Source organism: Bombus pyrosoma, linkage group LG13 (assembly GCF_014825855.1).
Source record: "Bombus pyrosoma isolate SC7728 linkage group LG13, ASM1482585v1, whole genome shotgun sequence".
Taxonomy (NCBI): Eukaryota; Metazoa; Arthropoda; class Insecta; order Hymenoptera; family Apidae; genus Bombus; species Bombus pyrosoma.
In genome coordinates, this window is record NC_057782.1 from 8,446,899 (window position 1) to 8,733,228 (window position 286,330).

Genomic DNA, 286,330 nt, shown 5'->3' on the forward strand with positions numbered 1-286,330 from the left:
CAGGATTCATCGATGCAAATTAACAGAAAAGAAACAGAAGAAAAAGAGAAACGTTGCGGTAATACATGCGATAATGCAACAATGTTAGCCCGTGCTTTAATGGGTCAATGGGTTTGATTTAATGGGTTAAAACGGGACCGGATAAGCAGGAATCGACTGTACGTGCCGGTCGTGTACGAAGAAGCTGATATTTATGTAATAGAGGCTAGTTCGACACGAAACACGAGGTTAATAGAACTTGGAAAATACTTGGCAAGTACGTGGCCTGCCAAATAGTTGACTAAAATAACTATCTACTAGGTACTCGTGCCGAATGTTCTACGATTCGCTGGCGTTTAAGACGTATCCACGGCGACTGTTTCTCTTCTTGCCACGATAATCCAACAGCTATTGTTTTTTCGTGGGAATACTACGATTCGTACGGTTGAGAGAAGTTGCCGGAAGTAACGTTACCAATACGTTGATAGTCACAACAATCGTAAAATTACCGTGACGACGAGCAAAGCATCGAGTAAGATTCTTACTTTCCTCGTTCCTACACGAGACTTCCTCATGAAAGTTAAGAGGTATCGCGCATCCCGTCATTAGAATTTAATCAGATGTTATAGCCGTGTTCTTATTGCGTTTTTCCGTTCGGTAACACGCGATACGTCCCGCAAGAATGCGAACGTTAATCCATGTACGTACAACGAAATGTTTTTATCTGGCCCGTTTAAAAGTCATGTTACAAAGAAAAAAAAAAGAAAAAAAGATTGGTCGAGCCAACCTGCGGATATCGGTTTCGACGGAATGCAAAAATATCGGTGGCTGCAGAGCGAAGAAATATCCCAATCGTCTCTCTCTCTCTCTCTCTCTTTCTCTCTCGCTGACCAATAACTTTGTTATTTAAATTCGCATTCTGAAACCCACGATTTTCTATTTTCACTCGCATTCGGTGAAAGCGTCGCTGGAAATAAGATATGCAAAGTGGCTGACGTATCCGAAGATCCTCGGGGTACGTAACGGGATAAGGACATCGAGAGATCAGCTGTTTTGCACGCGGAGGAGTAAGAGTTAAATTTAAGAGCACGAAGAATAGCCCGCACGCGATTAACGACGCGATACCAACTTTCTTTGTATTTCAATAATTTTTTAACGAAATTAAGTAGATTATACCTCTCGTCGATAATTTACCGAATCGTTTGTGAAACACGATATTTCGATAATACTCTTCGTGTTCCTCAGATATTTTCTCGTTTCAAACCATCGCAATTTCCTCACTTTCCATTATTGTTCTTCGACTGTTCGATTACGGTCGACTCGGTCCCTAAGGGAAAGAATCTCGTGCCATTGAATCGAACGATGACGCGATGGTTGGCGATCGGTGTCGCTGTTTCTCGACGGGTTAAAACGTTCAGTTTTATGGATCGATGGTAACGTTGAAGGAGAAGCGAGCGAAGGGAGATTCAAAGGGTGTGGAACAACACTCCGGTGAAAGAATACGGGCCTGGGCCGCGAGTCTCCTTCTATTAACGGTCACAAACAGACCGAATGGACATCACAGTTCGCCCGAAATAGAAATAGAACGGTTCTCTAACGGACAGCGCGGTTAGGTCGTGTTTCTCGCGTTCCACGGCATGAATCACTACGCGAGAGCGCGTGAGTGCACGCTTGTCCTCAACAACTGTGTACGTGTTTTCTCGAGGGTTCCATCTTATTTGTACACCATGGTGCATCCCGTGTAACGCACTCGTGGTCTGCCCACGTATAGGTAGGTAGAGCTATAGGTAGGCAGTGTAAAGCTCCCCAGCGAGAGAGCTCGCCTTTGGCTCTGGCCCTACTTCTGGTTGAATCACCTCGCTAAATACGGTTGCGTAATTTTAGGTGGGACGATGAGTATGTCCGCTCAAAATCTGCCAGCTGCTGAAATCGGCGCGACCGCGGCCGTGGATCCGACCACCGATGATACACCGTCAACGCTTAGCGTCCAGACGCACTTCCTATTTAGGTTGCGTCGCCGATTCCCCTCTCTGTCTTTTTTCGCCTCCTTTGTTAACAATGACACGTGCTTTCCTCTCTTCGGCATCGACTCATCAAACACGAATACCACGGAAGAAAGGATGACAAGTTTATTTCTGTCGGTTTTCTGACTTTTACATCAGCCGCGTCCTTCTCGTAGCCTCTCTACACTCGTACACGTTCACATTGGTTCTAAATATCGCCGATACGTTCACGATGATCGCGTCTCATCGCAGAGGTTAGTCCATTAGCGAAATGTGGAAAGGTTTCGTGTAATACACGTCCACTATAAGCCTTTTTAACCGATCGAATACTTTCTCTTAAGCCACGCTGTACGTAACGAATGATACTTATTCGATTATCTCGACGCACTTGATAGAAAGCTATTTCTTAAAAAAAAAAAGGAGGAAGAAAAAAAGAAAAAACACCATTTGCCTAAATAATAGCCTAAAGCGTTTAGAGGATTTCGGGGAATCTTCCGTATACTCGGACCAAGTGTTGGCACTTTTATAATCGTAAAACGAAAGGATTTTCGACCGTGTCGAAGGTCCAATGTGATATAAGATTTAAAACACGATGACTTGGCGTTGTGAATCGACGTAAGAGGCCTCCTTATCGTAAACCAAAAATTACAACATCGTGTCCATTCGTGTACACGCCAAATGACGTTGTCACACGGGACAAACGAAATCAATCGTTAGAATGGACATAAGATAAGCGCGCATCGAAGAAAATGACGGTCTTAAAGCACGAGCCGGGTGATTCAGACGCGAGATATTCCCGACGATGCATGGCGCCATATATCCGACTCCAGCGAGCTTCCTTTGCGAGCCGCGCGGAATTAATAGGAAAACGAGCCGAGTGACAGGGAGCCGAGTTGCATCGTACACCGGCGCACATGCTGTATGCTGTATGTCCTCGGTCTAAGTCAGTAACCGATCACTAGCAGCCATAGACGAACGTGGAATGCCTAATGTCTGGCGCCTGTGGCTCGTGCGGCCGGAAATAGATTGCGCCGCTTATCGAGAACACGTTGCAGACCCTCTTAAAGATCCTGACACGCTACTTGGGAACACCGATTCGTGATAATGATTCAAGAACCAGGAACGATACGCTTACGATCGTGATTTACGAACGTGAATAAATGTCGCGACATTCTAATACAGCTTCGATAGATCTACATAGACGAGGAGCGGATTTCCACTTCTTTTAGATTACGATCTTCAGAATCGCAGAATCACTTTCCCGATACTCGAATAATCTACCAACCATCTTTCAGCCAAACATCATATTTTCTTCCTTTCGTTTGTGACAAATCGGTGCTACGTTACCAATAGAGTATGGCAATGTAGCTATATTAAGAGAGGTATTAAAAATCTTCAACTAAAAATATCCGCGCCGACCCTTTAGAAAACGTTCTATGGCCCTCTTCCATTAATATAGAATCTGACAGAACTTTTATCCACACCCAATTGAAATTTAGTGCTTTCACGACGTCACCTATTGTGTAAAGAGCGTGTCGTCTTGTGTAATCGCGAGTTGGACTGCCGCGATTACATATAGGCGAAGAGATCCTGTTACGGACACGTGGAGCGGATTACGCCGCGCCAGACAGAGCACAGGCTCCTCTTATTGTCCAGGCAACGGACGACCTCGAGCTATGCATTCGCACGTGCAACATCTGTCGTCTTGTCTAATATCATCACGTGCCGCTTAGGTTATTTTAAGGGTGCGACTCCACTTAAAAATACACTTTCACTAAACCTGGAAACTATATAACGATTCGGTAATGGCAGTGCGTCATTCGTCGGCCAATTATGATCTCCGATGTAGCAGAAATCTTTCGGTTTCACTTCCGCTGTATCTAATAGAGGCCTGTAAGCAAGTTACGCATGCACGCGTATTGTTTCAACCGATTTCCTTCGTTGCGTCATGTGGCAACTGCGACGAAGCAGAAGCGTCACGTCCTTCGCGGAGGACTAATAAATCACTTTGTTGTTACACAGCGACGGCTGGTCGTTTCATTTAAATAAGAATAAGAAACGGTGATTTCCTATGAGTCTTCGTATCATGTCAGAAATTTCAAAGTTATGGAATATTATGCTAAACGGAACTTTTTGACGTTTTTGTCATATTAAATACCGCTGTGTCGTGGAACTATTTCAAGATATTTAGAAGAAATCGGATGAACCTGGATGGTCGTTCAAATGTTACCAAAACCCATCAAAATTTCGATCTGTCGTACAACTTATTTACGTGTGTGTATGTGTGTGTGTGTGAGAACAGTCCTTCTTTAATTCTTTTCCATTCTGATGACTTTGTAACGATACGCGGTGACCAAACGATACCAATCGTAAATCAAGAGAATATAGAAAATATTCTATAATTTTCCAATTCCAGTCTTTCGTTTGGTTTCGTAGTTATAAAAGCCAATATATGTACGAGCGTTGTTCCGATGAAACAAGATTTCTTTTTTATTCACGAAACATGTATTTATGATTCTTATTTTACCATGTGTAATCGCTCTACGGAGTAGAATATCGTACGAGGTTACGAAAAACAAAACAATAATGATTAACGAGACGTATACTTAACCGTTTAACCGTCGTGTATCAGTGCATAGATTGCTTTTAATTTAGCATTGATTATTTTAGCCATTGATCTTTATGGATTCAAACTACGTCTTACGATACCATCTATACATTTTATAAAAATGTATCGCTGGTTGTTTTTTATTACAAAAGAAAAAAAAATAGAAAAAACTATAATCTTAATACTTAATCATTCCTATTAATAAATCGAGGTAAAGTTTGTGCCTCAAGGGATTACTATTAGTAAAGAGATACGTATATACCGCAGAGAATACAATAATTTTACGTTCAATTCACTGCTACGAACATCGCAAAGACCAGCTGCGGTAAAGATAACACGTGTCGCCGAACTTAACGGAAAACCTTTAACCGAGATAAGCAGTTTGATAATCCGTGTGTCTGGTATCGACCAAAATGTCTATGCACTGGCCGGTAAAGGCTACCGACAAAGAGGCAGGCGGGTCTTTGATACGAAAATATCGGGATAGACACATTTCCCTTGCTTTGACGAGAGATACCGTGCACCGTCTCGACGCATCGCGGGGGTTCGACAAAGGGGACGAGAGCATCCGCGGCAGACATTTTTTCAATGACAGCACGTTGACTTTCTGTCTGTTGCCAACTACGAAACGGCGCTAGTGGAACTAAATCGACAAAGCAATGCTTTGTCCGCACAATTCTCGATGGTGTAGCAAATTCTTTGAACGAAAACCTTTGTCCGTGCATGAGAATTACAATTAACACCGAACCAAGTATCCCCCTAATGAAAAGTTGCTCGTAAATAACGAAATTTCCCCTAGCTGTGCGGACAGAAAGTTCTTCCAGTTAATTGTTAACGAGGACGAATGTTTCCAATATGAATTCCCGAGGGACTACGAAACGCGTGTGCGTTTCCACGCGTACTCTACGATAGGAATAACCATTTCCAGGCCATCGACCGTGTAAACCACGCGAGTCACCGAGCAATACAATTAAGTCCTTTGTGTCGTTGCACTGCCACCCTCTTCCTGGCTTCTGACACGCATCCACACGCGTATATTTATAAATATAAGGCCATCCGAGTAAAAGGTATCTGTGATACAGTTGCACGAGCACGAGTTCGCTTCCATTACACTCGTCTTCCCTTTTCGCACCCTCGTGGGGTTTGTTTCGCCGTGGGCGTGCACCCACGTCTGCAAGCGTTAGCACGCGATAGAATTTTAAACCGACCTATTACATTTACTTTCTGTTGAATTAAAAACGTATCGATCCATGCTAGCATACTTTTACGAACACCGTGAGATTAGATTGACGCATATGAAACTTGGTATTCCAAATAAAAGTTTACCAGTACAAACGTAATTGAAGATCGATATCGATGAAATATCAAGCTACAAATAGTAAATATATATAGCTGATAATGCTGTATCGTATCTTTCGGGATCGTTTGAGTTTCTCCAACTGTGATATTTGCAGCAGTGATTATTGCAGAAATTTTGAGTGAAAGTGTTTATACTGACAAAAGACAATGTGTCATATTCGAGCAAATGTCGGACTTCCATTGATAACTCGACCGTATTATTTGCCAAGTTCCCATAGTATCTTCACTTCCTTCGGATATAGATCGTAATCGCGAGTTTCCGGCTAGATTTACCTTTGACCAAAGGATGTTTTGAATACAGATAACGAGCTCCTAACATCGTGCAAGGGAAAAAAGAAATTCTTACCCCGAACGAGACTCGAAAGTAGCTGTGTAAATTTTCCTATGTTGTTCAAATAGTAGCCCGTTTGGAGCGGATCTTCGCGTGAAAATTTTGCACGGATATAGGCGGAAAAAATAGTCTAAAATAATTTCGATATTGTTCCTGATTGGCAAGCCGACGGCGTGTGTTACATATGCGTTTATCGAGTGTTTACGGACGCGTGGTGAACGCACAAAGCCTCATGGGAACAATAACTTCTGCGACGAATGACAGCATAAATCTCTTGCGACTGTGGGGACTACCAGGGTCATACTACTGGTGTACGAACGTAACGCAGGACACGCATTAATTCAAATTTCATTTATGACTCCGGGTATCCGGGCGTAACACGATTGGCATACGTATGATCTTCGTCGGTCTAACTCGACTAGCTTCGAAGTTTAACTCGGCAACAACAATCCGAGCTTCACGAAGGTTTTCAGGAGTAAATCTTCTTTCAGCCTGCGAAAGCAATTATTGTTCATTGATCGTTAATAACGGATTGACAAATTAGAAAATATTGAGAATGTTAACGAACAAATTTATGATAACACTTTGTCGGAGGCTTTTGTAAAAGCGGCACAAATGTGCTAAAATTTCAGACGAATTTTATCGCGAACAAATATGTTTACCATTTAGTTAATTAGTAAGTATGATTAGAGTCGAAAGCATTGCGTTTACTATATAATATCGATTATATCAGTTATATAGTTTATTTTTATTAAAACTAACCCTTTTCTGAATGATTATGCATAACTGCAGATAGGATCGATTAAAATGTAAAAAAAAAAGGATAGAATTGGAAATATGAACTCGGTGAATGTCATCGTTTTCTTATCTGTTCAGGCACAGACAAATGGTGGACGATTTTCTCCGAAAATGTGGCACTTTGATTTACGTTGAAGATGGTTCGCTGGGTAAACACGGTCTCTTAAAAGGCCTATCCGGGGGACAATGTTCCGGCATCTGGATTCTTATCGCTGGCTGCAAATCCAAAAAAAAGCTACTTCCAGGGAATGCCGAACAAAGGATCCGGAACAGCTTCTTCAAGGCCGGCATAAAGTTCCCAGTCACTCGCATAAAGAAACCACCTTTTCAAACGGCTGTGAAAGCCCGAGTACCGAGCCTCTATCATACACATACACGTACCTACTTACCTGCAGACGTAAATTATGATTCTGCCGTATTAGCATGGAATTCTCGCGTGTATCGAGGCGAATCAGGCGAGCAGGTTGTACGGCTTAACGCAAACAAAGATTCGTTCTACTGAATGCCAGGACACGTTAGAGAGGTGCGATGTATCTGTAATTTTTATTCTAGATATTTGCAAACCGTTGGAATAAAAGGAGCCTTGCGAGCCTCGTCCATCCTGTGCAAAGTTTATTCGGAAACGAGGCTCGATAAAATACAAAGGCTCTGGTAGCACGTGGCTTGCATTTGTTGCTAATGTCCGTGATAAGCTACGATAAGCTATGATAATACGCTATGAATGTGGGTCGTGAGGCAACGCGATGCTAAGGAGCGAACCTATTCTTTCCACCGAATTATAATATTCTCGTTTACCTACAATGTTCTATCGTGTTCTTGAACTCCTTCCGTGAAACAGGCACGTGAGAAAGGATACCAGCCGTTTCTGACGCATTTCCCGTCTAGTTTTAGATTTTTCATCTCTGTCATCGATGAATCTCCTCGTCGTCGCTTTCGAAACTTAGGCAGAGTTGGTCTAGGCGATAGAGAAACAAACAAAATTTTACAAATCGCCTATTATCGTATTTAACGAAACATTAAGAAATCGTAAAAGAAACGCCTATACTCTACAGTTTATATCTCACCGGGTTCGCTAATATGGTTAATTTTTAGATTAGATCGTATTATCGTGCACGGGGGCTCTGGGCCCTGATGCTAATACGAGGTTCCACAGAACACATACGTAGGGACATATACACCGAATAAAGTAGCCAGGTATCCGTCATGTGTTAGTTAGGTGTTAGTTGATCGTCGATCAGCTTCCTCCCTTTCTTTCTCCGAGTTGACTTCCTGCCATGTTGTTGGGCATGATCGGCCTCGGCCGTCCTTGCCCCTTCTGCTAGGCAGCACTCCGTTACCATCTACTAGCTGGCACGAAAACATCAACTCGCTGGATGGATTAGAAAGGCTCTCTCGCATGCCAGCGCCTTCTCTTCTCTCCTTTCCTCGGCTTGCGGTCGATGCGTAGGAGGGAAAGTTACCAGGATCCCCTCTGCCTCGGAACCTCCTCCGTCCGCGTTTCGAAGGGAAGCTGCGTTCACGAACGATCGACGATCTGTTTGTGAAAATCGAATAGAAAATAGCCAAAATCGATACGTGTACTCCCATAACGATCGACGTTCGTGTATCCAACTGCTGTTCGAGGATCGAAGATGCGGGCATGAAAACGTATCTACGTTATCTTTCATAACTGTTTGGACGTTTCAATCGATTTGTAACAATGGTATTAGTTTGTTCAGAATGAGATGTCGTAATCTTCTGTTGTAGATATATGTAGAAGTCTTTGTTTAACAACGTATCGATTATCGTAGATTACCATTTTTTGCTATCTTTATGGTAGCTACATGATTTCATCCTTATTATGCTTATTATATTCTACCTGACGTTTGTCATCGATACAACGAAAGTCGTTATCGCGAATACCTTTGAACTATTTGTAGTACCGTCGCTATGAAACAATTCTTTCGATGTTTGTCGAAGATCGTCATTAAGCTACATCCCATCGACGATAAAAAAAAGCCTCCCGATACTTTTCGTACACGGTATACTGCTATGTAATTGTGTACGGCCATGGGTTGGTATGTACTTTCCAGCGACTTGGAGCGCGTTCGTTGTCTTCTGCCGACGCGCGTGGGATCGCGTGCCAAATAATCCCTGAGAAAACGCGGAGCAAATCGTGCAACGATGAATTAGGGGGAGGCGGGGTGGGGGAGAGTGATAGTTCTCTCTCTTGATTGCGCCTTTGTGTCCGGATCGCGTGGCAGACTTTCATCGTGTAACGTATTACACGTACTTTTATCATATACCGGGAGAAAAATACATCTCGTTCCACGGATAGAAACGGGTATCGATGTATATTACGCGGCGAACGAAAGAATACGTTCGTTTAGTATTAAGATGGATGATCATTAAAACCAGCACAGTTAATATTAATTATCGGTATTCCGCGAGGAAAATACGATTTCGCGCGGTTAGAAATATTATTTCCGACGAATCGGTCGATAGATCATGTTCGAAATAACCCCTTTTGCCTCGATCACCGAGCCGATTTCAACCAACTGATCGTCGTTGCGTACAGACGTCGCTAACTGTTGCTCGTGGTATTAATGGAGCCGAATGTCCGTGAAATCGGGAAGGAAATAGCACTTTGCTCGCTCGACTCGATGGCAACAGCCTGCGCCGCGACCTTTCGCAGGACCATCGATTACGACTGCTATCCTAGGAAACTGGTTGTGCACGTAGATTACTGGTCGCGCGATGAATCAGCCGAGTATCATCGCTAAGATGTATATGCAGATGCGTAGAACGCATATCCTTATGATTGACTCGTCGATTCAAGAAATCTTTGTCGATATCTTTTCAGAATGGTTTCATATGTCAGCCATCCTTAGATCGCTACTCTCGGAGATTCAGTGTGCGTGTAATCTTCGGGTACTATAGCTTGATATTCTAATTTTTTCATTTCGTTAACGAACCATCAAGGACCAGGCAGTAAGATATGCATAAAACGGACATAAACGTAATATTATTGGAAAGCGTAAATTATTTCACGCGTTACTTTGTTAAGGCACATAAAATCATTGCCGTTGAAAAAATATGCGATTCTAGTGGTGATATTTCAGCGAAGATATTAAGCGAAGCTGCAGATCCCGGAGGCAAACGTACGATCTCGCTCGAAATGGGTGGTCAGCGTTCGGATGGATTTACAATTAGATAAGTCGAAGGAAACCAGCTCCTTCGATCAGTTCCACCGAAAGTCTATTAAGAAGCGCGAACTCGCTCCTCCGCTATCTGTAACCTACTTGAATCTGGTATTACCAGATGCATTGTCGATGAGGCCGTATTTTGCAAATCAATTTCATTCGAACGGAAATATTATCTCGATGGTATGCGTTAATTGCGTCAGGTAGACTCATCGAAAGCGCCAGATAACTCGATTGAGAAACTCGTCCGCGTGTTTCGCAAGATCCTGTTAAGAAATGCGTTCGGCTAACTCTTCGTTCGTCTGGTCAAATTTCCTAATAGGATATTACGTAGACTTTGATGGAAGTTATTCGAACGTGCTCGACTGACACGTCTGTTCTTCCATCTGACAATTAGAGGAACAGCCGTCGGGAGAATAAACGATTCGTTGATTCGATTTCCGAATTCCGCGACGTTTGAGCGACGAGGCTGCATTCGAGACTCGTGCGGATAGAACCGCGTCATAGAGCGCGGAGACAACGGTTATCCTTATCGAGATTTAGCTGATTTATATCGGCATTGGAAGCTGCACCGACATATTAGGAGATCTATAATGCAGAGGCGCGCATAGCCACGACTCCGCGGCCCCTCTCTTTCTCCGGATCGTTGCTGCCGCTCTTTCGCCGCGAAATCGATAAATTATACATTCAATTATTCATGCTCGGTCGCCATAATCATGTACGGTAGTTGACAAGATCCTGGCACGCTTTACAAGCCCCCTGGCTCTGCGCGTTTCTTCGCTAGTCCAAGGTGAGTTCCGTTTACTCGATCGGTCGTAAGCTATTCGATTTACTCGTTGTCGATGCTTTACTAGCTCGTTAAACTAGCTTTAAAACGGTTTTATTAACGCGAGATATCGCACGACAAATAACGTAGAAAGAGTCGCGCGTTGTTTGCGTCTCGGCTGCGAAGTGAACGCTGCTGAATCGTTTTCTGTTCGGAAAGCACGGCATTGAAATCTCCGGGTGGAGAGTGGCAAAAATGGAGCAGCTCGCCGTCTCGGAGATCTCGTTATCGAATCGTATATAGGCTCGTGATATTGCTTATTAATCGCAAGATCGGTTTGCGAAGCTTGAAAGACGCGTGGGGAGACGGAGAAGGAGGATGATAAAGAAACATAGGCGAAATACGCGCGAGAGGAGGAATGGAGAGCGAGAGAGAGAAAAGGAAGTGGTCGGTCGGTCGGTCGGTCGGTCGGTGCATGCCTGTCAAGTTCTTTCTCTCTCTCTCGTTCGAAGTTGGTGCAAAGAGTTTACTCGTTCGGTTTCGGATCCGTTCGGATCGCTTCGGTTCGGTTCGGTACTGTCACCGAGTTTTGTCATAGGTGGGGGGTACGTTTCCCCTACCACGTTAGAGATAGCGAAGGCGCTTCGAGAATCGAGAGTGGGGAATCGTACGAAGCTTCGGCGGAAGGTTCAATTGTTGGCCAACCATCGCGACGAGTGGTTGCGCGTGATAAACACTCGCACGATAGAAGCGCGTGCTTCGTTTCGCGATCGGTGCGTGCACTGGGGCTAGACTTGTGCGTTCGACGTCGCCTCTAATCGACGACGATCATCGTACGAAACGTGCAGCAAGATGAAACGCGTGCCTGTAATCGCGACAGTGACGTGGTGATTGGTTTCGTCGTTGTTCGCGTTATATCGGCGTGAGTAAACCCGTAGTCCGTGTAAACGCAGTGACCGAAGCAGAGAGAAAACACCACCTTCCCTTTTTTCTTACTACTTCCTTTCTAACGTTTGCCTGTGAATACGGAGGATATTTACGCGAGTATTGCTGGCTGTGATCGCAACAAGTGAAATCTCCATAGTCTTCTTCCGTCTCCTTCTCCTTCTTTGCTTCTTTTTTTTTTCTTTTATTCTTTTGTGTGACTCGACTACAACGAGACTACCCGTGTGCCTGCTGGTTATCTACTTTGGCGGTCGTGACGCTTCGTCGTACGACCGAGCAACAGAAAAATTTGGGATTATCCGTGCATCTTGCGTTTGGTTCAGTTGACGTACCGTCGACCGGGTAGCGGCCATGACGGCGGACAGCTTGTTCGAGACTACCAGCATCCCAGGGCATCTCGCTCCCACGCCCCAGAGGCTGGAGAGGCTTCTCTCGAAACAGACCCTCGAGGAACTGTACGAGGTCGAGGAACAACCTTTCGCACGGTGAGTCCAGTCTCGCTTCTCTTCCTCTTTTCGCTTCGTCTCGTCTCCATGCTATTCTATCTCTTCTCATCGTCTCTTTGTGTAACGAGGTTACCGCGTCTACGTATATGTTTCTCACTCGGAACATAGAACGTCGATCGTTTTTCTCTATGTGTGTCCTCGCTAGGTCACCGATCTATCGCGCGCATCGAGCCCCCGTTAATTAAAATTGTTTATATCTTCTTCCTTCTTGTCTTTCTCTTTCTATTCGCGTACCTCTTCTAACTTTGTTTTGTTTGGCTACCGTGTCGAAATGCTTTCCTTTAGAGACATTGCTGTTTCGCGACTGGAAGCAGACGGCGCGTAAAAACCTTTGAAATAGGGTTCGAGCAAGAAAACAAAAAAGTTCTAGCGATAGAATGTTCGAGCAGGGCCTGGGGGCACCCTTAACTCGGTCCCGGACCCTACCGAAGAAAGAAAGTGCCCCTACCGCGAAAGATCGAGGTCGAGACTTCGCGCGCCGATACTCTTTTACGATCTCCGTCTGCGCTAGTCTACGCCAGTATCCTTTTTCTCTCGTTTCTCGAAAATTCCATTGCTTCTTAGGAAACAGCGAAAGAAAAGAGAAGAGATAGCATACTACCGTGAATAGCTTGAAACATTCCTCCGAAACTGTACAAGGTCGATGAGCATCCGCGAACACGGTTCTCCGTGTGTTCCGAACGAATCCTGCTCCTCCGTTGTGCACACTGGATCGTCGTAGAGAAATTGTCGAATCGAATGGCGCGATATAAACGACACAGTTTTATTCTTTTCTAACATCGATACTGTAAACTTCTCGTCGTCGTTGTGTATGGAAAAACGAAAATGTTATTTTTTATATTACGTTGGCCGTAAAGCGGCGATAAAGCGGCTCGAAAGAATCAACAAACCGTACATTAGCTATTATCGCGATGTTTCGACAGTCGCGAAGGTCGAGAGATTTTGCAAAATCGCGTAACGACGAGACGCGTGCGTATCGACGTTTAAAGTTACAGTTTTGGAGCAAATAATTACGAAGGTCACGTGCTTGGAATTCCGTTGCGAAAGGAAAAGTTTTCATCGCGAGGTGTACGCTGCGTATGCAAAGTCTCGTCAAGTTACGGCGTAATATTTTCCGCTAAATATTTTTTTCAACGATATAATACTCGCAGGATGCGTTTACCGTGACAAAATTTGCCTGAAATAGTCGACAGATCCTATTATGGTCAATCGCGCATTCATCCTCGATTTGCTCCAGTGCCATTTCCATTCGCGGTCCTTTTGTTTGCTGCTTATTGGAAGTGAGTAGGTAGTAGACTGCTGTAAACGATATTGTCGTTGCACTCGGCGATAATGTAGGCCACCAGCTACGTTGTTTGTTGTTATTACACGTATCAACATCGTTCTCGTTACGTACATGTAATCCGTTTCGACGATGTCGATTGCACACATCGTCGATACAAACGTACTTAAGCTATATGATTTTCAAGAGAGAAAGAGAGATAGAGAGAGAGAGAGAAAGAGAGAGAGAGCGAGCGGGGACGCGCGGTATTAATATTTATCATCCGAATCAAGCTCTAACGACGTAACTCGACAGTTCTTTCGCGACGACCCGCTATTAGTATTCTTTCAGTGACCGGATACGTTCGAGATATTCCACAAAGGTGTTAACCGTTGCAAAGATTTATGCAGCCGTCAATCAGGATCGCCGGTCGTTAGGCGTTAGCTACGAATGCAAAATAACAGCTGCTTACTAAACACCTGCTGCATTCGAGATTTATACACGCCAGTCGTACAGTGCTTTCGTATCGAAGAACGGAGAATTATATAGTAGCTCACGAAAGTATACAGGCCGGTGCAACTTATTTCGAACTGTACTTTAACGTTATGAACGCGCGTAGGTCGAAATTACTTGGAAATATGTTGTTTACCGATCTGCTGTTGCCTAGCAGTCGTTGCTCGCAGTCGTGTGTGCGTCTAACAGTTTAAGAATTGATATTAATTGCGTGTACGTGCGATTCGAGGAAACGATCCTTTAAATTGTTTGACCAACTGTATGATGCATGCGAAACCTCGATATAAACTCGTGTACGTTATTAAGGAAAGGAATGCAAACAACCGCGGCGATTCTTCGTAAAAGTCTGGCTTACGTAAGATTCCAGGGAGAATCGTGCATCCAAAAGGAGAATGGCACGGCGATTGTTAAATGGCACTTTTTATTCACCGCATTTTATTGTTCCTTTTTCTCGCGGAATTGTTACATCGAATTAGTCGTTCGCTAAAGGTAAAACGAGTGGAGTACGCGATTCAGATATTTAATTCTGGCTCGAGTTACGAACCACCAGCGCGACGCCGCGTCGCGTCATAAACTTTAGAGAGAGAGGGATCCCGATATAAATATTATGATTATGGCTATATCGGCTTATAGGGTGCCATTCGCGAATGTAAACTGAAAAGCAAATGTGCGCCGTTTCGTTCTCTCCGATTAAAAGATTTTGAGCGCGTAATCGATACTTACCCTCGCTATATGCTAGCCGTTTTATCGCCTACGACAGACATTTGCCTTGACGATTTTTCATCGTTATTCGTATTCGTTCGTCACGGTCTTGGAATTTTATATCGACTCACACTCTTCCCTTCCATCTCTCGCCGCAAAACGAACCTCTTGGAAGCCGAACTGGTCGACTGCGGTTTTTCGTTTTATCCGCATGCCTGATTAGTAGACTGTGGACTTTTAGGTATAAAAATGCCCAAAGCGTATATATAAAATATATGCAAAGTGAAATAATTCGTACGATAACAGATGGAACATATTTCTGCCTGAGTTTCATTTATTTTTTCTTTTTTTTTTTAATTCGCATTAACATCCGCATTCCAACGATTAATGTTGATTTTTCTGAAAAAACAACAGGCTTACGTTTACCAGTTGTGTATAGCAAGAAGATGAGATAAAACATCAAGTTTCGAGGTAAATTAAAAAAAAAAAATATTTGTCGTCGCTCTTGTCTACTTTCGAAATTACGAAGTTGATCGATGTGACGATTAAGTTCACCTTGTAGAAATTAAATAGCATTCAACTGGTGAGTTTAAAAAGATTTAAAGCAAAAGATACTCGTACATTCCATCCATAGTTTGACGTAACGTACATCGATTTGACGTAGATTAATTATTTTTTCGCTTCGCTTTTTCGTCAATGAAATATCTCGACTAGAAGGTGCTTCTGTTTTTCCTTGTTCAGGTGTGAGATGGCAAACTAATTGCAGAGAGTATTATGAATCACACGCACGGTATTTCCCTACGTAAACATTTCGCCTCGTTGATTAGAGAAGCACGGTCGCCAGAGAAGCTGGAGCTTATGTACGTGCTATACTTTAGGATACAGACAAATTCATTTCTCGTGACTCAGAGAGTAAGTGGATTTCTTGTGAGCACGGGGAAAATGGTAATCGATGCGGCGCGACAGTATCTATATCATTGAAAATAACGAGCATGCTATAATAACTGCACCGTGAAACTAAAAAAACAAATGATCCTATTATTATTATTTTATGTATAACTATTACTATAGAAATATCGTACGATCACAGGTCGACAATATAGATCGATAAATGGTCTGACAAAATTCGTTCTCTATCGTTAATTATTGTTACCTTATTACATTTTTATCTTCATTAACATACAATCCGTTCCAATCTGTCGTGTTCGCTGTTGTATCGAAAGGCTTTTTTCCCCGTAATTTGTCTTATACATATTAATTTAAGCGTAGAATATAATATATGGGAAAAAGTAGCGAGATACAGAGGCAAATGCGAAAACAAATGCAAAAGCAAAGGCTGTTGGATGGAATAGCTGTGCGCCGATTTGTTCCGTATGTCGGTTGGCGCTTTAACGAGCCATCGGCCGAGAGGAGCAAATTCAATCGGCAGAAAGATATTTTGTAGCTGTGTAAGAGTGGGACGCGGGCAGATGCTTTTTATGGTATCGGGTCGCGTCTTAGAATATACGAAGACAAGTGGGGATCGTGCAAAGCAGAAGAGAGCGAGAGAGCGAGAGAGTTTAGCGTGGGTTGAAAATAGCTTGTGGCCGGACTGAGAATGCAGAGACCGTCCGCTATGCACTTGCCACTCGATATTTATACCCTTATAATAGGTAGATAGGTTGCAATGTGTCTTCGTCTTACGTCGGTCGAACGCACGAGCCTAACGACTTACCTGGAACGGTGGACAAACCACTCGGTAAACGCGGAAACATCGATATTCCGTTCTATAATCGCGTTGGATCGCGAAAAGTCTAAAAAGAAACGCTTCTACTTTTTCTGTGTCGTTCGAGAGTCGAGAGGCGCGTTCTCGTTGCCGTTCAAGTGGGATTTCCTGTAAGCGACATACGGTAAACCACGTATGCTCTATCGTAAGTATTAAAATACGTGTTGGTTTCATACGACACGTAATAATCGTTTAGATAATTAAAGATTAGTGGCCGAGAATTATGGGTTAGCGAAAGACTACGTAGCAAAAATTTAGAAAACTCATTTGTAAGAATTCTAAAAACAAATTAAGGATTCCATGTTAGACGCTTGCAAGAAAACGCTTACGAATTCGTATCCATGGTTTCCGTAATTTATGGAGTACGTAGCCGCGTGGATGCAATTAACTAAAACAGCGCGATTAGGCTTCACTTTTATTATTTATAACAGGCTTGTTATGATTTGATACATGTATGGTTTTGTCCATTGACGGGTTGAAGAAAGAAGAGAGTGGCGAAGAAATAGCCAAGCGGCGAACTCCTCTCTGGTTACGTTCGCCAAGAGCGCTCTGGTTGGAGCGTACGAGGTAACGCGACGGAAACGAGCATGCCATCTGGAAAGTAACGGTAACGGCACCTGCAATTAGTGCGACAGCCAGGCTGCCTACTTGTTGGAGGCTTGCTCGCGAGCTGGTCGTCGATGACCTTCCACCGAGGGGGAAAAACGAGATCTCTCGGAGCGCGTCGCTTGGTCGCTTCATCTCCTAGCAAAGGGATACCGCGTATCCGGTTTGTCGTATTCCGTGCTCTTTGTTCGGAACGGTTAAGGACGACGACGTGTTTCGAACCGTGCATCGGAGCTTCGACACGCGAGTCGTTCACGGTACACGATCCATTTCACTTTTTATAATGCAATAAGAATCTCGAAAATCATACCGTTCAGCGATCAGAAGGAGAAACCTGGAGGCAACGTGGATCTGATTGGTCGTTCCTCGTAAACCCAATATTATCGTTACTTCGAGGATGTTTATGCGAGTTCGTGTTTCGCGAGCATAATTAACGAAATAGAGAGTATAGGTAAATAAAAAGTTATTCGACGAACCATCGTATCCGACAGCGAGAACTTTGGTTTAGACGATCCATTATTTTTGTATATTGTACACACTTTGTGAATTCTCGCGCTTTTAAATTTCCTCTACAAACATCCGCAGACTAGTTAATTCTTTTCTGCGGAAACGTAACTTCAACCATTCGCCATACTTTGTTCCTCGTCGTACAAATCACAGAATGTAAGAGTTGGAAATATTTGGCTGATTTCAGTTACGAGATTTGTAAACCTCTTACTGTCGTATGAAATAGCATGGATTCCAGACTCGTTTCGAGAGCTTGTCGTTAGTGAAAAAATTTCTTTCGTCTGGACTTGGATCTAAATTTGTAGCCAGCCCACCCCGTCGATCCTCTTGACAGATTTCCGTTCGGGCGGAGTTATGGTCTGATTCTTTCAGGATTTTTCTTCACCCTCGACAGGGTTTCTACTCGCGGCACGTCCCGTAGGAGGCTCCGGCAGCTGTCTCCGAGACGAGCAACAGCTGTGCTCCCTGCCGATTCCATTGGCTCGAGGCATTCGTGGACGGTTCTGCGTGTCCTTTGCTTTCGAGGATACTTCTCCTACCGTGGTGCTTCCTTTCACTTAACATAACAATGCTCTTTTTTCGTTCGAAAGAATGCGAGTTCGACAAGGGGTAGTTAACGTTTCCGGTTTTTCTTCTTTTCCTTCCGTTTCTCGTTGTCGCATTTTCTTCCTTCAATGCAACAGTGGACAACGGTTTGGAAAGCGACATTTCCTGATCAAAATTCAATTTTCAACTTCAACGTTTAACCTTGTAGCTCTTCTCGCTTCTTCTTCGCGTTCCTATCTCTTTAGACATCCTAGAACAGTTTCAAGAGAAAATTTGTCGAGAAAGTTTATAAAGATTAATTAAAAGTGATAGACGTGCGATTTCTTTTATACGAAAGCTTACACACTTGTTAACATGAGCGTGTAAATTTTAAATGCGACTTATGATAAATAGTCGAATCACACCGTATAAACTGACTTTGCTAATAAGTTGACGCAGCTTTAGCCGATAGAAAGTGGATATAAAGGCGTTTTTCAATTTTCGCCGAAGAACATTTTCCTCGGACCATTGTACTCCACTCGACCAACAGACAGACGCGTTCGTTTCAGGGAGATCTGTTGTTTTGACAATCGGTCGGGCGGTCGTTAGTCGTCGAAGGAAAGGGGAAGTCGTGACTCAGCGAGGTTCTGCGACATCTTATTAACATCCCCTTCTGCACGATAACGGCGATTATCGGCGATACAGATACAGCGAACGATAAAGCGGTCGTGGCGTTCCGTATCGAGAGGGCTCTTCAGCTTCCCGTCTCCTTAATTATATTTATCGGGTCAGTCGATCGGAACGGTCGCCGCGGACCGAGATCTCGCGTTGGTTCGTCGCGAACTCTCTCCTTTGGTAAAAAGTACGATGGCTCGATCGCTTCACGGGTGAGAAAATACGACGGTACGAGCCGCGAACGAGCTACATCAACGAACAAACGTTGCCTTCTTCTCAAGGTCGCCGTGATCATTGTCCGTTCACTAGCGCGTTGCTCGCTCATCCGATCGATAACTCTCTTCTCGTGGATCGTGTTCTACGAGTTCGAGGGAAGAAGCCACCCAGAGTCGTAGACGAGCCGTGGCTCTTGAGAAATAACGAGAAATTCCAGCCATCGTTATTCACCGGTACCGTATTTAGACAGGCTGTTATTCGTGCCCGTTACAAAGCAACGAATACTCCCCTTCGGTCGTCGCAGGTGTTGCAGTCCTTTTTCTTTCCGCCGACCTTCGAATAAAGATATCGTTTCCAGGGGAAGAAAAGTTTCCGTTCGAGTTCGAGTTCGATTTCTAGCTCGCCACGGTGAAACACAGCGAGATCCAGATCTCGTTCTGGATTCGTGCGTTCGAACGAGACACGGTAGATTCGCGGTGGTATCTCGCCGGAGTACGGGAAATCAGCGAATCTCAATCGGGCGAGAAACGTCCTGCCGGAATGATCTATGGATCGAGATCGATCGCAGAGCTCTCACGAGAACTGCTACGAAAGGCAGAGAGAGGTGTTGTATAGTTGTTGCGATATTACGACATAGAGTCTTGGAGGCTTGGAAGTCGGGCACGATGGAGAAGGGCGACGCTGGATCGTTGGCGATCCCCATGATCTATGGATCACGATTTCTTCCTGCCAGGACACTTCGTTCGAACCGTTGCGCCGTGTGTCCTATGCTCACGACTCGAACGCGTATCTTGGTTTTTTAGATTGCTTCGTTAAGGATGAATCAGTATTGCAAGAAAGGCGTTACGCGATGTTGGATAAGTCGTTTAAAAAAAATGCTTTCTCCGAACGTGCAGCCTTTCTTTGCCGAGCTTCTTAGTTTAACGACTTCTCTTGAAATTCGTCAGGCAGAAATTCACGAGAAATTTCGTTCGATTCGCATCCTCTCGAAACGATCGAATCTTTTTCAGACTCTTGAATCGCGTCTTGGCTTCGAGCTGGGAAACACTCTCGCATGCTTGAAAACGAGATTGCTCGTTGTTCCGTGGCATACTCGACGCCTACGCTCGTTTTCTTCCTCTTTTCTCTCTGCACGCGCTGCGTGTTCTTTCAACGAAATGAAAGACAAGTTTGGCCAGCGCTTCCATTCATAGTTATTAGGGTTAAACGACGCGCAAAATGCGCCTTCTCCTCTCGTATCCTGCGTCTCCTTCCTTCTTATTGCTAGCGTCTTTATCCGCTGCGAAAGGAATCGTGTGCATCCCTCGCAGCTTTTCGTTTCGTTTTAACCGACTCGCGCTGCCAAGTCGTAAACAATAATAACGATGCGATCGTCGAAGGAACCTCGCAAGCAATTGCAACGTGATTATCTGTAATGTCTCTGAGCATACAGGGTGTTTCGGTTATTTTGAATTCTTGAATATCTCAGTAAGCTCTGAAAGACGAAGGAATAGCGTGAGAACGAAATTAACTGACTCGGAACGACGAGCATCCAATCGACGATCGTCAACGTTCTTGTACATGAAACTGAATATCTTTCGATACGTCGATCGACGCGTTCCATAACTCGGCGTGGGTGCTCGTCGTATAATTCTCTCGTAATCTCCGTACGAAAAACAAGACGCAGAAGACGAGAACCTATCGCTTAGCGTTTTCCGCGATCGAACAAAGAGATAGCTAAACCGTTTTTAGGAATACGAGGTAAACGAAACACCCTGTATGAACGTACGTATATTAAGGCACGACCTGCCAGTTGGATGTGGTATTCTTGTTTTCTCGTTACCGGTGCCGAAGTTATACTCGCATGTGCCGTAGAAGCCGCGGAAAGTAGCAACGAACGAATTTGTACGGGCGATATCGTGAAAGAGTCAGGGCAAGAGAAAGAAAAAGAAACAGAAAAAGAGAAAGAGAGAGTCGTAGCTTGTTCGTTAAGACCACATACGCGACGACCTCGTTACTACAACGCGGTCGCTCCCCTTCGGTTTCCGTTCGGTTAACCGTAAATTACAACCACGACCGGTGTGTAACGAGCATAATGGCGACGGTAGCCGGGTGAAGGTCGGCCAACTCGAGCGAGCGATGCGACGCAAACGACGATACGAATCGACCGGCATTTCGTTTCTTTCACGATAAAAAGCTATCCGGAGTATTTACCCGTCTTGATGTCGAACAGTCGAATCGAAAAACCCAATAGCAGCACAAGAGCGTTCTTGTATATCGCGCGTCCGATCAAAGATAGGTAACAACCTTGTCCTTATGTAGCGTGGTCGAAAGATGAAACCTCGATCGAGGCTAACGATATGCAGATTCCATTATCCTTCCAACGTTCGCTATCCGCGCTTCTGTTCTCTCTTCAAATTTTCCTTTCTTTCGCGTCGAAAAGTTCTCGTTACGTTGCACGATCGCCTTGGATTTAAACGAGTCGCTTCAGTTCCAATCGTTCGTGTTCGAATAACCTGATTTCAAGAGGACACCTAATGGCAAATAAAAAGGAAGTAGTTACAGCGGATTATGGAAATACTCGGACGCTCGTAGAAGCTTTATACGAACACGTATTATATGAACGTTGGAATATCTGCAAATTTAAATATGCTATACGCGCCAAGCGAAACGTCTTGCAGTTTCATTAGCAGTATAACAAGTCCTGATCGTATTATCATTCTATTGGTAATATTTGAGACCAATATGAACGGATTTACATTGGTAAAATGTATGAAATTATTGGAAATGAAACCAGTTGACTAATAAGAACACTGGAGAAGATATTTCGAGTTTGGTAAACGACCAGTTTTCCTCGTAGGGAGATTTTAAGTTTGTTGGAATTTAAATTACTCGGACGAAGGTAGTTTGACTAATCCGAACAGGGTCTTAAAATTAATCTCGGTCGTGTAGCATCCAGAAATCATTGGAAAGTATGTTTCAGCGTGTCTAACCATCCCGCTCGAAGGTGTCCTACTTCGCCAGCAACATATATCGTCGATCGTTGCGGTTCCGCGTATCCATTGTGGCGTACATTGGAAAGGGAATAACCTTGCCCGCATTTTCTATCGTATCGCAAGATATCTACCCCTGTTTCCTTTCGCGTACCGCCCAGATCAACCGATTATTATCCTTAAACCTAAACAGATACGATATCTATTTTTCATTTTCCAAAGCCTAGCAATTAATCTTAACCAAAGCGGTCTCGTTATTTAGTTGTGGAAAAAATATCCGGATAATAAGTCGATGATCCGTGATTCACGGGTAATTTCAAGCTTTCGAATCGTTTGATCGATTCTCATCTCGAGATCGTTCGACTACCCCCGATAACACAGGGTTGTAATTAGGCGAATGATCAGCACGCGCGGTTCGTACGTAATTCGCAAGAACCAGATACGTAGGCTTTGTAATTGTAGATTATTACTTGGGTACCGCGTGATCTGATAAGCTAAGCCCAAAGTAAAGAAATTACGCGAATCAATCGTACCTTGACGCTCGTTCTAGATGTGTAAGCAATAGTTTGCGGAGAGAACAACGTAGGAATTGGTTGCTTCCTTCATTCGTTGCAATATCGCCGTTTTCTCGAGATATTTATTGCCAGATATTTATCGCCAATTAACATTCTCGTACTGGGAACCTATTATTCTTCCATTTTCACTTTCCATTCGTAAAATGTGTCGGTCACTCTGAATAGTCGAACGTCTGTAATCTTACAACAACGGATGGATCATCGTTGTCACGAGCGTTCAATGTTTCATTTCGTAACGATGCAGCGAAGAAGAGAAAGGATTCTTATCGCTGTATGATGGCGAACTTTGTTTAAAATACAAAACGATCTAAATGCATAAAGAGCAATTCTACAATGCTGCTTAAGTCTTGCAAATCGGTGCTAGCATCTTACGAAACGACAACGATAAAAGGTAACATATTTGCACGTGTGAAAATTGACTCAGCCTCCATCCTGTGAAGGTTAAAGATCTTGATATCTTTCTTTTCAAAGAAGATAGAAATAAGGTTATAGGAAAAATAAATAACGCTAGACGAATAAAAGGAAATGTTAAAAGTCGATTCGCCGAGGGAAGAAAGAGCGGAGTCGGATAAACCGTTGGATCGTTCTCCGATCGACGCTCGACAAAGCCGATCACCCACGCCTCGCAGGAATCCCAAGGGCGAATTCGTGTCTCTCGAGCCACTTACACCTCCGGCGGCTGCTCCGGCCAACCGTAGTCGATATAGTTCGACGATATCGCTTTACCGGTGTCCTCTCTCTTTCTCTGTCCCAGATTCGATGCTATACGATGCACAGTACATGCCTGTAAACATCATGGCCAGCTCTGTATACGGCCCTTGTAACGCAATGCGGGTCAATCGATCGGGCAGATTCGATCGGAGTATCTCGACGTGCGGTCCTTTACTTTGCTTCGGAAGGCCACTTGTCCTTTTGTCGTCGCAGTTAACAGCGTCGATAAATTGACATCAAGTTGCAAGATTTAGGTTTTTTCAACTTTCACGTTGATCGAAACCATCTTTCTTTTGTTTTCTTTTTGTTTTTTTTTTTTTGTTTTTGAAAGGACAGTGTGATAAATTTTAGTTGAATGTATAATTTTGCGATACGTCGGAAGATAAGAACAAAGTATCACGGCGACTGATTCTATAATGTAGGTGAAACGGTCGCGCAACGAAATCCGCTTGTTCGCATCGAGCCATAGAGCTCGACACCATTCATCGATAGCATCGCGAAATCGGGGAAAACTTTTAAGCGATATTCATGAACGGTTTGCTGCGAGTTTCTTCCGCCTTTCCTCCGGAAAGACACTCAGGCTTCGGTTACGCACGACCTGTTGCTCCTACGATATATTTCACCGGTCTGTGGCATACGCGCAGACTTGGACGCGATTTAATCGCGATACGAGTTACGCGCGAAACTTTCACGCGGCTGACGTCATTGGTGTAACGCCGAAACGAAGAGCCTTGAACGAGCAGATTCCGGAGCCGGCGTTTCGTTATCGTACACAAGGTGCATTCGTCATCGATCTAGTCATAGTAAACTTCTGCAAACCTGACCTACATCGCTTTATGAATCACGAATTCGTGCTGTCGCTGTGAACCGGTAATCTCGCGCACGATTTCATGGATCGTCGTTAATTCGTACGAATGACAGGGGCACGATGATCGCTTCCCTTTGTAAATAACATTTTAAATAATATTTAAGTAGACATTTTTCACGAAACACAGACTCTTACGTTCATTAGCTGCCAAGCTGCCCATTTACTACACGTATATACCTACACGATTGTCACATAAACGGACAAAAAGCGTTATTTTGTCTGTTAGCAAACAGCACGTGTTCGCTACGATAAATCAGGATAGAAAAAAATGTCTGGTTTACATCAGTCCTAACGCGATTCGTGGCAAATGTCGGGTTTGGATCGATTCAGTTAGGCGAAGTCACCGAGTGTTACAGAACACGTGCAACGGTATACATATTTGGAAGTGGTTGCGTCGGATTTTCGCAATTCCCTGCCAGTACGTGGTTGGTGCACCGCGACCGCGGTCGTGAAAGGTGCGCCGTGAAAAGTTTACGCGTTGTTCGTGGTCCGGTCTTTTCAAGCCTAGCAACAGAAAACACCGGTCATCAGCAGAAACGCGAGAATTCGTTCCCCTCGACACGCACATTCCTCGTTCCAGGGACTGACAGCTGACGAGCCAGTCTGCGGCGCGGTTTCTCGCACGCAATCACTGGTCTCTCCATGGTTTTCTCCGTTCCTGCGACTAAATAATCCCGAAAGCCTGTCTCCGTGATTTTAGAGTATCGCGCCTTTGATTCAAAAGAGAGAGAGAGAGAGAGAGAGAGAGAGAGAATGAGAAAAGAAGGAGGAAAAAGTCGGCATCGTATCGAAACACGAGCAAAAAGCAACGTTCGACGCAACGTTCAGATTCTTTTCTCCGGAAGAATGTAAGGTGAAACGTAAAAATTGCAGTCACACCTGTGGTGTCTGTAGCCGTGACACGGGATATGACATTCCATCGTAAGTACACCGCATTCCAAGAGAAAGGACAGCAAACCAGAAGGAAATAAACGTCGTTGATATACGTAGGAATACGTAGGCGGGAATTGTCGCAAGAGATTTCATCCATATTTTCTTCGTTTATTCTTTCCTATTTCTTTCTTTTTTCTTTCTTTCCGGATCATGAACAGGCTTGCACGAATTGCACGCGAATGGTCTCGTTCATGATCGTCCCGACGTAAAATACAGTTTTGCAGAAGTCGAACGTGCGTGACCGTGCCAGAGACAATTTTACATGCCCACCTACTATATAGCGTCTATACCATGCACAGGTGTGGCCAGTTATTTCGCTCGATTTATTGCTCTCTTCGTTTATCGCTGCATAGCGACAGATATTGGCAATGTCGTAACAGCTTTTCGTCCCACGTTGGCGAATTTTTCGATCCGCCTTGCAAAGAAATTATTACGATATTTTGGTACAGCGCGGTCACTCGAGAGAAATCGACTCGATCGCGGTCGCAATCGCCAGTATCTGCGCCGCTGTCCGATTTCGAAATCGATTCCTTCGTAATTCTGATCGATCAACGAACAAAGTTCGTTCGACTATCGACTCCGCCGCTTTGCGCAGAATCGTTTCATCGTAAGTTGTTCTATCCTAAGGATTTGCATTTATGAAAGAGGAAAATGACGAGCTATATATATATATATATATTCGCGAAAGTAGATCGGAAATGGACACTCGACCCGTTAAGACGAAAGGTCTCTACGTAGTACGGAACACGATGACACGAACTGTCTAACTGTCGCTTCCTCTTTCGTAAACCGTACGTACGCTTTAACGTTCTCGTTTACCAGGTTGGGACGTGTCCTCGTTTCTCCGCGACTCCTTCCTTGAAATCGAACGATCTTGCCGTTTCCTCTTCCGATAGCTCGACGAATACCTCTGCATATATTAACGAGCGAAGGCACAACCTCCTTTTCACGCGAAATCGTATTAAACCGTTTGCGAATCGTTTTAGTCGCATTTTTCTTTTTGCATCGATAGAGAACTTCGTCCGTAGGATGTCTGCCCTATATTCTATTTCAACTTTCGTTTAATAGCGTTTTCCAAACAGAATAAAACGACGAACAACTATTAGCCGGTTACCGGTACACTCGTCCATAGACGTTCTGATACTTTGCTCGATTTATGGTAACAGTTTCTGAATTTGATCGAAGCGTCTAAGTGGATGAAAAAAATGAATTATTATTACGAACTCGGAGGATTAGAAACGTAATTTTTCTCGATATAAATTGCATCAACGTTTCATGTTTTTCTACCAGTTTAGAAAAATCCTAGGCCCTAGTGCTCTTACCTATGCCGATTACAAAGGATAAAATAATTACGCTTGTTGAATTTATCCGTAATTTTTTAATGAAAATATATCTGGCAAAAGGAAATATTTGATGTTTCGTCAAACGCGTTTAATTTCCAGAAGTATCCGTCTATGGAATATTTTTACATTTTTACGTGGGATGGTTAGTCGATGATGACCCGAATGTCGAGAAATCGTCGTGGGATGGGCGTAGCTCGGGGATCTTTCTTTCGATTCCACGCACTGCGATAATTATACGACTCTTTGTAATTATTGCCTTCCCCTCCCGATGTCACCCTATGGCGCTAACCGTGTGGCGTCATGCCAGTCGCTTGCTTTCCACTCGAAACTTGCTATCATTTTACCTTTTATGCGCTTGTAATTTTCACTTTTTCTCGATTGCTTCATTACACGCTGCTATACTTATTATATGCGCGTGTCCTGTTTTTGTTGCAGGTAAGCCTCGAGATATTTTTAGCATGTCGAAGTCGAAACACTTCCGATAATTTACTATCCTTTTTGGTAAGTCTAATTATCTCTCGTTGTTTCGGCAAACACGTTGAATTTTCGAGGATATTTCAAAATCAGATTCGATAATCGATGCGATAATCAACAGGGTAGTTAGGTTTTGTATTCTTCGATGAAAGAGACTTTATATCGTATTTAAATGTGTAATATCATCGAGGATAAAATTAACCATCGCACATCTCAGAATCAAATAACAACTTGGATAATCGTAATACATCATTTGTCATTTATAACATAATATCGTAGTCACGAAAGTATAATTTTTCTATATGATGCTAATTGGATAATAGCTAATAATAATAGCTAGAGGCTGTAATTATCTTGGTGCTATACACAATACTTGTAACAACAGTTAGATAATAACAGTTTGATGACTGGCTTCATGTGGACGTTATTAATAGCCTGTTGGTCGATCTCATTGAGAATATATCTGGATAACCCTTAATCCCTATTTAACGCTCTGTCGAGCGAAATAATGGCCGATCCTTCCATGTTTACGAGCATTAGAATTTACGGAAAAGAGCAACCATTTACACTCTAACTACTTCGAACCCCGTTGAACTTACACATTTCTGCAACTTGGAATAACTCATTTACCAAACAACGTCCAAAGTTCGTTCGAAGATGCGAACGAGTTACACGCAGCGAGACGTAAACGTGTACACGAGAATATGTACGCGAGAACGATCGCCGGTTGCCTCTGGATCGCGTTTAGTTAGCACAGTTTTCTCTCCGGGACGGTGAACGTCGCCGAGGCCGTAGACGTGGCGCCGATTTAAACGTTCCTCCGTTCCGCTCCAGCTGAAAGCCGTGCACTGTTGCTCGCCAACGTTTCCAGCTGCGATCTACGGATACGCTCGATCTCTCGTGGTCCATTGGAAAATAGCCGCGTTGGGGTCTAAGGGTTTATTCCATCGAGAGAAACCATCCACTGGATGGAAGCGTACGTATCGTGGAAAATTGGAAAGAATTTGTATAAATCCCTAATCGGTCCGATAAAATGGAAAATTATATTAATTTCGGTACGAGGATGTGAAATAGCTCGTTATTATTCAGCGCGGTGTTCGCGACTTCGAAACTTCTTGAAGAAATTAAATACTCTAGAAGCCTGCAACATTTGTTTGAAAGAATTCGCGATCAGCGAATTCTCTAACGCTCCATAGCGGATTTGCGAGAGAAGACTGGCGAAGTTACGGAGGTCGAAACGCGCTGCGATTCTAATCGAAACTCTCTTAACTTTCGCTGCGAATTTTCCGAACAAGCCGATATCTCTGTACAGCAAGTACTTGGACGAGCGGCGACGAATCGCGACCTGACTAATATCCGCTTAATCGAGTCGCCTCTTACCTTCCACGCGTCCTTGCGTAAGCGGCTCGACGACGGCCTTTGTCGTTGTTATTGTGTCATCGCGAGTAATGGGTACGACAGGCCGCTTCTGTCGGACAAGAGGGAAGAGCGGGTACCGGAGAGGAAACTCCGTTAAAAGGCAGCCTCGAAAGCGCCACGTGGGCGCTCACCTTCGATCGCGATGCGTCCACCGCGACGCATTCACGCACACGACTCTTTCGTACGCAGATACACGCGTAGATTCGCGTGAGAAAATTTCACGGTATTTCGGTGTACGCGTCGAGACGCGTTAGTAATCGCGCGTAGGTTTTAATTGGGCTGTGTATATGCGCGGCTTGCTCCACACGTGTCACGTAGGTGAAACGGCACCTATCCGTGCCAATCCGTTCCCTTTGTTCTCCGCTCTAACGTCGAGACCTATTACTCGCGCGTTTATCTTTGCCCTTTCGGCGTAAATTCCCGCTCACGAGTCCTTTTCCAGCTCCGTGTCGACGTAACGCGGTCGATCGCGATAAATATTTCAGGTGGAAATAGTCGGACCGTAAAGTAAGGCGACCAACTTCTTCTATTCCGTTCTTATTTTTCTTTCCTTAAGAACTCGATGACAAAGGACCACGGAGTACGAGTAAACGACAGATTCGAAGCTTGATAAAGCGAACACAGGCCGAGTGTCGTTGTTTTCCTCGGTTTTAGCCCTCGAAACCTGTAAACTTTTACCTACTGATCGATTTTACGGCTTGGGTTTATCGCTACCATCTTCTGCATGGACTAGCGCAGCTTTCTCGTTCACTATGTTAAATCGATTAGGAACGAAAGTGGATAGGGCTGTTCGTTCCGTCAACCCTGTCGCGGCCGTGTTCGTCGCAGCTCTACAAACCTAGATTCCCGCGCGAGCCGGTGTCCAGAAGATCGAGTGGATTAAAAAGCGAAGCCAAACCAGTCCTCCCTGTTGTTGACGTGAAACTTTTCTCGGTTCGGTCTGTGAACGCCGCGAAATCGGCATATAAACGCCTTGGACGAGGGAGAGGAAGAGGGAATCCTCAAACGAATCGAGGAGTGAAATTTTACCGCCTTTCACCGTTTGCATGCCATTTCGATCGAACCTGCCACCGATGTCTCCCGCGTTGTCTCCGTATCTTCCACGATTTAAATCCAGCTTTACGCAGTGCGTGGAATTGTGCGTCGTCGCGGCGAAGAATCAGCCTCGAGCCACGAGCGTCGGCAGAAGAAAAACGACCTTCGACTTTTACTCGTTCGTCTTAGTAACGGATGCGTCAGAGCATCTCGCGTTCTGCCACGCGTTCTAACGTCATGTATCGCAAAAACTGCCCCGGATACATGGGGTTCTCGCGAGAACAGAACACACCATCGTACAGAAACGTAGCAACACCACGTAGATAGCAGAATGGAATAAACCGATGCAGACTATTTTTGGAATCGTTTGCTTATTCCCGTCTCTGGCATTTTAATCGAATATCCTGTTTGATGAGCAAACATTACTCCGCTGGTATTCCTCCTGCTCTCTCTCTATCTATCTATCTATCTATCTTTTTCTCTCTTTGTTCGTTCATTTTCCAAGAAACATCCGTCGCTTGTACAGTCACCGGAAATTCGGATTCCTCGGAGATTTACTTCCCTCGAAAGATGGTTTCAGAAGAAGTTATGCTGCAATGTCGAGAGAGTTTTAATCACCGGACAAGGTGAATTTCCGCGCGCCGGTGGAATACCAAAGAGGTGAGCAAGCGAGGAAAGGTGGTCGCGATTCGAAGGCTAAATTTAAAGATCGAAAGGTTTGGACGGTGGCTGTTGGTCGACGGTCTGCCTCGGCTCGCTTCCAGATTCGTCGATCGCCGGGCGAATGCACGAGTATACAAATATATCGCAGGCGCGTGCACTGCACACACGCATTCCCTCGGCTACGCGACAGCCGTGCATTCCAGAGGAGTGAGCGCTGCATTATCATTGGCGCCAGCGCGCTTTCGATTCGAGGAAATCCGGAGAGCAACCCTAAAAAAGGCGGTTTTCACGGTTTTATGACGGCTTTCTACGAGTTTACTTCCGCTCATCTTCAACCGACTCTTCCCTCCCCTTCCCTACTCTGTTTCCTCCGTTGCTCGATATCCCTTCGCTGAACGAGCAACGTTTGATATATCTCTTCCTATCTGGCAACAGCCCGTCCGAATACGCGCGCACCGAGACGTCTTATGGACCGTTTTATGTCCATAACTGCTTTGTTTAATTTTCTAGTGGACTTTACGGGGGCAAGCCGAAAATAAAAGCGCGACAGTTGCGTCAATGTTATCGCTTACGTAATTGCATCGACGCAACGTGTTCGCCGATGGTGACAAACATATTAAGAAGTAACGTTATAATTATCGTGCGTATAGATCGTTTCTATTATCGGTTACGAATAAACGTCGTTTCATCGAGCTTGAGAAACCGAAGCGCCTTTCGGTAGACCTTGAACTACAATCGGCAAGCTTATCGAGTTAGCGACAACCGGATAATTGCTTCTTGGCTAGTTAACCAGCGATAACGCGGCAGTTGGCCAAAGCGATCGACGAAAAATTCTTCTCCCGTTACTCAGCTCGAGCGATTGCGCTCTTGATACGTCATCGACGACCAAAAGACCGTTAGACAGAGAAACGTTATACCAAAGGGCAAAACACGTCGGAAAGTGTGTCGCAAACGTGTAACTCGTGTCTCGAACGACGAACAGCGAAATTGACAATGGAACAACGAGAGATCTACGCTTGGACGCGTGGATAGCTGGAGGCACGTCGAAGAAGGATGTATCGTGAAAGACTTGGGTGGTGAACGCGCCGCAGGAAGTAGGCGATGGATGCGGGGCAACCACGACTCGCGTCTGTAATAAAACGGAACTCGTTTTGTGACCTCTGGCCATTTCGACGGCACAGTAAATTTTGCCTTTGGCGGAGGACCTGTTTACCAGTTAGCCGGGCTCGTAGCAAGGCTGGGTTATTCGAGTCACCTAAGCTTCGATATCGATATCAAAATTCCATCTCGAATTCTGCACAGAATCGTCAAGCTTGTACTTGTTGAATATGTACACACGCTATCCAAGTACGATAATTACGACTAAGAATAGTAATATTAGTTGAACGAACTTTCCTTTCGACGAGTAGAAGTTACACGCTCGTAGAGAATTAATTGTCAATGTACGCGATATGTTTATTTCGCTGTTTATCACGCTACTTATAAACGAGGCGAACGTAGATGGTTTAACGATAGTTCGTAAGAGAATTTAGCGAATTCAGAAGCAAATTATTTGCCTGGAATAACCCTGCTTCGAATGTGAACGCTGGTAGAACCGTCTTCGACAGTCGAATCTCCGAGCGACGAATTATCAGACATTAATTTTACGAGGATACAGCGAGCCTCCTTGTCGACTCGCTTTCGCATTTTAGGAGGCTCGGAACGAGTTTCCCCGGTGAAGTACGCGTATCCGTGCATCGTTCATGTTGCAAACTGCGAGGAAGAAGTGGCACGAAGAGGCAAGTGGCACGAGGGCAAAACGAAAGGGAATGAGTTTTTAACGGACGCAGTAAAAGCGCTGGGCGCACCCTTTCTCTCTTCGAGGAAGGCATTCCGTCGAACACAAATCCCGCGGTGTTTCCGAGGGTTTCACCTCTCGTCGGTGAGATTCTCGTCGATGGAACGACGTTATTTTCGACGCTCTCTATACCTGGGAGAGCCGCAGCCTGGGCCTTTTACTCGCGTAGTCCGGCTGTGTCGTGCCAGAACGAATGAGTAATCCCTTCGGAATTTCGCTCGAAAAGTGCCTTTCCTGTGAAACCAAGCAGCATCCTTCCGAGCACTCTCCTCTCTCCTCTCTTCTCCACGCATCGCTAAAGCCTCTCTCTTTCTCTCTCTTTCTCTGTTTTCTTTCTTTCACAAGCCCTACACGAAGCAGCGTTTATTGGAACATCGCCAGAAAAGAAAACCCTTTCATCCGCTTTCAAAGACTCGTAATATTCGTCCGAGTGAAACTTTACGGCGCGCCAAAATATTTTTTGGCTACGGATCCGGCTTACTCAGCTATCTCCGCTGGAAGATCAAAGTGCAGACGGCTTGGCGTACCCGTCGTGCTCTTTAAATTTCCGTATTTTGCCAAGTTTCATCCGAACGAGTCCATCTAGGTGACGATGGGTGCTCCCTAGATCCATTGATCGAGCTCGATCTTGGCCAGAGAGAGAGAGAGAGAGAGAGAGATATCGGCCCGTGGATAATGCGAGTAACCTTCATCCGTGGACCGTTACTCTGCCCTGCCGGGCCCGCCGGCTACGGTTATTCAGGTCTCTGGGTCCCCGATCGTCGCGACACCGAGGTGAGGACACGTCTCGCGTGAGACAGCCTCCTTCTTCGCGCCACTCTTTCAGTCTCCAAGTCTATGCTTGACATCGCGGTGACCGTCACCACGGCAAACCGACGCGTTTCTCTTCGTCTTGCCCGTTAAATCGCGGTTCATCGCGGTAGATGCACGGCTACAGGAATTATCCACGACGGTTTGTTACGCGCGAAAAGATTCTAGCGGAGAACGTTACTTCCGATTCGGTTCGAGGTCAAAACCGATTCGTCGACTGGAGACGCGTGTCGGCTCAATGCCTTCTCGCGTGACCGCCGGTCTTCCGCAAGTAGGCCACGTGCAAAGTAGGCCTCCTCACGAACCAGCCCGATAAACGAAGACGCGTTGCGGCTGCGGCTCGCGAGAAGTCATCTCGTCTCTTTCATCCTTCGTGTCTTGTCTCGACGAAATACGGGGTCACGTTGTAAAAGGCGTTCCTTCCCAGGAAGAACGAAATACCTGAGTCTCGGGATTCTCGCTAATGGGATCAAGAGGCGGGCAGAGTTCGCGAGGCGTGTGCTCGACACACTCGAATCATTTGCTCCAACGAGACAACTCGTCCGTTGCTGACATCGAGAGATATCGTTTCCCGATAAATCTCTCGGTGTTATCCTTTGAACGTTTCCATCGAAGAACCTCGACGCTTTCCGGAGAGGTGATCCGTTGTCGCAGTGCAAAGTGTACGCCGGTGTTCGTTAAAAGCTTACGAATTACGTATGCTCGCTAACTATGTATGTGAACTCGACTAACGTCGACTAACAACGAATACCGTTCACTGGGGAACGCGCGATGTTTGCTACGCGCGAAGATTCCGTTCGTTCAAACACTCGATTGGAAATTGTCAAGTGCACGATGCGTACAGTTATCGCGCTAAATAAAATAATTCAAATTCCAACCTGTCTCCATTGGATCACGAAAAACGTTCCTTTCGTATGAAGAATATAGTTACGTGCCATTTAAACGATTATGAGAAGGAATGGCAATTACGAAATATTTGTCTAAACTATGGATACCAAACGATAGAAACAAGCAACGATGTTAACGATCGTCGAAACACGGTGGATCGCGGTTAAGAAGTTGCTGGCGATCGTATCGTGTTACGGCCACGATTCTCGAAGGAGAACGATTCACGATCACCTCGACCGAACACCTTTGCTAGTTTTGTCACGAGCACTGTGTCGAAGGCACGATATCGTTACGGAGCTATGGCGACAGAGCAACGATCTCGTGTCACGGTGTAGGATACGCGAATTCGTGCGTGGGTTTGCCGATTATATAGGCTGAAAGTTGTCGATCGTACCGCTAAAAGACCGTCCAATTACCGTGGCCGATGTGTGGTATTAATGAGAGCATGTCCATGCCATGTAGCTAGTTTTGAAAGCTGTCTGATTTATAGTCTCGGTTTCCTTCGAAACGCGATTAAGTATCACCGATATCTAACCTGCAAATAAGAACCCTTCTAGCACAGATCTCGGTGTAGCGCGTGTTGTATACGACGCTCGTGGACGACCTTATTTCACCGCTAAAACTTGCGACACTTTCCGCCGTGACGTTTTTACGAAATACCTGGCTGCTCGTAAATCGCTATTTACTTCTGCAATTCGCGATTATCCACGTACTTCCACCTTCGTAATCCTTTATTATTCTATCCTATTATTTTCCGGGAAATTAGCGGCGAAGAAAGACGTAGCGTTTCGTCAGAAAATGGGCAATAACTTCTTTCTCTATCTATCGGCAGTTTAAAAATTTCGTCCTAGAAATTGTCTCTTTTGTTCTGAAGCTGAACGTGTTCTTCCATACTCCTGAAAATTTCCAAAATATTGCTCGTTTTATCGAAAATCATTCCTGAAAAAGCTTGTGTGAACTTAACCGGTTGTTTCCACACTTTCAACTGTGTCATTAAAATCCTCTTGTTACGGTCTACGTTTAGCATAAGTTAATTAGAATATATATATTTCCCTCAAATTGAAGAAATTCTTCTTAACGATAAAGCTAACCAACCCTTGTAAATAAGGAAATAAGAAATAGGGTAAATCGTTAAGCAAATAGATCAATATAAGGCTTAGATCTGTGTTAAGCAAACGATACCTGCTAATTTGTGACCGAGGATATGCCAGGGACAAATTGTCTCCGCCTTAAGCTGGAGTCGATAGTTCCGTGAAAGGGTCGCGGTTTACAGATTAGCCGGTTCTCGGTTCTCACGACTAGTAGCCTTTTGTATGCAGAAGCGAGCGAGAAGGCACGCAGGCAGAACTGCGCCGAGGAATTTCGACCGGACCCTGGTCGACGTTGAATCACACGTGAACGTTAACTCGCTTGGACGTACATACCGCATATACCAATCGTGTTGTGACTCAGTCTTCGCGTTCAGACCCCTGTCAAAACACTCGACACATCGGAGAAAGGAACGCGACTTTTGTTTCGTAATCACGAATCGTTAGATGAACGAGACACGAAACGATCCACGTGTTACATCATGGTATCTGTATTTCTTACAGTGACGAAGATACTTCCTAGAAAGGTAGAAACAACGGAACGAAGTTGCCGAAGACGAGTCATCGGTTGCACCCGCTTTGTAAAAATCTCCTCTCTATCCTTCTGCACGCTGTAACATTCGAGACGTCCGATATTTTCTCTTTCCTTCGATCTCAAATATTAGACGTTATTTTTCGATAGCCTGCGTAATTGTTACACGTAAGTGTACAGGCAAATAATTCGTTACTAGCTTCGGATAGGACCTTTTAACTTCGTAATGAGAAAAGGCAGATGGAAATTAAGGGATCGTTGAGAAGCGCGGTTGGTCAAAGTTTGGCTCTCCAGATACTTGTACGACAAATATCCGAAAAGCGCACAACGAACACAGTTAGGCCTCTTTGGTCAGCGTTCGCGAGGGGGAAAAAGCGAAAATTCGAGGGACAAGGGAGAGGTGAAAAAAGCAAAGGGTTAGAGGCTCGGTTGAGTCACGAGCGCGCACGGTCGGTCGAAACGAAACGTCGACGTTCGCCACGCATCGTGCGTGCAGGTTGTACGCGGAGGGCTCACCAACGATACGTATCTATGTTCGACCGGCTGAGTCACGTGGGAAGCATGCGTGAAGTTATTCCTTGGCAGGTTCGGCGCTTTATACCCTTACTCGCCCGCCTTCTTCCTCCGTTTCTTTCCCTTTCTTCGTTTCCTCTCTTGCTGTTTCCAAGCGAACGAGTCAACGTGTCACGACTCGCCTCTTTGCCACCACGTCCATCGAATCGCTGCAAATTGATTCGCTCGTACGCGTAATCCGCGCTACGAACACCGGAATCGATCGATCCTAGCGGTTAGGCTCGCGTTCATTAGCTGACAATGAAAGGTCGCGCACCTGACTCACCTTTGTGTTCGAAGGAAGCTGTACGAAACGACTGTGTTATCCGCATCCGCGATTTTAACGGGCTACTGTGCCTACGGTTGCCGATCGTCGATATCTTCGTCGCTCGTCGCCGGCAAAAATTCGATCGATTCTCATTACGTTTCCATTATTTCGTGGGAAGCAAAGAGAGTTGAAATCGAGTCGAGAATACCAGACGATACGAATGCTAAGAACAATTGGTTCGTGGCACGTAGCAACGCGTCTTCGTTCGCCTATGTGGGCGTATCGCTTCGGGCTCGAAGCGATTTGTCATAGCGACCATGTTAAATTATAAGGTCTCGATCGAACAGTCAATTACCGGCATTATGTAAATATTTTAGTAGAAAGATGGCAAGATGGAGCCAAGCCGGACTTCGGCCGGCAATAATGGAACAGGAATATTCCAATTAAGCCTCGTAGGAAGAATGCAGCCTCGCATAAACATAAAATAGCAAACGTCCGATAATGTTCGCCTCGTTGCTCGATCGCGTACATCGTCCGTCATTACGGTTAATCGTGTAATAGAAAGGAAATCTGTCTCGTTATACGCCGTAGATAAAATGGATAGAAAATGGAAGGCGGATTTGAGGAGAATGGCATCGAACCTGTTAACTTGGCTCTTTCTTAACGACTTCCATCGTATAATTATGAAATAAAAGGTTACCGGTAGAGGCAAATAAATCAATTTCATATCACCACGATAGATAAATCAATTTCTATTTCAGATAAAGGTATTTCTTACGAGGCAAACGTTCAATTAGTCTCTGGTCGTGGAATTTCACGGAGGGTGGCGTCTATCCGTCTGGTTCCTCGAAATCCTCCCTCGTCGGTGGCAAAGGTAGGGGAGCGTCTTTGCCATTACCACGGTCTCCAGCTCTCGAGCACAATGCTGTGAAACGATTTGCACTTGAATGCCAGGTCTCATCCGTTTTCAGACCGGATGCAGGTCCCGCCTTGCCCCGGATGCTATCCCTTTACCGCATCGACGCACTCGCGTCTCTCCTCCAACTATCTCGTTCCGTCAAACAGCCGTCCAATTTCCACTATTTTTTTCCTTTTTTCGTTCGCTCGGTTCGAGGACATCCATTCTCCAGCTCGCAATTAAACGAAGCATTATAAATTCATGGAGAACGAGACGCACGATCGGGTTTGTCGTTGGTCCTGTTTTTTCGGTCGGCAGGCAGGCAGTTCCCTTCCTCTTAACCGAAATACAGACGCCCACGCGTCTCGCCGACAAAACCAGATACGTTTCTCTCGATTTTTCACCACGGCTATAAATCATGGCCACCTCGGTGTCTCGAGTTAATAGCTGAGTGGAGAAACTCATTAAGCATCCCGCGAATGGTTTACTTCTACTTACGCTAATAACCTTGCCACTTTATTGTTTGTTTCCTCGAAGATTCTGTCTTTATTTATTATGTCTGTTTGCGTATCATTTAGTTGGAACATTTAACTTTCGCCAACGCGATACGAAGATGTATTTTTATTCGCGCGCTGGGAAAACTTGTACAATTCTGTCGTTACGACGATGGCTAACAACTTCTCATCGGACCAACGGTCAAGGAGGAGATCACCAGATACGCGGAAAGGTACAGAGAAAGAATAACAACACACCCAAACAGGCTGGCTACGGAAACGATCAACACAAGAATAGAAAGAAGACTAAAAAGGAAACACCCAGCTGATCTCATAAAGGATATAAACTAAAAAACGCGAAGATGGCACCCCGCTGGGGGTAACCATACACATGCTATTCAATCATATGTTATAACATTTTACCTAATGTCCCACTGGACAAATTGTAAAATTAAAAATAAACAATATAATAAAAAAAAAAACTTCTCATCGTAATTTTTTTCATCGCGAAACTTCTTTTTCGTCGCAAAGTCACACGCAGCCGCGATTCAGTCGCCGGAGAGAAACGCGTCGTTTACATTCACAAGTACGACGAATTATAATATTAGATGACGCGTAAAAGAAAAGTCGAGGAGTATCGAAAGGCAATAAAAGTCAAGCAATGGCAATAAATTGAAATAGCAATGCGAAGAACGCGGTAAAATATCGCGGATTCATCAGGAAAGAAGCCATAACGACTAACGGTTAATAGATGCAGCTTCCAAGAATAGAACATCCTTGAAGGGGATAAGCTAACTGCAGCTCCGATATACTGCGATTTACTTTTCATCCTCGTTTCCCATCGATCGTTGCCGCCCAACGAGACCGTGTGAAAAAGCCACTTCTCACGTCGCGATTCCAACCATCGAAAAACGAAAAACACGAAAGGTAAAAAAGAGCGGTGGAGCGCAACGAGCATAACGAGTGTTATCGCGATGATATTTCCGCGCAGGTATGTATTTCGCCTGCGGTTAATTTTATTTCACGCTGCGTGATATCGCGAAGAAAAACAAAGAAACGATACGATTCCTAGAAAAAAGGAACCGTTCAAGAGTGTTGAAACAGACACGGAATTAGTGTAATCGCGACACTTGTTGTCATGCGCGGATTATTGTTATGGTATCGTGCCACGACAGTCGAGGGTCGTTGTTACAGCTCTGTTATTCGTTCTTCTCGGTTCGAGCGGTTCAGACGTGTACACGTAAGTGAAATATGGAAATCGATTTAAACGATACGTGGTATCCCTGTTATTTTCCAAAGAATAGAGAAACAGCTTTGGTGTTTAAAAACGAATTTATTGAAAGGGGACAAAGATACAGGTTTTATATTCGAAGGACCCTGACGTAATAGACTTTTCTTTATTTACAAATAGTATGATGTAATACTGTCACAATAGTACAATCAATCACCGTTGACGCGAATGCCACGTATCGTTTGCACGATATAAAATTACCTGTACATAATTTAATTCGTTCTGAATTTTTGAAAAGACGAGTAATTAAAGTAAGCAAAATATTTATTTGCACTTGCAGCGATTGTATTTGCGTTTGTGCGTTACATGTTTAAGACGTTAAAGTTGTGGAAGATTTTTGGTGAAGCGAACGGTTCGTAAATATAAAAAATAGGTACAGATCTCGTTGCTTACATCGTTCGAGATGTAGATGTATTCCATTTAAGATGCTAATTGCGCGCAACGAATGACAGTAAATATCCGCGAATCGTCGTAGAGTTTCGCCGCGATTAAGTCGCGTTTCGACGCGTGACCACCGAGGTCTGAATTTTTGCTGATTGTTTTGCGAACGGCCTCGAATCGGTGGTAATTGATAACCGGTTCTCCGGCGTATTCGCTTAAGACGTATATACTTCTCTCATATCGAGCAGCGTGCTGACTCTTAATGAATTCAGCTGATCGAACGCGTACCTTTCGTCACGGAGACGCTCGAAATCCACGCGAATTCCTCGAAAAAGATCTGCGTCGAAAAACGTTCCTCGAGAAGTTAACTAACCTTCCGACGAACACGTTCAAACGCCACCATCGAACACGGTAGACTTTGGTTATCTGTTCCCGCTTTAAAACCAACCAGATTTTTCATCGAATGCTACAAGACAGCGATAGGTTTGCAAACGCCGTATCTTTAGTTCGCTTTAGAATCTACCGTGGTTTGACGTTATGCTCTTGCGATAAATCATTTGCGTCTTGAGAATTAAACGTTAATCGTGTACCTATGTAACGAGAAAATTTGAAAATTAACGAAAAGATGCAAGAAAAACTTAGCGTACGTATGTAAATTGCGAGTTAGTTACGTCGTTCTTTAGACGTCCCATCGTCGAGGACGACAATTCGTCAGACCACAGGCAACCGCTTTAATCATAGCCTTAGAAACTTAGAACGGATCCTCGAGACAGTTTGAACAAGAGTACGTTACATATTTGTCATGCTCCGGTCCGGTAACGTACGTGCCTCGAATACGGCCGCATTGGCGTTTAGAAGAAGGAAGAAAATCGTAAAGTACGCGCGATACAAAAGCGAGTAGCGGATCCTCGTTGAAGTATCGTCTCTAAGGTAATTGCGACACGCTTTAGTACTTGTCACAGTTTCACGTGGTCGCCGGCTTTCGCTGGCAACGACGAAGACCGGCAACTCAAGGGGGAAGGTAATAATCGTTAGTCTCTCTGCAAAGCGACGTTACGTCACACGGCCGAGTTTCTAGCATCCGTTTAACGCGGCCGATTGCACCGACCATTCCGCGATCGATGCCCCTTCTTCCAGCGATTCCAAGTTTCACGTCGGCTGGATATGAAAACCAGTTAATTTCACCCGATGTGCTTTTGGAGTTATTCCTAGTAGAATAAATAGGTAATATGGTATCGTATTACCTGTATTTACACATTACCTAGATTAAGCAAAAAGTGACGAACATTTGTAATGATTTCTAATCTTACAACCGAGATAATTGCTTCATTACTCGTATAGTCGATATCGAAAACGCGCTATCGAGAAACTATTGCCTAGATCGATCCTTATCTTTTAATATCACCATTCTTTCCGTCAACATCCTCTAAATTCAAAATTGTTCCAGCTCGTACGAAAGTAAATCTCTAGCTACGTTTGAAAAATATATGCCTTGAAGAATGCGTGTTGTAACCTACTTATATTGGAGTACGAAAAAGATAACGAGTTCCAAAATAATTCGATATAAAAGAAACTCAGTCCGATGGGAAAATATCGGTTTCCAATACTGGAATATCCTCGAACGAATAGATTCGAGACGGCGAAGGCTGGTCTCGTAAAATCGAAGCGATTAACAAGCGTAACAAGTGAGACACGAATCAAAGTGCACTCGTAGTTGGTTCACGAATCGACCAGAGGTCTGGAAACGATCGGATTTCGCTCGATAGACGCGATTCGCGCGTCCATTGGCACTCTTTCGTTTTTCTTCCGTGAGCGAAGGAACACGCGTGCACTTTATTAGCCGCGAAATCGCGAATTAAGAACCTTTCGCGCGATACACGCAGCGAAAGAAAAAGTTATCAACGTGGAAGAGGAATCGGCGTGGTGGCTCGGCCGTGGAAGCGTCGTAAGGAAGCGTTTCGATGCGAAGAGACATCCGAAGCACACGGTTCTCGGCGTTGTTTCGCGATTCGCGTTTCTCTTACGTACGGCTACCTGCGGTGGCTGCTATCGCGAATATATATCCGTCGCACGTAAAGAAGAAATAAATTCCCAGCAGGCCGTAAAGAAATCCGTACCGAAGGCGTGTGCACCATCGCCTTGGTAGCTCGCCAACGAGGTTAGTGGGATTTGAGATTTTCGATAGCTCCTTCCTACACGTATACGGCGTAACGTGTCGAGGATAACCGGCGTTCTCTTCTCGCGTGAACGCGTTCCTCCTGTGCACGAGAATGCTCGATCGTGTCTCCTGCTCGGCCCAGGTTCCAGCTCTTCGAATCCGAACCGAAGAACCAGAGAGCAACAACGCTCGATTCTCTCTTCTCGTCCCGGCTAATTTGCATACGAGCGAGTTCGATGCACCAAACCTTAACCCTAGAATCGTTAACGGAGGAATTTACCGAACGAGACAAACAGGAGAATGTATAATTACCATTATTTTCTATGTTCGAACGATATGGACTGTTAAGTTGGACGTTTAAAAAATTGCTGGTCCGATGTTACGTACACGCCGCTGTCTATATTTTCGAAGCTGTGATCGTAGAACGTTTCTCTATCGTTAATTCTGTACTATAATCTGCTAGGCTTGTTAGAAACAGATATTTCAATTGATTTAGGATTTCAACTTTAAACAGACGGAATTTGTATCAAGTGTCCAAATATGTACTTATGAACGGTAGCATATATCATATTTTTCAGCAGAATTACCCACGGCTGAACTAACGACAAGTTTTTCGTGTTTGTTGCAGGTACGTATCGCTCGGACGTATTTACCGGAGATACCGGTAACAGGGATCCCCATTGTGACAAAGTATACCTATGATTAGTCGACACTGATAATTCGTTATCGTTACGCGTAAGGCGTCGCTCGGGAGATTGCCTCACGATTATCTTTCTACATACATAGCAACGAGCGAAAGGTTACAGGCGAGCTTTTCACTTTTCCCTCCTTTCATCTTGTCGTTCTTCGTTGCGATGAAATTTTCGTGGGTGTTAATTTATGTTAATAGTCACCGATTTCTGGCATCGGTACCTTTCAAGGTCGCTGTGAATCGACAGAACGTCTCTCACCGTGTGTCTTTGCGTTTCGAAAACAATCCGTAGAAATTATTTAATCTTTCTTGGCGCAACGCTAAAGAAAATGTTTCCTGTCGTGTTCGTAAAAAGCGAGAACGTAAATTCCTAGAAATATCCGCGGTCTATCGTTTGGAACGGAAGAAAAGTCTTTCCGAACGCCGTGAAAACAGAAAATTCAGGGTCAACGAACCTCACATCGTGCTAGACGAAATTCGAACGGTACAATGCGAGGGCGAAGATCTTTTGGCAAGACGATACCTTTGGTCGCCCACGTTTCGCGTCGGTCATCGCACATTGTAAACTGTTGTCCAGGACGCGTGGTACAAAAGTATTGTACTTGCTCGTGCCTGACTCACGCGACTTGATTTGGTTTTCATACAGCAGAGACACACGGCACACCTTGATTTAACGCAACATCTTCCTCGGCTAATTATGATTCATCGACAGTAGCCATCGATAGCGACGACGTTTATGGAAATTCTCCCTTTAACTGTGACTAACATGGCCGATAACTGTTAGTCGATGGCATCGTGCGAGTCGACAAAGAGCGCTATATAATAGTACGTTTTGTTTTTGAAGCAGCAGCGATACGAAAGAAACATTCCTTCAAGACAAGCTGGTAATAAGTCCAAAGTATCGTTCTAGTTCTAATTAGTGCGTCTAAAAGCCAACTCGGAGAATCCCACTTTCTCTAAATATCCGAGCGTCGGAGATGACGAACATCCGCATACAGATAGAAGCGAACAAATACCATGGACCTTTCGGCTAGAAAAGTAGGTATCACGAAAGGGAAAAGAGAAAGAAGGAAAAGAAGGAGAGATGGACCGGTCGATCCGAGGATCGTTCATCTCGACCGCACGGCGACTTCCTGCTGTCGATCGTTGAAGTATGGCTGGTGCGAACCGACCAGTTTGGTACCCTTCAAAACTTCCCATCGACGATCGCAAATAAACCCAGTCTACTTTGATGCCTTGCGAAAATAAAGCTGACGTTCCCTCCCCTGTATCTCGATCGAGCATCGTTGCAACGAAGCGCAACTACTGTACCTTTCGCCAGACTTGCATCTCGCTCGATAGATTTCGCCGTTCTATTGGGTTCTATTGTCATCAGGTGGTATTGACAAAATCCGCAATCACCTGGTTACCAACCTAATAGATTTCGTGAAAATATAAAGAAAGAGAAAGATAATAAGAAAGGAGAGGAGATGCGTGGAACTGAGGAGGAAGAAAGGGAAGGTTGTACGGTGGAACGTCGAAAGAAATCACGAGAGATAGAGGATCGAGAGATCCGTTGGTATGGAGTATCGGTTTCTTCGGGGGTCCCGATTTAGCCACGGAACGCCGCAAAACGCCAATAAGAGGATACTTTGGTCGTTGTCGGGATTAATGCTCGTCACGAACGAACGAAGGGACGGGCGTCGACTTCTAAATTTCACGAGGAAAAAAACTAACCGGAGGGAGACGCACGAGGCGTTTGGCGAACGTACGTGGACGAAAAGGAGGAAGCCTCGGGCAAAGAGGGGAGACGGACTCCCTTGACGTCCTTCGTCGGTCGCCACAGTTTGCTGACCCGGTTTGAAAAGAGCAAAAATCGATGTCGATGGGAGAAGGAAGGGACCCAGGGGCCGATCGAACCAAAATCGACCAACCGGTCGACGGCTGGGTACCGCGCATTAAAATCTCCCCGCTCTAATCTGATTCGATTATTAATCCTGTCGAGATCAGGCTTCTAAAAATAACACCGTAGGTCACGACGTGTGCCACAGCGTCGATCTCTGCGTAAAAATTGTTAAGATGTCGTAAAACGATCGATTAAAGTAATATCGTTTCCGAGGATCCGTGGATCGATGATGTAATTTAAAGGATTGGAAAATTGAAGAAAAGAGTAGGCTTTCCTTATGACCCATTTAATCGCGATATTAGAATTCGTCTAGTCTGTTTCGAAGCAGCGTATAATTATCCTTCTCGTTGGAGATGAAACGAACTGGTCAAGAGACAGGAATCGCGCGAAAACTCGCCGAGCCGTTGGTTAATGGCTACGAGAGCAACGAACGAGGAGAAAAAGAGGAAAACGGAGCCGGAGGAAACTGGAACGGGTCGTTTTGTAACCGTTCTCGGAGGAGGTTAAATATCATTCCGTTCGTTCTTCGGCGGGCAACGGATAAACACCGGTGAACGATTCGCGTGAAAGTTTCATCGTGCTCGTTGCCCGATAAAAATGTTACTCGTCTGAACGAACTCTCCGAGAGAAGGTAGACGATCGTGGTATTTGGTCAACAGGCTTTTGACTGCTGTCGACCATATAATTGCGAGATCCTCGATGACCTTTCGACGCACTCTCGACATTGTCGAAAGGTTAAAAATTAAATTGTTGGAATATGCATGTACGTATATTGCGAGAGTCAAAGCGTATGGTCCACAGAGATGTTTTGTATGATATTCAACGATAGCAACGAAGGAAACACGTTGAATTACGATCGAATTATATTGTTTTCGTGGCATGACAAATTATTACAACTTCGTTCGAGATACATATGTATACTTGATCCTTCGTAGGACCGAGAATCATCTTGTGTCGCAGTAATAATCATCCTGCAGGCAGAGAAAGAAAAATTTCTGCGGCGGTCGACCGCAGAAGGTTTCGAATGAAACGATTCGAAGCGGTTTGCGGGAATGCAGCCGATCCCGTAAAAATGATAAAAGTGTTCTAGCATGGAAGCAACAAGCAGAAAAATACATTTTTGCCAGCAAGATTCCAAAACCTGCTCCCGTGACATTACCGCAGTTGAATTCCTTTTCGTACCACTGTGAACGAGGCACGGAATTCAAACGACTGTTTAAGAGCTCGTCCTGCTGCTACTTTCTTCTCTCGCGACATTTGCGAAGAATCAGGAACTGCAACAGACCCGAGACCAACGATTATGATTCGCAAAAAGAAAAAGAAGCGTTTGTCATTTCTGTGTCAACTATGAACATTGAGTCGCTCAGAAACCATACTGATCGCATAAACTAAAACGCTTAGAAGCGCGACAAGAACGAACGATATTTGCTAAAATTTGTCCTACTTTTACAATTTACAAGTATTCCTTTATGATACATAATCTGATCTGAAATTTATGTCTACGAGAGCCGAAGTCCATCACCAGATGGATTTTCAGAAGCTCCATTATTACTCCAAATTTTGGCTGCAGGTAAAGTTTCTCCGTCACGGCGATTGGCATCAAGGGATTAAAAAGATTAATGAAAGATTTAACCAGATCTTGGTCCATTCACGACGCAGACACGATTACTCGATTATAAACCCGGACGATTGCGTTGGAAGTTTCGCTTCTTAGCGAAGTTTAGTCGATTAGCTGGCGACGCTTAAATGGCAGCGGCAGACTCGCGACACGATATTCCCCGTATTTTTCTCGGTCCATCCTGGACAGCCGCAAGCCGTATCAAGTGCGTGTATTGCGTAACGCGTGTACCCGCTGTGCGTCCAAGTCCACCAGCACAATGGCGTTAACGAGCGACAATCGACGGGAAGACTGCGAACGTGTCCGCTTGACTCGCGCAATAATGCGTTTCTGTTACCCCGCGTTTGTACTCTCGCCGAACTAAATTCTCGCTTCTTCGATGATCGTTTCCTTCTAGCTCCATAAAGGTCAGAAAATCCATAAAAGTGTATTTATCACGTTTCCTCTTATGATTTTCATATCGAATTGTTGCTAGATCCTGTGGATTTTCCCTTTTTAATCTAACAATGGCAGTATCGGGTTGGCAACTAAGTGATTGCGGATTTTGTCATTAGGTGGCATTTCTCATTTATTTTTATATTATAGTCCATAGTATACGTTATATAGTCTACACTATAATATAGCATATAGTCGGTTCTTAATCTGTGGTCTGTGAGCCCTCGGGAGACGGAAGTCATCACACGCGCAAGTCATTATTTTTTTATCCGAATAAAAGATATTTAATACGCGTATTCATCTATAAATATAGTGTAAATAGTATAAATATAGTGACTCGCTTCTATCGAAATTCGGAGGTTGTTGAGGAGAGTTTCAAACGCATATATTTAACACGTTACGGATGGAAGTTGCGAGTCTGAAGTCTTGCGGCTCTGAGACAATAAAGAGTTATTTATAGGAAATCGGTGGTAAACAAAAGGTTAAGAACCTCTCCGTTATAGCGTATAGAGCTGGTAAGCCAGTTGGTTTCACGCGAACCGCTTAATTCTGGACGGAACGATCTCGATGCCATCCGATGGTTAAGTTTATCTCATTACAGGGCCCCGTGGTACGGAAACCAGAGCGACTCGTTGCCCCCGGTCGTTGTTAATTACACTCGACTCTGCTGGCAATTAAGGAAATTAGCAGATAGGTAGGCAGACCGACCGCGTCGTCTACGATAGCCGGCTCTGCATCGGTTCTCTCTCGAATGCAAATCCATTGTGCAACTACTGCAACGGGCCAGCGTTGCATCGTTACCAATGCGGTGAAATTCGTTCCAGTTGCGTTCGCAGCTCGTTAGGCCGATTACACAACGTTGCGCAACCTTCTCCTCTCAGGGGCACTGGAACGTTTTTTTTCTATCTGTCCTCTCTGTGCTTTCTCATCACGAGCTTCTCGATCATCGAACAAAAAATTACGAGGTACTGCAACGTATTTTACTTTGCGATATTTCTGTTTACTTCTAGCGATTACTCTGCGCGCGCCAAACACCAAACCTTGTTACCACATCAGTCGTACGTCTACTTTGAGCCATTGTTTGTTGCGTTCAGCTTCCTGTATCCTTCTGTATCCTTTTAGTAGAACATTACAAGCCACTTATCGTCTGCAACGTCACACCGCTAGCGTTAGATGGAAATTAATTTCGACCAGCACAGCCAGCGACCATATCTGAGCTGAACGCTTCTCGCACCAAATAAATCTATCCTTTCTGTAGCTTTCCAACCTCTGAACCATCGAAAGGGCTACTTACATAGATGAAAGAGACGCGAGGTACAAAGGATGTCGACCGTTAGCGCAAGGTGCGTGGCCAAGCTCGTAACCGCGATAGCCGAGCAACGACGTTGCGTACAATGTCTCCAGTCGCGGATGTCGATGACCCTCGAACGTCGGTATCGGGACAAGGAGAGGATGGTAGAAGGAGAGGCAGAGGAGAGGGAGACGGAGGGGAAGGAGAAAACGGTAGAAGCGGTGGACGAAGATGGAAGAGTAAGGAAAATAAAAAGGCACAAGCTCCTCAAGGGAAGAGGTGGAAGAAGGTACTTCGTAGACCGGATGGTGGGTAGGAGCACGAGGTCGTCGGACTGACCGGTGTGTTTAGTAGTTAGGAAGCTAATGGATGCCTTAAAGGACGATGGATACACACAAGGTTGTGTTGCACGACGTAGACTCTGATCCCGGTGTTAGCACCGATTTCCTGGTCCGCCGCTCTACACCAGAGGGCAACGAGCACTTAACGCTTTGCTCGACTCCCCTACCTCTCCTCTTGACCCTGGGTCATTGATCTTACACCAGGCTACGTATATAGTTTTAATGTGTCTATGCTCGGTAGCTTTAAGTAACACGCCGTTTCGAACTTTGCGGTTGATCCCTGGTCGTGGGAAGAAACAACAGACATCCAATTTAGGAGAGCACGACCACCAAAACGTTGTAATATCTGACTTACGATGTGGTCACTCGTCAGACACTCGACGCCAAGTCGTCGTATTTTAGGTCATGTCGGTCCTTCGACTCGGTGACTCCAGTCCGAAGGGAAAGCTTGTTTCTTTTCGCGTTTTTAATTGCGAGAACCACGGCTGAAAAGTATGAAAAATAACGTTTCTTTTATCGTTCAGAAGTTACACCGATTTGTTCTGTGATGTGAAACGCGTAGAAAAAGCGACATCCACATCGCGCGAATTTATGGGAGCAAGTCGTTCGTTGCTTAAGAGCGTATGGTACATCCAAGCGAAAACGTATACCGCAAAGAGGTCGCAGCCTCAAGCTCTCGATGCTTTTCTCTGTCTCGATCATCGTGCAAAAGCTTCGAAGAGCTCCTCGTCGCGTCTCGTACAAATCCAGCACTGGATGGAGATACCACTACGGTGAAAGTGTATACTTTCTATGGAGTTCGCGGCACTACCGCGTTCAGCCTCGGTTAGAACTTTATTCCACGTTGTGAACAAATTTGCGAGACTCGATGCCGGATAACTGGTTCATCCCTGAAGCCGAAGATTCAAAGGAACGAGATGTAAAAGCGAATCGCGGCTATTGGTTCGCGCTTCTTCAACATGGGACACGGTCGGATGATCGAGCGAGGTCGTAAGTACGCTTTAAGTCCCGCACGGATACCAGAGATTCGCTGGAAAAATAATAACGTAGCTGGCGCTATTTAAGAGAAACAAACATAGTGAAAGTATTGTTGCGTTCTTAAATATTAAGGTCGATCACGAAACCGTGAGCAAACTATTCCTTGATATTCCCACGGATCCTGCAGCGATCAAATGAGACGCGATCGTCTCTTGGACCGAGAAATGTGCAATAAATTTTAGTTTGCGTTTTCATCACCGTGCAGATCATAATACTTTTGTACTTGTAAATAATAATAGACTCCGTGAACGCTGTAGAAACGAATGATCATTCTCTTTCGTATTAACACGTTTGCTTGCTACTGAAATGTCTCGGCATATGTATACTGCGACGTCTTAATTATTTGAAAGTTAGCTGCTAGACTGTCGACGATAACTGCTTATGCAATTTTGAGTTTCTGCATCTTTGCGTTCCAGGAAAGAGATTCGAGAAGTTAGAAATTTTGCAAATAACTTTCGTAAGCTTCTACTAATTTCATATTTACGTTAAATTCGACACTCGAAACGTATAAACTTTAACTAACCACTGATTTTAGGATCGCGCTACTCGTATATCGTTTCCATCTACAGTACCGGCCGCGGAGATCGAAGAGCAGGAAATGTCCAGGAGTTTCTTTAACCAGAGAAGCACGACAGTGGAACGGTCCAGTTTCCTGCTTGGTATACTTTCGTGACGCCTCGAGTTACAACTTTGACGTTATCCGTGGTTCAAGGAGCTCGTAAATTCGAACCGTTGCTTGCCAATATCGCAGCTACATAAATATAGGCGGTAAACGTTTGCAATTACCGCTTCCAGGTGCAATTTTATTTGTTACAAATTGCTAATTAATTTTGTTCCTTGAGAGTCTTGAGAGCCTTGCATTGCCGGATAACGCGATCACGAACCTTCAGCTTCGCCAAATTATCCCGCTACGTCTCGCCTTCTAGCTTCATCCTCGTCTTCGCGGCAATTGCATGCTTCGAGATGTTCCGTTCTTTCGTTTTCTTCTCGGAACGTAGTCATAGGATTGCGAGCGCGTCGATTTAACGCGCTCCTCGCGACTAGACCTCCGCGTAGAGGGCTTCTTGCTATCTGGCTGTTGCAGCAAATCTCCCGTTTATCCTCTAACGACCTTAACGCCACAAAAACCGTCGCACCCCGGGAACATTTGCCTTCCTTTCTCACAGAGGCTACCAATTTGCAATAAAAATCACGGGAAATTGCGATAAATTTAACAACGCGACGTACATAATTGCACATCGATTTCTTGCACTGTTAATGTTATACAGAGAAGTCGTTTACAAAGTTTTTGACAGTGTTTCCTGGGAAACGCATGCGGTGCGTCAGAAACGGGTTAAGGGATTAACGATCGTTGCGCAATGAAACTCGAATACGTAGAAACGTTTAGGAAACACGAGAACGCGAAGTCGATATTTTATCGCGCCGCAGCCTCGAGGATTATCTCGGAAACGCGACTTTCACGCGGCGTTTCGTAGCGGCATTTGAAAATTTGTTAACGAACGTTTATGGGAAATCTGAAATGCGCAAAGGCATACTGGATGCCCATAATATGGAAAATGCATGTATTGCACACAGTAAAATAGTTGGTAGCAAAATATATTTATAGTAAAATACTTGTTACAATATGCGAGCGGCGAAGCTTATTGAGATATCGTGTGTTTAATTATGTTCGGAATATGAATTTTCATAAACACATCCGCAGTTTAATCATTGCGGTTCAATTTATCAGTAATTTTATAATTGAAATACGTTTCGTCGAAAACGCGTAATTATCCAGATACTTTTCAAAGATAGCGAATACATGTTACAAGATAAACATATAATTTTTTAATTTCCGGTGTAACAGTTCCGAACGTTGGCTCGTGAGACGCCCGTGCACGCATCAACTACCTCGAACCCAGCTATTTTACATTTCCGCGGAGAAATCCGAAGCGCCAGGCCAGCAACGTCTAGATCCCGTGATTTCTCGTTGGAACCCGTTGATCAGGCTTGTTTTCTTCCACCGCTACCATAGAAGGTCTTCTCCTTTCATCGAACGCAGAAATTCCACTCCTCGAAACGTGAATTTAGTCTTTTGCGTGCTTGTGGCAGTTCCTCGTCTTTCGCGAAAAAGGTTGTATGAAATCGATAAAACCGCGGAAGCTGAGCTAAATTATGCTACGCTGAGTTTAAAAATATTTTCATTACTATTGTAGTACAAGACCTTACAGTACAGTTTAGCTTAGCTTTCGATGGAAACGCTTTTGCATATGTATGTATGCAAACTTTAAAACTTAACATAAACGACGTATGTTTAGTACCTCTGACTTGATGAATCGGTAAATTCGAGCTACGCCAATGGTGAATATATACGTGGTCCAGCAAGTGTGTCGACTTCGGTCTTGTCGACGACAATCACGCTCGCGCGATTCCGCGTTCGCTTAGACGAAAGTCGAGTTTCTGTCACGATACCTTTCAAGGTCAGGACTTAATGCGCCCACGTAATTAACCTCCAACGAGTTGCCAAGCGGCACTTTGTATTTTCACGGAGAAATCCGACCGCGGCTCCTCGTTAGAGACTTCGAACCAACCTCGTTTTCTTCGGCTGGCATGCGCTCCGATCGAACTCGGATTCAAGCTACTTAAAATTCATCACATTTCACGACTACAACGTTTACTTGGTCAGAGACGGTTTTATCGAAACTAGAAAACGTTAATCGATATACGCGTGTTTCTTAGTCAAGTTTTCTAGTCGATAGATGGTTTGAAATATCCGACCGAGGTAACAAATAACCGAACGCTTTTTCTTGAAATTATCTCTCTCAAGATTTAGCCAGAGTATATCGGAATTAAGTTTTGCAATCTGCCGATGAGCTCACAGATTCGAAATATCGTTGCTCGTATTACTTGCAATAATCTCTTATCAATTTAGGCGAAACCTTCTTATCTTGTAATTTCTCTTTCAATATATATATATATATACACAATATATTTCCCAATTGGTTTCAAATCTGAAATATTTCACGTGGCACGTACGATGCGTAGACATGAAGAAATATTATTGGTAAATGTTCGAATCGTGAATCAATGCATAAGAACACCTCGTATCATGTACGACACGACCACCCCAATTAGATTCATGAAGATTCACGATCCAGACACATTAATCACAACTGCAGTTCTTCTTCCTGGAGAACGAGTCCACGTTCGTTCGTTAAGTTAGAAACGAGCTTCTCTGTAACGGTCGTGAATAAAATTTCGGCCTCGATTTATCGCACCACCTGTTGGCTACAGCTCGCAGCTGCCTCCTCGCTATTACGGGGAATTTGTTCACCGGCGTAACGAACGCGGCGCGGCGGTTCTCGCAGGTGCTACCTCGACGGGACGAAAAATACAATTTCGATTTCTTGCTCTCCGCTTGACGCCGTTCCCCGAGACTTTTGCCCGTCATCCTAACACGAGCAAATATCTTGGTTCGTGTAATTTGCCAGGTTTATTCGAGCGACTCCGGCGAGAAGAACGTGGCACGGCGTTGCGCAAAACTTGAAGACACGTTGCTCGATTCCACCGAGTTGAGATTAAGACGCGAGATTGTACAGGGTGTCCCACGTGTTCTCGTTCAGCGATGAACACGCTGACGAAGTTTGAACAGAGAAACACAGGGACATTTTGTACGGTTGGCTGTTTCGTGGAAGAAATATCGCGCGAGTGTTGAGCAACAGTCTCGATGCATCGCATTTCCAAGACAAATTAGACTCGAAGGTAGATGCGATTTGTTGGAAGAAGGCGCGATCTTTACGAGAATCGTGCATACGCGAGCGGTAACAACGGAGCGTGGGAGTTCGACCTGGGCTCGACCAGGGAAATCGAGATCACGTGCATAGCAATGCAGCTACGGCGCGCACACTCGATCTGCGTTCACTTCCTCGACTTCTGAACTTGTTTCCTAGCGTTTACGTGCATTACGTAAATCCACGTTGGGCTCTTTACCTTCGTTCGCCATCGCGTTTCACCCGGTGACCCGAACGAAAGCTTCGCCACGTTATGTTCCGACTGTGGCCCCTGTTTATCTCTTTCAGTCGTTTGATCCTGCATACATATATTCTGCGAACTTTACGAAAGTATTTGAACACCTACAAGGAGATGGCGAGAAGCGCGAAATCTCGAATAAGTTGATTGTATCTGCCTTCGATGTCTTAGGTCGATGGTAAAACGAACTCGAAAGGACTCGAGTACCAAGTCCTTTGTTCTCGAAAATTAACGAGTTTTCTTTATATTTTACATTAGAAATACTTTTGGTACTAAGTTTTCACGATCTACCTTAGTACATTTTTGATTATTTTTGCTTACGGTATTTAGTATCGCATATTTTTACATACTGTTGTATACTACATGTCGTGTAACAATATGTATTGATATTGCATGTATATATTACACACGCATATATATATATGTTTTATTAATCTTGAAAACTTTTACGGATTTTACATTTTGGAACATTTTATGAATGCGTTACGCGATTGCAGATTTATACGCTTCATAGTTTAGACCGTACGATCGAAAGAACGACGTCGGAGGTTTATTTTGCTCGCTATATCGGCCGTATCACTGTTGTAGAAGGGTTAGTTGCTTTATTAGGAACGGGGAAATCTGCGAAGCGATTTCATTGTATCGAACTCGAGATATCCTGGAAACAATGCTCGCAATCTCTTGCCACCTAATGGCGCAACTGTAAATCCGATATTACGGCGACAGCGATTGCGACGCTGTAATTATAGCGATGTCCGATGCTGTTGCCAGGTCTAGCTGGAAAATTAGAACCCTCGGGTAAATGAAAGTTCAAATAACCTCCAATTATCGCAATCTTCTATTCTCTGGAAACGATTGCCTTTCCTTTCTAAAGCGCACAATCTTGTTACGCCTTCGTCGAAGCGATCGGTTCAAGCGTTCTCTTTTCGTTAGTCTTTCTAATCTTTCGTTTCCTTCGAAGCAATGAAAATCTACACGCTCGTGACTTTAGCGTAAAGGGGACGATATAAAGTTCCAAAAGATCGAAGACGAACTGCCTTAGATGCGTTCCTCTCTTTTCCCTTTGTTCAGACGTTAACGTCAGATAGATCTGGCAGTGTAACAGCCTGTAATTAGAACGTAGATAAGAGGCCCGTTCGGTGGAGTCTGACCACGATCGTCGACAACTATTGGCATTTGCCAACCTACATACCTAGACAAGCCGTGGTTCTCACTCGTCGGAGAGCGAGCTGGCCGCTTGATCAACGAGAGAGAGGTAGCAAGACACGAGTTAAACCGTCCGGCGACGTCGATCTCGCAACCAGTTTATCAAGTGAAAAGCATCCACGCCGATACTCGGAACAGCCGCGAAGATAACCCGGTCGAGCTACAAAAATCTTCAAACCGAGCGCACGCGAACTGTGTACGACTTTTGTGTACGAACTTTATCACCGAAGGTATCGTGAGATTTTTTATCGGCGATGCGATTCCTCCGCGAGCTACAGCCGATCCGGAGCAATGCCACCGATAATTGCATCAATGATCTCACGCTGCCTCGGCACCGTAAAATTTTCCCGACTGCAAAATCAACGCGCTCGTTAACAGTTTTATGGTCGTCGATGATAATTAAAGCGACGTGCAGCGTGCTTCTCGCTCGGAAGTATTCACGCGAGCTATCCGCAATGTGTACAGTAGGTGAACGCGACGTAGCGAGGGACGTTCGTAAAATTAGAATACTAAAGGCGATTAATTGATCTAGCTACAGCTGAAGTATAATCGTCGAAAAAGTGCGTCGAACAATGTGTAGAAAAGTTACGGCGATCGAGTATTTTGTAAAAACTTCTGTGTATATTTTCAGACTCGTTTCAAATGTCGCTAGTGTAATAGCGTTTCATACAACAAAACATATTCAGAGAATATTTCTCTAAGCGTTGGAATACTTTTGTTTGGATACCGTAACAAATATATTTCAGACATTACTGCAAGGGAAGAAACGATTCTGTGCTGTTGACATCGTTCCGTGAGCCAGGCTCCATAGATCCTGCGGGTCCTTATGACGTCCAATAGCTTTGAAATTAATTGTTACGAGCATTGAAAGTTGTAAAGTTTAACCACTGACCGATTTTACGACCTCGCTATATGGCTTCCATCTACTATACCTGAACCTGATCGTTGACGACCCAAGCAGGGCATCGTCTCGTTCCCTGATTTACTCTGTGGGATACCGACCTCGTAACAATGCTCTCTAAGGACATTTACACCGGTGTCCGTCCCTCGATTCATTCGCTTCATGGGTCCTTCGTAACGAGCAACTCTATGCAGAAAAATCATGACAAGCGTCCAGGATATTTTCTGTTCTATCGATGGCTAACTGAGATGTAATTCGATCGATATCATGGAAAGAGATCGGGCGTTCGGAACCTGTAAACTCAAATACTGCAATTGAAACATTCAAGGGATACAAATTGCCATAATAAAGCTCTGTTGCTATCGGGTCTCCTAATTTGGCAATTAGTCGAATACAGGTACAAATGAGGTAACGGAATAGTAAGTAGCTTTAAGTTATCGCTCATAAATATCCCCGGGCACTTGGGTTAATCCGTAGTAATAGTACGCAATGTCTACCAAAGCCAATAGGAAAGAATTACCAGGAAGGATAATAACTGTAACCAGGTTTTATTACATTTTCTATGAGGGTACCAGTCTGCAATTCTATAATACCTGTTAGAAACCTACGGATAATATAGTTTACCGTTTATGCCAATATTTGTACATTTTCTATATAGTATAATAATTTATCCCTTCTTAATCTTTCTTTTGATTTAGACGTGAAAAATCGTTTAAAGGCACAGAGTTTGTCAGGTAACGAAGTAATTCTACGAGATTTAACAGTTACGAAATTTTACTATAACTCACTAACGATACGAGTTTTGTTAATGCATATTAGATCTCTTACAAACAGAAGGAGAACATTTTATTCCAAATTTATTTATAATTTCCCGTCAGCAATTGATCGCAAATACTTTAAGCGAACAAAAACGAAATTTCATATCATTCAGCCATATCGATATGGTGGCGAAACGTACACGGCGTTCCGTCTAATTCCGTTGTTGTATCGGCCTCGTTCGATCTCGAGGCCGTTCCCAAACGAGTCGTTCGTGGACCGGGAAAAACGTCTCGGCGTTGCAAAAAGAAACGAGACTCGTGCGATTAACGGTGATGCTTTCACCGTTGTTCTTAGGACTAGAGGCCGAGAATCGAAAGAGACGGTCGACAAGAGCGTTGCCCGCGCAACTTCGCTTTCTACAGGTTGTTTAGATCATCGGATTACAAGCGTACGTACCGTTTCGACGCGTTCGTGATGCACAGGGTATCGTCGATCGTCTTGGTATCGTTCGAAAATTTAGCCGCGCAATTTATAGATTATTTGTTGTTTACCGAGTGGAAAATTAGAACGCGAAGCCAGACGCAGAATTTCCATACATTATGTGCAATTAGAAAAGCGCGAGCATAACGGGTTTGTATCTGCTCGTTGATGAAAGAGCGAAAGTAAAGCGTTCACGCGTACAACTTCCTCGCGCAACGTTACTTCACTCGTGACGTCTTTGTTCGTCACGCTCAACAGAGATAGACACGCGTTTCTAATTAATTTTTTATGGATTGTGGGGTTTAGCTTTGAATAACGCGCCTGTATTTGAATATATAATGCATTGTACAAGATGTAACGCACGATAATTAGACCGTGGATATCTGTGCAAACGCATATTTTTATAGAATATTGGTAGTTAAGTGAAACTTGGAGAGGAAATTTATTTTGCGTCCAGCAGATTTCAGTCGCGTACTATTTATCCTACGTTTCATATTTTTTTGCGTTTTCATATTTCATTGCGTATGTTTCATTCATCGCGTGTGTCTTTTAGGAACATTTGTAAAGACGTAACCTCATACAGGTACAGGTATATTACAACATTTTTTTAACGCTTTTCATTGCTTTCGCAGAGGCAAATACGCGGCAGTGAGAAGATGTCGAGAGAGATCGAGCGGAAGGCAATGGGCCGCGAAATTTCTAAGGAAGAGGAGACGGGCACAGGAATTGAGGGCGGAAGCCCTGCACGAAGTCGCGGTGCTGGATGCCGCGGCGAACTGTTCTCGTCTGGTGTCCTTGCACGAGGTGTTCGAAACGAACACGGAGATGGTCCTGGTTTTAGAATTGTAAGTTGCGTTCTCTCTGATTCTCCATTCTCGAGGCCGAATTCCAGAATGTGTATATGTGTACCGTTTTCAATTCAAAGGGCTCCCGGTGGTGAATTACAAATGATTCTGGACAGAGACGAAGTTCCGGAAGAACGACAAGTTGCCAGATTACTCAAGCAAATTTTAGGCGGAATAGCCTTCCTGCATTCCCTGAACGTCGCCCATCTTGACATTAAGGTGAGTGTCGAAAGTTGTCCGATGCCTGCGAGAAAATTGTTACGCTACATAGGGTGTCCCAGATTTTTCCAGTCAAACTTTGAGAATTTCGTGAGAATGTCGTTTGAAACAGTACGAGCGATATATAAAGCTAGTAGAACATCAATATAGTCGACTGAGTCATTCAGTTGAAATTAAATTCGAGCAAACTTCACGGAATAATATGTACCGTACGTAGATTCAATTCTTTATCGCCGTCAGTGTTCTATCGACAGGAACGGCAAACACTTTGAAAGTATTAACACTTTTCGATTACATTGATTGCGAATCTACTCTCTTATCTTATAGCATAGCAACGGCAAGTAGACTACCGTTCCTTCGTATCTTCTATTTTTGTTCTAACTTTTTTAACAAAGTTTTAAATGAAACGACCTACACTGCCTACACTGTTTAGTATTAAATCGAACGTTTTTCATTGTTTTTATTCTCCATTATTATTATTATTATTATTTCATTAGAAATCTGTTATTTCGTTCGCATCATGCGGCCAGGTATAAAATAAAATCGTGTTTGTTAAAGTTTCCCCGTAAATGCGACGTGTAGCTTATAACATATCTTATTTATATCCGTAGAATATGAATATAATTAATGCAAACTTGGAATACCATGTATAGCAAGCTTGACAGAAGGAAATATTCCGGTCGAGAGTGTTTCTTATCTACCGAACATTAAAAACAACGAAGAATCCGATAAGAGTTGGTAGATTGTGGTTTCTGCAAATAAGTCTTATCTAGATTTTTCCTGTCGGGTTGAAAAACCTTCTCGGAGAATTGGCACGCGTACCTTTACGACCATGAAAGGACACGGATAAAAACTAGAACAGCGAGCGTACGATCTCCGAGTCGCGCCTAATCTCGAGGACCGAACTCGGTGATGAAAAGAAACTCGTTGGCAACGAAACGACGATGTTTCAGGACGGTGCTGGCAGTTTCTCAGCAACGCAACGTGCCCGGCCTCTTGGTCGGTGCGAACGACCTAAATCGTTATGTAAAAGTATCCGTATAACAGGGCGAGCTTTGCCAAATCTCGATTCGAGCGCGAAAACTGTTGCATCGTCGCGACGTCGAGACGATGTTACGCGTCGTTAAAGAGGGCATCGATCCGTGGCTAGATCGTCGATCGATTTTACCGCGACTAACATCTTCTTGCACAATTGAACTAATGTTGCTAGTAGACAGCGGATTTTTATCCATTTATGGGAACTTTGAAGATGCAAAAGTGCATACAATTTATATATATATAGTATGCAAAAATATATAAAATAGTATAGCAGCGTATTTATTACTTATATTTAGAGGATAAGATACGCTTTTCGTTTAAGTTTCGTTTCTTCAATTATGTTCGCAGAAATGGAAAAATAGAAATCCGTGGTTTAATTATTAGCGTCTTTTTCGTGCCGCGTATGATCTTTTCTGCCGGATGAGCACTCCAGCTAATTCTTATAGCGATAGAATCGATCTGTTTATGGGAAACGTAAGAATACTATCGGGAATTTAAATCTACGATGCGTACTACGAGGGTTGCATTAATTTGTCGTTTCCCCACATTCGCATTGTTGTCTCGGAAAGTAACTTTCTCGCGAATTCAAATATTTGCTAGAAAGCGGGGACGCTTTCGTTGGAATGCAGAAAGGAGAAGACGCGCGTTTCCTCGCTACGTTGTTATCGCAAAACGTGTATTTGTTTAAAAAAAAAAAAGATCATAAAGCAGAACGGCGAGACACGTGCACGAACGGGAAGGAATCACCGCGATGGAATTCCGACGAAACTGGCTCCGATACGACGTTTCTGCCTACTCGAAATTATTTTTGTACCAGCCACGAGGGAGTCGCGTCTCGCCGCGAAACTTTGACTCGAAAATAACTCGACGCGCCTCTCCTCTTAGCCTTTTCACCCCGAGAATAATATCCAGAGGAAAGAACGGGATCTCTGTCCTCTTTAATTAAAATGTCTTTCCATTTTTTTCACGTTTCAAGATACGTTGAAATATTTAAAGTACTCGGTGTCTTGCTTCCATTTATGCAACGTTATATCGCTCGTTCTCTCTAACAACGGCATAATTCAATATTCGCAGCATTATCTTTTTACCAGCCAACTCGTAAAATTTATCACATTTAGAGACTCGCGGCATCTGTTCGAACGCTTTATCATTTCAAAGAAGCTAATAGTGAAAACGTGACGAACTTTACAAATACGTAGACTTTGTATTTTAACTATTTAAACTTGTAAAGAGGACGAATCTCGTTTCTCGTACGAGCGCCAGAGTCCTCTCGGTAACACAGAGTTTCTATAATGTGGATAAAAATGAAGCCTCATATTTGCATAATTACCCTGGCTTTATCCGTCGATGAATCTTTCGATTTTGCCAATAAATCGCTTTAAATTACGCTAAGCGTCAGAGCAGAGACGATGCATCCCGGAGATGATAGATAAGCGTGGTTTACGTGCGCGTCACGGAGCGCGGTACACGCGCGCGAGATCAGCGACATTTTTCTTATTTGGCGGTGGCGACGATTTGCAATTTGCGACGTGCACACGGTGACACCGCGATACGGGACCAGCTTCGCGAGAGGACGTCGAAGAGACGCGTCGCGACGAAACACAGGCGTAGATATACGAGTGCCTGTTTATCGATTATCGACGTGATCGATATGGGCGAGCCAAGGCAAACGAGTCGTATTAATAATATTCCTTCGGCGACACACGTGGCGGCTCGCATATTTCAACCTTCCTCCCCCTTTTTTTTTTCTTTATTCTTCCCAACGCAGCTCGGATTATAATCGCGGTTACGCAACCCAATTACCCACCTTTCGCAAATTGATAGCAATTTGCGGAGATACAGGTTACCGGGTACGCAACTAAATTATGGACGAGCGAGAGGCTGGCCGCGACGCTGTTAAATTCTCTTCTGAGAGTTATCGATATCGCCTCACAAATTAAATTACCGAGTGAAAAACTGCGATCGAGATGGAAATAAAATAAGGCCGAGTTTCGTGCGTTAAATCGTTGGCACGACACGTGACTCGACTCGAAACGTTCCTTTATCGGCTTTTCTGCTGCGAGACCGAGGATTACGCATCCGCCAGAATTATCGCGATGTTTTCCGAACGATAAGATAATTTCGCGAGTTCTAGCTACGTAAAATGGCTCGCTTTAACGGCGGAAAGAATCGATTCTGTTCTTGTTTGCACGTATTTTCCGATAACCGGGAATTACGGGCGATTCTATATCATCTGGCACTTAACTAGAATAACCAACTAACAACTAGAATAGGTTTGTACCTATAAATATATTACACATGTATATAAATAGTTATAATTAAAATGATACGTTGGAACTGAATACTGGTATATACTGATATATAATTATATTTCAATTCAAAGAAAACAGTAATATTATGGTAATATTGCATAAAATTCGTATCTTACAGAGTGTCCAGTCTTAAGATCGCTATTTATGTCGTAAATTAATTTTTTTGCTAATGTATGGTCGCAGTGAACGTCTAGTAACGTTACCAACGTAATCATAATAATCGAGTCTCACGACAACGCCGATAAAATTTCAACAAGTTCGATGTAACGCACAGGAAAGCGTTAAAGTACCTTCGCGTAGATAAATCATGGAGCTCGCGAGAGCAAACCGTTTAGCGTCGCCGTAAAACGTTGCTATCAAAATGTTTTGCCGGTCGTGCCGGCAACGCGTTTTTCAATCGTTGACCCGCGTTTCATTTTCAGTCGCGTCGTTCGAGATCGCGAGAGCGTGGCCGAATAGAAACGACCGCGCCCATTTCGAAAGGAAAAACGGCGCACTCCAGTTTTGAAACTTTCCGTTTCGACGCGTTCGCTTTTCGAAAAGTCATCGCTCTCGCTTCGATCGCGCTTCGAACTCGGCGAACTCACGCGCGGAGGCCGTGCACCATCCACTCCGGTTCATCTTAAAATATCCCCGTGCCACGAATTCGCGCGATATGCCTGACCCAAATATAGATCTCGCGTTTATGAATGGAAAAATGCAGGCGAATTCTTTGGCTCGGTTCCAAGAGGCCTCGTTGGCCGGCGTCCACGAGGTTTCAGGCGCCGGGACGTCGAAGCCAGTTTCACGCTGCTGGAAAATCACGCTCACGCTCGATAGGTTTCTCGCGGTTGATAATTGGAACCAAGGGGGACGAAACGCCTCCGTCATCGTGTTAAGCCTTTCAGTGTTTCATTCGCAAGTCGGTACGGGCTATCTGAATTTCTTGAAAATTGTTCTCTTCGTATTTAAGAGGCTAGAACGATAATGCTATTGACGCTCGTCTTAATGATAACGCACGGATAGTCAATTAATAGAACGTTGTAATTGATGCAAAGTTTTGAAGCAGTATTACAATTAACGCGGAATAGATTAATGAACGTCTACTCGAGACGTATTAACAGAGACGTCACTTTGTATTCTCTATTTCAAAGTCTGTCATACGAGATGTACATATTGATCAATGGACACGAAATCCATATAAAGCCAAGTCCTTTTTAAGCTTTACGCTACGGTTATTGTAACACGTCCTCGTTTTCATCCAAGTATTTTTTTTTCTTTTTTTTTTTTTTTTTTGTTAAAAAATCCCTTACGTTTAAAGAAAAGAAGAAAGTAGCGTTATTAATACGTGTCGTTTGTCGCTGGAATTTCACGTTAAAGATGCTGCAGAATATAAAAACTGCTTTTCTCGGTTGAAGCTAGAGGCGAGTTCGTAATTTAAAAAATCGCAGCTGGGTTAATCAAAAGTGAAAGGATCAATTTCGACTATCAACACGTACAACTTTTCTACCCACGTCAATCCTATCGTTCGATCGTTCGCGTTCCCGTTCGCGGAATGTCATAGCTCTTTCGAACTCGTGGAAACGAACGGTTGAACGATCTCGACAGGCATGCAATAATAAACGCGATATCTAAACTGGCGCCATAGACCGTCTACTTCTCTATTTGCCTTCGATCTCCGATAATCGCGTTGTTTGAAATTGGTACGTTCTCGCGACAGCCCGAACGTTGTATATTCTCTATCGAACGTTCGTTATTCTAGGCTTTCTGGCGAATTGATTTTTCGACTGATTTTCTACGGAAGAGAGGCGATCGACCTCCGAAGAGAAAGGGAGAGATTCATCAATGAATTCTCGGGGCCTAGCCTTGATAGTCGGAGGAGCGAGCTTGTACCGAGAATTCCATTTCTGCCATGGTCAGTGGCTCGCGTTCCCTCGATCGATGCGCGCCAAGCGTCGAAGCGGTTCGTTCATTAGGCAGAACGCCGCGTTCGATGAAATCGATTCATCGGCCTCTTAATGGGATAACCGAGCTCCGCCCCGTAGACGGCGCGTTCCGAGCGAACGCGATACGAGTTAAGGAAAAAAGACCAGCGATATTTCATACGTCGAAGGAAAAGCGACTGACCGATCTCTCTTTTCTCCCTTTTCTACACGCTTCTATCATGAAACCAAGATTCCATACCTAACCATATAGAGCAACGATAAAATTTGTGCTTCGACCGGCGTGTTCGTAGCGTACAGTATATAATTACGTTCACGTGGAATCGATTTTGCAAAATGACTCAGATTCTACACGAGTATTGTTGGGATCATTGGTAACCCGATTCAGGATACGCTCAACGTGTATTGAGAGATCGTCCCACTGCATAGTATAGTCTGGCAAGCGATATTTCGTTGCCAAAATTGAAGATACTTTTATATAGACTTCTTCTAAACGTAAATGTTAATTCAATATTAGTTTCCACGATGCAATTCAACTATTTCTTGGAGATTATTCAAAGACACAAGAAATTTCATCAACGCTGTCCAGCCCTGTAACAGTGATGTTACAGTATATTTGCTGCAAAGGTATATTCGAAGATTAGTATGCAACAGAAATATTCATCTTCATAAACGTTACAATAAGCGAAATACGAGTGCATGGAATATCGAGGTTTATTGAACCTAAGCGTTTAAAAACTATCTATACTCTAATAATATCTATCAAAATATAACACGCATTTCACTTGGTACAGGCTCGAGGAGAACAGCAGGGTTAATGTATTCTTTCTCGTAACTCGTTCCCTCGTACAGCGCGTGTTGCATTCACGTCTACCAACACGTACATGGAACACGCACACGCGTGTTCTCGCGTCTGGCCGCAGAGCGTAGGGTCGCTTCCCCCTTTTCTCAACCGCCGGAAGTTTCAATGAACGCGAGAGACAGATCCTCATAAATTCGTTGTCCGTTGGCTAAAAAGCCTTGCAACTTCGCGCAGACGCTTTCGCGTGCTTCGCATTCCGATCCTCCGCCGAGTTTTAATCGAGAAAATTCGATCGTCGACCTCGGCGATGCAACACCAAGAGAGAACGATCGCAGATGCGCCGAGGCATCGTGAGAATTACCCGCAGCGACGTTTTTCTCTCGAAAAGGTAGATAACCCTGACTTAATGGTTCGCGTCCTTCCTGCAGTTTTTACGATCGCTCTCTGTGTTACGTTAAACGACGACATCCGACAGACCGAGCTCCGAGAACCGGCTCACCTGTTACACTTTCCTAGACACGCTCGATCGATACATCGCACGTAACGTGGCGTTTTGAACCGAGCGAGCGACCGACCGACCGACCGCACCTCCCTCGTTCTCGTAAAATTTAGAAACGAACGCCGTAAACGAGCATTCGTCGGTCGAATCAGAAATGGAATATCCGTATGATTTAAACTGGCTCGATCCAGACCGTTCTTCGGTTCGACGAGGAAACGATCAAGAAGCGATTATCCTATTTGCCAAGGAGAATACGCGCTTGTTAATAATATTCGTGGTAATCGATCGCGACGCCTACATCGGTTACGGCGAGGAACGTTCGCGAAACTCGAATGACGCAGGAACTTCGTAATGGCTAATTATGGAAATGTCTTTGTTCCTTATTGAACGACTTCCGGGACTCGGACGAGTCCGTTGCCAAACACGCTTGCCAGATTCTCACTCCGAATGATCCGCTCTGGCCAGAGCGTTCGTCTCGTTCTAAAGCTGCGTTCCCATCGGTGTTCGCGAACATGTTCGCGAAGAACCATTTCCCGCGGAAACTGTTGCGAACATTAGCAGATACGATGCAATACAGCTACGAGATACTTGAAAACTGTTCGAATAACGCGTATACCAAAGATAAATATCTTTTAGATTTATCTGGACGTGGTTGATGCATACGTAGAATCGAAATGCATAGTAATTGCGATTAATACGAGGGTTCTAAGTCTCAGCGACGTTTTTGTGACGATGGTATTATAAAGTTTCGCGATACAAAGCGTTGAAGAGCAAACTGGAGCGCTCGCGATATGAAGAAGCAAGAAACGAGAAGCAGCAGAGTAAAACGCATTGATAGGACTCGGTGGACGAAGTGCACGAGTGTCGAAAGCAAAAGGGGCCACACGAACAAAACATCCCACGACCTCGACTTTACAGGAGCACTTTTCAAGCATCGTGCGACGCAGTCCGGTCACGTTCAACTCGTAACTCGGTATAACGAAACGTAACGCGCAAACTGAATCCTCGAGCGGAACGAGCGTGCACGCCATCGTTCCTTCTTGGTCTTCTCGTCTCCCCTCGCGTGTTTTACCAATTTTCTTCGTCTATCTTACTTCTCGATCGAAGCTTCGAAGGTGAATCGCTGCAGGAGCGAGGAGGAATATTTCTAACCGACGTGGTATTCCACGAAGCGAGACGATCGAGGACTTTTGCAATCGTTTCTATACGCTGTTGGTCGCGACAGTCACTGTTTCGTAGAACGTTGACGAAGACTCGCGACGATAATGTTTAGAACATGGCAGCGGAAAGAAAAAGCTTTTCCTTAAACGTTTCTGTCAGGCTACGCGTTACGAGAATTTCGCCGCAGGTTGACAATTCGCTGTCCTTGCTCTGACGACTCGTCTCCGAGATATTTCTCAGTGTTAAAGTTCATGCAGATTAGAAAAGTTGGTTCAACGAAAATTCCCCGTTTTCGTTCGGCTATCTCCTATCTTTGTTCTATCGATGTCTCTTTGCGAGAAGTTTAAATAATTTCGAGACTGTAGAGAACGCAACGAATCTCCTTTCTTCGTCATAAATTCAAAGATTCCGTAGAACGGATGTTGCGAATCGAATTTCTTGAGGATTTATCGTGACGGACAAACCACCGTATCGCGAGTCTCGCTTTTATCTACCAGAATACATTGTCACTTAAAAAGATCATCGACACAAATTTCGTCGTTTTTCTTACGAGCCTATCAGCTTCTCTAAAATAATTCTCTCGCGGGCTGAAAACCGTAGGCGATGGAATCGCGAGCGAATAGAGGCGCGAAAGAGGATGCGTGGGCGTCTCGTTCGAACGGGCACCGAAAGGCTCGATACGCGAATGCAAACGATCGTCGATAAGAAAGGTCGTGGCGCGGCCTAGCCGAGCGATTCATGCCCCTTTCTCGATCGTTTTTTCCCGCCTCTTTCCGAGAGAATTCTTTCCTCTCGAAACAATCGAACAATGCGCTTGACTGCCGTACGCGAAGAAAGAGACAACAGAGAAGGAAACAGGATCCGAGGTTCTAGGTAAAAGAGAGAGCGATAGAGAGAGGGAGAGAGACGAAAAGAACGAAAGGGGACGAACGAAAGCTCCCTTTGTTGATATATCGTCAACGACAATACGCTTTTCAAGCTCCTAGCTAGCTAGAGCGACGATTATGCGCTTTCAGTAGTCACCGGTTTCAACTTTCAAACGCTGTCGAAAGGAGCGTCATTATCGAGTTTATTAAATGGTCACGTGAAATACTCGAGTGTGGCGATTAATTGCATCGATTAGTCAACGGACTAGGTACAGGGAATTAGCTTTTGTTCGATACTTTTAATTAAGTACCACTGTGCGTACCCATCGGAACGTTCAACTGTAGATCGGTAACTACGTTTTTGTACCCATTGGGAAAAACACACCTGCAGTGGCTGTAACCCAACGTGCTCCCTTTGCGAGCAGATGTTTCAACTCCATTATTCCTACTTTTTACACACCACCAAAGATATCCGGACACCTTGATGTTACACGAATTTGATCAGAATGTAGATATCACTGGTAAATTAATTAAAAACAAGGTTTAGTAGCGATTCGCAAAGAGCAAGATGACTACAACGATCCTCTTATCTGTAATTTTGTCAAAAAAAAAAAAAAAAAAAAAAAAAAAAAAAAAAAAAAAAAAAAAAAAAAAAAAAAAAAAAAAAAGAAAAGAAAAAAGAAAATGAAAAAGAAACAAGTATGCGGACCTTCGAGCGATAGTGTACAAAGATAAATTGCCCTACATCGTACAACAATTATTCGTAATTGTCGCATTACAAAGCAAATTACACTTACCTTGACTCAAATATCCTTCCGACTGAAATAACCCCGTCGTATATTCACTCGCACTCACCTGATCAAATAAAAGGAAAAGCAAGCACGAGAGCTCGTTGGTGGTTACGATTAATTATCACGATTACGTGACAAATGCGTCGTCGAATTGTCGTTTATCAAATAGCTTCAATTAAGTTAAGACATCGCGTACGAACAAGGCACGTAACGATCGTTGAAATCACGATAAGACAGATGGAAAAAACTACTCCGATGCATGTTGCTCGGTTCGCCAGCACCCGCTGTGCCGTGAGTTGGACCATTTTTGCTGCGAACGCGTTTCCCTCGCGCGCCCTTCCTTCACTGGCATCAAACGCTGTTAGCTAGTTGATAATCGTAGCGACAAGATCGCTCTAAATAATTCATTCTCGCTGTAAATGTCGCCCGGGTAAAGTATGAAACGGTGTTCTCGTTGGTGAAGCACGAAGTCTCGGGCGTAGATCGCATCGTACGGTTAATCGGGGACGCTTCGGCTGCTCCGGGATAAAATATGATCGTTCCATCTTCTTCCCGAGCGTCCGCGAGCTGCAAGCAATTATACGGAACGACGAAAGAAAATAACGAGCTCTTTTGTCTCCGTTGGCGGTCTGTGGAGATTCTTGAAAGCCTTGGTCGTCGCGAGACCACCATCCGTCTCGAGAAAAATTCTCTTTTTCATCGCGTAATTTTACTTCTTCGTGAAGCTACAGCTTCCTTCTATAATGGCGAATTATAGTTCTAACCTTGTTCGTTCGTTTCTTTCAGCCTCAAAATCTGGTCCTGACCGGCGAGTTCCCAGACTGTGACGTGAAGCTTTGCGACTTTGGTATCTCGCGGTACATCAGCCATGGCGCGGACATACGGGAGATTCTGGGCACGCCCGATTACGTTGGTGAGTAATCCTGACTCAAGCAACGGAAAAAGAATTCGCGTTAAACCGGGGCTCGCTGGATCGTCGATAGTGTTGGAAATTTTCCGCTGTCTGTTGGACTCGTAAGTAGGGGAACCTAAAGTACGATAACGTCTTTCATTTTCTTGCAGACCTTGAATTTGTCTGTCTTCGATTCGATAAGAGAATTACGCAGCCTCGAACTTAGAAATTACAAGCAATTCGTCATGTTAACTCCGGGTTCCTCTATTTCTCGTTGCCACTAGCCCAGTATTCGCACGGTGAATCGAGTCCGCGACTCGTTTCATACCGCGTAATTCCATTAGAGAAACAGACCTATTGCATAATTGGACGGAATAGGCCACTTTTTGAGCGGACAGGAAAACAACACGCGTGGCTTTACGTCGATCATCGACAAAGAGCATCCATTTACGATTACTCTCTGCTATCGCTTTTGACTTGGGTCTAACGGTGGCACAGCCAACTCGAACGAAACCGTCGTTGGACAATGCAACGTCACAAACCGTTGCATTCCCACGACCTGTTCTTCGTTGCGTGCCTTTCGATGCTTCCTTTCCTGGTTTCACACTCAAGTCGCGTCTCTCGCCATCGTTTCAGCCCCAGAAGTGTTGAACTATGAGCCGATCAGCCTGGCAACAGACATGTGGTCCATCGGAGTTCTGTTGTACGTGTTGCTAACGGGATGTTCTCCGTTCGGAGGTGACACGAAGCAGGAAACGTTCTGCAACATCAGCCGATGTCGCCTAGATTTCCCCGACGATCTGTTCGAAGACGTGTCCGAGGAAGCGCGCGATCTCATGCGCAAGCTAATGGTCAAGGATCCAAAGTAAGTATTCTAACGAGATACGTCTACGTATCCGTTCCTCGTTGTTCGAATTCTTTAAGAATGTTCCCGCGAATCTGTATCTCTGTTCCTTGCTGTACAAATTTATTGGAAATATTCTTGCGAATGACTGCTATGATTGATCGAGATGACGTTCGCTGACTCGTCAAATATATGATCATCCCCCATTTATTTCACTGTAATTTTATCCCGTGATAATTAACGTTATCTTTTAAAAAAGTAGCAACGGACCAGTCCATTGAAAATCATAGCCATCTGTAGAAAAGTAATTACAGCAAATTGCTCGAGACAATCCAAATCTCCTTTGCGTCATTTTTCATACAGCAGGTAATTTACGAGTAATTTGCAATTGTAAATAAAAATCGGACACATTCTTTATATAGGGAGCCGAATGAGATTTTATATTTCAAACGAACCATCTCGTCCCTTTGATACATGGCAAATTTCATCTTGGTCAACCAGCTGTATCTTCCCAAGGTATTCAAAGCCTTTTTTGGACTGTCCCCCGATGGAAAGCGTGTTACCGGTCGACTCGGACAGCGCATCGTCGTCGGAATGTCGCGATCTAACGTAACGCGATTGCTTTCGTTCCTAGAAGCCAAATAATGCCAACGTACTCGACCTAACTAACAGTGTTCTCGAGATGCACGCGCTGCCTCCACGCGGCCTATCTTCTTTCGCTTCGAGGTAAACGGTAAGCGGTAAACGTTCTCGGTAGGTCGCACGGCACGCTTCCTCGAAGGCATTATTTTCACCAGTGCCGGAATTCTTAGTAGCACGTTCTCCGATAATACTTATCCGCCGACCTCTTTAGTCTTCCATCGGAGTCGCGGCGCTGGCACCGGCGCCTTTTCGCCAGCGATAAACGCGAGGTCAGACGCGAACTCCTTCGTCTCTTTCATAACACGATCTCGAGTTTAGCGATGATTTACCTCGAGGCAAGCCTGCAGATTCGCGTCAGATGAAATAATTATCGTGATACATATCCACACTGATACATATCCAGTCGATACAACTATTGCCATCCATTTCGTCTGACCTAACTTTCAATATGAACCAGATGTATACGTAACTGTTTCTTTTACAAAAATCCGTTCTTAGTGGAAATATTTGAAGAAACGTGTCAGAACGTGGTCATACTTGTTACATCGAGTTTCCACGAACTTAACGTAAACTTATGCATAAAGTTTTCTCGGCTACATACGGTAACTATGTTTCAAAATATGCCAATATAGCCACGATAGTCGAATCTCGTTATAACCAGACTGCGAGTTCGTACGCGTTAGGAAATTTGAAATTGCAAAAGTCCACGTAATGTACGATAATGTAGTATTTAATACGACGTTCAATGGATGACATCAATTTCTACTTAGATTCTATTTGCTTAATCAGATTAGTCAGATAGAGTGAATTTGCATAAAAATATGCGGTCTATTTATAACGCTCATAATATATTCGTAAGGGGTTTCTACAGGTGTTCGTATAGGTACTTTCGCGAGGAACTGTGTAGAATGTTAAAAGGAAACTTCACTGCCTCGAAACTCGTAATTGTCGATAGGTATCGCGATACCCAGTTCGTCTCGTGCGAGATCTCGTGCAAAGTTATGCCTCGAGGTAAATATCATCGTGTCGGAGACGTTGTAGGTTTAGAAGCTACGACGAAAGTCTTTAAACTCGATCATTCGGCTTCCTGAATCCGCTCGTACGTGGAAGCAAAACGATCGACATTCCATCGAGACGACTTTCTTCGAAACGGGAAGAAGGACGTTGGCACATCGAACGAGTTCCGCTGAAAAACTCGTAGATTTCCTTATCGTCGACCAGTCGGACAGCTGAAAGGAAGTCTCCATCCGGAATATCCGCGCCCTTCCAACGCGAAAGTTGGCTTATCTCGTTGCCAGCGTGTGTGTTTTATCGTCGAACGTGCATGCGTCGTTTTCGTTCCCTTTCCATCCCTACGAAACGCGCGTTACGCAACTACGTAGAGGCCTGTTACCAGAGTCAAGACGTTCCGTGACTTGTGCCGGAAATGGCGACCATTCGTGAAATCGCGATGGTTTGTACAGAATGGGACACATTGTGAGATCGAATAAAAGAAAAAGGAAATACAACTATATATGTGGTTTGATACAAAAGCAAGGAGATTGCTCTCGTTGTAACTCAGATTAGTTGCCCCGATAAAAAGCTAGTAAATTTATACATTTTAAATTCAACAAATTTTGATCGAAACGTTAATCGAATTTCTTATTTGTTCGCTTCGTATTGATAATTTTATTCCATTGCTTTTCCAGCGAACGCTTGACCGTCACGGAATGCCTGCAACACCCATGGTTCGGCTCGTTCGACGACCCTCAACCACCATTATCTTTATCCAGCCGCCCAGCGTTGGACCAGTCTCCCGTCCAAGATAAATCATCGCAGGAAACAAAATCGTTCTCCAAATCTACAACGAGCGCGGAACACCAAACGACGACAGGATCATCCACGACCAAGAACGACTCAGAGAAACAAAAAGCGGTGAACGCTTGTCAGGGCATGGAAACGAAACCTTCGGCAAACAGAGCGATTTCCTCGCACACGGAGAACATATATTCGAAATCAAAACTGTCGCCCAAACCCACTAGATTCGGGCTGAGCTCGGATCGCAGGGACACTTTTAAGAGGAACATGGATTCTCTGGCGCAGAAATTTTCCGGCACAGAGGTCATGATAATCGAGCCAGTGCCGTCATCCGGTACCACAGTCTCCTCGAACGTAACAAGCAGTACGCAAAGGAGAGCGACAGCCACGCACACGATGCCAGCCGGAGAGGTGTTCAAATGCACACCGGTATTCATCCTGGGCGAAGAGCAACAATGCAGCGACAGTGGCAGTGATTCCGTTTCAGAAATATCGACAGACAGCTCTAGCGACCGAAGCAGTATTTATTCAGACGATTCGTTGGATTTTATCTTATATGGAAAGAGTCAAGGTAGAGCCAGTTTCCCATTCTCCGCTACGGAAGCGCCTTCCGACAGATGGGAACAGAGGCACCATACGAGGGTTTGGCCGAGAGAGTGCAACGGAGTGGTGAGCAAAGCTCTCAGCCGTTTTTCCTCAGAAACGTTGAACACGAAGTTCAGCAAAGCTTCCACGCCGCCAACAGTCCATGGTAAAACTGGATTAGAAGCTCTTCGCGAAAGGGGTGGAAATTTAGTTGTAATTCGTGAACCTGTAAGAGCTGGCAGATACACCAGATACAGCGAAGTACAATGCGAATCGGTGCAAGCACGGATCCGACGATTTCAGGTTCATGGAGCTTCGTAGATGAGTAAGCGCGTGATCTGTCCGTGAAGGACTTTCTCGAGCAGCTTCGGAATCCTGGGTCCTCGATGGACAGCAGCAGGATCCTTTGTACATATTACGTTACGGTGTACAGTAAATGTAGTTTCAAGAACGCGTTGCGAGACATCGGTAGTCGAAGAAGTACGCTGAAAAAAACAGAAAGTTATGGGATAACTGTAAATATTACAACGAGAAAACTTGCGGGTACCGATCGCTCGTGACGCATGTTGTATATAAATTCGGACGACCGAGATTCTACGAGAGAGCGGCGGTCGACCGGACCACGTTACTCGAGTTTCGAAGGTTTTATCGTACATAACGCAAGATTAAAAGGAAGAGCTTATTAGTTGATTGTGGTACGGTGGTTTATGGAAATATTTGAGCACTTCTAGGAACTTTTTACGAATTTATTACGTGCGGTTTATATGATACATTTTGAAATTTTCTTAGAACTGCGACGAGACACGATTTTCGTGATCGAATTGCTAATATAATTGGAATACTCTTGTTCCATTTTATAGTGCTATCGAAATTTTGAAAAATCTCGTATAATACACGTAGTAAATTCACAGAAATTTTCTACACCGAGTGCTCAAATAATTGTATAAATTATTACATGTAGATTGGATTCAAGGTGGCAGCAAGAGTTTCAAGCGAAACGTATCGACAGCTCGTTGTCTGCCATTACCGATAGACTGACCGGCCGTCCCTTCGAACTGTGAGATAGAAAAAAGAAAAGAAAAAAGAAAAAAAAAGAAAAACGCGAGTTACGCGTTCGATGCATCGAGTTGCTCGCGATACGAAAGTGGAAGATTGGTTCATCTCGTTTCGTTTTCTCTTGTCTCGCCTCTTCTCTCAACAACGTTTCACGCGAGGTCGACACTTGCGATAGTTACGCAACTGGGTAAATGTCAGGAATATGTCAGACTTCATTCGGAATTTTAGAGTAACAGCGAACGTGTATAAAGTAAAATGGCGCGCGAGCAGCTCGATGCTGAGCGGCGAGTTTGCCCAACCTAGCCATAATATTATTAGTCGCTGTATAGATCGTCGTGATAACAGTAACTCGAATTACCTGGAGCTCCGTTCCACGGATCTCGCTGAAATTTCAATCCGATAACTTGGGTGCCTTTACCGTATACGTTTAAGAGAAGTCGTGTCCCAGTCGCTTAAGCCATTAATGACCAAGCACAATAAATAGAACAGTAAAGGTAACACATATAAAAGTCTATCAAATCCATGGTATTCGCTATCGTATTCACCAGACTGTGGATCTTTATGCTTTTATGGGAAATTTAACTCTTAGAGGCTATCGTAGGCGAAGGTTTACCATAGCACATCTTTTGTAAAAAAGATACTGACAAAGCTAACGAAGTGGGATTAAATGTGTTTTTACTTTTGAATTTTTAAGTTTTTGAATTTAAAAAGTAGAATTAAGAATAAAACGGTTATTAGTTGTTATTGTTACAAGTAATAACATTGCTTTGTTATTTATCATACAGAACAATAAGATTAAAAGAAAATTTCACTCGCGATAGCCTCCAGAGTAAAAGATACAAAGATACGTAGAATCGACGCAATGGGCAAAAGTATATAAAACGTGCAAGATACCGTAGTCGTTAAAACATTTAAAAAGTAAAACAATTCTCCAACTATGCCATCATTTTTCTCATTCTGTCGAGAAAAATATGACTCTGGATAAACATTCGCAGTCTGGGATACAATTCTATAATGTAAATTGAAGAGAAAGAAGAAATTGTAACGCTGGCTCTTGATGGGTTGAATCCTCTAGCGTAAGCGAAGCACACGCGTGCATGTAGATATAGAAATGTACGAGATACACGGGGTAGAATCTCGCGTATGAATATTTCTGCGTGTACAGGCAGTGAGCTGTACGCGACTGATCGCAAGCATTAACCGCACACTCGTAGTGCCTGCTTTTGTTTGTCCCGTTCGTAGTAGCGTATCTCTCTCCGCGGAAATACGGCTCGTTACGCCGGAAGAAAAATGAACGCGTGCACGGCGGAAGAGCGTGGTGAGAGAACGAATCGATGCTTCCAAGAAGAGTCGGGTGAACGAGTCAAAGAAATCTCTCTCCAGTCTGAATAGAGTGCCTTAGTCGTACGGACGATTTAATCAATCGTACCGACGATCGATCGAAATTGAGAGCCTAGACTAGCTTTAGGCGTCTCCAATTCTTCTCGTTGGATCGATATCGTCTCTCGAGGGAGATCGGTGCCTCGTATCACAACGACATGCCCTGCTAAATATCGCGCTGCAACACTCAAAAATGAACCTGTTAGCTGAGTCACGTTTAACCAAATGCTCCTAGAATCCTGAAACGAAAATTTAAATATACGCGTGGGCTTACGATTTCTTAAAAGCCAATCGCCGCTTGTATTGATAATTCTCCTGTTTAGTCCGTAAAGTGACATTTAAATCAGAAAATCGACGAACATGATCCAGTTTTTTGAACCATGGCATGTTAAAACGCTACGTCATAAAATGACGCGAGAGTGATAAAATTAACGAAGATAAGCTCATCGTGCTTCTTCTGTGATCTTTCGAATGATAAACGACGCGAATGATATATTTATTCTTAAGTAAAATGAAACAACACGTAAAGGGATAGGAGATTTCTAGATGGAGAAATTACGTTTTCCAGTTCCTTCTTCGGTTAACAGGTTGACGTTTGAAGAAGCTTTTCCTTCTGCCTCTTTTCTTCTCCTATTACACATCTAGGATCTGTCGCATCTCAATGACTCAAGATACATCGCGAAACTACTGCCGTTCGTACTAAACGAGTCTTTTAGCCATTGAAATATGTATCCAGGGCAAGTTTCGTTGCGAGAAATGAAACGATCAATAGCTCTCGTCGAGCGAAATACCGATTTTTTCAATTCTGCGCAAGTTGGCGAGTATGAAACGCATAAATGTATAATGTATACATATCTACGTAGACGAAGTACGAGGACGAACGCTGAAAAAAATCTCGTGGAGCTTCCACTTCCGTGGTAGAAGGGAACGTTCCGTAAATACTAGTCATATAGTTGCTCGTGCTTTTGTTCGAACTCGTTCGTTTCCCTCTGACTAGCCGCTTTAAATCACGGTAAAATTCTCAACGTACAGTGCCTTTAGAAACATTTACACAGGGATGGAGGAACGAGAACATTCGAGCAGCGGGGACGAGCACACGATCGAAATGACGAGAATCGCGCGTCGACGTCGAAACAACCATCCGACGAAGCAGCAGCGATGATGCCTATAGAAAATGGAAAATGCGTTTGGAATCGCGATCGATCGAATCGCTTTGCGTCGTTGTTTCGTGTAACCGAGTTCCTCGTAGATCGAGGAATCGAATCTTTTCCGACTTCGCGAATATTGTTAATAGACTGCGGATTTTTATACATTTATGGCAAGTTTAACATTTAATCCAGTTGTCTTTCTCGCTTCCCCTTCGTGTACATACTTTCACATATCTTCCTCTTAGATCGTAAAATATTTTATTCGCGAAAGATGTGAAATATACGAAATATTACAAATAAATATTTAAACGCTATCTATATATTTTATGTACTGGATTATAATTTTTATTAGAAAAAGATAAAAGACCAGCAATATATCGTACTTGTTATATAATATTTAATGGACGAGACAAATCTCTGCTACGATCCCAACATTCTCGATCGCTTCGCAAAGTTATGAATTTGTATAAATATCCGCAGTCTAATTATTATCGCGGTCTGAGGCGTTCGTCCTTTGAAGTTCCGAGACGCACACTATCGAGATACGCGAACGCACGACACGAGACACAGGGAATATCTGACGTCTGACACGAATATAATATCTTGTCGTAGAGTATGAACACAATGAGCAAATGAAAGAGCGTGAGAGTGCGTGTTGCGTGATTTCACGATTGCCTCTGAGAATCAAAGAAAATCATAGAGACCTGTAATATAGTTTTGCTACGATGATAGAGAAAAAGGGCGTGCATCCGAAGCGACCCGGTTCGCCATTTCTCGGGGCCAATGCGTTGTTATTTATTTCCGTCTACTTTTCTGTCCGATATCGTATTTAATTATCCCGCGTGTCGCGTTTTATTCTCGTGGCTTTTTAGTCCGATCGTTGGCCCTCGCAGAAGGGCGTGCCGTTTCTCTACCCTTTCACTCGGGCGCGCCCTGTTCTCCGATCTAACTGATTTATCAATATTATTATTATTATTATTATTATCATTACAATTATTATTATTAATATTATTATTACTACTATTGCTATTATTATTACTATTATTATTATTATTATTATTACACTATTATTGTAATGTTATTAATTTCGAGGTCAATTACGATGAGAAGTATCGCGCATGTAGATGCTATTAAGATCTTCTGTAAATATTTCTCTGTCATTGTATTAATTTTAATAACATGCGAAATAAATCATTCGTTCAAATCATTGATACTTATATTTCTACGTACGAGCATTGGCACGCCTACCGATATTTCATGTAAATGTACAGCACAAGCCAAGGGCAGGATAATGCAAAAGGATGATACGTACAGGAGTTGAAACAAATGGCTAAACAGAAATTCTTAAAATTTACCAGAGTTTTCCAGTAAATGAAACGAGTAGATATCATAACACCTACTACCAGCTACTGCTAGTCACAGATAACAGATACGATTCACATACGGAAAATGGTGGATAAAGTGTCACACTCGGTGAGTCCGAGTTTTTTCCATACAGAGAACCAACGTTCTCCAAGAACGTCGGTTTTCTTTTCATCCTATAAATAGGCAGACATTTATAGCAGCCAGGTGACACGATGATTCACTGGCTGGATTTCCTGCCGAGACAAAAGTCACTGTTAAGCCCATTCTAATCTGACGCCTAGCGCGGCAAGTTCAACCTTTGCGCGTTTTATGGTTGCTCGCGTAAACGGAAAGGGATTTACTATTCGATACGAGATGTATAATTGCCAGCTTGTCCTGCTCGCATTGCACAATCTGCGACCAGTATGACCACGCACCGTGCAGATTTCTCTTACTCGTACTCCCGATGGAAAGGACATTTGTTTTATCATAACTCAGATAGGAGAGACTCGCGTTTACACAGTACAGACTAAACAAATTGCGAATCAAAACAGGAGGTTTAAAGCCAACTGCCGTTAGAATTAAAAGCAATAAAGAAAGCAACCGAACGAGACATTTAGCTTCGTCCACTGATCTCTTCTCATGGGAAATTTCATCGCGAAACGAGCCGCAAAATCCAACGTCGTTTAATGTTGTCGATGAAAGAGACGGAGGAGGGCGGGTTGCGAGACACGCAAACGTAGAAACGAGGAATTTTGGTCGGTGAAGGGTAACCCAGGCGAACAATAAAAGCGTATAAATTCGCAAAAGCAGCGCGGACAAAAATGGAATCGCAATGGCCTGTAATTACGGTGCTAACACGCCGCTTTGTCGGCGACCATTTAATGTTGGCGCGCGACGCTGCAGTCAGAGTTTTTTTTTCCCCTATAACTGAAACTCTCGATGTGGACTCGCGGGCTAACCTACACGCTAATTAACGAATCATAGTCGGCAGGCACGACTGCGTCGCCTTATTCGACCTCGGCAGGTGCTGCGCGAACGTTTCCCGGGCGTTGATTTAGCAATTCCTAGGCGCCAGGAGACGCCGAGCGATCGTGTGCCCTGAGGCAGCTTCCATTAACGGAAACGACTCGAAACCACGCGTTAATGTCCATCAGAAATATCGAGCGTATAGCAAGCCAGAGGAAAAGGGAAACGAATTCAGTTTCGAGAAATGATTTTCTCGAATAATTCGCTTGGATCTATAGGATTCGGAATATACGATACAATGGATATGGGATATGGGCAGGGGATAAAGAATATGAAATGTTAAATGTGGGACGAATGTAGTGTGCTGCGAAAGTGTACAGATATTTCTTAGACATACTAAATATGGAATGTGGAATACGAAAAAGGTAATATGAAATATGACGTACGGAATGGAGAGATAAAATGTGGTGAATAAGAAAGAAGTGCAGGTTTGGAATTACATGTGGGATAAATATAATGCGCTGCAAAAGTGTAAAGATATTTCTTAGAGATACTAAATATGGAATGTGGAATACGAGAAAGGGAATATGAAATATGGCGAATGGAACGGAGAGATAAAATGTGGGGAATAAAAAAGAAGTATGGGTTTGGAATTAAATGTGGGATAAATATAATGCGCCGCGAAAGTGTGAAGATATTTCTTAAAGATACTGGATATGGAATATGGAATACGAGAAAGGGAATATGAAATATGGCGAATGGAACGGAGAGATGAAATGTGGGGAATAAAAAAGAAGTATGGGTTTGGTATTAAATGTGGGATAAATATAATGCGCCGCGAAAGTGTGAAGATATTTCTTAAAGATACTGAATATGGAATATGGAGTACGAGAAAGGGAATATGAAATATGACGTACGGTACGAAGAGATAAAATGTGGGGAATGAGAAAAAAGATACGAGCTAAGAATACTAGTTGCAAGATAAGATACACATAGGAAATATGAAATGTGGGACGAGGAAATGGATATAGGACAGTGGATGTTAGATATTGAATTTTCGATATAGAGTATGTGAATAGCGTGGGATAGAGATCGTGAGATCTAATATGGAAATTTACAAGTATTATGGTAATTTACCCAATTGTAATGGTAATTTTTACCCAATGGTAATTTACTAAATTGGATATTGGTCGTGGGACGTGAGACGTTTGACGTTTGACGTAGAAGATGGGATAGGATTCGTGCAAGAATCGAAAGCAAGAGATTTAACGAGAAGTTGTGCAGGCTTTCGGGAAGGTAAAATATTTAACGACAGGACGAGATAAATGTCGCGAATCCTTTTGAACGGAGAAGTTGCAAATTCTGGCAATGTATCGAGGCAGTGGACATTAATCGGACGCCAAGTATGGCTGTAACTCGGTTATTAGACACGAGCCGGTCGTTCCTATTGTGTCTAATTCTTGGATCGTAAATCGTAGAGAAGTTGCACGTGCATGCTGTGCACGTCGTGCATTACGGAGCAACCAGCGCAAGCATCATACAGTCCTTTATGGTAGTCGGTAATTTGCATTCTCCGTGAATACTGGCGCATGTCTCCTTCGTTGTGTAAATAATGCCTGGTTGTCTCGTTTGCGAATCTAACGAGTTTGAATCTGTCTTCGCGATCCGTCATCTCAACCGATTGTTCCAGCGCGTTAATTAGAGAAAGAAAATTTCTGATATTCTCGGAGAAAGGTTCGCGCAGAGTTCAAACGTGACAGCGATCGAATCACGACGTAACTTTTAATAAAATCGGTGAAATATAGCGAAATTTAGCTTGAACGAAATAACGAGATCTTCCAAGTATGACATAATACACGCAGTTAATAAATATCAACTCCGTTTATTATGTTAATCTTAATTGCAACATTCGGTTATACTTATCCTAAGTGCACTAAGTGTTTCGTGACTTATGGACGATAGCGTTGTATATGCTTACTTTTAATTTTATCGGGTTCCGTGCAAAATGTATAAATTTGTAAATTAATAAATTTCCATCGTCGCGTGCGATCCTGAATTTACAGAGGTATTTGACTCGTTAAACACTAGGAAACGTCGGTTTAATTGCCGCAGCAATACGCTTAACTACGTTGCGTTGGCGAGTTGCAGATAACGCAGCGTCGTAATAAATAACATCGGACTAATTGGCTACCAGAAGATCCCGTCCATTTTTTATACGAGTTTGATGTCCGTTTTATCCTCTCGACGATTTATCGTAACGAAAAATTTGGATAACGAATAAGCTATTATCGTAATCGAATCTTGGATCGACTGTGTCGAATGGCTGGGCAATAAGTTATCCTTTTAACAGCAGAGATAAAACACGACGATGTACTAGTGCCGTTAACGCCAAACCCATGAAAACAAGCAACACGACTATGCAAATACACTTGACAGGAAAATTAAAGGATCGTTAACTTTTGGTCGAAAAATCGTGCATCTTCCAACTGCTGCAACTTCGTCATTTCTTCGTAACGTATCGTACGACGAATTGTGACAGTGCCCGAGTGTATGCAAATATATATGATATCTAAAAAATGTATTTTTCTTGGTGACACTGAAATTTTTTAATTTTCATTTCGTACTTATGAAAAAGCTGAGAGCGTCCGAAGCGGAGCTTTTTCTCTTTCAAGGGAACTCAGGCGGATTGTTCTACGTTTTATCCACGATAGTTCAAAATTCGATAATATGTCGGCGAATAATTAACGAGCCTTTAATCTCGCTGCGAGGTGTACTTCAAAACGACGCGCGGCGAATTATACGTTCGCTAACATCCCAAAAACGACGTTATTTATTACAGAAGCGTGGAGCGATCCTATCGATGTTACGCTTATTGGTCGACGCGCTTTTTCCAGAAATTAAACGGTCCTTTTCTTCATTAAACATTCCTCGAGCGAGCGGCGTAAATTAAGCGAGACGTTGTCTCGAAGGCGAACTGGAAGAGTCTGGTTTTCGTTTTTCCGCGATAAAAGTGAGACGTTCCGATCTGATTGCCGCGAAACGCGTCAACGCAACGTATCGAATCGAGGACGCTGCCGCGAATAACGAGCCATCGGAGTACCAATAATGACGCGCCGCTAGAATTTATTGCACCTGCCGGGTAAACCTATAAACAGAGATCATTAAGCACTACGGCGACGTTCGCCTGACGGTTCAGACGAGGTTCAATCGTCGTCGGGTAATTGATTTCGTTCGTCCAGAGAGAAGAGATGCACGGCCTCGGCTTCACGCTCCCGCTTACCACTTTAATGGCGGTTTTCCGTAAATGGCGGTTTTCCGAGAGATCACTGATCGAGAACTGGCCATCGCCAAGGAAATACGTACGATGCCGGCCATAAGTGATAGAACACCCGATGATATCTAGCAAAATTTCACTGCTTTTCGTTGCCTTTATCGTCCAATTATTTTATTGTAAATCCGTTGGTTAATTCGCGTTATACGCCCTATGCAGCGTAGAATGACGGCGATTAAAATAAAATTTATCGGAGTTTGCCAGGTAGGTGTCTACGCGGCACGTCGAGTATCTGAATATCGTGTTCTAACTTTCTATGTCTAATTTCCAGTTTATCGCGTACCTGTTTCTCCGCTTAATCTGATCGACAACGGCTACGATTTCGTCGAATTGTCAGAAACACAGACACGTCGTGTGAACTTTGCAATGTGTTTCTCGTTTGACGATCTGGCCTCCGTTCGTATGGAAGCTCTACGCTACTTGACGACGATCAAGCCATCTCTGACTCTGACAAAAGGTCTTGTCTGCCATTTTACGCGTTCTCTGGAACATTCGCTTGGACACATTACGTATTCATAGTTTTCTATTTTCCTTTTTTTCTTTTTTTTTTTTTTTGTCGCAGAATCTCCGACGAACATCCGGCGAATTAACGTACAGTGAAAGGGGAGACGCGTAAGAGAACATTTTGTTTCACGCCTCGAAGGTGAACGTCATAGGAAGCTGCAAAAAAGTGCTTGCGAATTCGTCATTGAAAGTAGACGAGTGGTGGATAAGCGAGCAATTATCCTTGGCGCGATCGCGATCGAACACGTCGCTGCTAATTGTCGGTACTAATTGCTTGTCACCACTCTCGCGATCATGTGATATTCGTACGCATGTAGGTTTTCTCAGCTAGATAACAAATACTGCCGGGTATACGACGTTCCACGTATTCGTGATTCGCGCGTGTCGCACCGCGTAATCGGTCGGGGCGAAACACGATGAAAAATCGACCGACTACGGACAGAACTCGTTGAATCAGAGAACAAAGCGAGAAGAGAGAGGTTCGTCGCAGCTCGGCCAAGACGAAACCTTAAAACGGCGAAGGACGGACGAATATTTCAGTAGACGAGCTTAGAACGGCGTACACGAGTTTCTGACCGGATTGATCTTTTGCTTCGTGTTCCAAAAATGGTGAATAAGAGAATTTTTCTAACTAATATCGGATATGAGAGAACGACACGTAAAAGAACGATACGACAAAGAAACACCGTCGTGTATGGTTCTACGTATTAAGATTTTCCAAACTATCGCGTTTCTGGAATATAAAGTGAAAATTCTATCCAACCGTCTCCTCGAAAGCAGAAACGTTCCAAAGATGCCAAGTATTTTTGCAAATCCTTATACCTTCTTTGTACGTACACCACATCGATACAGGACGCTACGTTTGTCCAATAAAAGCTTCGTCCACCTTTCGTCGTTTCAATGTTACAGCTCGATCCAGTTACGAGAAACACCTCGTAAACGTTTAATTGTCTCGTAACAAACGAGTAAAATCTCTATATAGATTCCTCAGACCTTTTTGAACGGCTCGTTAATCGATTTCTCCTTAGAGAAGACTCGATCAGGAATGACCTTTGCGTATCCTTTCGGTGTGGGATCGAGCATCCTTGTCGTTATTGCAGTCGATCCATAACAGCGAACGCGGAATCTTTATCCGCCATATAGGTTAAAGAAGTTCCGACGAGGAAGTCCCGTTTCGAACGATTAAAAAGATCTTAGTGAAATTTACGGTTCAAAAAGTGGAGACAATGCTGAACGCCGTAGGAGATATGACGAAGCACGCGCAACTTGGCGTACTCCGCTGGAATCGAGATCGACACCTCGACTCGTTTCCAAGAAGCGATGTAATCGGGCATGGAAATCTCGAAGGTAAGACCCCCACGCGTTCATTAACATATTAACGCTTTTACAATCGTGCTCGTATCTCGTTTCACTATCGTGACTCCGAGCTCTCCATCTAAACAGACGAATGTTTCTCTGACAGTCGTCATTCGCCAAACGATTCACTCGATCTATCAACATTATGTTCTTCGTAGTCGTCCGCTGCGTACAGGTGTTTGGTTAAGAAGGAAACAAGTCGAGGAATCGTCTAGAAAAAGTATACACGGAAACGTATCGAATCAAGATGAACAAGTTCACTACGGTACAGTAGAAATGTGAAAAGACTTCAATTCAAATTTCGTTATGATCAATTTCGACAGAATTCGTTTTACATAGCAAGAATTACGCTATAAGTTAGAAAATTTAGAATCTATGTTCTTCAAGGCGGCAAAATTCCAAATAAACATCGAATTGTTTTCATTTGGTGGTCTTACATCCTTTCCGGCTTTACTTCACAGAAACTCGGCGTTAGTCGCAACTAGATGGGTAGATCGTTGGGAAAGAGAGAGCAAAAAGCACGAAAAGACAAGCAGAGGATCCAGAGAGCAAGTAGAATCGCAGCGTAGCTACACGACAGTAGCCTGGATACGCGGGAACAGGACCTAGGAAGGAAGCGACTCGGATCGCCGCGAGTTTTTCTCCTTCCCTGAGAGCGCAACTTATGCACATGCATAATGCACCGGCTGGTGGACATCTACGATCGCGTGCCTCTGCTGGATACCACCTACGTCAGAGACGCTGGTATACACCAGCGGCGTTGCGGCGTAAACAGCACTAAAAGGAGCAGCAACAGCAACGACGACGCTCGTGTCCACTCCAGCAAGCAAGAAGGAGTGGGACACGAGAGTGGAGAGTTCGAAGACTTGCAGAGGAAAAAGAGAGAGAGAAAAAGAGGGGAAGAGAGAGAGAGAGAGAGAGAGAGAAGCTGAAGAGGTCGAAGAGGCGGGAGGCTGGAGACGATCGACCAAGGAGGACGGTTCGAAAGAAAGAGGGAACGAGAGAAACGGTAGTCTATGGTCCAGCGACTTCGTAGCAAGAAAGAAAAGAGAAGCGAGCTGAAACGAAGTCGAAGCTTGTGGTCTCTCGCCAACTCGTGGCCAGTTTCAGACGCGGCGCTCGACCGTCAAGCTCGCGATCTCTCGAACGGACGACGATCCCTGTCGCTCGCCTCGAGATGCGAACATCGTCGCAGACATCTTTCGTCGAGCCCATCGAATCGAACTTCGATGCTCCTGCCAGCTCGGTGAACTTTTGACTCGTTGCTCGTGGCTCGTCCCTCCACTTGGAGAGTTGCGACCGCGTTTCGCGAGTTCCCAATCGTTGCTCGTTCAAAGTGAAATCGAAAGTAACTTCGCTAAACTTGGATCGTTTACTTGGAACGCGGATCGTGTATTGGTGTACGGGAAATCGAGCACAGGTACTCGTCGAATTGCGTTGGGCTACTACGGTTACAGTGGACGCGTGTTCCGACGAACATGTCACAGCGATCGAATATGCACTGGGTTGTTGGAAAAGTTTGATTCTATTACGAATTTCGATCGAATAACGAGTAAAGATACTAAAGAAAATTAATTAAGGAGAAACAGCCGAAATTCGTTGATAGAACGAGTCTCCATTCTCAATGACACAGCGCCTAGTATAACGGATAATCGGTTGTTTAAATATTTTTCTCGTCTCTGCACTAGATACTTCCTTGTTTCCATGTCCATTCTCAAAATCGTTTCAAACTTTACCAACGTAATCGCGACGGTGATGTCTCATCACGGTGTTAATGAAATTTCAAAATACTTCATATAACACACATAATATATTCAACGGTATTCTTAACGTGTTTCTACGAGCATTACTTTCGCGAGCAACAGTAGATCTTTATGAATACGCGTTTCGATCTTCAGACTCTTCGGGACGACATGCGACGGTTTATCAGAACGCTTATCCATTGAAACCATAGCCTTAACACACGCAACGAATACGTCGGTAGTTAAATGTTCAAAAAACAAGAAACGATTTTTCGGTGAATTTCGTTCAACGTGGAACGTCGTTTCTAACGAATCCGATTTGTGTTCCAGCGCTCGATGCCCTGGGACTTGGTCGCGCGTCGTGATCGACCAAACCGCATCGTTGAAACGAACTGCCCTCCTCGAGCGGGCTCTATCGTTATGCTCGATCGCGTTCGTTGAACAAGTTCTCGAGGCAACGAAGGGAGAAGAATCTTGCGTGGATAACATGATTTATCAGCCGAATCATCATCAGTCACCGACAATGTCGTCCGCGAGGAAGACATCGCCACGACCGCAGCGTCGAAGCTTGCAAGCATCGTCGGCAAAGTGTGCGAACGCGAAAGCGAAACGCGGAGGCGATAGGACTGGCAACGAGGAGAGATGCAGAGGAAGGTGCAGGGTGCAGTGGAGCGAGAAACACGTGAAGGAGGGGTTGGTTCTCGTGCAAGAGGCGCAGCTTGCCAGAGTCGTCAAGACGGGGCCTATCACGGAGCATTACGAGATCGACCCGAAGCCGTTCGCGAAGTAAGACGTTCCACATTCGCGCGATTTTAATTATATTCACGTGTGTATAGTACCAGTCATGGATATTAGGACAATTTACGTTGCATTTATCGCAGAGTTTTAACAAATTTTATTCTATTTAATACTTTACGTTCGAAAGCATATGCTGTGAGAATGGAATAATAGATTTGTAAAAGAACGATTAGAAAGTAAAATTTAATAATTGTTATCCATATCGTTATCGTTTGGGCAAATTGATATTTTTACCAATAGAACTGGATAAATGTTTCCATCTCAAATTATTATATGCAGGGCATTTTATTGGTGTATTTTGTGGACTTTTTATACCTTTAAATATCGGAGGCTTTTAAATAAATGCAGAAACAATAGTCGTAAATCCGCTGTTCGATCGTCGTCGTTCAATCTCTGTGCTATATGTACATCGGCGAATCCTAATACGTATGACTGGTGTATCTAACGCATGACTTGGAAATCAGTGCGCAAACACGTTCATCAGAAACTAATATCAAATTGACAGTAGAAGTGACAGAACGCTATTCCGTAACATACAACGTTTAATAGTTCAATTGAAAGCGTCACGTTATAAATCCATTGACGGTCGATCGAGGAATTTTCTATACGTTCACCAATGAATCGTCGTTGTTCGTGTTGCACATGCACTCGTTCGATAGTGGTACTCGAGGCTCTCAGCGATAATAGCTTCACTTCAATGAAACTCAATCCAGATGCGGTCGTTGTAAAAATGAAATCGCGTTGGTCGTTGGAACCGCTCGGCTCGTAACTTTCCACCGCGATCGACGCACACCGATCGTTAATTCCGCTGAACTTTACTTCGTCTCATATTTATCGAGTATGTTAATACAAACTTAAACAAGCGGTGTAACCTACTGTCAGTGTGCGTCGATAATCCATTGGTAACGGTTGCAATTGCCGACCGTGACTTTGCATCTTTAACGAAGCGGACTCGACCGATGGCTGCTGCAAAATCGTTTCGCGATACCGACTCCGTTAATACTTTGTATCTGCAAAACTTACTCGCCTCGAATTAGCAAGTTTCAAAGGGTGGCTCTTTTTTTGAGTCTCGACCGGCTCGTTAGCGAGCGCTGTCGCTAACCAAAAACGGGGCCGAGACGCGAAAGGCAAACGAATGTTTCGCGCAAAAAGAAGGAACGCGCTGAACGCCACGCGAAACGACGACTATATTACGTTAGGTCATCTCGAAAGTTTCCGGCAGTTTCGAACCGTTCGATTTAAAATGATTTTACTTCTGCAGAAGTGGATTTTTTTTTGAAAAATATTTTCCATATCGTAATTTGATTACACGTTTTTCCACAGCATTAATTTCGCCAACATAATCTTTTCGCAACTGAATGTATCTTGGGCTGTAAGGAAAAGAAAAGGTATTTATTTAGAATAGAATTTTCGATGATAGAAATACAATTTTTTCTAATATTATATGTATACTTAATCTATTTAGTATTCACCGAGCGATTTTAATATATTGCAGTGTAATTAGGCTATCGATTGAACGGAAAGATTAAACATCAATTGGAATTATTTTAAGACACGCTTGTTACTCTTTCGCGTGACTAAATATGGTCTTTAAAGTATACTGAATAGAAAAAATCAGCTAGTCACTATTTTAAACAAAGGATGTGTGAGATACAATCTGTCCAACCATATTTGTATAGTACATACTTGAAATATTTATACGTTAAAATCAGATACAGCAAAAACGGCGGAAACTTTCAGGATGACTTAATAATTCAGCGAACTCGAGGACTCGGCATCTCGACTGTCGACTTAGCGATAATTATAATACACCTTAAAACTTGCAGGACACGATTCTACTACGACCATTCTACGATGACGTCTCGTCGTATCGAGTTCCCTAACATCACCAATGCTTTGATACTGGATCATCAGAGATGCTCCGATCCATCGTCGAATTTTTCTCGGATCATCAAATCGTTCATTTTCAATCTCTGCTTATCTTTGGTCGTCGAATTTTCCTAAGATTACCGACGATTCCGATCCTTGATTCTTCGATCGTCAAATTCTCCCGCTATTTTTCGCAAAGTTTCCATCTTCGATCGTAAGATTTTCCTAAGACTATCAACTCTTCGATCTTTCGATCGTCAAATCGCCTTAAGACTATTGGAACATTTAATAGTCGAATATTTTCCTATGATCAGCGAAGGCCCGATTTTTAATCATCGCCGACGCTTTTGATCGTCCCGGTTGTCGGAACAAACGCACAGAATCGGCCGTATATAGCGTCGATCTCCCCGTATCCGTCCGATCTCGGTGATTCAGTGCGCGTGATTTCGATTCGGTATCGCGAGCAAACGACGGCCCGAGAGCAGCCGAGCACACCTGGTAATTACTTTTAGAAACGGGCCTTGAATCCACGGCAAACGGGGCGCAAAAATTGCCACGGTACCGAGGGTGAGGGGCCTGGAAAATCGAGGCTCGTCAGTCCGGTGTAGGCCAGTGCGTTCAAATTGGAAACGATTAAAGTTAATTGCACCCACTATCAGATGCTCGTTACGACTGTCGCGCTTATCTGTTCCGGCTAAAGGACGTCGGTGAAATTGCGGTGCAAAAGGGGAAGGGGTATTCGCCGATTGCCGCACAAGGGCGTCTACTTTCTCCCAGGAAATTTACGGGCTGCCAACACTTCCGGGATGCATACTCTCGGAGAAAACATTAGCCGGGGATCTACCGGAAAGCTAAGTCAAGATACGCTAAGTTTAAGAGCATCTGCTCCAATATAATACGAGGTGATATCGAAAAGAAATCGGACTGGTTTCGCAAAAGTTTTATTAACGAACCGATACAGTTTTGACTCTGGTTCTATTCGAAGTAATTCACCGCTGTATTGATACGTCGATCCCAACAGTTTTGTCACGCCTCGAATGATCTTTGGAAATCATTTTTCACAGTCGCGTCAAGTACCTGTTGCGACTTCTTTCGTATTTTATCGCACACTGTGGAAACGTTTTCGCTGGAGCTGCGATTTTATTTTAAGGGAAAGAAGGAAGTCCCGACGGGCTAAATCTGGAGAATACGGAGGATATGAAATGACCGTCGTGTCGTTATCCGTTAAACATTTTCGTGTTTCGTAAGACCGCAATTGCGGAAAAACAAAAACTGGCTCCTGCGTGACGGCAACGCTCCTGCGCACACGGCTTACGCAACACGAAAATTTTTAACGGGCAGCAACACGATGGTCATTCCGCATTCCGGTATTAGCGCAGAAACAGACTGCTTCGAAAGGAACCGAAGCCGAAATTGGGCCGTTAGTTCGTTAATAAAACTTTTATGAAACCAGTCCGGTATCTTTTTGATAGCATCTCGTACACCACCGACCATAAATATTTGAATACTCCGTGATGTTAACTTAAATCGAATGCTTTTCACTCTTTTTATTTTTTTATCATTTTATTCTAAATTTGTTAAATCACTCGCACCATATGTACTTCATAATGCGAGATATTGAATAAAGTAAGCTTTTGTTAAAGTTCTGCAATAGTGGTAGAGAATATATGTGTCTACCAATAAAACCCAATATTTACGCATGGCAGTGTAGAATATTTGTTGGTTGTTGCTCGCGATAGAGGCGAACGAAGAGCTACGAATAAACAGGAAGATTAACCCTTTGCTCTCGATTGTCCTCTGAGGGGACCATCGTTAAACTAGCAAACAACTCGGATGTTCCCTATAATAAGACACAAAGAGATTACTGGTGATTTTTTAGCACTAAATTAACAGAAATCAGGAATTTTTAAAAAATATATGTTTCCTCGAAATCTCGCCATCGCATTGTACGGAAAAATAAATAAGGAAATGAAAAATATTCCGAGGACAGAGGGTTAAAAAATACAAAATGATACAAACGGGGATGCGTTGCGAGCGTTCCGCGCGCAGCTCGCGTCTCGAACTTTCGAGAACGCGGTCACAGCGCGTGAGTTTCGAACCACGAAGACGGTCGCCTGTAACGCGCCGTGGGACGTTTGCGCAATAAAGTTCGCCGTGTTAAGATACCAGAGGCAGAGACGCGTAAAAGCGGTCGGTTCGCAGCGTCGATTTACACGCGTCGCGGGCGCAGCCTTGCAAGGCGCCGCGGCGTCGACCTTGTCGAACAGAGACGCTCGGAATTGTTCGAGACGATCGTAAAAATCTCACTGACGGCCAACGAAATTTCGAAGTTGCTTTCGTCTTTTCTCTTACGAGTCTCGTGTGCTTTAGCGATAAGATTCGTCTCTTGTTCTCTCTCACTGGTTGCAGTGGAACCATATTTAGCAGAACGGATCCGGAGAGAAAGCAGTTAATCGAGTAATCCTGATAATAGAGATTCGCCGAGCTATTCCTTCTTCTTATGATTAATTTAATTCATTTGGTTCGTTTATTTACGAGTAATAATCCTTTGATATCGAATGCAAACACAAGAAAATAAATAGAATAAAATTACATACAGCAGTTACTTGAAATTAATCGCGTAATTACTCGTGGAATGAGCATAACTCCTATCACCTTGCCAATAACATTGTAACATTAGTTTAATTTTGCAATAAAATGGTCGATAACCGACTCGATGTTGTTTCACAGCGGACAATGGGCGAAAGTTTATCGATGCAGATCTCGGGCGACCGGTATCCTGTACGCTGCAAAGTATTCATCGAGAAACCGATTCAACGCGGACTGCAGCGCCGAGCTGAGACACGAGATCGCTTTGCTGTCGCTCTGCTCGCAATCGCATCGCGTCATTCGACTTCACGATGTCTACGAGACGCCCAAAGAAATTATCCTCGTAATGGAATAGTGAGTATCTTTCTAGGGAACGTATAATGGTTACAGTAGAAGAACGCGATGAATGGAACCTCCTGTATCGTTTTAAGATTCGGTAGATTCCCAACAACTATAGAGACATAAATAGTTAGCTATTTATAACAGGCGAAATTCATCGAACTTTGAACTTTCCAGCGCCCCTGGTGGCGATCTACAGACGCTCATCGACGGCGATTTGGTGCCCCTCGAAGGTGACGTGGTACACTTTGTGAGGCAGCTAGTAGAAGGACTCGCCTACCTCCACCAGAGAAATATCGCCCATTTGGACATCAAGGTAAGTTCGACCCATAAAAGGTCGAAGCGAACTTGTCACGCTTCTCGTATATCCGGATCCCGGAACCGACTTCGCTCGGCGTCGCGTCACCCAATAGTTCCGACGATTTCCTCTTCTCAAAGCCGAAACCGTACTCGAGTTTTCTCAAAGTCCGGCGTGAGCGTAGCATCGCGGGAGAATTCACAGAATTCGATCGCCGCTCGGCGATCTTGCAAAGTGGAAACACTGCCCGGAATAAAAGCATTCCGAGAACTAGAGACAAGTTTAGAATGTCGGTACAGTGGATGAATCACGATTTATTTATATAATAGTAACGAACGCGGTATTAAAAATTAATTCTATACAAGGTTGCTCGACGTCTAACAAACAAACTTTGTCAGTACGGTAGAAGCTGGATTATTAAGTTATGATAAAGTTTGAAGCTGATACGGAACTTCGATTAAAGAGAACTGTTTTGTATTACCTGGCAAATTCCTTTCATATCGGAGAACAATTAAAAGAATCTCAACATCGTTTGATACTTACAGCAGATTTACATTAACAAAACGTTTCAAATTCTACACGAAATCAGATGACACGACTTCATTGAAATTTTGTACTGGTTGACAGATTTCAAGATATTCGAACTTACGTTGCTTTGATTCAGCGATTAACTCAGCTGATCTGAAGCTTACGAAGGATAGTTTGAAAGAATATTTCTACAGACAAGTAACTAAGAGTCGAATAAATAAATCAGTCCCGACCTACACTAGTTAACTTGAACGAGCCTTTAAGATCAGCAACAGAACGCTTTTAATTAACGGAAAACCCATTTAACCATCGACGACGCGTTTCTATTCGCGAAGCTAGTAGAAAGGCAGCTTCTTAATTGCGGCCGGCCGCGTTCCGATAGAAGCAAGCCGATTCCGCGATAAACGGCCGGTAAACAAATTGGAATTGCCTTTTACGTGGTATCCGGACAAAGGGGAGATACACGGAGCGCGCGACTCGGCCGGACTCGGGCCCTCATCGAGCGTCGAGACGCGACGAAAAAAGTCACTGGAACTCGGACACGGCTTGGAAACGAAAGCCCAATGCGGTCCTGTGTTCCAGCTCGTTGCCGGCCAATTTATCGCGTCCTTTCGATACTCGGGCGCCTTTTATTTCAGCAATCGCGGAAACGTAAACGCCTTTTAGGCGGCGAGCTCCTCAGAGGAAAAAAGATTTTGCGCGAGAACGCGCCGCGTGTCGTCGAATAAAGTCTGTGTCGTGTATTTTCAGCTTGTCGCTCGAACCGCACCGAGGCGATCGTCTCTCTTAACGGGCAATAACGGCCAGTTTGGCGAACTCCGCTTCCACGATTTTTACGCGAACCTACAATCCTCGTAAAATATCGCGCCGACGTAATTAAGAGTTGCATGTGGCATTCGCGAAAACTCGTCGGTTCGCCTTTCGGTACAAACTGCTCTCGAGTTTTTACGGCTTCCTTACGGCCCGTAACTAGCGATGAGATACCGATCACTGTTAATGACGTCCGATCGGTTCGATACCGAAGCACTCGATAGGAAGTATCGGTGCGAAGTAACGAAATTTTTGGTACTTGGTACCGATTATTACTGATATCGGTCTTTCTTCGATTGACGCTAAATCGATACTGTACTTGATGCATCACGGAGATATCGACACTCGCTTGATAATACTTTAGCAGCGTACAAAATCATATTCGACGTCGACAAGGGATGGGACGTTTAACATTAAACAGTCTCTCTGTTAAGGCGGAATTTCGTATAAGTGGCAGACTCGAGTGTTTGGATACATTAATGTGCACAAGTGTCTGGACACTTTCAAATTGCAGTGGGATCTCGTATAATGTGGTGGTCGTTTAACACGATTGCAGAATATCTTTAAAAGATTCTATATACGGGTATGTGACGCGCCAGAGCATATTATTGCTTTAAACGTACAAGAGCAATATTTGTAATTCATTTGCTGCGCTTGCCTTTTGTGCTTTGTGTATAGACCTGATGTATGCGTTTCTTGAATTGACTCGAAAATCACAGTCATGCATTAACTTTTCCACGACGAGCACGACTTTACGTATTGTGCCAGCTATTTTTGGGCGAAATTGGTTCTCTTCATTTTTACAAAATAATCTATCGCTAGTTTCTATGTTGCGGGTAATTACGATATATGGGGTTGCTACTGTAACGTTTGATGGATTGGACAAATTTCTATCGAAGTTCCGTTTCTGTAGTCGCATCAGCGACCGCGGTCTATTTATAAGAATAAAAGCGACTGCAACGAGTGTTTGGGCGGAAGAAGAGGAATTTCAGAGTTACGGTAAAGCACGACTCGATTTCACGGGGTCATCCGAGTCTCTTCTTCTTCGCCACGGACAAAAAAGGACTCTTTCTTGTTATCCTCGCGAGAAATTCGCGAAAGGTCGACGAGCCTTTACCACGGAACAACATCCTCGACCAAGGCGCCTGCCCGCGCGTTTTACGTGCTCCGCGAGTGGATGCGAGCGCGTGCCGACTTTTATCGACGGCGTAAATCTCGTCGAGAATCCTTTATCAAGGATCTCCAAACTTATTTACATTTATTCAGCTATCCGAGCCGAATTCACGACCTGTATTGATATGCGCTTTGTGTTACGCTGCAGGTACATAAAGTCGCTCACGAAAGTATTTGAGCATTCATAGAAACTCTCTATGAATATACTATACATACAAAATACCTTGCATTGGCTCTCTAATGAAACAAAACTGTAATCGTTATGTTGCTAGAGTTTGAACCACTAAATCCCAAAGTGTACGTGGAAATTACAAGATGTTCAAGATCTTGAACAGTCGATTATTCGCTGTATTAGTAGGCCACGATATTTAACGAGACCATCTTCGGCGTTCGTTGCATGTTTAAGACCAATATTCATTCTGCATATTAATTTTTTACTAAGTATACATTTGCAGTAAATGTCCTACAACTCGTGTATATTATTGAAATGCATGGTATCTCGCTTCGACTTTATGCCAACGTTTTCCTTAAAAGATGAAATCGTTCCAGTTCGTTAAAACTAATGATGAGATTAGGCGAAAAAATTCGCACGCACATGAAAGTAAGATTAAATTGTTAACACACTGTCCATTCATCGTTCGTGGCACACAAAAACCGAGACTATGTACGACTATATTAACAGCTCTGTGGAATTAATTGAAAAGGACGTCGGTTACAGCGAACGCGTTAAGTCCAAGCAACAGCGAGTCTTTTTCGCGAGTCTATTTCTTGCCAGTCTATTTTGGCAACTGGTTACAATCTTCACACTCCTGAGTTTAATCCGCCGTGAAAGAAACGTGGCAATGAACAACCTTGGCCAGTGCAAATTCTCGGGCGCGTTGGAGATCGCGCGCTATCCCCGATCGCTGATCCACGGTTCACGATTCGCGGGCTGCTACGAACCGAGAGGATCGTTGCGTGCGTCGTGTACGATACTCGCATTATTCCAACGCTCCATAAATGTTCGACCGCCGTATTTGGATATATGTAGTGGGGCGCGTATCAAAGGGAGAGGACAGGCGAGGGACGTGCGATGCATTGCCGTGTTGGCGATCGTACGTGCAAGCCAGCTGCGCCTCTTTGTATCCACTGCCGAATCGATGCAATTACATTGTCTCCCGGTGCAAACTGCACCCCAGGCGATACGCTGTCTCGCCTCGCCTCGCTATGGTCTTTGAAACCGGCTGTCTGACTGGGGAAAGTCATAATTTCCATTATTTTCTGTTACACAATTCTCAATTTTCATTATAAGCTTTCTACATACAAGTTTAAATCCTTAATTAAATAAAAGACAGTGTTACGTAAACGCAACGTTCTGCTTGCAATTCTTTTCGGCAAAATTTACTTTACCGAATTCTATTCTTTAACGTTGTAGTTGTGGAAAGGATTGTTCCAGGGATTCGCTCAATATTTCTTCCGACGCCGTTTCTTCCATGCTAAAAAATTGATTAGTACCAGAAAGATCGAGACAGATAGATACCACGAGTAGATGGAAAAATAAACAGAGGAATACAGCGGATATACGCTGCGGCGTCGCGTCTTGTAGAAAGCGTTCGAACTTCTTCGTTCGATCTCATCCTCCTTACTTTCACCGATAGAAAACATTGCCACGGGGAAGGCTTCAGAGTCGATCGACGGATCTATCGAAAATTCAATTTTCAAGCAAGGTTCTCGCGAGTTAAAAACGCAGCTATCGCATCGATACAATTCCCAGGAGGAAAAACAGAGCGCGGCGAGACCCCACGCTCTTCGCGGTAGAGCGACCACGCCCAGACTTCGTCGGTGAATCACACCCGGTTCCTATCTCGCTGGACGCTCGATACCTATGTCTGACCGCCATAACTGGAGCAACTGTTGATAACTGGCGAAATTCCCGTGAAAGAGAAAGGAAGGAATCGCGCGTTACGTTAGCGGACAGCTGTAAAGCGACGCGCAGCTCCTCCACCTCTTGTTTGTTTAGAGAGACAGAGCTGTCGCCTGTAGATTAATTTCTAAATGTTTCTCTTTACAATTTCAATATCGCGAATGTGCGCGTTTATGTATTACTAAAGTCACACCGGATAACAGATAACACGCATAAAGATCCATGATCTACTCATTCGTGAACCACGTACCATAATTCTGAATTTTCTGGAACATTTATTTTATTATGCGTTTGTAGAAGATGAATTTTCCTTCGTGAAAGATTAGAACATATTTCAAGGCGATTAATACAGCGTTTCGTGGCTTGCTCTCCTGTTCAAGTCAAAGCGACTCGATTAACTGAAAACCGGAGTAAAAATTCGAAAGAATAATTCAAGTTACTTGAATTGATCGAAAGACTCTGAGACTTCGCTGTTACGTCTCGATTAGAAAAGGCAAATGGGATGATCGATCCTCGAGAGATACCGCGACGAGTAACGAAGCTCCCACGTTGCCAGCGTGAAGGAACAATCGCATTCTGGTTAACAAGATAGTCGGAGCTCGATGAATCACTATCTCTGTTCGTAGATACGAGGCAGCTAACCTGTTCACCGTAACTGGAGCACCTCTGGGTGTCTCGCGACATTTGCCAGAACAGAGGAGGAGAGGAAACTTAATCAAACGCCTCGGCGACTCGTTTCGACCACGCATAAAAGGGAAACCCTGGATGTTTAATAAGGCCGCTCCGTTTCTATACTAACTCGATTAAAATCCTGCAACGTGGAACAAAATTAACAGTTCACCGTCGTGTAAATACCTTCTTATCGAGGCAAACACATCGAGGAGAGGAGAGATTTTCGATATGTTACACGAGGGTCCGGCCCACGCCAAAAGTTGTTTGGTCAGCGTAGCGAGAGTCGATCTTGTGAGAGATTCGATCGCGTAGGATTCAGCTACGTCCGTTCGAAACGCGTTCGATTCGATTCCTTCGAGACTGCTTGTCCGAAATAAGAGAGAAAGAGAGAGAGAGAGAGAGAGGTGAACCAGAAACATGTGTATTCGAGAATACGATTAAATTTGTCATGATTGATCTCATTTCTTATAAGTCATGAAGCTTAAACAATATCATCGATCATTAAGGAGAGCCTGTAGAAGTCGACTTTTTTTTTTATTGGCGTATTTCAATATAGAGGATAAGATAAGCACATTTATGTAAATTTAAGCAAACTGGAATAATCGTTAAGAGTTACAATGCCGTCTGAAATCTTGTGGCGCTGTTAGACAATCAATAACATTGTCGATATTTCAAGGCTCTCAACGAAAATGCAGCTCGTCAATAAATATCGATGATATTTCATTGACAATGTATATCGATCCTTTTAGTTGAAAACCTTGAAATATCGACAACATATGCTGATATTCTAAGCACACCCTGAAACGCGTAATTATTCGTTCATTATTTTTCAATAACTCTTACAAGCAATTTCTGTCAATTTTCACCTGTGTTTGCATAAATTTAAAATTCTGATCGATCAGTCGTTTTCCTGCTAATCTCGATCCAACAATCTAGAATAGAGATGTATGTAATACGCAGCGTATAGAGAAAAATATATTAGCGATAATGAAATTTTAAATACTTTCGCGCGACGCACGTAACATATCCGTAAAAATTTCCCTGTGTTAAGTAACAGTTTCGCGAGCCACCGTATGTCCCTCTTTAACGTCATTCGCTGAATTGCGCATCTAGCGGACCGAGGAATTATTTTTACGTCTTTTGTCATTATTTATTAGCCGCGTGCCGGGACTATCGAGAGATACTTTGAATATTCAGATTCGCCCACGCCGTCACATCTTCCAAGGACCTGGACGTTAAAGCCAGGAAGATTCTACGAGAGGAATAAGCGGTGTCCCCGCGCGAGAGAGCCGCTTACGTAACCGGCGTGTATTTCGTAGATCGGAGATCGTTAAGCGGCGATTCGAGAGCGCGGGATCGGGCAACAGGCGTGGGTCTAGCGTAACGATCGCGATTCTAACGTGTGTACTTGTTAGGCTGGGAAATCGCAACGGGTGACGTGTATAAGGAAACGCGAAGAACCGGCCGTTGGGAAATCTAGGCTTCGCGAGACGGCGCTCGATCGAATATAGGTTGCATTCTTATGCGACTCTCGTCGTGCAAATAAAGCGCGTAAGCGTCCTCTCGTTTGAGAAAAATCGCGTTCGCGTTACAGTCGACAGTTACGCAGCAGAGATCGCAGCCTCGATCGCAGCGAGCTTGTTCAACGAGAAACTTAATATTCCATTCTGTTCGCTGTGCGCGCACGAATTTATCGTAACAGCATCTACCGTGTTTATGTAAATGATCGCGATGTACTCCTCGATGAAGCGCGAATCACGAACCACGCTGTTCGTACTCGCGCGCGGCCCTTTTCTCCCATTCTCTCGTCTCAGTTTCCATCCCGGTTTTTCTAACTTTACGTCGACGGCAGGCGTGAACTCTGCTGCGCTCGAGAGGAATGCATTCACGATGAAGCGCCTAACTGAAACAATAACCATCCGTGTCGTATACATGTACGTTATTTTTTATTGTCATTGACAATAAGATATGAGGGAAGATAAGCATAAAAGATTTCCTGCAATTGACGCTAATCTGAGTAATTTTTCACGTTGTAGATGTTTCCTTACTATCCTGTAACGAGAAATTTTCGTTGATTAATTTCCACTTCGTGTTGTACAAATGAGATTCTATCGATGTTGAAGCATCGTATCTGGTGAACGATACAGTAAATCTAAAACACTCGTAATTTACGTGGAATGATCGCGCTTGTTACGAACGATCTAAAAAAGGTTGTACAAAATTCTTTTGACGCGATAGCAATACCGAAAGCGTCGTTTAACGACGTGCTCGACGATCCTCGAACAGCTTCGACATTGTGACGGTAGAGAAATACAAGATATCCCGCTGAGCAAGCGACGCGACGCGTAAAAGGAACGACGACATCCGACGCGACGCGATTAACTCGCGTTAGTTGGTGATGTTGTTTAAGGTAGCCTCGTTTGCATGGACCGAAGTCTCCCAAGATCTTTTATCGATCGCGTAGATCATCGAGGATTCGCGAAGCGCACGACGTTGAAGAACGTGAACGGGCATAACTGATTTTTTTTCCATCGCATCGAGTACGAGATTCACGGAATAAGATAATTGTGAATCACCGTAAAGTGGAATCGATCTACTGGCGCGGTATGGGCAGAATGTTTATCGGAAGATTTTTATACAGGCTGTTTTTCCAGGCAAACTTCGTTAATATATTCGTCGACTATGAATGAGAATGAAAATTTATTCAGGGCGAACTGCCAAGCATAATCTACGAGCGAAGATACAAAATATTACAAGAAGTTTCATCGTGAATTGTTTATCGTCTATTGTAATTACTATGCCATAGGATAAGATAGATTTACAATCGATGTAATCGCTAGATTGATGTTGATGCAAATGCATGTTTTTATACAAGATCGATAGCTAAACTTTGAATATATATAAATTGTAATCGAGGAATGAATTTTCTATTTAGATTTTTATCTACATTCCATTTCAGAGATGGAATTTATTATCCCACCAGGTCAGAATTTTGATTTTATATCGGAGAAGCAAGCATCGTTCTCTTCCTATTTAATTAACTTTCTATTTAACCACTTAACAAATCCGTTTCTTTCCCATTTTTACCTATGGAATATCCTGACTAGGTTTAGTTATAAAAAAAAACCCTGCAGAACAGAATAGACTCGAGAAACTTCTAGAAGCGAATATTTAATTATTAATTTCAATTAATATGGAAATTAACCCATCGAAATGACGTAAGACATGTGAATTTTCCCGACGAAGATTACTCGAACAATGCTCGAACCCGTTTTTATAATCGAATTCATCTGAATATTAACGAACTCATTTTTCGTTCATTGCCAGAGTTAAAAATATATCGCTCGGTCACATATGCGTTGTTTACGCATTACTTACGCACGAAATTCAATTAAAGCGAGGAAAAAGCGACGACTCGCTCGGGCTGAATTAACGAGTCAATTAACGGCGGCTAATTGATACCGAAAAAACGAACGGACTAATAAGAAACGACTCACCGGTCGATGCTTTATGTTTCAGCCGCAAAATTTGGTAATGATGGGCAGCTTCCCGGAATGCGAGGTGAAGCTCTGCGACTTCGAGATCTCGAGAGTGATATTAGAGGGGACGGAGGTCCGAGAAATCCTCGGCACACCGGATTACGTGGGTAAGCAACCGTTTTTCACCAGACGACTTCATTTTGTAGTTTTATCGCGCGCGATCTCATGGCATGCCAATAAGAACAGCTCGAACGAAACCCAACCGACAAACGAGATGTGATTTCCATCCGAAGGAACGAGCCAGCTGGTTTCGTCAGTTGCTCCGAATTTTCGTTCCCTTGGAAAATATATAGGGTGTTTCAAAAAATTCAAGTACTTCTAAAAGCATGTAATAGAGGGAGAAAAAAATATAAAACAGGCTTATTATTTCTACAGATCCATCAGATCTCTTATATTGGTCACGAGCATGAGTACTCGTTTGACATTTTTCCGCCTCCTCGATAATCGTTTATAGTCGCGACAACAACAGATGTATCTTTCAGTAAAAATCGATAACAATTTAATCATCTTTATTTGTTGCTTGTTTTAAAGAGTTTTACATCAAACCCCGCGTCAAATCTTTGAAACATCCTGTAAATATCTGCGTTATCGCTACACGGATGATGTATCGCGCGCATTATTTTGTAACGCGAGTTTACTGCGATCAAACAGGTAAACAGGTGTGTCGGCACTTTGCTCGAGTTGCCAGTTAATTGCTAGCAATTAATAATCTTGCCTCGTTAATCGACGATCTTTGGTCCGAGCGAGATCGCGGACATAATCGATATTAACTGACACGTTAAGTTTCCTTGCGCGATCGCGTTGTCCAACTTGTCATCGTTGATGATTCTTGCCTCTCGAATCAATGTTAAAATCTCGCGATCAGGAAATACCAGGCACGTTCTTCTGCTCACTTTTATTCTCAATGTCTAAAAACTCGTCACCGCGTTGCCCATCGACATTGGGATTTCCAGGCGAAAGCAAAGGGGAACGGTCATCGAAATTCTGTTAAATCGAGTTTCGTCGCATGGATCGTTGCCAACTATTAAAATGCTCACGCATTCTTCGTGCGGCCGTTAATTTCGATTCGGACGAACGATGACTCGTTCTCTTTGTTCGCGACGCGTTTCGCTCGAACAGAATGATATGCCGCGTAACAGCAAAACGGCATATAAAGCTTATTCAATGAAAAGAGCTCGGTCGTAGGCCGCATAGTTAACGATATAATTGACGCGCGCCATTATCCTCGTTGATCGTATCGATTCGTCGAATAACAGAGCTAGCGCGTATCGTTGAATATCTTAATCGCGCTTAACACTCGAAATGAACGAGCACAGTCATCGTGATCGTGTCCCGGTGCTCTTTATTCGATTTATTCGCAAGAAAACTCGTCGTACTCGATCTCCTCGCGAATTTTATTAACTTTTCATGCCTCGGAAACTTACCCGCTAATAATTAAACTGCAGACGTTCACGCGTGTTAAATATGTAAAAAGCATTTGACATTTGTGCACAGGGAGTAGAGCGCTAACATGCGTATCGGACTAGCGTCCAACTATACACGATGGAAGAGAGAGATTATTTTATTTTTATCTTTGTCGGTCTACTTAACGTGAAGGTAAAAATTGTAATGGGATCTCTAGCGAGGATCGATGAATGGAGAAGTTATAATAGGAATACCGTCCAACTATAAAGAAAGACAGCAATTACGAGGAAGAGAAGAATCTAGACTTTCTACTCGTGTAACGAATTTCGATCTCGTAATTCGATATTTTTAACGGCGAAGTACGACAAAATTTGTACACCGTGTAGTCACTGTCGTTTAAAGCGTAAATTAAAATTCAATTATTCCTTCGACCAATTATTCCAGCCGACACCCACGAGGTTCGATTAGTTTTCGTTTGCGAATAAAAAATATGACGTTCCTAGATGATATCACGAGTCCGAACGAGGCCATTCAACCAAATAACATTCGCTTAACGTTCCACGATTTCTCTCAATTTCAGCTCCTGAAATTCTGCACTACGAGCCGATCACGTTAGCCGCCGATATGTGGTACGTAAACGATAGAGAACACGGTGGAGAAATTTTCTGAGAAAAATGGCCTAAAGATGAATCCATGAAAAATAGTAATCTTGGTCTTTTTTCCCAGAAAGTTTCCCAATTACGTAATTCTTCGATCATATTCGAATAACATTATTCGATTGAAGGTCCGTGGGTGTAACGACTTACGTTCTTTTAACCGGATTTTCTCCATTCGGCGGTGAAACCGATCAAGAAACGTTTCAAAACATCTCTCTGGGCGAAGTAGATTTTCCCGAAGAATTGTTCGGCGACATCTCGGCGCAGGCGAAAGATTTCGTCGCGAAGCTTTTGGTGCTGGACCCGAGGTGAGTTACGAAACATAAAAGCAATCGAAAAGATGGCTAACGGGACAATACAAGGGCGAGAAACGTCGCTCTGATCGATCTACAGACGTACGCGATTTTTTGCTTCAAACCTTGATCAAATATTTAAAGTCTCCCTGTTTATTGAAATATTAACAATCATTCAATTATCAACAGTACCTATTGTTAATTGCGTCCCTACTCGAGAAAGAGATACGTAGATATTGAGATAAAACCACCGTCTTATATTTTAGCGCACGAATGACCGCGAAACAATGCCTGCGTCACGATTGGCTACGCGGCGCGCCTACGCAAGCGTCGCCACATCTCCGAAGATACCTGTCGAAGTCGAGAGAAGTGCTTCTGGAGCGGGTTGTCAGTCGCGAGAACCTGCGAAGAGCGGCGCTTTTGAGCCAGGCGAGCAGTCAGGCGAATCTATCGAGCGACGTTCAGGACTCGAATCATTCCGATCAGAGCTTGCAAGACTGTTTGCTAAGTCAAAGCGAGATGTGCCTGAGTCATCGTCTCACAGGAAGCCGATCTAGTCTCGAGGGTAGCGAAGACTTCCCAAGTCCAGCCGATTCTCGAACGAGTCTCAACTCTTCCAGAACGAATCTTAGCTGCACCAGTCAGAGTTGCTTGCTGAACAAAGAACAGACCCAGGGTTTGCTCAGTCGAGCGCAAAGTCGGTCACAGGCGAACTTAAATCACGGTCTTAGTCGAGGACTTTTGTCTAGAATACGAAGCCTAAATCGAATCCAGTCACAGGCGTGTTTGCTCAATGAAAACTCTTCCGTAACCTCAGCTTCTTTACAACCGCGAATGACGATAAATCCTGTGATGAACAAGTCGCGGGAGAAACTGTACGGGCTGAGATCGTTGTCCAAGTCTCAAGGGGTTTTGGACATCTACAGAAGCCTCGAGTGTCTTAGACGAAGGAGGAAGAGCTACCAACGAGCCAAAACGGAGGATGTGGTGCCCATTTTCAAACGATTAGGTGCTGAAATCGATACGTCCAACGTATCGGACACGTCGATTGAAACCACGTGCGACTCTGGAGAACGCCGATCCTACGATGATGTTTCCAGTTTAACGGAGACGAAAAAACATTTGGATGGAGAGAGCAAAGAATCTTCGCAGAAGATCGCGACAGAATTGGAGATCATGGGGCAAGTTAACGATCGATCGAGAAAAACCGAGCTGCAAGAAGAAGTCGTCAAAGATCTGCAAGCATCGAGGGAACAAGCTTTCGAGTCTGAAGAGAATTTCGATTCGTTGAAGTCGATCGAATCGGATACGTTAACCGAAGATTCGGACGAAACACCGGTGAATCGCGATAACGAATCGAACCTGGTGGCCGGAAAACGACCCTGTCAACGACAACATTCCGACGTTTCGAGTCACTCCAACAATTCCGGCACGTCGGACGACAAAGAGGACCGATCGACCGAGTCCGAAAATGAGGAGCCAAAGTACACCGTGGCGCAGCTCGTATCCGCGTTTAACAAGCACCAGGAAGTCGCCTCGAGGTCGAGTTTGGAAGCGATAATGACCGAGAAAAGAGTGAACGAAGTCACTTTTCCTACTGGCACAAAAGCTCTGAGGTTATTCATTCCGGATATCAACATCAGCGAAAGCAAGATCGTTAGACGGAAAACGAGTTACAAGCCGCGGAAGAATTGGGAGGAGTTGAGGAAGAAGAGCGAGAAAGACGAGGGAATATTGAAGAACTTCGTCGATTCGGGTAACGAGGACGAAAACGAGGATAACGACGTTGCCTCTGATCCTAAAAACGATAGGAAACCGGATAGCAAAACTGTGGACGATCGAAAGGATAAAGAGCAGGTTGAATCGTCTTCCGAACAGTGGTCGAGTCCATCGTCGATTGGTCTCAACGAAGACTATATCTTCGAAGAAGCTACGGTTCAAGACAATGTCGATACAACAATAGACGAAAAATACAAGCAATGCGTGAAGGGAGCCAGGTCGATCACGATGGAACCATTGAGCGACAAAGCTCAGAGGACGATTGTTAATCCTCGTCAGAAAGAAAGGCTACCAAATTATATTTACCCGGAAGTCGCGTGCCATATCAAAGACGATTCTCAGGACTCGACTAGAAAAACAACTTCTGTATCCGTGAACGGTAAAACGAATTCGAAGGTGCAAAAATCGGATCGAACGAAACCGCTGTATAATACAGAGTGCGCGAACGTGAATTTGAAAGACATCTTGCAACGGGTAGACAGCTTTCAGAATAATCCGAGGGAGAACTTGGAAAATTTAAGAAAAAGGACGTCCATCGCGAAGGTAATCTTGAACGACAATCAGGATAAAAACGAGGGAGAAAATAGATCGAGTACTCGAGCTCGAAGCGAGCCACCTTTGAATTTGAGTCCCAAGGAGGAGGATCATAAGATGAAATTGGTTGTACCACCGTCTTTCGCGAGATCTTCGTCTTTGTCCAGCGAGAGCAGTTGCCCTACTCCTTCTAGCGTGCACTCGGATGCGAACACTTCTTGGGAAGACGTTCAACGTGGTACAGCGGGATCTAACGTGTCCTTGGAGAAAGAAGATCCCAGCAAAATCCAGAGAAGGCACGAGATTCAGAGAACTTCGAGCGAGGGAAGGAACAAGCAATGCGCAGATGACAAAAGGCTTTGGGGTAGAGTTTGTACGGGTTCTTACAGCAGAGCAATGGAGAAGTTTAGCAAAAACAATGACGCGAACAAGAAACCTATTAACCAGCTAAATGGATCGCAACAAAATGGAAAGATTAGGAGGAAAAGCAGCCCTGCCATGCCCCAATACATCAACCCGTAGAAATACACTTCCCTTCCACGAAGACTGATTATAGAACTTGGCCTTGCTCGATATTACGGTGACTCAAGCCGGAAGATCGAACAGCTGAACATTTCTTTTCGCGAACTCTTTGACCGAGTTCGTTTGACAGAAACGAGACAATCGATTTAACGATCTTCAAGCCTTGGCAAACCTTGGTGAAACAATATCGTAAGACTTAACCAAGTAACGTAGCTACGTTGGTCATGTTCGAGTGGACCAAACCGGCGGATAAATAATCTACAAGCGTGTGTCATCAAATAGTCGAACGACAAACCTGTCATTAACATCCCATCTGGGCGTCGTGTGGTCAAAGAAGGCGATCGAACGTGATTGATCGTCATAGCCTTATCCTTGACTTAATCTCCATATCGAGCGACCTTCGAGAACTACTTTTTTCGAAGTGCGTAGTATCGATGGACACGTGGGTACCAAGAAAACGAAGCAACTAATTTCGTCTGGAAATATGGTGCCGATAAAAACGAGAGGAAAAGAAACATCGATAGTGTCTTGTAGCTTAACTCACGTTGCGAGGAACGTTGCGACAATGTACGGCGTGCGAGAAACGCGAATCTTCGTTCGCGTTCAAGGAAATTGCTCACTCACGAGAGATTATCTTTTTACGATACATCTTTGCCTCTACTAATTCTCTCTGTTACCCATCGAAGCTTTAGATAGTAACAATCAGGATTCAATTGGTGCGCTGAAAATGGTAACTCAATTATATCGTAGTAGCTAGCGTCTTCTTAAAGCCGGTCTAATAGTGTATTTCATTTAGATTCTAAACGACTCGTTCAATTTTGTATCGAAGATATCGCAATAAAGACTCCTTGCCGTTAAATGTCACGCGTTATTTGCCTTGGAAAAAAAAAACGGAGCCAATCGTAGTCTCAAAAAGCTTTCACGAGAAAATCCAATTAATACCTCTCAATTCCTACGAATACCAGTTTGATCTTCAGGAGAGGACCTCCAGCATCTTACGTCAATGTTTCACAAACAAAAAATGTTGGGAAACACTGTCATACAGCCTTGTATAGGCGACTTGTATAGGTAGGAAAAGAAATTTGAGGTAAGCAAAAATTTGGTAAAATTAAATCTTATTATAATATAAAAACAATTGGCATCGCCATTGCGGGTCACATATTATCAGCAATAATATAATATCTTAATATACACAAAATAATCGCAATTTTCAGTCATCAATATTTATTCCCACCGACTCTTTCTCACTCTCTTCCTTTCTCCTCCGATATTCGTACTTTGTATATCCTGAGTTTTCGACTGTTCCGTATTTGGTTTCGGAGGTACAGGTGGCGGTGGGGGCATTATCACCGAAGGCCGCGTAATAGTTTGTTCCCACGTATGATCCGACGATGCCCGGAACTAAAAATCAATTAAATTCCCACATATCACATATATCATTCCAAATCCTACACATTATAGCGGTGTTCGTTTAAATTCTAAGAAAGTCGTTTCGTCTAAATTTAAATGATTCAACCTCATCGCTTCTAACTACTCACAAAGAACACTACACGATCGATGATGTGTTGTTATTTATATGACCGTAACGAAACAGAACTTACCTGAGAATTGTACTGACTACGGAAAGCAGCTTTCATGGCCGATAACCGATCGCTACCTGGTCCATGTCTTTCTAATTTTTTAACAACTTCGCTTATGTCCTTAGATCCTTGCGACGAGGAACCACAACTCTAAACAATAATTTGAACAAATTTGGAACGTTATATCAAGATCTGAAAAATGGAACTGGAGGAATTTTAACGAATAAATACCGAAGTTGAAGATGTTTCCGGTCTTCCCCTAAACCCAAGTCCGGCCCCTCCGACGTTCAAACTCTTCCCTTTCCCACCTTTGAACCTTGACTTGCGGAACCAAGCGCTTTGCATCGCTAAATCCATGAGACTCTTTGGTACTTCCTGATTTGCACCCTCCAAATTTCGAACTAGATGACCTGCGAATTCTTTGTCTTTTTCTGTTACAAGGGTATACGCTGTTCCTTTTTCACCCGCTCGACCAGTTCTACCTATCCTATGTGTATGAGTATCTATGTCTCGTGCGACGTCGTAATTAACAACGGTTCTGATATGTGGAATGTCCAAACCTCGAGCTACGGGAAAATTCAAAAGGAGTTTCAGGAAATCGTTACAAGTAAGATTAATCGTTCCAGCCGATTTAAGGCAAGAAGATAATTACCAGCAACGTCAGTAGCGACCAGTGTAGTAACTTCCTTCTTTTTAAAAGCCGTTATTACTTTGTTCCTTTCGATTTGGTCCATATCACCATGCAACAGCATAACGTCAAATTCTTTCAACTTCAGATTGTTCGCAAGTTCCTCCGCATTGAGCTACGGTAATATAATGCCATACAGTTGGAAAAATTCACTATATATAATTTGTATCTGTTGAGTAACTTGCGAATATTTATGCAATATAGATAATTTCATAGTTTCATGGACATAGTTAGATATACCCATTGTAGCTTTTTCTCGCTGTACATTTTATACATTTTCACAGTTCTAAATTAAATTTGAATTGAAGTTTCTCACAAATGCATAAACATCGGCAATGTACTAGCGAACCGAACACGATCATAATCGCCAACCTTTTTAGTTACGAAAATCAACAGACTGCCAGAGCTCAAGAATTCAACTAGATTCTGCAACAACCAAGTCCATTTGCCGGTAGGATTATTATTGAACACTATCACGTGTTGCGTGACGTCAGCATTCGCCTCACCGACGTCCCCTTGTACTATCCTAACCGGATCCGTCAGAACGTCCCTCGCAAGCTTTTCTACCCTCTTTTTGAAAGTTGCGCTAAACAACAAGGTTTGCCTGTCTGGCCTTACGTGGTTACATATTGAACGCACTTGTGGCTCTGGAATCAAACAGAGCGGTAACAAGCAAAATAAAAATATTATTAATAGGTCTTAAAGTTTCTCAACAACCGCGTCGACGACGCAACCGATCGACGAAGAAAACTTGTTTTTCTCCCCTGTTCCAAGATTATAAAATTGTATTGCAAACGGTGCGCTTACCGAAACCCATATCGAACATTCTATCAGCTTCGTCCAATACTAGAAATGTTACTCTGGTTAAATTCGTTGCTTTCATTTTAACTAAATCTATCATTCTACCCGGCGTTGCGACTACTATTTCCGCACCCCCTTCCAATGCTTTACTTTGCTCCCATTTGCTGCCACCGCCGTAACAGCAGCACACTTGAATATTATACACTTTCCCGAACTTCCTTGCTTCTTGGTAAATCTAGGAATACAACAACGAACCGAATAAACTTGCGCCTAAAACTATCCCTATATACATATTAGCTTGATTGGAGAGCGCTGTCGTTTTTGTTTTTTGGAAAGAAACGAATGAATTAAAATATTCTTTCAGTGCTCCTATAGCATTGAATTGATGAAAAATTATAAGATCACGAAACTTTCTACTTGCAACTTGCCAATTTTGCTAATGCTATTAGTTGATGAGTTATTGCATAAGTGGGTCAATATAATTTTTCCAAAAATATTAACCATTTTTTAATGGTCTATGTTTTGATAGTTATAATATACATAACGCTTTAACTATCTGAAAACCTCGAAATAAAATACTAACTACGAGCAAAATCTGACGACAGAACTTCCGATCAATTTAGTATAATAATAGCTTAGGCTACGTTAACGTAACAAGTACCTGTTGTGACAATTCTCTCGTAGGAGCAAGAATTAAACCGATGGGTCCGTCGCCTGCCTTCAATTCTCTTTGATCCATTATATGAACTAACATTGGCCAAATGAAAGCTGCTGTTTTACCGCTACCGGTTTTCGCTATACCTATTATATCTCTGCCGCTCAATGCGGCCGGAACTGCTTGAGCTTGGATAGGGGTAGGTTGAGTGTATTCGTTTTTTCTAATAGCTTTTATTAACGCATCATCGAAACCAAAATGACCGAAACTGGTAACCGGATTCGGCGGAGACGGACCAGATACCTTTATTCCCAAAGTTTTCTTCAAATCGTCGATTTGTTGTTTACTTAAATTAGCGATCTCATCGTGAACGTTATAAAAATTTTTCTCGAAAGATTCGTATTTTATCTCGCTGTGATCAACAGGAGGTAAAGGATCGATATCTTTCTTTTTTGGAGGCGCGATCGGATTCCCGTCTTCATCGTAGTCGATTTCTTGGTCAGATTCCTCTTGTTGCAAACCCGCAGTTGGATTTTCTTCCATATACCTTGTCAATGGAATAACCCGATATTTCTTCATCTTTTTTTTTTTTTTTTAACAAATACAGCAATGGCTAATTAACTGCAGTTGCCAGTATTTGACTATAAAAGCTCAATCTGAACTACGACTGCTAATAGGTTAGGTCACAAGTTCTCAAAATATGGGTCGTGAACCACTGGTAGCTCATGAGCAGATTTTGGTTGAATCGCAAGTGGATCGCGAGAAGTTAAATTTTCAAAAATGGATCTCGACTCAATATTATAATATCTGCTCGCAATCAATAGCTTCGACTCAATGAATTCAAACTACAGTTAAATAGACAATACTGCATCTTCTCTTTGCTCACTGAAAAAATCAACAAAACCCTTACCTGTAGTAACTTTCCTCGTCGTCCTCGCCATCGATATCCGCCCTAAATCCCTTGGATTTTTCTTCTTTGCGCTCGTCCTCCGCCAGTTGTGCTTCATAATTGTTTCTCTTAACCTCTGCGTCTATACCAGCCATAAATGCATCTAGTGGATCTTCCTCGCTATCGCTATCTTCTTTCGAAGTCGATTTTTTCATCCAATCATAAGTGGGAGATCCAGGTGCCGGAATATATTCCAAGGAAAATGGCGGAGGATCATCATCATCCTCAAAGTATCTAATTGTAGCATTTAACATTTAAAATTGTTGTTACTTTTGGTCTCTTATAACTTCTTAAAGCGTATACTTACTCCTCCTCAGTTTTGCTACGCTTTTTTGGCATTCCCCAACATGCAGATAAGGCATTTTCGGTGATAGAATTCATAGTGTGATAGCCTTGCTTGCTTAGAGTAGAATTTGGTGGAGGTGGTGGTATGTTAGAGCCACTTCTTTTTGTGCCAGTCATTTGAAAGCCAGCAAATCCAAAGCCTTTTGGCTTATTACCACCACCACGGTGATAACTCATATTTATCTTGTTATTTTCTACAATGTGAATATATTAACAGTCATTTACGTATCCCAAAATAGCTGGGAACTCAAGCAAATCATGTATTTTTAATTTGTTTCTGCTTGCCCTACTTTTAGATACGATCACTTTACAATATCAAGAGAATACATTGTTAATAGACTTTGGATCAAGACACAAACATACATGACAGAAAGCCAAATTCATGACCTATTATTTTTCATTTATATTTATTCTAGTAGCAAGTATGGTAGACGAAACGAAAAAATCTATGGATTAATATCGATACAGTATTATTTTAAAGCTATTCAAATTTGCTTTCTAACGGTATATATTTATTGTTTTCATTTCAACGGGAGGAAAGAGGTTAGAACACCTTTATAACCCACTAATATAACGGGAAACGTTGAAATACATATTTTTTATTTGCGAACACTAAATATTTGCACGATATTTTAAGAAAATGATGAGAAATGGATCTAACTTACATGAATACTCTTCAAGAACTTACTTCACATCTAAGAAAATGCGACTCTAAATACTCCAATATCGAACGATAAAGCAAGTACATACAGAGAGTGCTCACGCCTGCAGTTCCAGTTATTTCACACTACAGATGCTGTACCATGCGGCCAAATGCTGAAGATGATCCACGTTAGCATATACAAGAACCTATAAAATTAAGGATCTGTTTGCTTGCATACACACTAGCATAGACAGGAATCTTGCAAACGAGGGAACACCACTCTCGATCAACCGTATATTGTAAAACCAGTAACGTGCCTTAAAAAATAAATTAATTTATTAAAAATATTTTACAATAATCAAAAATATTCATGCCGGTAAAATCGACATGTCGAGTGCCAAGAGTTGATGTTAAATCTAAATAATGTCTGGAAAATATATTACAATTATTATTACATCGTTTCTTTTCTTCTCTAAAGTCATATAATAAATATTAATTATTCTTACTCTTTTCTATTTCAGACAACTACAAAAACATTTCTGTAGAACCGTACAATTAAATAGGTTCTTGTCTATGCTAGCCAAACAGGACAGACCCCTAACTTCATAGGTTCTTGTATATGCTAGTGTGGATCACCTTTCAGTATCGGTCGCATGGTGCAGCACTAGTCCGGGAACAACCAGGACCATAAGCGTGAGCACTTTCATTTCTCCTTCGTGCATACATATTATAACAACTCAGACGGTGCTGCTCCCATGTGGTGCATCGATATCCTGCGTTGAGTCCTTGAGCGAATGGCATTGTTTCCAGAAGAATGACTCAAAAAGGATATGATCTCTGTTATGAATAATTTAATCTGTAACTGATACATTTTCTCAAAACAACAACTTCGATAATATTATCTTAAAAATTTTATGCAAAGTATAATATTATGGTTAGAGAAAAGATGATGTATATTAGATACAATTTGTTCACCCCTATTCGCATATTTTATTGAGCAATATTACACAACTTTGAACATTATAACGTAATTGCAATTAGATTTCGTTAGAAATGCTTGTTAGAAATTGATCGTGAGCTTATCGCGATCTATCGATAATTATATCATTTTATAAAGCTAAATTCAGGAAGTTTTGTAAATAAATAAATTAGCGGCTGAGAAATATAATCAAAAGAAAATCAATTTTCCGAATGCTGATTAAAAATGCGACTGCAGGAACACGATAGAATGGGTTTTTTAAAAGCATGCTTATTGTCATGAAAATGTTGATTAAAAGATTCTCTTCATTCATACTCTGACGGCTGAGTGACATAAATAGTTCTATTACAGCTGAATCGATCGAATATCCGAGCCTGCGTGTTAACGGAGGCGCCATGCGACTTCTCCGTAGATTTCAGCGTCCGTCGTGAGATCGTGTTCGTCGCAGTTGAGATTCTGTCACAACGAGTCAAGCATCGAAAAATTCCGCATACGAACATAGTCAATTCCACGTAAGTACAGAAACCATTTATGAAGCCTATGATTTAGCGTAATGGCAATGCGTTTGCTAAACAAACATTTGCTTTCAAGTACTTCTTATCAGTATGATACATATACAGATACTGTATGATGTTGTAATAGGAATCTGTTTAAAAGAAATCAGAATGCCATCGGTTCGCCGAATGATCCTCGGGCACGTTATGTCCGGCCTGTGTTCCAAAATGAATCGCACGAAAAAGCTGCAAGGTGATTTACTTGAAACTCCAATGAAAAGATGTCTTTCCACGTTCGATATTACGTTGCTTGGTAAGTATGCTTTTTCTGCTATTTTAGTCGTAAGAACATGCACGACCACCTCGCGCGATATCACGTACTCGTGGGCGATAAAGTAGTTTCAAAACCGGAAAAATGTTAATTGCATACGCGCGATATAGCGTTGCAACCCGACGAGACGTTTATGCCTGATATTGCCAGAATGAACAATTCTCGCGCAACTTTATGGTCTCTTTGTGTTCATGTTTACGTACGTAAATATGTGAATTTATTTTTCAGGTGTTGGTCATATGGTTGGCGCTGGTATCTATGTTTTGACAGGAACGGTGGCTCATGACACAGCCGGTCCAGGTGTAATCTTGAGCTTCCTGCTCGCTGGCATAGCTTCTTTGTTAGCTGCGTTATGTTACGCTGAATTCGGTGCAAGAATTCCAAAAGCTGGCAGCGCGTACGTTTACACCTACATCTCCGTCGGCGAATTCTGGGCTTTCGTAATTGGATGGAACATCATATTAGAGCATATGATCGGTAAAGTTATTTGTTCTCGATTACGGTCTATTCTGTCTCATAAATTTCACGGAACTTTTATGCTCGGGAATAGGTGCGGCGTCCGTGGCCAGGGCATGGAGCGGATACGTTGATTCTCTAGCAGGAGGAGCAATCAGCAATTACACCCGCCGAATAATGCACGGGTACACAATGGGAGAGCCACTTGGAACTATACCAGATTTTTTAGCCGCTGGACTATGCCTAGCTTACGCGATGTTGTTAGCATTGGGCGTTAAATGTTCGGCAACGGTTAATTCTTTGCTCACTATCATAAATTTAGGCGTGATGGGGTTGGTAATCGGTCTGGGGATATATTATGCGAAATTTTCTAATTGGAGCTGTGAGAATGGAGGATTCTTGCCGTACGGATTCAGCGGTGTATTAGCAGGTATTTTTGAACCTATACATGGAGGGAAAATCGTATAGTACTAGCCATTCTATATCTTCTTTACTACGATGTGGATTGGTAAAATTTAAATATTTAAACAATTATTTGTAGTATAAATGAAACTTCATAAAAGAAGGAAGCAACTAATATCATTCAATATTAATATTTATCTTTGCTCTGTACTGGGTAACTTTCCTTCATACATGTTCATTTCCAATAAATTCTATTCTTCTATTCTAATACGTTTCCTGTACACGAACAGGTGCCGCAACATGTTTCTACGCTTTCGTTGGCTTCGATTCTATAGCTACCTCTGGCGAAGAAGCACGCGATCCTGGGTACAGTATACCACGAGCAACGCTATTTTCCATGGCAATCGTAACCATCGGGTACGTGATGGTCGGCGCCGCTTTAACTTTAGTCGTGCCGTATTGGAACATCAATCCAACAGCAGCGCTTCCCGAGGCTTTCTCATCGAGAGGAATACCATGGGCGAAATACGCGATAAGGTGAGAAAATCGTCGAACGATTCTTACCTAAAATTCGAAACAAGGAACACCTTTGTTGGAAAAATTTCTCCGTGTACAATTTTCACGCGCAACAGTGTTGGGGCTTTATGCGGAATGACGACGACTCTCTTCGGATCCCTGTTTTCATTGCCACGGACAATGTATGCCATGGCGAACGATGGTCTACTCTTTGGCTTTCTGGGTCACGTTAGCGAGCGCACTCAAGTTCCGGTTCTCAACTTGGCTATCAGCGGCTCTGTCAGTGCCTTAATCGCCTTGCTCTTCGACCTTCAACATCTAGTTGAATTTATGTCTATCGGTACTTTCTTGGCCTATACCATCGTTTCAGCGAGCGTAATTATCTTGAGATATCGTCCTGAGAAAGTTACGCCGCCGCCATCGAACGCTGGTACACCGAGCAGTTTGACATCGCCTCCTACCGAGGGTGCGGATTCCAACAGCGATTGTAACAGCGTCACGTCCGCCGAATCCGAGGTAAAGAAAGAAGGGAGAAGGAACCGAGCATTTATAACTGTTCTAACTAGACTGTGCAAATTCATGTTTTTACGGACTAAAAGAGTACAAAGAAAATCTAGCCTTCCTATCTATCCTCTTCTTTATAATTTTTACGTTCGTTATAGCTCTTAGATCTGAGCGAGGGCACTGGCAAACTTACGTCACGTTACGTTTGGCTGGTGAATTTCTTGGGCAACTGCAAGCCTGGAGATGCGGTCACTGGTTCCGTAATGATTTATACGGCAGGTTGCATTTCTTTATGTTATCTGTTAATACTGATATCTCAAACGTATTTTGCACCAGACTGGTGGGACTACTTCGTTCTGACAAACGTTGTTACATTATTGATTGGCAGTAAGTTTGAAAAATTTCATTCCATGTCACGCATTTATTCTCTAACTAATCGAGCATAATCGTAGGTCTTATCGTTATCTCTGCGCACCAACAAAGTCCACCTACTGGTAAATTCCGCGTACCTATGGTACCTATAGTACCAGCTCTGAGTATCTTATTCAACGTTGGGCTAATGTTTCATTTGTCGCTTTTAACGTGGCTACGATTTCTTGTGTGGATGATAGTCGGTAGGTTGATATGTCAAAGTTGCATACAAGTCAATAGTATCGTCAATACTGTTTCGCAATGATATCGCACGCTCGTTGTACCTTTGTTGCAGGAATGTTAATATACTTCCTGTATGGGATTCACTACAGTAAAGAAGCGGCGGGTCCAAATTCGTATTCGATCTTAATGGCGACTTCGGAAGCTGGTCGGGGTGCGAAATGGGGAGCAACGTTACGGGTTAATCAGAAAAGCGATAAAGTTCCGATCTTAAACGAGGAAGATTTCGTACATTAGAAGCATAGATTTCGCCAGAACTGTGTAAAAATTATGCCAATCAACGCTGAATGTAAGTAAATTATAATACGTAGGGAATTGGAAAAATGTTACAGAATCTGACCATTGTTTTCTTACATATACCTCAATTTGAATTAGAGATTAGAGTGTCTGAGGGATCTTTGTACATACCGATGTTATGTAAAATGCTAAGCCGAATTGTATCCCTTTCAAGTCACTTTGTCTTTAAGAATTAAGCAACTGGATGCTGGAAGGATTTCAATGTAGGCAAGACTGTGCTTTTTTAGTAATTTATCTCGATTAACTTCGTCGATCGATTATGTCGTACCTTATTTGTATACCGCAATTTAGTTGAAAGTATTTCAATCCTTATATTTTATTATATTTAATTATACTTTATCGCGCACAAGTTTATGGTATATACAGTACTTTTATATTTTACAGATATATATTAATTCTCGTTGCGCATACAAAATTTCATCGTATGCTCATTGTACATTAAAACGTTTAGTTGCGTATTTGTACGGATGCACAAAGAACAAAGTGTATCTAACGATATAGTACAATAGTAAAATTCAGTCGACTCTAAAGGAAGAGAAGGTATCGTATTCTTAGTACAAATTTGATTTCTAGAAACCCATCGTCTGGTCCAGAAGAATAATAAAATATTCGGAACATTTATAAATTTGATGTTGCAATAAAAAAAAAACACAAAAAAAAGTTAAGATGTGCAGAGAGAGGGAGAATGTATTTTTGGAGACCAGATTTTGGAAAGGCATGCAGAACAATTGTCTATTTGAGCAAATTTGAATGTTCTGCTGCAAGGATCGAAACATGGTGCCTTGGGAACGGATAGACTAATTATACAGTAAGATATACGAATCTAAAAAAGCATGACAATAGATTCAGCTATTATATGGCGGGCATTAATTTTAAGATTATCTGTACACGGATTTGCTAAGCTCGTGGATTGCTCTATTGAATTTTGAAACTGCTCCTCTGAGAAAATAGGAAATATGACTACTTATCATTCCCTTTTCTCTTTGTAGTCTTCATTTATAATTTCGCCCGTTTTATGAGATTAAATCGATGTGTTCTACTTGTTCCACCTGTTCCATAACATAAAACGTCTCTAGGGTTGACCGTTCCTAGTCCACCAATTTATTCACGACCTCTTACGTTCGAAAGTATTTAATGCATGTTTGACGTAAAACAAACGTCGATTAATACGGTATCTTGAATTATTTCCTTCCGTATAATTTAAATAACTAATGGCGTATGTTATTTTGACAGTCCTCCGCTCAGCAGATCCAGCAAGGATCGACTACCATAGCAGATAATATAATCGATGTTACATAAGAAAGTATATACTATTGATATCTTAAAAATTACTACCGTCAAAGTGACGTAGATGTTATATAGATGAAAAATATCCTAGCAAATACTATAATATCACGTCTTAAATAAGATTTAAGGTGAACGTTTATTTACGAAGAATACATCGCTTCAGGATTACGCGAGTAACTTGCAAGGAATGCAAGTATTTGCAGACGCTTAGAAATGTTTCAAATAAGCCAAGTTATTTAAGCCAAGTTATTATACAAGAAAGTAAATATGTAGTAGGATTCATCCTTAGAATATTACGATGCAGCAAACTTTTACATGATATTTGAAACATTTCTTTCTGCCTTGAATATCTATGAAGATTTTCGAAAACGATTCACCTTTAAAGTAGAGAGCATACATATAAAGAAAAGAATATTCAATTGAAATGTTACATAGAAATTTTCTGCGAGATGAAATCCCAATATTGTACCGCAAATTGCAAGGGCGATTACAATGTACGCGCAATTATCGACGCATACTGTACAGCAAACTAATTATCGGTGATTGCGTGAACACACACAAAAACAACAGCCACTAGGAAGAGATTGTGAAAATATATGTGGAATTAAAATCTAGTTAACCGTACAACCATACTGCACACTATACGTGGTTATCAAGTTCGTGTAACGGTGCATAAGAATGGTACCAAAAATTATTGTCAGTGTTCTGTACTATATTTGTCTTCTAATATAAAATATTTGTCATCGAAAAGTCAGAATTTCTCCAATGGCAATTAATTCTTTAAACTTCATTTTACACCACCAGCGTATCATTTCAAAGTACACGAACACAAAATGAACCATATGTTTATTCTTCGAGCGATATCTTTGACAACATTTCCTAGAAATAGGCGATTTTAAAGTACTCCAAATTTGATGTATCGACGTTTGATTAAACCTCCATGAGCCATTAATAATGCAGCCTGGCAGAGATTTACGAGCAAACATGGAAGTATTAACCTATATAAAAAGGTGAACCTTACACTTGAAAGCTTTAGAAGGAATTTTGAAGTCAAAGTAGAAACGTGCAACATGTTTATCAAGTTGATTCTGATCGCCACGTTCGTTAACTTCGTTTGTGTGCGGAGTATCGAAAATGAAGTTCAACATTTATCGTTGTTCGTTGAGTCTCATCCCGGCACCATTATGGATACTGAATCGACTAAAACCGTAAATATCTTGCTATGTTTCTTGTATAATTTTCCCAGAGAAAATTACATTCGGAAAGATCTATTTCTACATACCGTTAACGAACCTCTTCTTAACGGTACAAATTAAAATTAACGCAACGATATAAATCGCAGGGAGATGAACACGTTCTTGAATTGCCTACAACATACACATCCTCGTTAACTGTGCCAATGGTTGCGAATCACGAGTCGATACACTCGGAATCAGCGCATCTCAAGAAAAGAGCAACAAATTTCAAGGAAGACCATCGAACCGATTTACGACCTGGATGTTGTGGATAAGCGAAGTGAACCACCTTTCACCGACCACCGATCCTGTCCCGTAAATATCTGCGTTTAAAAAATATTTACGTGCAAATGTTAGATAGTACTTAAATGCATACTACGAATACCGTTTTATCTCTTCAGTTCCTTTCACGATGTGATAGCAGATAAAATAAAAAAATGGCTATCAAGCCGCAGAAAGATAACTCTTTTTCTATCATCCCTATTTGCACTATCACATTAAATTCTACGCGATGAATTCAAAAAATACGAATATGGTAAAAGCAGAGTAAAGGTAGAATACTTTGTATGGAAAACTTTTATTAACATTATGTACTCGCACATAATAAATTACAAGACCCGTTCGCGAACGGTCGCGATTTTTATCGTTAAGTTATCCAAACCCAATCGAAAATACAGATATGTAGTAAATCAATGCAATATATTGCAACATTACATCGTAATTAAAATCACCAATCTTCATGGAAGGATGAGGACATAAATAGAAAAAGACACAGTTTTATTTTTTTGGCATATCACTAGGTATAAACGACATGCTACAACCAAAATCATCAGTGCTCTATTTAAATAATTGTACAATGAATGCAGTACTTGTTCGATGTTGTTATTGTGCCAATATATCAAATAATGTTATAAAAATTATTCATATAAAGTTAGGTATCAAACCTCCGACAAATACCGCTTATTATTTGTTACATTAAAAAAAATTAAACAAATAAGAACAAGAAACAAAAAATATTGTGAAACTAGAAAACAATTCAGTTCATGTTGCGTTGATCAAATCGAAACACTTGATGGACGTGTAGAAAATCACCCGGACACGCAACCGATACGCGTTCAACATACGCGTATTTACTTTGTACAATTTCTAGAGATGTGCGAGAACCCAAAAATATCGGATCGGGTTGGGTTCTCAAAAGTATCTCGTAATTCGGTACTGTCAGAATTCCTGAGAATTTCGAAATTCTTGAAAATTTAAAAATTATATCGACTGGAATACGAAGTAGAAATAACAACGAAATATATCATAAATATAAAATTTTATTATAGAATATTATAATTTACTATATAATTTTATAATTCTCGAAAATCCTGACTTTCTCAAGAATCCCGAAATTTTCAGGAATCCCGACAACCTCAAATTACGGATACTTTTGAAACGCGACTCTTCTCGACTCGTCCCGAGCATCGATACGTTCGATATGTTCGAGTTTTCGTACACTTCTAACAATTTCGTAATAATTGCAGGTACCGTATTTGCAAACTGCAACACAAATTCAATACTGTTATCTGTTCTGCTTCGAAAGAATAATTTTCCAAGCAGACATAGGTCTTCTTTGTAACAGATCTATTTTCCGTCGACCCCATCTGAGCCAAGCAAGTCCTATGATTAAACACAAGATACTCTCTATGTAATATCCATCAAATTGCATATTACAAGCACCATTGTGCGTGTCCATGCAGAGCTGAAAACAAAAAAATTGTATCTTTCCAAAAGCACCTTTTAAACGATCACCTATAAGCCGAAACAACAGACACCAACCTCCCTTTTCGAAATTGTGCTACAGTCATTTGAGGGATCAGTGCTGCATTGTCGATACGTTAATGGATCGACAAACCAAAGAGCTGCCGTTGCTGGCCAATTAGCTCCGAGATTACTTAATGTATTTAGTAATGTCATGTAAGTACCACCAACAGCTGGATCGCTAATCTTTGCAAAAAATGCCATCGATGCCACGAACATACTACTTGTGAAAACCTGTGACAAGCGAAGATGATATATATGTTTTTATAATCGCTTACCATTATTAATCGAATTATGGTTCGTCTCGTGTCGATATCTCACCTGGTGTATCAAGTATAGAGCAATTAAAACTACAAAGTAATAGGCTGGAACGTGTCCCCCTGTTACGATATATGGCGTCACATATACCAAAACTGCTGCTACTAATCCAAAAGCCAGTCTAGAGGATCAATTACAAATATTTATTATATGCCTATTTGGAATATTCTACTTTATACATTTGTCTTCTAATCACCTATAAGGCATTGCCATTATGTATACATCCATGGGTCTTGGACCTACTGTATACTTTGATATTGCTAATGGTAACAATATTTGTAATGGAATCATAGGCACAGCCATAAGGGCAAACTTTTCTTTCGGTATACCAGCTTCTACTAGCTTCAAACCTGTTACAGCATCACAAGCAGAAAACCCTATCTGCAATTGATGCGGAATTAAATTATTATTAATGATATAAATGTGAATTTTATTATATTTACTGACCTTAGCAGTTAACAAAAATATAATGATTGTTTTTATAGATGGTAATTTGACAATGTTCCAAAGTAATCTGTACGCATGTTTGATATCTGTATTCAATTCTTCGTCTTTGTGCATTTTCTCTGAATCTTCATGTTTAAACAAGGCAAGTAAAGTGGTGATAATTATAAATACCCATCCCCAGAAATAGAGAAAATCTATAAAAATGAATAGTAAATTACAATTGTGCCTATGTCAACTTTTTAAATATTAATGCTAATACTAATTACTTTACCAGGCAGAGTCAAAATGCCTTCATTGGAAGGTATAGATCTTAAATAACTGTTACAAAATTCTGGAGATTCTAATGCCATAAAAAGTACATAACCAATAAAATATCCAGCAGTTTGTCCTACACTGTTGCAAGTTGATGCATATCCGACATTACATCTAAATATACAAAACAGAAATATAGACTTATTGAAGCTACTATTAACTCATATAGTCTCACAATTACAAATTATATCTATACCTTTTTAACATGGTCAGTGCCCATCCATCTACTACAATATCTTGAGTTGCAGCCAAAACATTTAGTACAAAAAATATTACAGTCAACATTTCTATGTTTGGTTTTATTGTTTTACTACCCAACCATTGATTTACATGGCTGGATAATAACAGCATGAAAAATCCCATTAAATATTGAGTTGGAATTAGCCATGTTTTTCTTCTTCCAAATCTTTGTGAAAACACGGAGTCTACTATGGGTGCCCAAAACAGTTTCAAAGAAAAGGGCCATTGCACAAAGCTAAATTCAGCCTGGAGGTACAACAACATTTGTATATTATTTGAAGTAATTACAATATAAATCTAGGAAGTTACCTGCTGACGATATGACACATCTCTGTTCTGAAGTAACATGGGTATAGAACCGCATAACCCCAATGGTATTCCTTGTAACAGATATAAAAATAAAAGAATAGCTATATTCTTTTCATCACCTCGTACATCCGAACGTTCGTGGACATGCTTCGACTCGTGGATCCCATCTTCCACGTTGTCATCCTTATTCATTTTCCTTCTAGTACCCATGAAGAACGATATGAGAGATCAACAACAATCTCATGCACCTTACTTTTTTAATCTCCGCCGTAATCGATGATCTTTTTATGCGAGCGTCGACTCTTTAATTTTTAACGCTTACTTTTAACAACGTTATCAAGCATCCCATGGATTATATGATAATTATCGATATATTGTTCCAAAATGCTCCAACGTAGATCCTCCGATAAAATGACATACAAACATTTCTGAACGGAAGAGCCACTCACACAATAACAAAATGAATTATTTATCTTGTGACAGTTGTATCACTATTGACGTAGTCATTGCCGATATAACCTTAATTTTACATATATAAAACGATATTGCACTTGTACGAGGAATTGACAGACGAGCTTCTAGTAAAAAATAAGTATTCCCAAGTATTTTACATTTATATTACGAACAACAGCAGCTGAATGGTAATGAACTCAAACTGTTTCGCTTTCATCAAAATTGTTCAGCTGAGAGTCATATACAAAAGTTCGTAGCAGCTCGTAAATGCCACGTTGTTTCTCATTAAGGACACGTCAGTTATATTCTGTCTTCTTCAATCTTAAAGCCACGTGTGAAACCTTTATTGCTAAAACTAACGATTTGATAGAAGAGCAAATGTATATACACTGGATAAATGCATTTGTACGAATCGTCAATATATTGCAACGTTTCTTATATAGAAACCCGCCTTTTACTGAGACCGATATTCCTAGGTATAACAGTAAATTACTAACGGGATTAGAATACTGTTATTTAAGAAAATAACGTTATTTAAGAGGTTTAAAAAATGATGTAATATTATGTGTGCCCTTAAACAATAACTCATTAGCTATAGGAATTATGTAACAGAGTATTGTCAATCGTATTTGGCGGGGATAACTACGCGCATGAATGGCACCCCACTTTTATACACAACACGTGTTACGTGATTCCATTCGCAGAATTTAGTCACAGTTGCCTGCGGGCCGTCAAGAAGTTGAGGTATTGTTTCGTTTTTATTTTCTAAGTTATCAAACATGCATACGTATGTATATTTTGTGTTATATTAGTTTTATTCCTGTATTTTTATACGATTTCTCCGTTTCCGTGAGAAATGAGTATAATAATGACAGTGTTTCGTATCAGCGCAAAATTTTACGCCTTTATTTTTTTGTCAGTTTTTATATTTAGAAGAATATCCAGTTACAATTCCTTGACAAATTCTATAGTTTAAGAACAGATAGATTCTTGCTTGTTTTAATTTGTACAAGAGTACAAGTAAATGTGTTGCAATTGTCTCCATTCACGGCAACAATGGTTGCCGCTCTTACTAATCTTCTAATGCGCATATTCACAAGTTCATCGTCGAGTACATTATTTAGAAGCCTGTAATAATATTAAAACTTACGGAATTTTTTCTATAGTTTACTGTAACAACAAAAAACAAAGATATATATACAAATTGTTAAGACGATGTTCCAATGCTGATATCTCTTTGAAAAAGTTAGCGTCCTTCTTACGATTGATCCAGTAATTCTTTTGAATCTCGCACGTGACTCTAGCTACACACGTTGGCGAGAGAGATACTTTGTTTCCATCTTCATCATTCTACTTAACGATAACACAGTATGATATATTAAAATGAAATGCTTAGTTAGAATCAATGAATGAGAAATTACAATAGAAATACTGTCCAACTATGGAGAATGGTAGTAAAAGTAAAAAAGCATAATTTAACAAACTTCTATCAAGGTTTCATTTTTCTACTCACAGTCTATGAAAATATACATGTGTACTAATCGATTATATCGATTTGCTACGAATTGGCTCTTCAGAACTAATGGGTACACTCTTTCTCAATAGTTGGACAGGATATCGTTCAAATACGACTAAACAACCTTGGTAACGTTACTTTTCAAGTTTGTTAAAATGTAATTCATATAATCATTTCTGTCTTTGATGGACAAACTCGATCGTTTCTTTCTGCCTGATACAACTCCGAGCGGAAGAAGAACAGGATTCGTTGCTAAAGCGGCGGCTGCACCAATTAACGCAACACCTGCCAATGCTTTTAAAGCGACGGCCTAATGCAAATAATAGCAATCAATAATGTGCTAGAAAGTATGGTGAAAAATGCGGTCTTAAAAGAATTGAAGCGGATTGACGACACTATTGTCAAACAGTATTAACAATTTTATCGTCAGTACTGTTGATCGTGTGCAGGCCTCTTTAAAATCAGATCTCGATTCGTCTATAAAATTCAACCATTACCTTCTGCGCGTTAATATTCGGATGGGGAGGAGGATGTCCATCTGGACGATTTGGCTCCACAGATCCGAATTCATCGCCATTAGCGAAGGTCCCTGAAATTCCATAATCATCTCCGTAACCAGTTGGTCGATTAAAGCTATATCCTCCGAAACCACTGCTAGCATAACCATATCCTCCGCCGGAATCATAACTACCAGGTCTGCGTGAACCTTCGCTCCCATAACTCGGTCGTGGACCAAATCTAATAATAATCGTATGAGATTAAATTAATTGTTAAAAAAGAGATAATCTACAATTATTTTTCAAATATTTTATTTAAACAATATCTAAACCTGAATGTTACAATTACATTTGGAAAAAATGACGTTTCATAGACATCAACCTAATGTCTGCTTACCTATCTCCTGTATGACCTCCTTCGAAAAATGCAGTTCCAGCGTAACTTCCGCTTCCGGGTCTTCCGCTTAAACTTGGTGGTGGTCCTTGAGTTTGCCAGCCGTATCTGCGCATGTATTATGTTTTCGATAGAAAATCTGCAGCTCCGTAAATTAATCACACGATACTTTACCAAGACTGGATACCTTTTGTTTAAAGCAGAAATAATAAGCAAAAGACTACATAACTGCTCCAAAATAAAATAGATATGAAAATAACTCATTTTCCAAAGTACATTATTATTATTCGAAGTAAAGTAACAAAGCAAAAGTTTCATTCGAATAATCATTCGAACTTGAATTTTATTCGATTACTTAATTGTGCCCAATCCTGCATTGTAATACTAATTTAAAGAATTACCTATCAGTGGGTAAACGTTCAGCAAATTTAGTTCGATATCGACCGCTGTCCACATGGATCCTACTGTGATACGAATCAGGTCGCGTTGACGAATTGGAACCGTATCTGGATCCGCAGCAACTGAAACTTGCACGTTTCAATTCATCGTGATGTGAACGTTTCAAAAATGTAAAGATTTTTACTTCATTATTTCACTTATCTCTCGAATCAGATTCCAATCGCTGATTAATAATCGTTCGCGAATGTTTATCAAAATTCTTCTGCCCGTGTTGCGCGTTATCAGACACTACGCTATACAGATATGGCGTCTTGGAAGAATTTTTAGCGCGTACGACATCCGTTAACAGTTTATCTTTCGTGAGCTGTTTCTTAACGAATTCAGAAGCCGCGGCGAATTCATTATTCTCCGCGAGTGCACAGCAAACAACGCTAGTCGTTAGCAGAGCGCAAATGAATCGTTGCGACATCTTAATAAAAAATATACTTAGGTAACAATTCGCTGCGAGATAGTAAAATTTCTAGATACGTTTTAGCGTAAAGACTGGGGAAACAAAAGTGCTTCTTTTCCACGAGTTTCACCTTTTTATATAGTGGCCACGCATGGAATATCGTCGCGCGTTTGTCCTTCAGGACTGGCGGTTCTCTTTCCAAGCTTTCTTTGCATCGTCGTTTCAATTGAAAAAATTTGTCGATAAAAATACATTGGTTATATAAAAATTCTTATTTTAATAACAATTTTTTTCTTTAACTTTCATATTTGTATTCTATTTTCATTTATATTCTGTATTCGTATTAACTTCGATGGAACAAATTTGTGTGTTTAGTTGCGTCTCTGTAAATCACGAAGCATGACCGGGAGATGTGTACGGGCATGCCGGTGAAAATATAAGTGTCACGAGTGAGCCAACAATATTCTTACCGTCACGCTAAGGGTTTAATTAACGTCCGTTTGTTACCATAGTTTTAAGTGAAATTTCACATTCTGATAGAACAAGGAACAACAGGTCAAATCCTGAAAGCGATAGACACTCGGATTTATCGCTTTCACATTAGTGCTGGATCGTACTTGCGTTCTTGCTAATGCGCTCTTTAATTGCACGTACATAGTTTGGTTGATATTATCATTATTTTCTTGAAAGTTCAGGAAGCATACACATTAGTCTTCAATCTTTTTACTTTCCCATGCATAAAAGGAATTGCATCGTGACAGTTTATTTTCATCGTAGAGACCAAATTGCCAATTTTCTTCGTTCTCTTTATTTGAAACTTTTCAGTGATTTTTCCCACAACTTTTGACAACGTCATGCATCGATACATTCGCTGGTACTGAAATACAAAGACAGATTGACTTGATCCTCATTGAGGAAATTTTAGATAAATTAGATAAGAAAGTGGGATGAGTTGGTTAAGAATCCGATGTGTGGGAAGGAACTTTTTATGAAATATTCTATCGAGTACGATCGTCGATGAATCGAAATTTCGTCCTTTTAATATAATCGACATTACAAAGCACAATGGAGCAATCTGTTCCGCCTAGATATTTTTTGTGTCGGTGATTGTCGATCTCAGTAAATGTATCCCCTTACAACATAGTGCAAAATTTGTCTGTCCATTGTGCGTGAACCACTTGCAAGGTTGAAAGAGAAGAAAACGCGGGTTTTAAAAATATGACGAAAGAAAGCAGTTAGAATCACCTGATTTACAAGGGAAAAGATCTGAGAGGTCAAAGAGCGTAATATGGTTTGATTGTAACTGACGAGCTTTCTGGGAAAAGGTAGAATGGCGAATCGAGGAAATTGCGTTGAAAGTTCCAGCAATAACGAAAAGAATTGTACAAGGAAAACGAAGGAAATAAGGAAAAATTTCATAATAATTCAGTCATTTAACTAAAAAATACTCGCAAGTACTTGAACACTTAAATTCGATAATTGTCTGGCTGAGATAATCAGAATAGTATACGTCAGTTCGCTGCTAGTTCTTATAAAACTGTATTCTACGTTTATACATTTGCGTTTATAATCATGTTACAACTGTTTTTCGTACTTCTATAAATTATTCCTTCTAATAGCTCAAATTCTCCAAACTTCGACTTAACGTCACTGTGATTTTCAGCCAGTTGCAAGGCTACCAATGCTACTGTGACTCTGCGTACAGGTTCGTCATGGATCTGCGTGTACCACCTCTTCCCAGAATACAGCTCGATTTACTTGAAATCGAAAGACAAACGATGGCTTTTAGAGAAAGAGATATGTTACTCGTGGCGAGATAGAAAAGCTAGCAGAGAAAAGATTTCTGGTCTATGCAAAGGGAGTGAAGAGCGGGCAGAGACATTACGGAGCTAATTTGGAGAAGAAAAAAAGGGGGAAAGGTCGTGGATGGAGCGGGATGATTCGTTGCGCGAACGAGGAGGAAGAGAGAAAAGAAAGTGGAGAAAGAGGAGGTAGAGCAGGGTCGGCGGGGTGACAGGAGAAGACACGACGAGTAACAAGAGATCGTGGAATGGAGCAAGAGTGGAGTAATCAATACGCATTCACACGCGGTGGCTAGCATCCCGTTTCCATGGAGACCGACGCTGGCGCATGTGCAACCTAACCAACCAACCTCGTATCGTCATAGAAATTTACTCAGACACAATTCTACCCCTGCACAGCGCGGAGCTACTAACCAACAATCTTCGAATCTCTTTAAATCATCCCTACGATACATATTGTAATCCACGTGCATCTATGTATGTTTGCACTAGAAACAAAATGTACAGCGATCCAAATGTTCGCCAATTTGAATCTTCTTCGACTATACTTTCCAGCGAAACGTATCGGCGTTCGTTAGGGCGACGTGCACAACCTTGAAAAGTCTGAGTTGAACACCGTGCGAATAAAATTTTCTTATTTATTCCCGTATTACAACACCCACAAGCAGGAAACAAATTTCGCTTCTCTTTTTGGTAGAGACTTTAAGAAGGCAGGTGATACTGTACGATTGTCCTCTCGATGACGCTCATGCCTGTGTATCGTTGCCACCGTGGAATACAGTAAAAGCGTTCGACACTCGGATGTTCACCCCCTGGCCGAGTCAGAGGGGATAGAAACGTTGGAGTTTGCGGGTAACAGGGGGTGGTTTCCCTATAGGCGCCTGCGTCGAGTCCTCGATGACGACTCGACGAGGTAGGTGCTCGACCCGGACGCAGTAAGGAAGAAACGTCGAGCACGCAGAGTGCCGTCCTCGTGACACATCTTAGCTTTTCTTTTCTTTTGATCCATGGCAACAAGGAAACGTGGCGAAGTTTGCCCGGTGAATCACTCCGTCGAAGATTGATCGCGGTGATCCAACGGTTTGACGAGATCATTACGCGGTACCATGCATCTCCCGTCTTTGCAGTGATCGTAAATGAAGAAGACGTTTATCGGAGCCGAGGCAAAGATTATCAATGACTCGATGCCGCGGCGAGATAAAAGATGCATGGAATTCCTGAATGGTACTGAATGATCCGAGTGACACTTTGTACGTCGTGCGCCAATAGAACGATTCTTGTCAACATTGGCGATATCTTGGCGATATATCCAGTGGTGGATACAGTCAATATGTCGCGGTGAAGCAGTTTAAGGATGAACCTGTCTTTTGTCCGCCGTGTGTTCTGTGTAAACTCGAATACCGCGGTCGGCTGGATTCTTGCTCACCGTGTTACACCTGCCGTTGGGAACAACAGGTTGAAAGTGGAGTTTGTGACGATTTGAAGAGATCACTGGGAACGAACCGGAGATTTCGTTGTTGCTTCTGTTAACCGTTCTGGGCCACGTCATTCGACAGATTCTAAGGTCTACCAATTAGACGATGCGTTTCCGCCGAATCAAAGGTTAATCGCCGAGGAGCATTCAGCGATGTTCTTACCACCGTAAAAGCAGGCTTAGTCGCATTTAATCGTCGCTTGCATGTGGGTCACAAGTTGCATTCGCCAAAGCTAACGAGATAGAGGGTTTACCGAGTAGAGAGGTAAGCTTGTTAAAATTGCGTTACCCTCGGGCATCCAGCGTTACCGGCTACCTTTATAATTAATTCGTTCTTCTTAATATTTTTCAAATGTTCCCTCTATTCGTCACGTTTTCCGCTCCTTCGAGATTTACCGTGGGTCGAAGTAGCTGAAAACATTGCGGTCTTTTGTCTCTGATACTTGGAACTTTATCGCGTGCAATATTTTTCTTGTACAAATCCTTAACGCGAAATGTAAAAAATAAATAACGTTCGAAATGGGATACGAGTTTAAACGCGTAGCTCGAATGGATTAAAATAGATGATATTTAGAAATTATGAAGTCAGTGAAGTCGAAGTCACGTGGTGAAGATGCGGTTTACGGTGTCCTTAACCTCGCGGAAAATCAATGTTCTTCACGTAATGTTAGCCAAGTATGCTGTTCTATCTTCTTTATAAACCATGATACAAAGTTGGACATTGTTCGAATAACATTTTATTCCGGCAGAACTACGAACAAAATGAAGTTATTCGAGAATAACGAGTAACTTTTTATTGAAATAAATATATGATACGTAACATACGTGGCACGACACCGCGTTATACCCGCGTTATAACGACAAGATGAAGATTCAGTTTAACTTTAACGTTATCTGCAGTAAGCAACAGGAGATTTAAATTTGTGCAATGCATAGATTAAAATTTGAGTCTAAAGCTCGTGGTACAATCAAAGTTAGGGAAATTCTGTGGCTCAAAATAAAAATTGAGATTAACAATGTTGCACTGGTGATATTGTTTCCGAAATAGTTCAGTTTGGAAAAATAGTCAAGTATGAATTTGCCTTAATTTAAACGAAACTTTTGGCAAGAAGATAGTGTTTTACATTTCCAAAAATTTTCGCGTGTCGAGCGAAAATCTCTTGCCGATCCTGCACTTCTGTTTGGTCGTCTTTTAAGGATATGCATTTCAGCGTGAAAACAATTTCTCTGATCTGATCGAGGTCATTCACCGCGTTTGTTTGACACAAATATCTTCGCACTGACGAATATTAGGTAGCACTTGAAATAACTCACGCTCAACGCAATTGTTATCGTGCAGAAGAAGCGACACAGACGGCACACTGTCGGAATCTTTGTTGTCGCCGCATTAATTTCATTTATTGAAACCTAACTGGGTCTAATACTCTATTCAGGGGCACCGATACCGCGACCATCCAGAAACAAGTATTATCAATTCGCATCACGTTGCTCTGTGATTTTATTTTAAGCTTTCGTTCTATTCTAAAAATTCCTTGCAAACGAATTTATCTATTTCTCATTCAGATTGATCAACACGCTTCGACCCGAGCGACTCGTTTAATGAGTACGCGGCTTAAAAGAATATTTTAAGTGAAGCAAATAACAAATTGGCGGTAGTTCGAGTAAGCACCGAATTGAATCTCGAATATCTATACAGTCACATACCAAAGCTTCAAGATCTAATCATAGATACGAACCAACGAAACGAGAAATTCAATGTCCTGGAAAAATGATCGGACACGTTCGTGTTGCACGGTGATTGGGATTACGTTTTATAAGCTTCGTTTAGATGATTTACATCGGACGTAGTTATACACGGGAATGCGTGGGGTTACATGGATCCTACCGCAAGTGACACTGGTGACACGCTGGAGGGTTTCTAGAGGATGTCATTCAAAACACGCGTCAAACGGCAGGGACGTTTTACATCGTAACGCGATGACAGGGAACGACTTCCCCTACTTCCTTCTTATTCCCCGCCACGCGACGCTTTGTAAACGTTTTGAAGAAAGAAGAAAAGTTCGATCGACTCGTAACTCGATATTAAGAATTCACGATATAGATTGGCGTTAATTTAAAAGGAATTGCCACTTAAGTAACGCTTGGATTTTTAATGCTTTCATTCGCTTCGATGAATCGACAGGGGTCCAAAGATCGACGCGATACGCGAGAAGTTTTCTGCATCCTATGGGGTGTGCAATGTTGCATGCGCCGGATGACTTTTAGTTGGCGTCCGCTGAACAGAAACAGGAAAAGATGCGGAAGAAAGGCAAGGGAGAAAAAGATTACACAGGCAGGTGTACAGCGAAAAGTGGTTCTTTGCACGTGCATCCGCTGTAATGAGAACTCAGTCTTCATTCTCCGACGTAAGAATGCGTTAACGAACCTTAGGTGAAAGTTCGCTTAAAAGATTTTGTTAGCGCGCGGCTAAGAGCTTCTGATATTTCAAATATGCCGCTCCTACTAGATTATGAAGTAGCGCGTGTATAGAAGGAATTGGGAAACCGTAGCCTTTAACGTTCATAAATCTCACTTATCGCGATTTGTTATCGCCTTAACCAGAGTTTGGTATAGAAACATGGACTCGGGGCAAAAAAGAGGAAAAATAGTGGAACGTATACGAGCGTGTAGGAACGTATAGGAGGATAAGCTGCTGGAAATACCTACATATTTTTCCGCGGTAGACAACGAAAGAATCGATACTGTGAAATCGCTGAAAAATACCAGCCACATTTCTCTAATCCTGCCTTCTTCTCTAGTATTCGAACGAGGGGTGCGAGCCCGCTGTTTAAAATCTCTAGGCGGAGATATTATATCGGTTGTCGTATTTTCCTCGCTCCCGGTATTCGTTGACGCTGTTCAGACACCCGCGTATGTTTCATAAGATCTTTACGCTCGATTCTCCCCCGTGCATTACGTCCATTTCAAAGATCACGTAGAAAAAAGTCGTGCAGTTAACAACGCTTGGCTAGGTAACGTGATGAAGTCCGACAGATTAATTTCGCGCGAAAAAATCGTAACTTTTTCTCTGCCACGTTGACGACTTGCTAACGATCAGACAGTATAGCAAAAACAAGCGACGAGCAACGACCTTACATGTAATTCAGCAAGGCTTTTTAGTGTTTTTAATGACAGCATGTATGGTGTTCAGTAAATAATCCTCGTCACAAAAAGTTGATCGATTCGTTCAAAATACATAATTGTGAAAGAACCCTAAACATTTTAACTTTTATAGCTACGACACGACACGTGTTTCTAAGTTATCGTTGTAATTCCATTTTAGTGCTATGTTGGTTCTACACTTACGAAACAAGAATAAACTGCCTCTCTACCGTTTCTCTTCCTTCAAGTGAATATACTCTGTCTTTTTGAGGGAAGAACAGAAAGATTGTTAGTGGCAAACGGATGCAAGTGAGATAAAATGATTTTCTTCGTATTCGATAATTCATAAAGTGAAAGATTTAGCACTTCTGAATGTTAAATTGCGATTTACGCAATGCCATAGAAGTATCACTTGCATTCCTTTGGTCCTCTAGGTGTTTCATTCATGAATCGAAAGTTTGTTGACGATTTTACGATTGTAAGATGCAATGCGTCATAAACAGAGGTCCTTGGACGAAGAACGCGAAACAGCCGGGAAAGGAACATCGGGCCACGTAATACAGGAATCAAGAGAAGTGCGAGTGTCGACGCGATAGAGGAAATTGTCTGACTACGCTCCCTTTTCGGAAGCCGGTAGCGGTAACGCATCCCCTCGCGAATCGAGTTAAGCAGAGCGAGCGAGAGAGGATGCTTTTCGCTCACCCTCCGTACAGAATTCCTCCCTCTGCCTTTCAAACGAAAAGGGAGTCGGGGGATCAAAATCTAGTCGAATCTTGGCGGTCGCGCTCGTAGCATATCGAACCTGGGAAAAATGAAATTCCCGCCACCGGTCGATAACACGCCGGTTTCCAACGTTGTTAGGGGTTGCAGGAAGAAAACGCTTCCCCGTAGAGTGCTCAAGAGCCAGCAGTCGAAGGGATATTGCTGTGATAAAACAATACTCGAGCAAACGAGAGAGGTTGAGAAAATATGCCCGGACAAAATCCATCGAGTCCAACTATACACGCTCGTTCTTAAGTTTTAGAGCACTTGAACTAGAAGAAGATAAGATAAAACTAAAAAATCATTAGGAACTTATATAATATCTTTGGGATTGTTGTTCCGGTAGTAGATTATTGCGCAAGCGAGCTCAGCTGTTCTATTATTTATGAACCGGAGCGTGTTCTAAAATTTGTCTGCACTCGAAGAATTTGTTTCTCGTCAGTGATTTCACAATTTCAACACTGTCGTCATTTTTGCCCAAGCAGACGCAAACGTAGCGTCGATGCATCATAAAAGATTAAAATGACTGTGTCTTTGAGCATCCTTCCAGTAGAATGGACGTCGAAAGCAACGAGAACAAACGACATGTTTTCGTACGTTTCTTGTTTCCGGGTCAGACACCATTTGCCATCGATTTGACAAAGTGTGAAAATGCAAGTTATGCAACGATGCGACAAATACGAGGAAGTTGCGAATAGCGACTGATATTTGAGAAACTTTTCCACCTATATTTAAACACGGTTTCACGGGGGAATCGTTGAATTTCCATTCATTTGAATTAGACCGCCCACTACAGAGGTTACACCTCAAAGCCTAATTCATTCAACCAGATTGATATGTCAACACCGAATTGCTTCGTTTAACGCACTATTCGATCTTCCCTCTTTTTTCATTAATATTTCCATTAGCAAAGATATTTCCATTTCTTCTTGGTTCACGTTTCAACTCTAAGACGATAAATAATACTTGCGTGATTTAGAATTTTCCTGAGCAACATTGCAGGTCATAAAGTGACCCATGAAAGTATAGAAAACTTGTATGAATACATTACGTGCCTTGCACGAAACTTTTCTAAATTTCATACTGTATTTTTTATTGATTTTATACAGATTTTTTTACTAAGAATATTTAAGAATACTAGAAGAATACTAATACTAGTAAAAATACTAAGAATACAGATTTTGTCAATATAATCATGGTGGTCGTGCCTCGTTATGGTACTAATGAAATTTCGAAAAATTTTGTATAACACACATAGTATATTCGTAAGAAATTTCAATCTAAACGTTCAAATACTTTCGTGAGCCACTGTACGTTCGTTATTTTCCCCGTATTTTCACAGATTTCCCTTCGCCACGTTTTCTTGGTGGTACTGTACAAAACGAGTATAGGATACCATGGGGAATCCCATTTGTACCGGCGCGGCGCGTCTACCGGCGAGCGTATTGCTTGGCAGACGTATTTGCGTACGCGTGTTTGGGGTGCGTGAGGGTGCATTCGTTTACCCGAAACTCGATTTCGAAGCTTCGGTAATTGAATTTCAAATACGTCTGCGTAGCCGTTGATACGTTTAAAGCCAACATACGAGGCATTTAAGAATATCGTACTTCTTACTGTTCAACTCGCGTTTATTAAAACAAGAAGCAAAACAATATACTTTATGTAATAATTTCGTTTCTCCATATTTCATTTTTCCAGTATCAGCACCGTCAAGACATAAATTTATCTTTCTTGTTGCCTTATGGATCGATAAGCCAAGTTACAGTGGCTACGTAGTAATTTTGAAAGTGCATTTCGTCGACATTCTGTTCTGTTAAATTCTCATTGAACTATTTTTGGTTCATCTGCTACTGCAGCAAAATGCAGCAACATCCGCAGTCTGCTTTTTACTACAAATCGAACTAGTTTTCTCAGTTTCACTCAATTTCGGTGAATATCACGAATAAAATACTCGTTAAATCGTTTCTTTCACTGGAACTAATTCCGAGATCTCTCTGTTACAGGAAGAAAATGTGGAGCTCGGTTACTGCGGCTGGCAGTGAAAATGGGCCCGCACCACCTTCCAGAAGCAAGCACAGCGCTACTTTGCTCGCAGGGCACGTATATCTCCTTGGCGGACGAAACGGCAATCTTCCTCTCAAAGACCTCTGGCGATACAGCCTCGGTAAGTGATAATTACTATCGTTTTCAATTCTTGCTCGACGATATATACGAATAGTTAGCAGCGAGCTTTGCAACTAACGACGGAATTATGGAAAGCGAAAAGGGAAAGTGGAATTAGTGGGTGGAAAAAATCCTTGTAATTACAAGGGGTATTAATACACGACGTCTGAGTAACTTGAATACGGAACACGAACAACATCTCTGACCAACGCACCCTACCATCTCGCTCGGTGAACGAGGGTGCGCGACGGAATTTAAACGGGGTTCAGTCTGATCAATAATACGCCATTATTAAAGCCCACGTATATCAACTAAATCCGCCGGCGATACTCCACAATTACGACTGTTTCCACGGAGATCAGACGTACGCGAATTAATTGCACCCTCATGTGATAATCCATGGCTTATACGCGTCATAACCAGCACCGTGCGTTTGGCTATTGCGTCTCATAACCGTAAAACCAGCCGAAACACATCGGTTCTTATACGAGACGTCTAGAAGCAAAGCGCAAGTGATATTTCTCTGACATATGGAGTGAATCGCATTTCAAGTTCAGAAGAGTTAAAAATATCGTAAGTAGAGTATCTAGAGGTAAAAATTATATACATAAATTTTTTATGAACTTCGTCTTTCAATTCATTAGTTATCGAATGCGGAGAAAACAATTTCATTGAACTTTACATGCTTCTGATATCAGTAATCTTCTAGTAAACAATGTTTCGTTAGAAAAAGAGACATAAAACGCGAAACAACACGTTTTAGGAGCGTCTTAGCGGTAGGAAATTTATGTTCCCAAAGTTTATCCTTCTAAATCATCTAAAAACGAATAAACGATAAGATAGTATACTTGAACTTGAACTTGAGGTAGTGTATTGGAAATTGAATCGAAAATGTTGAAGCGATTTTATAGTTATGAGACGTATCGTATTAATCATTTCGTAGCATCGCGTTCAAATCGATCAGTTTTTTCAATCGCGAATTATTTGCTGGAAACCACGCTTAGTCTTACCAGAAAAAGTTTACTAAGAACCAGATAGAATATTATCTTATTCGACTTAAATAGCCGACCACGTAGAGCCTAGCCAAGTTTCGATCAGCTTGACTGGCAACACACTAAACGTATTCCCTGTGGTCTCTACATCGACCGATATCGGAATCAGCCAGCGAATTCACGCGAGCGGATTTTAAATTGGTCAAAGTCATCGTTACGTTCTTTTAGGAAAGAAACGTTTAAATCGCGCGATGATCCGAACCAGAACACGTTACTGTAGATAATTCGACGTTGTACGCAAAATACGAGGCGAAATCCTAAAATGAATTTGCAATGGTTGATGGTACGTCCACGAGGTGCCCTATTCATCAGAAGGGATTGTTCGGCTACGACTTCGGGTGAATATTAAAGCGGCATCGGAAGGGTTGGATGTTGGCGGTTTGTCTCCTGGGGGCAAATACTATCAGAGTAACCCCCTGGCATGTTTTAAAAGCATTGTCGATACTTGATCTTGCAAAAATATTGTGATACCTCGAAGAACCGTAAGAGTACTTCGTCCTTGTATGTTTCGTTTCACCCTCTTTTGCGATCGGTGGGGATTTCAAAGGGTTCTTGTCCTTTATTTTTCTATTTATTAAATCGATATCTATCCTAAAACTTTAATGACGATAGTAAATAGCGTGCAGATATTTCTTTTATATCGTTGTATGTCGATACATTGATTTCTTTAATACATTTTTCAACAAGCTGTTATCTTAAACACGAACGAGTGTATTATAAACATTTGTCGAATGAAAGCGAGCGAAATAACATTTTTTAATATTTGTCTTTGGAGTTGTAATAAGTGCGATAACGCGTTGATACAACGTAGTGAAATGAATTAGTGCTATAACCACTCACATGGCCTAATTTGACATAATTTTACATCGAATGCCTAATTTGTAATGAGTTTGATAAAGATTAGAGATCTATATCGATCGTTTCTACTCGCTTCGAGTCGATTATTTTCTTTTTTTGCCATCAAAGCCATCGGAATTTTATCCTGTGAACAGCATTTTTCGAACAAAAGGGTGCATAGCTTCGTAGCCAGCTAGATACGACACGTGTTCGTAATCAATGTCGGGCATCTCTAGTGTCAGTCTAGAAGAGCCGCAACTACTTCAGCCAACACATTATGCCTCTTACGTAAATTTCGTACGCTTTGTTCTCGAGCACGTTCCAGTGCGAAGCTGCGATTCGAACATTTTTACCGTAGAGGAACACTCTTTTGATTTTCGTTGGAAAATACAGAAGAACAGCGAGAGGTGGAAGGTGGAAGAAAGAATCTTTTGTTCGGCATCGGGCAAGAAAAATCTCGTCCTTCCTTTATTCATACGATATAACGTAACTTCATGCCCCGCTGATTTCCTTTGCCTTTATTTTTCTGAGCGGATTAGGGGAGCGTCCCTTTTCTCTTTTCGTAAAACTTCCGAAGGGTAAAAAAGAACGTCTATCTCTTGTTAAACCCATGCAATAAAGGAACAAGTTTTAACGCACCCTTCAAAGCGTCATCAACTTAACGTTGAATGAATTTAGATTTATTCGATCTCCTTTTACATAGATTACGCAAAAATCATGCTCTGATTCTTGCAAAAAGAAGAACGATGTTTTGTCAACGTACAAGGTGTCTCCGCAATCGACTCACAAGGAGCAATTCTTTATGAAAAAATAAATTATAATGTAGAATAAAATTTTTCGTCCTGCAGTAAAACGCGATTTTGAAAATTTTCTCGACGCAAAACCTTCATTCTACATTTTTCACTTACTTTTTTTTCACGAGGAATCGTTTTGTACTCGGTTGCACCATGATAGCACAGACACCCTGTGGTTTTTGTTTTAGTACGCGAGTCGCGGTATAATTATTTCTCGTACATTTCGTTCTTTTTTCTTCGCGTCCTTGGCACTGCTTGCATTTAATCCCTCGAACACACTGCAACATTCGCCGTCGTCCCTCTGTTTCTAAGAAGCCCCGACCGCTTGGAGGATTTATTTCAGAGCAGCAGATTGCCGAGGCGGGTGAAAGTGTGATTTAGCGCGTCGAAAAAGATTTCTAGATACCCCTGAGATTACGATTCCCTTTGCGTGTCTTCCTTTTAATTTTGCACGATGTTGCATCGATGTAGTAATTTCACACGAACAGCCGTGCGCTCTCGTTCGCGAGTGTCGCGACATTGGCTGGTCTCATACAAAGCGTCGACGACTGACTCGAATCGATTCCGAATATTCGAACGGACTTCAGATTTGTTGCAGCTTATCGATAAATATGTAACGAGCAGGTGTCCTGATATTTATGGCTGGCAGTGTAAGCACGTTTCTGAAGATATGCCGACAAAATAAGGGCACCGCTTGTGCCGTTAAGTGGCACGGCATTCTTTATCCTAGCAAAAACTAGGACAACTGTATGCATACACGTTGCATGTTACAGCGGAAACAGGTAATTAAAGCGTGCAACAACGGCATACATTAAAAAGACTGCAGCCGCTAAATTAAGCATACCGTCTGGATGCGAAACACGCGACACCGATAAGACGAGCCTCTTTGTTCCTTCACTCTGTTGCAATTCTTTTAATCGCGACTTCGTCATCCCCCTAGCGGAAAAATGCACAAAGCCAGAGTCGCGTAAATCTTGTTTATCCAGCTTGATGCAAAGAGAGAAAGAGAAAGAGAGAGAGAGTCTGGAATATGAAAACGTTTGGAATAACGAGCTGACGGGTTAACCCTTTCTTTATTTTCTTTACAGCCGACAGTAAATGGGAGGAATTGCATCCTGGGGGAGAAAGACCGCCAGCACTTCAGGAACACAGCGCGGTAGCTTACAAGGATTGCCTTTACATTTTCGGGGGTGAGCTCGGCTTTTCCGCAGGCACGGAAACGCCACTTTGGGTTTACAATGTCAAGGTAACGTATCACCCAAGGCAAACCGGATTGCACCCTCTCTCGAAGAACGTTACACGCGTCGCGGTAAACTTCGTTCGATCGAATCGGAAGCATCGAGATGCGTCTTGATTGCGAACTTGCGTTGCTTATACCAGGGGAAATGTTATGGCTCAAAGTAACACGGAAATTAAAAATAATAAAATGTCTTTGGAGACTTGCTTCTTGAGAAAATCGCGGTATACGTATCTATACATACAAGTATATCCAATAAAAGATATTTCAAAATGAAACAAATGAAACAAAATGAAAAAACAAATGAATAACAATGTTATTTACTGCCACGCTATAAATAACTAAGATAATAAGATAACTATACGTAAAGTAAGATAAGATATATATAGGACGAGATATATATATATATATAAATAATTACGAAAATGAATTTCAATAAGAAATTAATTTCTATTTATACGAGATCGCCGTAAACGAACCATCAGCTATGCGTACCGGTTAAATTCGTTAAGAAGATTTAGTTTCATTCGAATTTAGGCGATTCGATTTGACGGAGCCGTGGCAGCCTCCAGGTATTTGGCTCTATGATGCTCCTGGCGTCGAGGGTTTCGACACCCTCGGTTGAACAAACCAGACGAAGGACCATGTTGGCCTTGATTGACAATATCTTGCTCCGATGCTTTTCATTTAGTTCCGTTACTGAAATTCGTTCGAAGATACAAAACGACGATTTTAGAACTACGCATAAAGCGAATAGAGGGGAAATCTTCTTGGTTGCTCGTTTGCAACGAGAGCTATTAGACAATAGCTCTTCCTCAAAGTTCTTGCCACTTCATGCAGTATAACGATAGGTTTCGTACGATTGTTCGCTATGCTTGTCTCATGGTTGTCCTTAGTTGTAGTTTACTGGTTCCTGAACCCAACCCTCTCTTTTTCCACTCCCCTAGAAGACAAGTTGTCATGTACATCCGATACGTCGGGCCGTAGTTTGTCTTTTACGTCGTTTCTATCGATGTTGTGGTTTCCTCTGGGTATTATTCTTTCATCTGTCTTCAGCGTCATCAGCAGCCCCTATGCACCGCTTCTTGTGTCCTTCCTTGCAGATCGAGTAACGCGATTAAGGCTTTTGCAAGCCGTGCTATCATGCTATATACAGAATGATCTAGAAATCGTGGTATATTCGAAAAGGAAGTGATTTCTTACGTAAAAGTAAGTTGAAAACGTAGAACTATATTCTCTTCCGTATTTCGACTTAAGTTTTTTCGATGTATATCGCGATCAATCACGAGTCCCTGGCCGCCATCTTGTTATTCTCGTGATGATTGACCGTCGTGTATGCATCATTCGTCACTGTCATCTCCAATTTATCGCCATTACCTTTCAAAGGTATCGAGTTCCATCGATCGATGGACACATCGTGCCATATATTTGTTTGTTCCGAAGAGCGACTATCTTGTGTCACGTGAAAAATCGATATAACTGAAGATTACAGAGGTGAGACATAATAAGTTACGTTTTTTTTTTTTTTTTTTATCTTTAGCGTTTACCGATAAAGTTTATCATGTTTTTCCCATGTGATTATTTACTATATTCGATATTCGACAACATGTGACGATTCTTTGATGCTTGCAGTTTAACTAGAGTAATTTTTTTGACAACAGCTGGTGTCAACAGCCCTTCCTTCCATTTCGTACCCTCGAAATTGAATGGCGCTTATCCTCCCAAGGGTTCCTCTTCCCTCAACCTGTATACCATTAAAAATTGATAAACCCGGGGCACATATGAAACGTGGTATCAGTTTCACCTTAATAATTCCTCTCCTTTCAGCAATATGCACTTGTGAAGAATGAGGATATTAGAAAGTATGAACACAGATGATGTCTTTGTTTAATTCTTTACAATTATCGAGGAAAGAAAATGAAGGTCGCAGATGAAAAAAGAAAACTATGAATCTATCAGATCGTTCCTTCCTTCAACTATTTCTTCTCTCCTGTCGTGTTTTTCCCCACGTGATCTTAAGATTACACGACCCGCCTACTTTTCTCTTTTTAATTTTCCCTAAAATCCGAACTTTCTTTACCGCGTTGCTATGGTTACTCTTGGCCCGTTTGTTTTTATTCATTGGACCATGTCGAAGGCCTGGGATATTCCCCGTTGCTTGTCTCTTCGCAATGTATTATTGAAATCCGCGTTACGAATCCGTCAGGCGAACCCGATTGGTTAAGCCGGAGGGGTTGCTTCGTGGTATGCTCTCTTTCCACTCTCTTTCTCGTCTTCCCTCCGAGCTTCGTTAAAATTCTCTCTTGCGTACGGTAAATCGAAGTCGGAAGAGAAATTTCATCCCGTCGAATATTTTTTTTCTTTTCTTTTTTTTTAAATTAATGGCAGCCGCTCGATTTAGCCCGAAGACGCGAAGATTCATCGATATATCGCGCGTCTTTAAAGTTTAAAGTTTTACATCGTTTCGCGTAATTGATGATACCCAACTGTTCTCTCGCTAATTTTACAGCGTTTTAACGTGGATTGCGAATTTAGCTAGTATTCCACCCTTTCGCAACCCCCTCGTACCGTAATACAGGGTAGACGCAAGTGGCTATACAGACCTATCAACTTTAGGCACGTACTTGGAGTTACGTAATTACTTTCAGCACCCCTGCTATATAGCTTATATACCGTCCTTCCATCTTCCTCCTTCCTTTGCATGTACGATCGCAGACCCTTGGCTAAGCCAACGCATTTGCTTCTTTCTCTTTGACGCTACACATTGTCGGACTGGAGCGAAAGGCTCGCTGTGATCGCCACTATGCTTCGCAAGATACGAATGTCGGTGCTGTCTCACATATGACAACGCACAGAAAAGATATTGGTAATTGGTTTCATGAGAAAACGAAAGAATGACAAAATACATGCATTTAATGCTGAAGTTTAAATGTAAAGGTAGTTTTGATATACATAGATTTAGTTAACAATATAATAGAATAAAAAATTATTCTTCTGTACGAAGTAGAAAATGTGACTTGTTATGTTCTTCGTACTTAAATATGGTCAAAAATTCTCATTATTCTCATGTCATAATACATACAGACATCGGTTTTGTTTCCATTAAATATAGAACAGGTAAGTAGAGGAGAGCGCTGCTATCCTTCGAAAACAAATGGTGCGTTGCTTATGTCCTACATATTTTCATCAGTATTTTTTCAAGGTAAACGATTAAAAATAGATCGATGCATTTAGCCAACTAACGATATTTTATGCTTCTCTTTATTCTATACGTCATTCCTCCCCCCTTTTTTTTTTTTGAATAATTCAAAATACGATAATGCCGAAGAAGCTGTCATTAGACCTGAGGTATCAAGCTGGAATCTACTCGAACGACAAAATAGGGGAGTGACGAATTAGAACTCTTGTGTGCCTTTTGTTACGTGCAACCCCAGTTATATCCGCCATTCAGAAACCTTCAGTCTGGTCGAAATTGGAGAATTCTCACGTCTATTGTCACCTGACTCGAATGATCAAGCCTTTGATACTCGCTAAGATTACCAAAAGACTAAAAGCCTAATATCGTCAAACTTTACCAATATAATTATGGCACTTGGGGTTTATTACGATGCCAATGAAATTTCAAAATGTTTCCTTCTTAAAGACGCCTACAAGCGCTTCAATATTTTGTTTGAATATCAACTCGAACGTTTGACGAGTACAAAAAGTATCAGGATTTTTCTTTGCATTCGAGAATTTGTTATTTGTAGACCAACATGTGGAGGAAAGTAAGAGCGCAGAGAGGTTGTGCGGTTCCCAGAGGTCGAAGAGGCCATACCGCTTTAGTTCATCGTGGTCAGATGCTCATTTACGGTGGTTATCAAGATCTACGTGGCAGCTCACCAGAATTGTGGGCATTCCATTTCGGTAAAATTTCAAAATTTTTACGATTAAACTGTTCGCATTTATGCAAATTCATAACTTTGTAGACGCAATTAAATTAGCACTTGGACAAAAAGTTTCACTTTCAGTTTCAAAATGCACTTCGCTTCTTATACTTTATTTTATATATATTTGAATATTATGTGTACTCTATGTATATTCTTGCACCTTGAAATTTCCCATAAGCGCATAAGAATCGGAAATCTATTAACGATGCACATATTTCGAAAGATGGCTGACGATACGATCGATAATGTACGTTTTAGAAACGGAATCGTGGCATCTTCTTTCCTCCAGCGAAAGCGGGCCAGCAGCGAGGCACAAACACTCCGCAGTTTTACACGGTGACGCCATGTACATTTATGGGGGTATGACCGACCTACAAGAGAGAAGCGATTGCTGGCGATGGGATGTGAAGACCGCTTCCTGGTGTCTGTTGAAGAACAAACCAGGACCAGGACCTCTTCATGGGCACGCAGCTTGCAGGCTTCCCAGTTGTATGCTAATTTTCGGTGGAGAAAGCGGTGGTTTAGCTACGAACGAACTATGGAGGTTTCATTTCGGTAAAAAATCCAAACATTAGTAGCACAACGATTTTGTTCGTCGAAAAAGATACGAGGTGTGAAACTTCTTGAAAGGTACGGAAACGTGGGAGAAATTATCAGTGCCAGGTCCTAAACCCCAGCCAAGAGCGGAAAGCGTTGCGTTAGCAGTTTCCGAACTGATAATTCGAGGGACCAATATCGACAATTCGAAACCAAAACTGAGAAATCAAAGGATGAGACTTTGTAACAATAGGATATCACCCAATGAAGCACCGGCTAGACCGAGCTTTCTTAAGGAAATTTCGAAATTATCGCAAATTAATCTATCGCGGCTAAGTCATCCGACAAAGTGCAGCTATTCCGTTTTAAGTGGCCAAGATGACAACGAGGAAAGTCCGCAAGAGGTATGTTTTCTTTTTAGTTATGTTTATATTAAGTATCCAGACGCTTATCTATATTGGACAAGGTGTATTTTAATTGTAAAATTGTGAATAAATCGAATCGCAGTAATTTTATCCTTTGTAATTACCATAGTTACGTGGCGTAGAATATTACGACGCGATTAAATTGACTTTTAAAAGTCAATTGGCATGCGATAATACAACTGTGTTTCTAATTTCCTTCAAACCTTCCAAAATTATTTGGTTAATTGGCAAGCTACTTATTTTCAAATTCTGTAATTTCTAAATTACAACACAAATTAACTCTGCTGTATTTTCGACATAATTACATTCCCCTAATCTGTATACTCTGATCAAAATCGAATACTGTTAAAATACACGTCAAACAAAGTGTCCGGATACTTATAAAGAAATAGTTTGTTTTTACCATTCCCTTGTAATCGTATTATATGCACACGTATCAAGCTTTATATCTGCACAGAAAACGCATGTGACAAATGAGCCTGCCTGCAGGCGAATACGTACTATCCGTTTCAGCAAGTGGACTCCGAGGTTGTCGAGCCATCTACGGGTATGGTGAAATCACGAAGCGCTAATACGCTAGCTCGTAGAAGACAGAAACCGCCGGAAACAACATATAAAAACGTGGACACGAACAATTGCAACAACGCAACCGGTGGTTCCGGCATGACAAGAGATCCTATCTCGGTACCGAATTTCCGTGCTCTGACCTTGCCCACTCCGGTCCTGACACCTGTAGAAGCAGCCAGGCTTGTTTTCGTCGACCCAGACGAAAATAGCGACAACGAGGAACGAAAGGAACCTCCTACCTCTAGGTTGATAGAAGTTCAAGAGGAAAGGCGGTAAGTGTACTTTCGTACTGCTATTTTTGTAGGCGGAAGCGTCACCAGGTGGATGGATAAGCTATACAATCCGTATAATAAAGTGTTAATTGGTAACAACGACTGATGTAATCACAACCATACGTGTATACACTTGCGTTCAAAAATAGAGCACCTTCTTTTTAGTTTTTACTTATTTTTAGTAATCGATGTAAATTATTCATTTCAAATTAAATATATTTTTCTAGTAAAATTTTTAATATCTCGACATTCTATTCTTCAGCATTGAAGTCTATCAACTTTCGCTATCGACGGAATTTTCTTTACGACATCGCTTCCACCTACTTTACAATCTACTACGTTACAATCGCAACGATAGTTACATAAAGAATACAGAGATGAAAATCCTTGGAAATTTCCAGAGACTTCGCGGCTGTGCACCAGGCCTGTCAGCCGACACGAGGCGAGAGTTACAGCTCGCATCTTTACGAAGCGGCGCTACAAACACCGAAAACACCGACCACTTCAAAAATTCCTACTTCCGCGTCGGTTCGATTCGCTGACTTAGAAGAAGGTGAAGAATCGACGTCGGACTACGCGAGTATAGAAGCCCGTAGTCCCGGTGATCCACTCGCCGACGACGATTGGCAATCAGGACGAAAGGGCAAACAGTATCGCCCCATAGTTACCCCATCGACGATACGCGAAGGTCAATTCGGCTTTTGTAATCCAAATTACCTCGGACTGGATGAAACGAAGAGTCATCATCAGCAACAGCAACAACCTCAGGATGGCAAGTACGCGAGATTATTGAACAGCCCACCGGACAGTGTCTTGGAGGACGAACCGGGTAGATCGGCCTCGCAAACGTTTGCGGAATTACTAGAACTTCAAGAAATTAAAAGGGTACCGAGAGCACCGCCTAAAAGTTTACCATTAGGCTCTCCGTCGAGGAGAGCAGTCAGTGCGTCGAGAGCCGAGAGACAACGAGCTAAGGTTGCTGCGGCTGACATCAAGGAAACCGAGACACCATCGTATGGACCAGCACCACTTTATGTTTTTTTAGTTGGCGGGAAAGAAAAGGGTCAGGTGACGGTGTTCGCGAGGCCCGTTTCTTTGTGGAAATTGCAATTAGCACCACACATTTTTTAAAGACGATAAGTATGTTTATTGGTTTTATGCATTTTTACACGAATAGTTCCATGAAATCGAGCGATCGATTTTCTTCGAAAGATTTGCCTGTTGCTCTTGAAGAGCGAACAATTGGTAAACGCAATTTCCTAATGCCAAATGAAGACTGCAGGAGAAGAATACGATAAGTCAAATTTCACACTTTTTATAGAGAAACAGTTTCGAGATTCGGCACGTTATCAATTCGCCTCGTGTTATCAAAATTATCTTTTTATTTGGTTTTTAAAATTTTAGAATTATTGTTGGTCGCAACATCGAAATGTTGCTTTTGACTTAATAATTATACTTTTGCCTTACATAAAAAATTCGTTAACACATCGTTAACTTAAAAAGATTTACATGTTTGAATCTAATAAATTGTAATCATGAGGTAACATCAAAATCAGAGAATCATTAGAAATATACTTATTATATTCTTCACCTATGATCTCTAAATGTTACGTCGTTGTAGTTAGAGGAATTCCTTAATCCTTTTACTGCGTTTATTATCGAGGACAACGTATCTGTTTCGTTGACGTGCATTTACGTCTTCTTAATAAGTTTAATTATAAAAAGTCTTCGGCTCTTTGAAGTATCGATATCGGAAATTATGAAATTAATATAATTTATCGTGCAATATCAAATGTGATCAGGACAGCGAAGTACTCGAGTTTACAGCGACAGATTTTAAATTGAACATAGTTATCGTTATTTCAGTATCTTCTTTAAAATATTCTTCTTTAACTATATTAAACTATATTGCTTACATTAAACTATAATAATTTAATTATTTCCGTTTTATTACTCGTTTACTTTGCTACTTACATTTAATAATAAATGTAGTAGTACACGAAACGTTTTACGGTAGATCAGTGAATGGAAACGCGTAGATCCATGGAAAGTTCATATTGAACCGGTTCATTTAAAACGATTGTTCTACGGTTTTATTTATTCGTAACGAAATAAGCAGTCATATGGAACAGATGTTCATACCAAAGCGCAAGTCAAACACGAGTGAAATGAATGAACCGACCCTTTATCTACGAATGCGTCCTGTCAGTCTTAAGTGGTACACAATAAGACTCATAGAATGTTATAAAAATTTACGATTAAGATCGATACGTTAGATCCTAGGTTTACCATAAATGATATAATTTTTCATACTATGGTAGATAGACGTGTAATACGGAATGCTAGATTATTCAAATTTTTTGACGCGATATTTAAAGATATAAAATAATAACATCAGAAAACTTGCCCGATCTGCGCTTAACTGCCATCGACTGTGAACACGGATATGCATAGAAAATAAAATAGAATATCCATAAGTTCGAAGTGTAACGATCGACGTTAAAATCATTCTGAATATTAATGGAAATCGGTGTGTGATTGTGCCCAATGTGAATAATTAAAGTACGTTTCAATTATTCTGTGGAGATTAGATTTTTATAAAAAAAAAACAAAAAGATGACTCTAAGAGAAATTTCGTCGGTAAACGTGAACTAAAGTAGAATCTAAGGAAGCTATCAATGAAGATAACTGTGTCGAGTTTTTCTTTTAATTTCATCACGAAAGGAGACACTTGTAACGCGCGAAACGTACAATCGTATATAAAAGAAAAACTATTGTGTTCCAAGACGTTTTAGCGAATATAAAACAAAGGTACGAATCATTGAAGTCAAAAAGTCTCCACTATGATTATATTTATGACGGTAGCGTATCATAGATCCGGTATATATATCATAAGTGAAAGAAACGATAAAATATGGGAGGTCTCTTGTCCATGTAGAGTTTTTATGCCCGCAAAGGCCCAATACATGTAATCCATCCATATAGTAGCAAAGGTCAACGTGGCACCTCATAGGCTGAATATTAAAAATCATAATTTTTAGTCATTTTTAGAGGTATAATAATAATAATTTTAATTTTAGATATACTTACAAATAGGAAAGGTTATTTGACTAACAGCAGTTAATTTTACGCGTAAAATGTTTTAAGATAACAAAGCTAGGTTTGGTTAAAGGGCATGTGCAATATGTATAGGTGCATATTAAGTATCCTTCGTTGAATTAAACGCCCTGTTTAGTAAGAATATTTGGTAATATTCAGCTAGAGGCCGCAGGCACCCAAAAAATTAAAGTTTTCCATTCGTAGCACTAGTCAATTTTACATTTCACAAATCAGTGTACAAACGTTAAGATAAATGTTTTTTCGTAATGTGATTTTTCTCCTAGAATCTCCTAACCTAGAATTTGTTAATTTTCAGATATACATATTAGTATGTACAGTATTAACCCGTGATCCATTTTTGCATTGTATGCATGATCGTCGCCCATAATCTTGACCATTTTGCCAAGCAGCTAGTAACCATAGTTAATTAATTAGTCGTACGAAGTATACATACTAGTATACCGCCGTCGAACTTTCGATTGTCCTACGTACATGTTCCATATTTAAGACAAGTTCAAACGATTCCATATGACGTGCAATTTAATTTAACGAGTTGGAAATTTTGCTATTTAAAATGAAAATGAAAGCGAAGCAGTGCATATTTTAAATAATTAACATTCCCGCGTCATTATTATTTTAAGTTGTACGTATGCGTAACGCAGTCTGATAGTCAATTATAATCGTGTCATTAAATATGTCCGTTGCCAAATAATACTTCTCTTTAGAACGTCATGCCTCGTTAAAACGAGATTCAGAGTATAAGCTCGAAGACGTGGGTTAAACCCGAAAAAAAAAAAGAAATTGAGAAAAAGAAAGAATAACAGTGTAGCTGATTTGAGTGCCTGTAACTTCATGCAAATATATGCATCTCATATTTTTCTGCACACGAACGATTTTTCGGAAAATACAATTCACTGTGTTGTCTTCTGGCTTATGCTTCTCTTTAAAGTTACCAGTGACTACATGTCGTACAAACGAGGCGCACGGAAATAAAATAACAGTGAAAGGCGGCATTATGATATAATATGCCGATGGAAGGAAAATAAATCGCGTATTGTTCCAATCGAATTTCATATCACAGAACGCAGTATTTTTTCAACGAGTAAGCCTTGAAGCAGATGACCCGCACTCTGATTTTTTCTATGTTAAATGTCAGACAATATATGTATGTATATTATATGTACATCTATTTATATGTCTCCGTTTAAATGAATAGTTACAAGGATTAACACCATTTTGTAAATATGGTGATGACAAAAGTATCGTGTAAGTTATCAACATCTGTCCAACATATAAAGATTTTATTAATTATTATTATCTTTGAACTATAAGTTAACGTAAAGCAAATAACTAGATTTGTATGAATCGTTAAGTTACATACAGTACTTTGTTTTAACGCGACAAATGTATTATTTATTATTTGCATTCGAGTTTATGTATGTAACTATTAATCATAAATACCATAATCAAATTGTGGTATTGATATAGTTTGATAAAGTGAAATACAATAATTTAGTATCAGCCACACGTCCTAGTTTATATTTTTAAAGAAAGCCAATATACTATGGGGTAAATACCTTCTGTAGTTTGCTCAAAGGCAGTTCCGTCGGTTACAGAGGAGACCACACATTCTCATTTTCATTTCACACACACGTACACATGAACACATACAACCATTCCTGCCCTGACCTCCGACACAAGGGCGATATTGATAAGGCTTTAATTATAAATCACATGGCACTGTAGCCTTGAGGTGACTGGCAGCACTGCCCTTGAATTAGCTAGCGAAAGGATTGCCCTATAAACTATATATTCTACACGGCCATATAAATGATTCATATGACCGTAATCTTCTACCCTTCCATTTTACCTAAAATCCAAAAATATCTATGTCTGCTAGTAACTAGTAACGAACGGCCAACCATTTACAGCAAAGAACTGTCTTTGAAGAGTAAAAAAACGTCCCTAGGATATGGCGCGCAGTTTAATCAACTTATTTTCATAAGCAAAAATGGATCAAGACAGTTGTGCAGTAACGTATGTAACATTCGAGGAGACTAATTCACAAGGTTCGATTTTAAAGAAAATTTAAACAGAAACTTTAGTTGGGTTATCGCTGAAATCTATATAGGGCAAATTGCAGAAGAACAAAATAGAATTTTGAGTGCGGTGCTCATTGGTAAAAATGTGCTTTTTACCGGCAGCGCGTGTAGTGACGTATCTGTAAACTAAATATGTAAAATATAAATATATTGGAATGGAATATTCATAAAAACCAACTATTCTTTAATAGTTTATTAAAAAAAGTAGAAGTTTTTACATCTTACTGCATACAGTGATAATAACAAAGCATAAATATATTTTATTTTTCTCTCTGTCTAATAAATGTTACAAAATCACACATTTAATAATTTCATTTACATCAGTAATCATCGACAGTTATTTCTATCGGTGGTATATAACGCCACGTATGTCCAGCGTTTATCAATTCCGAACAAAGAACTGGCGTATTTGGAGTTGACTCTTTACTACTACATTGAATATCTATTTTATACTGTCCAGCTGTAAAAAATACTACACGACATTCGTGATAAACTCGTCCATATTCCTGTAACTAAAAAAGAATGGAAAGAAAGAGAAGGAAATGCAATTATTAGGACTGTGTATATTTTTATCACTAAAATAACTTACTGCTGGAAGCATGACTCTATTTGCGCCAGCAATGGATAATCTCGTTTCTAATTGATAATTATTTACACCATTATGGTGATCTTGATAAAAATTTATAGTTAACATAAGATCACTTAGTGGATGTTCCAAAGCATTACATATCCCTATACCGACACTAACGCATTCACCTAAACTACACGTAAGTTCATCTTGTGCCTTTACAGTTGCATCGTTTATTTTAATTTCTGAAAAACATTTATCAATTTAATATAGGGTAGTTAAAGGATAATAATTATACGACAATTATTCAAACATACCCCATTGTAAGGGACTCATTCTAACGAGATCCAACATATCTTGGGTGAGAGTAATGCCAGAAAGGGTTGCTTTACCGATCGATTCCGTGCCCAATAATTGCCACCGTAAGTCAACTAATGAAGCAATATGTTCAGAACAAACTTTTTGTAGTTCTCCGATATCACCTGCTCCATTTAACTATCAATAAAACAGAAACTATTTGTTAATTATAAGATTTCTTAATTATAATATGAATAAAAGATATTCTTTATTGATATTGATCTATACCATTGATAATTTATTAAGTGGGCATCTATCAACCGGTACAGGGATTCTACAAGGCTCTTTACCCTCCATGTATATACATTTAGTTTGTGTATAATGCAATTCCATTTCATGATTAGTCATATTTGTTAAATCTAACACGAGATAAAATTGTGACGGCCTGGAAATATACATATACGTATTTAGATCGAAATATGAGATATGACTCTTTCGTTAAGCGCTTACGTTTCTGCTGGAAGTACATCCCAATTTGTAATTTGTACACTAGGCAACATCTCAATTGTGATAAAAACTGATGATATACGACAATAACCTGCCGTTAGACCTGTACCACCCGAGTACTTTATTTTCAATTGCCCTTCGACAACATTTGAAGTATGTAATGGAACTGCAAGCTTGGATAAACGCGAACTTGCCAAAGAAGAATGGCCCGAATGAGAACTTAAACCTGATCTGAATGAGGAAGTTAATTCGGATTGTCTCTTTGTATGCGACGGGGAACTTAATCTAGATGGTAACGAGCTGTGTCCTGAATGAGACATTAAGCTGCTCGGCTGGCTGAGATACGTACTGCTGCTAATATCTAAAAGATATTTAATATATAATAATTTATTACACTGTATTGAAAGAAAAAGATAGAAGTAATTGATCATATTACCATTTCGCGATGTAGGTGCTATAAAATCTGTAGCCGCATATAAATACAATGTAAGACTGGCACTAGCGCCGGGTTGTATGGGTAACTGTGCCATAAAATTTTTATCGTTCCATTTAAATATTTTACTTTCGAGTATTGTGTCTAATGTTGATTGTATTGATAGTTCGATTGTTTCGATAGGAACTTGGCCGATATTTGTAATTGTTACAGTACATTCGGCACTACAGCGTAGAAATGGCTATTAGGTTCCAGTATAAAGGTCATATATTTGTTATAATTATTTATAATAGATATACCTTTCTCCACCATATAGTGATATACTTGCGCTAGTCACTATATTGTCTCCGGAGCTAAAGCTCGCAGTTTGAGGTAAACTTGTGGCTACTTCTATTCTCGGTAAAGCTGGAACTACCTCAACAGTATATTGAGAGTGAACCATTCCCTCCATATACCTTAATCTACAATTTGATTTCACCCCTAATGTATGCGTACTAAAGCCGAGAATCTCTAAATCTCCAATTTCTTTAGGTCTGCCCGCTAATGTTACCGCAATTGGTCCTGATTCAGCAGGAAGTGTAATACTTTCGGGAATTGACTCGAATACTACACCATTTGTAAGAAGCCTCATATTGGAAACGTGAAGTTCAAACGGTAAGGGATTAATAAGTTGCATGGATACTTCGCAAATATCACCTTCTACCCATAAATAATCTGTAACCATTTATATTTGTTATATAGTAAATTATAAATAATATAATTTTGTAGGCAACATCAAGTCGATACACGCACGTACCAACTTTACTCTTAGATATATTTTTCCTCTCTAAAGATCCAAAGTTAATGGGTGTAAATAAAAATGGGCCATGATCTTCTTTTACTCTTTCAATCTTTTGAGGTTGAAGATGTGGTTGCATATTTTTTAAAATAAATGATTTAGTTTTTGGAATATTCGTTAAATTAGCAGGCGGTATAACTGTTCCAGAATCTAAAACCTATTGAAAATAATTTTATTTTCAATACTGAAAACGTTATCCTAACATTTTCCTAAAACTTACGAGAGGTACGGGAGCGCCTTCGCATTGTTGAGATACATTTTGAAGTTGCAAAGCAGTTTCTTTACGTTCATTAGGAGTTAAGTAATTGTACATCGTTTGAAGTAGAAATGTCATGTGTCTCGTCGCCAATGCTGGATTACCCATGCGATTAGCGGCAGTAACAAGTTCATTTATTACCTGAATTTGTATAACTGGCCAGCCTCTATGGTTTTCTATACAAACAAATTTTCCCTTAACGCTAACGCGTCACAACACGATCCAAGATTATGTCATAAAAAAATTACCAGGAGACATATCAACAGGATCTAAGGACAATTTAAATCCAGAAGTAGCTTGTAACATTAAATTATAACACTGTTGCCAATCTGGATTAGGATTATTTTGAGATACATGTCTTGTTGCAGCTAATCTTAGACAAAATGACGCTTTTCTTATAAAACCAAAACTTGTGTATAAATCTGATAATGTAGTGAACCGATCAATCTAAAATATTGTATAATTTTTTGTTATTGTCATTTAGTAAATTAATAACATTCTCACGTAAATTACATACTTTTTCTTGCTCACTTAGTGGTAAATTTATAAGTATGACATTATTTAAGTATGAAGCAGCTTGTAAAGTACAATTTTGCTCTATTGAAATTCTTGTAGCCTTAAAGCTAGCTTCTGTCTCAATTATTCCAGCATATTGATATTTACTATAATGTACTATTGCCTCGCGATACTTTTTTGATATTTCTTCAGGTAGCAAAATATGTGGCATATTACTCTTTACCACCTCTATAGCTGGGGGTGATAGCAAAGTTGCCACAGCTTGTGAACCTCTTCTATATATAGTGAAATATTATCCATTCTTTATCCAAAGCATTAAACTTCCATTTCTGAAATTAATTTATTCTATACATACCTCTGCTTACCTGGACTTCCTTCCTGAAGAGAAGAGTTTCTCTGCAATGGAAGACTTCTACACATATTTGGATATAACACTAAAGCAGATGCAGCACATAAACCTTCAAATGCTGCTCCTAGCCATAACCAATCATTTACAGCTTGTAGTACGCTAGCTGCAGAATTATAATTGCTCAAAGCATCTGCTGGTAGACCAGCTTGGAGACATAAATCACCCAAATGTTTTGTCATGCGACCTACACATCTTTTTCTATTATTCCTAGATTCAAGATCTAATCCTATGAAATCTTTCTTTTCAAAAGGAGCTAGTAAAAGAGAGACCCGGTCTATCTTTTCTCTTGATCTTTCTAATCTTTTGGATTCCAAAATCCAGAATAAAGAATTGAGACATTCCATTACATGAACTTCGAGATCAGGACATGTCTCATCTGTATAAAACACAGCTCTAGTTTTGAAATTCGAAGGTGTACTATATGATGCTGGTGGTTCATGAGCGTTATTTGATTCTAATGGCCCAAAAAGAATAGCACGTGAATCATACAATGTTGCACTGTACTTTACTTTTAAAGTCTCATGGACTCTGCACAGCTCGTTTAACTCCACTTGATTGTCATATTTGCCAAAAGTAATTAACCCTAACAATCTTCTGTGAGTTTGAAAATCTCCCCAATCGTTATTTTCAACAGGATGTTCTCTAACGAATCTAGCAAGAATTTCGCGCGTTCCACCAGTAGAATCGGCCACAGAGAATCTGCTGCCTGCTTTCATTATTCGTTCACATAACCTGGTAATAGTCTTTTGTTTGATTTGTGTGCCAATAGGCCTCAAAAGTAGAAGCAATGCTGCATGATCATGAGCAGTTTGCTCGTAATCAGGATGAGACATCTTGTTGTCGGGTACCGGACTCGACAAAATAACACTAATAGCCGAGCGCATTTATATCACTCACTTCCTAGTAGTACTTTGTGGTACCTAGGTTTACATAGATAATAACTTTGCCTGCGGTATTACGGATGTATGATAATTCCTTAATCCGACAATTATATCCCGCGTTCATCATAACAATATTTAATACTACATTTCACTCTGATAATTGTTGTGTTACTACACTTGCAGGAACGACAAATAAAACACAAACTGCCATGTTTAAGGCATATCAAATGCGCGTGCGTTATAAGATGTTTATCATATTTATATTACATACGTATTAGTAGAGGAAATTAGTAATCATAGAGGAACGAAAACTTGTTAAATGACACAAAATAAGGATAACAAATGACAAAAATATAAAGAATAAGAAAGTAAACAAAGCAAAATATAGGTATTGAGTTTATATGTAACTTTTAATTCTATGGAGTATACATTTTATTTAAAGTTTGTACAGAATTGGCACATTGTTAAAATACAATACGAAATATTATATTTTTACCTAAAGATTCTATGAAGATTATATCAATAGAAAAAATAGATATGATAAAATATTACATAAATGTAATAAAATAACAGAGATTAAAACTGTAATGTGCAGTTTTTATACTATGAAAATTGTTTAAATATGCACAAACATGTACATATCAAGTATAATTAAGCGTCATTGTTTAAAATACTTCCATATAAATTGAATTGTTAAGAAAGGATATGAACTTTTTTTAAAAAAGAATTAACAAATATTCTTATTTAAATAACAAAGGTACCCTGGACATAGTAATAAATAGTGGTTATATTCCAAATAATAAAATGAATAAGCATTACATATTTGTTAGGTATTATGTAAATATAAAAAACGATTTAAATATACTTTTATATATTACCATTCCTTTTATATATGGTAAATAATGAAAACTTTCAACTATTACTATTAACTTTTTAGTTTAAAAAATCGAATAATAAGTATTATAAAGATATTTTTATAATATCTTTTTAGATATGTGGAATATAAACGCACTACTATACTTGATTTATATATGGTAGTCGTAATGTGAAACACATACATATATATCTCTAAAAAAATAAGATGTAAAATCAACTTTAAAGTACGAATTCGAGACTACTTTAAAAATCTGGCGTAGAATGGTCCATAAGTGTTTTCAACAAGCTGGTGTTCATTCTGAAAAATATTATTTCGATAAAATATTTGCAATATAGTTAGACATAATGTTGTATATTAACGAAAATGTACTTTTTAATCATGTGGTCAAAAATATACGATGGAATAATCGTCAACGTGATTATATTCCCACCTTTCCCAATCTCCTCCGTGACTTCTTTGTCTTTTAACCCTATAACATTCTAAATCATTTTATGGAAGAGATATTATTCAAACTTATTAACTGTATCAAACACATAAATTTATTATGTCATAGCAAACCTTTCCGTTAACTTCTAATATTTGATGATTTGTTAAAAGTCCATTTTTGGCAGCAGAAGAATCTTTAATTAAAGAGACTATCTTTCCGTTTCTGAACTGAAATCCGATATATTTTATACTATCTTTGTGCATTGTTACTGTGCGTTCAAATGGTCTAGAATTTACAAAATTTAATAAAAAAAATAGTAAAATTATAATTTTACTGATTAAAAGAATATGTAGCTGACCTGTCCCTTACTACTACTTTAATGCCATTAATGTCAGCGTTTCTGAACATTTTGTGAACTTGTTCCATTGTATATCCAGCAACAGAGACATCATTGATACTCAAAATTTGGTCTCCAAATCGTAATCCAGCAAGTGCAGCAGGCGAATTTTGACTTACTAGGCATACGAAAATGCCATTATCTACATTATTAACTCTCATACCAATTTTACCATGTTTATCCTTGCATAATATCAACTATAATGATAAGATAAAAAGATTATTCCTTTTCAAGATATAAGATACTAATATTTTACATGTATTATATAACATAAATATGGAAAATTACTTACTTCTCTTATACCATTTGTAACTTGTGCTCTCTGTAATCCTAAAGACTGGCCAGATAGTGGCGCAACCATACCTGCTAAAGGACCTGAGTTTATAGGTGTACGTACCATTATCTGAAACATAGATTTTTTATAGTTATTTTGCTGTAAATTGTAAGTTAGTTGAAGTCCTATTATATCACTTACATTCTGTTTAACATGAGAATATTCAGGCATATTTTGTGCTATCATTTCTTCAGTAAGTTCTAAACCCATATATTCTCCTAATGAAGGATATAGCATATTAGAAAGGATATTATGCGCAGGTGCAGATGGTTCGGTTTGTTCTTGCGATATAGGTAGAACATTGTGTTGTGATTCCATTTGTAGTTGAGCCTGCAAATATGACATAAATTAATATACATATAATATATAATATGTGAAATAATGGATAACTTTATAGTTAAAAATATATATAGCTAAAAGTTTGATCTTACCTTCATCATATGATCCACTTTCAAGTCTTCGAGAGTTGGATACAGAGACATTTTGTATAGATTTTGCAGAAAATAAGTATACCTATATAAAATATGTTTTTAAGGAATAATTTGTTTGTTAATCGTGAAATGAGGTAATAAACAAGGATGTAAAATTATTTATCGCAATTTAAAACAGTGACAGTATAAACAAAACAGAAATACATGTATGAAATTTAAAACATAGTCAACATGCAATAATATATATAATATCGTAATTCAGCCGACGATCATCCGCATAGCGATGCGATGAATGTACTGGATATCTAAGACATCTTGCACAAATGTTTATACCTAGATACAAGTTTAAATACTACACCTCTAAAAAGATGATTGGTAAAATACAATACTCCTATCACGATGCACAAAGCCTCTGGTCAACGTTTCACTACTTTATGTAAAAAACACGAAATTACACGTCTTAAACGACATGAGAGGCACTTGAAGCATCATTGATAAGCCACAAGTGATGAACAAAACAACTCTCCCAGTGAGATGCGTCAACGTCGATTCTGTTAGGGCAATTTATTGATTGGTTTACGCTGTTGTATATAACCTACGATCTCAAGCTATTGAGTCACCATAACCTCTACCATTGGCTCTACGTTCCATCGCATGTGCAATCTCTATTTAGTGACCAATGATCTTCCACATTCTCTTGTAACCGCGCCAAGGCGCATCTGTTTAAAAATGTATCCATCATATCAATGATTTCATTAATAAAGTTAAGTCAAATAGGATATACAACATTTTTTATTCTTCGACAAAAATATATTTGCTAGAGTATTGATATTCACACACATAAATTTTAGTTAACAGCTACTTTGTTCTAAAAACACGTTTCATTAAGTTACAAGATATTCTACACTTCAATAATAGTATAATTTTTTAAAGTAGGGATACGAAGAGATATTTTACATGATTATCAGATATTCATGATGCAATTCTGTATTGAATTATAAACCTCTGAATTATAAAGTTTACACGGGAAGAATATTAAAAATTTATGGAATTTTTAAAAAGGAGCTATAAAATTGAATGAAATGTATTTATCGGCTGGCATAGATAAGGAAGAAGTGAAAGAGAAGATAAAGAAGAGAAGTGGAAGAGGAAAACTCGTAAGACGTGGCGATTGGCTTCAACTTTGTTGACAAGTTAAAGAAGGAATTGTATAAAGGTGGGGGAAAATAGAATACGGTAGGGGAACAGCGGGTTGTTGGCTAATACGTAGGTAGTATTCAATGGTGAGGCCTCCGTGCGGGCCGTGGTGAACCAACAGGTGTTCCGAACTTGGCAGTCGCGGTACTGGTTATCTTTATTTTCTATTAGTGTTCATATTCACACCGGTACCCCTTTCACTGACGAATATACGTCGAATTACGTCGTGGTATATTTGGCGCGAAGAAAACATAATATGATGTCGGAGACCGTTGTGACAATGGACGGTTCCAGCAATAACGCCAGCAACAATCCTCGACAGGTGCCTACCGTAAAGACGGAACCGGTTCAACCTAACCCTCTGTTAGGCATTACGTTGAACGTGTCCTACTTCAGAACGATACCTGGTATCATTAAACTCGCACAAGTGGTAAGTAAAACCTATCGATCATACTTCGGTAATTAATCTCCTTCTGATTAAAATGCAGGATTTAATTAATCAAACAGCCAGAATTAAATGTGGTTATTAATCATTAATAAAACAAGGTAGCGCTGATTGCAATTTAAAAATTTTTTCAGTAATAATGATTAATGATATTTTTGATATCTTCGCATATGATAAAAACATACAATATCGGAAAAATTAATGTATTGTAAAATTTATCGCATCGATTATTTCGATTTCTTTGCATTCGTGTATTTTTCAAACAATGTGATAGATTAAGTATGTAGTATTATGCAACTGATTCTACACAATATATTTATGTTGATAAAAATAGAATAACACGTACTAGTAAACCTCAGACGCATGTTTGTTCCACGTTTCAAAGATATAGGTACATATCGTACACACACAAGATATAAGTACACATCGTGTTTTTCAATATGTATTGCAAAGTAAGAACATCTATTATGTCGTTTAGACGGAGTTTTATTTTTGCGATGTTGTTAATCTCATTGGAGTTTGGCAAACATTCATCATCGCTTTCGCTACTACGATCCTATTATCTTTTTGCACGGTATTGTTATTTTAAACACGCATCTTTTTCAGCATTGCGCAATTTCGCGTCTACTGAATACGACTTACTTCTCCGAGCATGCAGTAAAGAGATTTACTATCATTTAAAAAATAAGGAAACATACGCAGTTTCGAATTTCGTTTGCACCGTAACGTTGAACCTGCGACGGCATAACTGCATAACGGTAGTCTGCTCACCGAACGATTAACGAACTATCATCCACTATCTTGAAACAGTAATAATAATTTCTTATAAAATCACGGCGTTAAGTATTAACTCTGTTTCCATACGAAGATTAGAGAAAGAACACGGTAAGACACAATTTCTATTTTTTGTAGGGGGACAGTTTTAAAATACATTACTTAGATTGCTATCATATCCACGTTATCACAATTATCTTTTTATTTAATTTTGGCACAAACATTTCTCGCCACAAATATTTCTCTTGTTAAAAAGATTAATATATTAAAAGATATTAAAATATTGTTTGTCTTAAGTTACATATACCTTTGTCTTTTAAAATATTTCCTCAACTATATCATTGAATTTAACAGATCCTTTTCGCTATTAGCTACTGCATATTAAAATATTCCCTTTTCTAAATTATAAAATATCATTAAAATAGAAATATTAATAAAAAAAATTAAAAAAAATTGTTTTTGATTTTTCCGGCTGCGTAATGGATTCCTCTTCGAAATCGGCGGTACCGTTAAGTGATCAGCATCGGCAAGCATCGTTTCTCCTTGGTTCACGCACGTGTAGTCAGAGACACGCCCACTGACGTTTTCCGGTTTATATTTGCTCGTAAATAGGCGCGCATTGTTTTCTATCTATCGAAATAAATGAGCTAATTTATGTGGCGGGACATAAGCAAAGAAATTATACATATGATAAATCCTGACGGTGATTTTGCAGCAGATGAAATTACTAGCAGATAGAAACCAAATACGACCAAGCTATTTATTTCACGAGACTTTTGCTGTCCTCGAATCGCATTTGTCCATACAGACGGTGTATTATTGGTTGCATGTTTATCTACGTGGTATGCAAAGTGTTATAAATTTTACATAATTATTAGCCTGTGAATATTTATACAAATTCATGCTTTTACGAACTAAAGAAACTATGTAACTACTAAGAAAATGGTACTTAAGCAGAAAATGTTGGTCATCATTCGTAATAAGCACTATAGTTGCTTCCAGTATTTTATATATCTTCGCATCTTTGGTGCATTCAACGAACTTTTATGTGTCTAAATTCTCTAAATAAAAGTATGCACATCATTTCATCTTAACTTTCAAATACGCAATTTCAAGTATTAAATAATACATTAAATTCCGAATATATCTTCTTAAAGAAGAAGAAGCAACAAATCTACAAATATCAATGATGTGAAGGGGAAAGAGAACCGGTTTTTATTAAAGATGATGATCGCGCGTGATTGACCAAAGTCTTGGAACGATTCCCGGTCGGTGGCATAGTTTCGATGCGCTCGACACACGTCCCTACTAACTAGACACACGTTCGATGACCATACATGTTCATCCCGATGACCGGGACCATACGTGGCGTCCCACATACTCACAGTTCCATCCTACTGCCATACGCCGAGGCCGTACCAACGGTATCGGAACGATTCATTAAAAATTCATGCTGTCCTTGACTTTTTCTCGATAATTTTTCGTTCTTCTACCAACTACTTTATCGTTCATAAGATCCACGTGTGCGACTCGAATCAAATTTCATTGAAATTTTTCGTGTCTTTTAGCTCCAAGAGGTTAAATTATTACAACGAGCAATTACTATCATCGATGAATGAATGCCGAAAACACGATGAAAGATGCCAAAAACATTGTTTCTATTAATCCTGTTTAGTATTTATGAGGGCACTTGTTACGCAAGCCGGGTTGTTCCAGCCTTCGATTCTGATCATTAGTAGCGAGACTCCTTAATGTGGAATGCATCAATAAGAAACAGATAGTACAACTAACACAATACGAATGTCATTTACCGTGTCATTCACGTACGTCATATTTATTCTCGTATATGTATTATGCCGTATGTACAATGATACTCACGAATAGAATGAATCCAGCATATTTCAGGGTCGTCGATGACATAGATCCTACAACTTTTCCAAGCTATTCAAGTCCATAGTTCTTACACGTTTCTTATGTCTCTAGTTTCTTATCCCATTAACAAATTCATTACCAACAAGCTTATATCTTAGTGTTACATGTTTCAACTTTTTGTTCTACGTCGAGTCGTAAAGGCAAAATTTAAGACTTTTAGGTAAACATAACCTCAATTGTTTCGTGTAATCAATATCGCATGATCTTCGTAACAGTGAACACAATGGGAAGAAATCGCTTCATTTGAATGGTGAATTTCGGTCAGGCTGATACGTACTTAGTCGTTTAGTAATTTTCATCGATAGAGCGTGAGAAGGAAACGCGCGGAAAAAGTTACACAGTAGCCGAACGGAAAACACGATACTGTTGCTAACCTCGTCAAGATGAACGTTTGTTTTTCTACTTGTCGAACGAACTACAGCAGAATCTTGATTATTCGAACTGATCACGACACATGTTGTTTGAATAATCGAACTTTCCAGGTAATAGAAAATTCTTTTTCCACGTGATCATTTATTTTAAATATTTCTAATATTTATAATGTTTCATAAATATTATCAGTCGTATTTTGTCCGCATATGCGTAATTTCGGTATTATTTTTAATTTTGTAAATACATATATACGATATTATCTACTATGAAAAGATCCAACAAGGATTTATGAATAAAAACGTCACAATTTCTTTGAATTTTTATTCTTATCTTCAAATATTTCTCGTAAAGTATTATCTTCAAACATTCTATCAATGATCGATCGTTCTGCTAATCGTGGTCCTGATAATAACATCGTACTGCATTCCTTACATCGTGTAAGATATTATTGAGAAATTTCGAGAAATCAATATGTAATACTCGTATTACTAAATACTTGAAAAATACTCGACAGGTAGAAACGCTCGAAGGACATGATTTTAGCTAGTTCACAGACGAACAAAACACAAGGAATTGTGCAATATCGATCACGACGACGATTACAGAGTTCTAGGTTCACGAGTGTCTATGGTGTATAAGCTGTTCACGAAGCATATCGCCTGGTGCAACAAGTTATGCAGTAAACTCAGTAAACACACGCAAATACCTACCTTATACGCAAGGACAAGCCGCGCCTCGTAACGCAGAGAAAGAGACTCAAGTGACAAATTCAAGTCATATAAATCTTCTTTCCACGTTTGTGGAAGTACAAGCCAATTGATTAGATCACACGGTGAATCTCTATAGATATATTGAATATAGGCGTCGATTTATATTTCTTCATTTTATTGGTTTTGCGATCTTGGACGATATCTGTGTCTACTTGCAATCGTGTTGCGCGACCTAATCTCTTAGGTATATAACTCATACATTACACCACGTGGGTGAATGGTTGAGTAAACGATTTACATATTTGAAGAGCAATAAGTAGCATTATTATTCATCTGTAGTTTTTGTCTCTTCTTCGTAGAATGACGCAAACTGTGATGAAGAACGATGTAATTTACATGGGAGTATAAAATATTTACATATACAACATGGGAAAGGAAATACAAGAAATACGACGTGAGAAATAGTTAACGCGTTACAAGGAATATTTGTCGACGCGCAAAATACAATTCAAGTTCTTCTATATCACGCTCGTGTCAGAGTTAAATCCGTAACGTTATTTAACGCGATGTATATTACTAATTACGCAGTTATTTCTCTATAACCGGTGTGCGTTTCATTATGATCGAACAAGCGCGATAACGTACGTTGGTTCATTAAAATTACGTAATCGTTTAATAAATCGTAATGTTGCACAAATTGATTTATAGATAAAAAGAGGCCTGTATCGCGAACAGTAGCCTTTTAAACAGAAAAAGAGTTACAACAGCCCGCGAACTAGCGTAAATCCTGATAATTTTGAAAGCACTTGCCAATTTAAACGAGTGGAACGAACACGAGGCGTATCAATCTATGCGAATCGATCGACGTTTCTTTTTCATATAAGTCACAGTTTCCGGTGCCATTTATTGCCAAGAATAAAAAGCATAATTATTCGTTGCTTGGAAGTTACGAGTCCAAGTCGTTCGTCTCCGATTGTAAAAGTATTATTTCTGGAACCTTAAGATAAAGCGGAGAACTTGTTAGAGTCATCTCTGTTTTAAGGAGTATACGTCATTTCCCTGACAAAATTATACTAAAGTTTAGTGCTATAGTTTTAGAAATGACGCGTGAAACAAGTCGATAAATGATATGACTGTTGTTTTAACATCGTTGCTCCCTTACACAATGATATTTCAACTTTAACATGTAATATGTATTAATAAACTGATAAGTTACGCGTTGTTTTTTTACCGATGACTCAAATCGGATGACTTGTAATAATTAATAAAATGTACATTTAAAGTTTCCTTTACTTTATTGCCAAATTTGTTACTGTCATCCAAGAGAATTTATCAGTACTAATCGCTGTCCTTTTGAACTAATCTAACATGTGATTTATCGTCATGATTTAAGTTTTGAACTAGAAAACACTCTGTTTTACATAACTCTGTTTCACATGATGATGCTTTTCTCAGCATTTCTTCTTAATTTCGATTAATTGATCGTGACGCGATGAAAAAATTCTAGCTTTGTAAACCGTTAGTCTAAACTGTAGGTAGTAACCACTTAGTAATCGTACACGAATAGCGCATGTGTGTCGTAAGGTTTCTCCTCGAGTTATATCTTATCTGCTATTTCTAAGTACTGACTTCGCATTTCGATTAATTATCTGGACTTTAAGTAAGCGGTTTCCTACATACACGAATGGCAATCATGTTACACATACGTCTGCAAATGAATGCCTCCTGAATTGCTGCTGAAATTTTTACACACACACGCGTATACGTTCTTTATTTACAAATATCTCTTATCACGTTAATATTGAGTATTATTGTGTTATTTCCGCCGTAAACACTTTTTCCATTTATTTGATAAATTCGTCCGACACTCAGCGATAGTAACCAATAACCCAATTCATGTAATATTTCAGTAATTCGTGTGCTCATTCATCACCATTGACTCGACGATGAAAACTTGAAATTTAGTGGAACACTTGTTGCTAAGTTTTGAAGAGCATTCGACCCACGAAAATTTTCTTCGTTACACATCCATCCGCCTCCTCCGTACGTTTCATTCAAGTCAATTTTGTTACACGTTTTCACTCCAATTAAGTTTTCGGGACAATTAAGTTTGTCCAATGTTAAGAGACACCTGAAGCTTCAACGAAATATGGAAAAGTCTCATACGAAACCGTTACAAGTCCTTATGTTTGCCGATACGTTGCAAAAGCGAAAACTATCGTTATCGGAATGCAGCGGCAAATGTGTGCGCCGTCAATGCGATGATGTCATGTTTCAGTTCCCTGCTCATCAATTGCATATCTACTACACAGTTTAAGTGAATGGGGCTAGAGCGGTTCGCTATCATCTTTATTACGATCGTTAATGTTATGTATGTATATTAAAAGTGGCGTATTAATGCTTGTAGATCGTTCCCCCAATGAATAATGCAGATGCCTGACCTATATTTCCTAACAGCTAGTTACCCTCTTTTAAAGTTATTTTAGGAATCGTCGTTATTTCGTTTCAAAAACATCATACCGATACTAAAGAACAGAAATTAGATAAAAGAAAACACCAGCTATTTCTAAGCAAATCGAACGATTATGTCGCTAATATTTTAATAACTTGTATAGTCGTTGCATAAGCTATCGATGTTAGGAATTCTCAGTCGAACGTTTATCGCGGTCGACGACGTTTTCAAACGAGTGAAAGTGAAATTCTTCCTTCGGTATACAGTTCCAATCAGCGTTCCAATCCTTCGCACTTTCGCGCCCGTTCACCCTTTCATACATTCCAGCCTCTTGTATATTATAAACATTCATATCTAAATTTCATGCCAACAAGGTTCGCGCGCTATTTTTACTTCTTCGCAACGCTAGACGTTTTGTCGTGACTGTTTTATATCTAGCAGGTTAAATTCGTAGATTGTTCATAGTTGACGACTACATGGGAAGGAATATGACTAGTCGCACGATGAGAGTATCAAATGGAATAAAATACGACGTCGAGTATAGCTCGAATCAAGGCCGTGCAGCTTTAAATATAACTTTCTTTAGGTGAACGATTTTCATTTGCGACAAATAACAGCTAGAAAGAAATCTAACGTAGGATGATCGAAATCGGTTGGTTTCTAGAGTATAAGAAAGTTTGATCGATGCTTGGTATCTCTAACGACTCTAACCGAGTATCGTACCGGACAGTCGTAAAGAAAGACGAGATGCGAAGGAAAGCGGTTAAGTATCCGCACGGGTGGACGCTAGTCGACGAAAATATCGAGAATGTAGAACGCGTGAAGCTCGATCCCAAGACGCAACGAGAATTGGGTTGTTTGGTCGGCGAACACGTGTTCCTGGAATATCCGTGGGCGTATGTGCACCGAGACGTTGTCGCAAAGTTCGCTAAATTACCTGATTCCTCACTGGCGGTTTTCCGAGAAGATATCGAAATTTACGAGGCTGATACGTTCCTTGTAGGCTATTCGTCTACTGAGTTAAAGTCCGACGAATTTGTGATTTGTCTGACCGAAGAAGCGAGGGACCTTGTACGACAGCGAAATAGAAATATTACTCGTATTATTTGGAAGAAAGTTATCGGCAAAGTAATAAAGGCTGTTAAACCGTGGAACTCTTTAGGTAGTGACTTGGAAGTAGAGGAAACATTCGTCAGGAATACGAGAGAATATTTTGAAATAGAAATCGTATTACCTGCAAGATTTCTGAATTCTTGTCGAACGTTATGCGACAGAAGCGCGAATGATTCTAGAGACGGTTACGTCCAGCTGATCAACGAAGACGAGAAATTCGAAAACGTCGATAGAAAATGCATTTGCAGGGCTGTTCAGACGTATATGCAACCTCGTGAAACATTTGTTCAAACGTGTCCCGAGTACCCTAAAAATGCATGGACTCAATACGCGTGCGAAGACATTTTGAGCGAGTTTATGGTTGGAAATAACGAAGAAGAGGGACAGTTGAAAGAAGGATCGGAAAAAGATGACGGCGCTATTCATTGCAAGGAAATCGAGAAACCCAGGGAAAAAACAGCTTTGGAACTATTTTTAGAAGCTCGTTCGCAACAAATGATCGATGCAATTAAATATAACGCAGCTGTTAATTTGCACGTGGATGATATTGAAAATTTATCTAACCAAGGAGAAGATATCTCAACGGTCTTCAATACGCCTGCATTTCGTGAACAGGTGTCGTTCACTGATTTCAATTTTACAGCCAATAGAACTGTTTCTGACGTTTCGTTGCATCCAAAATTGACAGAATACTTGGCGATTTCGTACATCAGCAAATCGAAATTTTCCAGACAAACTCAAAAGAACGAATTTCAAGCCAGAGTGCTACTTTGGAAATTAAACGATCCACTTCGTCCACAACTTGCACTTCAGGACCACAGAGAGATTTACGCCATCTCGTTTTGCCCTTACGACGATAATCTTTTAATAGGAGGTCGTTCCACTGGTCAGATAGTTATCTGGAACATCAAAGAGTTTCTAAATAATCTCGACGACGGAAATATAAAACTTGGAACGTCGACACGAAACAGTTTACCAGTGTTTCGTCCTATCGTTGTTTCGGACAAACATCGTTCTCATCAGCTACCTGTTCGAAACATTCGATGGATACCTGCCAAACATAACACAGAGCCAAATGGAAGCTTGACAAAGTCACTCGTTTCTTCCGACGTGCAACTTCTAACCGCTTCCGAGGACGGCACCATAGCAGTTTGGAATATTTCTTTTCTTTCGAAACGTTCTATTCGCAATGATGAAGATTCTGACGAACCTCTTCGCCCGAATTTTCGTATAAAAATTCAAACTGTCGATGAAAAGCCACAGTTTACTTCTTTATGTTTCTGCTTTCCACCTATCGTCGCTGAACACGGTGAAAATTCACCGGATACGAATAAAAATGAAGTAAGAGAGAAGGATTGCATAACGAAATATCTATGGATAGGTTGCGTAGAAGGGTTGATAACGTGCGCATGGGAAAAGCAAATATTCGAAGAAAATTCAACAGACATTATCGAATGCGATATGTTAAACTGTTCTTACGCACACAATGGCCCTGTTGTAGAGATCACGCGGTCGGCACATCTTCAGAACGTGCTCCTGACAGTCGGTGGACGAGTGTTTGCCATTTGGAACGACGATCATATCGATTCTCCTTTATTTTGGAGAACAACTTCCTCTCGTTATACGAGCTGTTGTTGGGCTAACGAACCTGGCGTATTTTTGGTCGGCAGCCAAGACGGGAATCTTGAGATGTGGGATATAAAGAACGAATCGACTCAGCCGATATTTACCCAAATCGTTTCATTGGAACCGATTACTTATCTAACTTTGTTAGAATCTCCTGTATTATATAACAATGGTTTCAAGAAGATAGGCATAGGCGATGGTGGTGGATTGTTTCGTGTGTTCACAGAAGCAGAGGTTTCTCGTAACGAAAGCACGATAGAAAGAATGGATTGGTTCGAAGAATATACTTGGAAAGAGACGCGAAGGAAAAAGCTTTTCATCAGTTGGCAGAACGATTTTGTCAATAACGATGCTGCTATAGTCGCGAAAAAATTAGCAAGGCACGAGGAACAAGTTAAAAGAGAGGCGAAAGAGGCGAGAGAAAGGCTTAGGAGAGAACAAGAGACAAGGTTGAGGTTGCAAGCGGAGAAAAGGGCGCGAAGCGTTCCGATTCCAAAAGACGTCGCGTGGAAATCGAAGGAGTTCGACAGAATGAAAGAAGTTCTTTTGAGTAAACGGAATTTAGTTCCCTCGGAACTCGAAGCAAAGAGGATTCCTTTCGTCACTTTGCAAGATGAAAGAGACGCGAAATTGGCGAAAGTTCAAGATAAGATCGCTCATAGGGATGTTTATTTGTTCAATACATTATCTGCAGAATTTCCTGAACTTCTCGAAACGAAAGCAGAAGCCCCGGAATTCGAGGAATTTATTCCGGTAGAACTGGGAAAATCGCTTAATTATTACGTTCAGAAATTTACTGAAATACGACGTAAAACTAAAGAAGCATTAGAAAACAATTTGGCTTCTTAAGCTGTTCGTGTCTTTCTTCTATTCATATGCGATAGCAAGTAAAAGCAGTGGTAAATTGATCTTTAATAGATAAACCTATCTACGGTACTTTTAAAATGTAAACGTGGGAGTTTCGTGTGGGTCATAAAAAAAAAAATTCGAAAAAATTCGTATAATGTCCTCGAACATTCCAAATTTGATATTACATGCCATAACATGTTTGACAAATAATTTATGTAAATAGACAATTATACAGCTAATATGAACCAGCTAAATGGGATCCTCCATAGCAAATAATACACACGACTAGAACGTAAAAAGTGCAGTGTCGTGTTCGAATTAGTTTAGACATGAAAATCCCATATGTACACGATGAGGATTGAAATATCGATTCGATATTGAAAATCATTAAATTAAAGGAATGCGTGTTTCGATTGGTTTCAGGGTTTTGGTATAATATGTATGTCATGTGCCTCACCGGCATTGGTAAGCGGGACCCATTGGTTTCTATTCGTCGCTGTAACAGCTTTCATCGCTACTCTTTTATGGTGTTTCATCTATCTGCTGTCGATTCGAGAAGCGCTTAAGCTACCTATCAATTGGATTGCAACGGTGAGTAAACAGCTGAACAACAATTTTTATTTTGCAAACGTAACTTCACCTCGTACTTACAAAGCGTCTGTTCAATTGCAGGAACTTTTGAACACAGGAATATTCACCTTCTTTTATCTGATTGCCTTCGTGGTTCAGTTATCTATCTGGACCTCGTTAATAGGTTCAATGGTCTCAAGGAATATTGCCGCAGGGGTAAGAATAAACGTGCCTTGTCACTAGACTGCAGATATTTATGCAAATTTATGTTTCTATGAATATAATTAGACAGGTGGAATCTATACTACCGCTCATAAGTATCCCCGTCACTGGTCAAATTGTAGTAACATGAATTTTACTATAGCGTAGTTGAATTTCTAAATTTCCCATGAATGCATAAAAATCCCCAATCTATTTATTCCATTCTACTCAACTATGCGTTAAATGAAAAAACAAGATACAGTTGCTCAAGAAAATTTTCAAACATTTATAGAAATCTTTTATGAATAAAAGTTCAAAATGTTTTATATAACACGCACGATATGTGGATAAAAAGTTTCTGTGGTCGGTGTCCAGATACTTTTGTGAGCAATTGTACGTGTTTGACGATCCAATGGAAGTCGTAAAACGCCTCGGTTTTTACCTACTAATGAAAATAACGATTAAAATTCTTTTACTATTTGCGTAGGTCTTTGGAATCTTTAATACGTTGGCGTACGCTGCCGGGTCGTATTTCCTCTACGTCGAATTCAGAAGCAGTAACACACAGTGAAGAGAAGCAAAGGTACTCGAAGAGACGCTAGGTACCTGAAGAGCACCTACGACACAGCTACTACACTCGGGTTTTCGCGATCGTACGTTCTACGAACAAGAGTAAGATCGTGGACAGACGAATGAGTCGAAGCTAGTCCAACGAGGCCCCTACCTGATCATGTGTTGTAGCTTAACGAGAGACTCTATAATATACGTGCCTTAAAGATTGATCAAACCGGACGATTATGCTGTTCGATCGATAGAGGTTTGCGACTACGGTTTTCTGGGATCATGCTCGCTACTCGAACGATTATAAAACAAAGATGAATACAGTTTACTGCTGGTTCAGGACGGGTTAATGCGCCGAAGAGATATCAACGATTCTTAAGGTTTTTGTTTTGACGAGATTCGTGTATCCTCTTCGTTACGCGGTTCAATTTTTCACTGTACAAGCATAATATACAATAATAAGGAAAATGTTACGGTTAAAATAAAATGTAAAGGTTACCTTTTAAAAGCAAATTGTGTTTCAGAATCGATAAAATCCATATTGGATGTCGATCTCTTTTTTTTTTTTTTTTTTTTTTTTTTTTTTTTTTTTTTTTTTTTTTTTTTTTTTTTTTTTTTTTTTTTGATAATATGCAATGGATTATATAGTTTGGTCATCGATGTACCTTACGCGGCACTTCCCGTCCAATTTAATTTTCTAACTGTACCTTTCTCGCACTACCGCGACTTTTTATTTATATGTATACACGCATTAGTTATATACGTTTATATATATATATATATATATATAAATATCTGTTTTATATAGTTAATATATTTGCACAAATTGAACGTTATACATCGTTTTCTCTTTCTTTTGTTTTTTTTATTTTCTGTCAATCACATAAAGGTCACTTATGTAATTCACTTTCATTGATGTAAGAGCTGTCCGCTACTACGTGAATGAGTGTGTTCCTGGATACATTGTACTTTTTCTGTACACATTACCATTGAAATATATGTTCGTTTTTGACATTGTCTTTGAATTCCACTTGTACAGCGTTCGGATAATGCTTCCTTTTAGTTCAGTGAGTCAGATGAGCAAAATAAAGAAATTTTGGAATATGTATAACTTTTCGTTTTCAACAAGAATAACATCAGTGGGAATTAACAAAAGGCAGTTAAGAAATTATATACAAGCCTTGCAAAAAGATTGTTTTCCTCTATTTAATGAACGATTCAAAATCTACTAACGTCAACCAATTATCAGAGTGGAAATTAAAGGATTGTTATCGAGTCTGGTTCGACGATTAAATGCTGTCATATGCTGTTTTTACACTCGTTACTTTACTGTTTGTTTTATTTTATATCATATTATCGATTTTGGTTATTATTCAAGCTAAATAGCAATGAAAAATATTTTGCTTTGACCGCTAATACTTAACTCACGACGCGCTATAAATAAGTGTAAATCAGAACACGGTGCGTGAATATTGCGCTCGTGGAATTATGTCTGACTATAAAGTCAGAAAATTAATTGAAAATTTTATCGAGAACCTTGAAATTTCATTCGCCGGAAACTCCTAAAAAATTGCAAGAATACGAAATCATAACTAAGTTACCAAAACTAAATTTTAATGCTTAAACTTGAGGTTTGTATTTCATCCATATGTTTATATTTTGCTATGTAGTATTCCACATAACTTTGACTACGCATCTTATTATGTACACAAACTTCGTTACTTTTTTTCAATTTAATGTTGGTATACGTGTATACTACACGTTCATTCTCTAGTTAGGAAGACGGATCCAAGTATGATATCATTCATGACGTCACTCGTGCTATGGTTGGAAACGTAGATCCGCACCTCAGTCATTCGCAGGCGATCAAGGCGCGACCACCTACCTTATTAAGGTCAGTGTGAGATTTGTATACATTCCGCCTATTATTGCCGGTTGTGAGTCGTGAATCAGTGCAGTACAATTTTAACAATATACATTTCAATAATATAATTCCTGGAAAAAAGTACTTATACACAGCTATTATACAAAATATACGAAACAGTATTTATGTAAAATCATTATGTACAACTTATTATTATTCATGATTGCTCGAGTGTTTTGATAATATTCAAAGAATATCTCAGATTAAATAAACAACACTTGTTACGTGCTGTCAAGTTGTTCGAATTCAAACTGTTTCTATTCATACAGTTGATTAATTTGAACGAGCCTTTATATTAGACGTTATTCTTATCTTGAATTTTTTAACCTCTTCCTATCGGAAGACAAAATATCTCGCGACGCGATGTCGTTCGTGATACACTTTGGACCAGATATGTTGCAACGTAAAATCATTCGTGTGATGTTTTGTACGAGATACCTGTTTCGCGATGCATTATCGGATACTGCGTGACGAGGTACATATTTAATAATTTCGTCTTCCTATGTGAAGGGATTAAACGATATCTTTGACGCATACAATAGCATTTTATAAAATATGTCACTATGTTTGGTTAGATCAAAACATTATAGAATTCGATTTTTCCTTACCATGTGTCATTATTAAATGTACTATCCGGAATAGATAGGAATAAGATAAATATATTATGAATAAGTTGATAGGAGATCCCAACAATTATCCGGTATCATTATCGTACAATTCTTTCTTTGACACACATTCATTTAAAAATAACTGATGACTAAATTTCACACATGCTCGCCCGTAGCCACGCTAATTCGGGTGTATTCGTGATTCGAATTCACGAAAACAGTATCGGTATATTTTGAATGGACCATGAGGTTTATTATTAAATTATGAAAATTAATTCGTGTATATAAATTCGATACGACATATTTATTTAATAAATATTTATTTTAGGTACTTTTCTGCATAAAGCTTTAATTTATTATTCTAAGTATATGACGTTTATTTTACTTATCTTTCTTCTTTATTTATTTAAACTCGCACGATTCTTGGTCTATGAGTATTTCTCTCTTTTTTAAATACAAGGAATTAACGGTTGCGTTCAGTATAATAAGAGAGGTACAATGTTTTTTTATATGACTTTATCTTCTATATCCTTAAAAATACCAGAAGGGGATCTGATTCTGACAGTTTGGACGCGGCATCGATCAATAGCAAACATTAAGGGTGCGCCGGGATGAAAGAAACGATAACGAAAGTGAACGCATCTACAATCCTTTTTTCGTACATTCCTATCGCTCGTTGAATTACTGTTGCTCTCGCGTTCTATTTTTATTCGTTATTTGGCAAACATATAAACATAATGTAAGACATTTAAAAATTAAATCAATATACAAGAGTGTGCATTTTTTTGGAACGAATGAATTTCGCGAAAGAAGAAAGTCTGTTGACGAAATAAGGTTATGTCCCAAAAATCTCTGGCCTTGGCCTTCTTCTTGTCCACAGACTTTCGCTGAAATATGTATTCCGAAGTTGTTCTCCTACAAAACGCCCACAGCTGTAATGTGCTGCTTTAAAATTTCAGAGTCGATAAAGAAGGAGATGACAATGTCGCATTCGGTAACTATTAGAACTCAAACGGTAACGAGCGGTTCCACATCAGTTAACATCAATACCGGTTATTTAAAAACGTTTGGCGGTCTGTTTAAATTGTTTGAAGTGGTAAGTATCTATTAGAAATAATTTAAGGTAAACTGGTACATATAAAATGTTCGAACGTGTCGTGACTAGTTTCCGTTGTTAATTAGCATATAAAATAAACATCTACACGATATTTCTGCACGATATGCATAGTTCTGTATAATATTTGTACAATATTTCTACGTGTAATTAAAAATCAGCCCGACGATAAATCTAATCGTGAAAATCAAACTGTAGGAGCATTAACTCTGTAAAAATGTGCACATATTCATCTGGATGAAAATTATGCTCGGAATTACGAATTGCGGAAATACTATAGTGTATATAGAAACTAAGTTTTGATATATTCTAACAATGAATGACATTTTAATAGAAAAAATCTCTTCTCTCTAATTAGGTTCCCATATCGTTATCAAAGTTCCGCTTTTGGCTAAGAAATGCGATAAGTGTATTTACCTTACTGAAATTTTTTCATTTTAGGCACTTGGAGTAGTGTGCGTGGCAATAGTAGCGAACAACTATGACAGCTACGTATACACCGCAGAACTATTCTTCCTTCTAATAACAACGACATTTTTGATCGGTACCTTTATTTTGCTTCTAAGTTGCTTAGCTTCTCTTGCAACGTCCACTATCATTGCGAAGACTGTTTATGTAAGTTTCACATTGCGTATTTACGGTGAGGCCCAGTGCAGCCGAACAATGTAGTACGATTGCGATTTCGCAGCAGTCGAAACTCTCTAACGATACAGCCACAGAATGTTTCCGACAAATGATCAAATATTGTACACTAAAAGTTGAAAGTATAGTAGAACTCCATAGGAGTTTCCCAATTTCGTAACTAAATTTTCGTTCGCTGCATCGGGTTTAATTAAACGAAATAATCGATGGAACAATTAGACTTATGTCTTGCATCTTTTTTTAGGAACTTCTTTATCACTCTATAGCATTTGGATTATATTTAGCTGCGTCTTTAACATACGTAGTGCATGTGAGTAATAACGTGAAAGGCCGAAGAGGATACGAAGTATTAATGGCAGCGGCAGTAAGTGAAAAGAATGAGCCACTCTGTTTTCAGCCATCTGAAATTTTACTATATTATTGTTTGCTACGTTCTTTTTTAGATTTGTGGTCTTGTAAATTCAGCGCTATATTTCCTCAGTACGATCGTTGCTCTTCGCACATACAGAATACATTAACAGTGCCTTATAACAAGAATTCGGACAAGTTTTGAAATCATATATTCAACTATCAACGTGTTTCATATATTTCGCAAACCATTGAGTCGGGCATTGTCCAATTATATAACGCAACACGCCTTTTTATACACTGTCTTCAAATTTAATAAAAAATATATTTTTGTATGGTACTTTTTACATTTCAAACGTATTTATACACTACAACCGCAATATCTCTTCTTGCTATTGAAACGTATTACGATATCGTCCTAAAAATTTCTGCAATTTCGGAATTATTTATTTGTAAAACAGCAGGAACCGTTTTTATATACTCTAAATGCATATATTTGTATAGTCAAGTACATACGCATATTTATTATAATTATATATAATTACATAGACATATATTTATTGTACTAATGTGTAACGTAATAAAAAAAAAAAAGCTACGGAATCCACTAAGCTGTGCGAGTAGGTTAACGAAACCTAAGTCCAATTACCTACTCGTTTGTAGGAGAAAGCCTAACTTTTTTCCTTTATGCACATCGGCGTGTGACTGACGTAATTATGAGTCAGTAAATTCGAGCGTAACGTCGACGAAAATGAAACTTTCGCACGGCCATTGACAGGACGTGGGTCTGCACGTAGCAACGTATGCGAGAGGAGTTTTGATAAAGCTGTACAAAGACAGAGAACAGGATACTGCGGTGCGATGCATAATGTAAGCAATTACATTGTGTATGCGAACAATCGAGGAATCTATAGATCTCATTTACGTTCGTCGATCCAAAAACGATCAAACCACATCCACCATGATTCGTGTTACAAGTAAAGCCACAACGATTCTACGGCACGAAACAAAACGAAAATCAAGAAATAAGAAAATTGCACAGAGGGCTTCATTTCGTAGGAAATCGAGTTTGAAAATCTCGTCGAGTACAATATCCTGGAACGAACGTAATTAGAACTTTCTTTTCACAGATGTGAACATTTCTATGCGGTTTTATAGTCACCAGACGCACTGTAGAATCTTCGTTGCAGTTTGATTGTTTTTCAATCTACGAATATAAATCAGATCTATAGATCCTTCGTTTGCATATCGCGCAAGTTTGTTATTCCTGCCTTTCTTTTTATTCTCCGACTTCCACGAATTACTTTATCGTATATACCAGCGCCGAATGCATATTTTGTCTCGCTTCTCTGGTCTCTTTAAAAAACATTCCTAATCGCATGTTTCTTTTTTACGTTTCCCGTGTCGACAGTACAGCTGGTAGGCCACATATTTCGGCGCGGCACGTGCCAAAAATAGACATCGGTATCCCTTGTGTCGAATACGACGTAGGGGGTGCAACGACATTTAAAACGTTCTGCATCAACCGGAGAAAACACCCTCAGTTAGTTGCAAACAGCTCGTCGACGCGGCTCGTGTTCTTTCCCGGCTTGTTACAATAGTTGGCTGTTAAGTACGCGCACAGTACATCTGTCGATCAAACGACAATCTCAGTTTCGAGCGTGTAACGGATCATCGAGTTGATTTATCCTCTTCGTTGTAATGATGCCAATTAATCGCCATTTAACCAATTAGGGTGATTGAACGAAGAGTCTGGGTGAACACGAGACGGTTTAACGAACCGATAAATCGCGGCCTCCTACGTGCATTTTGCAACAACTACGACCCAGGCAGGTGGAAACAAAGATCGTGAAACCAGCGTTAATCGGTAGATAGATCGGCAACGAGACGATATTATGGGTAGAAACGGGACGGGTCCGGTGATCCGGATGTCTTCTACGGGCACGCACGCTGCTGGGGGCGTAGAATGTTGTTATTGCAGATGTTGCACGTGTATACACGTGGAATTTCTAAAAACTCTACCCGGTCTTCTAAAACTGTGCGAGACGGTGAGTTCGATGATTCGAGAAACGATTTTTTATTTATATATAAAAATATTTCATATATAGAGCTTCTCTACAAATATATAGGTCGTCCAAAAAGTTTCTTTCGTTTTATAAGGAAATAATGGATGCGCAATATTTTTCGTTTTATATTATTTTATCGAATTACGTATGATCCATTTTGTTCTATCAAAATAAAGATCACAACGTTTGACAGATTAGGTTTCACGTTTGCATAAAGATACATCGTTGTAAAAGACGTGTCTGTAAAAGAAAGACACTTTTCCTAAGACACGCTAATACTTTGCATGCTGAAGCACGTACCACGAATATGTTCGCGAACAGTGACAAATAGACGACGAACTATTCGTGAACCATGTATCGGAATATAATGTACCTCAAAATATAGTACGAGAAAGCGAATAAACTTGTGAATAAACTTATTACACGATCTAATAAGTATAACAATAGCAATCAACCAGATACATCTGTTTTTCAGATTATCAGCGGACTGATACAAAGCTTGTTAATTAATTACGGTTTAAAATACAGTACAACGATCGGTTCAGCTTTCGAAGGATCTTTAACTACGTCTTCCGCCTGTTTCTTAACATCAGCGGTATTACTCGCCTGCTACATCGTGTCCGAAAAATCCTACAGACTGATTCGATCATCTCTATTTGTACGTTAAACTTGTACAGCGTCATTTTTCGTTCGTAAAGAATCATCCTCCTATGAATCGTATGTGCATGTTGCGCATATTCGCGCGTATAAAACAAAACTCTTAAACGCTATTAAACGCTTAAACATCCGTAATCTACAATTAACGTAACCAGAAATGACATTTTATTCTCTTCTAGGAATTGATGTTCAATGCATTAGCATCCTTCCTGTATTTAAGCTCGGCTTCCTATTTGGCATTTTCCACGAAGCTATTTCTCCTTCCAGAATATTACATAAGGCCAGGGTTCGATGTTTATCCTGCAATGTCAGCTGCTTACGTACGTATTCTTAACAATGATATCTGTTTGTGCGTTCATTCTTAAAATCGTCCTGGTACCTTCGTAGATTATGAGTGGTTTTGTCGGAATACTGCACGGAACGGATGCATATTTCTCTTACAAGCATTATAAGAGCGGAAGATGAATCGGAAGGGGAGTGAAATGTATAAAAACATCGCACGATTCCTGACCGAACCAAGATCCAAATACAGCGTACAATGTACAAGGTGAGTAATACGTATAATTCGAACCAAATTCTCTTTAACATATCCGCTGCTACTGACGCATACGTTGCGTCCATTCAATTATTTAAGTAACGCAACTGTTGCATTTAATCTTCGTGTTCGAATCTGTCGCATTTAGATTCGAATCTAGTTGAAAGTATGCTGTTCCTGTTTTCCAAAATACCCGTAGATGGTTCGAATCTAATTTACAAGCGAGGCAATTATACTGGAAACAAAAATGATTCTTTAGACAGTCGTATCGTAGCAGCAGCGGATCTGCTTAATCGTATTGAAACTGTTCTTCAAAAATTAATTTGTATTTTTTCATTTTACGCGCATGGTACATTTCAACGTGAAAACGAAATTATATAGTTACAGAAACTATATCTACGTCAACGATCAATCGAGAAAGACCTTTATTTAAGTACTTATGTTAAATTAATACGCATAGCATTCCAAAATTATGTAACGAACGAAAGTATCATAAAAATATAGAAAACGAACGTCGTATTTATTTAAATCCTCCTCATTTTTAATCCTTTGTAAATAACGTCAAAGATAAAGACTATCAATTTCAATAATGCGACATAATTCCTCAAGAATGAGTCAAATTACAGGAATTTCTCAAGCTTTTTTTCCGTGCATACGTCACTTTTTTTCATCCACGTGCATTGCTATAGAAAGTCTAGAATTTGGTCAAAATTTTCAAATTCCAATTTCGATTTTTACTAACTCTTCGCGATAAAAGCTTGGAAAACGCTAGCTGCGTGGATATTCTTTTTCGCGTTACCTGAACACAAAAGAACAACCAAATATTAATGTCTGAATATTTCTATGATGTTTTGTGCACTCCTTTGCGCTACATAGGAAAGTTCACATCAGATGTTGAATATTTGATGCGGTGTATGCGAGTTGTATAGAAAATGTACATACAAATTGTGGAATCTGATATGCTTAATTTACAACTTTTTGGTTATTAGATACCGAAATGGATTATCGGTTTGCGAGATACATAGAATGACATAAAATGTGAGATGTGATGGAATGTGCGGATGTGGGATGTGGGACACGAGGATTTATTCTATATCTTCCATTCATTTTTCACACGAAGAATCGTCTCTCTTTCGGCTGTATTACGATTTTGGGAACAGCCTGTATAAACGTGGAAAACTGTCCAGGGCGCACATAATACACAAAAATATATAAAATCCGGAAAGCAAACTTTTTATTATAATATTTAGAGGACGAGACGAATCTCTGCGTAATTTTCATTTCTTAAGTTAAATTCATGAAAATGTGAATTTGTATAAAAATTCGTTATCTACTTGTTAAAGTAGTACGTCAAGTACATGTCATACCCAAGTCATACAAGATAAAGTTTAACGTTTCGTTACAAAATATGAATAAATAACGAATCGAGCGAAAATGAACACAACAACGTTGAACATCGTCAAATACGTCCCTTTAATCCTATTATAAATGTAGTCTAAGATTGACGAAGATGAATAACGACGAATAATTTCGAAGAGGACTGTACAAAGCCGTGCAGGTCGTTTCAATAATTTTCGTACTTTCTAGGTTATCCGTGGATCACAGGCACACAGTGAATGGAAGTTATACGTTGCGTCGGTCCTCACGGACTCTCCGATCGAGACCGTGAGGTTTCTCTTTCCTCTCTGCCCCACCTTTCTCTTCTCGCGATCCATGAAGCGTAGCTAGAGTCTCTCTTTCTTCTTCTTCTTCCCCCATTACTCTCTATCTTCCTTTCATGTTCTCGGTTTCCGTTGCTCTCGTAGAGGCCTCACCAAGCGTATTGCTTGACTCAAGGCATGTGGTCGACAGTTTACTTCGTGATTTCGAACCGGTCGATTCATAGACGATTCCGAACGCTTCTCCGTGAACAAGGTGAAATAATAGAAGAATAGTTCGATCATTATGGGGGTACGCGTTAGGAGTGTCAATGACAGTCTCAGGCTCGCGTCCTCAACAAAAGGTAATTTATTTCAAATAATAAAGCTTCGCGTTTTTCCATCTATGAGTTATATTGTACGTGCTCTGTACATTTTTCCACATTTACATGCCTCACAAGCCTGATAAATCGAAGTATTATTAGGAATCGATAGGAATCAATAGGGATTGGTAGGAAATAATAGGAACTTCGACAGTGCTCATGGACAATGCTCATTGCGTGTATCAGTATATTAGGGAAAGAAGGAACAAGTACATAAAATAGAGCAAAGAATGTATAAATAATTAGACTGTAAATATTTATGTACCTTCCGCAGGTGTAGAAATCTATATAATACACAGTGGTGTGCAAGAGTTTTCAGGTAAATAGTTCTTTCACTTTATGTCCTGGAAGGAATACGTATTTTCAAGAAATTTAATTAACGTTATGTTGCTATGTAACAGGTGTTTATTTGTTTTATTATTTTCTTCTATTTGTCGCGGCTTTATGCCCAAAGCCAGTTAAAATTCTTTTAGATCCCTCATGGAACAAAAACTGAACAATTTGAAATACAAGGTATATGTATATATATGTGTGTGTGTGTATACAAATATACAAAATATTCAAAGTACTCGTTACAGTGTTTAGGAGATGAAATAAATTTTTGTTTAGACTCCTCTTTCTTATTTATATTAAGAAAAACGTGAATTTTCGCGTAAATGTCTGATCTAACTATAATACGACACGATGTCGATCATATGACACGTTCAAAATGAAATATTCGAGTCAACTGCTCGGCTTTCTTCCGTACTTTCTAAAAAATTACTTTAAACCCTACGCCAATTCATACGGGAAACTCAACAGGTGGCACGTCGCTTCTCTTTCGTTCGCATTCTTCCAGGTAAGGCAAGGGACCGTGCAAAGGGCAAAGTGTAGTTAAGCGTATTCGTGTAAAAAATTGTTCCGGTTTTTCTAGTCGGATACCTCGTTCCTCTCACAGTTGTAAAGCAAAAACTAGTTAAACCACGAGATCGAACTGTATCGGTATCGATGCTTTCTCTGGGTACGAGCGTAGCTATTTGCTTTAAATCAACGTCGATGTACAGTGATTCGCACTAATATTCCGCTGTTTCGTGGAATTTGAGGATTATTCGAGCATCTCTCAGAAGCTAAACCGATCAACTTGACTTTCTGTTAATTTCCTAAATTTTATTTGATAATAATTTAATCGCCTAAGTATAAGCAACATTCGTTTATTCGATTGAAATTCGATCGTCAAGAAACAAATACGCCGTCCATAAGTTTATTACATCGCAACAGGATGATCGGGATAAATAATATGAAAATAAATATAATATAAATAAATAATATAAAAAGCAAATGTAAAAGAAAAACAGATATATGTTACCACTAATTGCAAAATATTTGTTTCAATAAAGAAAAAATTTGTTAGCTGTCATAAACGAAAGTATATGATGTAATATCATTGCGAATTATCGTAAATCAACGTGCAGCTCCATTTCCTAGAATAATCAATCTCTTACGAGAGAATATTTCGATTAGATCTATATAGGTTGACATAACAAAAAGAAAAGTTAATCAGGTTAGTAGCAGAAAAGCATGCAAATATTTGCTTGTAACAAACTCATGGATATACTATATGTACGTGTATGGGCATTAAAGATCGTGGTATTGGAGGAAGGATTGGTGCTGGTACGTACAGGTGCCGATAAAATCTCAGACTTTGTTAACTTATCGTGATCGCACAAATTTAATAGCAGTTTTAATAGCAGATCAGTCTATTCGTTTCGACGAAAATTATTATCATGATCGCTGTAGTACTTAATGATAATGCGCAATAAGCGAAAGCATTTCTGTGAAATGCACAAAGTAAATATAAATATACCAATTACTTTCTTCTTTTAAGAGTAGGTTCGTATAATCAAACGAAGACGTAAACCATTCCGTTTGTTAATGACACGTAACTTTTTACGTATTTGCTTATCTGGAACGTCGATATCAATGCGTTTGACATATACGCCTCTTGTATTTAATCGCGGGGCGTTGAACATCATTTCCATTGGGAAAATACGTCACATATTACGATCGTAATCTCTTCAATTTAATTTATTATAATTGATACGTCATGAATTTCATTGTAAAATAATCTGAATATCGATTGATTTTCTTCGGTGCACGTGGTTTAATTTCACGCAGTCAGGCCGTTAAGTTCGGAGAGAAGAAATTTACGCGATATACGAATAAAATTACGCGATAGGGATAACAACGACAAAGAGGTCTTTTCATGGCGTTTTTCACTTTTTCTCAATACGATCACGAACAAATAACATATTTATCATAAACGAGTCGTCGCTTCGAAACTATAGGAAGTAAATTTCTTTCGTAATTTTGCTGCCTGGCAAATTTACATATCGGTGTAAACGATTGCTTTACCAATCACACGTGCTTTCTTATTATGCAGTTTTATCGCAAAATAAGTTTCAAATTTAATTTATACATTCCAGAATTCTTCGACACAATACCATTTTCCCTTTATCAACGTATCAGCGAACTGAGCTAAAATACACTCGAATCTCTTCTAATGTTTTCCACGATTCTATCCGAAATATAGATCGAATGTGATCGAATGCGTTTCAAATTTCAATATACTTGCCCATCGACCTTTTTAGATGATTTTCAAATGATACATATTCATTATTCTACAAGAAAATAACAAATATTATTGTTTTGGCCATTGATTTCTCATTAAATTGTTATTATATTTGATTTTATATGTTTCATATTTCTCACTAATTTGTTATCACGTTTCTTCTTATATGTCTTACTCATGCTGTTGTTATAAGTTCGAATACTTCTAAGCGGTAGCAAACACGCGATAATGATATCTTTCGAATAGTTTTAACATGAGATTCCCGTATGGAAGTTGCCTGGCTGAGTTTCAATGGACAGTCCCGACCCTTCCATTTCCTGCAGTCGTCGAATGTGATCAGGGTGGCGTACGTGCCCGAAAAGACGTCATCCACAAGTTCTTCCCAGGAACGGAAGGCGCGCGGTGACGTCAATCGCGTCGAATCATTAAATCTCTTATCCTCGTTTCCTATGTCCAAATGCGCATCTATCGCGTGAAAATCAAATACGCCAACAACGCTCGTTCATACGCCTGTGTTGCAACGATCGAACCTCGCGGTACTGTTGTTCGGTCGTTGACCGGAAATTTATGTAACTCGAGCAATTATCACCAGGTAGGCACGAAATGGTCTGTAAACTTTTTCAGCAATTCCTTTCCAGGTAGAAGATTCTTTTAATTCTCTTAGGTTCCACTAATTCCCATGGATACGTACGCAGTTCGTCTTCCGTTCATTAAAAAGAATATAATACTTGATATCTATCTGAGAATAAATTCTTATAACTCCAGAAGGTTGTTTTATACCAAGAAGAAGATAGCATATATATACATCAACAGCTTCTCGTTGCAGAATATAATTAGAGATGGATAACGCAACCATCTCGAATACCATCAGCTAATGAATTATTCGAGATAACGTTCAGGAACGTATTTTGTGTTTCAGGAGAAGTGTCGTGGTCAACGACAGAGGAGCCTTTTACTCCCGAAGAAGAGGACGCGATAGTAACACTGGTGGTAGTCGTGATCGGTATCATAGTAGCTATAGTGGTACTGTTTTCAATGGGAATTTTCATCGATTGCAAACACCAGTACGTAAAAGTATCGAAAATCGTTTTTTCTTCAACATTGTTTTAGCATAAGGTAGTGTTACTTGAGAAGACATTATGTAAAACGAATTAATAAAATAAACAACGAACAGCTCAGAAATAAAGTAATATACGTATACTATTGAACTATTACAAAGTTGTTATTGTACGAAGATTATAAAATTAAGAATATTCATATCGGTCGGACAAATTTCCTACCTTTTTGACGAGCACAAGCTATATCCTCGTAGAAATCGAGGTGGCAGCGGATGAGCCGTGTAAGACGTATTTCACTGTTTATCGCGTCACTAACGACGAGAAAAGTGGTCTATTTTCAAATGTAGATCGCTTAAGAATTGTTTATTACCGAATCTGCGAATTACAAGACAGATTGCATATACAACGACGAGCAAAATTATCGGCGCAAACCAAATTTTAGATCTGAATAGGAACTTGCAGTTTCTTATGCACGTGGTCTTTATGATAATCATTTTAAATAATAAATGATCTTGCAGCATCATTAAACAGCTGCGTAATAAAGCTATATAAAAAATATACATATACAAGGAATTAGTTTTGACGAGAAATTTCAATTAACTTAAAATTGACACAGTAATGCCTTTATAATAAATAGTCTATGAACGATATAAGAAGCATCGTAGAAATTCTAATTAAACAAAAATTTCCTACTTCGTTACAAAGAATTATTCCGGATGAAGGCTCATAACTGTTTTAGGAAGTAAAATCGATGTTATAACTGTTTTCAACACCTGCTTTCTATACTTTGCAAAAAATCGAATAAAACGTGCTCTGTTTCAGCAATTCACGAAGAAGTTGACAAAATAATCTGGCTTGTGCTAATATTTTTTTTCATCGTTATATATACGTACACCTTGACCCAAATATTTTACCTACTCAAATAACCCTACGTCGTCTTATTACTGAGCTGCGCGGATATTTATGTAAATTCATATTTTTTACGAATGTAGGAACAGCGAATTAGAAAAAAAGTGAAACCCAGGTGGAAGATTAGCTTTTCTACTGAATATTATAGAAAGCTTTATACTTTCGGACATTTCGCCTATTCTTCTATTATCCTGGGCATATTTGAATGTTCAAATTTTCCCGCGAATGTACAAGAATTCGGTCTACCTGTCGGCAAAATAAAGCAACGACCGATTATTTCATTTCGTTGCAGAAAGAAGAACGTTTTAAAGAAAAAGAAACTGAAATTGAAGATGCCACCGTTATCTCGAACGAGGAAGAGCCAAAAGGAGGACGCGAAATCTTTAGCAGCAGATATGTGCCCAACCGATGCGAGTGATGCTGGCTTAAGAACGCGCGATGCCATAGTCTGACACCTTTTGCGATACGTCCATCTCCAACGCGAATGAGAGCCACTGGTAATCTTCGTCGAACTTCGTCGTCAGATCGGGAGCGAACGATTTTCACGATAATGGTAGGTTAGAATTTTCAAAAATGGACGAAAAGAAATTTCGCGATACACCAGGGCGATGTCAGTGTTCGCGTTGACTAAATGTGGATGGAACGGGCTTATCGTGTTTGGAGTGGAACGCGAAAAAATTTTGCAAACGATTGCATAGCAATGGAATAAGTTCATCGATCATTTGACATCATCCGCATAACTGTGATTTACATATATCTATTTATCTTTCGATCGCATCGATCTCTTATCGTGGCTGCTCTGCAAAGATTTTCCTCGCGAGGAGCAAGCGTAAGAAGAAATTTCTTAAAGAACTTTGAAGCTGATGATACATTATACGTGATCTCAGTGATTGCTCGAATCACTAAATACTATTCGTTCGATCGTCTAATCTCGGAATCGTAAAATACGAAAAAATGCGAATTCGAACCTGTGCGAAGGTATGTGCAGTGGCTCACGAAAGTATTCGAACACTAACAGACATCTTTTACGAATATAATATCACGTGCGTTATACGATACATTTTGAAATTTCATTGGCGCCGTAATGATATTCTGCTATCATGATTATATCGATGAATTTTGAAATAAATCTGAAAGTATATATAAAAATTACGAGATATTTCGTACAAGTATGTTTTACAGAGTTCACAAAGATTGACGTAAATTTTAAACAGACGAACGTCTATTATAATGATAAGTCTAAATATTTAATTGCTTCTTTTTAACGCTTATTATATGTTTAAGACTATTCATGTCGTATATTAATTTTTAAACAAACGTATGTTTGCAGTAAATATCTTGGCAGTTGATATGATCCAGCTTGATATAATCACGACAATTGTGATTCATTACACTGATAATAAAATTTCAAAATCACTAATATAATACGTACGATATAATCACGAATGTTGTGTTTCTAGGATAAGCGTTAAAACAATTTTGCAAATCATTATGAACACATTTTACCGCCAATCTAATCAAACAGAGTTGAATAAAATTGTATCGAATACTAATGTTTATATTCGTACACTATCGTCAAGCATTCTCCTAGGGTCTAGTCATTCATTCGGCCTTGTAACAACACAGTAATTTTGTCAATACTTCGTAAATCGATCAGTGATTAAGAAATTCGTCGGAAATATTGACCTTAATCACGAATACATTCCCTTATCAAATAGTTGTACGATACCTGTTTACGTACCAGCGTACTCAATAAAAATTGTATATTACTTTTAGACCAGTTATCTATTTATACGCATATTACGTGTACATAAAAAAGGATAAATGTATATAAATCTATTGTCAAAAATAAAAGATTTTATTATCTTGCATTTGTGTGGTTTGGTCAGGCACATATACAATGATACAAGGACACAGTGGAAATCGTGTGATGTAAAACTTCATTGTCTTCGTAAAAGTCTTACGTAGAGATAAACTTTTATCAAAACGCATTCTTATCGAATTACACCAGCGTTTAATAAAAAGACATTGCCTGCTTATCATGCAATCTGAATGAACATGTATAACGATTTGTTATTTCGAGTCAACAAGAGCATATATATATATATATCATTTGGATCCGTATCTATCAAAGTATAAAAATATTGGTTGATAATAAAACCGTATTATGCGAATCACAGTCTAATTGGAAATGCGATTGGCATGGTCTTGTTTGTTTTCTTCAGGTTCGTGCGTTATTGCTTATATTTCTAAAACCGAATCGATCTTGACCTATTAAACCAACTTTGCTTTTCATCCTGGAATGCGTCACCACACACGGCCAAGGACCATTGCCAAAAGAGCCATTCGAACGTAGACACCATTTTCAGCCTGCCGGAAGTATGCGGCACGTGGGTCCGTGTCAAATTCTGTACTGATTTCGTTCACTCGCGGCAAGGGATGCATCACTACCATCTTCCTCTTCGCGCGAGACATCAATTGCGGAGTTATTACGAAATGACCGCAAACCTGTAAAAATACAAGCATTTAGATACACGAACTTGGCGAGCGTGACACGACGTTTCGTTTTGTTTCAAAATAATGCTTTTAAAGCCCCGTACAGATTAACTCGGTAAGTAACTTATTTACTGCTACCTGAATTATTGCTCTAAATCTCTTCTCTTATTCTCGTTAATCGAATGTCTTGCATTTTTATTATGTTTATGATTAGATACTAGAATCGTATTACTGGGATTTAAAAGACTCGAATTTAATTAAGTTCGCTAATCCGAACGATACTTCGAGATTTCCAATGCTCTGGCCAAATACACAGATCTTAAGGCTAAAGAAATATCTCTTTGTGCAAGAAACTTAATCTTACGAACGCTCTATTATCTTTCTCTTCTTTAAGTAACAACTACTAAGTTTATCTTGATAACAAGGCCTTGATCGAGGTCGCATTTAATAATCGAACTGTCTTGCAAGATTAATGATAGATACAAAACAGGGATCGCTGTAGGTGTACTGTAGGTGAAAATGCAGTTGGAAGATTGGCGTGGTATTACGGTTTACATGTTTCAATCGTGGACATTTTACGTAATGCACGTTTCTGACCAATTATTTTACCTGCCTTTTATATAATTCCTACACAGAAACTAGTCTAAGCTAAGTAGCTCTCGGTTTCGAGTTAGTGCGAGCGTCTCTAATTTATCGTATCTAACCGAACCATGTAAAAGGCAGCTAGTGTCAGAATTAAAAATTTGTCCTCGACAACTCGCATATCCCTAAAGGTCCTTTCGGGTAATAGGAGATATGTGGAGAAACTAAGCTTTCGCGGAAACGAGGCAACAGGTGTGAATGTAGGACACCTGGATCCAACCTTCCGATACTGAATCCTACGCTGATTTCGCATGTTGGAATTTTCAAGGCGAATAAAACTTCATCTAGCGACCTTTTCAGTTAAAACTTTCATTACGTGATTACTTACTTTATTATACTCTTCTTGTGTGGCAAAACGTTCTCTCTGAATGCGTGTCATGTAAAGGACATCCGTGTCGGGAAGAGCGTCCTCGAGGGTGCTGAATTGTTCTTGCGTTATTCCGCGTTCGTACACGTACTTCACCACGTGGTCAGGCATACCAAGGCCAGGAGGGCACACGTAACGAAGTTCAACATTGTACAAAGTCAACAATCTGTAACACGAAGCAGATGCTCGAAGGTTATCGCTGGTCGCATCGTAAATCGAATGGATCAATAATAGATTCGTAAAATTTGCACGCGACGTCTCACCTTGATAGTGAATGTACCGTTCTACCATGTTTCAAATCGCCCACCATAGTGATCGTTAAACCATTCACCGTACCGATCTCGTCCCTTATCGTAAAAATATCGAGTAACGCTTGAGTGGGGTGTTCCCCAACACCGTCGCCGGCGTTCAATAAAGGTTTTCTGCAGTGTTGTGCAGCTCTCTGAATACGAAGCATTTATAATAATAAGCGCATTTATTTCCAAATAACTTAAACTTAATGAGACTGAAATAATTTAAGTTCGAATGGAACACGTGGAAAATAGAAGATTAACTTACTGAAACGGCGCCAGGTTCAGGATGTCGAAGAACCACTACGTCCGCATAGCCTGCCATCACCGTTACCGAATCTGTAACAAATCATCGTGTCAAACTCATCGTACAACGAGCTCCAACCTTCGCTCTTTATCACGCGTGATCGCAAACCTTCCAAACTTTCTCCTTTCTTTACCGACGACGTTGAACCATCCATATATATCACTCGACCACCGAGTCGTTCCATCGCAGACGCGAAGCTGCAAGATGTTCGCGTACTGACTTCGTAGAAGATGGACGCCATCACCTTTCCCTGTGCAGAACCGATAATCAACATAAAGTTATCGTCAAAGCGATGGAACGAATTAGGCTCGATGCAAGATGCAAGATGCTCGATGCAGACGAGCGCGTTTTGTCGCACGTCCGTTCCATACACATTTTAGCAATCCATCGTATTATGTAGGAAGATACTTTATCATTCGTTGAATTACATGTAGGAGAATTGATATCTATTCGCGGTTAGGTATACATGATTGATACATCTGGCCAAGAACGTTGTCTTGTCGCTGTATGAACATTGCTCCCTGTACAGTAAGAGTTCTGTCACGCGTATCGCGATACGCATAGAATAAATACCGAATGCTCATTATCGTTTATTAGAGTGTTAGTATATCATTACATACAGGTTCGCACATCATTAGACTGCGAATTTTTATGCACTTATGCGAGATTCGAAAGCGTAAACATGCACAGAATGCACATGATATGTAAAAATATACAAGATACCGAAAGTATAGTATACGAAGAACATTTAGCGACTGAAATAAATTCTTGTTTAGATTCTATTTCTTTAATTATCGGATGAAAAATATGAAGTCGCATAAACATCCGCACAATCGGCTCATCACGGTATCGCGTGGAACCATTCAGCATTGAGAATGTTACGTACGATTCGATAAGATCTATTAGGATTGCTAAGAAGTTGCTCAGATAGCGTATGAAAATATCTCTTTTCTTCTCTTATGTTATTGATTTTCCTGCTCTCCTTTTTCTATAGCAACTCTTTTATCTAGAAACCAAAGAGATAAAGCTTCGACCTCGTTCGCTTGTGTATCACATTTAAAAAGATGTTATCTAAAAAATCACTCGTCTGCATAGGATTTTAGTTTCGAAATTACGCGCGTGTTCTTACCCGTAGAATATGATCCAAATGTCGTTCTTTCCTAACAGCGCCGCGAAGAATTTCCGCATAATTGAAAATGTCTTTCAGCAATTCTTTGTTGAAGATGTCCACGGTCAATATATTATGTCCAATTATATTGTGGCTAGTGTGAGCCGAGGAAATCGTTGACATAGAAGTCAATAAAAGATTCGGATTACTATCGCTCTTGTATTTCGTCGCGTTGCTAATAGGAAGCGGCGAGATGTTGCGTTGTTGAACCGTTTGAAGCTTCGTATGCTCGCGGGAATCTACGTCCAGGGAAAAATGAACGTTCGACACCTTGTGCGATATCGGTTGCAACAGATGTCCGTACGATTCTGAAACGAATAAACGAAAAACGAATAAATCGTTTGAAATTTTGCTACGGAACAAAGTAATCTGTACCGTTCGTCGTTCGGAAGATACTATTTATAATAATATGTCTACTCTTAGCCATTAAAGCAAAGAATAATCTTTCGCTCGCTTCAACATATCTCGGAAAAAGAAAACAACTCTAGATAGGACGTTTCAACTAAGCAGAGTAGAGCATTCTTTCCAAAAACGTTATTCCAGGCGATGCGTAATACTTCGATCGAAACAGATTTCCATACCATTTTGTTCTTCCTCCGACATGTCCGTTATCATCCGTTCGTTGTACTTTTCGTAATTCGGCGACAGGAGTCCGTCCAACGCCGAATTAGGTCGACTGTGAGACATTACATCAACGACCGGAGCATTCATAATCGTTTGCGCTTTCATCTTCGCTTGCATCTCTCTGATATCTTGGCCAAAACCAGGATTCACCAGAACTTGGCCTTCGACGTAGGCGACTTCTCCACGAAGCACTACGCGATGAACCGATCCACGAACTTTCATCCCTGCGAAAGGTGTCCATTTTGATTTGCTAAAAGGCATCGCTTCCGGTATCACCCATTCATCGTCAAGGTCGACTTCGATGTAGGTATTCGGCTGATCCGGCAGATTGAAGATCCTCTTTGGATTTTTGTACAATTTGTCTACCATATCCTGAAAAGATTTTTTCTTAAGCTCGGTATTGATCGACGAAGATTATAGCGAATTTGCTCCAACAAGATACGAATACCTTTTATGTCGTAATAATGGAACATTAAAAAAGAATGTATTTATACGATATTGCGTACCTCGATAGAGATCTCGAATTATTATCGTAAAGCTTTTAAGATAGATTTCGATTACCTCTATTGTTAATTTTCCTTCGTGAACTGCAGTGAGCAAAAGCGGAAGCATCGTCTCGAGTCCAGGAAAACCGGGTGGCGGTTTCTCACCCGATTTCTCTTGCACGGTATGCGGCGCTTGAATATCGAAAACGCGCGTTTAACAAAACTATTTCTTCGAATAGAACCTCTTCAAAACATTGCACATCTAATATGTACAAGTAATCTCTACGTAATTTAACGCACTTTTCCAATGACTAATCCGACACTTATAAAAATGATCAGTCCCTAGATCAAAAGATCTTTAGAACGAAGCTATTACAACTTTTTCGTTTACACCTTCATTGAAAGCCATTTATGCATCAAAAAATTCTCTCGGTGAAACGGATGACTTAAATTTGCGTTACAAATTTCATTCTATTAATTAGAATAGTAAGATAATATTAGAGAAGACGCTAATAAAATAAAACAAACCATGATCTGTTGCGAAACAATCGATTATATCCAAATTATCCCAAAGAGCTTGTTGATCTTCTTTGGTGCCCAACAATGGCCTCACCTGACCTCGACCAGCTCCTATACGCTCAAGATCTTCCTCGCATAGGAATAAGTGATGAGGACACACTTCGCAAGTGACAGCCATTCCCTGATAAAAATATGTATATGGAAAATGTAATTAAGAAATGTATAAAAATTGTCTCGATAATCATCACGCTAATATCTTACACTCTCGGATCGTTTGATGTTTGTATAGTTACAAAATTGTCCTCTATCTTGAAATTCACATATTTTTTTACTGATTTCTATCTCTTTCTGGGAGATCTCGATAATGATAATGGCAGTCATATAGCATGATAATATAGCATGATAATGACATATTATTTTTGATATGTAGAGATAATAAATAAGTTCGTAAAAATAGCTTACCTTTTCCTTAGCTGCGCGTATTATTTGAATCTCTTCCTTCCGAGCTACATGACACACGTGAATCGGCCTGTTATGCAAACCAGCCAATAAAAGGACCGCAGCTGTTGTTTGGCCCTCGGCATGAACGCAAAGGGGATACTTCTTTGTCCAATTTTGGAAATGCTGGAATCAACGAAACTATGGATAACTAAAGAATCATATCTACGAATCGTACGTGTGAAAAGTAGAGAATCTCTGCGCGTATAATTGCTCATACGAATCCGATTCACGAGACTTACCTTAACCCACACCGTGAGATCGGTCAATCGAAGAGTCGTGAACGTCTCATTAAGATACATTTTAAGACCAGCTGCTAATGGAGCTAATTCGCCTGTTATATCGTGATTATCGGACGAGGCACCAACGTAAATCGCATAGTCGCATCTCGCGTTCAAAACTGCACGCTGCCAGACAAAAAGAATACACGCGTTCCATTAGTATTAAATTTCTGAGATTTCCAGAGGAAGTACATCACTCTGATTAATATCTGAAACAATATAGTATCTGCACCTATGGGGCGTGTTTTGGAGAATTCCCTCTTTTTCCCGTTTCTTTCTATCGATAGGAAATTAATGAAATATTAGTGAAATATTGAATAACAAAGTACTCTGGGTGACGTAAAATTCGTAGAACACGTAGTGCAAAATATTCCTTCAAGATTTGAGAAAAATCGGACACGTACGTCCGAGTACTTGGCTGTAGCTAGGTCAAAGAACAGAATTTCAATAAAAATATAAGATAAGTTTTGCGATAACATTCTCCTCTAATCTGTTTCCTTATAGCATATTTATTCTTACAACCTCGTCAGTGCTTTGATATCTGATAAATCGACTTTTGACATAATATTGCATATATATAAAATTTCCAGGAGACTGAAAGGAAGAAGAAAAAGATTTGGATTTTTTTTTTTAAATCGTCAGAGCGATGTATTCCCTTAGTACGGAAAGGAAGGCGATATTATTTTCTTACTTCTTTGGCCAGGGCAAAGGATTGATGATCGATCACAGCAGGATTTGTGTTAGGCATCGCCAAGATCATCGTGATACCACCAGCAAGAGCAGCAGCGGTACAAGACGCGAAATCTTCTTTGTAAACAGCGCCAGGATCGCGTGTGTGTACGTGAATGTCGATTAAACCAGGAAGTTTAATCATCGTACGCGATGACATGCAATCTGTGTGAGTTTTCATACGAGGCGCACGTCCACCGAGCATTCTCATAGCCTACGCGCAATAGAAGAAGCAACGTTCATTGTTACGTCAGTTGTCGATGATTGTATCAATTGTATCGTTGTACAAGCATTCATAAATATTCAGAAATAATCGGGAATTTCTAATAATCTGTCCGCGGATATTTATGCAAATTCATATTTTTATGAATATAATTAACTCTGAAATGGACTAGAATAGGGTATTTTTCTTTTGTTTATTGTTTTTCACGATTCCACAGAAACGCTGACTATCATAGTGCAATGAATAGCTGCTCCAAGTAAAACTTTATAAGATTATGAGATTTAGATAAACTATAATGAAAAGATATTCGTAGAAATGATAGATAATCGTTATTTAAATACTTTTGCGAGTCACGCGTATTTCAATTTCTATTGTTTAATTCATATATAACAACAACGTGACAGAAATATTGTTACAGATATACGATACAAACGTGTACGTATCTGTTTGAATCAAACATCAAGAATATTTTTCAAGTTTCGTTAATCCGTGAGATTTATTTGATATCATGACAACGGCTATTTGGCGATAAGACACAGAATGTGTTAAAAACGAGATCTAAGAGATTTAAGAACTGTTAACACCGAACGAGTGGAGTGAAGCTAACATAGGGCCTGAAATCAAAGATTTTTAATTCAACTTTTATTATTTACGAGCATTCGATATGGTCACGATATTCCAATTTTTATATTTCAATTTTTTTTTTTATATATATCGTTATAAATACATCTGTAACGTGGAACGAATCTCCTTAAATTCTATTTCCACGCTTGTAGATATTTATAAAAATATATTTGCATAAATATATCATCGATTCTTTATTTAAAAGAGAATCGAAGGTCGTCGTTTTTATACAAAAGAAGCTTATTTGGTCAGCGATATATTCGTTATTTCGTCTTCTGACTCTCCGCAAACGAATTAAATAATTTTTTACCTTATCGTTACAAAGTGTTTGTCCTTTTATGAAACAATTTCAATCTATGTATCATATCCAGTTACAAGGGAAGAATATCGAGAATTTGTACTTACCTCGACGAGTAATTTCGCGCATTTAACGTCTGTAATTAAAGGAACGGAATAGTCGACGGCGAGTCTTCTGGTCCTGTAACCGTGTGTCATAAAATTGGAAACACGACGCACTCCGCCGTTTCTCATTGGCAAATTAATGACGAGATCGAATTGCTTCTTCGAAAGGAAATCAGCCAAGTGTCGAAGTTCACTGGGGCTGGAATCCTCGTTGACAGCGATATTCTCGAAAGTCCATTGAACAGGTTCCACCTATTTTTTTAAAACATTTATTCGTTGCTTTATTCAGCCGGATATTGTTTTCTTGCAAACTTTTTTTTCCCCCAATAAATTCTTCTTATCGCATTCTTGAGATAGATATTTTAACGTATCTATGCGACGATAAACTTAAAATACATACCACGAGCTATACCGAATTTCTGAAACGATATCGAATTGTGATAAACGAATGTTATATCAGAGTTAGAAATGTATATACATCAGCGAGAATTTAAGCACATATATCTATCTGAAAAATACATGGTATCTATTGTTTAAAATTCACCAACATATTCAATACAATATATTAGAATTCATTCGCAATTATTCCGACCGGCACTTTATCCGGCATTAAGATTAGATATATCAATCTTCCTCTTAGTATATCTTTATCTATGACATTCATCGGATTATATATAATAAAACGTTTTTATTAAAATATCTTGTATTTTGGAATAATACGAGTCATTCGACTGATTTTTCCATATACAACTACCCTTCGTAGCTATTAGGGCATGTGAAAGTTGCTGAAAAACTCTAGAAAACTTTCGTCGTATTTTATCGTAATACGAATTCATTCTGCTCTTACGCGTACGTACGTTACATATGTCGTAATAAATATAGAGACAGAAGAAATTCTGCTTAATTTTGATTATTCCAGGTAATTAGAAAATAAATGTTGAACTGTCCTATCTTAGCATTTTTCTCGCTATACGCGTTGAAGTATTTGAAAATTCTGCTATCTTTTACAGGTTGTTACGAGACGATGGCTAAATATTTGAAAAAATATTAGCGTGAAAAAAGAACAACGATTAGAAAAGAAGATCTGTAAAGGTTCATTTTTCTTCGCTTTCGAAGACGATGATCGTTTGGAAATTGTTTGAGAAAACACGAACGATCTAAGATCACGATATATTTGTTTCGACTTGTTAACACCCTTGGTCTTTGAAATATTGAAAAATCATTCTCCAATCATTGCACGCGTATGATATAAGAAAGTCGTGACATCGTTGGTAGGAAACCCGTTCGCGGTCAGCTTACTTGTCGATAGCCGATAGCGAGCGATTAAACCTATTCTGTTGTGTGTTGATAACGATAGCTAAGTATTTATCGGCAGTGGCACCCCACGATTGGATTATTGTCTCATCGACGAGTGAATACGTGTTCTTTGCGGGTTTATATGCGTCATGATCGCGGACGTTGATTCTCCGTTAAAGTGTCAGAATCAACGAATAACGTTTTGTCGTCGGGCAAGGTGACGGAAGGAAGTTTCTGGTTACAATAAACGATCGTTTCACAGAGTAATTTCTGCGAGAATTAAAAATGGGCAATTCTAATCAGAAGATGAAACGGAAGTTACGGGGGAAAGGGAACAGGAAGCGTGGCAGCAACGACAACTTTCAAAGTAGCGGGAACTCGACTACAAAAAGCGACGAATACAACGATCCGGAATTGATCATTTTAAGGAAATCTATCGAAAGGAATCCCGAGATGTTCGTATTGAACAATCTCATGATGTGCGTCCAATTCTTTGGAAATTACGAAGAGTAAGATATCGTTTTAAAGTTCGCGTACTAATTGTGTTACGCTACCGTTCTCAATTATCTGGACATCGGCCGCAATTCGCAACTTTATCCAGCTGTTGCTCTCTTATTTATACTAGTCGACGTTAATTATCGTTTCTATCGATGTCCGCTACCTGTATACGATTGACTCGAGACAAAATCACAAGTGGAAACGAAGCAGCTCATTACGGAAGCGGAAGTTAAGCTCACCGAGACGCGTGCGTGCAGTGTATGAAACGTGGATGTGTGTTGTTTCGCATATTTTTGCTGTTTTACGAATCGTAACAAAATTTAACGGAAATGGCTTTACACTGGTCGCCGCATTCAAGCGTACAGCGAGCGATATTTCTTCGCGTGCGCGTGCCTCACACGACACATCGCAAATAGGAAGCTTTAGATTCACAGCACGATACGAATAATATTTTAAGAAATGACCTATCTTTTGACTTATTACCGAATGAAAATTGATCGATCGGTTAAACAATCGATTAAATAACTCGCCGATACAATTAAATATAATTCTTCTGTGATATAATTAAAGTTATTTTTATAAGAATTACATAACACAGAGAATACTCTATCTTAAAAAAAAAAAAAGAAAAAAAAAATGAGAACGTTCGTACATCTGGAGAGGTGTTCTTGTTATGACCCCTTCAATTACACTAAGGGGTTTTATTTAAGAGAAAACATATTTTATATATTATCACCATTATCGTTTATATGTATGTTTTGCACGACGTAAATCGCCAAGCCGGAAGGCAAGAGCAAATAGAGATACGTAAAAGATATATTTTACATATTCGCAATAATGCGGGAAATGTACAGATACTTGTGAACAGTAGCGTATATGTTGGAAAAATATTCTTCCGAATAATCGGAACAAATAAGCGAGTCTTTAGTCCTCGATCGGTGCCACGATTACGACAAACTCGATAACTTTAACTGGTGATAATACGATTTTATCAGTGGTTAGACAGAAAATAAAATCTTATACATAGTGATGTTTTTCAGAGAAATCAAGCGCGTGAAGGAAACTATGGCATCGTCGCGCGAGATGCAAATGAACAAGCGTTTGCCTCCTCAAAAGCACGTGCTGCTTCCAGACATTCTTCAGGAGCACATCGCTCGTCACCTCGGTTTCACTTCCATGCGACAATCCTATATACCAACCATCGAACCTTTGCAGCCGGTTCGAATTTACATGGTTCACGATAACATCGACATCATAGAAGAAGGTTATTCGTCACACTATAGTAACGTGAACGATACAACTGTATATAACATATTGTTGAAACCAACGAACCAACAAGGTAGGTGACGATACGTGGCGTAGTCTGGTTATAAAGTAAAATACTCGAGGTGTAAGCAAATTGCGTTTACATTGTCGCAGGTTTTGTGCAACTGCAGGTTCTCGACAACTTTATAGAGTCGAGGAAAGCAACGAGAGAAGACGACGTGGACCTAACATCGATAGCAGAGAACGACGACGAACTATACAGCGATGGTAGCATTTACAGTCCAAAATCTCGATCAAATTTATCTGTCCACTCAGTCAGTTCTAGCAAATCTAAACTAGAGATGGTTAAAAACTCTAACTTCAAGCATACGAGATCTTTGCCCAATCTGTGCGACGAGGAAGTCGGGAATGGAAGCTTTTTACATTCCAATCGTAGTAGGAAAATTGCAGAGGAACCTGATTACGACAATGGGTCCTCCGATGCGGAGGAAAGAAAACGTTCGAACAAGAGACCACAGACGAAGGAGGAATTACCGAACCGAGGGAGTCGTCGATGGGAGAAACAAGTGCCGCGACAAAAGATCCAAGGACCTAACAGTCAAGATCCCACGAGCAGCAACAGTTCTGGATATCGATCCGACAATTACGCATATAGCAGCGATAGCAGTTGCAATCCGAGTCGGAACTCTAAATTCTCTCAGAGCTCTAGTTACGACGAGCTGGACGAATGTTGGATAACGAACGGAGAGTTTCCGCGTCGTTGTTTCAAGAAAATCACGTATATGGCCGATGGGAATCTCTACGATCCGAAAACAGAGAAGTTGCAAAAGCTGGATCATAAGCAACGAAGAATTAAAATGGCCTTGAGCCGGTACAACTATAATTTGTTTTATATAAGCAGCACTGAGTTTATGAAACACTTTATGAAAATGTTTCTACATCGGTTGGGAGAGTCGTTGAATTTTGATCAGGAATCCGTGGACGATACCAAACGAGAAGGGTGCGTGCTCTATTGTGACAAGATCATGATCGGCGAAACCTTGAAGCACAGTAAAGTGGAACAATACGAGATTATTCCTGCCATTTGGTTGGAATGGCCTATCTGCGCTCAAGAATGGCTGGTGAGGACACGACATACCTGGCCAAATAACAGCGACGTGGGCAAGGTTAAAGACTTTGGATGCTACGTCGTTCCGGAAGGCTTCGTGCCGAGGGATAGAAATAGCAATCTCATCGAGGATCTGCAATGGCAGCTCACGTTCCCGGCAGCCGAAAGATACCTTGAAACCTGCATGACACAGGCCCAAATACAAGTGTATTTGATCGCTCTGATGCTTCACAAGACTTTCCTCAGACCTATTTTTGATACTATGTTCGGTCTAACCACTGCCCATATCAGGCACAAATTATTCTGGATGATCGAAGAGAACGCGAACCCATCGAAATGGCCAGATAGTAGATTGGGAGAGTGTTTGTTAATGCTTCTGAATTCTCTGTATTACAACATTAGTCAAAACGAACCTAAGCTTAACGATTACTTCATCAAAAGTAGGAATCTCTTTCAAAGGATACCCTGTGAACATTTGCTGCACACGCAGAAGCAATTGAAACGCATCACAGAGAATCCGATAATGTACGTTTTTCATGCAATGGAAAACATTCGCTACAGTAACGATTTCTTCCCGAGGTTGGACTACGAGATGTTACTGAAGATATTGACGGCTGACACGTTGACGTTGGTTAATCCGAAACTGACTCAACACGTTCCGGTTTCGATGTATCAAACGTACGAGGATCCTACCGAGCAAAATACATACGATATGAAAAGCTTTTGGGAGACGGCGAGGAAACAAGGACACAAACCATCCATCAATTTGGTCACCAATAAGTCGTTGATTGTTCCTCGCAAGGCCACCGACTCTATCATCGAAATCGCTGTAAGATCTATTTTCTGATAAGCTGTTTCTATCGACGCTTTTATCTAAAACACTCGTCATCGAATGACATATTCTATTTCGAAGACGTACGTTCTCGTTGTACCGTGTTCGACAGTCATACATATGTATACCACGAAATACCTTTTTCCTCCAAATTGTTATCGATCAAGCTTTCCTCCAACCTCAAGGACTCTATTTTGAAAAACATTTGACCGACAACGTAATTAATATTTTTCGCTGTATATTCGATAAGGGACAATACTATTCATTTATTTGTATTCCGCAATACTTAATCTTATCTGCCAATGATATAGGATGATCTCTGGATTATAGAGAAACTATTACTCTATTTGTCTCTATTTTTTTTACAGACACGTTGCGCTGACTTGGAGGGACCAAGGTTGTGCATTCTTTTAGGCTTCTTCATACGGCATTTCATTCAAATCGCCGAACGATGTAACCAGTACCAAGCACATAGACAGAAAAAGATGTACCTTGATCACGCGGACAGGCTATCCATATTGCTTTTCGAGCGTCAAAGATATACGGAAGATGCGATAGCTTATCGCGACAAGATCAAAGATGTCAGGAAGAAAGTAGCTGTTTCGGAACCAGGAAACCAACCGCCAGATACTCCGGAGAGAAATCCAAAGAAACCCATATACGTTGGATCGTTGAACAATCGTTTCACGCAAGAATCAAATTCGTCGAATCAAGTTCGCCAGAAAACCATTGAACCAATTCCTAGGCTGAGCGTGAAATTGCCGCAAAAACAAGTTAATGTTCAAGATGTTAAAGTAATCGTTCATGAAAGGCATTACGAAGAACCGAACGAATTAAATTTAGAAGTTACGATTGATAAGGTGGCCGCTCAAAGTTCAATAAGCGAAAATCATGTGTCAAAATTGGAAACCGATGAACCAAACAAACCGATTCTTCGTATCCAAAAACTATCAGGAAGTGAATCCACGTACATTTAGAAGCGAACATGCACAACTAATTCCTTCGTTACCTAATAAATTTTTCAACCTTTTGCAAGTAATCTGTAATTTATTGTTATTTAATGTTATTTATACTTACAGATGATTGGACGCGATTCTTAATTGCTTATCTAGAAAAATTAATCGCTTAAGTAGAATTCCATTTGTCTGGACTAATTGGAGGACGGAAAGTTTACTTAGGGTATCCCAGGTTTCTTTGAACCAAATGGTGTTAGTGTATTGTATAAGTACAACTATAACAAATAAACGAACCTCTCGTTTGTTAAACTGATCAGCTACACTTTTTCTCAATTTCTCGATTTCATTACATAAGTACACACGATTAACGATTCAATTCTCAAGAGACAGTTCACTTATTCTCATAAATTTATTCGTAGCAACATAATTGCACAAACAATAGTAAATTCTAAAGTGACTCTTATAATTAGGATTTGCAATATCATCGCTTACCATTTTATATGATGTATTTTTATTTCTATCCACAGAGTAAGGTAGCTACGTTTTGTGATGAAGAACCTGGGACACACTTTGTAATTAGAGTTCACCAATTTTCCCCACTGCCTATTCGTCTTACTTGTTACATTATGATTGATTACGTCCAGATTAATGGATTCAATCGGCGACTTGTTTAACACTTACGCTGCTATCTTTTATGCATATGTTGCGCCCATCAATCGTCTCGGTAATATTACTAACGCAACTATGTAGTTTTAGTCTTCATTAGATATTGTAATATCGCGCGACGATACTACTTAGTCATTTATATATTTCTGACCGTGATTCATTCAAATAATCTGGAAGTTACATCTGATAGAATTTTCATATTTGCAGAAGAGAAATTCAATTTTAGTAACAGCGAAAGTGTTAATCAAATATTAACTAAAATTCCTATCTAATAAAGAGATTTCTATTATAGCAGGACAAATGTGATAAAATGACATTTAATATATTCGCTGATGCTTAAATATAGCTGTTCCAATTTTGGAATTACAGCTTTTTGTCATTAGGAATGACTGTCTTTTAACCTTAGAATAGTATTCGTTTGATTATAGATTATTATAATGTTTTGTATAAGTTTTGTATAAGATTAGTAGCAAATTTACACGAAGTTAAAAATTTCCAAGTTAAGTAATCTAACTATTTGAATTCTTACAGTTCTCAGCGGTTCAACGATATCAGATAAGAGATAATTAATAATGTAGATCAATGCGGAATGATGTAGATCATATCTATCGTTTCCTTTTGTATATTTCTCAGTTATCTCGTCAACACGCGACAGTTGCGTTAAAGGCATTAGAATTAAACGATTAAAGCGACGCAACGTATGCATTAATTGTAACGAAAGTATCGAACTATTAGCGCTTAGTATTAAATTAAGTTTTAGGAAATTCTTTTAAGTCAACCTTAACACACGTTCGTATGAATTGTAACTGTAAATATTTAAATATATATTTTAAGTTTCTAATAGAGAAATCTCATTACCTCTACTCCGTGCTCTGTGTAGAAATCTGCGGTCCCCATGCTGGCGTATAATTTATAACCCATCTTGTGAAGACTACGAATAGAGGGTAACAGTTCCATTTTGTGCTGTAATCAAGAACCATGCTGGGACATTGGACCAATCGTTGATAATCATCAAATCTCTACGTGGCAGAATGAAATACCTTGAAACTTCCAATCGAGAGCAAGATGCTTTTCTGTGGTATACGAAAACCGGTACTCATCATTCCCTTCAAGTAAGCCTCGTACCGATTGTCTCCGAAACAGGCGACTTCCCCTGTGGATACCATCTCAACTCCTAACGTTACGTCGGCACCTATTCAATCGTAAAGCATTATTCTTCAGGTTCATATTTTAAGAAAGCATATTCTAACGTCCCACAGGATCCATAAGGCTTTTTCATTTGGTTTGTTGCATGTAGAAAATACAAACCCTTTATTGAAAAAATAATTTTCCAAAAAAGGATTTCAGAAAGTAAAAGATGGCTATAAATCGATATAGACGCGGAATATCTAGGCAAAAGCTAGTAAGCGATATTCGATTAGAAACAGTGAAGTATAAACGCAAAATATTCCGTGCATAGTTTTGCAGAAACAATATAATGTGGCAAGATACTTTGTTCGTAGCGTTGCATGAACGACATCGTGTCGCAAGATATGCGCTTACCAGCAAGACGCGAGAAAGAGAATTGTGGCACTTTAACACCGACTTTGCCACATCCGGCAAGTACGTCCACTGGATCTACAGGTTCGCCGACTATCAGTCGCGTAGCCATAGCTACGAAATTATGATCCAGAGTTTTCGACACGAACGGGAAAGATCTTGATACTCTAACGTTGCACTCGATGACCTTCAGCTCGTTGTCCTGTCGACAAAAGATATGTCACCATTTATTTCTCTTCCTCGACATTTCCATATTCCCTTGAGGAATTGACTACAAATACCGTCGAATGAATATCGTCGGGCCTATCGCCGCGAATATTTCACGTTAATCTGGAAACTTCTTTCCAAAAATTTTACCTTTGCGATAAGTTGCATGTTAAAGGGACCAGTGACGCCAAGAGACGCGGCAATGGCCTTGGACATCATTTTAATCTTCGTCAAGGTCTCTGCGTTGATATCCTGAGGTGGTGTGACCAAAGTAGCGTCACCCGAATGAACACCAGCGTTCTCCACGTGTTCTGATACCGCCATGCAAAGAATAATTCCATCATACGCAACTGCATCGACGTCTATCTCCTTCGCTTCGAGAATAAACTTTGATATAACCACTGGATGTTCCTTGTTCACTTCGCTGGCGCTTTTCAAATACGACTCGAGGTCGTTATGCGAATGGGCCACGTTCATGGCAGCACCACTTAATACGTAAGAAGGACGCACTAAACACGGATAGCCGACCTCTTCGCAAAATTCGATCGCGGATTTCAAGTTGGTCAACTCCTTCCACCTGAGAAATCATTATAATTACATTAGATTAATACTTTGATTGTTTAGTTGATACGACTATGTACGAGTAATGCTAGAAATGCGATAACTATACCGCGGATTTTTACTCTATTTTTACTTTATTTTAATTATATTTTCAAGCACATGGCTAAAAATGTAGGATCTATAATAGAGATTTGGTTTATTGATTAAATATTAATATAACATGCTTTGTTTACTTTATGCATATTTCTAAATTATACGCATTCTGTGTATTTTTGTATAATTTTCGGGAAAAAAAATAATTCGTCACAAGTTGCATTAATAACGATTTACCTGGGTTGCGAAATTCCAATGCCATCCAACATACGAGAAAATTTGAAACGATTTTCAGCGCCATCGACAGATTCCGGTGAAGTGCCAAGAATTCTAGCTTGTTGTCTGTGAAGATCCATAGCGATATTGTTCGGCAATTGGCCGCCCATCGATAAAATTATTCCTTCCGGACATTCGTGATCGTAAATATCCATCACGACTTCGAACGATATTTCTTCGAAGTACAATCGATCGCTCATGTCGTAGTCGGTACTAACTGTTTCCGGATTGTAGTTCACCATGATCGTCTTCCTTCCCAAGTTTCGTAATTCGCGCAAACAACTAACGGCACACCAGTCGAATTCTACCGAACTACCGATTCTGTAAACTCCAGATCCTAAGGAAAATGTTATTCACGATTATTCATTAAAAACATACCAAATTCCCCAATCGTTTTTGACGCTCGAACTGCTTTATTAATAGATAAATTCGACTTCCCCCTTCCATATGAAAAAAAGTCATTTTTGATAAAACAAGGAAAAATCAACTAAAAAATAATTCTAAATAATTTAATAGTATCAAAAGTTCGTTATGTTCTTTCTACCTATTTGTAAGAAATTAGTGTTATATCAGTAATTCGGTAAGAGCCAATCTTACGTTAACGCAACATTTCGTTATGGTCATGAAAAGGAATTTTAGTCTGTCTTTTTGCATTTCCATTCTTTGGTTAAGTTTCTTTATTACTTGCCTATAACCATGGTGTATCCGCCAGGAAATTCTACATCGTGCGTAGTGCCATTATATGTCAAATAAAGGTAATTCGTCGTCGCTGGCCACTCCGCAGCAACTGTGTCTATCTGTTTGACCATTGGTCGTATATTACTCTCCTGTCTTTGTATTCTAACTGCTAATTCCGAACTCTTAACCGCAGCCGCTATCTGTTTATCGGAAAATCCAATTTGCTTCGCGCGTAGTAAAACCTCGTGCGATAACTTTGTATGATCTGTGCTCTCCAATACTACATAATAATCGATAATATTTTTCATCTTGTGTAAAAACCACCTGTCTATTTTCGTGAGTTCGTACAATCGATCGATCGTATATCCAGCCTTTATGGAAGCTGCAAGGACGAACATTCTTTTATCAGTTGGCTTTTCCAATTCTTCGTCGTTGGGAGTTTTCACGTACGGATCGAAACCATTGATGTTCTCGTCAACCATCCTCAACGCTTTCTGAAAAGCTTCTTCGAATTTGCGACCAATCGCCATCACTTCTCCCACGCTTTTCATAGAGCTACCAATCTAAAATCATTTTAAGTTTGTCGTTTTTCAATTTTTATGCTATGGTTCGGCTCAGTTGCGAACATCATCTTGCGTTAAATAATTATATTTAAAAAAAGAAGAATATTTCACAAATTTATGTACTGGTCTAACATGTATACCTTTGTACTGACTCGTTGAAATTTGCTCAGATCCCATCTCGGTATTTTAACCACACAATAATCTAGACTAGGCTCGAAACAAGCTGTAGTCTTTCCTGTAACGGAATTATGGATATCCGGCAAACGAATACCAAGAGCAAGTTTTGCGGCTACGTAAGCCAGCGGATAACCGGTAGCTTTGCTTGCTAATGCCGAGCTACGAGATAATCTGGCATTTACTTCGATTATATAATACTCCTTGGTGTTTGGATTCAGCGCGTATTGAATATTACATTCGCCGACAATTCCAAAGTGTCTAATCACATTGATAGCGGTCGTCCGAAGCATATTATATTCCATATTAGACAGTGTTTGACTTGGAGCGATTACGATCGATTCTCCGGTATGGATGCCAAGAGGATCCACGTTCTCCATGTTGCAAACTGTGATACAATTGTCGTACGCATCCCGAACGACCTCGTATTCCACCTCTTTCCAGCCTTTCAATGATTTATCGATGATCAATTGAGTCGAATGAGCGAATGCTTGTTGCGCCAGGTTTCGTAGCTCCTTCTTGGAGTTCGCGAAACCGGACCCCAATCCTCCAAGAGAAAACGCTGCTCTAGCCATTACTGGGTAGCCCAATTTTTCTGCTGCATCTAATGCCTGATCGAGTAAATTATGTAAATAATAATAGCTATAATTACTTTTCGATAATGAATAAACTGTAAAATTTTAAAACTCAGTGAATAGATTGTACTTTCGAAAGACACCGATGGCCTGTGTAGGAATCAATATTTTCCGAAAGTATAGATCGCCGAAGATGGGCTCTCACAATTCAGATCCGCCACCTGACATCCGAATTAATCGTGAGACTTGCGATTTTCTTACCTCTTCGATAGAATAGACCGCCGCACTTGGCGCCACGTTTTCATTGATCTCCGCGATACGTTCTGCGAAGAGCTTTCTATCTTCCGTCTCTATGATCGACTGTATAGGCGTTCCTAAAATTCTGATATTATATTTCTTAAATACTCCATTCTTCTCGAGTTCAACACCACAATTGAGAGCAGTCTGTCCGCCAAATGTCAAGAGGACACCATCGGGCCGCTCCGATTGTATTACCTGAAATATTCAAAGACATAAAATTCTACGTCCACTCCGAGTTCATAGAAATTTGCCAGAAAAGAAAAACGACTGCTCTTTAGAATTCTTCAGGGTTCAAATATACCTGTTCCACGTATTCCGGTATAATCGGCAGAAAGTAAACCTTATCCGCCATGCCTTTTGACGTTTGCACGGTCGCTATATTTGGATTGATCAGTAACGTCTGCACGCATTCTTCGCGTAACGCCTTGATCGCTTGCGATCCGGAATAATCGAATTCACCTGCTTGACCGATACTGAGACCACCCGATCCCAAGATCAACACTTTTTTCGGTCGTACAGGTAAATCTATCATGTTGTCGCTACTGTAGCTCAATTTTTTATTAAGTCTTTCCTTCATAGAAATTGATTGTTTTTCGCTCGCATTGTCGATCACGGCTTCCAAAAATACATCGAACAGGCATTCCAGATCCTGAGGACCGGCAGTATGCTCCGGATGAAACTGAACCGAAAAGTAAGGAAGCGTCGAATGTACGACACCTTCGTTGCTATTGTCGTTAGTATTGGTGAAGAGTGGTTCCCAATTATCTGGTAATTGTTTTGCATCGACTGCAAATCCATGATTCTGCGAGGTCATGTAACAGCGACCGGTTCCGTGATGCGTGACTGGTTGATTGTGACCACGGTTGCCGTAGCTATACGTAACAGATGTATGTAACACAAGAATTTTTGCATAAAACGAAACTATTAAGTAGATATAATGAATTTACTCGCGTTCTGTTAAAAGAGCTATTTATATAATGAAGAAATAACATGTCTAAACCAGTAAACAAATTTATTACTGAACCGAATAGTACTCCGAGTAAATAAAAATAGGAGAAAAATTCATTTTATATGAAAGTATAATACATGAACACTTGTACGGATGTATTATGAATGTATATACGTAAAAGTTTTGTATGGTAAGTGTTCAAATACTCTCGTAAGTCAGTGTAACATCGTTTTCCTATTAGCGTATGCTAGCTACTTTTAAGAAAATAATAGGATCACCCAAACGAGAATTGAAACGGTATACTAATCGCATACTCATGCAATTAGGGGCAAGCAGAAGAATACATACTTCATCTTATATGTGACGCAACCAGCGGCGATGCACAGCAACTGATGACCCAAGCAAATACCAAAAATCGGTTTCTGTATGTCGGATTTCAAAATGGATCGAATACTTTCCACCGTTGTTTCGCATTTTCTCGGATCGCCTGGTCCATTGCTAAGGAATAAGCCGTCGTAAGTGGCATTGTTTAAATCGTAATTCCAAGGCACAACGTCTACGCGAGCACCTCGACTAATCAAGCATCTCAATTGATTGTACTTTAGACCGCAGTCTATTACGCATATGCGAGGATAACCAGCGGAATTGTATGTCCTTTGTATAGGCTGAAATTCAATGATCGATAATCAATTTGAACGGAAGACCAAAGGCTCGGAGTAGCTTTGAAGTTTAACCCTTTGCTGTCTGAACAGCATTCGATACCTTATCTCAAATGGTTCGTATTAGATATCACAGTTTTTTTAAAGTACATTGAAAATTATACGCGTTCAAAAATGACCGAGATCGTATCAAGTGTCGTGCAACTGACATAATATCGATTTTCAATTTTTAAAAAATTCTAAATTATAATACGCGTTTGAATTAAAAATAGAAAAAAGGTTTGTACGTTAAAATAAAAAATGGTGAAGTGAAATAAAGCGTCGAATTCGAGGGTATAAATCCTGTTGTCGTGTACCTGGACCACTTCCGCGACGAGATGTCTGCTGTTCGGGTCCGCTATCGGAGGAATCAAGGAAGCAACGGGATTAGAAACTGGTGGATCGAACACGATTCTACCTAATATAGTGCCTTTCTCGCGAATAATCTTTGTCAGGGCTCTGGTATCGATTTCGTATATGCCTGGTATATTTTGTTCCTTCATCCATTTGGACAGCGTCCTGGTTTGCCGCCAATGACTCGGTGTTTCGCATATCTCACCGACCACCAGAGCAGCCGCCCAAATTCGATGAGATTCGAACCAACTGTAATGGCAAACATGTTTGTTACGATCATCGATGCTAAGAAACTTACCAATTTTTAGATATTTGTAACAACAACAAACTGAGTATCGAAGAAAAATCGTGATAATCGCGAAAGCTAAACAGATTTTTTACGAATGGATTTCCCAACGAAATACTAAGTAGCTGCTATTACTTTTGAATTATACTCTTACTATGGTATTTTATGGTTGTCCACCTCGTCGCCAAATACTCCATAATTTCCAATTATCGGATATGTAAGTACTAAAATTTGAGCGTGGTAAGAAGGATCTGTGAGTGATTCTGGGTAGCCCACCATACCAGTCTGAAACACTGTAAAAAATATATCAGTGCGGACAGTACGTGTTACGTATACAATGTTCCTTGCAAAAATTCTAGCCGTAATTTCTCAACTATATAAACACCAAACGAAAACAGCATTGTAATTAGTGACAGCGCTTTTATCTTCGATTTGATGTATTAAAATACGAAAATGCAATCTAAACATACACGACTATGATTCTAAATCGCCGAATATATTTAGAAAAGGAACCGAGTATACATCGTACGAAATGAATTCACACAAATTCTAATAGGATGAAACTTGAATTTTTAGAATGCATACTAATATAAACACCGCAATAGATATAAACAACGTTATCTTTGTATTCTATGCGTAAACATATTTTCCGTATGAATTCCTCCAGAACTAATACCGAACTTACAAAGATAATGTTTTCCAGTAAACGATAAGCTAGTACATGCTATGGAATAGTCCCACGTGGCTCTTTAATCATCCATTTTCACAAGGCACATATCGTTCTTCTCGTCGAAGCGTGAAAATATAATCATACGATAGTAAAAAGGAACGACGATCATAATGCTTTAATTAAAATGAAAAGTACGACGAAAGGTAGACGACGACAGTGGAAGAGATCGTTATAAGAATTGTGCACGTGCTACATATTCAACACAATGGACGAGCACGTGTTCAGACACTCACCTATTTCACCATCAACCGGTTTTTCCGCGCCGAAATGTCTTCCCGCGAAGACAGAACCATCTTCGAGTAAAAGATAGACTGTTTTAGATATACGATCAGAAACGGTCGCACGCTCAGGCATTTTTCAAACTCTTCACGGAGTACCGAGCGTGTTCTCGACCCGCTGAACACTGCTCATACTATGGGTTGTAGATACGCTTTATACGTTGAGTATCAGATATTGGAGTGTCATGTCTCATGAGTATGAGATCGTTTAGCCTGGTCAATGCCTGCATGCAGCGCCACAAGATCTGCTTCCAGCCAATAGGTGTCTAACTGTCCACCCGCTTGTTGCGCGTACGATTCTACGCGCATGTCACGTGATCTGTATCAGTCCGATACATTGGTTTTGGTTTCAGGAATATTACAATCAGAGCAAGCGCCATGTTGTAGCTCCTCAACGGATTTGAATTTGAAATGCGCGCCTAAATGCATCGGTATCATGCAGAATTCTCCGCCTCGGACTCGGTTAATGGTACATATATGAAAATCACAGGAGAAAAACGCGACAAGTACTTACGTTCGTTTAGTCGATTTTTGATTTTACCGTTACATCATGGTTATATAGAAAATTAACAGAGATATACTTATCTTATTTGTTCTTCCTTCTATTTTTATTCTTTATTGCGCTTACGTACTTTTATGTATTTTATACCAATCCCTTGTAGGCTACGGGCAATTCGTTCCTCATTCATTTCTCGGCTACGATCGCTCGATAATCGGTGGAAATTGGTCGAAGAAGGATCGGATATATGGCGATTGGGTTTTAGAAATACTTCATAATGTTTGAAATAATTGTTTTAAAATCTTATTACAAAACAAATAGAAAAAGATCGTGGTTGTCAACGATTTAATGTATTACGCAGCTATATGATGATTCTCCCAGGAATCGTTCGATGCATTTTTCTGATATAAAATACGATCGGCTATAAGATAATCCCTCCCGAAATAAAATTCCATCATCGTCGGATAGAGTTTATATCCAACGCTGGAAGAACATTTAAATATTGAATATTCCTTATCAACTTGTGTATTTGTGCAATTTAGATAAACTTACAAATGATCCGGCATCGGTAAATCATTCTCCCCTCTACGAACCGAGTCTAATATTTCATCGTGTTGCTGCTTCAGTTCTTCCCAATTGACATCGCGTCCTTGATTGCATATGTGGGATCGTATCTTGCAAAACAATGGCTCTCTGTCGTATAGATGCTTGAAACTTTCTCTCTCTAATCTCTTCATGGTACCTTCTACTCTCACCTACAAACGCAATCGTATCACTCATTATAAATAATCTGCAAATATTTATGTAAATTCTCAGTTCTACGAAGGTAATTAAAAAAATGGAATCTGCGCAAAGATTTCTTTCAATGTTAAGCATATTTTGGGAAAGTATTCCAAATTTAAGTTAAATATTCTAAAAAGTTGCGTTTTCCCGTAAATGCATAAAAATCCGCAATCTAAATATAAAACGCACGATAGATGCATACGAATATAAACATCGCAATAAATATAAAAAAGACGTTATCTTTGTATTCTATGCGTAAACACATTTCCCGATTTCTTCCGGAAATAATGCTGAACATGCGAAGATAATATCCTCCAGTAAACTATATGCTAGTACATGCTATGGAATAATTCCACGTGGCTCCTCTAATCATCCATTTTCACAAGGCGCATATCGTTCTTCCCGTCGTAGCGTGCATATATAATCATATGATAGTAAAAAGGAACGATGATTATAATGCTTTAATTAAAATGAAAAGTACGACGAAAGGGAGACGACGACAGTCGATTTTTGCTCACTTGTTTCATGATTTTTTGCCGCTGTTCGTTTACATGATACCAAAGGAAACACATGGCAGCATACGGAACATTGTCCTGAAACGATAAAATTCAATCAATGGTGAGAAAAAAATTGCTACACCTTTGATGCGATATGATCGATGCAAAACTGTAAAATTTTCGTGCAGACTTACTATATTGTCGACTTTCTTGCTGCGACTGTCCGTTACAATTACGAAACCATCGTCATCGAATTCTCGCAGAACGATGTTCCTCGCAGACACCTTACAATCTCTAAAATAAAGACGTTTCATTGAAGATTTTGTGCGACGTGTTTGATAAAAATATTTTAAAATTTCGGTAGCACTATATCGAGATATAGCTATCGCGACTATACTGATACAATTTGGAAAAAGGAATGATCAAGGAATGATCGAAATAGTCAATACTAACTTCGAAACTGTAGACAAACAGCAAATGTCCACCAGCGTTGCATTGTGTCTGCATGCCTCATCGCGCCAAATCCTGAACAACTCAACCGGGTGATCGACCACCTCCTCGATTTTTGCCACGTCCGAAAGATTCGATTCCTTAGCAAACAACGATTCTCGCAAAGGACTCAATTATGATAAAACATCGACCACTTGAATCAACGACTCAACGGTTCACTCGTTTTTCAAACTTAAAATATAAATAGAATGATTTACATTTTATCTGCAATTTGACAGTAGTACTACAATGTGATGTTGAATATCGCGATAGAAAAGTACTGATAATCGGCACAGTTAATTTGTCACGTGTGCTATCATTGCCCCAAAGATATTGTTTCAGTATATGTTAGACTGGTAACTCGTTTGAAATACGACACTTTCTAAAACCTTAGGGAGAGAATGCCTCTGTAGGTTATGTAAGGTTATTCACAGTCAGAAGCAAATGCGCTGGAAAAACCGTTTTGTTAACAATTGCGATATCCTTACCATATTTCTAATGCCACCGAGCCGGTTAATTCCAATCTGTCTACACGCTGTTGCGCGTCGTAACAACGTATTCACTGGCCCAATGTTTGCCATGCAACTGAGGAGCATTTATTCAGCAACTCTACTTAAAACCTCCCACTATCCCTACCTTGACTCTGCGCACAAGTTCCTTCGTAACACCACCGGAGATAGATATAGAAACCTTACATACCAAACATGCACATTCACCATCGACAATCTACGACAGATCTGAGCTTCAGGCAAACCGTCTTATATAATAATAACGATCAAAAACGTAATTAAACAGAAAAATGTACCTTCCGAGCACTGTGAACGCAAGTCTATCAGAGAAAAGAAATTTTTCGTGTTATTTGTTTTTCGACTACTTATACTTTACTGAAATAGTTTTCTTTACAACGCTGTAACACATATGTAGATATTTTACGAACAATGGATACAAAAACGAATCTTTGACGAAACTATACAATAGAGACGAGAAATGTATCCCACGATAATATGATACGTCCTAACGCGCTAATTTACAATACGTATTTTACAGTCTGTTAGATATGATAGGAAAATTTGATGAAATAATTCTACATCGCGTATGTATATTGTAATATCAATTTCAGTCCCAGTCAGTTCATATTAATTTGTTAAATACTATTATAAGAAATAATCTATTCTATCGTAGATTTTATCCAAGCGATATTCGAGGAGATTTTATCGTATAATCGTGGCCTTTCGACACCAGCTTTCGAGCAAGCTATTCGCCAACTTCCGACACCCGTTAGCGCCCATCTACGATCATCCGGCTGAAGACATAACATAGGACTGCCAGCGACCTCTTCTTCCTGTGTACAATAAAAAGTAATTAGATATTCCCGACTGTGTATGTACACCGAAAGATCACGTCATACGAGAAACAAAGGATAAACGAGTCTTTTGTATATGTGCTGTGGCTCACTTACGTTACAATCGTCAGTAGAATAGGCCGGTTCTGTGCAGACGCTATTCACGGACGCGATACTGATGTTTTCGCATTGTTCCATCGCGCTGTGCTTAAGCTGTACCCTTTGTAGTAAATCTCCTGATCAAAGAAGATGGTTTTTTTTAAGAAACAGGGAAACGTTAAACGCATACATTTTGATCTTTCTTTAATATCAAGCTTTCTCAATTTCTGATGTTAATTTACTAAGAAGCAAGCAGTGAAATAACGCGACGAGAGCACGGAAAACAGATGACAATTGTATCGTTAATTTCTTGATATCAATGTCAGTTTCAGTTCAATGTTATTTACAATTATCGACTATTAATGAATGATAAGGGAATTTATAATAAATCAGAAATTAAGAATAAGCCTTCTAAGAATACATAAACTTAAACACATAATACAATTTTGTAAGCAATCAAAAATATATCTAATATTATGACACTTTTGAAGCGTTAGTCTGGCGAATTCAATTTTACGCAAATGGAGCTTCAGCGCGTCTACTGGTTTCGTTATACAATGGTTATACAATAACGAACAGCTGCTTTTCATCATATCGAGACAATAAATTAGTACCACAACAAGGTATTTACATATTTATAAGGTAATATTATCTATATAACACTTTGAGCTAAAATCAAGAAGATCTTGTCAACGATATTGTGCAACCAATATCTCACTTTCACATCCCTCTAATTGTAAGGTCGACGCAACGAATGAGGTAAATAAGCGGCACGCATAATTACGCATTCTTACGTAAACCATCGAAGAAATAAATAACGCGACCTTGCTGCACCGAGGTACATTGTTCGATTGCAAGAATTCCGTGCATCACGCTAGCGATTACTCACGATTTCTGGCCCATCCGAGGGTGTTGCAATGAGTAGCATTCATTGGTGGATCCTGACTCGAAGGCAAACATACGGGTCTTACGAAATCCGAAAACATGGTGACAGGTCGATCGAGTTTCAATAGGACAGTCGTGCTCCCTTCTACCGGCGATTTAATCATACCCACGATTCTACGTTCTTGTTGCCACGGCGACGTGCTCGAGAGGCGCACAGTACCCATTCTTGCGGACCATTCTGCCTTTGGCTGACTGTAATTGAGTTATTATATAAGAAGAAATTGTTAACGGATTGCTATAGCAGAATTTTGGCTGTAATAATACCACGCGTTATTCGTATAATCAAATAACTCTGCTTTCGTACGAATATCCTGGGTGAACATATGAGAAAGAAGTACAATTTTCTAGATTCTAGTGTATCTTAATGTAACGCAGTTAAAAAGAAGGGCAGTCTATCCTGCTGTCAATGTAAGACCTTTTTATATAAGACGTACATCATATTTTTTAAACTATTTTATAAATCTTTATATCAAAGACGAATTTTGAATAAAACCGTAACTTGTTTCCCAGTCTTTCTCGCCAGAAATCATCCCTTGTATTTCCACTGAGCCATTGAAAACCAAATAGCCGACTATAATGTTCGAAATACTTCAACTTTTTAATGGAGTACGTAGGAATAGTGGAACGTACCCTTGAAAACAGGACGCCGTTGTAATCAACCAATTTTCCGCCACCAGCGTAGCATCGCATACGTGTACATCTTCCTTGAACAGAGCCACGTGCCAAGGCCAATCTCCTGGCTCGGCCATTTTATTAAGTCCCCGGCTACCACTCTTTGCGTGTAGAGATTGTACACCGCACTCTGAACGTAAGTTATATTTTATACATTAGCGTGAACTTGAGGAAAATAACAGCTCTTACAACGTACCCAATTCAGAGCATCGGACGTACATGACTTCCTTGCTCGGACAGGGCGCTCTAACAAACGTAATCTCTGTTGCCGACGGATCCTCCATATGTACGTATTGAACATCCTCTTCGTCGTCGATTCGAACTTCCACGGACTTTACCCCTCTGTGAAAAGTAAGAGGTTTCGATCAAATTAAATTAAATTTCTTAACACATTTCGCTCGATATCAGAAAAATGTCACTCACATCTCTCTGGTTCCAGCGTCTCAAATTACAACTCGCTCGTGTACATTGCAAAAGACAAAGCACGGGGTATTATACTCACGTATAAGTCAGTAAGCTGCACAGGGAGCTGGCGGCAGTTTGAAGAACGGTTTCCATTTCCGTTCCTGGCAGTGTCGCGTTCAGATTTGCGGTGCAAAGCTTTCCGATAGTACCCTTCTCGTTGAACACCACGTACCCCTCGCTGTTATACTTTGCGGCAAACGGTGTATCCGAAGGTTGTGATTTCACGGATCGAATACTTGGTGCTAGGGATACTGGAGAATATATGGTGTCAAGAACGAGTATGCGATGCATGACGCTGAACAATGTTATAGGTGGAAACGATATACATGGCGAGGTCGTAAAAAACGCGGCTGTCGTCAATGAGCGATAGTAAGATCTTTATCGAATTACAAATGTCGGAATTATCAACGAATCGCGGATATTTTATTATTTATTAAATTCTCGCCTTTCGGCTTTGAACGGCACACAGCTATCAGTCTTACGATCTTGTACATAATCTTTACACGATACATCTCCTGAACTATTTCTCTTTAACATTTATTTATTTCTCTAGTTCTTTTAACGAATCACACATAGAAAATAAGTATTTGTATATATGTGTGAGCGCGTGTGAAGTTAGCAGAAACTTGTATCTCAAAATTAAGATGTATTTAGCTATTGACGTGTTTAACTTTGTCATTTATTAGCATTTGAAGAGGACAAATTATAAAAATGTACCCTGTTAGCACTTTATTATCGATCGTTGTTAAACCGTGCACGCGAGTATTTGATTACGCGAATAGCATAAGAAATTCTTATGTTCTGCCAACGTTATCAACCAGTTGGGTCGGTTCTTGAAACACATAAACTTTAACTTCGGCCCGATTTTACGACCTCTCTACACCGCTTCCACTGACCATACATACGACAATCTTTTTCGTCGCTGCCGTTGGCGCAGTCCGCTTTTCCATCGCATCTCTTGCTACGTGGAATGCAAGTTCTACCTACACCGCAGTGCATATGACCGTCGCGACAATAAGCGCAATTTTTCTCGTCGGAAAGGTCAGGGCAATCGATCACGCCGTCGCAAATTCTCGGTGACAATGCTTTCGCTTGAAGCGCTTGCACGCATCCTACGATAACGATTATGCGGTAATTACAAAGGTCCGTGACACTTGATAATTTCCGCGTTGCTTGGCAAGCAAAAGGTTACGATCGTTCACCTGGCTTTGCTCTGCAACCACCTTGGTCCGCGTACTCCGGGAAATTCGAACAATCCAGTAGGCGTTTAATTCTGTCCGGAAGTCGGCTGCCGCATCCGCTCCAGAATTCTCTGCAGAAACTTCTACATGGCAGCTGTAGCAGGTCTTCCGGTTGGTTCGATACGCAGGCTGGTTGCAATACTTGGCACACAAAGTCGTACGCTAATCGGTAACATTCCGCATCCACTAGCTCCCTGTGACAGAAAATTTGTATTAACAACGATCGAGTAAAGTGATTGTTGCACACTGGATCACCAGAATTTCTTGACTACTTCGACTTTCTTTTGCTTTTTCGAATTCTAAAATATCATTTTCCATTTTACGTATTAATGACATCATTTCAGACAATTTAACTTAACTAAGTCTATGTAAAAGCAAGAGAACTATCATCCTCTTGTCTTTAAGAGATCAACAATGCGTCACCTCTGTCATATTTGCTCTATTTGGGAAATTTTACTCGGAGATGACGGCTTGATATTCACCTGAAAGCGATCACGTCCTCCTCCACGTCAGCCAATGAACGGTGCCCCAATATATTCGGATACGAAGTAACGTTGTATGGGAGATGTTTGCAGTAAGATAAATCCAAACTGGTGCATCTTCGAGGAGGCGGTGGCGTAGTGGTTGGTGGCGGTGTCGAAACTGTCGTTTGTTGAGCGACTTGAGCGTTTAGAGCTGTCAAGCTCTCTTGAACTTCGAGGCTCTGCGAGTCGATCGTTAGATTCGTTAAATATTTCGAGGTTGTCGGATCGATCTCCCGCGTAAGAATTTCCACGACATCGGCAGTGCTGATTGTCTGGTATCGTGGATCGAATCGAATCTCGAAATGTACCGCCAAATTCTCACCTTCGGATCTGTACAGTTTATTTGCGACAAATGGTTGCCGGTTAGAAAAATATGGATAGTGTGAAGTCACGAGAAAGTCTGCACATAGCTGGGTTTCTCTTGCTCGTGAGATCGGTAAAATTTCATGGAAGATAACTCGGCTTTCGATGTTTCAATATGAAAATAACGAATCAGCGGCTTTCTTCGAATTACAATTTCGTTTTCGAATGAAATATATCAATTTTAATGGATCTATGACATCATTCGAAAAGTGAATTTCTCTTCGTAATTGCTCTTTCGAGTACTCGACCACGCACTTGTTTTAAAGATATCATGTCTAAACTAATAAACTGGCGTATAAACGATAAAGACTAATCTTCCTTAATCATCGCAAACCGATAAATTTGTGTTCTTGTTCGTAGGCAGAGAAACTTTTTAAATTAAACCTTCCTTCATGAGTTCAGTTTTTAATAGTAATTTTAATAGAAGGTTGAATTACCGCTTCGGTGTTTGAAACATGTAAACCTACGATCGTGCTATTTTGCTTCCGCAAGTATACTTTACTTACCCATCGAGCGCCAATATCTCCACAGCGAGGAAAGAGATTCTCAGCCAGCTGCGGCGAAAGATAAGATTAAGTCGATCGCGATACTCTCGTGCTCGTATTCGAAAGGCTTCGGTAGAGGGATCTGCCAATTCCGAAACGAAGGAATCACCTTCGATCACTCGGAATGTCGCCAAGAAAATCTGATCACCCGGGGGATCCGATGTTAGGAACGTGTCTGAAAGCACACAGGCATAAACGCTACCGAATGATACCGCAAACTCAAACAATTACTTCAACTTGTCAAGGGCCAAGAGTTAACGCAACATTGTATTTACAAATATTCAGACTTTGGACTATCGAGTTTCCAAATTTTCGAATTTAAACGATGATGGTAATTTTATAATTGAAATACATCTTATTAAAAATAATAAGATACCCTTAAACGATACAGTATAATTATATTATGTGTAACTTTACACGTGAAACCTTGCAGTTTCCCATAAATATCTGTAATTCACATTGTGACGTACAGGGTAGCGATTAATCGATGTCACGGCGTTGTCCTTAAGAATGAAACGAAAGCCGGCTGTTATCTACAATGTCGATAATTATCGATCGATTCCATTTACCGTAATTACCTGAGGGCGCGGGAAAAGGGAAATAAACAGATTTCACTTCGGGATAATCGTCCGATTTCCATCTTGCGACCATCAGATTGCTAAATGATACTTTCTAATACTCCATCTTGAAACAACACGTTCTCTCGAACGTGATAGTAATGAGACGCGTCTGTATAAACGCGGCGCCAACCGTTCTTTTATATTAAAAACCGCTATCAATTTTTCCTAGTTAATATTCGACCGATACCGTAAACATAAACTAAAGTATCGAGGGCAATCGGGCACCAACAGCAATACGGCTGGAGGCTCACCTTTCACCGTGCCTTTGGTCGATTATTTTTACTCCACAGAGATTATTTTTTCGCTCCGCGATACAATTTCTTGCGGCAAGCGAGCGATCTTCTGCGGCTTCTGTGGCTCTATCGCGCAAGCAACGTCAACAGCAATAACATCGTTTTCATTATACTCAGAAGCAGATTTCCAGTATAATACAATGACGTACGAGATCTTAACGAACGTATCTTAACGCTTGGACGATTTTTACGCGCGTATTATGTTGTACGACATTTTTTGAAATTTCGTCGATACTACAACGACACACGACTATCAGGATCGAATTGATCAATTTTGCAACCAATCTGGAACTGTATATAGGAGCTATAAGATATTTATAACGCATATGTACGATAAAAGTTTGCTACGGTAAATAAGTGTTCGAATAGTTTCGTGAATCACTGGATGAGTTTGACAGTCTGTACCACGTTGTTTCGCGATTCCTTGAACGCGAAATACTTTCGAAAGGAGAATTCGGTTAGTATGATGAAGCATCGAAATGATTCAAGGACACGGATCCCCCCTTTGAGGTCGAATGTTGGAGGGGTGACAGGCAGGACGGCTCTACAACTCGGTCAGACCGTTAGCTTCGCTACTTTCAAGGCCTCTTTGCTGGACCTCCACACGATCGTGCATCTTCTTCGACCTTTGCCTCTCTTTACCTATATACTACAAGAATTATAGAGCGCAGGCTTTATGCTTCGTCACGACTGTATTCGCTTTCCTTTCTCGTAAATCGGTTCCCGTCCGAGAATTCTAGTAACTTCATCGAAGGATACGTAGATCGTTCGCGAATAAAAGATCCCAACTGTGTACGTAAACGTATTTTCTCGGTAACTCGGTCGGACCGTTATGTTTGCACGCTGAAAGACCTCAATGGGCTCTGGCCGCATCATCCTCTTCCTCTTTTTGTTCGGTTTTCTTCGGTTACCAAAGGATACGCACGTCCAGATCGCAGCAACGATTCCTCAACAAGATACAGCAAGGTACACCTGCTCATAGGCATTAGAACACCTGCTGGGTTCGTACGAAACACGATAGGCACAGTCAGATTATCAGGGAAGCGTAGCAGATCGATCGAAATTTTGGATTTATACCAGATAATGGTAAAATTAACGATTGAAAGTAAAAGCAAAATATAAGTTGGGCAAACATTACAAGAGTTGTAAAAAAAGAAAAAAAGGTAATAAATTGGTATTTGCACGATTATTCGTGCTGTATACTAACTCTTTACTAAATACATATATGTTGTAATGAATATTATATAATTTCTATATACATTTCCAGACAGTCGTGTCGCGTTACAATGCTAACAAAATTTGAAAACCTTTCACATAACACGTACGATGCGAACGTAAAAGTTTTCCATTATAAGTATTCGCACGCAGTTCCCACTAAGCCAATGTCTATTATTTCTCTGTACCAAGGCAGCTGTTCAAACGCTTAAACATTCTAGAAATTTCACCACTTTAGAGACCATCTGTCGCGTAAAATACTATAACTCGAATCTTTAAATCCACCTGTTCTACCGACAAACCTTCCCTTCATCAGGATTCACCGTTAGCTACGTACGAATATTAACAACGAATGTGCATCAATTAGACGAAGACTCTTCTCTGACGCATGCTACGCTTCGTTTGCTTCTTCATCGTACGATCGAAAGCAATTTCAAGGTGAAGTACACGTATCCGTAAAGCGGAACGTACGCAAGTTCTTGCAAACGAGGAGAGACGATCACACTTTACGCTTGACAAAATGTTCGTACAGCGTGAAGAGTTCGTCCGTCTTGCGAAACAAGCGTCATGCATTTCGAAGTAGTTTCACGTCCACCAGAGCGTCGGTTAACCGTGCAGTAATTTTATTTACGGCATCGGTCGTATCGCGTATAAGTCCGCGGAGAAAGCGTACGAACGAAACCTTCCGCGCACTTCGAATTCCTTGGCTGAGCGATCTTCGTACTCGCTCGTGCTGCACCTTCTGTGCTTGACAAACAACAACTAGGAATTATTAAGCCTCTAGGCCGGCATATTTACGAAACACGGCATAAATTAGCAGAAGAAACGACATAATCTTGAAAAGCATCAATAATCACAACGACAGTCAACAAGATTTGTTACACGTCGCATATATTTTAATCGAAGATATAATATAAGAGATAGACGAAAAATTATTTTTCGGCGGAGAATTATTATACATATTATATATTTAATTTTCTTCTTCGGTCTGATTCATAATTAACGACAGAACAAGATTTCATGCGTATTGGATGAGCAAATTTCAATTTAGGCAAACACACCATTTCCAGCAACTTGATACGGACTTCCTCTTTTACGCGAATAGTCCGAAACTTGAGTGTTATACTTACAGCCAAGATATATGGAGACTCCAGAGAAGAGGAGGAAAAGCAAGAATGCGGCTAACACGCAGCATCCGCAACGATACTGTCCACCGAGCTTCCTCGTAAATCGAATGTCACTGTCCGACGACAGGATCGAACTCGGGGTTCCTGCACGGCTGAATCTTCTCGTGCTTACCGTGCTTACCGATATCTGAAAAAGAAAGGTCGATTGAAGGCGTGAAAAAAGATGAAGAAGGTTACAAGAGAAAGCTCGATTGACCCTGTGTACTCGGGGAATTTTTAACATTCATTTTCGTCGATTAAGAAAGAAGAGGGAATTTTAGATTTTAAGCTTCCACGAAGACTGTCGAACGACATATTTATAGTTCCTCCCGTCTAACAATCGTCGTAGCTACTTGTGACGAGTATCTACTTGATTTCCAAGAACCAACATACAACTGACGTCTATAACTGCCAAACCTTGCAAAATTATTTTATTACTTGACAAGCATAATTTCGGATGTATAATAACTTTATAAATTAGATATGCAAGGTGTACCATGATATGATAAGATACGAGACCCACTTCGAGAGTAGACAGATTAAATAAAAAGATCGCGGAATTCTTTCATACGACGGCTGCAAATTTGCATGGAGACCGAGGATATCTCGAGCACTTTCTACGAAAGCGAGCAATTGCGGATCATTGAAATACAAAAATGGCTATAAATTTGAAACAAGATCATACGGGACACGCGTGCATATGAATCTTTTTCATTGCTTTTCCTGCATCCTGTCCACGCCAGAAGTGTCTTCCATCATCTTATAATACATCCTGTATTTACGCCTCAAAAAATTTCTACCAAAATAAATTGCATTCCGAATGCAAAGAGTTAAAATTTTAAGATGTATATCGCTGGTACTGATTTTCTCGCTTAGAGAAACGTTGGGAATTCATCGTACCCCTCCTTTCTTCTCTCGCTAGATTGGATTAGACACGACAGAGCAGGGATTACTAAGATTTCTCGGCGAGACACGATTCGCATTAACAATTCTCCTACTTCCGCTTGCGGGCTACGCGAGAGAATTCCTACCGATGCGATTTTTATCGCGTTAATTAGAGATAATGAACGTCGCTTAACCTGCCAGTTGGGACAATCTTCATCTAGATATTTCTACAATTATGAAATTAAAACATAACAACTTAATTTCAAGTTGATCGATTTTAATTCTTCCAGATACGATGTAATTAGAGCGAGGATGTGTACGAAGGATCGTGTCTCTATGAATATGATCAAAGAAATACTTATATGTAGAATCCGAGCAGAAATTCGTTTATCTACTAATGCATCGGACTAATTTTTACACCTAGTAATTTAAGACGCTAGTAAGCATGTCACGGTGGAAATGGCAGGGTAATCAGCGTGCTAATTATCGAAATATTATTAAACGTTATGTAACCGCGTTTCATGCGCTCGGTCAGATCCCAGTTGCGTGCGATTTTGCGCGTGCATTCAACTATTGTACAAGTACACGATACACGATATAGTCTTTACACGCTACAGAGTCAGTCACGAAAGTCTACGTATACCTATCGGACCTTGTATCTGTCTTATTAAAGAAATGAAAAACTCGCATCCGCAAAATTATTTATACTTTCGTAGCAACAGGATTATTAATACATTTCTAAAAGCGATGAAACGAATTAAAACGTTTAACTGTAAGATTTAAGAATCTTTGGATAAAATTACGCTACAAGTTACAAAATCTCTGGTTTGTTCAACGTCATTGACATAGCAGGACATTATCGCCGCTTATGTAGGCTACCTAGGCGATATTAATAACTATCTTAATTATCGTAATTAACGTTAAGCCTACTACTTTTACGAATATAATTTTTGTAACGCATTACATTTCATATCAAAGATATTTTACGTATTACTCTTTAACAATATGTGTCTCGATGTACCCACAGAATTCATAGAGCTAACGCTTTTACTATAATATCTTACATTTAAGGGATATATTATATTCCATATTTATTAGCATTTATTTATTATTTATAGTAAAAGCGTAGGCTTTCGTGACTGACGTGTATTGTGCAGAGTACGATCATCGGTCGAACAATCCACATTCAACGTCGGGAGCAATGAGCTTATCTTCTGTGACGTGCGCGCTAACTGTGTAAGCGGCCGTGTAATCGTCCCGCCACCGATGCGCGTGCACATTCGTCACCAACACAAGCGCGGTTCGCGTGCACTCGCGCGAATGCTCGGCGCGCCACAAACGGGCCTACGCCCTCGTTCAAATGTTACGCTTGGCACACGCTCCGTACCAAAGAACCGGCGAATCGTACCTTTTCTGCCGATGCCAAGTTTCGATGCTCCTTTCGACGCGCTCCGACCATCGCACAAATACTAAACTGCTCTCCTTGCAATGTCTTACTTGATCATTTTGAAACGGAGCGAAACTAAAGTTTCATCGCGCGTGACGCGCTTGTCTTTTTCTCATTCAATTGAAAAAAAATCTAATTATCATTCTGTAACAGCCTGTACGACGCGTATAAATGTTCGAGTACTCGTACAGTTCCATAAACCGTGCCCCCAAACGTAGAAAAATGACAAGACTAATGCAGTTATCAATAAACGACGTCGCCCATTCGCGGTAACCGTGTTTCGCGATTGACAACCGTTTCTAAAGGATTGAGAAGTAAAGAACGTATCTGGAAACACGAAAAAATGCTACATAGAACATTTTAACCGAGCACAGTGGAACTCCGTTTATTGAAAGGAAACTTTAGTCTACAGGTGTTAACAACACTCGTGCACTTCTGTTCCAAATCGACTAAGGCATTTTGACGCTTACAGCGTTAGTTCCACTCACACTCCAACGTAGTGTGAACGAATTCCACTGTAGTGTGAAAGCCAAACGTGTTCCCTTCCCTTGCAAATCGAATACCAAACTTTTGAGTTTTCCTTCTCTTTGGTCGCGCCTACGTCCGATTGCGCAAAAGCCATCCTCTCGTCCCGATTATTTCTAAGGAAACTGCGACTCACAGGTTGGAACGATCGGCAGAAGCGAGTAAGTATATCTGGCGGTGTTCGAAGCAAACGGGGATTTTGTTCGCGTGTTACGTAAGGAACAGCGATCGGGGGGTGTATTTGGCGAACAATGGCGCGCAGAGATATTACGAAAGTCGAATGAAAGTTTGAGCACGGAACCTTTGTATTCTTCGAACCTAATTCGATAATAGCCTTCGATCGGGGTTTTCGTAGGAAATGCTCATTTAATAAAGCAACGTTTCGCAATAAGGCTTGTACCTTTTGTGCTAATCGAGCGCGATCAATCATGGAAGATACGTAGCTGTAAAATTATACCGTGGCAAACGAAAATTCTCTAGCGGACGCGTTCACTGTTGGTTGGTAAAAGTAATTCTTTCCTTGGCGATGCAATACAGCGAAAAGGTCAAGAGACTCGATCTTTTCTCGCTAAAGGAACGCCAACTTCTGACGAAAGGCAACCTATGATCCGCGACGAAACAACGAGAAAGATTAAAAGAAAGATAAGTGGCATAAACACATTGGAAGTTCGACATAATTAGAGTATTGGAACAGACACCGTATCGATATCAATTTACGAATTTTAATTCTATATCGCATTGTGCCGAAGACGTGTACTATCGTCTACGAGTATGCGAATATTTGCTCGTTTCTGATATTTCACATTACAAAATTACGTATAAATGTTCATCGATAAATCATCATCATAATTGGAGAATTTGTTACGCGAGGTAACGAGTTACAGATCCAAAACGATCTAAAGAGTATCGTTTTATACGAATTTCCCACACTTAGGTATCAAATTGTTCGAGTGTCTTCGACATGTATCGCTGTGGATGATTTCGCCATCCGGTTAATCGAATGCTTAGCGGCGAGAATGATCAATTGAAATTTGAGCGCATCAGGTGTGGAAAGTAGAATTCAGTGTCGGTAAACGACGAGGCCCAGAGAGATCGGTCGAAGAGATTAAAATGCGCTCGGACTAGTTGAGAAGGCTTCCGTTAATGGACACGGTCGATGACTTTAAGACCGAGAAAAATCAAGAGCTGACGGTGCACGTTAGAAAAGCGCTTTCCATTGGCGATGTTTTCGTGAAAGTCAGTTCGATCATTCTTGTTCCGCTAGGATAGAGTCGAACGATAATCGCCCAACCGTAAGAATAGATCGTCAGATCGGTTTTTCTTTGTCGATTTTCGCCGTTGGCGTCAGCTTTCAAATTATTGCAAAATCAAAGATAAGCGTGAAACCCGAACGATGCGTATATATCTCTCGTTTCAGTCTTTTAGCTCGGACATGCAAAAAGGTAGAGAATTCGCAGTAGAGTTTTTCTATTAAAACGTTGAAAATGCAATAAAAATATGAACAATACACGACAACAAACTATGGACGATACTACGTACTCTTCTACCACTTTCTTACGATTGACGCGTAGTCGTAGTACGAATTCCTCTAAATTCGAGATAAAGGTGGACGTCAATCGAACGACTGTCTGTCGCAGAAAGAAAGAAACGGTGTCATCGACCCACGGAAAGAATCTACCAAGTTTCATTGGCTCGCCCGGTTCCTCGTGACTTTCTTGACCGTTATTACCGTTATTCCAAACGTCGGACTACCTTTCCAAAAGAGCAAGAATCTAGGAACGAGTTCTGCTTGCTTGAAATTACAATCGGTTAGCGGTGTGCCGGTACACGGAGCACGTGCGTGCACCTAACCATAACAGACCAATAGTTAAATGCAGAGCAATCGTTATCGCCTTAAAGCGACTCTTATCTACTAACGACAATCGTTTTCTCTCGTTTTCTCCGAGCGGGGAGGAAGGTCTGGCGCCTTTCGTAACCTCCGCCTTCTTCCACTTTACGATATCGATAGAGTCTATTGGATATTGACCCGCCAAGTCCTATTAACCCTTCTATATTAATCACTTTCATCGGGAGTTTCGAATGCCTATTTTATAGCAATGAACCAAGAACAATACGAAGAGACCTGTACGTGATGATAAAACTCGCTTCAAAAATAAATTTGTCTAAACATATCGTTCAAAGGGGAAAGAAAACATGGTAAGTTTACCTTTTGTCTGTTATAGAAAAGCAACTTAAACTAGGGAAACAAGCAACGACATTAATATAATGGTAATATAGACACCTGCGGTTCAGCCAAATTTTGAAAAAATTATGCACTCAGCATAATTTCTCCATTTGTCAGGGAATCGAGTGTCTTAAAATAGGTCTCAGAGATGTCAGGAAAGTTTTAAAAATGAATCCAGCATTTTGTTTAGAGGTCACTACAGTTACTACGGGACGTATCGTGCCATTAGTCTGGAAAGGGTCAAGTAACGAAAAGTGAGCGTTAAGCGTGTAGGTTTTAATGGGGAATTCTCTGAAAACCATCACGCAGCACGTGACAAATGTCATTCGTACAACTCGAGCGGAATACCAATCGACAGATTGGATGCTACTAGCGAAGTAACGGTATATCGAGAAGAGAGGAGATGTCGGCTTAACCCAAGGCAACCAAACCCAGCTAACACATCGTTCTTTGTTTCAGTCAACCTAGTTCTCCATCGAGTGCGTAGGTATTCGGCATCATACGCCGCATCATTCGGGGTCAATGGAGAACAAGGTCGATGAGTCTGCGGAGAAACGACGCATTGCAGGACGCTTCTCCGATATTAACACGAAAATTACCCAGCCGATCAAACCATCGTTTTTTACATTGTCGACTTTTATGCATTTATACGAAATTTAAAAAATTGCAAATTTACGCGAAATACACGTAATACGAAAAATACCCAAAGTATAACGTTTCCAATAATATTCGCTGGGTAAAACAATTTTCGATTAAAGTTCTACTTTCTCCTTTTTAACTGTATTCACAAAAATATGAAGATATATAAAAATCCAGTCTAATGATGATAATCATACCATGTCACACGTCTTATAAAATCTTTTGCGTAATAGTATACCCGGAAAAGATTTCTATAAACGTTAAGAGTTAGTTCTAAGTAAGTATGTATATCGTATCTACGATCAAATATTAAATATCAAATATTAGTATTAAAATATTGCCACGTATTAAAGATCGATGGTTCTGGTGTTAACAACGCGGTCTTCCCGATAGAAGAACAACAGCGATAAAAGTTCTTTTCGCTCCTTTTTGCACCTCGCCGTTCCGCCTCAAGGGTGATTCGGCCGTTTGCGCAAGTTATCAGTTTGCCGCAGCGTGCGCAAGTAATTCAGTTAATGAGCACGTGCAACGTAACCGCAAAAATAATTCACGTAGCTTTGGCTTACGATTTCTTCGCGGATCGCGTTTGCAGTCTCCTATTTTAAAGCGTGTTAATGCCATTCCGAAAGTTTCTACCAGGGAGGAAACATCGTTCCGCGTTACACTTTCGTTCGAAACAATGGACATTTTTGTCGACCGTTCATCGTTTCTCATCGATTTTACGTTTTCTTTTCACGTACGATTTCACACGGGGACCAGCTAGTTAATTAACCGCGAGACTCGAGTAAGATGGTAACGAGGAAAGCGCGTACAGGGGGAAAGTGCGCCACATTCGTCTCACCTTCGAATCCCACGAGCTCTTACGCTTGTGCTCCATCGCGACGGTCATCTTTCAGCCGTAGAAACGATTCCTTTCAGCTTCATCAACGTTTCTTCGGTATATTTGCCGCGTGAAGGCGCGCCAACGTCATCGTAAAACTGAATTTCGTTTCGTTTCGTTAGCCTTTGCCGACTATCCCCCGAATATCGATTTACGCTTTTAGTTTCTATGCACTGTACCAAATACCTCCGATAATCGTCCGTTCTTTGCGAGGCAACAACCTTTATCCGACGAGATTAGTTCCATGTACTTGCGCTTCCACACTTTGTCCTCTTCCCCTTCCGGTTCAATATCGTTCGCTTCTTGATACCTGTGCAAAAAAAGTCAGCAATTACAATAGGACGAAACACGCGCGCGTACAAACACAAACATACGCGTGCACGTATACACAGACACGAGTATTTAAAACGCGCCGCTGACTGCTATTGCGAATACCACGAGCGAAGAAATCAGTGCACTTGACGCAAAATTGCGCGATATCCGAAAATCTTATCCGAAAGAATGCACTTGACACTTGTATTAGTTTCTTTAATTTTTACCACGTATAGTCGGTCTACACAGATTCCAGATAATTCACTTTCTTCTATCAATTTTTTAATTGTTATTCTCTTCCATAACGTGCCTGTTAATAACGCGATGCAAAATATCGGCCAGCGCTGTCTAGCACAGGTGCGCGGGAATAATCATAGACAGCTGTGTCACGAGAAATTCAGACTCGATTTCCCGGACGAATAAAGTCGAAAATTAGCGAGGAATTTTTTATTTTTTCTTTTACGTTCGATTGCATAAACGGATCGATAGCCGAGACTGGCGAGGAACAATTTCTTCGATCGAGTCGGAGCCGACTACGAGCCAAGGAGACTGTGTCGAACGAAACCAGACTGCCAGGGGAACGGAGACCCGCTGGTTAGATCGCTCCTTCGCTCCTGGATGCACTTTCACGTCATTACCGGTTCTCCACGACACGATACGACACGACACGACGCAACGCGACGCGACGTTTTTCGAAGCTTCGCTAGAAAACCGAATAATCGAATTGTCCATAGATCGTAGCCCATAGATCGCCAATTTTTATCCATTTATGGGAGATTCAAAGATTCAGAAATGCATAGGAACACGTGTAGGAAACTATGTGCGAAGGCCACGAGTGGGAAATATGACAAATCATATTTCTCATCTTTTATAGAATTTTTCGAAAAACACGATTACGCGTCGAAACGTTTCAAAGAACGCAACAGACAGGGTTGACTAACGTTAGTCCGCGTGATTTGCGTTAAAAAATGTCTTAAATTTCATGCTACATGTTAACTATAAACGCTAGAATAATTAATAAGCGAAGCTTTGGTGGCATTGATAAGAATATAAATTTGCATAAATATCCGCAGTCGAGTTGTATATCAGATAGTCCAGACGTAGGTTCATTTTGATAAATAAGACGCGGAATATCCGTAAGAGTCCAGCGAAACGGTGGTCCATGTTAAATTCCACGCCACGTTCGAATGTGAAAGGTTGTAAAAAAAAAAAAAAAAGAAAAGAAATCTAACGAATATTTTTAGCTTTAACCTGTTCCCAAGGAATTTGGCTACGCTCGAAACTGCTCGTTCGGATTAACTTTTCAAGGGTAACTACTCAAATCCTGAATTCCGTGGAACAACATTGGCTACTATCTTTCTTATCCTCGAGACGGCAGATTGTCAATGAACTTAATTCTACGTTATAGTGTATCGCATTCTTGACGTACGAGTGGACTATCGAATTTCAAGGGTAGATCGCGGATGGAAATTAATGCTGTCTTTAAACAGTATCGATTTCGATTACGACTAAGACCGTACCACCTGCGTTACACGATTAGGATTAATATGAAAGATATGTAAACACGTAAGAAATATATTTCGTAGTTCGAAAAAATCGTTTGAGAAACGTTCCGAGAACAGGAAGAAAATAAACATTGTAAAAGAATTATTAAATACAAAACGTATTAAAGAGGGCTGAAAATAAACATAAAAAGATACAAAATAAATCACTGGCACAGTAATAATACAAAAAGGTAAAAGATACCAAAGGAACACACAAGTAACGTGATTTTTATGGAAATTATTACAATGTACAGAGTGTACCGAAAGGAACTAGAAATAAACGTACGAAAAGATAAAACATAACATTACAAACAAAAATATATATACACAGGGAAGAAAAATAAGAAGATATAAAGATACATGTATTGTTAAACGTACCTTCCTTTTTGTAAATCCTCGTGTGCGTAAATCTTTCGCTGGTTGATCGTTCAATTTGTATCACTGTTACGAACCATTCTTTTTATTCGTTTCTTTTCTCACAAACCGATTTTATTTATTCACGAAAATGATCGTACGCGCGAGATATACACCAAGATTCATACAGCATCACCGTTTCGTTTCACTGGAAAAAGGTTGGCTGTTATTCGATGACAGCTGTGTCGGTCGTACCGGAAACATTTCCCTCTTCGACTGCCGGGAACGTTAAGTTGGCCTTTCACACTCTACGAAGCAATCCTCTTTCTTCGTATCACAGAAAGAAATAACCGTTAACGCGACAGCCGAACCTTCGGGGAGCGTGGTATACACACGAATGTGCACTCGACAGACTACTGCCACGATTAATGACCCCGAGAAACGTACACGCGCCCTTCTCCTTCGCATGAAATGCCTCAAGTATATACACATACCGTTTACCTGTTGCCCGACTAATTGTTTACAATTAGGTCTATTCTTATAATCTAAACGTATTTAAGTTAGGTAATGTGAAATAACGTATAATATAATTATGTATTATGTATAACGTATACTATCAATAATTCATAAAGAGAAATATCTTCAAAACGTGTTAAACAAACATTTAATGGCGAAACGGTTGAACGATAACTTTTTATTAGTCTAACGAGTAGGAAAAAATTTATTGATCGACACGGTTACGAGAATCTTCGCTCTGAGAAAATGTACAAATATTCGCTGAACGTTTACGCTATAGTAAAATTGGTACACCATATACGTAAATCTTTTCCATACACGTAAATAATTCACTAAATACCGATGGTACGACGTTCGCTCGTTTACCTACATATATGCTCGTTATGGACTAGTTTGATGGACGATCGGTAACTTGAGCTCGATCTGATGATTAGAAACTACCAGATACCTAAACGAGAAATTCATTTACAATTAACTTAGCTTAAATCTACCTCGCACGTGCTGCTTAACTCACATATACTAGGTTAACAAACAACTCGACGTATCTCGCAAGGACTTTAACCATCTAGTTATGTTACGCTTTCTGATAAATTCCAGTCGAAAGGAAAATACAGGTGTGAATAAACCGGCTGACGCGATTTGAATACTTAATCGTTCAGTTTATTCGTATGAGCAATTAAATGATACATATACATGGTGTGTATGAATTACGTGTCTCTCACTTAAGTCTAATACATCGACAGCGATCGGAGGCGCGTACAGAGCATCGAACGAAGCAAAGTACCGCCACGATTGCGTAGTTACGTTAATGATACTACTAGTCCGTATTGAAATTACTTAAGAGCCTCACGGATCCGTTTCTCTGGCGAGATACGATGCTGGCACAATTTCATAGATCGGTGTCGTACCAAGCTGCAACCTGGTTATTATCTTGCGGGGGTGCAGGAAGCTCTCCTAAATGATCGAAACTCAGGTCACCCTCGTGCGCTACGTCCATAGTGTCCATCGCGCCATATGTCGACCCTCCACCTATTTCCAACCCTTGCATCGAATCTACTGGTATCTGGTCATAACCTGTTTCGTACAAAATTTACAATGAACCCAATGTGTAGCCCTTTACCTTACAACATTTAATCGAAAATAACTACAGCGTCAATGATTCTGTGAAAATGTTCTCAACCCAGTAAAGCACAACCTTGCTAGATAATCGCGACATTAGGTTCTCTCGCCGAGATACCATTGCTTTTCGTTCTCTGATATTATAAAGCAGGAACAGAAAGCAAACGATTATTCCAAATCATGGAAGTTTCATTTCTTCTTGATTTGTGATACCGGCACTTTTAATCTATTAACCGGGTCGTCCCTTGAACAGAAATGTTCTGTAACTACAATGTGAAATTGAAAATTAGCGACAAAGATAAATCTCTTAATGATGGAGAAATATTTCAGTTGCATCGACTTTAGACCTCGCGAACATGAATACGGTATAATTAATTTTTAACAAAAATAGGATGTACGAATTGACAGGATATTCCCAAGTAAAGGAATTATATTGAACAGATTCGATAAATTTTCCCCAGTTAATAGGTTAAAAAACTGCGTGAGATCAACCAAATTCGAGACAAGTAACGGGTAGAACGATAGCCACGAGATGCATTCGATTGAACGTAAATGAAAAAGGACAAATAGGAAGCCAAAGTTTGAATTCGCGCGTATGACTGATAATACTTGATAACAAACTTTCTTCGCAATACTCGTTTCCGCGACAGCACATTTCTGACAAACGTATCTTATCTAATTACTTACGAATACTTATCTATGCTTCTTTCCACCATAAAGTACGTTCACTTAGAGGAAAGATGATAAAAATACAAATATATCATGCACAACATTGTATAAATATATAAAAAAGAAATAAATAAATAGACACGCTACGTATGAATCTGTGGTACTCTTGATAAGAAACAAAAATGAAAAAGAAATTGAAACATTCACAAAACGTGCATTACGTGTAATATTTACCAAATTCAATAAAACGTGTATCGTATGGCCAGGATATATAAGACACAATGTATAAACTATGAAAAGCGTGTGAAAGAAGACATTTAGCGATTAGTCACTAAAGCAGATAACAGAACAGTACGTAAGAGCTGAGTATCACCTATGTTACTGCGAGATACTGTTGATAGCCTGTATTTTAATATAAGTCCGTGGGTTAAGCTGCTGTTAAAATAACATAGAATTAAATGCAATGCTTTCTTCTTATCATCGGTTGTTTTTTTTTCTTTTTCCTTTTTCTTTTTTTTTTTTAGAAATGAAAGTGTTACCAAATTTCTCATTTCGTATATCGCACAAATAGGGGGAGGAAACGAACACGAGCACAGGAATTCGCATTACCAGTGATTTTCTGATGCAGAAACGAAGGGAACACATTTCGTTTGAAAGAGGTCTTGATAGCGAGTGATTCTTGGGTTACATTCGTTACAAGGCGTATCAAAAGTTTCGAAGATCGCACCGTTAATACCGTGGGGAAGAAACACCGTAAAAATTCACTTGTAAATTCATCTACGACCGATCGACCGTATCGATCGTCCGAAAGCTATTAATCGGATAAAAAGGATAAGGCTCGTAACTTACCTTGCGGTTGATACCCTCGACCTCCGTGGCTGCTGTGTACACTAGGAGGTCCTTGTCCATACATACCGTCATAGCCTTGATCAGGGCCAAGCATGTCCTGAAGAGATTAGGTAGCTCAGATCAACACAAAACGTATCTTCCTTTACAGGCGTGTCTTTAACAGCCGGCGAGGGTAATACGTCAAGATACTCGTGTCGCAGTATCACCGACAACTCCGCGTACGAAAACATCGTTTATAGGCATTACAATATACGTGGAACATGAGTAAACGTGTGACGAGTTTATAGCGTTTGAAAAAGTAATCGCGGATGGGCTTTATGTTATTCAACCTATTATGGTGGGGGATGAAACACGAATGATGATGAAACGCATTCTCATGCATAACGTAATGTTGCAATCTAAGGATATATCATAATAAAATCATCGCTGTACATTTATTACAGGTTCTTCCATTGCTCCATTAGGCATATTTCATTTGAAACTTTTCAACGAATATGGAATAGCGTGAAAGGTTGAAGCATCGATTTCAACGAGAGTTATAATGAATACATACGTAGAATTTGTCCAAATATTATGGGTGATACTCGAAAGTTTTTCGCCAATTTTATGATATGTGGGTCTAAAGTTCGAAATTTTTACTCTCTAATCGATTTAATTTTCATAATTGTCACCTAAGTTGTGCGAACTGGAATAATGGATAACGACATTCACTTTTGCAAACACTATCTAATTATATATTGCTAAACTTACATGAAGGGGACGATTACGTATGCGAGTACCTGTTACTAGTCAGATAAAATTGCTGTATCGTTATTATGCCCTCGTGGCTTAATTTACTTAACACGATGTAACCAAGTGTGAAAGGGAAATCTGATGCTTGAATAAATTAGCTTACGAACCGATGACAATCTGTCTAGTAATAATAAAAATCGGCTTACGCGTTTATTCCTAGAATCTATTCGAAAGCTAGCACGGTATAGCATATACTAAAATTTTATCGCAGCAGCACATGCCGCTAGATGAAAACCAAAAAAAAAAAAAAAAAAAAAAAGAAGAAAAATACAATCGGGGCTATGTTACAAGGTGTTTATAAACGAATAAATTTAACCACGGCATAAGCGAAGCATGCATCGATATTATGTGTGGATTACGATACCTGTAGATCTGGACCCATCCCAAAGTCAGCGTTATTCCAGAGGTTTGTATCCTCGCGTAACAAAGAGTTGGTGAGCTCCATGGAGAGTCGTTTCTTATATTCTTGTGGTTTATCTTCGCTCATGCGGAACAGCACAGCTGCCGCATAAGTCGCGACACCTTCGTTTCTAGAGTGAAGCAACTCCGTTAAAGGAGCAGTAGCACCTTCTTGTTCGATCATTTCGGCACCTTCTTTGTCCGCGGCAAGTTCGCAAAGTACGCCAGCTGCGACGCGTTGAATATTTTCAATCTCGTTAAATAGCAACTAAAATCAAGATACAAGCGCATTAGAGCAAATTATTAACATCGAGCAAACTAAAGGAAACCAAGTTTTGAGGAAAATGTATATTAAAATTACCTGTACGAAGATCGGAATTACGTTCTGAGATCTGATAATGACCCTGTTGTGTGATTCTCTCGCGAGGATATGAAGCGCTCCCACAGTACCTTCCACTATTTCCTCCATTCGAACACCGCCATCCGCGTATGCACCTGATGTTTGCTGACTTCCAGTACTTGCCACTGATGAACGTTGTTGCTAAAGTGGAATTGATCATTTTTAAATACGTTCTAACTTAGATAATCGAATATACGGAATCGCTTCGAAAGGGATGCTTACTCGTTGTGTCTCGGGGAAAGCACGCATCAGAAGCCTGACCAGATGATGAATCGCGCCGTGGTCACGAAGCGGGCCGTGATTCGCGGGACAAAGAGCCAAATTGCGAATTAATCCTATTACAGCTTTAACCAATGGCCAACGTGAAGGCGGGTGTAAAAGTTTTACTATGACCTGAATTCCGTAATTTAGGCGGACTGAATTCTGTGCCATTTCCGCTTCCACGTGACGCGACGTTAGATGACGAAGCGCGCATACCGCTGGTTCGCTGATCTCCTCCCGACTATCCGCGTAAATGATTGTACGTACAAGAGCGTCGACACCTCCCACTTGGCATACTGTTACCTTATTACGTTGATTATTGCAAGTCAAATTCGACAAGATACCAGCGGCACATGTAACGACATTTACGTCGGTAGAGCTAAGAACTTGTACAAGACTCTGTAATAAACCCTCTAATCCATCGACTTTGGTGCCAGCGTCCGATAAATTTCGTAACGTCCACAAACAATTTTGGACGAGTCTCTGGCTTGGATTACCGAGATGCATGGCAAGAGCCTGCATACCACCAGCTTCGACTATCACCGGTTTATTACTAAGACAAACGGACAACACTTTCAAGGCTCTTGAAGTCGTCCATAGAAGCTTCTCATAATCGTAAGAACGCATTATGCGTACCAACTCTATTGGTCCTTGAGAAGCTAATATAATTAATTTGCTCTCTTGATTACCGTATGCGAGAATTTGCAAGCAATCGGTTACTATAGCTAAAAATTTGACGTTATCCCGCTGTAGCAGTGCAACCATTTTCTGTAATCCTCCGGCAAGTCGTACAGCCATTTTAGAACCATCCTGATGCAAAAGTAAATTATGGAGAGTCGTGATTGCGTAAAACAATACGGATTCCATTGGAGAACTCAAAAGTTTCACAAGAGCGGGTATTCCTCCGCTTTTGAAAATAGCCAGCAGACCTTGTCTATGATGAGACAAATTGTGCAAGGTGCCGACTGCTGCTTTGGTAGATTCAAGGTCGTCACTGTTTGAAATGGCACGAACTAAAGCTGCTACCATTTGTGAACTGTTCATAATAGCATGACGAGATGCTTCCTTCTTGGAAAGTTGGTGAACTACCATCGCTGCTTTAGACACAACAACTTGGTCCTCGTCGTTTAACAGCTTTATTAATTCTGGTATTGCACGTGTTGCAAGATCTGCGTCATCTTGATAGTTTATCAAATTGACAACCGCGTGCTTCAACATTTGACTCGGTTCTGCCAATCTCTGAACAGCTGTAGGTTGAGCCGGATCATACTGCGTTGAAGGAATTTCTATACCCTCCTCCAATGTTTCGGGAAACATAGCTGCGCGAACACGCTGAGATCTCGTATGATTCAATTGTTGATTCATTTCATCGACTTGATCTTGAGTAAAACCCTGTGCAAATCCTTGATCCAAATCAAACATCAGCTGATCACCTTCCATCTCGTCATCTTCTTTGCCTGATAAAGATGGCGCTTGGGTGACAGTGCCAGAATGTATTCCTGAATCACCCATGTAAGAATTTTGCTGCCACATCAAAGTTTGTTCTTTGGCAGATCCCATGGGTAGATCACCCAAACCCTGATAATTCCCGTGAGACACTACAAAATTAATTGCACAAAATGATACAAATGTTCAGCGTAACATACACAATACGTCATAGGTTGGCCACAGAATATTACTCACTTGGTCTGGATTGATTCGAAGACATTTGATAACTCATGGCTCCTACGGGAGAATCTATCCACACCTAAAATAGAAGAAAACCGTGCTATACACATCTATAACGCAACCATCGCTCGCATAAAGTTAGCATAAGTTTAAAGAGACAAGAGAAAACGAAACATTAAAGCACGTATAAAGTACTTTAACGCGTAATCACGACGTTATCACGATATTCAAAGGCGCTCAATGTGGCGTAAATATGGTGAAAAGGAATACGAAAATATAATACGAACTGGAATACACCTCTGTGTCGGTTGGCGCACAACTAATAAGAGAAAAAAATGTCTTCGATTACACGGGCGAAAGTTTCGTCTTCTCGTTCAAAGTTTTGAAGACGCCACGACGCGCATAGGGTCAGTGCACTGTATTGCGAAGAATGGAAGGAGGATGCAACTACGCGGAATGTGGGCACGATCGAAAGATTCCTCTGAGCGTTGTCGCAGCTTCCACTTTTACATTGGAACACGAGCGGGGGACACGGTGGTTCGATCGAATACGGTAGGAAATCGTATCTCGAGGGATGCACACGAGGCCGCAAACGATACTCGATTTCCAAAGGTAGAGGGACGCGCGTGGGCGTGCGGCACAACAAAGGCTCTGAGAATGCAATGCATCACCATTTTCCGAGGATCCACGAGCGGCGGAGAGTGGAGTGCGGAGAGTGGCAGGGAAGCGAAAACGGAAGGAAGGGGCAACAAGAGAGCTGACTACGATACATTAATGGAAGAGAGAAAGGGGACGAGAAAAGGAGAGAGAGGAAGAACACTTTGACACACCCAGCGTAAACACCGCCGTCACGGAAATGACAATTTTTTTCCTATCGGTCGATGCAATGGCGAATGATAAAATAATGCTGTGCTTACCGTATAGCGAGGATCGACCGAAGGCGACTTCGTGAATCGTGCTCGAACGAGGACACGAATGACTCACTACCGTACGCTCGATCCACCAAATTCCCGTTTGTCCCCGACGCTCAATCCACCTATCTCTTCTCCGTACGGAGCTCTTGGCCTTTCTTGCCTCGAATCCGTCAACTAAAGATGGCGGAAAACGACGCGGAACCTTCGATTCTACCGCCACCTGTCGTCTGCACTGATTCGAATCTGCAGTGGTGCTCAATACCCATAATGTAACCTCGATTAGCTCGGTTGCTCGTAGGAGAATATTTATCGATTTTTACCCCTTGCGAATAGTCGATCGTATCTAACTCAAACTCGTTTACTTCACTTCCGAGAATCCTCTAATTAATTTATTTCCCCTGAATCCTATACTTGTTTTAACTGATGCGCACCTTTCGACGCGAGAATCGCATCTGTAAGTACGTGCATACTCGCTCGTTGCATTCTAAGTTTAAGGTTATATGCAAATTGAACTCGATGGAAATAAAAAGTACATGGTGAAACGTACAAGTTATTTTTCCAGTTGAAATTAATCGATCTGCAATTTACATGAGTTTCGTAAATATCGTGTATGAATAAATTTACGGATACAACCGAGTATTTTGGTATATACTTGGTGATCGGAAAGAATGAAACCGATCTGCCGGTACGTCAGAAAAAAATATGCCAGATGGTGAAACCAGCGATACCCTATAATGTCCCAGTACCTCACGTACGAAGACTGAGGGATAATATGCTGCAGTCGGGGAGATCAATTTCAATTAAAAGACAATTCCCTAGGACATGGCAATTTTTTAATGGATTCGTGGGTATTTGTCCATCCACGGTAGTCGAGAATTTCTGATCGAGTTCAGGAGTAAATCGTGCAGCTAGACAGCTAGAATGCGCACAAAATAACAGACACTGGAGTCCAAAGTAAAATATACTGGCCGTTTGGCGGGAACACCATTCGTTATCGGCTGCGCCCACGCCGATTAATTTTCGGATGCGTGATGGCGGTACCGTTCCTTCCGTTCCGTACAGTGATGATACATTTTATGTCAACGCTGATATTGAACGGATAATCGGAAAAAAGGAAAACGCGTTTTCAAATACATCATCGTGTCGATATTGAAATATCGAAGCGCAAAGCTTCCTGGAATAAATATATCCCCGTTCTTTCAATTAATAACAAGCAATAACTACATTTTGTATAATTTTGAAAATAAAGGAAATGCTTTGTCGCGTACGAAATCTCGATCGATTCACCGCAAATGTTCGCAATATCGGACGTGCCAACGGCGTGAAACGTCATTCGAGACAATATCGAACTCGCAATAAACTGTCATCTGCGTATCTTGAATTCGTTTTACGTTCATATACTTTACAAAAAAAAATCGTTCATATATTTCATTGGTTAACTTGTTAAAACATTCGATACGGTAGAAATGTCTTTTAATCGAAAAGAATTACGTGTTATTTTCGATCCGCGAGAGATCTCGAATAAAATATGTAACATCGAACAGGCGGACAGTTTTACGATGATTCATCGGACAGGGGAATACACATTTTTTTTTTCACGAAATATTTATTTATTTACATAAGTTTCGAGTACGACGTATTCTTGTCGGTTTCGTTTATTTATGAGCTTAAAGGGGAATCGTGTGGCCCACGCTTCGCTATGTCAAATATATACTGCCCTCCTTAACCAAATGAGCAAAATCGAACGTTTAGTATGATCGAGTAAAAAAGTAAGCTGAGAAATATGTTCGCTTCGCGTGGTCTACCTATCGATCGATCGGTCAGATGATCGAGCAAACAAGAGATCGAGTTTTCGTTTAGTTTAGCCGGTCGACTCTTGAAATTTCGCATGGTCTTCGAAAAAAGCAAGGTACCGTCTTGAAGGCAGACCAGGTAGAGAGCATAGAGGGTGACAGATGCCCGTTCAACGGTGTGTCTCCCCACCTACGCGGCATGCTGCTGACACGAGCGTTTATGTCTGCATAAATTCTCATTTGAGCCCCGATAATAAAGTAAGCACACGAGGGGGACGGACACACGTTGCCCGGTTCGGCGAGCACAGGCTGATACATAGATCACCGCTGAACGCGGGGCAAGAAAAGGGGGAAGAGTCGGGCAGGGTTGTAAGAGAGAAAGAGAAAGATAGAGCGAGGGAGAGACGAGGACTGAAGGGATGAGGAGTTCAGGGGCTGAGAGGTTCGAAGGGGTGGAGGGACCAACGATGGCTAGGCATATATTTATGTGTATCTATATAAGGTACACACGAGCACACGTTGCCTCTCGAACGAGTCACTATACAAAGCTGGACGCACGCACGTACACAACATTCTCGAGATGCAACGTGCTTAATTATATGCATTCTCAGAATCTGCGCTGCTCTCCTCCGCTTAATGCCCGTGTATTCTGCAATGCTTCGTGTTTACGCGGCGAAAGGGAGGATAGTCACCGTACCTCATTTACCGTTCCGTCTTGCAGAAGAAGAGCTAATAGGAGCGTATGGAAATCATCCTCGATCATCAACATTCTTTTCAGCAGATCGACTGAAGATATCGTCGTGAATCACGGCCGACGACTTTGCATCGTTAAATCTCCGTTATTCCATCCCGAGTGATCGGGTTTATATCCTATACCGAGTGATCAAGCACGCGGAAGTTTTAGTCCAATTTCACCTGAAAGTCTGAGACCGCGGAAAGGTAGGAATGATCATTCTCGTCCCGAGGGAAGGGAACGAGTCAACCAGAGAAGTTTCGGAGACACAGTCGTATCGTCTGGCATGGTTGATGGAGTAGTCTCGTGGCTAATGTCGAGCGAGGATAGCGAGTACAGTCAGCGTCGAGGACGACGACGACAAAGACGACGAACGATACCCGATTCATCACTCAGACCGACCTAAGGGATTCACGCAACTCCCAAAACGCAAACGAGTTAACAAAGCGTCGAACACTATGATCAAACGTATAATGAGAATGTTTCGCGTATACCGCCAAGTCACGGAAGTCGAAGATTCACGCTTCAAATAGCGATCGAACGATCTCCGTTGCAGATATTTACGATAGTACAGTTAAATAATGGAAAAGGCTAGTAACGCTGTGAATGAGAGAGGACTGTGCTGCGAAAGAGAGAAAAGCACGGGATGGGAAAGAGGCAGGAAGATACGAGGGTAGCGTGGTACCGTGGTACCGTGGTACCGGGGCAGCTCGTCGAGATGGTATCCGGGGCGTGCCTCGTGTACCGCGGCGTCGTCGAATCGAAACCCTTGGCGAAGGTCATCGAGATCAGCGCACTCGGCACGTCGATCAGACGATTTTGTGCGGCACACCTGCGCTCAGGCTTATCCGGTCTGCCCTGAGCGGCTCCTCGCGCGCACAGCGTGTGGGTGCGGGCTGACAGCTCCTATCGGAATGGCTCGGATAGGTTATTGGAGGTCCTCAAATGGTATCGAACAAGGTTCTGCTGGGACGCGCGGGAGGGGTGATAAGAGGGAGCGGTTTCTCTAAGTATCGCGAAAGGCACGCATACTACTACGATCTGCAGTACGCACACGGGGCCAGGGAGGCGCACCATATGAACGTCCTGTGCGACGAGACGCGAGTGTGCGTTTACTAGCACAGTTCGAGATCGTCTCGAAGGTACACGTCGATTTCCGTACGGACATATGCGCGACTCTCTCGGCCAGGTAAATGTGTGCGTAAGTCGAATGCACGCGCGTGTACGAGTCCGAGATTGGCCGGTCTACTCGATGCCGAGGGAAAAGATACTGCGGGACGTGGCCATCACTGATGAGCCAACCCACACCGTGCGACAGCGACAAACAGGACAGCACCGGGACAGGACAGGACCGTCTCGCTCGGTATCAGGACTGTAAATCCGGGATTTTATTCGCCCGGTATCGAGGTTTATAGTGTCCTCAGTGGTACGGCCATGTGTGAGTCGTTCGCTCGCGTACGTGTGTCTGAGTTATGTTCAACCGTCTCGCGGCAAGACGTTTGCATATCTCCGCTCTTTCGCTCTCCTATACGAACCAACGTCTCCGGCGGAGACGAACCGTACCAGGGGAAAGAGAAGAACAGGAAAGGACGATCCACACACCGTCGTCTTCCCCTCGGAGGAGAACTCCGTTTACTTCGGTCCGTCATCCTCCGCCTCTGTTCGCGAAACGAGACCTTCCTGAAAAACGCGCGGTTTATCTTGGCCCCTGGTATCCCCCGTATACACCAGGTATTAACCGGCTGTCCGGCGAATCGAATTTATCGGACGGCCTGGCTTTATCGAACGCCCCCACTTAACGTCCCGCTTAATTAGACACCGGCCGACCGGTGTGCTTAATGACGGAGGAGTCCCGATGACGCCAGGACGAGCGCTCCTACTGCCATTCGATCCTCTTTGACGCCCTATCGCCACGTCTGCGTTCCTACGCTATTCCTTTCTACCGCCCAATTCTCCCTCGACAGGACCACCGACCACAACTGCTCGAAAAACTTTCGCAAACTTTTGCCGTCACTTTTTCCAGTGAACCATTTCCATCTTCTTTTTCTTTTTCTTCCTTCTACTTATTCTTTACTCGCCCCTTTTGCACCGACTGTTCCTACCAGTCCGTTGTGCAACTACGTTGTGCTTCGGAGTCGATATCACGATCAGAGAAAAAGGGTGAGAAAGAGAGAGAGAGAGAGAGAGAGAGAGAGAGAGAGAGGGAGGGAGAGAGGAAAGGAAAACGGAAGTGACTCGTTATCCACTCGTTTAATCCTCTTTCGTTTTCTACCGAAATCGCCTATCGCGATATAAAAAAGAGAAGAATCTTTGATTCGAGAATTCGTACGAATCGCACTGAATCGCGGCAGCTTCCGTTACATTACGGCGTGGCGAAAAAATGGAGGATCGAGGAGAAGGAGGCTTTTGGATAACACCGGTTATGCCCGATGGTCGATGGTAGTTTTACGACGAAAGTTGGAATAATCGTACATGTTCCCGCTACCGGGTAACTTTAATATGGCAAGAAGATAAAATTGAATGCCTGGATGTTGGCGAAATCGTCGGGACGCATTACGCGGCAATCAGGTAACGATAATTTTCGCGTTACGTGACAGCGATTGGCCGGCACTGCTTGCAACTCGACGAACACCCTTTGCTCTTTGCTCTTTTTCGCCGACGAAAGAGCAAAGACTTTTCGGCGTCGAGATTTATTTTGTCACCGTACATTGTTCGTTCTGTTTACCGTAACAGCCGCATCCCGGATCGAGCCACGACGGTGCAAACAACGATATGATCGAGGTCGCGTGAAGCAAAGGATAAAAAAAACCTTAGTTTTCCTCAGTTTAGAGATAGTAGATAAGACATTTGAACTCGGTGGACAGAGTAAACACGATCGTGCCTTACAAAAATTCACTCGCTTCGTTGTTCGAGCGAGTTCGCGCCCACTGGAATTATTGGCAAGAAGAGGAAGGCAGAGAAGAGGAAAATAAGAAATGGTTGGTACATTATGGCGCGGTTACGTAGGAGAAGCGATCGCGTTATCGATGTTACGTTAGCCCAACTTTGCTAGGGCTAACGATAAATTATCGGGATAGTATTAGAAATTGATTACGCACCATTGATTATTCGGCCACGAACGCTGGTACGGTAAATAGTGGTTATTCGGCAATAATTTATCAGAGATTAGTATTAGTTCCGTTGTTCTGGTTTACTCCAGCGACTATCGAACTCGCGCAAGGAAAGCCGGAGCTCCGTCCGAGAGGTTGTTCCTGTTGAGCGGAAGCGATGACCGCGGAGAGAGGGCCGCCTCGGTAAAAAGCATGCACCCTCGTTCGATGCGGATCGAGCACGGCTCTCGGAGCACGCGACGTTTCGCGACGGGGTTTGAACGATCGGCACGCAGGAACGCCGCGGCAACGGTGACCGCGTAGGAAAGAAAACGAGACTTATAGAAATAAATTCAATTGCAAGAATAATTATCGCCGCTTATCCGCGTATAAAGTAGGATATCCTACGGCAGGACTCGTGACAGGTACCAATTACCTTCATAAATGAGAAGCATTCAATTCAATTTTCATAAATAAGAGCTATTCAAATGAGCGGGGTGAGGTGAAGCGGTGGATAAGAGCAAAGAACGAAGAGGAGGAGAAACAGAGAGAAGAAAAAGGAAGAAGAGGAAGAGGAAGGGAACGCTGAGGGAAGAAGTAGGAGGAGGAGTGGAAGAAGAAGAAGAAGAAGAAGGAGAAGAAGAAGAAGAAGAAGAGGAAACGAAGAAAGAGATGACGAGGATGACGAAGAAGAAAGGCAATCGGAGGAAGGGAAGGCGTCGAAGAAGCTCGAAGAAGAATCTTGGAAGGGGGGAAGAAGAGAGAATCGGTCGAAGAAGGTGGAGAACGAAGGAGGCGGGCTGGCAGCGAGTTTTGGTGGCGGGGAAGTGATCTAAGCGATGCGACAGCGGGGAGTAAGCTGGATATATTGCCGCCTGAGAGCGCGCTGTTTTCAACCAATTATTTCTACTTGTGGTTGCATGACGGGTACGGGCATGGCCACGGCGGGGTGGGTCGGGGGCGGCAGTGTACGAGAAAGAGGCGAGTTAATGCCATAAATACATCAGCGTTATGGATGCCAGCAATTATATGAGCCCCGACGAGGTGGAGCGCCTCGTTGTGTATACGTATGTATACACCTATATCCTGTATCTGTCTATATACCACACACTTACGTGTATGTATGACATGATCCTTCGGCCCCGGATACCTCGGCCTCACCTTGGTTGCAACTGGTCCGGTTCTCACGTTAAATCGAATCCGCTGCCAATCGAATTATTTTCGTCCATCGGCCGCGTGCTCCTTTCGTCGTACACCTATCCACGATCGTGTTCCTGCTCATCCTCGTCCACGTACTCGATCGCAAATACGCCAAGTATCCGAAGACAACCGGCGTCATGTTTATCGCGCCGATCTGCTATCGGTCAAAGTTTACGCGATGCAGAGATAAAACGATAAGGAACGATACGTCTAACGGAATAAGCGGAGGATGTACGCGATGGAGGAAATAACTGCTACGCCGTGGCATCGCTGCCTCCCCTATTTCGTAAAATAAGCCACGTATACGCGTATACTTATGTGTTAATATCTCCGACAGCGCGCGAATCCGATACGAATTTAAGGCAGCTGTAGGCGGTAAGCGAATACGGATATTTTTGACAATATTGCGAATACGAAACGTGCCGCAACGTCAGACTTCCGATCGTTTTCCCAGCGTGCACCAAGATAAGGCCAGCACGGACGAAAATGAATCGAGTGATTTTATTCGCGGCACAAATCAAGAGATTATTTCCTCCTCGCTGGACCTTGGTTTTGCTTATACGCCGCGCCGTACTTCGTGGTCTTGTGAAATTGAATCGTTGCGTTCGCAGCCTTAAATTATACGTCGTCGCCAACACCCACGCGTATCTACCCCGGGATATTCACGCGCGCGCCAGACTGCTTCCACTCGAGAGTCCCTCGTGTTTTCTGGATTAAAACGTTTGTTTCGACGGGATTGCCCCGGCTCGCGACCTCCTTTATCGCTTTACTCTCTCTCTTTCCCGGTAACTTTGCATTTTCTTCTGCGCGATGTAACGTGCCTTTAAAACGTTGACCGTGCGTGCAAGGCCGCTTTTAATTTTCAACCAACATCCTCTCGTGCCAGTCTACCCATCCGTCTCTGTGTGCTTCGTTAACGAAATCTCATCCGCGCCTATACGTATGTACGTATTCTTTTCTTTTCTTTTCTTTTCTTTTCTTTTTTTTTTTTTTGCAACAACTATACGCGCGAAATTCATTCGTCGTGTCATCGTACCGTCTCGATCGATCAACAGAAACCAAAGAAACGAGCACACCCCTGTACGATGGCTGGATGCGCCGTGTAAACTCGGAAAGAGGAGAGAGAGGGGAACGAGCGTCCGAAGGACGTTTATCGATCAATCTTGGCGGAAGTATCCGGTGGAGAACGTAAATCGACTTGGCGCAAAAGCTGAAGCGTCTCGCGAGTAGTTGCGCGCGATTCTCGTGCGAGGAGCCCATAATTCTGGTCCGTCCATCGTGCCAGGCCTCCATCCGCGGAGGCGATTGGCCGTAGCCACGGGTGTTCCCGACGCTTTCTGGCCCTGTACTCCCTCTTTCCTTTCCTCCTTGTCGTTTCCTCCTACCTTGGTTCGCCGTTGCCGCCTGGCGCTCTCCTCCTTCGGCATCCTCGAGATCTCTCTTTTAATTCTTGGGGGCTCAATTAAAATCAGGACCGGCTTTCTTTCTCCCTCGCCAACCCCGCCGTCTTCTTATCGGCATTATCTCCGGGAGGCGTCGTTGCGCTTTTCATTGCGCGCACGGCTAGCTTACCGAACGGTCTCTGTGCTGCTAGATCCACGATTCCGTGGAAACGATTCCGTGCTCTGACCGCGATAACTGCTCTCCAATTAGTGCGAAAACATTTCTCCGCTGCTTTTTTTGCCGCGGATGCACGACCAACCACCGAACAGAGAGAATTCAATCTTAACGATCTTAAGAACGAGGATTTCGTGACCTCGGCTAACTCCCATGACCTCCGTCCAGCCGTGTTTCTGTGGAAACGAAAGCCGATCGTTCGTCTGGAAATCGAGCCGAGAACCCGGTAAACGTTCGTCCATGCTTTGGTTACGCGAAACCATAATAAGTCGAACGTACGCGACTGGGGAAAATGGATTTCCATCGATATCGTGCCAGCCACTTTTACCACGCTGGATTATCCGGTGCAGTAACCGTACCGGTGATACGTTTGTAGAGTATGCGAAACACGGTAAACACCTGCCGTCGTGAAGATATTGGCGCAGGCAACGCGCACGGAAGGTTCTTTTTAAGCAAAGGAGCAACGGACAGCGAAGGCAAACAAAGTATCATCGACAAGATGTACCGGCGGTCGGTGGTGTACTGTAAATCCTAAAGGACCGTCCATTGAACCGGGAGGACCCGGCTATTAGGACCATCACCGGGATGCTAAATGACATCGGTGGAGAGCGCTTAGTCCGGCTAAGGACGACATAAAGTTGCGTGTACGAAAATGAATGTTTGCTGGAATTTATTATTACCGGGCCTGGCTCGTAATTCAAAGGAGGCTGGCGTTATCTTCATCAGACGATGCACCGGCTCGGACCAAACACCGCGTGAGCCCTCGCGATGTCCACGTCGCTCGCATTAGAACCATTCGTTCCTCTCGTCCGCCCATCTATCCGGCCGCTCGTTTCTGTGCGACGAAATTTTTCCACGATCACGCGCTGTCGTAGAGTTCTCGTCGCGTAAATCGACCGTTCTCCTCGCCTATTTCAACGTCGACCGCAAGGTCGCATGCGAAATCAAGTTCTATCCACGAATTCGAACGATACCTCTCTCTCTTTCTCTCTCTCTCTCTCTCTTCCTCTCTCTTTCTTCCTTTGCCGCTCTCTTTCCCCGTTGCAGGCGTTATAACGTAAAATCGCATTCTTTATCTGATTCTCGACGCGAGGAGAGGCTACCCTAAAGGTATTCCCCGAATCTGTCGATAAGCGAGAAGATGCGACTGGGTTTGGCAGCCGTTTCGTAGAAATACTCAATATTTACGTCGGTGTTCGATCGCCCGTCAGAATCAGGTAAAGCCAGTAGAAAATAAGAGCAACGGAGGGCAAACCGACGTGGGAGTTACCTACGGTGAAAGAGGGCCGGACATCAGGCGAGTACGCCACAGATGCGTCAGTTGGCAAGCTTTCGGGAAGATGGCGCCAAAGGTACGCTGAGATTCCGCTTCCGTTTCCTCGTCAGCATCCTTTTTCCTTTCTCGATTCTCGAGGACATCGAGGACGTACGAATCCTACGAGATAAAAGTACGATCGTATACTCGAAGATCAACGAGTACAAGCGAGGAACAAGATGGTGCGAGAGTGTAGGAAGAACTTGAAAGGTGGGGGCGGAGGGGAGGAGGAGGAGGAGGAGGAGGAGGAGGAGGAGGTGGACGAGGAACGCACGAGGATAGGCATGGAACGGATGAAAGAAAAAGAGCAAAGGAAAAAGATTGTACGGAGTCGAAGGAGAAAGGGCAGTAGGCGATCGCGAAGGAAGAGAAGAACGAAGGAGTGGAATACGTGGCACGAAGGGACAGCAGGTGCTTTGTCACCGCGCGCGACTAGATCCGGCGAGTTCTGGGGCGCTCCTACCAGATTGCGAGTCGCGCGGCTCGCATCCTCCACACGCGTGCTTTTGTACCAGTGACGTCACTGAAATATGGTTGGCCCTTTCTCGTTTGAGTGGAAACGGCCTGTGCGTAGAACGGGCTACGAACGAAGGCAGGCACGAAGGGGTCGTACGCGACGCAGAACCCGAATGGTCGTTGGTACGGGTCTGCGCGAACTCGCGCGGGCCTATGGCCAGAAAAGACAGGAGGAGGAACGTTTTTGTTTCCCGGTGACATTTATTTGGGTGCAAGGGGACGTGGGCTTCTCGTTTTGCATAAGTCAGGCGTGTTTGTGTGCGAGTAGAGGCACCGTGATATAAATCCTCGCACGAGGAGACTGCCCAGTGGCTACCTCCGTCTTTCTCTTCCCCACCTCCGCCACGTCCTCCTCCGCCTCTTCTTCCGTCTCCATCTTCGTCTCTATCTCTATCTTTTCGTCCCTGGCTCACTTTCTCGCTCTCTTTTCCCCTTGCCCTAGCAATGCCACACTGTCTCCCCCCTTCGTCCCTCTCCTATCTGCGGCCCCCATCTTCTTCTTCGCTCTCCCTTCTCGCCCTTCGCCACTTGACTGGGCTCGGGCGCACTATGGTGCACCCTGTTCTGCATATAATGCACCGGCCACCGTTCCACCCCTCTTCCTTGCCACCCCTCCATACCGTAGGACTCGCCTCCGCACATGCATGTCCACCAGCGTAACGTTGATGACCCACGAAAGGATCATTACCGAGCCAACGGGCACCTCCATGTTCTCTCTTGCCTCTCTCGCGGCTAGCACACGGGATGCTTCGTTTAAATGCCGGCTCGGCTACCGAAAACTAACGAGCCGATAAGCTAGCTTCGCAGCCGTTCTCCAAACACGCGCGCCGCGTTCGCTTTCGTAAATTAGATCGTCCGGGTGCAACGCTCCGCACTAAAACGTCGCCCGAGACGCTTCAACCCCCGTCCTGTCCTACGTTTCGCCCGTGTTTCGACGACTCTGTTGTCGTCGTGACCTCTCGTAGTCGCTGCACGCGAATTTCGATTACCTCGTTCGGTTCGCTCGTATCGCACGTTGTCGATAATAATCTATTTATAACGTCAACGTTAGCGTCGGGCCACGTTCTTTCACCGATGCGAAACGCATTCAAAAGATCCGACGACGTAACCCGTCTCGGATACTTTCGCTCTCGACCAGCGCGGTTCCGGCCAGTTTTATTTCATTTGTCGTTATAGTTTATCGCGACAACATGCCGAATCTTAGCGCGGCGAGAAAGGACGAGGGAATTGGCGATAGAGGAGGAAGAGAACGGCGAGGAAGAGAAAGAGGGGTCGAAGAAGGCGCCGAGTGGAAAAAGGAAGACAGCGACGACAGTTTTGGCCGCGAATAATTCAGACGGGGGAGTCGTTTAAACGTCGGAGCACGTCGCCCGACAGGTGTAGGCATCGATTAGCATAAGGTAACGACGCCAACGAGCACGTAAACACGTCCCGGCCGGGCGATCGATGGATCACGATCGCACCGATCTTTCCAGCGATCATGATTAAAGTGGGTCTTTAGAGTGTTCGACGTAACGGATCGGCCGTTCGTCGTAACAGCGTGTCCGTGAGGAACTCGGTGTATATTCTTGGTCGATCCTTCCCCTCTGTTGTCCCCTTTTCTCCCTCCTCTTCTTCTCTCTCTTCTGCCTTTCTGTTCTCTCAGGCTTCTTTCACCTATACGAGTGAAGCCTGGGTGACCTTGGCTGTGATTAACACCCAAGAAAGTAGAAACACCGGCTCGCATATACGTCGACCCGAGTCGGCGGCAGCAGGTTCAAGGTCATCCCGGAGACGCACGGATAATCGACGTTCGTCTTTTATGCGAATACTCGCGGATCGTCCTCTTCGAGGAAGAAACTGGAATGCACGCGAGAAATGAGTCATTCGGCGAGATCTACGAGGGAAAGGAATTTCGCGCTCGGTCTTGTCGGATTTCGCAAAACGACGCAGCCGTTGCGTCCATCGAACGGAAGTAAAATTCAGGCGAACGAGTGTCCACGCATGATCGCGATCGCGATCAACGCGAATCTCCTGGTTCTATGGATTCGATTGATACACGGTCGTAGATTCAGTTCCAAAACGTGACACGACATCGTTGCGATTTCACGACGGCGACGCTGTACAGGATTTGCGAGAATACTTTTAACGATTATCAAATCTGTGATGTACGATATTCAACCGTGACGACAAACAGCGTTTTCGTATCTCTCGATAGTTCGTTATCGCGGCAGGTTGGTACGTTTAAAATAGCGAGGAGGGTGCAGAGTTGAACCCTCGAAAATCAAATAAATTCAGGTAAGATTGGATCGATTGCGTATTATTTGAACATCGTTCCCCCGTAAAAGATAGTGTTCGATCGCCATTAAAACGCCAAATACCGTGACGTTAGCAGCACGAAATTTTAAAGACACCCGTTCGCGCCGCATCTGATGGGCGCAACTCGTCCAACTTGATCCGATCGTATTTCGAATTAAGCTGGATGGTCGGATTATTGGAAAAGTTTACGTAGTCCGTCGTATAATAGCTCGTTACCGAGTCTCATTGTAAACCGGCGATGTTAATGGGGATAGCAATTTTTGCCTGAGGTTGTAGCCAGCGCAGCACTCTCGTTCGTACTACTCTCGTTGTCGTCGGCGTAGCAGCAGCTACCTGGCTCGAACTCACGCGTGTACGGCAAAAGGAGCACGGACAGCCCTTATAAGGGTTGTCACCGTGGTTGCCGGTATAGGATAATAAGATACTACCTCCTTGCTTCTGGATGCCGGACAACGGGCGGAGGCCGTACAGATCGTGACCGTTCTGCCTGCAGAAGACGCACACTCTCTTTCTTGGACGCGTTGCAACGCGTGCCTCGGCTGCCGAAAATCTTCCTTTACAGGGAAAATTCCAACGCCACGTCGTTAACCTCGTGATAATCCGCGTGATTTTTTCCAGTTGGCGTAACATCGAATTCGTTAGAATCGCGATACGGATACGGGGTCGCGTACAAAGTCTCGAGAGCGACCTAAACCGATACGTTACTGTACACACGTGGAGCACACGTATAAGGTGGTGGTCGAGCATCGAAGTTCACGAGGATCGGACGCACTAGGGTCCCGCAGATCGTATCTGCCGAGCGAGTTTACGTAGAAATCCGCGTTCTACCGACGAGCCGGACTAACCTAACTTAACCGCTCTCGAACAGTCAGCCCCTTCGGCTTCTGGTATCGCACTACGAATCGTCTGCTGAATCTTTGGCGCATATATTATCGAACACAGAGACTGTCGCGGAACGTTCCCCGCTAGGAACCGTGGAATTGTCTCGGGCGACGATTATCGACTTCGTGTGGCGAAGACTTACCACGGGCAAGGATGCTAAATTGGCCCTAATTCGAATCCAAAGATATTCCACTTATCCTCGTGGTCGTAAACTTTATACGAAATTCTACGTCAAACACGATCCCGTTGGCTTTCACCGTTTTAAAATCAAACTTCCAATTATAGCTTAATAGGTTTCCCCTGTTCCTTTCATATTCTTTTTCGCCCGCAAGATGGATCGAAGATGCATCGATCGTAAAGTCGAGGAGATCGCGAATACGAAACGCATTCTTCCGTTGCTGCGTCTCTTACCCGAAAGCCGTGACGTTTATGGGCCCATATGGTGGTCGCTCGAAGCAAGCTGATCGGTTCATAAAGCATCCGACCGCGATTCTCTGGTAGTCACAAATCAACTCAACTGGATCGTTTGGGCCCAGTGTTTCAGCGGTCTGTGGTGTAACCAGGCTATATCTGTCGGAATGTACCTATGGTCTCGCGCTACTTCACCAAGACAAACGAACGCTCTCAGATAGATACGAATGAACGGTCCCAGAGACAACACCGAACCTTCGTCTTCTTCGTGGTCTCTCGTAACGGACGAGCCGCGGTGTGATACACGTAAAGCGACGCCCTTAAATCACCACGGACCCGAACGCCACATCCTTCCTTCCCTTTCCCTCCCCAGCCCCCTGTTCCCCTTTCCCTGACCGCCCCAAACCCTTCTCCTCTTTTCCTTCCCTGGCGACTCCGAAGAAGGCTCACCACGTTCGCCACGTAGAGAACCTTCGGCCTTAAAAGAAAGATGGATTTATAAGGGCCCAACGGCAGGCCACGCACAGTTTCGGTGATTTCTGTTCGCTTCCACTAGCGACTCGCGTTCTCATTCGTCCGACAATTAGGTATAGGACGTACGTAGCGAGGATGATTAACGGGACAGAGACAAGGGCGGCAACTGCTTCGACGTAGTTTTATTTGTACGAGTTTCTAGCGAGTCGGAGTAACGTCAATTTTTATTAATCTCTTCGTTTCGTTACATAGGTGCGTAATTATCAAGGTCCAATCTACGAGCAACTTTCACAAGTGCACTTATGTAACGTAAACAATCAGCGATATAAATAACAGTAAATTCGAAGGTAGATTTGAAGAACAACGTTAGCAAGTTCATCGATTCCGCGTATTTTTCGATCTGTGAAGTGGATCGACGTGACTCGTGAACTTGCACGTCTTCCGAATCAATACGCGTACTTATGCGTACGGTCGCGAGTCTCGTTTATCAGACATAATCCCTTACCTAATCGTCTTTTCGACTCTTTATTACTCGTACATCTATCGTTATCGGCTATCGGTTACTTCCGATCTTTCCTAGAATCGATACGATATCTAGCAGTCTTACTATCGGATAAACCCAGACGAAGCTAGCCGGTATGTTTTTCATTTAAAAGGATGCCAATGGTTTCACTCGTATCGACGTTGGTATATACGGTGAAAGATGTAATCGCCGAGAACGGGCAAGATCGATACGATATAGAGCAAATATGACGGCGCGTTAACTGGGAACGCCGGGAGGAAGATTTTCCGATGACATCCCCCTTGGGAGCAGCAAATGCCTCCGCGTCCCCTCTGTGTTCTTTATCACCGTCCCGGAATGCTTGATAACGTTTGATTTGTTTCAATCGTAAATATCAAGACCACGCAATATGGCTCCCTCTTTGTGGGAGGGGAGGGATCGCGTAGGTGGTGTCGATGCAGCCTCGCGTAGCCAGGACGTACGCGCTGGCATGCACGAGACACTGCGTCCTAGGCGAGTGCAATAATCGCGTTGCTCGCGTTACCGCTAGAATGATTATTAAACGGTGGCGTGACTCCACGAACCACCGAGCCAACCGGTTTAAACCTTCGTCGCTTTTGTGCCCGAATCCACGATTACCGAGTAATTTATATCGCGCGATTCGTCGATTCGCTCTTAATATACAAAAGCAATCCGCAGGATGAAAAGTTTCCACGTATTGGTGTTGCCGTGGTCGTGGAAGCGAGAGCACGTGGTCTTAAATCGCGGAGATACGACGACGCCCGGTGAAGCGAGTCGATGTGGGGAGTAAAGATCGTGGAGCCGCGAACTTGCTATACACGCACGAATGCGCGCATCGTGGTTTTTCAATCGGGTTTCGGCGTATCCTTTAATTCGTCGCTCGAGGATAACACCCCTTCCTACTCTTCGCCACGGTCGTCCGGCCGTGTGCTCGCTCGTACGTGCATCTACGCACACGCGAGCGAGCCACGTTTCTGCATTTGCATTCCCGACGCAAGAGCTGCGCGCACGCCGCCAAGACAGGAGGCATCGAATGTTTAATTCAAGATACGTGAGAGTGTCGAGCCCGAGCGAGAGAGAGAGAGAGAGAAAGAAGGAGAGCACGGAAGAACAAGACTGCTGCACCGACAGAGAGACAGAGAGAGAGAGAGAGAGGGAGAGAAACTCTGCGGTATAGGGGTAAGGGCGAAGAGCTACAGAAGTTGCGTGCGTATAAGCGAGTCCTAGAGAGTGAGAGACAGAGAGAGAGAGACAGAGAGTGCGAGTGAGAGGAAGAGAGAGAGAGAGAGAGAGAGACGAGCAGGGAAAGGGAATGGGAAGGAAAGAGAACCGAAAGCGTAGGGTAGCAATTGATGGGACAGGGTGGCGCGTTTGTTGAGCTAATTACTGTAAGGCGAGGCGCTTACGCGCGCCGCTACATACAAACGGCATTAAAGGTGGTGGCCATCAATCCCCGTGGGTCCCCTTTTCCAGTCCTGGCAACTCGCCTCCTCCTATCCTTCGTCGTCTTCCCTACGCGGTATCTCTCTGTCTCCGGCAACGTCCTTCTCGCAGGCCACGCGGCCCTTCCACGCGATACGGGATTCGTGGTATTAATTGGCGCGATCCTCCGTCCTGGCGATCGTTTCGAAATTTCACGGCTAAAAGAGAAGAATCGACGACCGGTTGTCCGCTGGAAGAAGGAACGGCCATCGAAAGGAGCGCGGGTGTCGAAACGCTCGACGACCGAGGGGGCGTTCGGTCATCGAGGTACGCCAAAGCACAACACGAGGAGTAGGTACCTGCTATGAGAGTCTTGGTGCGACGGTGTGACGCGACATAAATAATCGCAGCCGATAATTAAGATGGCGTTTCGGCGCTTGTGCGTGTACCGGCCGACACCCGCTGTCTCCTCGCGACGTGGCATCGAGCTCACGCGTGTAGACACGCGAGGCCGTGTCCGAGCCATCCGGGGAAAATATATCGTCCGCCCTCGGCCCATTCCGCCTCGATCCTCTACACTCGCTCCGTTCGTCGTTTCGCGGGATAGAATGCCAGCGAATCCTCGCGAACTCTGGGACACCGAATATCGTAACGGGCAAGGGTCCTCTCTTCTCTCTCGGTTCTTTCTTTAGGAACGAACAAAAAAAAGAGGGGGGGGGGACGGGCGGGCGGAGGGAGAAAGGAAGACGACGAGGAAACGGAAGGAGAGAAGAGGAGAAGAGGAGAGACAAAGCGAGACCGTCGAGTGCCGTATGCGAGAGCTGTGCTGTCACGGTAGAAAGTATTGCGTGGATTCATCTGGATAAACCTTGGTACGATCAATCACCTCGCGATTAACCGAACTGCCTACGAAATTGAACTCGAACAGCGTAATTTATAGCGCTTTTTTCGGGATAAGATAAGACGTGGCGGCTGGTGACACGGCCGCTCTACACCGACAAAATCACCTCGCTTTTAGAACGCGGAGAAGCCGCTTTCGACGAACTGACCGACCAATCACAGCCACGGTCAATCACGATTAATCACCGCGATCGTTCGATGACTATCGGCATCGAATAAACTCGCAGCTAACGCAGCTAACCGTTGAAGGTTATTAACTGTCTAAATAAATGACGCGGTGAAGCGACATCGCGAGGGGAATCTCTGGCTGGCAGTGACATAAGTTGCCGAGTGTAATTAGGGGAATAAAGTCCGCGGAATTTCGCGAGCCACGCTGCCCGGCTAAGATCGTAAAGAGGACGAGTGTTCTGGCGTAACCCGAGGCTCGCAGACTCGTTGCGAGAAGGGGCTGCTGCTGCAGAAACGACGAGGACGCGTTGGGGAATGAAGGTGGGGGGCGTCTCGGTGCCGACGTCGTCGTGCCAACCCCACGGGGCGCCAGGCTCGTTATATCTTCATTAAGCGGTGTACCTAACCATCCTGTCGCGACTTCTTAGCACTTTGCAGTTCACACTAATTTCGCGTTACTTTTTCTTTCTACGTATCGGTTTCCTTGTTCCCCGTGATAAACTCGCTATAAAGATGCTCGAAAGACAGCCACGCAGCCCTCGTACATTGCCTTTTCGCGTTAGTTTTTACGATTCTTTGGCCGCGTAGACTCGATTCCTTACGGGTCTCTTTATATCTGCTAGCTATTCGAACATCGAACGGAACGTTAGCCGTTAGCCGCGAACGGTAGACGCAGAAGAGCGACGCAGCTTAAAGACTCGCGAGAACGAACTCGCGGCGTGTACTAACTTTCCAAAGATTAACTCAAAGTTACGTGACTGAGTAAACGACACTCTGGCTAATGCCATACTCGCTTAAAGCAGAATATATATGTACGTATGTCCCGAAATTTGTAGGGGAGGCCGTTATAAGGACGCCGCGTGTACACTGTCAGTTATACCCGGACAGAAATAAAGTTAATACGCGTATAAATCGCCTGCGCGTTAGCCGTAGGTTTACCAATAGCTGTAACGCGAATCGTGCCGCGATCACACGGTGGTTTCGATAAGCTCTGGTTCGGTCGTTGAATCGATTTAGACGCGGTTCTCGCGGCGAGAGAAGCGGCGCGAGTTTCGCAAGATTTAAGCGCGATCCTTTGTCCGAAGAGTAACGCCCGCGAATTTCGTGCTCGTGTGTCGGAGTAGGCCGTAGGATCGCCATCGGCAAGGAAATTCCAAGTCCCCGAATCGCCGTAAGATCGGGACACGTCGTTATGGGTCCGCGCGCTCTTTCCTCTTCTCCTTGTCCACCCCGGGCCTCTCCCTCACGGTTTGTGTTTCTCAAGCAGGGGACAGAGGCAGCAGGGCAGCATCGGCATCGGCATCAGCATCGGCATCGGCATCGGCATCGGCATCGGTATCGGGGCGGAGGGCCCGGTCCACGGGCAGAAGGAGGACGCGGTCGTAAATATTCGGGCGCCAAATAATGCCGGTTCCGAGCGAGAGCAAGCGACCACGACTGCTGCTCGACCCGTAATGAAGGACATCCTCGTTAATTAGTCAATAAATTATCCTTCGCGCTCACGACGCCCGTGCTCTCTCTCCTCTCTCCGTCTTTCCAGCTCGGTCTCGTCCTTTTTGCCCAGGAGAACTCAAGGGCCGCATACTTTACGACACCTATCTCGCGCGACAGCACGATGCATTTCTCACAATCAGGACCCTCGAAGACGGAAACGCGTCTTGTAAGACGATCCACGAGGTGGTCCGTCGCTGGCTTTCAGCCACGATGAATTTTTCAACGACCGTTTCGTCTCGTTTCGTTCCATTCCCCTCTCTCTCCCTCCCTCTCTCTCTTTCTCTTTTATACATCTCGGTACTTTCATCCGCTCTTGTCCGCGTTCCCGATATCGTGTAAAGCAAAGACGAGAAACAGTACGATTAGTCGCGAGGGATCAACGCGCGCGAACCGTTCGTCACGTTTGTCCTTATTTCTAATAAACGATGAAACGGTATACGTCTACTTTGGTTGCACGAGTACGACGAAGCGATACAATGACGACAACTCGCGATCTTACGTACCTGCTGCATACGGGCGCGTCGAGGAATCCAAGAAATCAGCAGGTGGACTCGAACGATTCTCGTAATATCTCGACGCTAGGGACATAAAGATTCGGCCGTGTACGCGTCCAAAGTACGTACCGTGCCACGTGACCGTACATCACTTTAACTATTTCCTGGCACGGTACAGGCCTACCGGTTCGCACGATCGCGAACAACACCGATACCACCAACGTCCAGTGCGCTATGTTCGCCGCTGTTGACGATCCGCGGGATATATGTTCGAACGACGATCGCGACGCCTCTAATTTGACTCGTCGCAGTCTCGTCGAACCTTAAAAATCCCGACCACGTAATCGTTCGCGTGGTTAGGAGTTGGAAAAGCGTCGCTGTGCACTTCCAGCAGATGCGCGCGAAGCTCTTTCGCGAAATTCGTCTGGAACGGCTCCGGGTTGTCTTCTTGGCAAACGTCGCATTCGTAGATCGTCTTGCCCGGATGCAAGTTCGTGGACAACACGTGTTTCCTCAGGTTTTCCTGCAACAAAAACCATTACTATCAGCCTTGCTATTATCCAAAGGTGTATAACCCTTCGGCGTACGACTCGATTACAAGCAGTTTGTAGGTGACAATACTCTTTTAGTATCATAACCGAAGGAGCATCGCCAGCTTTATCTATACATCATATTCGTTTATTAAATCGGTCAGTGATAGTACAGCGAGCTTTTTGACGCAGAAAATTACGATTTCTTCTGAATGACGCTGACGCGTTTAATTCAAGAGCGGACGGTATTTCAGGATAACGCGATGACAAAGTGACAAGGTATATAATAATTAAACTTCACCAGTTTATTCTGTGAATAGAAACAAGAAGAGAAATATTGTACAAGACTCATAGGAGAGAGCTTTGTAAAAGACTCATAAGAGAAATATTAAACCTAAAGGCAATCGACGAATATCATGATGAAAGATGGTTTGGTCGGGGAGGTTTGGCCCGCGAGATCGTCACATCTTACGCTATTGATAGATGGTATATCGTGGAAGAATTGATTCGAGACAAGAACTGATACAAAGTATTCGGCGATGAGAAGCGAAATAAGCATCGAATTCGGAGAGTGACGCAAACATTATAGTTTTCGCATCTCTTGCGGAACCTTTTCGCAAAGCGTTTATGGACTTACGTTTGCACAACGTTTCTTTCTACTTATAAAGCAAACTACCGAAATTCGGTCGTTGAAAACCTCCTCCAACTAACGGACGAACGTCTGTTCGCGTTATCCACTGAAAAGTACAATTAGTATCTTATTCGCCACATATCGTAGTTTTCTTATATCGCGTGTCTTATCGTCGTACGCATCTTAAATTGCCCACGAATGCATAAAAATCCGCGTTCTATCTATAATAAGCGCAGATGCTTTTCGTAGCCACTGCATAATGCAACGAGGATCTAAAAGACGCGTGAAACTGAAAACTAACGGAAGAAAATTGCAAGAAATCGAAGCGAAGATGCACGCAGAACGAAAAGGAAGAGGCAAAGCAAAAGGATGAATCGCTTCTGGATGTCACCGTAGCGGGAAAGATTGGCGCGGGATTAAAGAGCGTGGTCGGATGGGTGAACAGTGTGAACACGCGCGACATTCGGGAAGTCGAGGACGTTGGAGATGGAGTCAGAGCCTGGATTCGGTGTCGAGGAACGTTCAGGACGAGCTTTCGCCGGTATCGGTCGACGGTGAATACCTGCGACCAGAATCGGTCTGCCGCAAACCGGACGCGTTCATTGGCTATGCCATGGAGCATTTAAAGGCGCTTTACCCTCTCGAGCTAAGTAGCTGGCCGTAGTCGTAAACATCTTCCTACCAGGCGGGCTTATACGAGCCGTTGATGGCAACGGCAACATCAAATTTAATTTCCCATAAGTAAATCTTTCTGCACGAGCAGCGCTCCGTGACGGTCTCTCGGATAAAGACCCGTTCACACCGTCATGGGCGGTCGTCCACCTCCGCGCGAAACGCTTTCTACAAGCCCGCGGAAAGTGTGCGCCGTCACGCAAATCGCTAGTATACGCTTTTCATTAATCCGATCGATTCCGATTCCTTCGGATATAATTTTCTGTTGCATCGAGACCGTACACGCTCGTCTGTATGTTACCGGCCGTAGAATACTCCGTTTTACGAGGCTTCGTTCTAGGATTTCAAATCGCCGCGCTTTATCTTCCTTCTTCTTTATTTCTTTCGGGATTCCAGCCGGTTCGGGGTCATATTAATTTCCTTCTACCTGTAGACTACTGTATCGTAACTCGAACGTAAATGTTTCTCGTAACGTATGTATATACATATATATATATATATACACACACACACACACATATATATATATATACACAGCATATACATAACGCATATACATTTATACGTATGTAATACTTCTATAGGAATTATCGAATATACAGGAAGGAAGAAAGAAAAAAAGAAATGTTCGATATTCTGTTGGCCGGCCGCTGACCGAGGAGGATTGTAAAATTGTAAGCGCAAACTGCCGGGATCTTTAACCCAGATCAAGATTTTATCGATGAGATATCCAATGGATGCGCGTTTCCACTTTTTACTCGATAACTAATAAATTCCGGCCAACGTTTATCCCGTTGCGTATCCGAGCCCGTCCGAAACCATCCCTTCAGGTAAATTTCCACCCAAGATACCGAATAAATCGATCGTATCGCTTCCATTCGATCGCCTACCACAAACGCCCGATCGGTGGGAATTATTAAATCTTTATTATTTCGACTCGCCATTACTTACGGTGGGGCGGGGGCCAAGTCGGCAAGAAAATTGAAGAGGCAGATAAAAAACGATGGCAGTTGGGAGGAGATGAGAGGAGATGCGTGGAAACGCGTAGCGAATCCTAAACCAACGATGCCTTCGAGAATTATCATTAACGCTACCATCACGTTGTTAGGCGGAGCTACAGTATCCCGGACAAGGCGAAATGTAATTTTTCCTAATGATATCACGAATCAAGCAAAAGAAGAACACGGCGATTAAAAATTCGTTCGTTGTTCTTCTCGCGATTGCTCCATTTTTCCTTCGTCTATCCGACTAACAATTTCGTTCGTGTTTTCTTCAAATAGTACATCGAACTTATTAATATTATCATTAATTTCGTATAAAACCCATCGAATCGAGAAACGTCTCGTTCGATCCGTCTGTTTATTTCTCTCGAGATAAAACATCTTTCACTGTCGATCGAAAAGGGTTAAAGTATCAATCTGCTTCGTTTCTTTCGCACGAACGAATCATTTCCTGACGAAGATTTTCTATAATTCTAATTAAAAGTCGATAAACGCTATCTGACTCCGGTCACTTCATTGCTACGATCGATTTTAGAAAACGAAAGAACCATAGATAAAAGGATCGTCGTATCGAAGGAGATGGAGTATCCTGGTGACGAGTTAACTCGTTCTTCCGCGGTTAACAGCTTGAAATCTAAGCAAATAAACATCGTACACGATATCGTCCGCGAGCTAAATCGATTCTTACATCCTCGTCCCGATTTTTCATCCGGTGGCTGACGTACGAACTCGAATCCGATCGAGTACGAATTTAATCGTTCGTTCGATTGCCGATCGTAATCGTAATATTACGATACCGGCGAAACGGCCGACCGATCGTATCCCCGGAAGAACGAAAACGAGCAAAACGAGCCCAGAAGCTGCCACGTCTTGCGTACAGTTACATACGACTCGGTACAATTCAGAAGTGCCTACCTGCTGTATCATTATCGATGCAAGACGTACACCGTTCGCAATTCTCCGTGCCGCGAGATTACCTTGGCTCAAGTTATCCCAGGCTGAGAGCCACTGGAATGAGTTTATGTCGCTATCAAAGAGACACGGAGCCCTCGTATGCGAGTCGCATCCTAACTAAAGCTTCAAAGGGCATTAGCATACCGGCCGCTCGGTATGACTGGGCCGTGCGTGTGTGGGCATCCAGTGAGCACAATTAACTCGTTATCTTATCGCGCCTCGGTGGCGGCAGAGGCGGCGGCATGGTCCAAACGTTAAGGTGTACTTTGCTTAATTTACGCCGCAGAGTCACCGCGGCTACAAAAATTGAACTGCGAGTCAACCTTTCCACCGTGTACAGTCGTAACAGTTCGCAATACGAGGCCGATCTTTCCGTTTCGATTCGACCCGCGTTCGAAGGGTTTGTCGCAGCAAGGATGCAGCTGCAACGAGTAACTGTAAAATCTGAGATTTCATATTGCGAACGCTATTCGAGCCGATCGGAAGTCACATCGATCGAGTCGGCAAATTGAAAAATACGAGAGGACGATGATGTCGCAAACGTTGTTTCATAGATCTACTTTCAAGTTTGCCATTGCTTGTGTGGTTTTCTTTCGTATTGCGACGAGCGAATTTATGCAAGTAAATCGTATGGAATTAAGAAATTAATTGAAAGTGCAGCTTGGCCACCGAAAGGCTGACTTATGAGTCGATATGGAAAATATTTGCTCGTTACTTTCCATCGATATTACACCGTACCAATGCCCCATGACTCTCTACTTTAGACTAACTATTGCATTTATAAAAGCTAGCCCATGGCTGTGGCCCAACTAATTCTGATTCCACTTTGTCTCAAGCTACTCGCAAATCTCCAACGCTTTACGTCCCCTACGATTTTTCAAATTTCCTTCTCGGCAATCGGAGCTACATCTTACGAATCGATGTATTTCGCAAAAAATATATTGTACACGTGGACTTTCATTACGAGCTGCGAGCAATTACGTGGTCGTACGTTTCGTCTAATTTTCCGCTCTACGATACTTTCAGTTTAATCACGTGGCTTTATTTACCTCGATTAACTCGACACGATGCTCGCGGTATAGATCCTTAGCAACTGGTTCGACTTACCAAGTTGTTGCTGGCGTACGGACAATGACGACACTTGTATGGCTTTGTGCCCGTGTGGAGACGCACGTGCCGCTGCAAATGAGAAGCGAGCTTCGTTTTAAAAGCGCAACCACTGTAGGGACATGCGCGAAGTTCTGATTTTGCCACGTTCCCTGCTTCTTCGTGCCGGGTGCAGTGTCTGCAACAAAGAATTCGCAAGTCATGTTTACACGACTCGCTCTTGGTTACCCATTCCAGTTTATCGACTTTGACGAACCCAACTACGCTACTTATCGTACTAAAATTTACGTCCAGAGCTACTACGATCGAATCTGCATGTAAATTTTAATCTGAATGTACACGCGAATTTGTTTGATCTCAAACGCGAACACGAGACGATCAATGGGAGCTGGCTGGCATTCGGCAGAAACGTAGTTTATCGGTAGTCGACTTTTTCTCTCGTGTCTCGCGTTCCATCAAAGCAGAGAGCAAGAAGAAAGGACACGCAGTTGGGAAAAAACGCGGTACCATCGACGAGTTCGTCGTCGTATCAGGGCCGGTGATTATGAACGATGCGATATGCGTGCGCGATATTGCGAGGGAGCCATTGGCCATGGTTACGTGTATATCAGGTTCGAAATGCGTGACACGTTTAATTAAAATCCTCTGTGATTTACTCCGCCGCACAGAGCGAGGCCGAAAGAGAGGGAGAAAGATCCGCGCTGGGAGAAAGAGGGAAAGGTGACACTACAGGACAGCGACGAAAAAAGAGAACGAAAGGAAAACGTGGAAAGGGGAAGAACAGGGAACAGGGAAAGAGCGAAAGAGAGGGAGAGGAGGACGCAGTTAGAGAGACGAGAGTTTAGGGGGAGGTAGGGAGCGTAGAGAACGCGGAGGTGGGAGAGAAAGAGAGAGAGACCCGTGACACTCTGTGGCTGCGTTGAGTTCGACTCACGTAGTAAGTACTCAATTCGCGATGAAATATCGCGCCGACCATCGCCATGCGGACGATCATAACGGGTTGCCCGCACTTGGTCGACTGCTGCACGCAACTTCCGCTTTCGCCGCTCTTTCCCTCTCTCTCTCTCTCTCTCTCTCTTTCTTTCTCTCTCGTTTCGCTTTTCGCCCCTTTCGTTTCTCTCTTCGTACTCTCTGTTTCCTCCCCTTTTTCCTCTCTGGCCATTCGTTTGGCGAAAGAGAAAAAGCGCAAAACAGTTGAAATGAACAACGAATCAAACGAGATGAAATTTATTAGAGGTCTTCACCGATACAATGTCCTTAATAAGACTTAATTTAAATCGAATCGCCGGCGTTCGTGCGTAATCTACGAGGCGCACGCATCGCATATTTTCCGGTATTAGTGTTCAACCACCTGTCTGCTCGGACAACTAAGAATCAATCGATTAATCCGATTAAAACGCGCGTACGTAGGATACCGGCGTACGTTCGTCGAATAATTAGCGTTTCGCTCTGCTGCGCCCCTTTCTCTCGCTTTCCATCGAATCTTTTCACTTATCAGACAATTTGTTCGATTCGAGGAAGACACGAAACGATCGTCGTTGATACGCCTGATCCATGGTCCGAACATTGTGCCAAAGATTCTGTTAAAGCTTCAAATTTTTCATTCTAGGAAAATTTATTCCATGCGGCAAAAATATTCCCGAACGAAACATTGAAATGCAGAAAGTTTCGGCTGAATTTAAGGTCAGATCGAGACGGAAGAAATTCGAGCACCGCGGCAGAGTTCCATCATCGGATCTAAACATAGTTGCAGGATGTGTTGTAAGTTTCCTCGTAGTTTCAATTATAAAATAAATACGATGCACGAGCGTGAATGCAAAATCGCAAGGAAAAGAGCGTCGCGAAACGTGTACGGACTTGCAGTATAGATAAAATAAATTGTATCGATAATATTGGACGATAATGTATTGGAGATTCCTGGATCGTGTGGCGACCGAGGGATCACGTGCGCGTACCAAGTGGCGCGTCTTCGGGCTCAAAGTACTACTACGCCCATAGCAATTAATTTTCTACTTCCGCAAAGACATCGATCACGCGTCGTACATACGCGATCCACGAGCACGATGAACAAGACGGAGGTTTGCATCATTCCCAGCGGGAATCTTGATTATAATTAATGTTGAATCCGACGTCGAATATTAACGAACGAATTTCTATGTTTCGTTTCTTGTCTCGTTTATTCCGCGATCGCCTTTATTCCATCGAATAAAGTAACAGGAACGTACGCTTCTCGTACATCGTCGGTGTAGAAAATACACGCGCTTGGTCGATAAGAAAATTCGGATGGCTTTTCTCATTGCATCTGTTCCACCTATTGCACCAAGCTCGTTAATTCGGAATTAACGCTACAAGCACGAAGAATACAATTTGCTGGGAAACAGCTTTCTAAGAGGAGAATTTTCTGTGAGCAAGCGAAAGCGTGAACTGGCTGTTTGGAATTTCTTGCCGATGAGATACGATAGCGATTACAAGAATTTGTACGTACCGGCGTAGCTGAGTTTTCGTTTTGGCCGCGTAAGAACAATCGGAGCACTTGTATCGTCTACTAGACGGCGTGCTGTCGTGTACCAAGGTTCTGTGCGATCTCAATTCGGAGGCTGTTCGGAGCACCGTTGGACAGCCCGGAAGTCCGCACTTGTACTTTTTCCCAGCGTGGCGCAGCATATGCTGTCGCAGCGAGTGCCTGAAAGAAAAGAGAAACGGCCGTTGGAAGCGAAACCATTCGTAAGATGGGTGTTTAGCGTGTTCTAAAAATATTTCGCCGTAGAATTGGTATAATTTTTCGAATACCGAGAGTGGAACGATTGGCCGACACGACGGCGAGCGGAATAATGATTTCGCGACTTAAAGGGACACGTTTTCGTTAAATTCAACGCGTAATAAGACAGCACAATGGCCCAACGAATGCATGGTACGCGTGTGACCATCGGCTGTTCGCACGCCGTACGATCCGATCGCAGCTGTTGCATCCTATATCAACCTGCCGGCGAGCGCACACAAGAGCTGCACTTTAAATAGTTTCTGTCAAGAGGTGACGATCTATACGGTTACTGAACTTATACGAGCAGATAGTCGAGCGACACGACGAGTTCGCGTTCCTACTCTAGTTTCGCTACCGACATTGCCTCCTTCCTCGTTTCTTTTCCGATGCGACAGTTACTCTTGGCGAATGGTCGACTGGAAATGTTGCACGGGTCCGTGCCATCCGTGTAAATGCGAAAACCGCGAACCAGGTAGCGACTTGGCGAAGAGAAGAGGGGACGAATGAACGGGGCAGGAAAACGACAGAGAAGGCGCGGGTAATACCGGCATTCCTCGGGACGTATAAAACTAAGCGAAAGCTCGTCGATGTTATCGAAATCGGCAGCAAATTTCCGAACGTGGTAGCCACGATCTTCGCGTACGTATCTCTCGGTGCTGTATCGAGATCTTTGCGAACGAACGTGGTCACCGGCGCAGGGAAACCTACCGCGGTAACAGAACGAAGGACACGGATTTTTCGAGATGGCAGCTCGACGATACCGGCAGCGGGCTCTCCGCGAGCGCGCAACAGAACGAACCCAGTGCCAGGATCCGAACGTGGACGAAGGACAGGCGGATCGAAGAAGAAAATCAAAGAAAAAGGGACGCGGAGGAGGACAGAGATTCGAAGCGGAGGAAAGAAAGAAAGGGACAGAGACGAAGAACGGCAGAAGCAGAAGAGAGGCTACGAGATCTGGGCCGTCCTAGAGGGAGTCCCGGCCTACCCAATTGGCTACGCAAGTGTAACGGCAACTTTTACAATGTCAGGATATACACGCCCTCGCACGAGCTTAGGACGTACCTTCTCTTACACCTGCACTCGAATAGTCTTTGCAAGTACGTTCCCGTGTCACCCGTTGCACCAACCTCTGCACCCACTCGCCAGGCTACGCTTCTTCTTCGCCTCTTGTTTCCTTCGCGACCCCTGTCCGTCCTCTTCGCGCGACTTTTTTACCACGCTCGTACTGCCGGTCAAGGACAAGCATCGTATTCGAGCAGATCGGCCGAAAGCCTACCGCTACGGCAGCGAATCGTCGAAACAAATTGACCGATCCTTCCAGAACGAACACACGCGACGTATCCTTCGTGCTATAGAAAGGATATAGCTATATATGATCGATTTATACGAAACTACTCGTACGCGTTACGCAAGACAACTTTTCATTTGCAACCACTTCTCCATCGAATTTATGTTAACAGATTCTGTTTTTCCTACTTTCTTTGTTTTTTTTTTTTTTTTTCACGTGGAAGGAAATGGAAGCGGCTATGGAAGGAAATTAAGGAATGCAAGGATTCGCTTGTGATATTTTTGTCGTCGTTTTTCCCGCCGCCCAGACTCTGGAATTTTATGACATTCGAAGACGTTCAAGCGTTTACAGCATTGCGACAAATTATTGCCTGGTCCTTAATGGGTTAACCTGTTAACCGAGTTTTCCTTTAACTAGAAACTTTTATAATCAGGAATTGAAAGTTAATAAAAGCATAATTTATTTCGAGTATAAACTTTCTACCGTATGGTGATTGCCGCATTTGTAAAAATTAATTTGCCGCTGCAAAACAACTAGTCGTCGAGTTCTGCTCGTACGCCTTGTCTCTTTTTATGTCTTTTCGAGTTTCTGTTTCGGTGATCGAAACCCGAGCATTTTCAAGCTTCGCCAATTTTACGACTATCCTATCATTCCTGCCAAGAGTGCCATTTACTTTCCATTGTACTTTGTCGCCATATCGAAAGTTATCGTTCCGCTAACTTTAAAAAGAAAAATCGCGATGTCAACAACGTACTACGTTTTACGCCGAATTTATACACTTAACGCGTACGACTATCTGCTACGCATAGATTGCCTTTAGTTTGCACGATTATTTCAGTAACAAGTCTCTAGCTAGGCAACACCTATTCGTATTTAGTAGAAATTAAATACTTTTACAGCTTTTATTTTCCAGTTATTTCATTACGATTGCGATCTCTCATTCGCACCGAGTGTCTTTAAACGACCGGCAGTGGGTTTTCTCGAAAATGCGTTGATACGCCTTGCATCGCTGGTCGTCTTGCTTCGTAAAAGGATGTAACACAACACTGGAATTAATAAATTTAGGAAACATTTATGTACATAATAATAACAAGTGGTTGCTTCTAGGTAAAAAAGATATCGATATAGCGCATTATATGCATCTGCGTTTTCTCACGGTTGCTAAACATAGCGGGGAGAAACAGTGGAGGAGAGTAACCTCGGTCGTTGAGCAATACTCGAAACGTATTATAAACGTCTAGACGATCGTCACGCGTAGGATTGGCGAAGAAAGTGCAAACTCCCGCCGCGAAATCGTCGATCAATGCATCTATCGCGCTTTCGATTCGGATTCGCGAAGGAGTGGAAGGGTAATTTGAACAAAAGGTAAAAATTTGTCGGGACGAAGCGAACGCCGAGACGGCGTCGAGGAACGCGTCGCCTCGGTGAATTATAGCGTTGGGAAATCTCGTGTTGCCGGCCCATTCCGGGGGATTGGAATTCCGATAGAACAATATTAATATGGTGGTCGACAAAAGCGCGTCTCGCGGCAACGACATTGACGAAAGAGAGACGGAGGAGGTTAAAATAGGAGGGAAAGAGAGAGGAGACACGTTCTCGGCGTGTGTTTCGGTGGAATGTCGCAGGCGTGACAAGAGGCCGTTAAGAAGAGTCTCGGTCCGATTGGGTAAGCGGATGCGGTCACTCCGGATGATTTAGCGCGACGTCCACCGTCATCTCGTGAAATATGCGCCGGTCCGGCTCGAGGTCATTTAAAAGTCTAATCCGCGGCGGTACGATCGTCGTTATATTCGTCAATAACGGCGGCGATACGTTGCCTGGAGAACTCGCGAACCCAAAGAACGCGCACGGACGTCGTAACCGCCATGATATCCTTCTCGTCTCTGGCGAATCGATCGATGGATATAAATCGCGTACGCGACGATAGCCGTTCGACGATAGGTAGAGTAGAACTAGCAACGAGTTGCAATTTTCAAGGCGAGATTGGCAAAAAACTGAAACTCTTTGGCTCGAGGAAGACGACGAGAGCTAGTTGGCAGAGAAAGGTGCAACAGTCGGATCGAGCGGAGTCGATCACAGAACGAGGCAAGTATTCGCGTTCGTTCACGAAGCTAAAGTCAGACAGGATATAGCGACGTACAGGTTAATATAGCCTCGATCGTTCTGGGATGGGAATGGCGGAGCCAGCGCGGCGATCGTGTACTATCCGAGAGGAGGGAAGCGGATGAGAGCGAGCGAGCACGGGCATTAATTAAAAAGGTTGCGCATTAAAATGATTTGTTTTAATTGGCTGAACGCGCTGAGGTATTTATGGCCTCGCGGTCCTTCGCTCGGTCTGTCGGTCTGCGGCCTCTACAACGAACGTCGACTCGGACTCGACTTCTTCTTCTGCCTCTCCTTCTCTTCCTCCTCCCCGATTCCCCTTCCCCGATGCTTTCTCGGCTCGTTTTCTCTTCGCCTTCCTCGCCTTTCTCGCCTTCCTCGCCTTCCACGTCCTCCACGTCCTCCACGCCTTCCTCGCCTTCCTCACCGACAGTCTTTCCTGCCGTGCCAAGTCCTTCGCGGCCTAGTCCCCTCCGCCCCTGACCTCTTCGATTATCTCGAAATCGGACGATCGTTCATTCCGACTAGCCACGAGAGCTAAAAGCCGATTCTCTTCTGGCGTACAGCAGAACCGAGGGCGATTCATAAATATCGAGCCACGACAAGTGGATCTTTATTACCAGGAATGATTTACGCGCGACTTGGCCGAGCTCTTTCTTCGACTCTGTCACCGACGCGACATATCTACGAGGCTAGCCTGCCCCCATCCTCGAAACTGGCAAGTCGCTTCTTTCCTTCTTTCCGTAATTTAACAACGTTTCCCTTTTCCTCCACTCTCTCTCTCTCTCTCTCTCTCTCTCTCTCTCTCTCTCTCTCTTTCTGTTTTCTCTCTAGCTCTTCCTCTAACGGTACGCCCGGCTCGTTTCGGTTAGACAACGAGATGGTCCTCGGTTTCGTTCAACTACGTACGAGACACGCGAGCTTGGCGAACCGCGAACGAAGAGGGGCGCGCGTGGAAGAGGGAAACTCGCCGCGATATCAAGCGAAGCGGCCGAACGAAGAAACGAACGGTTAAAAGGTAAATACTCGGAGAGCCTACGGCTCGCTGGAGAGTCGAGGCTGCCGCGGTGGGTGGAATCAACGTTTCCAGCGGACGATGGCTAAGGTGGGATCGTGATGGGCCGTGATGGTGGTGTGGCCGTGGAACGATGCCGAAGAGGAGGCAGGACCAAAGTGAACCGAAGGTGATGCATGGCCGACGGTTTCTACGGCGGGGCCGCAGACGAAGAAATAAAGAATAAGAAGAATATCCGCTTCGTCGGGTCCAGAGCCGGCCCCCTGGAGCAAACGCTGTCATAACTCAATCCCACCTTCGTCCGTTCGTACGTCCGTACGTCTGTCCCGTACCGTTGCAGGTTGCACCTGCGTTCGTCTCGCTCTTTCTCCGACTTCTCTGCTTACATCGAGTCCTCTCTTTTCATCTCTATCCGTCTTTCTCGCGGCTCGATCTTGATCATGGCCAAGTATACCCTCTCGATGTAAAGTCATCGGGAGATCTTCTTCCTCGCTCAGGTTAGATTCCATCCGTGATTTTCGTGCCAGCTGTGTGACTTTTTCGTGTTCGCGATGGATCGACCGGTACGTCCCACGGAAGGTACGCGGCACGCACCGTTCGCGTCCAAACACCACAGCGTCGATAAGACGTACGCCAGTTAAGGCGAGATTTCCTACGAGCATCCGCGTTCGGATGCTTTTCGTTGGACGCGACGTCCGAAGATTTCCTATCGGCGTCAGATGCTTCGTCGCGATCGGTTTTTACCGATGTTTCTGCATCCGTGGCAAGTTCAAAGGGAAAAATCTAACGTGCGAGAGTACATGGAATATTCAAAGTAGAGCAGCCGCGGTGATCTTTATTTAGTAGACGAAAGGAATTTCTATTTACGTTCTATTTCTTTCCTTCTATGCGGAAAGATATAGATCCGCGTGAAAGTCGACGATTTAATTCCAACGCATCGAACAGATACGATTCGAAACGATCGCATTCGAGTGGGATCCGCGCGTAACGCGCTCCAAGAGAAAATCTTATCTTCGTGGAGTGGTCGGACGAAATTCAGCATCCCTGGCGCACTGCCGATGCTCGATGCCACGTCTAAATTCCTCCTCTGTTAGACGCGATTCCAGCAAAACAGCTTTTTGCCGAGCGAACGCGTGCGCACGCAGGACCACCGGCGTATCGCAGTTGTCGTCGACTTAACGTCGATTTCGCTTGAAACGAATTCTGTCCGTCCTCGTTTCGTCAGAGTCAGCAGGATCGAGTCCGGGAACCGGTTTAAGAAGTGATTCACGCGTTATTTAAATGGTATAAATTGGTCGATTCCAAGCGGAGATAAAAGCTCGTAAGACGAATCACGGCTTTAATTATAGATTTCTCAAATTTATGTAAACAAGCAGATAAATCCACGAAGGAACACAGATCTCGAGTCTATCGTGCGTGTGTGCGTGTGTGTGTGTGTGTGTGTGTGTGGTTGGGTGGGGGAAGTGATTTGACGGGCCGAGTCGAAAGCCCGAAATAAATCGATCGATCGTGCAGTTTCGATCCTCCGCAACCCTTCGGACGATAAATCTCTCGGAGGAAAGGCCGGTCAAAGCGGGCTCTCGATCGGCGGCGGGCCATCGTTTGGATTTGGCGCGAATGGAAAGCCAAATCGGAACAAACGATCGAACGACCGGAACGTCAGAGGCTCGACCCCGAAAAGCCAGCTTCATTAGCGCGTACGTGACCGCGCGTCAAAATAAGTTCAAATTAACTCGCGAATCCCAATCAAAGGCTGCCCTGCAGGGACAAACAAAACTGGAATTTCGCTTCTGTCGACCGCCAGGGAGTGGTTTGTTAGTCCCGTATTTGGCGCTGATGCTGTAAGTCGGCGAGAATAAAAAAGAAACGACGAGCGAGAGACGAGGAGAGGCGCGACGGAGAGATCAGGCATGCTGAGAGAGGGGGGGGAGGGATAGGTTGGAAGGGTAGAAGGGCAGGAGGGAGGGAGGGAGGGAGGGAGGATGGTAGAAACTGGAAAAGGAAATGGGATAGAGCGAGAGATTCTAGCTGCCGCGTCAGGGAGATTAGGGGATCGTAGGGTTGGTTGTTGCCAGTAGAGCCAACGTGGGCACGGAGCGGAGGGGTGGTTAACGCTTCGCAGCCGAGGCTCAGAATAAACAACAATATTATAACGCGAGCTTAATTGCGCCAGAGGGCTCGGTAACGGGCGCATAAATCGGAGCAGCGAGCGCGCGCGCCCTCCAAACTACCCTCCCCACATCTTCCTCTCTCTTTACCTCCGTCTTCGTCTCTCCGATTCGCCACCCCCTAGAACATGTAGCAGTCTTCCACGAGCCGCTCCCGGAGTAGGATTCATTTACAATAAACATGTCCTCCGCTAATTTCGTCGGTGGAAAAGGAGGAATCTCCGGAACGGAGGAGCGTCTTAACCGTAACGTACGTCGACGTTTCTGCCTTCTCGTTCACCGGAGACGATCATTCGTTAGGGGAAGATCGCGAGTTCTTCGTTATCGAGGATAACCTTACCAGAGATTACGAGCCGAATTTCTACGCGGATATCCGCGTTCTCAGCCATTCGTTACTCTTCCAGCCTTTACGCCAGTCTCGGGCTCGTGGAAAAAATTTTAATTAAATAAAACAACTCGCTGCTCCGCAGAGCGGACCATATTTTTTATTTCGCTTCTGGACTCGCCTTCTTCCCTCGTTACCGCATTACGAGAACGCGTTGAAGCGGCTTTCACGGAGTATTCGTGTTCACCGTACCGCACCGCACCGCATCGTACAGCACCGCACACCGCGCGCGCCAAACTTATCGAGAACAGCGACCGGTGGCGTGCTGCGACGCGATACCGAAAAATTTCCCTCGTTAGATCCAGTTGCGATGCTTGTGGTTTCCCAATGTATTCGCACCTTGGCGCGCCAAGTCAACGCCAATGACGATAAAAGCCAGAAAGAACGCGGAACCAAGCGTCGAATGATTCTTTGCTTCGTTTATCGTACCTATATATTATATATATATATATAATTTATTTATTCTTTTCTTGTGTGTGCGCGTGCGTGCATGTATTTTACGAATGGATAGACGCGCGGAGAAGTTAAAAGACGGCCGGCCAAACGAGCAAACGAACAACAGAAGGACGGAGAAGAAAAAACGGTGGATGGAGGCTCGGGGGGATGCGGCGTTTCGAAAAGAGCTTGTAAAGGGATGGAGAGAAAAAGAGAGACAGAGGGGCGGGTTAGGTCTGGGTTAGCGGCCTGCGGCTATATCTACGCGTCCTCGACCGCAGGCCTGTTTTATTTTATGAATCGCAATATTTCACGCGACAACTGGACTCGCGGGGCGGTCACCGCTAAACTGTCTGCATACGGGGGCCGGCCGTGCTTACCGCGTGCCACCATACCAAACCATACCACACCGCGTACCATCGCTACCGACCACCATTGCCACCACATAGGAACGAAGAAAACCCATGCTTAACGTACGTACGTTCGTATACAGGCGCGTTCTTGCGACACAATGCGCGCACCGGAGAGACACCTCACTAATACATTTCAATGCGACGAATGCGGTGCAACAGCGTCGTCGCATTGTTCCTCAGGGGGGCATGCAGAAATCTTTCCTCCTCTTTCTTTTCTCTCGCGAGGCCAGCCCGAGCCGAGGTCTCCACCGTTTTGCTCTCCGGCAGCGCGGACAATCCCTCGTAGGATTCAGCAGGCCGGATGTTTAAGGGTGCCTACGGGGTGATCCGTAAAGACGACACCGTGCCTCATTAGCAGCGCCAATGGAGGTGAGAGAAAACGATACACTCACGCACACCGTCCAGACAATGGTAGGATAAGAGACGAGAAGGGTTCGCCGCCGATTCTCCATTCTCTTCGCTCTTTTCGGCCCCTCGAAATTTACGATGATCGGAGATTTATGTACCGCTTCAATTCGAACATGCCTCGCGTTCGAATTAACCGTGCGAAGCTTCCTACTCTGTTTTGTCATTATCTCGGATCCAGTAATCCCCCACTTTTTACATTCCCTCTACGATACGACGGCCAATCTATCAGAGTTTCGAATTTCCTCTTTCGTTTCGGATGCAACGATTAAGACGATCGTTCGAACGATCGGTATAACTTTAATCCATTAACCGGAGGCAGAACGGTTAATTCGCTATTCGTTTCGTCAGCGTCTTAGACGCTACGTTCATTCTATTCAGAAATCCCTTGTTTCTTCGTTCTCGTCCCGCTGCGAAACAAACTCCGTCATTTACATACGTAAATTAAACTTAACCGAATTAAAAACAACACGGACCAAATGGACGTGTGTCCTCGATCCACTGGAATTCGTTCCACGATTACAGAAGTCGGCGTAACGATCGAACGGGCTAATACCCGTGAAAAAGAAAACGCGTCGTTTCTGCCCCACGAAACCCAACTACCGTGCGAGAAGCTTTCGTTCGTAAATAGTATCGGGAAAGTGATCCGGTGAAACGTCAACAGGCAGCGAGGTTACGCCAATCTCACCCAGTATGCCTATCTTTACGGCGTTTACCTGACCAGCTACGAAGGAGGTGGACGCGCCATTACTGCTACGGAAGATAAAAGATACGCGCGCGCCACGCCGCGGTCCATATATGTAAATACCTCTGGGGAACTGGCGTACACATCGTCAGGCAGAAACGAGAGGGTTGCCGGTGGGTAGAACGCTGGAAAGGACTGACCAGAGCACGACGAGGAGAAAAGGCCGCGCGGTACGAGAGGCGGAGGGCCCGAGGGTGGAACGAACGAAACGTACGGTCAGTAGCTCGCGTATGTAACATACTATCTTGAATATGCGCATACATCGAGAATTGCCCGCTTATTCTGAGAATTGGTTAGGCGATCGAATGCGCGGGAGCTGCCCGTCTTCTCGTAATTATCTCTCTTCTCTTCTTCCTTCCTTCCTTCCTTCCTTCCTTCCTTCCTTCCTTCCTTCCTTCTTCCCTTCCTTCCTTCCCTCCTTCCCTCCTTCTATCCAACCCTTCCTGCCCGTTCGCCGCACCATTCCTCGCTTTCCTTCTTCCTATTCTTCCTTCTTTTAGTTCTTGCAGCCGCTGCCAGCCTCGTGCTCTTCCATTTTTCGATCTTCTTCTTTTATCTCGTTCCTTACCGGTGTCACGTTCTCGACCGATCCCTCGCAATTTCCTCCGGTATCTCGTAACGAAACACACGTCCAGAACCGAACGAACGACATTGAAAACTTTCGAAATTGAGACCGAGCAAAACGTACGAAACGCTAGCTTCGTATAATCGATGATAACAGTTTGTTGCATCCCCGAGAACCTACCAAGTTTCTAGAACGCCTCTTGCTAGATTGTCTCCGTTTGCTCGGCAAAACGGAGACAGAGTTTGGATTCGACATTGTCGACAACTGACGCGCCACCGACGCTCGTCTTGCCCTCGATTCTTGGCGTAAATGAAGCCGGAGAAAGTCCTAATCAACGTGGCCCGACCGGAAGTTTTAACAACCTGCGGTCGAAAGATGACGCGCGGTTCTAGGTACCCGCTTGCTTTGTGCCTCTGACAGCGGACAATGATCGAGCGGCAAGACACTGTTGCGGAAACTTTCCCGATAGACAAGTCGAATTTACGATGGAACCAGGTCAGTCGGTTAGTCTCGACGTGGAAAAGAATTTTTCACGTTCTTGCAACGAGCACGCCTTATAGAATAGAATGCAATGCATACGTAACGTCAACGTATACGACGAGATAACGCTCGTCGCCAGATGTGTGACAGAGGATAGTCTCTGAAAAAGTAGAGTTACGTTACAGCAGGTCACGGAGAGAAACGAACCATATATTATTCAACGATGTATAAATCCACGAAAATTCTACCCTTTTGTTACAAGCTTTCCGAACAACTCGCTAACTCCGAACCCTATTGACCTACCACACCGTATCAATCGACTCGCTGTACAATTAAAATGGTTCCTTTTCTTCTCGCTTCGCACGACCACGAACAGCTAATCTCTATCGAAATACACGGTCCTTCGATTTTCGTTCGAATCCGAAGATCTTAACCGCGATCGAGAGCGTATCGCGAAAATTCGATCGAGTCTGTATCGAAACGCTATGCGTGGACTGCGGAAAAGATCGCGAGGGATATAGCAGGAACGACTATAGGGGTGCCTAATCCCTGGAAATGGCCGGAATCGTGACATTAAGCGAAACCCTTGTCGTTTCGGGCGGAGACGCGCAGACTTCTGACCGACTATTCGGCACGAAGACACGGCTAGCTTTGAGAAGGTAACGCGTGTACGAGACGGGATAGCACGAGTGGCAAGAACGACGAGGACCAAACGGAAGGAGCGATCAAGGAGGGAGCGAAAAAGGGACGAGGAAATCGAGCCGGGTGAACGAGCGAGCATACGTGTTAACATTTGCTTTATAGCGATCGCTCGGGCAATGGTTTAATACCAGCATCGACGACGCGCCAGAGAAATGTCTGCGGTTCTGTGTGCGGCGATCTTTAGTCGCAGGGAACCTACGAACGCTAACTCTCCTCCACAGTATTCAGATTCGCGTATCACGTGAATCAAAAGTATTCGCGCAGATTTTTCTCTAAGATTCTCTGGAATTCGGTAAAACGTACGGTTCTTTGTCGATTGTTTTTTTTTTTTTTTTTTGTAAAAGCAGGTAAAAGGTATATACATGTCGGGTTATCATTAGAGTCAGGGGCGCATAATGAACCTTCGCGTGAATTGGCCATCGTTGCGATGTACTGGAGACGATATTTACTGATACAAATGTGATTATCACAGAGTGTGACAAGTAATAACAGCGGCAGGATGATCGAGACGTCGATGACAATGAATTTAGGTTCGATAACGAATCATTCAACGTACAAGTAGAACTTATTCGAACGAACTGAATCGCAGTCCAAGTGGAATTACCCTTATATACTCCTCTCCGTACCTCTCGGGTCAATCTTCGTTTTGAAGCAGAGCTATACATATAATTATTCCACGCCTCTGTTAGGCACACGTCCCTCCCGTGATCGTGGATACGTTCAGTGACCCGTTATGTCACTTCGAGCCCAAGCCCACAGTCATAGACCTCGGACACCCGTACTCGGATTAGAATATAAACAACTATTCCTCAATTTTATTATTTAAGTGCAGCTATAATAAAAAGTCTTGACTAAAGTATTGGGGACCTTCCCAAACGTTCCAAAAGGAAGACCCCGATGTCCTTTCATCTCCGACATGTATGTATATATGTAGAGTAACATTTTTCAGTTACTGTTCCAGTTTGAAGACTAAGTGACTTTGAATATCATGATACTACACCTTTAACTGGTAACTGTGACCATTTATCTTGTAAAATAAGATGCAGCAAGTACTTATTACAAGGTATTATTCTATTAATTACTTCATAAATATAAAGACGTTCATGAAAGGATGAGGTAAATCTTAAGATCCGATAGTTATCGAAGTTATTAAAATCATAACTTCATCTGTCTGTTTCATGCGAGTAAAGTCACCGGTAATCGAGCAGCTCAAGATACGCAAAATCGGTATCGCGACACTGTATCTCATGAGAATCGTCGTACAAACGCTCCTATAAGCGGTGCATGTACCATTGATATCTATCATACGCGTATCGCGATACACGTATCTCCGTGCGCAATTAACCTAACTCACGAAGCTCTTTGTAAATGCCTGTTGTACTTCGTTACGTTGGCGTGTTATATTTTTATTAAAATATGGAAGCTGTCCGGTGACATGTGAACGATATTTAAAGAATCTCATTGAATAGCATCGAATGAAACGTCACGCCGCTGCTTATCACGGCACTGATAGTCGCGCAACTCGGACGATGTAAATTTCGAGAGAGAGGCTTTTTAAAATTCACAGAGGAACCTTCGTGAGTCGTTTCAACGACATTATAAGGCTGACTTGACGCAAGATACGCCACTATTCGCGAAACCAGTATAATCTTCCACTTGTAGCGTCGTAAAGCAGCCGAAGATGAGCGAATATCGCTGTAAAACTGAGGGCCAGATTGATGAAACAAGTTTGAAGAAATAATTCTCCCCTTCGACGCAAAACTGATGGAATCGTAACGTTCTAAAATTACAATTACAACGTAAACTATATTATCAATTATGCCAAACTATAATAAAATTGTATGACGATAAGTATAGAAACATAACGCAGACCTATCGAATGTAAGAAAATTTGAAACTGTTCGAGCTGTGCCGCTATCAATGCCAAGAGGCGATATGAGTTTCTATGATTCTTTTCTTCGTTGCATCTTTTTAGATGCTGAAATATTATCCACGCTATATGCAATCGCTATCGATTCTTCAATCCGATTCAAATAGTATCGTTAAATACGTATTGCCATGGTCGAGCTCGAGCATCTGCTAAACGTATCGACGATTCGTCTACGTCGTTCCGGCATTGCCTCCTATCCGTGGTCCTTCGAGTCGCGCGACCTCCGCAGCGTAAATTGGCATTAGCGGGATTGGATTCGATCGCATTTTTAATAGGACCCACGGGGCGTTAATCCGCGCTAGTAATTTCGCTAGTGTAACGAAGCATTAGCGAGTGCAAGTTTCTAGTTACGTAGGTTGGTACTGGTGGACGCGCGCCCCGGTAGGACGCATACTTGCACGGGCCATAATGCAAGCCCATTAAATGCTAGAATGACCCGTGGGCTTACAGGCCACTATGAGATGTTAATACGAACCGGTGGCAGAGAGCGAGCCGAGTTCCTTCTCGCACCACGGTTTACTCTCGTTCCTCCACCCCCACCGCCCCCCTTCTCCCGCTCTGCAGAGTTTTCCGTTCCATCTCCGTACTTTCTTCGGCCACTCGCCTCTCCCTCTCGTCTCTCTCTCTCTCTCTCTCTCTACCCTTGTCCATGGACACGGTCTTTTATTTTATAGTTATGCAGCGAGGACACTTTTACTACGAGAACCCGCGAACGTTTCGTGGTTTCAGCACGCGAGCCCGGCTTTTATTGTCCTGCACTTTTTATCCGCGAGCGCAACACCCTTTACTTAGAACCGGAAGTCGAGCTCATAGCCACGGTGCAGCACGGTGGTCCCTCGTCTCAAAGACGCTGTAATATTTGCGTTACGATAAGCGAGCGTTTTCTTCCACTCTCAACATCGAGTTCCTTAGGGTCATGATTATACTTAACTCGTATTCAAAGGGTTAGGCTTCTTTCGTTCAACGATGCTTTCATTTTATCGATACGTTCGTTCGCTGGTCTCGTTGCCAGCCACAAGGTTTGGTCATTGCGTTACGTTCGTTCGATTAACATTAGTCCGAGCGACTAACGTTATCGGTATTCTTGAAAACGATCCGAGAAAACGACAAAACACTCGTTTAATTAAACTATGCAAGATGGGAACACGTGCCGTAACTTATCGTATATTTCAGCTGGGGTATTCGATCACACGATTATTGCGATTATAAAATTAATATGATCATTACTCGGGACAATATTAATGGAAAGCGTAGCGAATATCAGTTGTACGTGTTCGGAGCCTGATATCTTAGCTATAATAAAATTTGATCCATACTGGCTTCATAACAAGGCGAACATTTACCAGCGGCGATACGAGATCTACGCGGTGTCGCGACTACGTAACGATACATACGATACGAGGGGAAACAGCCTTCTGTATTTCGATTCAGGCTACTTTCGAGTAAGCAGCGATGCCCACTTTTGGGGCGTAGCCTAGAATATTTACGATATTACTCTCGCGTCGATGTTAACGCACTCGCAAAGGTAACTCGACGAAAGATAAATAGCTCGGTGAAAGGTAGCGAAGTACAGAGCGGTTTGCATCGAACGCGGTCACGGTTCGTTCGACGACCTACCGATCTACGATCGATGCGATATAATTGTACCTAACTGGAAATCCCGTGATAAATGCGATCCTTTTGTTAGCCGGATAATGCAGCAAGTTTTCTACGTTAAACCCATTGTTGTCACGATACAACGTTTGCTATACGTCATACGAGCCATCGAGAGCTTTCGTACACGAAGAACGTGCCCGAGCAATTACTTTTACGCGCCATTTTCGAACGATCGTTTAAGATTATTAATCGCACGATAATTTTCATCCGGACAGAGACAGCTTCTTCGAAGCGTGCCGATATTCGCTGTAAATAGTGTGGGACTGAGAATTCGTATGGATAACTGCGTGCGTGATAGTCGACCAGATCTTATTTTCATTTCGACGCAGATGATGGAGATCCGAGCGAATATTTATGCTTCAGATAGCTAGTAAAGAGCTGTTACCGTTTTTACCATTCTAAATGAATATAATATCTCGGTTTTGAGGAACAGAAGGATAAATTATTCGCAACATGACGTCCCAACGTGCATGTAAGTATACTTCCTTTCTCATCGCGTTACGTACAAAAAAAAAAAAAAAATATAACGCTACGTCTAAAAGTTGAAAGTTCCCGGACGATTTATCGTTAAGAAACGTACGGACACGCGTATGCTATATGATCGAGAACTCGCTGTAAAATCCAACATCCTCGCAATCCCGCCGTATTAATTCGAACAGGTCGGATAGGTCAAAGGAGCTTTTTTAAGAAAAGTCGACTTTTAGAAACAACCGGGCATCGATTTAACACACATACATCGGAAGCATAAACTGTTATATCTTCGGGTTCAGTGTAGATAAAATATTTTCGTGCTACCTGACATGACTTGATTTAAGCGAGAGCTACAGATACGCTTTCTCGACTCAACATGGCAGAATAGCGTTAAATAAAACGGCACTTACTTCGTGTAGAAGGCGCTGTTGCACTCGGAACAAACAAAGCTGCGTTTCCGTCCCAAACCTTCCGACCATCCGGACGATGTCGAAGCGGTGCACTCTTTCTGATGGGCGTTTAGGTCGGATCTTCTGGAAAAGGGCACGAGACACTTGGCACAAGGAAACGGACGCTCTCCGGTGTGGCTTCTGATGTGATTCCGTAATGACACTTTCGTGAATGCCTTCTTGCAGATGGGGCAGGAATACTTCGCCAATGATTTGCCAGGGTTCTCGTCTTCGTTATCGTTTCGCACGATCCCGGCGTGAAGAGCTTCGTGGAAGATAAATTCCGCTTGAATGTTGGTCGAGAAGCTACAGCTGTTGCATTTCCATTCGTCTCTCGCGTCCGCTGTTTTCGTTTTATTCGATTCATCGTTTGAGTCATGGCACTTGTTTTCCCTCGTGTGCCTCGTCACGTCTTGCGAGAGGGCAAACAACGTACCGCATTTGGGACATCTGTAAACATCGATCAGGTACATGTACGATGGTTCGCGAAAATATTCCAACGATCGCAGAAATTTTTCATCAACATGTCGCGCGTATTATACGAAACGTCTTGACACTTCGCGTCCTAATTATTAATCCCCGCTAACTTTAGCATATCGTTTCTGTCTACGGTATTGTCAGTTTTAATTAAAGCGTTCCATCCAGAATGTTTTCATTTCTCGAAATACACACGTCAATGAAATATTTCAAGTTCTCCGTGCTCCCTACCCTTTGAGTAATATCATATCGTACAGTTACGGTTTCTAGATAAAACTTTAGTCTCTTTCGACCTCGAAATAAGAGAGATTATTTAATAAGAGAATATTTGAACTAAGGACTCTTGAATGCGTATCATCGCCACTTCGATTCTCTTACCTGTAACAAAGCTCGGGGTGACTATCGAGAAGGTGCGCCTTGTGCTCCGACAAATTCGCCTGCTTCTGCTTGCAATGAGGACACTGTCGAACCGTAGACGTCGACGGGCCTTCGTTGCTTTTCCGAGCCTTCACCATCTCCTTGTGACTGGACGTTCTTCGATGTAATACGGCTTCTCGAGCAGTGGCAAAATTCATCGAGCAGAACGAACAGAAATAAGGCGTTGGCTGGGACGAATCGTTCGTCTCGTGTTTCTCGATCTTCGTGACGTGGGAAGACAACTGGTGACGCTGAAGTGCCACCAACGATCGAAGTATTTGCGGGCACAGATTGCATTTGATTCGCTGTTGATATTCGTCCGTTGCGGTCAAACTCCCTTCGTGGCCAGTTTCCTTGATGTGCAATCGAAGTTGCAAATTATATCGGAATCGACGATCGCAACCGCCGCAGGTCAGAGCTTGCTGACGACCTATCCTGATCGGTACCGAACCATTCATCATGGAAACGACGTCGCGATGACTCGAATCGACCAGATGCGCTTCCATCGTTTCGTTGCCCTCGCACCAAAAGTCGCAAGGAGTGCATCTGTAACTGCCGGCGATCTGGAAACAGAGATCGACGAGACGAGAGATAACCGTCGAGCATTTTTTAAATAAGTAGATACTAGATAGAAATAGACAGAATTTATAGGAAAGCAGTTCCGTTGTACTCGTAAATCGAAATCGCAATGTAGAGAGAATACCTGGTCGAGCGTTTTTGCATGAAGATCGGATCGCCAATGACGCAGGAATGTTTCCTCTGTGTTGCAGTAGAAACGACAAGAGAAACACTGAAAAGGACACTGCCGAACCACATTCGCCATATTTTCTAGTAAAAAGCGACGCGCCCGTGGGCCGCAAGGATTTACACCTGCCACGCGGCAGTGATAATGAGAGAGCAAATGCTTGCCCATTTGCGTTCTTCTCACTCGGGCATGGCACATTTCGCAACAAAGTATTTCCTTTTCTCGTTTTCGCAAACTTTTCTTCGCTTCCTTCGTTTCACCCGCTTGTTTAGTTTTCTGTCAAACAAGCATATCCGTCAGTTCTCTACCTTCGACTAAATTTCCCCAATATGTATTTACATATATGTAGAGTGAAAAAAAGAAGACGTAAGCATATAACTAAACGGGGCAATAATAAAGAAAAAAGGAAAACATAACAAAAAAGAAACTGAAGAAACTGAAAAAAGGAAGAAGGTAAAGGAAGTAGAGAAAGTTGGAAGCGATCGAAGAAGCAACGAGACGAAAGGATAAAGATCGAGATCGTTACTTGATTACGACTCGATGATTTTTTCAGTGCGTGCAAGTTGGCGGCACGCGGCGGGCAAAGAACGCCATCGATTTCTCGGATGCTCCTTCTAGCGTGCAAATCAGAGAGAAGATGCCTGTTGTAGACCAATCGAGAGGCAAGTTTCCTGCCGCAAGGACTGCACCAATATCCTGATTCGATATCCGTTTGTGCGCCCGGTACCCATTTCCCTCGTGTGTGTCCTGGCGATGGTTGTCCGACGTTGCTCTTAGTCTCGTACTCTTCTGGCTTCTACGAGATGCCAGTGGAAATTTTTCAAAACCAGAGCTTTCGCTCGTAACGCTTTGCGGACGCGTATTTTTAATACGCGTAACAGAAGGCTGGGAAAAGTTGATAGCAGAGGGATAGGCGCGACAGTTGCGCGTCTGATAAAACAATTTCGACGATTACGTACCTGCGAGGCGTCCGAGGGTCGCCACTTGCCCCCTGTATAAGTCGGCGGCGGATGTTCTTGATGTTCGTCTTCGGGCTCCACGTCGTCGTCCTGAAGTTGAGACATATTTTGAGGAAGATCGTCCAATTCTGGCTTCCATTTGCCACCGATGTGACCACGCGGTGGACGTTCTCGATCTTCCCCATCGTCAGACTCGAAGTAAGAGTCATCCTCCCCCAAATCTTCCTCCAATATATCGTCCTCCGAATCCTCGTCCTGTTGATATTCGTACTCGTATCTGGTCAGATCCTTGTTTTCGTTGTTCGACACCAGCTCGGCCAATATCGTGTATTCCAGCCACGTTTGATGAGCCTGTTCGATCCTCTGCGATTCTTCCTGTCGTTTTCTATCCGACTGCTTGGATTCCTGAGACGTCATCAGACCTTCCAAGGAATTTTCCGGCTCGGGCTTCACCGAAAATCCACCGCTGTCGATGTTCGTGGCGACGTTGCTCATCGATTGACTTAATTTGTTCCGGTTGCTCGCAACCGTAGGCTTGTTGGACGTGGACGGAACGATATCGGGGAATCCAACGAGCGATGGCATGCAGAGATGGTCGGTCGGGTTTTCCAGCTCCGAAACTCCGGGCAACATATTGTGAAGCTTCTCTTTTACCGTCGATTCGTCCGCGTCCACCTGCGATTTCTGACTCTTTTTCCTTTTGTCGTCCTTCTTGAACTTCCTACTTTCCTCGAGCAAACCGGATGCCTTTCGAGGATTCGACTTGGAGCTGCTCTGTAACTCCAGCGAACTGAAGAATGCGTCCGCGTTCAGTATCTCCGGATAGAAAACGGTGGTCGGCGAAGCGGGCGTCGTGGGTGATACCCGCACGGCTACGTTCTTGTCGTCCGGTGGCCGACATCCGGATTGACGATGTCGCACGTAATTGTCGAGGCCGTGTATCGTCAGATGGCATTTGATGCAGAAGTGAGTGTCGTCGTCGTCCTCGTAACTTTCCATAGGTTATCCGTTTAACCTGAAAATGTACGCTATATGTGCGAAATAACGAAACGAAGTAAACGGGAATATTAAAGACATCGTGGCATTTTCCTTGCCGAAGTCTAGTCGTATAACTAAAGTGAAACGCGAAATAGAAGAGAAAGAAAGAAAGAAAGAAAGAAAGAAAGAAGGCCGTGGGTATCCGTGAAGTAACTTTTTTTTTTCAAAGTTAAGCGAACAGTAGCACAGAAAGGAAGGAAGAGAACGCGTGAACGGGAATGGGAACGGGAATGGGAACGGGAACAGGTACGGGACTGGGAATGGGAACGAGGACGGGAACGATATCGATGGGACAACTGACGGACCGTGTATGGATTACGCGTAAAGGGCAGTGCATCGCGTAAGCGAACCGCACCGGGCAAATTGAAGGTCCGATATTCGCGGAACAGAAGGGAAACAAGTTGACGCTTCGTACGAGCTAGGGGTAGGAAGATCGGTCGATGCCGCTTGGCCGTTATTCGGACGACGACACTTCGCCTCCCAGTCCTGGCCGACCCTCCGCCGCCCTCTGCCTCCCTCTCCCGTCCTCCCCGGCCCGTTACCCACCCCTGCTTACTTCCAACCATCCACCGCCACCCCATTGCTACCTCCCTCCCTCCTCCGCCTCATCCTCTTCCTCCACTTCGTCCTCCTCCCTCGTCCGGACGCCCTCCGCTGCCTCTACCCCCGGCCTTGTTGCGCCCTTTCCGTTTCCCCTTTCCGAAGTCTGCGAACCGGCAGCGACCTCGTGGCTCCGTCTCCCTACACCCTGTCTCCCGTCTTTTCTCGTTCTCTCTCTCTCTCTCTCTCTATCTTTCTCTCAATCTCTCTCTCTCTCTCTTTCTCTCTTTCACTCTTTCTCTCGTCTCCTTCTCGTCTTATTAAACGGAGAAAACTACCAAATGAGATTTCCATCCGGCTCGAAACACGCTTCTCGCGACCTGATCGCTTAACGCGCGGATCTAGGCGGATCGTTTACTTTTGACGTGACTAAAATTCGATTTGTAACGAGATAGCGGAACTCTCGAGTTATAGGGAAAAGCTTGCCTCTTCGATGAACGCCTTTTCTTTTCGCGTCCGCCCTTTGGAACTGGTTGAAAGGAACGCGAGTCGTATCGTTCATTCATCGGAACGATACCACTCGTCGATCGATTATCCTCGATTATTCGACCGCGTGTACCATCGACCCGAAACCTTTTTCTCTGGCATCCGTGACTCTAAAATCTGTAATTATTTGGAAAAGCTTGGACAAGTGGAATTTCCTTTTTCCAAACGTCGTACCTTCGAAAGATCTTACCGCGTATACAGGTGCAAGGAACGTGTGACGCAATCATTCGCCGCGATAGAACAAGCAAAGGCGAACGGAGCAGAGCAAACGCGTGCCAATTAAGTTTAGGATGGCCGTAGCATGTTAAATATTTGTCGAGCAGGGACAACCTCTCGAACAACGATATTAATTGTACGTCGTCGTGGGGAAGAGCGCGTACAATATGGACAAAGATGCGAACGACCCACGACACGGCAGGAGAGGACTAAATCGAGTGGACAGATCCGTCGAGATTTACGAGTGTTTGCCGGAAAAACAAGAAAGCCCGTTAATTGGCTAGCTGGTCGTGGACAGCATCGAGACGTCGATACGTCAATATAATATCCAACTTTGACATATCGCGCCGGAGACTTCGAACCAACCGATGGCCGCGTTAACGTTGATCGACGATCACCGATGACTAATCCCTTATTACCCATCGTGCTATGGGAAAAAGTACAGCGCACCTGCTACCAAGGAAACGCGGCTTTCCGTTCGATTTTCGCACGCGAAAAATAACCAGCCGTCGGTCTGGTTAAAAAGAACGCGAGGCCACTTTGCGATCTAACTGCAGACACGGGCAGGAAGTAGAGCCGCCGAAGGTGGAGGAGGGATGGATACTTGTTGAACGTACGAACTAGACGAATTCCCTCTGTAGCGATGCCATGCGAAGCTAAATTACACGTGCCGCATGCAACGTGAAACCGTACGATACTGCAACGAACAACAACTATGCACGTGTATGTATATGTACGTACGTGTAGTCACAGATTCAGATATATGGAAATCGCGACTTTCGTTTCAACGTTGTTTTCGAACGATGTGTGTCGTAATTATTACGTCGTGGATTCGTTTCGGGAGATGAATCGAACAGAAGCACGGTTTATAAACGGGATACGAGGCGTCCCCGTTCGTCGACGATTCCGATCGGTGTCGCTAATCCGATCGAAATGGTCGAGGGTGTCGTACGTCCCTTCGTTCCTCCATATCAACCGCAATTAACGGTAATCAGCGCACGAACCCTCGCGTACGAATTCGCTCGACGGACCGACTACCCTTCTCGCTCGTCTCTCTTGCCGAAATCGATCTTTAAAATACAGGAGCAAATGCAATTTCAGGATTTCGGCTAAACTTCGCTCTCCGTACTTTGCGCCGTAACGCGGACGGCTTTCGAGTCTATCGAACGAGATCGATTTTTCGTTCGACGTGGTAGCGCGGCGTGGTCGCCTGTGATCTACGACCTGCCTATCTACTTTCGTTCGATCTGTATACGAATACTCTTGGCGATCTTCTAGTTAACGCGCATAATTGACAAGGTGCAAGAACAGGCGAGAACGCGTAAGAATCCGTAACGGAATGGCTAGAGAGGACAGGGAGTGTTGTCGGAGATTTGCGACTCGAAAGGTCCGAAGAGCGTAGTAGGTAGACGAGATAGCCATGGACGAACGTCCGAGATAGGTAGAGCGCAAAGAGGTGGAGGTTGGTCTAGAAGGGAGATGGACCGGAGGTAGACGCAGGGGATGCAAGGTCCGGGGAATATTGAGCCGCTCCGTTAATGTTTATAACGACGTTAGACGTTGGTGTCCCCGGTAGCGCGTGTATAGGTGCCATAGGATAGCTAGGTGGCTTCGCCTACCCTCCAGCGTAGCCTCTGCTTCCTCCCTTCTCACCCTTTACATCCGCGTCTCTCATTCCCTCTTATTATCCTTCGCTCTTGTATCTTCTCCTTCTCCTTCACCGGCTTTCATTCGCTCTTTCTCTTTCTCCGTGTTCATGTGGCCACGGTCTCTATCTCACCCGTTCCCGTTCTTTCTTTCTCTTCGCGTCTGTCGCTCTCTTTCTCAGCGGTGGCACACAGCGGTAGTCGTAACAACGGTAGCAGCAGAGGTAGTGGCAGCGGCAGAGACAGAGGCAGAGGCAGAGACAGAGGCAGAGGCAGAGGCAGAGGCAACGGCAGGACAGGAACTGACATAAGCGCACGAGTGTGTATGTAGAGCACGTACTCGGGGGCTCTCCAGTTCGACGGAGTAGGCGGAGGCGGGTGGATGGGTGGGTGGTTGGGTGGTCGTGGGGACCTCTCGGTCGAGAGTATGGGTTGCGGGTGGTGGACGGGTGGATATAGCGCGGAGGGTGAGTATGTCGGTGGGTCGACGAGGAAGAGGAGAAGGGGAGGGCTGCATCCTAGCAATGGGACGAGGGAGCCTCTGTCTAATCGATGCCGCGGCGGTGCGCGCTCGCCCCGCTGGCTATTACGCACCTTAATGTCCTTTTCCCTCGCCTCCCCCCCGCGCCAACCAACCCCCGGTCTCTACCTCCTCTTCCACCTTCGACGCTGCTATCCCCTCGACCGCTTCGCTGCCTAGCCACCTTCCTCGTCTCGCCAGCCTTTCTTCGTTTCTGCTTCTCTTTCTCGCCACCATCCTCTACGCTCTCTTCCCTTTCTCCTTTCCGCCACCTTTCTCTCCGCGTTTCCCTCTTTCTCCCGCCACCTGGTTCTCTCGAACACCGAGAGGCGGCCATGACACGTGTCAATCTACCGCAGACGCCCGATCGATACCGACGGACCTCGGCTTCTCTCTGCGCTCCTCCACCTCTTTCTTCGCCCTATCGTCGACAACCACCCCATCCTCGTCCACCTAACCACCCCATACCATCCCACCCTCTTCGTCAACCAGCTCGCACGGCCAACTCTCGCCAACCCCCCCCTCCCCTCCTCTTCGCCTGTCCCTCGCGACCCCTTACGACCACGCGCCACACTCCCTATACCGAACCTTCTGCGAATGCTGCCGCTGCTATACACGCTGACGCCAACCCTCGACCCATGACCTGTTCTGCCACCGTCACGGAGAGAATCGCGCTTATTTCGACTACAAAGGAGATTTCGTTTCCGAGACTTTGCCAATCGCAGCCGGCAAACGCCAGCCAACCATTCGACGCCCTGTTCCGTCAACCTTGCCGAAGAGACCTGTCTTTCTTCCATGTAGTCGCGACTCCGTCCCGAGGATCTTCCCAACTTTATCCAACCAGCGATCTCTCTTTCGATTTCATCGAATTCCGATGTCCCTTCTCGCGGATCTCCGTCATCTTTACCCGCCTTACTTTTCACGCTCCTTAAGACGGCCTCGTTCTCCGTTCGATTTCGCGTATCGTCCAGCAGCGCGGAATACGCGCACCGGAGATCTTGGCACGAGCGAATCAGCCGCTTTGCCCGAGATTCGTCAGCCCGCCGTTAATCGTCAACTCTGCTCTTCGTTCGCCATCAGAATCAGTTCGAAACGCTTTGTGCGTACGTTCCATTTATCTACATTTGCTTTAAATCTAAATTGCTCTTGTTTAAATCCTCCAACTATCGTAACACGGTTCGATGGCAAAAACAACGTCGACGATACGCGGTGGGCGATTCACGTCGACTCACGCGACCCGATTACGCGTTTCGCGTAATATACTCTAATAAAAGGAAGGATATTTCGTTGGGAAATGTATATACATGTATTCTCATACGTATTCTCCTGCGTGTGTACGGATTCCGCGAAGTGTCAACACGTCCAATGTACGAGCGACTTTTTTTCCTCGTACGAGAGCCTATATGTTTTCCATATGCGTTATTTGACGATAATAGCTGTAGGATATTGGACGGTAAGGAGCGTGTATTCGTCGGGAACGCGAAACGTTTTCGATAGCCGATAATTCACGAATCGAACCGGAGCCGATTTCGTTACGTTAGCAACGCGTAAAGTTTATCGGGCTCGTAAAATTTCAACGAGCGCGGAAATATGCGAGCACTACGAGGAAAGAACGTTAAAGTACGATCGTATGCGTCTCGTGCCGCGCTTCAGGTTTTGCGGGACGTTGATATTTCGATCGACGATAACGGGCTGATGTATCCTTCGCTAGAAATAATGCATCGCGAAACCGTCAGAGAATGCGCGGACTTTGATCGCCATGAAAAAACGCAGACGCGAGTATAGCGCGAAACATTTGTAATTCGATTGACCGTGGGGGGTTCGTCTGTGATTTCTCCGCGTTAAAACACCAAAGAAATTATTTTCAAACAAGTGGTGCCTGGTCAGCGA

The 286,330-nt window shown here is 42.1% G+C and overlaps 19 protein-coding genes and 2 long non-coding RNA genes across 53 annotated transcripts in view; 10 read left to right on the top strand and 11 right to left on the bottom strand.

Moving 5' to 3' along the window:
- The first annotated feature begins 11,709 nt into the window (after positions 1-11,709).
- On the top strand, positions 11,710-76,096 carry LOC122574518 (serine/threonine-protein kinase 17B-like). 2 transcript variants are annotated; one of them, XM_043742217.1, is made up of 7 exons: positions 12,339-12,456; positions 47,077-48,688; positions 56,723-56,935; positions 57,016-57,154; positions 67,332-67,458; positions 68,074-68,302; positions 70,612-76,096. In XM_043742217.1, the coding sequence occupies exons 2-7, from the start codon at positions 48,567-48,569 to the stop codon at positions 71,624-71,626; spliced, it is 1,845 nt and encodes a 614-aa protein (XP_043598152.1). In that variant the 5' UTR covers positions 12,339-12,456; positions 47,077-48,566; the 3' UTR covers positions 71,627-76,096. The 2 variants fall into 2 exon arrangements, with proteins under 2 accessions (XP_043598151.1, XP_043598152.1); XM_043742216.1 differs by lacking the exon at positions 47,077-48,688 and having other exon boundaries at positions 11,710-12,456.
- A 6,808-nt stretch (positions 76,097-82,904) lies between these two features.
- On the top strand, positions 82,905-104,700 carry LOC122574274 (probable serine/threonine-protein kinase MARK-A). The gene is made up of 8 exons (XM_043741669.1): positions 82,905-83,813; positions 84,466-84,921; positions 89,533-89,745; positions 89,908-90,046; positions 98,634-98,760; positions 100,638-100,686; positions 100,842-101,021; positions 101,273-104,700. The coding sequence occupies exons 2-8, from the start codon at positions 84,623-84,625 to the stop codon at positions 103,839-103,841; spliced, it is 3,576 nt and encodes a 1,191-aa protein (XP_043597604.1). The 5' UTR covers positions 82,905-83,813; positions 84,466-84,622; the 3' UTR covers positions 103,842-104,700.
- On the top strand, positions 84,928-88,453 carry LOC122574283. The gene is made up of 2 exons (XR_006318981.1): positions 84,928-87,300; positions 87,462-88,453. It is a non-coding gene; the product is annotated as an uncharacterized LOC122574283 (long non-coding RNA).
- Positions 104,701-104,939: 239 nt separating the features above from the next.
- LOC122574276 (ATP-dependent RNA helicase DDX42) lies at positions 104,940-109,690 on the bottom strand. 2 transcript variants are annotated; one of them, XM_043741672.1, is made up of 10 exons: positions 109,548-109,690; positions 108,822-109,053; positions 108,476-108,748; positions 107,572-108,112; positions 106,917-107,145; positions 106,482-106,756; positions 106,074-106,224; positions 105,653-105,987; positions 105,443-105,571; positions 104,940-105,242 (listed from the first exon to the last, which is right to left on the bottom strand). In XM_043741672.1, exons 2-10 carry the CDS (start codon positions 109,034-109,036, stop codon positions 105,066-105,068), a joined length of 2,325 nt encoding a protein of 774 aa, XP_043597607.1. In that variant the 5' UTR covers positions 109,037-109,053; positions 109,548-109,690; the 3' UTR covers positions 104,940-105,065. The 2 variants fall into 2 exon arrangements, with proteins under 2 accessions (XP_043597607.1, XP_043597608.1); XM_043741673.1 differs by having other exon boundaries at positions 109,525-109,653.
- Positions 109,691-110,836: 1,146 nt separating this feature from the next.
- On the top strand, positions 110,837-116,169 carry LOC122574278 (cationic amino acid transporter 4). 8 transcript variants are annotated; one of them, XR_006318977.1, is made up of 11 exons: positions 110,837-110,993; positions 111,124-111,288; positions 111,535-111,783; positions 111,857-112,192; positions 112,455-112,701; positions 112,797-113,196; positions 113,343-113,571; positions 113,637-113,798; positions 113,891-114,124; positions 114,211-114,335; positions 114,517-116,169. XR_006318977.1 is itself a non-coding variant. In XM_043741679.1 (9 exons), exons 2-9 carry the CDS (start codon positions 111,147-111,149, stop codon positions 114,070-114,072), a joined length of 1,947 nt encoding a protein of 648 aa, XP_043597614.1. In that variant the 5' UTR covers positions 110,837-110,993; positions 111,124-111,146; the 3' UTR covers positions 114,073-116,169. The 8 variants fall into 8 exon arrangements, 2 of the variants coding, with proteins under 2 accessions (XP_043597614.1, XP_043597616.1); XR_006318976.1 differs by having other exon boundaries at positions 113,891-114,335; XR_006318978.1 differs by having other exon boundaries at positions 113,891-114,335; positions 114,706-116,169.
- A 152-nt stretch (positions 116,170-116,321) lies between these two features.
- Positions 116,322-117,112, top strand: LOC122574282. Its single transcript, XM_043741688.1, has 2 exons — positions 116,322-116,627; positions 116,762-117,112. The coding sequence occupies exons 1-2, from the start codon at positions 116,490-116,492 to the stop codon at positions 116,927-116,929; spliced, it is 306 nt and encodes a 101-aa protein (XP_043597623.1). The 5' UTR covers positions 116,322-116,489; the 3' UTR covers positions 116,930-117,112.
- A 302-nt stretch (positions 117,113-117,414) lies between these two features.
- Positions 117,415-120,817, bottom strand: LOC122574279 (acetyl-coenzyme A transporter 1). Its single transcript, XM_043741682.1, has 8 exons — positions 120,084-120,817; positions 119,731-120,020; positions 119,494-119,648; positions 119,223-119,416; positions 118,972-119,156; positions 118,779-118,896; positions 118,476-118,691; positions 117,415-118,398 (listed from the first exon to the last, which is right to left on the bottom strand). Exons 1-8 carry the CDS (start codon positions 120,291-120,293, stop codon positions 118,219-118,221), a joined length of 1,548 nt encoding a protein of 515 aa, XP_043597617.1. The 5' UTR covers positions 120,294-120,817; the 3' UTR covers positions 117,415-118,218.
- A 347-nt stretch (positions 120,818-121,164) lies between these two features.
- On the top strand, positions 121,165-147,411 carry LOC122574277 (host cell factor 2-like). Of its 5 annotated transcripts, none has more exons than XM_043741675.1 (9): positions 127,248-127,334; positions 132,671-132,901; positions 132,976-133,136; positions 136,907-137,064; positions 140,805-140,961; positions 141,243-141,539; positions 141,615-141,925; positions 142,436-142,785; positions 143,187-147,411. In XM_043741675.1, the coding sequence occupies exons 3-9, from the start codon at positions 132,983-132,985 to the stop codon at positions 143,914-143,916; spliced, it is 2,157 nt and encodes a 718-aa protein (XP_043597610.1). In that variant the 5' UTR covers positions 127,248-127,334; positions 132,671-132,901; positions 132,976-132,982; the 3' UTR covers positions 143,917-147,411. The 5 variants fall into 5 exon arrangements, with proteins under 5 accessions (XP_043597612.1, XP_043597609.1, XP_043597613.1 ...); XM_043741676.1 differs by lacking the exon at positions 127,248-127,334 and adding an exon at positions 127,894-132,501; XM_043741677.1 differs by lacking the exons at positions 127,248-127,334; positions 132,671-132,901 and adding an exon at positions 121,165-121,280.
- On the bottom strand, positions 121,414-148,147 carry LOC122574280. 3 transcript variants are annotated; one of them, XM_043741683.1, is made up of 8 exons: positions 147,462-148,147; positions 123,544-124,670; positions 123,345-123,471; positions 122,947-123,051; positions 122,550-122,790; positions 122,177-122,362; positions 121,738-121,886; positions 121,414-121,664 (listed from the first exon to the last, which is right to left on the bottom strand). In XM_043741683.1, exons 2-8 carry the CDS (start codon positions 123,809-123,811, stop codon positions 121,502-121,504), a joined length of 1,239 nt encoding a protein of 412 aa, XP_043597618.1. In that variant the 5' UTR covers positions 123,812-124,670; positions 147,462-148,147; the 3' UTR covers positions 121,414-121,501. The 3 variants fall into 3 exon arrangements, with proteins under 3 accessions (XP_043597618.1, XP_043597619.1, XP_043597620.1); XM_043741684.1 differs by lacking the exon at positions 147,462-148,147 and adding an exon at positions 126,322-126,384; XM_043741685.1 differs by lacking the exon at positions 122,177-122,362 and having other exon boundaries at positions 147,462-147,595.
- A 14-nt stretch (positions 148,148-148,161) lies between these two features.
- On the bottom strand, positions 148,162-152,925 carry LOC122574275 (protein brunelleschi). Its single transcript, XM_043741671.1, has 12 exons — positions 151,757-152,925; positions 151,403-151,676; positions 151,134-151,332; positions 150,850-151,061; positions 150,588-150,786; positions 150,091-150,505; positions 149,795-150,015; positions 149,362-149,719; positions 149,140-149,296; positions 148,872-149,049; positions 148,576-148,799; positions 148,162-148,498 (listed from the first exon to the last, which is right to left on the bottom strand). Exons 1-12 carry the CDS (start codon positions 152,692-152,694, stop codon positions 148,307-148,309), a joined length of 3,567 nt encoding a protein of 1,188 aa, XP_043597606.1. The 5' UTR covers positions 152,695-152,925; the 3' UTR covers positions 148,162-148,306.
- A 151-nt stretch (positions 152,926-153,076) lies between these two features.
- Positions 153,077-155,706, bottom strand: LOC122574281 (syntenin-1-like). The gene is made up of 8 exons (XM_043741687.1): positions 155,516-155,706; positions 155,158-155,239; positions 154,868-155,056; positions 154,685-154,795; positions 154,354-154,589; positions 154,127-154,280; positions 153,938-154,047; positions 153,077-153,865 (listed from the first exon to the last, which is right to left on the bottom strand). Exons 2-8 carry the CDS (start codon positions 155,206-155,208, stop codon positions 153,811-153,813), a joined length of 906 nt encoding a protein of 301 aa, XP_043597622.1. The 5' UTR covers positions 155,209-155,239; positions 155,516-155,706; the 3' UTR covers positions 153,077-153,810.
- A 718-nt stretch (positions 155,707-156,424) lies between these two features.
- LOC122574073 (CKLF-like MARVEL transmembrane domain-containing protein 4) lies at positions 156,425-168,472 on the top strand. Of its 5 annotated transcripts, XM_043741181.1 has the most exons (4): positions 156,425-156,784; positions 167,051-167,218; positions 167,300-167,413; positions 167,886-168,472. In XM_043741181.1, exons 1-4 carry the CDS (start codon positions 156,611-156,613, stop codon positions 167,967-167,969), a joined length of 540 nt encoding a protein of 179 aa, XP_043597116.1. In that variant the 5' UTR covers positions 156,425-156,610; the 3' UTR covers positions 167,970-168,472. The 5 variants fall into 5 exon arrangements, with proteins under 5 accessions (XP_043597116.1, XP_043597113.1, XP_043597114.1 ...); XM_043741178.1 differs by lacking the exons at positions 167,051-167,218; positions 167,300-167,413; positions 167,886-168,472 and adding exons at positions 157,406-158,415; positions 159,721-167,044 and having other exon boundaries at positions 156,646-156,784; XM_043741179.1 differs by lacking the exons at positions 167,051-167,218; positions 167,300-167,413; positions 167,886-168,472 and adding exons at positions 157,406-157,684; positions 159,721-167,044 and having other exon boundaries at positions 156,646-156,784.
- A 92-nt stretch (positions 168,473-168,564) lies between these two features.
- On the top strand, positions 168,565-172,935 carry LOC122574078. 3 transcript variants are annotated; one of them, XM_043741192.1, is made up of 5 exons: positions 168,565-169,853; positions 171,451-171,587; positions 172,047-172,220; positions 172,492-172,611; positions 172,691-172,935. In XM_043741192.1, the coding sequence occupies exons 2-5, from the start codon at positions 171,468-171,470 to the stop codon at positions 172,763-172,765; spliced, it is 489 nt and encodes a 162-aa protein (XP_043597127.1). In that variant the 5' UTR covers positions 168,565-169,853; positions 171,451-171,467; the 3' UTR covers positions 172,766-172,935. The 3 variants fall into 3 exon arrangements, with proteins under 3 accessions (XP_043597127.1, XP_043597129.1, XP_043597128.1); XM_043741194.1 differs by having other exon boundaries at positions 169,827-169,964; XM_043741193.1 differs by lacking the exon at positions 168,565-169,853 and adding an exon at positions 170,042-170,358.
- Positions 168,585-171,225, bottom strand: LOC122574080. The gene is made up of 2 exons (XR_006318891.1): positions 170,492-171,225; positions 168,585-169,954 (listed from the first exon to the last, which is right to left on the bottom strand). It is a non-coding gene; the product is annotated as an uncharacterized LOC122574080 (long non-coding RNA).
- A 149-nt stretch (positions 172,936-173,084) lies between the features above and the next one.
- On the top strand, positions 173,085-184,319 carry LOC122574077. Of its 4 annotated transcripts, XR_006318890.1 has the most exons (6): positions 173,085-173,465; positions 174,330-174,643; positions 175,137-175,319; positions 175,498-175,638; positions 175,706-175,865; positions 176,235-177,228. XR_006318890.1 is itself a non-coding variant. In XM_043741191.1 (3 exons), exons 1-3 carry the CDS (start codon positions 177,798-177,800, stop codon positions 182,898-182,900), a joined length of 363 nt encoding a protein of 120 aa, XP_043597126.1. In that variant the 5' UTR covers positions 177,676-177,797; the 3' UTR covers positions 182,901-184,319. The 4 variants fall into 4 exon arrangements, 1 of the variants encoding a protein (XP_043597126.1); XR_006318889.1 differs by lacking the exon at positions 176,235-177,228 and adding an exon at positions 181,401-181,539 and having other exon boundaries at positions 173,085-174,643; XR_006318888.1 differs by having other exon boundaries at positions 173,085-174,643.
- A 123-nt stretch (positions 184,320-184,442) lies between these two features.
- On the bottom strand, positions 184,443-207,610 carry LOC122574071 (CAD protein). The gene is made up of 26 exons (XM_043741174.1): positions 206,942-207,610; positions 206,133-206,271; positions 205,656-205,941; positions 204,989-205,305; positions 203,993-204,563; positions 203,653-203,886; positions 202,783-203,427; positions 202,090-202,642; positions 201,363-201,738; positions 200,622-201,048; positions 200,268-200,466; positions 199,766-199,917; positions 199,584-199,688; positions 192,107-192,355; positions 190,817-191,068; positions 190,087-190,251; positions 189,809-189,970; positions 189,356-189,527; positions 188,904-189,019; positions 188,300-188,714; positions 187,680-188,026; positions 186,659-186,800; positions 186,512-186,582; positions 186,217-186,395; positions 185,915-186,119; positions 184,443-184,956 (listed from the first exon to the last, which is right to left on the bottom strand). The coding sequence occupies exons 1-26, from the start codon at positions 207,060-207,062 to the stop codon at positions 184,756-184,758; spliced, it is 6,801 nt and encodes a 2,266-aa protein (XP_043597109.1). The 5' UTR covers positions 207,063-207,610; the 3' UTR covers positions 184,443-184,755.
- Positions 192,383-199,574, top strand: LOC122574072. Its single transcript, XM_043741175.1, has 4 exons — positions 192,383-193,908; positions 194,938-195,236; positions 195,317-197,100; positions 197,472-199,574. The coding sequence occupies exons 1-4, from the start codon at positions 193,685-193,687 to the stop codon at positions 198,078-198,080; spliced, it is 2,916 nt and encodes a 971-aa protein (XP_043597110.1). The 5' UTR covers positions 192,383-193,684; the 3' UTR covers positions 198,081-199,574.
- Positions 207,611-207,760: 150 nt separating the features above from the next.
- On the bottom strand, positions 207,761-210,027 carry LOC122574076 (pyridoxine/pyridoxamine 5'-phosphate oxidase). The gene is made up of 6 exons (XM_043741190.1): positions 209,743-210,027; positions 209,219-209,355; positions 208,960-209,059; positions 208,787-208,861; positions 208,038-208,240; positions 207,761-207,968 (listed from the first exon to the last, which is right to left on the bottom strand). The coding sequence occupies exons 1-6, from the start codon at positions 209,848-209,850 to the stop codon at positions 207,839-207,841; spliced, it is 753 nt and encodes a 250-aa protein (XP_043597125.1). The 5' UTR covers positions 209,851-210,027; the 3' UTR covers positions 207,761-207,838.
- Positions 210,028-210,116: 89 nt separating this feature from the next.
- LOC122574075 (atrial natriuretic peptide-converting enzyme) lies at positions 210,117-227,863 on the bottom strand. 4 transcript variants are annotated; one of them, XM_043741186.1, is made up of 13 exons: positions 227,579-227,863; positions 225,531-225,654; positions 218,709-218,892; positions 215,412-215,625; positions 214,501-214,872; positions 213,980-214,212; positions 213,683-213,889; positions 212,815-213,028; positions 212,509-212,654; positions 212,271-212,442; positions 211,585-211,832; positions 210,714-210,832; positions 210,117-210,596 (listed from the first exon to the last, which is right to left on the bottom strand). In XM_043741186.1, exons 2-13 carry the CDS (start codon positions 225,588-225,590, stop codon positions 210,423-210,425), a joined length of 2,343 nt encoding a protein of 780 aa, XP_043597121.1. In that variant the 5' UTR covers positions 225,591-225,654; positions 227,579-227,863; the 3' UTR covers positions 210,117-210,422. The 4 variants fall into 4 exon arrangements, with proteins under 4 accessions (XP_043597121.1, XP_043597123.1, XP_043597124.1 ...); XM_043741188.1 differs by lacking the exon at positions 227,579-227,863 and adding an exon at positions 225,306-225,442 and having other exon boundaries at positions 225,531-225,851; XM_043741189.1 differs by lacking the exon at positions 227,579-227,863 and adding an exon at positions 225,306-225,442 and having other exon boundaries at positions 225,524-225,851.
- Positions 227,864-228,708: 845 nt separating this feature from the next.
- LOC122574074 (armadillo segment polarity protein) lies at positions 228,709-235,338 on the bottom strand. 4 transcript variants are annotated; one of them, XR_006318887.1, is made up of 8 exons: positions 235,145-235,338; positions 234,243-234,306; positions 232,521-234,157; positions 232,260-232,439; positions 231,864-232,166; positions 230,708-230,804; positions 230,232-230,293; positions 229,052-229,144 (listed from the first exon to the last, which is right to left on the bottom strand). XR_006318887.1 is itself a non-coding variant. In XM_043741182.1 (7 exons), the coding sequence occupies exons 2-7, from the start codon at positions 234,277-234,279 to the stop codon at positions 228,960-228,962; spliced, it is 2,439 nt and encodes an 812-aa protein (XP_043597117.1). In that variant the 5' UTR covers positions 234,280-234,306; positions 235,145-235,338; the 3' UTR covers positions 228,709-228,959. The 4 variants fall into 4 exon arrangements, 3 of the variants coding, with proteins under 3 accessions (XP_043597117.1, XP_043597118.1, XP_043597119.1); XM_043741182.1 differs by lacking the exon at positions 230,232-230,293 and having other exon boundaries at positions 228,709-229,144; XM_043741183.1 differs by lacking the exons at positions 230,232-230,293; positions 235,145-235,338 and adding an exon at positions 234,515-234,891 and having other exon boundaries at positions 228,709-229,144.
- Positions 235,339-249,452: 14,114 nt separating this feature from the next.
- The window catches only part of LOC122574498 (zinc finger protein 600), a 73,351-nt gene continuing 36,473 nt past the window's right edge, over positions 249,453-286,330 (bottom strand). For 2 of the 3 annotated variants that reach the window (XM_043742171.1, XM_043742170.1), the window contains exons 2-9: positions 279,935-280,949; positions 279,502-279,771; positions 278,934-279,251; positions 278,192-278,793; positions 277,298-277,786; positions 261,851-262,048; positions 259,366-259,543; positions 249,454-254,993 (exon numbers count right to left, since the gene is read on the bottom strand). In XM_043742171.1, coding sequence (XP_043598106.1) covers positions 254,763-254,993; positions 259,366-259,543; positions 261,851-262,048; positions 277,298-277,786; positions 278,192-278,793; positions 278,934-279,251; positions 279,502-279,771; positions 279,935-280,933 — 3,285 coding nt within the window. In that variant the 5' untranslated portion in view covers positions 280,934-280,949 and the 3' untranslated portion in view covers positions 249,454-254,762. Of the gene's footprint in view, positions 254,994-259,365; positions 259,544-261,850; positions 262,049-277,297; positions 277,787-278,191; positions 278,794-278,933; positions 279,252-279,501; positions 279,772-279,934; positions 280,950-286,330 lie in introns of all 3 variants that reach the window. The other variant, XM_043742172.1, reaches the window with a different exon arrangement.

Coding starts and splice junctions, on each gene's coding strand:
- LOC122574518 (XM_043742216.1), top strand. CDS start 12,323: ATGACGGCGGACAGCTTGTTCGAGACTACCAGCATCCCAGGGCATCTC. Junction 12,457..56,722: donor GAGGAACAACCTTTCGCACG/GTGAGTCCAGTC, acceptor TTGCTTTCGCAG/AGGCAAATACGCGGCAGTGA. Junction 68,303..70,611: donor CTAATGGTCAAGGATCCAAA/GTAAGTATTCTA, acceptor TTGCTTTTCCAG/CGAACGCTTGACCGTCACGG.
- LOC122574274 (XM_043741669.1), top strand. CDS start 84,623: ATGATTTATCAGCCGAATCATCATCAGTCACCGACAATGTCGTCCGCG. Junction 84,922..89,532: donor GACCCGAAGCCGTTCGCGAA/GTAAGACGTTCC, acceptor GTTGTTTCACAG/CGGACAATGGGCGAAAGTTT. Junction 89,746..89,907: donor ATTATCCTCGTAATGGAATA/GTGAGTATCTTT, acceptor TGAACTTTCCAG/CGCCCCTGGTGGCGATCTAC.
- LOC122574276 (XM_043741672.1), bottom strand. CDS start 109,036: ATGAGTTATCACCGTGGTGGTGGTAATAAGCCAAAAGGCTTTGGATTT. Junction 108,749..108,821: donor CGTAGCAAAACTGAGGAGGA/GTAAGTATACGC, acceptor TGCTACAATTAG/ATACTTTGAGGATGATGATG. Junction 106,757..106,916: donor AATGTTCGATATGGGTTTCG/GTAAGCGCACCG, acceptor GTTTGATTCCAG/AGCCACAAGTGCGTTCAATA.
- LOC122574278 (XM_043741679.1), top strand. CDS start 111,147: ATGCCATCGGTTCGCCGAATGATCCTCGGGCACGTTATGTCCGGCCTG. Junction 112,193..112,454: donor ATTCAGCGGTGTATTAGCAG/GTATTTTTGAAC, acceptor GTACACGAACAG/GTGCCGCAACATGTTTCTAC. Junction 112,702..112,796: donor TGGGCGAAATACGCGATAAG/GTGAGAAAATCG, acceptor CACGCGCAACAG/TGTTGGGGCTTTATGCGGAA.
- LOC122574282 (XM_043741688.1), top strand. CDS start 116,490: ATGTTTATCAAGTTGATTCTGATCGCCACGTTCGTTAACTTCGTTTGT. Junction 116,628..116,761: donor ATACTGAATCGACTAAAACC/GTAAATATCTTG, acceptor TATAAATCGCAG/GGAGATGAACACGTTCTTGA.
- LOC122574279 (XM_043741682.1), bottom strand. CDS start 120,293: ATGGGTACTAGAAGGAAAATGAATAAGGATGACAACGTGGAAGATGGG. Junction 119,649..119,730: donor GCACTGACCATGTTAAAAAG/GTATAGATATAA, acceptor TTGTATATTTAG/ATGTAATGTCGGATATGCAT. Junction 118,897..118,971: donor ATAATGGCAATGCCTTATAG/GTGATTAGAAGA, acceptor TTGATCCTCTAG/ACTGGCTTTTGGATTAGTAG.
- LOC122574280 (XM_043741683.1), bottom strand. CDS start 123,811: ATGTCGCAACGATTCATTTGCGCTCTGCTAACGACTAGCGTTGTTTGC. Junction 123,052..123,344: donor GAACGTTTACCCACTGATAG/GTAATTCTTTAA, acceptor ATACATGCGCAG/ATACGGCTGGCAAACTCAAG. Junction 121,887..122,176: donor TGAAAAGTAACGTTACCAAG/GTTGTTTAGTCG, acceptor ATCGTTAAGTAG/AATGATGAAGATGGAAACAA.
- LOC122574277 (XM_043741677.1), top strand. CDS start 132,983: ATGTGGAGCTCGGTTACTGCGGCTGGCAGTGAAAATGGGCCCGCACCA. Junction 133,137..136,906: donor CCTCTGGCGATACAGCCTCG/GTAAGTGATAAT, acceptor TTTTCTTTACAG/CCGACAGTAAATGGGAGGAA. Junction 140,962..141,242: donor ATTGTGGGCATTCCATTTCG/GTAAAATTTCAA, acceptor TGTACGTTTTAG/AAACGGAATCGTGGCATCTT.
- LOC122574275 (XM_043741671.1), bottom strand. CDS start 152,694: ATGCGCTCGGCTATTAGTGTTATTTTGTCGAGTCCGGTACCCGACAAC. Junction 148,800..148,871: donor AATGAGTCCCTTACAATGGG/GTATGTTTGAAT, acceptor AATGTTTTTCAG/AAATTAAAATAAACGATGCA. Junction 148,499..148,575: donor ATAGAGTCATGCTTCCAGCA/GTAAGTTATTTT, acceptor ATTCTTTTTTAG/TTACAGGAATATGGACGAGT.
- LOC122574281 (XM_043741687.1), bottom strand. CDS start 155,208: ATGTCTCTGTATCCAACTCTCGAAGACTTGAAAGTGGATCATATGATG. Junction 154,796..154,867: donor ATTCTCATGTTAAACAGAAT/GTAAGTGATATA, acceptor TCTATGTTTCAG/ATAATGGTACGTACACCTAT. Junction 154,590..154,684: donor TTACAAATGGTATAAGAGAA/GTAAGTAATTTT, acceptor TTATCATTATAG/TTGATATTATGCAAGGATAA.
- LOC122574073 (XM_043741178.1), top strand. CDS start 163,724: ATGCTTGGTATCTCTAACGACTCTAACCGAGTATCGTACCGGACAGTC.
- LOC122574078 (XM_043741192.1), top strand. CDS start 171,468: ATGACAATGTCGCATTCGGTAACTATTAGAACTCAAACGGTAACGAGC. Junction 172,221..172,491: donor TCATTGCGAAGACTGTTTAT/GTAAGTTTCACA, acceptor ATCTTTTTTTAG/GAACTTCTTTATCACTCTAT. Junction 172,612..172,690: donor AAGTATTAATGGCAGCGGCA/GTAAGTGAAAAG, acceptor GTTCTTTTTTAG/ATTTGTGGTCTTGTAAATTC.
- LOC122574077 (XM_043741191.1), top strand. CDS start 177,798: ATGGGGGTACGCGTTAGGAGTGTCAATGACAGTCTCAGGCTCGCGTCC. Junction 177,856..181,400: donor GCTCGCGTCCTCAACAAAAG/GTAATTTATTTC, acceptor TTTGTGTTTCAG/GAGAAGTGTCGTGGTCAACG. Junction 181,546..182,740: donor TTCATCGATTGCAAACACCA/GTACGTAAAAGT, acceptor ATTTCGTTGCAG/AAAGAAGAACGTTTTAAAGA.
- LOC122574072 (XM_043741175.1), top strand. CDS start 193,685: ATGGGCAATTCTAATCAGAAGATGAAACGGAAGTTACGGGGGAAAGGG. Junction 195,237..195,316: donor GAAACCAACGAACCAACAAG/GTAGGTGACGAT, acceptor ACATTGTCGCAG/GTTTTGTGCAACTGCAGGTT. Junction 197,101..197,471: donor ACTCTATCATCGAAATCGCT/GTAAGATCTATT, acceptor TTTTTTTTACAG/ACACGTTGCGCTGACTTGGA.
- LOC122574071 (XM_043741174.1), bottom strand. CDS start 207,062: ATGCCTGAGCGTGCGACCGTTTCTGATCGTATATCTAAAACAGTCTAT. Junction 189,528..189,808: donor TACGCGCAGCTAAGGAAAAG/GTAAGCTATTTT, acceptor TATTTTTATCAG/GGAATGGCTGTCACTTGCGA. Junction 188,715..188,903: donor AAGGAAAATTAACAATAGAG/GTAATCGAAATC, acceptor AAATCTTTTCAG/GATATGGTAGACAAATTGTA.
- LOC122574076 (XM_043741190.1), bottom strand. CDS start 209,850: ATGCTCCTCAGTTGCATGGCAAACATTGGGCCAGTGAATACGTTGTTA. Junction 209,356..209,742: donor TCGGTGGCATTAGAAATATG/GTAAGGATATCG, acceptor TTGTTTGCTAAG/GAATCGAATCTTTCGGACGT. Junction 208,241..208,786: donor GGCAAAAAATCATGAAACAA/GTGAGCAAAAAT, acceptor TTGCGTTTGTAG/GTGAGAGTAGAAGGTACCAT.
- LOC122574075 (XM_043741186.1), bottom strand. CDS start 225,590: ATGGAACTAATCTCGTCGGATAAAGGTTGTTGCCTCGCAAAGAACGGA. Junction 213,029..213,682: donor CAGCGACGAAAAAGATTGTC/GTATGTATGGTC, acceptor TATATTCTCCAG/TATCCCTAGCACCAAGTATT. Junction 210,597..210,713: donor ATTCTACTGACGATTGTAAC/GTAAGTGAGCCA, acceptor TATTGTACACAG/GAAGAAGAGGTCGCTGGCAG.
- LOC122574074 (XM_043741182.1), bottom strand. CDS start 234,279: ATGAGTTATCAAATGTCTTCGAATCAATCCAGACCAA. Junction 232,440..232,520: donor CTTTCCCCGAGACACAACGA/GTAAGCATCCCT, acceptor ATTCCACTTTAG/CAACAACGTTCATCAGTGGC. Junction 232,167..232,259: donor TAATTCCGATCTTCGTACAG/GTAATTTTAATA, acceptor TCTTGATTTTAG/TTGCTATTTAACGAGATTGA.